Source organism: Platichthys flesus, chromosome 22, assembly GCF_949316205.1.
Source record: "Platichthys flesus chromosome 22, fPlaFle2.1, whole genome shotgun sequence".
Lineage (NCBI taxonomy): Eukaryota > Metazoa > Chordata > Actinopteri > Pleuronectiformes > Pleuronectidae > Platichthys > Platichthys flesus.
This window is the reverse complement of record NC_084966.1, coordinates 5,304,593-5,514,592: the sequence shown is the minus strand read 5'-3', so window position 1 is coordinate 5,514,592 and position 210,000 is coordinate 5,304,593. Positions and strand designations below refer to the sequence as shown.

Below are 210,000 nucleotides of genomic sequence, written 5' to 3'. Positions count from 1 at the left end.
TAAACATAAATATAAAAATAAGTCAAAAACAGAACAAAGTACTAATCATGTATTAATCTATTTTACCTTCAGTCATCCCCTGCATTAAAAAATATTCTATATTTGTTTCTTATCTTTGTAAATTCTTCATTTTGTACATTTATGTAGCTGATGGTGTTGTTGCTGAGTGCCGCCAGCAGGTGCCAGTGTTGCTCTGTGACAAAGCTGAACTTCCCATTAAGCTGCTCTCCCTTTATGAGCTGCTTTTTTTTCTTCTTTTGTTCTTCTGACGAGTGGAAAAACCTGTTTGATGCAGACTTTATGGAGACACACATTATTAAAGGCTCACAGAGATTGTTCCTGACAGACTGTGCGTCGACTGCGAATCACAGCAGCGGAATAACTCCAGATACAAATGAGGGAAATTAGGAATTTAGTACTTGCATTAGTCGTTTTGCAAAACAGATTCTTGTTTATTGATGAGACCCAGTGAGTGTGAGGCTCTGCAGTTCAGGGAAAACACCCTCAGCTCTGAGGTTTTTGAGATGAGGCTGCAGATAAAACCAGCCCAGAGCAGCTACAGGTGTCAAAACACACAAATCCCACATGGCTGTGATATAGGAAGGCACCGGTAATGGCACATATATCTGGCAAACGGGTTCAGAGCCTGACGAGGTGGAAAATCCCGTTCTCTCTCTTCCCCTGCATGGACATTTCTGCAACAGTGCGGATTTATCAGCCGCTGAAAGGTGTAGGCCCCGGCGCCCGGAGATAAGCAGGAAGGAGGGATCATGTATGGATGATGTGGCGGGATACACGTGCGCACGTGGACGAGGGAAACGACTCCCGGGGGGATTGCAAAAACCGCGGAGGATGGATTCAGAGAAAAACAGGATTCGGTCCTCGTTTGGATGAGGCGAAGCCAAAATAGAGGTGCTGACAGCTTCCTCCATCCAGACCCGGTGGGAGCGCTTATCCAGTTTTGCTTTGTGAGATAAGAGCGGGGGGGATTTATTTATTCAGGGTTGATAGCTCCGGCGCACTTTGAATGATAAAGGCGTGTGTCTGTATGCGGCGTTCATCCACTTTGGGCACGCCAGTCAGGATTAAAGGTGGTGGGTCTGTGGGACGAGTTGTGTGTACGTTGGGAGGTGTGTGTGTTTTTTCTACGGGCCCCTTTGTCTGCCTCCTTGTTCCACGTCCGCACCTGAGAGCCGCCATCAAACGTCGCTCAGCACGTTCCCATTAAAGCTCGTGAGAAACGCCACGGAGTCCACATCAAACGCGAAGGCCAGAATATTTTCCATCCATTGTCTGCGGAGGAAGAAGCAAAACCCACATCTGAGCCCTTTTGTTGTGGTTTATCCTCCTGGCGGTTGAAAGGAAGGTGCTGGGTCGGAGTGTGCTGTTGTTTCAGTCGGGAGCAGACATCTGTCGTGTGGAGAGTCACATCCGCGCTGGCTTCCCTGGTGCAGATGCTTCCCGGCGTGGCGGTTTATTTGTCTCGTGTGGTGGGCGTTCAGGGCCGGAGGAGCGGTGCCGCGTGGCGCTGTGGGCTCAGCTGACGAGGAGGCCCCCGATCAACACTTGATTTGTTCGGTTTGACTCGTGTGCGACACAATTTTGGAGAAACTTCAGTAGTTTAATCCGTCTTTAGCGATGCTTGTTGTGTAGCATTGGCCTCACACCTCGATGACCTGATCCTATCGGGTTATTTGGACTTGGACTACAAATTCAGAAAAGACTTTGTCACAAGCTGCTCATGAATGCAACTGCTGAAGAAACACAATGGAAACTCATCCACAGAGGGTGTGTGTGTCTGTCTGTGTGTTTGTGTGTGTCAGACACAGTCAAATAAAACAGACAGGCGTCCGTCACACAGGCAGGAAAGAGCATCGGTCTGGGCTTTGACCTTCAGTCTCTTCCTGTTGTAACAGACACTGGGGTGCGTCCCCAGAGGCGGGGAGAGGAAAAGCAGGGGCCTGACCCCCCCCCCCCCCCCCCCCCCCACACCCACCCGCCCAAACATCCCTGATGGGGGGCCCGTCACGCTCCCTCTGATCTCCACCGTTTTCCAGTTGGTTCTATTGTGAGATATGTTTTTTCATCCAGGTTCTGAGGCTCTCGTGGGGGCCACCTATGGAGCTGACTCACACTCACACACACACACACACACACGCACACAAACACACACTAGACTCACTAAAAAAAAAACTGTGGCAAAAGTCACCACTGCAGGTAGGGGGTGAATAATAATTCATTCTGACTGTTTATTGACTTTATCCACATGTCCTTATTTGTCCTTATGATTTGGAGATATTATTATTATTGTTTTGCAAAACTCACTATTAGAACTATTAAAATCGTATGTAATGGCAAAAACAATGGAACACAACCTCTTGCATTTAAAAACTAGTCTCCACCCAAAAGTTCTTAATTCTTTGTTTTCTAACATAAATATCTCTGAATATTTTTTAATATTGTTAAAGAACATTGGAAATATTTGTGGCTCTGCCCTCTGATCTGGATCCGCACCAAGATTTAATGGATTCTTTCTTCCAGCAGATCCACAGGCAGCGATATTGGATCCCAGTAACACCCCAGCACTCCCAGTCACTCCTCAGTCTATTATCTCGCCCCTCAGCAGCACAACTCCACTTCCTCCCTGTGAAGGACGCACACGGCCTCCTCGATAAGGTAAACAAACGTGGCCTCTTTTAACTTCACCAGCCGCACAATTCAAACGTCTATTTCAGCTGATAAGGTCATGAGGGGGGGGGGGGGGGGCACACACCGCCCCCACCCTGAAACCTCGGAGACACACACTCATCCCTTTGTGCCCCGTTGAAGGAGACCAGTGGATGCATGTAATCAGCATATTATTGATAGTCTTAATGAGAAAGACTCTGAGTCACTGAAGCCATTAGCCAGGATAAAAGAGGCTTAATTGTTTTGTGCGCACGCGTGTGTGTGTGTGCGTGCACGTGTGTGTTGCGCCGTGCGCGGGGCTAAGACCAGGCTAATTAAATCCATCGCCTCCGTGCGCAGCTTCTTACCTCTCTGTTAATTAAGAGGGTTAATTACGGAGCCTGGACGCCCGGATGTGCTGCTGCATCTGTGTCATGGCAACACAATGAGCCTGAGATGTGTGTTTGGATTCAAAGGAGTTGATGGTTGAAGGCCGATGGTATCTGGAGTAAATGAGAGAGAATAACACAGACTCCGACGATGGTGTGTCAGAAAGAAGAAAACCAAACTGAGGATTTCTGCTCCACGTGTTGTGGCATCGACCACCGGCTCCGGCGTTAACACCGACCTCCGCCGTCACCCCGTGGACGAACGCAGCGCAGCAAGGACGGGGAACAATGTTCCCCAACACGCTCCATCCACGGGGGGTAATGCTGTTAGAGCTGCCAGACATGAGAGGACTCTCCCTGCCCGCCCCCCCCCCCCCCCCGCCACTGGACACACACCATTACTTTTGATGGTCTGTGTGTGTCTGTCTGGAAGTGTGTGTGTGTGTGTGTGTGTTTGTGTGCCCTCGGGGGTCACACATTCCGTGGAGGACAGAAATGGCTGATTCAGGACGCGCTGCTCAACATGGGCTCCGTTAGGCGTCTGTGGGGGGGCGAGCGTATCCACTGGGATGATGATGATGATGATCGTCTGTGGCCAGAACGATTGTTTTACACTCTGTACTCTCCTTGTGAAGCTGCAGGCGAGTGTTGCACTGTATGTAAGAGAGAACACACTGGAGGAAATGTGGCTCGGCCCTTTTTAAAAACATATTTCAGGTCATTGTGTTGGTTTCCCCGCCGGTGATTCAGTGTTCGGATCCAGTCTCCCAGCTCTTATCAGCCCTGGTTTCAGCTGCAGGAGGAAAACTGTCGCACTGGGGTCGTTTGCCGCGGAAAAGCAAAGGTCAAAGGTCACTGTTCAACCTATGATGTAATCAATTCATTCTTGGGACCAGGTGACAACTGGTCAAAAGTTCCCTGGAGGCAGATTTTGTGTTGAAGAGGTCAAAACACATGATTTGTGAGACCACTGTGACCTTGACCTCTGACCCTCCCCAAATCCTTAGTCTAGGTGAACTTGTAAAAACAAATTTAAAAGGACTATTGTTCATGAGGCAATTAAAGGCCTTATGACTTCTGTTTCCTCTGCTCCGTCTCCTCGCTCTAAAAAGCACAATCTTCTTCTTTCCACACATTTAACGATTTCTTTCCAGGGAGAGATTCTGCGTGTGAGCGTCCGTCACCGTGCACGGCATGTCGCTGTGCTGTGCTGGTGCATCATTAGGTTATGGCTTTTTATGATCCTCTGGAGTCGTGGAAATGGGAAGGGGGGGGGGGGGGGGGGGGGGGGGGGGGGGGGTGGGGGGGGAGGGCGTACAGCATCCCTCCGGTAGTAAACTAGCACCGCCGTCAGCCCCCGCCCCCCCCCGCACACGGGGAACAAACACCCCATTAAAGCGAGGCCCCTTCACATATTACTGTAATAAAAGGCCCCACTCTCGCCTTTTTAATTATGTCTATTCGTCTTCCCGGGCTCGTGAGCAACAGTTCACGACGAGCCCCATTTCCCCGGCGCTCTGCCGCAGAAGCCGGAGGGAGGGGGGGGGGGGGCGAAATTTCAAGGAGGGGCCCCGAGAACGGCCTGAAGCTAAAATATGACGACCGTTAGCGGGATGGTGCTTTGTGTTTGACCTCGCAGCGTGGAGCCAGCGGCAGCGCCTCTCTTCACCTCCTGAGGGTTTGCTTTGTTTCACATGTGGATTTATATAAAGACTGTGGTGGTGATGGCGAGAGCCGGAAAAATTAACAGTACAAATCATCCGTGCATGAGTTAGGCTCGGAGGACAACACTTTGGGTCGGCTCTTAACTTCCACTCGCCTTCCTTGTCGGGTGTGTGCACAATTCTTTCATAATTAATGTGAATATAAAAGCCGCCCCCTCATTTTCAATGTTTATCATATTTAATGTTTTTGCCTCATGCATCAGCTGAATACCTTAAGAACACTGCTAAATAGATAAATATACATTATATGGCCTGCAAGGTTGAACACCCTCTTTTTTGTCATAACATGTTATTGCCATTTAAATCAGGTGGAAACATCCAAACAGCGAAACCAAAGAGCATAACAATCATTAAAGAAGAAACAGGTCCTGAAGGGGAAGGCCGACCCCCGGGAGCCGCAGTCTACAGCTGGATCCTTCCCAGCACAACCTATCCCAGGATGCATTGTGCTTCAGTGAGTGTCACGCTTCAAATCAACAGTATAGATTAAAATAAATAAGCTCTGCAAGAAACAGCAATAAAAGACAAACACGGGCTGGTTTCAAGGTTTTATTCTGTTGAATCAGGTGGCGACATTGTGTCTATTGAGTTTGTAAAGGTTGGTCACAATGATGGCACCCATGAAAGACATCAGCACCATGGACAGCGCTGCACCCAGTCCGCACACCAGGGCTATCGACTGGGAGGAGGCTGAGGGAGGAGACGGAGCTTACTGGTTCCAGGAGTTAAAGCGTTTATTAAAAAAGGACAAAAGTGTGAGATTGTGCATATTTTCTCACCTGCCGGAGTAACTTCCTGCGTGTGGAGCAGAAGGAGCCGCTCTGGAGGAAGCTCGGACCCCTCCGTCAGCTCCTCCTCCGGGACGGGGCCCAGAGCGACCTCCGCCTCCCACTGCAGCTCTGGAGGAAGACCTTCAGAAGAAGAGAGAAAGACACATCCATTGTGTGTGCATTGAGCCAGCTGAGTCAACCATTCACGACACGACTGATTGGGCAGGCAATTAAAAAGATTAGTGCAAAAATCAAATCCTCCAAAGACGTGTAAACGGGGTGCGTGCCAAATGAGAGCAGGGAAGCTCCTCTAAACATGGGCGGAGCCTCTGCTGCTCTATTTGTCTGCGGGTGATTATAGTTTACTTGCAAGAAGCTACTTGGGTTCTTTTCCAATTGGCGAGGTCGGGACCATTCAGATACGTAAAAGCTTCGGTATCAACCTCTGGGTTTTGTCTCAACTCTCCAGGAGTCATGCAAGTGTCATGTTGTGTTGCTTCTGTGAAACCATACCAGCGTCCGCCACCAGGGCTCGTCTCAGTCTCCCCTGGCCGCAGCTGCTTTCACAGCAGCCACACACCTTGTTGTCGCCACCTGATGCCACCCATCTGTCGGGAGACAAACACAGAGATCTTTAGTTTGTGGCTAGAATTAGGCAGGAGGGCATGGATATAGCATTGGGACACTTTTTATTGTTGTATCCTTTAGCCAAATGATCCCAGATCCATTTGTAGGGACGAACCTGTTGGCCTCGGTGAGGAATGAACACGCTTTGTGCTGCGAGTCGACGGGAGCAGTGACAGTCGTCGCTTTCAGACGACACGTGATGTAGATCTACGAAGATGCACACATTAAAACATGGATGCAACTGTTGAACACACTTCACAGGCTGTATCTTCTTACATTTTATTCAGAACTACCTGAAAACATTGGAAAATCTGTTCCCTTCCTGAAATATCTACATGTAACAGAACCAAAAGTAGGTTAAAGAAACACATCGACTGCTGTAAAAACACACATTTCCTCAGTTACCAGATGTAAAAGTAAATCTGCCTGAACAGTCACACGTCAGACGACATGATCCACGGTCGGTCGTGTGAAAACACTCCTCGGACGAGCTGTGCTCACCGAGCCGCTGTGATCTCGCTGGAACCTGAAGGCTTTGAGCAGAAAGTGAAGTTTATCCTCCCGGCTCCTTTGCATGAAGTAAGACTTGGCTCCTGTCAGCTTAGCATCAGTCAGACACCTTATAAGGCAAAAATATTCACAAACACCAGCCACTCGTTCCAAAACTCTCTCTTACAGGTACAGAAAGATATGCAGCTGCTTTTCCCAAACATAAATCTCAATTATCACGACAAGCCGGCTATTCTAGGAAACTGTGGGAACTGGTTTGTGGCCGGCGTCTCACCCGTGGTTGCTGATGAAGGGGTAACTGGGTTTGGAGAAGGGATCGGGCCCCGGCGTGGCCACGCAGCTGTCCACGAAGCCCCTCAGGGGGGCGTGGTGACCCTGCAGGACGCCCGCCTCCATGTGCATGACGTCGCTCAGGAAGAAAACTCTGGACGGCCTCTGCGACTGCCAGTCCTCTAATCGAATACAGAAGAGGGGGGGGGGGATATATAAATGGAAAAGTAATGCTGGGTCCTTCAATCGGATTAGATGAAACTCAAATGATGCCCGTGGGGGAGCGGGTCAGAGCAGCAGCAGGAGGACGAGGTGGAGAGGAGGACAGGTAGTGGAACAATAAGAGGAAAGTACTTTGATACCATGATGATTAACCTCGATAAGAAACACAGAGGAGGCTCTGCGCCTGCAAAACCTCCTTTAAAACCCTTCTTAACTTCATACAGGCCATGCAAATATCACCATAAGTAAATTCTAAAGGGTTCTGTTCGACTGACATCTTCATATTAGGGAAACATAATCAGCTCTTTCTGGATTGCACTGTCATCCCTGCAGCCTACAAGGCACGAAATGTAATTCTACATCCACAGGAGAGTTTGACAGAAGCTGAAACTGGTCTCGTTTGAGTTTGAAAACTCTGGGGCTGCCCCCCCCCCCCCCCCCTCTTCTGGGAGAAAACAACTGGCAGGAGCTGATATTCGGGCTCTTACTCATGGGCGTGGGAGTGTGGTCACAGATTGTTTCAGTTTGAAAACACTCAAGTTTCCCTCCTGTTTATCAAGTCACTGCTCAGCGTCACGCCGTCGTCTCCAAAGACCCCGAGCGATTGCAATTAACACCCTCCGCTGGAGAAATTAGTCAAACCGGCTGCCGCTTATTAAAGTCAGTGTGTCGGAGTTTGTTTGTCCCTCCCCCCCCATCCCCACCTGTCATGAGACGCAGGGAGAAGTGGAGCCGCTGCTCGGCGAGCACGTCCGAGGCGAACTGCGTCCAGGCGGGCCTCATGGCGCCGCTGCTCACGTAGTGTCTCCTGTGAGGAAGAAGATGCATCTCACTCTCAGAAGCAAAGGCTGGAGGAGGAGGAGGAGGAGGACGGAGGTAAAACAGGTTTCTGCAGGGTTTCAGGCCTTTTGATGAGAAAAGGGCACATTACCTTCGATAGTGGCATACAACTCCCACCTCAGCAGGGCTGGTCTTCAGGATGAAGGTGTCGCCTATGGGGGTCGGAGAGTAGATGAGGGAGAAGGAGTAGACGAGGGCTCCTTTAGTCATCTGAGAGAGAGCAGAAAACAGTTAGACACTTTGTACACAGGAGGGGAACGGGGGGGGGGGAGAGCCGTGCACCTTCAACGTGCTGCCGCAGCCCGTTAACGGCGTCTGGAACGACAGGACGTGGTCGTCGGTGTCGACTCCGGCGCAGCCTCCTAATGTCAGATCACCCGCTCGGATCAGCTGACTGGTTCCTATGAGAACAGAGAGGGGAGAAAAGCAAGGGCTTAAATCGAGACCATTACCTGAGGCCCCCAGTCAATAACACTCAGCGGGTGGGGGTTCAGCTACAGGACAAATAAAAAAAAAAAAAAAAGGTTGCTTAATGTATTGCCGTGAAGTCAGCGTTCGAGTACCAAGAATTCTCGGATTGGAGGAATAAGAGGAAACACGGTATCGACCGCTCCAGTCAATAGTCTGTGCCATTTGCAGTAATAAGCACAAGGTCCCATCTTCACCATTTTCCAACCCAGGCCTCTAACCTGGCCATCTCTCTTTTTCAAACATCAGAGCAGGAGGCAGAGAATTAAAAAACATGCCATCACTTCAAACTGTCCGCCATTACCCACCCAGGAAGTTCTTCTTGACCTCCACGCTGACCTCTCTTTCCCCGCAGCGCACCGCCACGCTCTCAGCAGCCACGGGCACCCGCCGCTCCGCCTTCTGCGGCACCTACCAAACCGTTCACACTCGTTTACACTGAGCCCATATGTCGCCGTGGATCGAGTTAATGTGTAGAAATGTGTACTTTTGATTCCTGCCTGGCTCGTGGGTTCAGATCTGGGCCTTTAAAGGGCAGTTGGAGCAGCTCCGGGGCCCTTTCCTGCCCTGGGGCCTGCGTCTGCTCCACGAGAGGCCCGGTGGGTTTCTGCTTCCTGAGCTGGTAGCTCCTGAGCCGGTACGTGGTGGGAGAACGCGCCGGCTCGCTCTCCGTCCGGTTGGGCCGATGATCCATCGTCTGCAGGGACCTCGTGGTCGCCGGTGGGATTTGGCTCGATGAGTGCGTCTCGTTGGCGCTGAGCCGGCTGGGCGAGGCCACGCCGAGGTTCCCACATGAGAAGAGAAGCACAAAGCCCAGAAACACAGCTTCTCCGGGCCCCATCACAACTCGGGAGAAGTGAGAGAAGAGCTGCTCCTTTTGACTGAAGCAGGGAACTGGCACCTGGCTGAGGCCCCGCCCACAGCTAATGACTCAATTGGACTCCAGCCTGAGGGAATCCATCTTTGAGGAACTGAAGATGAGACATGGAATGTTTGATTATAAAAGTATTTAACTCTTGTAAAGTCCAGGAAGAAATTACATTCAAGTAATTTGATCTAAACATAAAAAAAGTAGGAAGAAAGTAGAAAAACTATTGCAGATTATAAGAAAAAAGTAGTTTTTTAAATAAAGAAAACTGAATTAAAACAGGAGGTTGAAACAAAACCAAACAGCCATCAGATGAAAGGTCAAGTTATGAGAAGGCTCTGGCACAAAGATGTGTTAGAAAATATACTGACCCTTTAATGAAAAACAAAATACAATCTATCTAAGACAAAGTTGGATTTTTTATTTTTATTCCTCTTGTTGAAAATAAGAAAAAAATTAAGTATAAGCTTTAAATTCTTGTGGAGATCCAAGAGTTTAACGAATATAATCTCTGTGGGAGCGAATTTTAAAAAGAACATAAAAATGATGCACAACATATCTGGAAAAATCTACATTTGAGGTCAAAGAGCATGCAGCCATAAATCCGGGCTGTGTTACCACATAGCACCGTTCCCTGTCCCTTCAGGGCCAGAACAGGTCCATTTGGACGGTGTCTCACAGTCTCACAGTGTTGTTTCTCCATGTGGTCGAGTTTCATGTGGCAGAAGGAGGAGATTAAGAGGTTAAACAGGCCTCACGCACTCCCGAGCGCTGTCATGACCGAAGGCCTCAGCACAGACAGATTCATGAAACTGGAACACAGTGCGTCTTGATTGACACGCGTGCTGGCAGAGGTTCAAGACACCTCACCCCCCCACCCCCCCAACCCCCCACCCGCTTCCTGTGCGTGGTGCTGACTTTTGTGAAGCGTCGCAGGAGATGTCCATAAATCGCAGCTTTACGAGCAGCTCTGCCGAACCCTGCAGACCTGTCCACCTTGACATCGAAGACCGAGCGGCTTTTGCAAACCCCCCCCCCCCCCCCCCAAGGGTGTTGATGGATTCGCCTCATGAGGGCAGTGAACGCCATTCACTCTGTGACCCCGGCCGGTCTCTGTTTATAAAAGTCTTTTCTCATTAACATCACGGCAAGTGGAGGTTTAGCAGAGGTTTGGCTTTTGGATTGGTCAAGAACCTTGTTTCCCTCTTTCCATTGTTTACTGTAAAAAAGTTGCTACACAGAAATGTCGTTATTTAAAAGTTTTTTAATTGTTCACTTGAGAAAAAGTTGTTTCACAGAAATCTACTGTGTTGTTTTATGTTTTTTATATAGTTTACAGTAAAATTGTTTCACAGAAAATGTACATTATTATTTAACTTTTTTTATTGATAACTGGAAAATTAGCAAAGTCAATTACTTTTATTTATAATATTAACCATAAAATAAAACTGCAATCCATACATTTAACAATGTTATTCAATTGCTTGCATGCTCTTGAATCTAAATGATGATCTATTATTCAATGTACAGACTATTAAATAAACCCTCAAACATAAAGAAGACAAACATCTTGCTCGAGGAAGTTATTCCGGTAAGAACATCTGTTTAAGACCAATAATAAGATTTCCCTGAGAAAACCCTCTGAACACTAAATGAGTTTAAATCACTTCCCCCTGATGCAGACGCTCTAATACGGGCTGTGAGCTCCAGGAATACATTACTGCTCTTCCTCTGTGTCTGGATCTCCCTGCAGACTGCCCCAGCAGAGGGGCTGCCATTGTCAGGAAGAGGCTTTTATCTTCTGCTGATCAGCTGCAAAACAAAGAGAGGAGGTGTGTGTGTGTGTGTGTGTGTGTGTGTGTGTTTTGTTCGGAGGGCTGTAGTGAAATCAGTCAATCCCTGCCAGTCGGGCTCCGATCTCTAACTTAGTTAAAGGCCTCTAATTTGGCCCCCCGGGGGTCCTAATGTGGGCCCTGTGGGTGTTTCATAGCGGGGCCCTGTGCAGCTTCTGCCTCTGCTCACACACACACACACACACACACACACACACACAAGGCTGCCACTCCCATCAGCTTCTGTTCCCAATAATCCCAGGCTGATGCAGGTAAACAGACAGATCCTAAATAGACAGACAGACACACAACCACACACGTCCCACTTTCACCAGATGGAAAATTGTCAACCAGGATGGCACAGATGCTCAACGACAGTAACACACACACACACACACAAACAGAACACACACTAACTTCCTTCATCAGGTTTTGCTGACAGCACAAAGTCATGGAAACGGCTCGATTTGGCTTTTCCCTGCACTGCACCATACGGATTATGGTTATGGAGGCTCATTAAAAGCATGTACTGGGAGATGGATTAGTGGTAGCCTGCTGTTGTGGTGGGCGAGCGGCGTTCTAGATCAGCGGTTTTTCTATGTGGTTTGTCGGCGCTGAATAGATCTGCGTGGGACCGGGAGAACTTTCGCCTTCCAACCTGCACCATGTGTTTTTTTTCCACGCCGGCATCTGTCGTGGTGCAGAAACCACCTCGGGTTGTTGGCAACGTTTTTAAAAAGAAAGCAAACTTGAAGGGAGGGTGAAGATGAAATATGGGGTGGAACGAGAGTGAGTGAGAGTGAAGTCACACTATGTGTGGGGGGGGAAACAACAGAAGGGAGCAAGAAGAAAAATATGGTTGGGGTCAGTGAACCTGAGGGTGAGGGGGTAACAGACAGCAGCCGGGCTGGTGATCGGGTCCGTCCCGGTGGGAGCGGCGTGAAATAACCTGCACACTGAGCTCTGATTCATGGTCCATCACACACACGAGGACACACACTCTGTTCTGCTGCACTCAGGGTCAGACACACACACACACACACACACACACTCAAAGGAACATGCACTACCTCACACGAGTACAGGCCTTGGCCCAAGTACAAAGGAAGCTCAGAGAAACGCGCACATTCTGTTCTCCTGCATGCACATGGTCACACACACACACACACATGCACACTCTCTCTCCCTCTACCTCTCTCTAACACACACACACACACACACACACATAGCTAATGGACTGTTATTAAAGACATGCATCACACCATGTCACCTACTGACCACACACAAAGCCACACACATGTCTGCACCTTCCTTACACACACAGACACACACACACACACACACACACACACTATGAGCAAACGGCTGTATCACATTTCAAAGAGCCAACAGTGGCGAGGCGACTGTGACACACTCCTACTCCGGAGTTCTGACACGAAACACCCCCCCCCCCCCCCCCCTCCACCAAAAGAAGAACTCTCTCTCAGGCCGCTCACACTCCACTGACCTCATTTTTTTTATCACAACATCCATGACATTTCTCATGAAGGCTTCGCCGGCTCGCTCAATAGCCGGCGAACGGCCTTTGTGGCCACGGAAAGGTCTCAGGCGCCGGCTGACTGACAGGTGTCATGGCCCCCACGTAGGGGAACAATTCAGCAGCGGGAGAATCTGCAGCCGACCTTTGGTCCCCTGCTCCGCCCTACATCCCGGACTCCAAAGTTTCCCTCGAGGGAGCTGCATTTATTACACCCCTGTTATCAGATCTGACCGAGGAGCTCATCTGATGATATTTGGCTGCTTGTGAGCTGTGAAACTTTTTTTATTTTCCTGCCAAACCCTCAGATGCCCTTTATCCTCACAATAAAGAGCTGGAATCTCTCAGTCATCAGTGGCAGTGCATGTTTAGAAGTTTACTGCTCTGGAGTAAAATAAATAATAATATAAGTGAAGTCACAGCGTAAAGAGTAAATACATATATCATATATCAATGGAGACTAAGAGTCTATAACCAGTATTGATCACCGGCGGATGCATGAATGGATGTTTCTGATGTTTTTGTACTTATGGAAACCACCTTTCAAGCCTGGTTAGATCTTCGGGACTTCTTTGATATCCAGCATGATCTATTTCCAGATGACATTAAACATGTAAGATGTGCCCCCCCCCCCTCCTTGAAGTAGATAACATGATAGTGTGCAGTATCTCCGCACACGCCTGTAAAAACAATAACATACAAGAATTATGCTTCCATACGACCTTTAGGTTCCTTATGTTTTAATGCGGGAGCCGACAGCGGGAGACAAATGATCGGAGCATTAACATACCATATGCTGGGTGCTTTTAACCAGAGTGCTTTTTACTGTGGTGCCACATGAATGAACGTGGGTGGCCCCCGGTGGGAATCAAGCAGTGTTAACAGTGTTAGTTCCACGCACCGCTCATGACCTCTCGGCACAGTCAGAGTTTATATCCTGACGGTATTTTGTGCAAATGATAGCAGGTTTTCCCCCTTGTTGGAAATAAGGACATAAATGGTGTGTTTGTGCAAAGCTGTCGTCCATACAAGGGCATATGATATGTATGTGCAGCCACATTAGGGTTTTATCTCCCTCCGTCTCCCAGATCTGTCTGCGTTATGCTGCAATTCAAGCCTTTTGTTTAATAAACAATTTGTCAGTGATGCATCGAACGCCAGCTCTGATTTGATTGTCTGTGAAATGCGTTTGGAGATGGAGGCCTGCTCTCCCTCTCCTCCGTCTCTCTGTCGGCAGCACCGACGCCGATGTTCTCCCCTCTCTCTCTCCCCTGCAGGTGTGTGTATGTGTGTGTGTGTGTGCAGGGATGAGGACGGACGAGCGATCCTTGAGGGTTTGCAATTACATCTAAACGGTATAATTGGATGTAATTGATGGCTGTTGCCTTTCCACGACGTCTCGGCCTCAGCTCTGCCGGTGCAACGAGGTTACAGGAGAGAGGGAAACGATGAACGATTTAATACTTCGGTTCAGCTTCGCTCCAAAGTGAGTCCCCCCCCCCAGTGACCTCAATAACACTGGGCTGAATAATGGTTTAAATGAAACTGAATATCTACTTTTTGAATATTATCGTGTGGTTCAATCTTCTTCTTTCCCTCACGAAAAAAAAACAGAGAAAGAATTGGTGCCGCATCTTAAATGATCCTTTGCATGTGACAATACTGTAAATCCCTGCTCTCACTTTGGTCAGTAGGTGGCACTGTGGGACCAGAGGTTCACAGCTCAGCCACCTGCTTCAGGCTGCAGCAGCTCGAGAGGAGAACAAACCACCAGCAGCAGCCTGGTGAGCACAGCCAGGGAGGCATGAGGTACAATGGGAAGCTCGGCTGCTTCTTATCCGTGCTCAGTCCTCTCCAGCACAGGAGACACAATGACACGGTGTGTTCCAGTCGCAGCAGCCCTGCATGCAAAACAAAGGCCTAGAAGATGCAAAGAAGGATCCATTGAGGGTCTAAGGTAAGTTCTTAAATGGACCGAATGATTCGGAGATGTCACTGTCTTGCAATTATCATTTATTGTATTCGGATGCAAGATAAGAGTGGTGACTGCAGCGTGCATGGAGGAGGATCGGTGTGAGAGTGTGTACAGTAGATGCACACACACACACACACACACACACACACACACACACACACACACACAACACACACCGACACACAGGACGTGTCTGTGCTGTCAACAAGCTGAGGGGTAAATAAAAAGGAGAGGTAGCTTTGTCAGCCATAAGTCATAATTACCCAGTGTCTGAGTGTGTGTGTGTGTGTGTGTGTGTCTGTGTGTGTGTGGGCACGGAACAAGGGAAAAGCTGCAGCTGGTAAACGTGAAGTGAAGATGGGAGGTTGTCAGACGTCTTCCTCACAGAGGCGTCGATGAATGAGGTCAGTCTGGAGCTGTCGCCGCTCCTATTGTCCCCAACCAAGAAGACAGGAGCGAGATGTATTCTGGCAAAGCAGCAAGCCGCTCGCCTCCCCACTTCCTGTCAAATGAATCTTTGATTGTGCTTGTTCATCTCGCGCCGTGACATCACCAAGCTGGCTTTCCCACGAGAGCCTCATTACCCACAATCCCAGAGGTTGACGAAGATGTTGTCATCACCTGAAACGGCGCCATTTCTCTTTTCTCTCCCTCCCTCTCTCCTTCTCCTCCTCCCCTGTCTTTCCGCTTCGCTGATCAAGGCAGGCGAAGCTGTCGCTCGGGAGCATCACACAGATGTTCAGCAAGGGAAAAAAAAACACCCAAACAACTCAAAAATAGACATGATCCCTGGTAGAAATACACATTTCATGTTCTGGCTGAGGCGGCGGTTGTTGTCACTGCTGATGTGTGAAACGGAGAAGAGGAGTAAGGAGGAGGAGGAGGAGGAGGAGGTGTGTCCCACCAGAGTCCTACTCTCATTCCCCTCTGATCAACAGGCCCCCTCATGCAGCGGAGCCCCACACCTCACGTGCACGACTGGAGATGAGCCTCGGAGTCGGCTACGCCTGCTTCCTACACCTGCAGCTCGGCCACTGTTCATCTCTGATCGGATCAATACCTCTGCAGACATGACGGTCCTCAGAGAGAGGCGTCCTCAGGCAACACACGTGAAGGTGCACTAACCTGCTGATATTCCCCACATTGTTTACAATCGATCTGGTTGGATTTTCACTTTAGTGCGACGATCGATTGGTTGGCAGAGGGGAGAGGGTCTGACATCTGCATCTAATGTACACAGTAATATCGTAATGGTATCGCTACCAGCATCGACTGGGTTCAGGGCCACAAACTAAATCTAAAGATGGTCTCCACTTCCTCCCACTATCCAGAAATGAAGCCTAAATAATCCAAACGCTGCCATCTTGTGCATTTGGGGCCACGGTCAAACCATCTTACCAGAAAAATGTCAGAATAACCTGAAATGACAGAAACCATCTTTAAAAAAGTGTCAAAACAAAAGAAACCAAATCCTGGTCCAGTTTGATCCGGGGCAGAGACCACCTCTTTAGTTCAGGATTAGTTTTGGTCCTTTAGTATGACACTTAATATTTTGGTTCCACACAAACTGAGAAGTCTGAGAGCGCCCTCGATTTAGAGCTTCCTGCAGCATTACACACACGGCAGCTCCCCCCCCCCCCCCCCCCCTCGCTGCAGCCTTGGCAGCCCAGCCATTAAAATGCAAACACCCACGCCAATATGATCATTGAAAACACGGCAGAAACAAATGGCTTTGTGAAATAGCCGCTGGCAGAGAAATCATTCTTGCCCTAATGTTGGCAGCTCGCAGCGGTGACAGTGAAAAACAGAGCCGAAAAAGAAAAAGTAGTTTCACCCCCCCCCCTCCTCCCCGACTCCCCCGTGTGACATTCTGAAAGATATTTACCTTGTAAAGATCCTGACATTTCGCTGCTCGCTCTAATAACATCCTGAAATATGAATAAGAGTGCGGCGAGCGGAGAGGAGCCCCACCGAGCTTTTGTTAACAGGTATTGATTGAGACTGAGGGGGACGGAGAGGAAGGAGCAGGGGCCACATGAGGGCCACGGGGAGCCACTCTTTGCTGATCATCTGTTAACCTTGTCGAAAAAAAAAGATGCCGCCCGCCGCCTCATGCCAGAGGCGATCTCGGTGGTCACCTGCAGACGCCTGTGATTTCCTTATCAAAGCAAAAAGCTGTCCGTGACTCACGTCCAGGCCGATCATGGTAGAAAGGATATCTGGACCCAACGTGGATCTCTGCCGCGAGACCAACTGAAACATTAACGAACTAACAGGTCAACCAATTAGAAAGCAGCTGGACGCTTTAAACAGCGAGGGACTCATTACCGCAGCGAAAAAAAGACTGATTTCCAACTCTTACATAAGAACTTTATATTGACACGATGAGACTTGTAATGCAATTATCCTCAACGTGTGGTCTCCTCTGCAGTCGTTTTAGGTTGATTTGAAACTTCTACACTTTGATTAAAGGTTGTCATTGTAAATCTGTCCTCAAAGCAAAACCCAATGGCCTTTTTCTTGTAATTGAGCAGCGTTCGGGAGTGAATGAGCTAAAATTGATTGACTTGAGTTTATCTAAGACCCAGACGCCCACTTTTCTGATGGCTTCGAGTTAAGGGTGCTGCCAAGTGCTGTAAATAAGCTACTTATTAGCTACTAAACAGCCTTGAGCTAAAATGCTACAAGCTACTATGAAGCTGGAGGAAGATACCAAGATGGCGTGGTGACTATCTGACTGTGATCAAGAAGAACCTCAGGGAATTCAGAATGAGCGCATACATTACAACATTTTCATCCAGCTCTCCAGCACCTCAAGACGACTGCATGCATTATTATATTTTATTCTAATGTCCCGTAATCTATTGCATGCTGGTGGCTCTGGTTAATTCCTCCTTCCGTTATATAATAAAAAAAAAGGCAGTTTAAGGTGATTACCAGAGATTGTTTGTAACGGAAGATAGATGTCTTACTGCGGGGTGCAGCTAAATCAATACTTTACTGGAGTTTGAAACGGTGCTGCATCATTTGCAGAAATTACCATTGATTGGTGGCTATCAGTCATTTTAATTTGATTTTAAATGACTGAGGGAAGAATAGGAGAGTGGCTGGGATATTACTTTGTTATCCAGTCGGCTATATTGCTTTTCTTCTGAGGGATAACAGGGATGGTGCCACACGGGAAAAAAAATCCCTCACTGAAGCAAAGGGGCATTAAAACGTGTTCATAGATAATGCTTCATAATGTTAGAGGTTTTGTTGAAGACTTTAACATCTAAATGTGTGTGTGTATTATTTCTGTTCATGTACTCTTGATTATTTTATTTTGATTTGATGTACATCCCCCAGATCCCTTTTGACCTGGGACCCCCAAAATCCCTTGAAACGCCCCTGCTGAAGCATCCCTGAATAAACCACAACCTCAAATTCAGTTTGATTCCCTGTAATACCAGGAGTACACTTCTTGTTTTTCTGTATTTCTCCTGTGCTGCAGTCAAATGTGTCAACAACTGCCTTCATTAACAGATGTAGGTTAAAATCTGTGAGTGTGGGCCGGTGAGGTCAAACGCTCGAGTCAAGCACTGTGCTAATGAGCTTGAATCAAGCCATTGACCACCCACACGCTGTTGACTCTCCAGCACTTATTGATTTCTCTGGCTCGGACAAGCTGTCCCTCCTCTGCCCACTCACTGACCCTCCGCGCTCATCTTCCTCTTGATCCCGCTCGTATCTTCTTTTTATGTTTTCACTGAGCCTTCAATTCGTCTCTTTCAACCCTAAACGTTCTCAAACGCGACAGGTCTTCGATTTCCGAAGTTTTGCTCGGACTTAGAGAGGATGTCAGACGAGAATAAAAGAGGACTCTACTGAATCATGAACCACTGGTCCTTTATAGCATCAAACTGGAAGGCAACTGGTCTCACTGCTGAACTGATCAAATAAGACTGTTGCACTGGAGCCTCAGGGACAGTCTGACCTCTGACCTCTGATGAAATAGTATACAAATTTTGATTCTCAAATTTAAAGCTGCACGTATCAATATGAAGACTGTAAATAGAGCTAAGGGTTATGCAAACTTGACTTGTGTTTTCACAATGTGGTCAGAAAGATGAAATACTAATGTTGAAAGCTGTATGTTTGAATAATATTAGGTTTATTTTTAATTAATCATAAATAACGTTACACAACATAGCCTGGCAAATCTTAATATAGCCTGACATAACATAAAATAACAAAACAACATAGCATAGCGTGACATAATTGCAAATATCAGAAATATTGCTAAAGTTACTAGTATATGTGTCAACTCGTGTGTGTGTGTGTGTGTGTGTGTGTGTGTGTGTGTGTGTGTGTGTGTGTATGTGTTTATACGTGATTCACAGACCATTGGTGTGTTTAATGGAGCCGATGAAGCAATGATTGCACATCCAATCCTCTCTCGCCTTCTACCTCTTCTGCCTGGGCCCTAATACAGCCAACAGCACACACACACACACACGCACACACACACAACCACACAATATCTATGTGATGCAAGAAGGTGGTCACACATACACACGCACAAATCCTCCTTTATGGGGGATAATCCAATGACAGCCAATTTGCTGGAGGGATATAGTTTTTTTTTTTCTACTTCGTTCTTTATTTATCCATCCCTTCTGCTTTCACAGGGCAATTTGTTAGGTGGCCAGCAGGAGGAGGAGCATGTTAACCTACACTTTCATCGCCATGCCTCAACCCCCCCCCCCTCTCCTCCTCCCTCTCTCTCCCATCCCCTTGCATCCCCTTGTCCTCGCTCATCCTTTCAAGATTAAGACCCCCCCTCCCCAAAAAAAGATGGTCCAGCGTAATCATGAAAGTGTCACATTTCAGATGAGTGAGGAGGAAACGCCGGCTTCGGGGGTCACTCTCAAATTCTCCTCACTCTCACTTCCATTCTCTTTTTCTTTCCTTCTCTCTCTCCACCTCTATCACCCACCCACGCTCCCTCCATCGCCTCCTCCTTCGCTCTGTCTTTATTTATTCCAGCCTGCGTCGCCTCTCTTTGCTCTCGCTACACCCCTGCGTCCCTCTCTTGATTTTGTCCTCCGTCTCCTCCGCTCCTCTCCGGTCTCGTTATGCCTCCACCTCATCTCCCTCTCTCCCTCTGACAGTGGTTCAATAAGCAGTGCCTCCAGAGTGGTCCTGCTCAGTCAGTGGCCAATTACCCAGTCACACTGCCTGTCCTCTGGGACGGACAGGATTAGCCGGATCTGTCGTCTGACCGGACACACACATACACACACTCTCTCTCTCTCTCTCTCTCTCTCTCTCTCACACACACACACACACAAACACACACTTGGACACCTGTCACTTAGACACGGGCAGGCAACCTGTGGGTTATTTTTCTGTCTGGGGTGGAAGAAAAAACTCCGGCTCCTCCATTTTTTCTCCAACGAGCAATTTGACAGGCCAGTGAAGAGAGACACAGAGAAGCTGCGGAGGGGGGGGGAATGTATGCTGTATCAAATGCATAAAGGCTCAGCACATGCTCCACTGGTGCAGCTGGACAGCGCGTGATGGTGTGGTAACCATGAGAGCAACACCCGAGGGATCAGGCCTCACCTGGAGCCGGGTTTTTTTTTTTTTTTGCTCAGGGGGTGCGTTGCTATCTCAGGGCGACTTGGATTTGCAGCCCAACGTCTCTCACTTCTCCTCTACCTCCCTCAGGCCCAGCTTCTTCCCTGTTGTGAGCATTTCACTTCAGCACGGCCCTTCTGAACGTTCGGAGGTGAGATATACGTTCCCGTGAACCTCGAACTACAAGATCGTCAATAATCCATCGTAAAAATGTGCTGCAATCATTTTGTTTTATGCCATTTCTGTTTCCCTAGCAAAGAATCAATAGGAAAGGAGTAGAAATGAGCAATTCTGGCTCTTTCACGCTTCAAGGTGGCTCTTATTTTAGTAGTGGCTTTTATAATACACCCACAAGTTGCAATAATATGACCTATGATTGGTATGTGTACATGTACATCATTTAAATTAATCCGTGAATATATATATAATATTATACAAAATCTAAAAATGTCCTGAATACAACAAACTGATATCATGTTTGGTATTTAAGGTTTTATAAATAATAAATACATGGACCTATTCACAGTCACAATGGAACAAGGTGTGCCATAGGCCTGTAACAAACCAAACAGCAGCATCACATCAGGTTAGCTGCCTGCAGCGTCTGTTGGCAGCAGATACAGAAACTGCATTCCCAGAAAGCGTCGGTGCATATGCATATGTTTAATGGAATGTTTCACTGACATTACAAAAGCAATGTGGCTTTGCAAGGAATAATAATCGTCTGAAGCCGTTTATATTTTATTTTATTATTGCTATCTGTAATATTTGCTTTGTTACAGGCTCAAAACAACTTTGTAAGTTTCAGGGGAAATCCTGGTTTGGGGTCAAACCAGTACTTGGATTAGGTTAGGAGTCTGTGGTGGTATTGTGATAAATACTCTGCTAGGAATACTATGATGAACGTCCAGGAAGTGATGTGTTTACTTTGGTTATGGGAAATAAAACAGTAACCTCCAGTTTTAAAGTCCAAAGTTTGGATGACTTATTCATCCACTCTCACCTCTCAAAGATGGTTTCGGTCCAATTCTGGACAAATAGCACTTCAACCACTGAGACAATAGAGGTGAATAAGAAAAGGTGCTACTGTTTCTTTGAATGACGACTATGAGGAATTCTTGTTTTCCGTAGAAAAGTGTGTTATCTCTTGTTTGTGTGAATAATACATTCCATGACTTTGTGGTTGATACGATACTTAAGCCCATTCTTCATCACAGATACAATCACTGTCTCCAGCCTGAACCTTGGCTCGGGCATTATTCATGTGCCGAAGCCTTCCCTCCAAAAACAACACTTCTTGAGATTATTGTGTAACTTTGTGTGCGTCTGCCGGCTTGGCCGCGGCTTGGTGCTCACTCCAGCCCACACAGAGTCACCGGCGGGTCCGTCCATCGAGCATCTGGTGAGCAGCCAAAGATTTGTTCAAAACCGCTGAACTTCATTTTGAATTCTAGTCCAGATCCACAAGCTTCTGATGATACCGAGCGAGTCAGAGTGGATGACAGAGAAAAGTTCACACAATGATCCGCGACACAAGGGGAAGTTCCATTTTAGCAGCCATGTGTGAGTCGGCCGATTGAGTTTTAGTATTTCACCGCCATTTTTTGTGATAGGAAGAGCATACAGAACTTGTTTTTCTGAGTTTGATGGGAAACTGAGGACTACTTCCAGAGCAGAGTCAAAAGCATGTTGAGCTTGGCGAGACAGTTCGGCGCTGGAGACACGGCTGGTGACTTCTTGGCTCCCTGAGGTTAAGGTCAGGGTCAGTCAAGTTAAAGGAAGAATACAAAATGATATATATGCAGACAGAAAGGTTTCAAGTCATGTGTCACATATTCCTTGACAGATTTCTATTTTAAGCTCCTTTCCCAAAATGTTTCTGAATCAAAGGAAACACAGATGTTAACTCTGGATAGATTTGTTCTTCCCTTTTGTGTCTCAGAATGAAGCGACCCACATGTCTGACTCACTCAGTCGCCTACTAAACCTTCCAGGATTTTTTTCTCCCCCCCCCCCACCCCCCCTCCCCTTGTTCCCCTTCTCTGACTGTTCACTGACACAGTGGGAAATGAGGCTGGCAATGATCTAAGGAAGAACTGGATTCCTTCCTCTGTTTCCAAATCCCTCTGCGGGCCCTTTTTTTTACTCGCTGGCGTCCAAGGCCGGCTTATCCCGCCACTTCAAAGACGCCCCGAGACCGCGCGGTGCAACAGGGCCGCGGTGACCACTTTACGTGCTCGCCTACATGAGTGGAAACAGAGAGGAATGTCCTGTAATCTCGGCCCTGCAGAGAGAAGCTTTCAAGTAAGGCCTGGCGCGCTCCTTTTCGACGGCTGGGGAAAGAAATACTTGCAGGATTTCAAGCAGGTAAGTGGCGCCCTGGCTTTCATGGCCTCAAGGATGTTACGGAGCGGTTCTACAAATTCCCCGGAGGTTGGCTGAACTCTTGGTGAAGATGTTTGTGGGTTTGTTGTGTTTAGTTTCGTCTGCGTGTGTGTGGATTTAATTTTTTTAACTTTTTCTCATTTTTCTTCACATTTCTAAAACATTTCTTGCAAAAAGCACCTTGAAAAGTGCCCCTTCCGTTTCATATCCAATTTACTCTTTGAATCAAAACTACTTTAAATAAATGGCACCCATCACAACACTTGGAGGATTTTAGGCAGACAGAAAGACAGGATCAATATTAGCTGTTTCTTTGGGGGGTTTTAAGTGGACTTTCACTGAAGTCCTCTCTCTTAAATCACTCCATCACCAAGTGAAAAAGGCACAACAGACACATCTGACAACCTCTCATCTAGAATCAGTTTACTGCTCACCAGCAGAAGGAGAGGAAAAAAAACATAACGGGAGCCTTCGAAATTACTATCATTCACTACCTCTCCTCCTAAAAAGCTCTTTTTGATATTGACTGAATCAAAGAGGCGTCTCAGAGTAATTAAGTAAATTATGGCTGGTAGAATTGTAGCCTTGCTTGAGAAACTACGCCATATGGATTCCTCTCTAATTACAAAGGAGAGCTCGGGCAGGAATAGATCTTTCTTTCATCCTCAACCTTGGTTCAGTCCCGACGAAGCGGCTGTAAGCCCGGTCTTAGCCCCGGTGATCGACCTGGGAGCCAGGAGACGGGGCCACGAGTTGATTTCCATGCCCTCCGACTGGCTCACTCCCCCATTCATATTTATACTGTCTCCTTGGGAAAATGCAGTTTGGATTTAGTGAGATGAGGAAAAGGAAAAGACACAAGGCGGTGCAGTATCGGATTAACGGGGAAACATGTGCCTGTTACCTTGACTTAAAGATATAAAACGTCTAAAAACGACTAAATCTATGTTATATATTTTGTTGACTTGTGTGCTAAGATTATCCAAAACGTTTCCAGCCATGTTCACACCCAGAAAAAACAATTCCCAGGATCCCACTCTCTTTTACGACATCGTCAGACTTGCTCACTTGTTATTGTTTTGATAGAGAGGCCCCTAATGGCCGAAGTTACATTTTGTATAGCAAGACAAATTGGAAGGGTTGTACAGTACCCCTGATGTACTCACGCCCATCTCACAGATATCTAAATGTTGTCAAAGGTCCCTTCACGTTGCAGAGAGGGAAATTCTAGCAGAGAAATATTGAATCCTCAATTTTTATCGACCGAACTAAGGTCAAGATCTAAATATATTGATTTGATAAGTCAAACTTTCTGTTTTTCCTTACAGCGTCTGCTCACAGTAACTAAAGCCGGGGTCATGCTTGTGAACTCGCAGCACTTTCCTGAAGTTAAGATTGAAGAGAGATCAAAAATGTGTTAAATATCAAAAGGTCAAGACCATTGGGTTTATTTTTGGTTTAAACAGAAGAAACAGAATTTTCTTCAAGAATATATTGCTTAAAAAATATGTTTTTTAAGCAGCTTGAGGTCCCTGATGAGATTATTTGTCAAAAAATATAAAAGAGACAAAAACGAAGACAAATCAACTTTTAAATTGATTCAATGTATCTCATATTCACTTCTGCATCACGGTGTACGAGCCCCTTTGGTATTAAAATAATACTTTCCCTCCGAATCAGGAAAATACTTTATGTAAATCCCCCCCACCCCCCCCACCCCCACCCCCCCAGCAGCAGGGTGCCATCAAATGGCCCAGGTCTCCATAGCAACGCTTATCCCAAATCAAATGGCGGAGCGTCTAGCCGTGGAGCTGCTGCTGGGTGGTGTCTGTCAAAAACCACACAGTCATTACCTGTACCCCGGTCCCTTTGTAACACCAGCAATCACAGTCTATTCACTGTCTGCAGAAAGCAGGGCGCTTTTTCTCTCTCCCCTCGGAAATTGATTGAGCCTGGATTCTAAAAGAGAAAAACCCAGTGTGGTGCTTTTCCTGGTGACAAGTCCCGGCTGTTTTCTCCCTCCTTCCACCTTTCTCCTCGCCATCGAGCGCGGAGGCTGCCTTCGACCAAAACCCCCCCGTGAATCACCGGCTCGGTCTCGCAATCATGCCGGAGAGCCGGCTTTGTCACGATGCCCTCATCAGGCAGACATCTTATGCGTCAACGTTTATGTTAAAACGAGTTTGGTGCCTCCACACTGTTCCAGCTGGAGAGATACAAAGGTAAAAAACTCTCCGGTCCCTAATCTTCCCCCCTGAAAGTGCGAGGTGGTGCCAAAGATCCAATAACGTGTGTAGCAGCTGGGATCGAGCTCGATTCTTTGACCGGGACATTTTCCTCATTGTGTCCACTCCCACTTACACTTACCACCGTGTCTCGGCTGCAGCTTCAATCGGCACGACGGGGACGACTACAAAGCCGGGCTTATTCTCCGACGCGGCTCCGCATGCAAATCAAAGTTGGATCAATCTGGGACCGTCTGATGAACTAATTATGCAGTAATTGTTCTGGTCTAGACCGGTGATCCATTGTGCGAAAGTGGCTCTTTGTGTCTTTCCAGAGCTGATTGAGAATGATAATTGGGTTTTTTGATTGGCAGAGAGGGGCAATTTTGATCTCTCTTTTTCTTCTTTGCCCCCCCTGTACAGGCGGAAACACACACACACACACACACACACACGCACACGCACACACACACGCACACACACACACACACACACGCACACACCCACACACACACTCTCTCTCTTCCCATCTATTGCGCTGAATGCCGGAGACAAAATCCATCCAGCGAGCCAAACTGTAAGCTGCTATAGAAACCTTTAAACAGGTTACCGAGGGTTAAGTGATGAGGCAGAGCCGCTGCGCATTTGCAATTAGTGCATTTGCATAACTTAATCAAGTGTGTTTGGTCGATGGATTGTCATCACAGCCGGGGACGAGTTGCCCACCTATACGCCCGTTCTCTCTCTTCTTTTCCTCTACAGACGTAATCGCCATTACCCAGAATCCACGTTGTCACATAACAGAAACAGCCAAAGCCAGGTCAGCCGAAGAAACAAATGTCTGACCCTGCCTGGGCCGTAACCAACCCCCCAATAATGAGGTTGTGTTATTACAGTAAAGCCTTTCTCAACTTTTGGACCCTCTGACCTTTGACCCCTGAGGCTTCAACCAATCCCACGGGCCCCTCCTGCTGGTAATAAAGTCCAGCTTGAGATTAGAGAAGGGCCAGGTATTAAGTGTCAGTTCGCCCAAAACACATATTTTCTCATGACCTGAATCTGACACCCGCCTGAAAGAAGAAAATAAATAGTTCCCTGTGCTCTGATTCATATCTAAAGTATTCATGGTAATGCAAATACATGATTTTATGAAATACAAAATGACACTGGGATGTGTGAGCAGGATCAAGGCCCATTTGCCTGTCCCAGTAACAAATTAATCACGATATAAGTAAGTAATGGGATATTCTGGACAGAAATATAACCCAGTATCTCAAACATACAGGAAACTCAGCAGTGTAAATAAAGAAACTTAAATCGGTTCCGTTGGTGATTTGGAGGAAGTGACCGTTCAGAAGCAGAACTACACAAACCACAGTTTATAATTCCGGTTCCACGTGAATTGGTTGTGGAAATAGCCAATCAAAATGCAGCCGCAAATAGAAAAAGTTAAATTGCCGGGTGGAGGCGGCGCAGAATATGAATCGTAGATAAGCGTGGGTCGGTCGGTGAAGCCGAGACGTCACCGGGACGTTTAGGAGCCGCAGCCAGAGGCAAAAGGTGCCACTTTAGCACCATTAAACTATTTAGGTATGTAGCCTCACCACATTGTCTCCCCTCCTCTGTCCTCTCTTTCATTTTCCCTGTTAGCACTCAAGTCTCACTCACCCCCCCAACCCCTCCACCCCTCCACCCCTCCACACTTTCCCCACCTTCCCCAGCTGCTGCCTTGTTTGCTTTTGTTGCAAATGTAGCCCCATAATTGCTCAAATCAATGTTCGGCAGTCTCCCTCGCTGTGATTAGGCGGGAAATTAGGTTAGGAGGCAGTTGCCATGGTTTTCAAGGCAGCGGATGTCGAAAAAAAAAAAGATCCCAGAGACCGGCGCAGTATAATGAACTTAAATTAAAGCAACTTTTGTCTCAATGTAGATTTTAATTACCCCGCGACGGGCTCTGACAGGAGCGAAGGAGGGAGAAGAAGGAGAGGAAAACGAAGCGAGAGCACAGTCGAAGGGTGAGAGAACAGGGTTTATGTGCCAGGGCTCTAATTTGATCCATTAGCGGATGTGTGTGTGTGTGTGTGTGAGTGTGAGTGTGAGAGAGAGAGAGTGTGATGTGCTACTGCCTGGTGAATATAAAGTCTCATTCTCACCCATCAAGGGGCCATGGTGCAGAGGGTGAGACCCATGTCTTGTTAAACTCCAGATTTCAGCTGAGAAAAATCGAATTAGTCTCATTAGACGTGTGCGACAGTCAAAGACGGAGCGACTTCGCTTTGGTTACTTCCTCCCAGCGACAAGTGCGAAAATATGTTTTTTTTTAAACAAAAATTGTGTGAAAATATGTGCTGACGCGACAAATCCACATCCTGCACCTCTGACTGTTATCACCTGTGGCTCCATTTCTTCCCTCTTAAACCTGCTTTGTGATTCTCTACGCCACAGACACCTGGTTTCTCGCCGAAAGTAAACGATGAAAATGAAGAAGGGAAAAACTCACTCATCTGTTTGCACAATAGGAAACGCTCGGTCCGCCACTGGCACTGTTAGCTGGCAGCTGGGCTGAAAAGAAAAGGAGGCATTTCTTTACATATGTATATACATACATCTGATTATATCCGAGGCTTTTATTTTGAAGGGTTTTCCATGTCTACAACAGCAGAATAGGACAGTATCACAAAAATTCCTGCATTTTTTTTATTTTCATTTCCATCATATCGAACTACAATGCACATTTTGTCTGGTTCCTGTCTTTCTCTGGACTTTCATTGTGATTGTTTCCAGCTGTTCTCCACATAACAATAAAAAACCAGCTGATAAGCTTTTCCTGGTTATCAGAGGTTATCTCCCACTGGAAGTACTTGTGGAAAATGTGGAAATTGTATGAGAGAAAGTTTCATAAGAAAAAAACAGTTGGAGGTTTTCAGGTGCTACATTAATCGTGCAGGTTGAGGTTGAGATGTTACACTGTCAAGGCCACACCTCTGGTTACTTTGTGTCGGAGTTATTAAACTGCATTGGCTACCTGCTGAAAACCATGTTCTCTTCTTTATTCATTCATTCCTACATTTATTTAGGCATTTATTTACAAGTTTCTACATGTTTCCTTATTTATACAAATTCAATTTTTTTGCCCAAATCTTACGTCCATAGACAAAGATGATCATCCATTAAAATCAATGGTTGCACCCTCTGTTAAAATGTACTCTTGGTGCAGAAATCTGGAGACTAGTAAAAAAAAAACTGAAAGTTGCAGCGTATTTAAATCCTGCTGCAGTATCACAACAAATTACCAAACTTTCCCTTTCACACTCCCCGCATTAAGGCTTAAGGTGGATATCTGAGCTGCAAACAAACCGCAGTGCACGTTCACAACGTTGGTTTATAGGATTGAAGAACATCAAAGACTCCCAACTTCCTCTTCCTCTTTATATTCTGCCCACTTCTCCTTCCAGTGTACCTGCAGCCTCCTAAAGGGAAGTGGACCGCCAGCAGTGCGGCACAAAGATCTGCCTGAGTTGTAGACGTGTCCATAGATCATGGCGCCCGATGATAACTGTTTCGTTTTGAATAACTGTGATAATTCTGGACATCAATTTGGGCAACTTCGGTAGCACTTGCGACTCACAGGCGAGCGCCTTCGGCTATTCGATCGGCGCCTTTCAGCAGCCGCGCACAAAAGAAATGCAATTTTGCAGCATGAATATTATACCTGAGGTCTGAAATGAAATCCTCATGCTGAATGGATGTCATATTTTTTGTGATTGCAAGCACTATCTCCCCTGGCCTACTTGTGCAGCTAGACACAAACACACACACACACACACGCAAAGACACACAACACACAAACACAGAGCGAGAGCCGGGGTTTTTATGAGTAATCCTTGCTACTGATTCAGGGCCTGTAATTGTGAGCAGCGCAGCAGGAAGTGAAGCAAGTCTCGGCTATTGACTGGCTTCGGTCTCACACTGAGCTAAAACACAGGGGTGGTGGCACTGCCGCTGAGAACATGTCAATTTTGCTCTTTAGAAAAGGGGAACTGCTTGAAGACTGAAAGCAAATCAACACGACTATCGACCCAAACAACCCAACCCTGTAAATTGCACTCAGAGAAACGAACAAAACAACAAAAACCATCACTGGGCTTTTATTGACGGCCGACGCTTTGAGGAGAGCGCGCCTGTACTTCCAGATGAGGATTGAAAAGACTCCACGAGAAAAGGGCTGATAGAGGGTTCAGACTCGTACAGTAAATCCTGATGAACAGCAGCGTCAAACTCTTCAAAGTCTAAGTCTTACACTAGTAAACGTGAGGGTGTGATGAATAGCACGATGCTCTACTCAAAGAGGAAGGGAGATCATGGGGCCCGATTCAGACCTGATCACAAACGTACAGCTTGAATGAACCCAAGATGCATTGGGGCCTCTCCGATGCCTCAGACCTGTACACTGTCTTTTTAAAAGTGCATTTCTACCGTCCACAATCGGTCCTTAGGAAGGGAACAAATTATATAATGTTTCTTTGCATACAAAGCCTGCAAGTGAGATCCGACCACAACTGGTCCCACAAAGCACTTGGACCAGGTGTGATCCGTCCCACTGTCCCATGTTAATCCCTGGTACGAGCCGGGCCGGTGACTGACAGCAGCCCCGTTGTGCAAACACTGCAGAGTGGCGCTGTTGTCAAACTCGTCCACTCCCTGGTCAGACAGCGGCTCCTTTCTTCACGCAGGACTGATAAAATCAAGGTTTACTGTGTGTCTGCGTGTGTGTGTGCGCGCTGTGTTGCAACACACAACAACTCTGACAGTGGGATCTCATTGTGAACTGTTCTGTTCACATGGTACACGATCTGTTCACATGCTGAGAAGACATGTCGAGGACTCCGTCACGTCCTGTCCAAAGGTTTTTTATTGTTCCTCCTCTGACACAGACAGGAACTGTGCAGAGGGGGAGACACCTTGAACAAACAGAGACACTTCTCCATGGAGCAAAACACACATGATGTAATTCGAGAATTTAGCAGCAAGTGTGCAAGGGGTGAATATACAATACGTGTGTATGTGCCTTGGTTAATAGATATCGAGTGCTGGGGCAACATCAGAGGAAAAACCTGTCAGGGAGAAATTACCATTCACGCTCAGGGCCAAAGTCCACATTTAAACATATAGACAAAAGGTCAACACGTGACCTGAGCAGGCTCCGTTCACTACAGAAGGCCATGTGATGTGCTCAAATACTCAGGGGGGGAAGTTGAGTTGGGAATACCTGGTGGCTGGCTGCAGTAATGGTCATAAACCCCGCCTCCTCCATGTTGGTGAATGGGACATGGACCAAACTACAAACGTCAAAGTAAACATCAAATACATTTTTTCTAAAAGATGGTTTCTGATATTTTAAGTGTTGTTATCCTACTGATCTACGTTCGGTTTAAATTAGTTATTTGATGCTGTTAAATTGGGGGGAAACTTTGTTGCATTTAGTGTATTGGGTAAAGGACTGCACAAACACACAATTAGCATCTGCCAAAATACATTTTCAGCCCCTACACAAGAAAGGAGAAGATTAATTGTGCCACTACAGGATTTCTGGTCCAGTTTGGAAATTTGTAGCCGCTAAAATGCAATCTCACAGCAGCTGATGAGAGTGAAACGTAAATCCAAAGATGAAAAAGCCAGAACGTCTTTATTTCCCCCTGCTCCCAGGGTTTGAATAGTGTTGTATAGCAACACACACTTTCCACTGCTGACGGAGTGCGACTGCAGCCAAGTGTTGGCAGCAACAGCGGCTGATGAGTCAGCAGCTGGGGGGAACATAACCCGCATCATATACTTGTCAACTGCTCTGCAAACACAGAAATAAACCTGCCATGAAAAGTGTGTTCCCTCTTAAAAACCCTCAGAGCTCATATTTGGGATCGTTTCCTTCTCCTTGTTGGGTTTAGGGCCAGAAGAGGCCGTGAGACCTTTATTGTCCCGCTCTGCACCTTTTGGGATGAAGCACAATGGCGCTGGGAATAATTGCTTGTCCCAATTATGAATCCATCTGCCACGGTGGCTTTCTGATTTGATGGATTCCCAGAGAGCAAAACTGCACAAAGCTCGGGAATAAAGCAGCGAAAAAAGGTGTCGGGCGGCCATTAATATCCATAAAGGCAATTTCACAACACGCATAATGACACAAAATGACAGACAATGACGATTAGGTAATTAGTATGTGAGGTGTGTGGGTCTGTGTGTGTGAGTGTGTGTGTGTGTGCAGGGGGGATTAGAGTGGAGAGGGAGTCAGGCATATCAAATATTTACTTGTAAAGGAGCTAGTGACACCAGCTGTGAAATAAATGTCATGCTGGGTAAATTTTACAATATTTCCCTCTGAGGTACTATTTCATGGTACTTTGCTGAGCTTAATTTGTTTTCCGCCGCACTTTATTTCCGCAGGTCACAGTCACTGATACTTCATTAAAGCTATTCTCATAGGATTTAAGACTGGTGTATTATGGTGTTATTTATTATTTCCAGTGTATTAGATTACTGTTTTTGGATTTTCCAATTCAGCAAATAAAAGAGGATTCAACTTTCCCCTGAGTCCACAGAGTTTGTAACTTCTATTTTTCATTTTCGTGTGAGAAATCCTGTTAGAGCAAGTTTATAGTTACCATACTGGTAATATGAAATATATAATATAAATATGAAATGGGTCTTCATTATCCTATTTTCTTTGTGTACAATTAGTTATATATCACATATTTAGCAACAGCAGATGTAGACAAAAATCAAGTCAAATACAAAAGTATTGATATGAAAACATTTTAATAAATCATATCACTTCTAATTTAATTATAATAAACTGTTTTTGGAACTTGGAAATAGTTTAATACAGTAACATTTAGGAATATAATGGTCATACAGTGTTATTGGAGTTTGGGAAAAGTGTAAAACAGTATATTATTATAATAAAGTGGTATTGGAGTTTGGGAACAGTTTAAATCAGTTTATTAATATTAATATAGTATCACTGGAGTGGTTGGACAGCCAGTGGTTGTCGTTTCCTGGAGCGCCTGAGTCGCAGTGATTTCTTCCGGGTTCCTCTCGGAGGTTTGTTGTGTTTGGGTGGATCGGGCAGACTCAACATGTCGCTGCCGTGGTAAACTCCCATTTCTCCTCTTAACTCACCCGGAAACCAGACGTCGGGGGGTTTTCTCCGGCGGGTTATCTCGCTGAGGTCGGACCGGACCAGCGACTCCTGCACCGTGATTTCATCCCGACCAGAGACACCTGTTGCTCGGGTGGTTTCGACAGACAGGTGTCCTCTCTCGGAGGAGCGGCTCCAGGCAGGTTTACTACCGGAACTTGGATTAATAAACTCTATATTTCATAATAATCACTCGACTGTACAGCGGCCATGAAAGTGACGGTGACTTTCGGGGACACTGCGGTGGTGGTGCCGTGTAAAGCGGGATGGACCGTGCGGGATTTAGTGGATCAAGCCACGCGGAGGTACCGCAGGGTCCTGGAGCAGGTAAACACACCTTTTAAAATACTAATGTCTCCTAACTTAGGTCTACACTCTGTCTCTACTCTGTCCTCGTGTATTTGTACTCACAGATGGAGTTTTTGATTTATCTCATTCCTCACAACTGAGTAGATATACTTCCCATAACTTGGCTGAGATGTGGGTCACGTGACGAGCCTAGTATTTCAAATAAGCTAATAGCTAGCTTAAAGTAGAGCTTCATTGTTTACAATAGAAATAAAGGTTTATTTTACTGCTCAATCTGAACAGAGTTTGCTTTATTAGTTACTTTTTAAAAGCTGCTATCTGTGAGTGTTTTCTTTATTTATGATTTATTTATTTTTAAATAACATGATAAATTACTTTCAATCCAAAAAAAGTTTGACCTCCATTTAATATTTCTTCAGAGGGTCAAACATTTTCATAATCTTTTGTGGTGGCCACAATTTCACTGGAACCTCCAAATAGTAAACCTTTTATTAAAAGATAAAATGTCTGATCAGCTGATATATAAATTTGACAATGATGTTAAAGATGTTGTTAATGAATGCTAATAACAAAGAAATGTAAATGTTTTACAGTTAAACCATATATTTTGTTATAAATGACACAAATACAATCAGATGCATCCAAATACAAGCCCAGTCCCAGCAGACCACAATGCATTGCAGTCCGACACATTATGCATGTGGTGTGACTGTCACGTGACTCGGCTACAGAAGCTGTTCCTCTCCTCCTCCACACATCTGGAGGCATTTGCATCGCACCTGTGGTGATGAGTCGAAACAAGTGGACGAAGCTCTCCAGACCAGACTGATCATATCTCATGGTGTAATACGAGTCCAGGGACCGCTGGTGGTGTTTGTCGTCTCCCTGTGACTTCTGCTGTTATGACTGTCCCACATACTCCATGCACAAAGATATTACTCCCCCCCCCCCCCCCCCCCCAGCTTCCTGCTTGCTGATGCTGCAATCCATCGAGCATTAATCATTCTGTCCATGTGACCTTTTAATAATCAGCAGCATTGTATGTGCATGCTGTCCCAGCGTGATAGTGTGCTAATGTGGGTTTTGTTTCTGCGAGGACGTGGCTGCAGCCTCGGCTGTCCACCTCCACAAAGCGCCCTGTTTAAGCCCTGGTATCTCGGCGGGCAGGTGGAAGTTTACTGTTTGATGTCATCAGTGTGGCTGCAGTGGAGGACGTGCAGCGGTGGAAGGCAGGCTTTGTCCTGAGAGTGATTGGGGATTAGGACCGGTGACAGGCCGCAGGTCTTATCGGTTGGCTGGTGCCCGCTCAGCCCACCCACGCACCTTCCCCCCCGAGAGTCAGGCTGGCTAGTGGGGATGCGAGAAGCAGGGATGGATGGACTGACACACAAACATGTCAGACGCCCAGATGACCACACGCACCCAGTAGCTAATCTTGCTCAGTGTCCCCTGAGCCGTCCTGGTCTCTGCTTCTTCCCCCTGGTGATTCTCCCCGAGATGCACAAGCTGTACTCTGCGAAACGTGAGCGTGTGATCAGACTGCACCGAGGGCCTTGATTGTTTCTCACAGGGCTTGTTAATTAGGAGCCGCTTGCAAGCGAGACACTGACTCAGCAGTCTGTTGCCCTCTCTTAATCGAGGCGGATCGTCACGAGGACAGTCCGGCTCGGTAAGTGCCCGAGAGGTCCAAATGGATCTGACCCGGAGCAGTGGCTGCTCCTGCCAGCGGTGTCCACTTATTGCCCACATTAACCACACATTTCTTTTCTCACCGGCTCCACCACTGACAGCAGGGACAGTGACAGAAACTTGGGTTTAATCGGCGATGAGTTGTTGTGTTTGTGTGTGTTGGTTAATGGCCGTGTGCGTGGCGAACGGGACTCGGCGCTGCCTCTGTGAGTCCCTGTCACGCCATGGAGACCTTCCTAATTAGCAGTTTATTCAGTGTGATCTCAGCTGGGACGCTCTCTACACATTCAGCCGCTTTCTTCCCTTCTGTTGAGGAAAGAGTTTTGCTAACAGAGTCTCTCCCCGCACAGTGAAAACCTCCTCTCCTTACACCGGGTAATTTTGTACAATATAAATGTGTATATGTGAGATCCTGGCAGAAAACGAATTTCCCATACTGTCTCCACACTCTGTGGGAGCTAGCCTAATATGTGATGAAGTTGTGTAAAGTTTTGCACCTAAGGCGTCAAGAGTTATTATAAGTATAAGAAAATGAAGTAAATGAAAACCTCAACTTGCCTCCATCTGTCATCTAAACTGCATAATTATATATAAGTAAGCAGAGAGTTTTGAGTTATATGGAATTATGGCCTATTCCTATTACAGTAAAATCTCCAAGGACTAGAGATAACTGCTTGTTTTCTATTAGATACAAAAATAGAGAACATGTTGCATCACAATTTCTCCTAAAAAATCTGCTTAGAAAAACACATTACTGGTATTATGATGTTTACAGTAGTTTCTCCTCGACTATTCCATTCCTGTTAACATGTTACAGAGCATAGTCCAGGTATGTTATTCTATTTGCTCAAACATGTGTCGTCAATGTGAGATGGAGACGTGCACATGTCTACATAATACCAGTAAGGATCAGAATACTCCACACGTCTATGACCTTATACGGGATAATCAGAAATATTGGAATGTCAGTGTTTAACGTGTCTATTGAGGAAAGAAAAAGTCCACAGCTGCATTAGAGCGACGTCTCAGTAGGAGCTGATCCTCCTCTTGTCTTTCTCCATTACTATGTTAGTGGCGGCCCGTAGCCTGAGGGCCCTGAGTGTGGCGTTCTCAGGGGAAACAGCCAAACGCTGCCGCTGCCTGTCTCCGTCTCACGGTGCGTCTGTACAGGTTCAGTTCGTATTACAGCCCCCATGCTGAACACAGCCCCCCCCCCCCCCCCCCCCCCATCTGACACCTGACAGCGTGCTGAAGCGTTTCTTTTCCCCTCCCTCCCGCTCCTGTCATCCAGGGTGGCGGTTGGGTTTGGTGCGTCAGAGCTCGGCAATGCGAAAGGTATTTTTAAAGTTTGATCCGACTGTTACGACCTGCTGTTTCTCTTCTGTGGGTTTGGAATTGAGATCACATGTCGCTGTCAGACGTGTTCAGGGAAGTGGTCACAGGCAGCGTCCTGAGGCGACAGAGGGAGTTCTCAGTGTTTAGCTGAAGGGCACTTGAGCGGGACAGATGTCTGCCCCGGACATCTTGACATTTAAAAGTGGATGTGATTGTGTGTCAGTTTTCAGAATGTCTTACCGTCTTGGTCCAGTTTGAGCTGCGTGTCCAGTAAAGAGAGCAGATAGACAAGAGATAATATAGTAGTTAAATAGTTTTAAATTGTTTGAATAATCCTTTTTTTAAGTACTGGAGCAAAAATCCTGACAACAATCACTGTAATTCTGACTCATTTTGTTGTTTCATTGATTTTGTATTGATTTTTAAATCATTTTTAACAATATAACTAAATTGTGGTCACAATTCCTTACTCACCCAAATTCAGGGGGCCCTAATTGAAAATAATATTTCATGAAATATATTTATGTGAAATGTAAGATTGGATTATCCAATATATTCATATTTTTGGACCCTCAGAATTGATTGGGTTCTTGAATTCTTCATTAAAGATCTAATATGTAAAAATTCTTTATTGAAATTTCTAAAAACGGCTGAAAGTCATTGGTCTCATCTGTGTGGAGGATAATGTGAAGCCAGGAATTCCTGAGACACTAAAAACAGAATGATTGTAAATGAATCGTGGAAACCGAGAATTGTTCCACGGTTAATGCTCGATGTAGCAGGTCATTTATGTTGAGGAGTATTTTGTTGCTCCTGATTCCAGCCGAACGCAGGCGACCTCAAAGGTCAAGTCTCTCACCGTCATCCTCCTCCTGAGTGAAATCTCTCTACTCCTCATCGACTCATCCTTTTAAAGATTCTTTTTTTTTTTGTCACAGCTAAATCCACACCACTGTGTAATTACACATTCTTCTGCGGATCAAAGTGTGAAATAGCACCCACCACCCTCACCGCCACCACAGCGAATTTAGCTTCACTAATCGCCCCGCCGCTTCACCGTTCTTGAGTGGTGTCGTGTTTGCTCACCAGAGAGGGGGCGGGGGGGGATTCAGAGAAGGAGCGATATGGCTTTAAACGGCGGGGGGACTTAATAGTGTAATTTGCTGGAAATGTACTCTTCTGACTGTCACAGTAATTCCCCGGCGCTTTAGACTGACTCCCGAACTCCTTTTGTCTTTTCACTTCACGGGAAGAGTTCGGGACACAAAGGGGAATTACCGAGGGGATTGACAGCGAGGGACTTCAGAAGGGTTCCCCCCCGTTTCCCCCTGTATAGATTGCTTTCCCTCTGAAGTGTCGTTCATTCGCCCCCTTTTCATCACAGGCTGGAAAGGGAGGAAAGTGTGTTTCCTGTGTCTTAAGCTCGGCCTGCAGAGGTGAAGCTAATTAACACACGGGCATTGCCGTGCTCTAATCCACTGCTGGGAATTAATCCCTCGCCCCGAAAACCCACACTCGCCCTTCTTATTTCATTAAGGTGTGTGTCTTAGCGCTGGTGACATGATGCCCTTCCCTTTTTTGCTGTTGCTCTCACACATACCCACACTCTCTCTCTCCCCCCCTCCCTCTCTCTCTCACACACACACACATTGTGTAAGTGAGAGGCAGAAGAATGCCGGCAGTTGTTCAGGTTGAACCGGTTTCTCTGGCGAGGTGTAAATGCTCTGCGCTGACATCATGGTTGTTGCTTTGTCTCGCCAGTTTCAACGTCTCCATCCCTCACGTGAAGAAAAACACAACAAATGGTCAGGGAACACACAATTTCGGATTTTAAATATTGTTTTATTTCTGTTTTCAGCACTAAATGCCTCGGACAGCAGACATCTCTGTATGTGATTGCGTGTCACTTTATCAGAATGTCATAAAATCTTGTTCCAGTTTAGCAGTGATGTATAGGTGGAACTTAAAGCCCCGAGTTAAAGTCAACTTACTTCCCAGCGTCATATTTGGTTTTGTGTCATTTTATGCGTCACTTCTCTGATTAAAATCACAACAACTCAAAGTATGAATTGGGCCTTTGCTCACATTCAATGTGGAAGCAGCTCCATATTTTTCTAGTGTCAGGATGCACTGAGCTCTGCCTCACTGGATTACCTGCCTTTTACCCATCCTCACAATGTAGCTGCGGATTACTCGCCGCTCTGTCTCTCAGAGCTCTGGGTGTTCATATTGTGGGCACTTCCGAAGAAAGGGAAGCTCTGGCTTTATTCCTGCGATTGAAATCCCAGTCTCTCCCAACCATTTGTTTTTTAGAGAATGGACTTGGCCCATTGTAAAAGGCAGACGCCCTCTTTTTTCTTTCTCGTCCCCCCCCCAACCCTGTTATTCACATTTGGATGCAGCAGAGCAGGAAGAAGCCCATTCACAACGGGACTCAGTGATACAGCAGAAGCTGCTCGCTGGGTCTAAGCCAAACTCATTCCAGCCTCGGAGGCTTTTAGCCTGTAGTCGTTCATTTATCTGGTAATGTAGTCTGTGTTGCCGTTGACAAATTGCTTATTGGTATGGGCAGCTCCTAATTTTCCATTTTCTCCTGCACACATTGTTGGAAATGATAAGGCCTGTCAACAACACACAAGAAATGCCTTTTAATTTGAAAATATGGCGAATATTAAACCCATTCTGTCTCACTTTGTTTTCATAATTTACACAATCATTATCAGCCTCATCTCAAATCACACACAGATTAACTTTCCCATATTCTGGACAATAGATTGTGTCACCACGGCTACACAAAGCTAGAAGGTGCCATTGTTTGCATGCTTCTCGTTTTATTCAGTATTTTGATTGTCATAGATTTCTGTTAAAAAGTTCTCGTTCTCTTTGTCCACGGTGGCGGCACCAGGCCGTGTGTTTCCTGCTCTGTGGGGTGTGTTCACTTTGACCTCAGTCTTCATGGTGACAGTGAAACTGGCCTGGAATGTGCCCACCGCTCTCCCCCCCGCCGCTTTCCCCCCCAACGCCGAGCTGCAAAACTGGAAAAGCTCCTCTCCGGCTCCACCTCGCTCTCACACATACTTCTGTGCAAACTCTAATTTTCCCTGTGTGTGTTCTATGGTTCAGGGTCATGTAGGTCATATGATCCTAATGGAACTGTTTAACAACCAGGGATTCCTAATATTGTACACGCATGAGGTATAATGTTGACTGAAGGTATTTTGTCACACAGTTTTCTTTAACTTTGTACCTTGTGCTTAATGATTTACTAAAATCTTCAGTTTAAGTTCACAAAAACCTCTTGTAGGAATGTTTCATGTCTGTTATTGCTGCTCTGTCTCAGTCTATCCCAGTGCGACCAGTTAGAGATCACTGATTGGTTGGGTAAACTCTTGTTTAATCATTGGTTGTTGCAGCTGATTTACAGTTTAACTGTACTGGTTTCTGTTAATTTAGTTTGTAAATATGTCTTTGTGTGCAGCACGGAGACAACGATGTGAGAACCCACCACTTGGAGTACCCTGAGGGGGGGATCCTGGACATGGACGACATGCTGGGTGAACTGGTGGACGACAGAGACAAGGTGAGGACGGACACATTGGTGTTTGCTGTTTGATTCAAATTAAAATTATCTACCTGTAAGCTCTCAAGGTTTTCTCCTGTCGTTGCTTTCATCCAACACACAGACAGTTATCATGCTGCATGTTTGACTCCAGCACCAGCAGTAGTCTCTAACTGGTTTGATGGACAATAAACAATAGCAGAGAGTCTGTCATTCGTATCCAGAGTGTGGTAGCAGATTTATTTTGACTGTTTGCTAAAGTCTTCAACATGGCGGAATGTCAGAATATCCAATAAACAAATAGTATTTGTTATTGAGATCCAAATCTTGCTTTGCTTGTCAACAGTTGTTTGGAGTTTGCTTGAGTTTTTCTTCTATCCTCTCGTCTCGCCCCCTGACATCTCCTCATCTTCTCCTCTCCTCCTCTCCTCTCCATGTGATTTAGCCGTTATGTTCATTTGCACTGAGACAGATTAAGAGACACCATTTCAGGGCAAATGTGCTGAGGGAAGTTCTCGGAAACAGCGGTGATGTAGCTTCATAGGAGACACACACACAAATACACACACAGACAGACAATGGCCCCATTTCTATCAAGAACAGATTTCATTCCTCTTGATAATTTTCCCATAATGCATTCCTAAGATATGCTAATAAGATGCCCGAAATCCATATTCATAAAACCCTGGCTAGGACGAATGATGAATTACCAGCTCTGAGTCAGCAAGAAGGCCAAATGGAATGGAAATGGAATATTCAGCTGACCCTGTTCAACGCCGTAACTGTTGGTGTTTTAAACTGCATGAACAATAGTGTGTGTGTGTGTGTGTCTGTGCGTGCGTGCGTGTGTGTGCATGCACAGCATCATGATGACTGCAACTTTGGAAAACTACTCTTTGCGAAAAGGGGGGCAGAACTGAATAATGGATTCGTAAACTCAGTGGGAACGAGAACGACGGGGGAAAAAAAAAAGAAAAGTTGTTTTTGCAAATCACAGAGAACAGAGGCCTCATTCTCCCCGGATGATGGATTCATAATCACAAGATCTGCATCTTATTTGTGCACAAGACGGCGAGTCACAGATTTTAATGACTCATTCTCCGACCTAAACCGTCTTTCTCTCCTTCTTCCTCAAAGTGATGATGAAGCGTCACCGATCAAACTCCTCTCTCAGGCGATCAGATCCTCCTCACGAACAAGTTCACCTGACGTCTGCTCTCGTTTCCAAACCCTGGTGCTTTTTTCCTCTGCTGAGCAAACACCTCGGTGGAACCTGCACCGGGGCTGGAGCTGTCCTGTTTACCTTTGTGTCTTTACCCTCCCCGCGCTCGCCCAGCTCTCCAAACACCCTCCCTGCTTTCATCTCGCTCCTCATTGTACCCTTTTGTTTTTTGCGCCTGATGAAAAGATAGCAAGCCGAGCGGGATGAGTGCACATGATCCTCATAACGTGCCAATCATCTGATTTATCTGCGGGCGCCCAAACACTGTCGCCTCTCACAGATTAATGAGCTGCGCCTGGCGTTCTTGATTAGTCTGACTTCCTTTTGTTTGTCTACGTTTTTATTTCCACGCCACGGCCGACCGATTCTATCTTTAGCGCCTATTCTCTTTTTTTGTTCTGTTATTGTGGGCGAACGCTGTTTTGCCATCAATCATACAGGAGTGGTCCCATTGTGAGGGCCCTCCACCGCACAGCAGGGGGCCTGTGTTAGCCACGGATGCTAATGAGAGATAATGGTTAGCTATTTGTATGCCCAGTGGTTAGTGTAGCCGCGAGTCCAGACCTCTTTATCTGGGCCAGCCCCTGACTATTATTCAACACACACACACACACACAGATGCACACACGTCTCCCACCGCTGTGCGAGGCATGTTAGCATTAGCGTGCAGCGAAGTAACGCCACTGGTGGTTGATGAGGGTTGAGATGAAGAGGCGGCTGTGATTTGATTACAGTTCTGCCCCCTGCATTTACGACTCTTGCACACACACACACACACACACACACACGCACTCACCGACGTGCACCCTCTCAATCATTAGCCGCCCCCTCCCTCTCGAGACGCCGGCCATCAGCCTCCTCATAAATATTAATATCAATCTGATGAATGTGCACAAGGCCATGGGGAGTGGTCTTAGGTGTGACCACATATACACAGTGCACACAAAGGAGCACAGTATAAAGAGAGCACTGCAGGTCGTGGATCAGTCAGTCGTACTCCATGAAGCCTCCCTCTCCTTTGACCCTGTTGCTGTGAGTGTGTTGTGTGTGGGTGTGTGTGTGTGCACGTGTCCTGCAGCTCTCACATGGCGGCTGGAGTCACTGGCCTGTCAGATACCTCACTACTTTTAATGATGGAGAGACGCTAGAGCTTTTCCCTCCTGCCCTTCTTTTGTCACATTGTGTGAAAATCACTGCACTTAGTCGACCGGCTCTTTCCTCTTCATCCGTCATCTTGTCTGTCCTTACACGCTGGGTTTGTAATTTAAGGCATTTTTTATTTTCTGGGGGTCGACCGTCCATCATTTTGTGCGTCTGTTATTCAGTCCGTCAAAAGTTCAAGGACACACTGACCTTGCAAAATCAGTTTTCGCCTCGTGAACTTGTAAACTTAAGTACATCTCACAGGTCAAAGGTCACAGTGGCTACACAAATATGGCTGGAAAAACAATATATGGAGACAGTGGCGGAGGAGGATATCTCTAGTGACAGTAATCCTGTTGTTCACTCACGTAATGTGATGAACTGCCACATTAATAGAGATGCTGTCAATCATCCATCTTTATTCCATTTCTCGAGTTGTCAAATTTGAAATTTATAGCCATCATTCTGAATTTTCCTCTCATTTCTTCTTCTTTCCATATCTTTCTTATTCCATCCTTTTCCTATCCTCTCCTCTCGCCCTCCATCCCCCCTCTCATCCCTCTCCCTCTTTTCAGTAGCAGTTACAGATGTAGTGCTTTACCTCCACACATTCGCCCATTAACCGCCACCAGAACTGTCATTCGGGAAACCGCATTAGCCGCAGCCATTACTCCCATACGTCTCCGCGGTGCACAGGAGCTGTCGGGCTATACGTGATATAACAGAGTATTTTGTCCCCAAAAAAAAGCTGCTGTCTGCCACAGAGATGGAACTCCATGTACTGTAGATGCTGCTTGATTATAGATCTCATCAATCCTGTCCCTGCACCCTCACACAGCTGAAATTTGAATGTTTAACATGTGTGAGTGTCCCCTCTTGTCACGCCAATCCCCACCAGAATGGGAATTAGACTCGGGGAGCAGAACGTCTTCTCCTAAGTGGACTGTCACTCTTCATTCCATGTGCCTGAACACTCAGACACATTACCCTACACGGACCTTGTTTTCGCCAGGGAGGGGAAAAAAGGCATAAAAAAACCCCCATCCAGTGCAGCCAATGAGAAATCTAATTTCATGGGAAATTTAATGGAAAAAGAAAACGGGAATGATTTCCTCCATCTCTCTTTAATTAGCCCTTTTTTAATCACAACGCCTACAAGGCGGAGATGAACCTCCTGTGCGGTCTCTGGCTGCCGCAATGCAAATGGTCTCAGCTGATCTCGCTCCGAAATGTCAGCCTGCTTGATTTCGAGGCCATCTCCCACCATGCATCTCTTCTGCCCGCGTGTCACAGTGGAGGACGCGCGGCTGGAGAAATGGATCGGTCACACGGAAACGCGTCGTGACATTTTAAAGTTTGGTCTTGTGGTTATTAGCTTTTGTAACTTTTTATGAGTAATGACACTGCTTTGAATAATGATTCTAATTACGGAGCACATGAGGAATCATTTACACACTGAAGATTGTAGATTATACACAGAGACACATACATAAAAAGGCCTTTACGTGTATATACTGTATATATACACCACTTTTATATCATATTCTCTGATACCTATTGACTTTTATACAGATTTGACTTTTTTCACTTAACAAACACTTAAAAACTTCCTTAGATTAATTCATTTAAGACTATTGTGACCGGCTTGGCTTTTTTCTATAATAGAAGTACATCTTAACAATGTGAGCGCCCTTAGAAGTAATCAGTAAAATCATCGTTCTATTCTAAAACAGGCCGAGAGCGAGTTTCCAGATGCAAAAACAGTGATGATATGATCACGTGTCTTAGTTCTGCCAGCTGAGTCTGTACTCGGTCAATAGATTTATTAATATGAACGCAGACAAAGATTAAACACATATCAACAGGCAAATGCTTAATTTTGCAAGCAGCCTTTGTAGGTCTGCACCATCTCAACACAAAGTGAAGTCAGTCACGCACATTTAACAGCCACACACAACAGCGTCCCTATCTGCAGCTTCACAGCTCTCGATCAAATAGTGCCGCTGTGGATTCCTCCCCAGCCGTCCAAGGAGAACTCTCTTGTAAGTCTTGCGATTTGCCTGAAGTCATTTACTAGATGTCAGATGTCAGCCCGCCTCTGACAGGCGACAATAAAGTGTTCCCTCGAAAAACGTGCTAACCCCGCCAGAGAATCTGTTTAGTGAATGGGTCGTGATTGCGAGGCGCCCGACGTGCTGATTAGCCTTTGGTGCTCCGTGACACCTCTCCCCCTCACCTCCGCCCCCCCCCCCCCCCCCCCCCCCCCTGCTCAGCACCGGCCGCGTTTGATTGGCGTCTGAATAGTGGCGGAACTGCTCACACGGGGGCTGAATGGCCGGTGATGAGCAGGAGCACGAGGTTTAAGTGCCATGATTAGAAAATGTCACATGCATGCCGTCCTAATCATAATCTATACCCTCTTCACATTCTAATCAGGATCCATACATCCCTACCTGCGGGCGCGTTCGGCATCATGTCCGTCTCACACATTTGAATAATAATTGCACGGATTCTGCACATAACTGGGGTTTAGTAGAAAGCAGCTGTAGTTCACCTGTAGCCATTATTTCCCTCCTTTTGTCTGCTTAATTGATTTCATTCGTAAAAAGAACATTTAATCTTTTTAAGGCTTGCCATCGCCGCCGAAGCCCGGAGGCTCCAGACATGTTGAGCATTTTTTTCGACTTGATTGTCGTAAACTAAATTGCATAATGGAAAATGAGTCTTCAGTTTAAAGGATCTGTTTTCACGCCAGAATTCTCATTATAGGAAATCGTAATCAAAAGCGTGTTTGTCCGGTTTTGCAGGAATGTTGTCTAGTGCCTCCAATGTGTGAAAGTGACAGAACAAACTGTACGTTTGCACGTCCCCCTGCAGCGTCTGTAGTTAGACGTACGTGACGAGATACTGGATGGTCTCGTTAAACAGATTTCAAGAATGATCACGTCAGAGTTTGAGGTTTTTCTGACATGCGTTTATGCCATGAAAAAGAGCTCGTTGCAATTTCCCCAAGGAGCACAGTGGAAAAGATATGTATTTTTTACCAATGCATACATATTAACAAGTGATTTAATATATATTTATACTATTTATGTTTCTGTATGTGTATTCGGTTGAATCTAAATTAGTTGGATTCCACTGAACACAGTCTCTCCTCTAACACCTTGCTCAAATTCTTTTTTTCTAAATTCAAATATTAGTTGAATGGATCAGTTTTCTCTACTTCTATACTTCTCATACATTTATATTATTTCTTCAACATTTCAGTCCTGTTTGTTCGGTTTTTTATCTTCAGTATATTTATTTTGTTCTTACTTCCTGTGAGTAAACTGAAAACCTATTTTCCCCCGGTGGTGTCGTTCTGCTTTTTGTTAGTCTCTGCACTCTACAGTCTGGATTCATCTCCTGTTATACATGTTGGTGATGCTCAGTAGTCTATATGTTCTATAAAGAATGTAAACTTCTTAAAGATAGGATTTGTTACAGATTGGATGTGTTCTTGTGAACTTCACACAAACACAATAATATATTCAGATCTCCAGTAAACAAAAAGTGTATTGAATGAAGTGAGCTCCTCTCGGTGTGAGGCTGTTTCCAGGAGATGGGATCAGATCAGAACGGAGCGGGTGAACGTTTCGAGCGGCGGGATTCGGTCACTTGAGCTGATTTGATCGTATCTCATCAGTCTCGACCTTGATTCGACTCCCTCTTACACCACAACAGCTCTTCATCTGATTATATTCAATTAACAATACCCCCCTTCGCACACAGGCCCTCACACACACACACACACACACACACACACACCATACCCTGTTTGATTGTAATTACGATGAGAGAGCTTAAAGGTTTAAGGAGAAACGTTTCTTGCCGTGCCCGTCTTTTCATCCACTTGCACGCATGTGGGGTTTTCTCATAAAGTTGCACTTTGTGATTTTAATTCCTTTACATGATCCATTGCTCTACGCTCTGACTTTGAATGATGGCACATCTCCAAAGTGATTTGTCAGTTCACTGAAGCAAAAGTCTGGGATTCGGTTTCGGATAAGGCCTGTTTCAGTACTCTGTGTGTAGGTGTGTGTGTGTGTGTGTGTGTGTGTGTGATTTACGGAGGCGAGGTCAGGTCATCCCGCCCTCAGATCTTGTCCTGTGGTGCCTCTCCTTCTGTTAATCACACGTAGTCCGTGTTGCCCTCTGTGTCGCCATCCCAACGCCCATTAGCTCCTAATGGAGCGAGACGGTCTGGCTGTAACCGAACCTGCCTGCGCCGGCTGTGGTCGGGCAGCAGGAGCCCGGGAGGGCGGCCGTGCTCAGGTCTCCTTCGGACTTGCTCCACCTAATGACACGTGTGCGTAATTGGTGTGGAAGAAGATGGGACACGGGGATGTGGAGGAGGCGGCTGTCTTTGTCATGGTCCGTGTTTCAAATGATGTGTGGAATCCAGTGCAGCTGCTGCACGACGGGAAACATGAATTTATGTATGACTAGAAATAGAGATGAGCCGATACCAGAATCGGTAATGTCCCCGATCCCAGAACGGTCGGGCATTGTAAAGTTTGTGAATCTTGCTTCTTATCCGATACCACATCTTTAAACTTTGGATTTGATATTAAAAGAATCTCTGTCTACACAACCCTAAATATCCTCCTTCAGACGAAATTGCAAAAACGACTTTAAACGCTTTGTATTCTTTGATTTATTTATTTGTGTATCTCTTTTCATTCGTGAGTGTCGAACTAGATAATAAAAGTAGTTCCATGGTGGCATCGTTCTCTGTATGTATCTGCTTTTGCTGTTATTAAAAGAAAAAGCCCTGGTGTCTGATCAGTAGGCATGATTGGCCGATTTGCCAAAGTCCAGGTATCGGGAATGTGAAAAATGGTATCGGAGCATCTCTCTTTGTAAAAAGTTTCATCCAGTGACATTGACAGTGCGCTGAAGCTGCAGCTTGTGCTGTGTTTGCCGTCGGTATCAGCCTTATCATTTAACAGGGATTTTGGCACAGCAGCCGGCAGAGGAGCTAATCACATCCAGCTAATGATCTATTATAGATCAACTTGTTTACAGCAAACGCACTCTCTGACCCAGGCAGCCTCACGCCATCTGTTTTCCTCCATGACTTTGCCCCAGACTCACTCATATGTGTGTGTGTGTGTGTGTGTGTGAGTTTGTGTGAAGCGTGGGGTGTTCTCCCTCTGCTCCCCGGTCTCGGCTCACTCCAACTGCTAATAACTCAAATCAGCAGAAAGTCACAGTGGCGTCCGTGTGCGCGCTCCCTTGTGCACGCGCTGAAGTATGTGTGTGTGTGTGTTTGTGTGTGTGTGTTTTTTGCAGCAACAAGAGGATAAATGCTTGTAATACTGAATCCCAAGTCATTAAGGTTAAATATTTAATGGTTTCTGGTGCGACTGCACAGCTGAAACCACATCTGTGTCCATTGTGTTGCATACACAAACACACACACACTGTTATTACTACTCGGTTTTTTTCGGCCTCTTGCCCTCATCACCTCACTGATTGGCCTAATGAATGGTGCTCTGTGGCCGGTAATGTGTGTGAATGGGCCACTCGAATTATTAGCCAACCTATATTTAACATGAAAGGGACATATGGAACAGAAGAGGGTTGTTTTTGGTGGGGTTGGAAGTTATTCTGCTTTCTACTCTTCGGAAAAAAACATGATTAACAAAGCCTACAAAGGCTAAAAGGCATATTTATTAAAGTATTGATTGATTCAGTTTATAAAATGATCAAACAGCTGGAAAAATACAAACTTATAAGGATTATCAAATGCATTCCCCTATATATTCATTCATACTAATACAGTCCATATCCAGAAATAACCCAGGATGAGTTAATTCGTGCGGCGCATCCTGGTCAAAGATTTTAAATACAATTCTGATCATGATATATCTTTCTTTCCAGTCTTCATTTACTATTCTTTGTTTTCCCCTCAGCTCATTTCCTGAGTTCTTTGTTTGCGTCAGATAAGAAGAAGAATAGAATAGATATAGAAACTGTATTTGTGTCGATTATAAAAAGTGTAACGCTCTGTCTCTGGAGGAGAAACTACAAAGTGCCTCATCAAACCAAAAGGTTTTTGAACTCTTTTCTTTCCAGATTCATCCCTGAACTTCTTTTTTCAGGCACTACTTAAATACCTGCTTTGCATTGATTGTTAATTAGAAGCTGATCCCCACTCAGTTAATGAGCTCGGCGTCCTTCATTAAATCGCTGCAGTGCAGTCAGAGTGGAGCTCCTCACACCCTCACATCTATTTCCAGTTTAATGATACTGTAAAAGGAACCATATAGTCTGAGCCCCGGCCCCCCTGACATTTATACACCTGGATGGATGCTTCTGTCCGGCCCTGGTTTGTCCTCGTGGACCTTTAACGCACACACTTCTCTCCAGGCTTTGATGACTCTCAGGGGAAAAAAAAACATATGTTGATTGGTGGAGGAAAAAGGTGAGTTTTAAAAACACCTCCAGGCTGTGAGTGATGCTGCCTCTCCATGGCAACAGCAAGTTGTGAATGTAACACGTGTATCAGCAAGCTCCGACTGTGGCGTAAACCCACATGTTCAGGCCTGAAGAAACAATATGAGCTGATGGATCTGAAAATCAAAGGGAAAAAACTATAAATAATCAATAATTTAATGATTGATAGTAATGAAAAAAACAGATTTCACTTTAAGATCCTCCAAAGCGTTAGTGTTCCGCCTGCGTAAAGAGGAAGGCAAAGGGCAGAGAGAGCGAGGTGAGGGGAAGTATGAGAGTGTAGTGTTTAACAGAGGGCGGATGGGAGGAGGGAGGGAGAGAGAGACTCAGGTGAAGGGGTCGGAGTTAATCACTCCTTCCATTTCCCCGTCGAACCCAGGGAGGAAGGAGGGAGCATGGAGGGAGGGAGGGAGGCTTGGGGGGGAGCTGGCCCCCCCGGTGGCAACAGGGAAAAGAAAGCTGATTATTAGACTTTTGCAAAAGCGTGTGTGATTTTTCCCCTCCTGCGTTTGTGTGTGGGAACGTGTGTTTGTGCACACTCATGAGAAGGAGGTTATGACTTCCTGTGCGCCAGGGGAGCCCCCGTCCCTCTGAGTGTGTTTGTGTGTGTGTGTGTGTGTGAGTCCACAGATGCAGAACAGGACCAGTGTAGCCGCCACTGATGTGTTTGCTCTGCGGTAATGATGAACGAGCCGGGCTTGATATTTGTCTCGCTCTGCCTGAGAAATACGAGTCCCGCAGCCCTGCCTGTCACCCACCTCCCTCCCTCCCTCTCCTCATCCCTCCTTCCCTCTTACTGGGGGCCTCTCGGGCACCGGTGATTTATGAAGAGTTTACCCTCACCCTTTATGAATGTGCATAAATAATAATGTGGCGTGTCACCGAGCGTAGCCCGGCACCGCGGCACCTCAGCTGGTGGCTCGCTTTGAGTATGCATGTGTGTGTTAATGGGTGTGTGTACTCTCACCGGGTGCATATGTGCTCCATCATGTGACAGATGTGTGTGTGTGTGTGTGTGGATGCAGAGAGAGAGAGAGAGAGTGATAACACAACCCTCCTGAGCACCATGAGAAAGATTTCTAACGTTTTTGGCTTTTGCCGGAAAGAGAACCTGTCAATAATGCAGATCTACACAGACAGGACTTCTTTCTCCATTTCCCTGAATTCACGATTCCTCAGGTTTTGGGTGTTGTTTTTTTTTTTTTTTTTTTATAAATCCTGAAAGATCTGGGTCATCGTCTGCTAAATTTGAATGAATGTAAACGCTCCGACCGGCTGCACCGACAGAGGAATTCACTTTGGTGTGCTCGTGTTTAGATCAGTCTGTCAGAAGCATCAAAGAGCCCGTTATGTTCGATGTGGAAGAACGAGCCGCCGTGTGGAACCTCTGGCTTCCCTTCAAACAAGCAGACGGGAGAGATTTAGAGGTTCAAGTCCTGATGTCTGCGTGGACCAGTCATTATTGTTAAGGTGTCCCTCACCGACCGGCAGACGACTTGGATTGTGCATCTGCGTGAGACGGTGTGTGTCCCTCCTTCGCGTCTTTGTTGTTGCTTCTCTAATCTTATGTGTGTGTGTGCATGCTAGGCCTAATGCCAGGTGTGTGTGTGTTCCTGGGAGGTAATCCCCCACATCTGGTTGTGTGCTGTATAGATTCGGGCTGAAATAGAAGTAGGATTAGCCCTGCTCTCACCGGTAATACAACCAATTTTCTACTTGTTTAAATAACACAGCGCCCAACATTCCTGCGACGGCCCCGGCGGTGCCCTGGAAAATGTGTGTGTCTGTGTCTGTGTGCTGCATGTGCTCTTGAACATGGACTAGTTTGTGTTACATGCTAGAGCTCATTTTAATATCGGGTTGAAGGGGGTGTGTTCATGTTTAGTTTTTTGGTATGTCCATAATAAGTAAGTGCTTCCCGTTTTTGTTTTTTTTAAATCAGTTTTTTACGAGTGTTAAACGATGAATAAAACATCTGGATTCCTGCACTGACATCTGCCTCATAGACCAGAATGCAATGCTGCGCACGGTGCGACATCAGAGACACATTATTTCCCTTTTGTGTTTTGACACCACTTAGATATTTGTGCTTTTTCCAGTTTGATTTTAGAAACATCATCATGTTCCATTTTCCTGTGCATTTTCCCTTCGATGCCGGCAGGAGAAGTGACTCAGACGTTTGTGTTCTCACGTCTGAAAGCAGCTTAACTTAAATAGAAATGTTTAGTGAATTGTGGAAAGCGTGCGCAGCATTTAAATTATCTGAACCCCATCATTGTTCATCTCCGTTTACGAATTAAACATTGATAATGTATGTTTCTCAACCTGCAGCTACATCCTCAGCGTCGCCGCTCTTCATGCCGCAGAGTGTCACTAATTACGATTACCTGCTCGTCTGTTTAAAACCGCAAATCACTGTCCACGCCTGGTTTCAAATTGATTGTCATTTCTCACACGATGCCACAAAAGCGCTTTTCCTCACGGAGAAAGCGTTTCGTTTTGTGCACAGTTCCATCATTTGACCGTAAAACTGCAGTTTGGCTCCTTTCAGCTGTGGTGCGATCACAAACGTGCACGCCAAGTGAGATTGTCATAGCGGGCTTTTCATTTTTTTTTTGTGTGCGCTGCGAGTAGGAGGCTTGTTCTCTGATTCACGGTTTGGCATTTGAAAAAAACAGGTGTCTAAAAATAGTTTTGTTTTTTTAAATGCACTTTAGTGAAGAAAGTGTGTGTGTGTGTGTGTACTGTAAATATAAGTGTGTGTGTGTGTGTGTGTGAGAGGATTGGGTTACCATACTACTGTCAGGATGCCGTGCGCTCCCTCTGAATTATGCATCTCTTGTTCAAAGAAGGAATGAAGAATAGCATGAGAGGAAGAAAACGGAGGAGAGCGGGCCAGTCATAAGATAAATGACAACAGCACAAAAGCAGAGCATCTCAATAGACTGGTACCACACACACACACACACAAACACACACACAAGCACAGACACACACAGCAGGGTTAGACAGCGATGAGAAGGGAGAAGAAAAATGGGTTGATTAGTACCAGCAGATGAAATAGGGAAGTGTGTGTGTTTGTTTGTGAGGTTGTGTGTGTTTGTGAGTATGTGTGTGAATGTGTGTGTGATACTTATGTATGCTTGAGTGGTTCCAGCAGCTGCAGTAGTGTTCCACTTAAGCAAGGGGGCACTGTTTGTCCTTTTAACCATGAAAAGTGTATGTGCATGAGATTGTGTTCACAGTTGTATATTCTGAGTTGTGTTTTTTAAGTAATGCCTTTTTATACAGTGTATGAACTTCCCATATTAGTGTGTGTGTGTGTGTGTCCTCTCCCTCGTGTGTTCCATACAGGACGTGCTGCATTCGTCTAATTAATTCCTAGCGAGTGCATCAATTATTAAAAACACTCAACTGCTCCATCTGTTAGTCGCAACATGTAAACACAATATACTGTTTACAGCAGCTGGGATCATTTCATATCCTCACCATTAAATATTCCAATAAACCGTAATGCATTTAAACGCTGCGTCTGATTGGCCGTCGGCTCGTGCAGGCCCCGTCAAAGCAATCATACTAATGAGTGAGTTTATTGATCGGAGAATATATAGAACTTTTAAGAGGGAGGTCAAAGGTCAGGCTTGGATACAGCAGAGTCAGTGTTATGCACAAGGTCACTAAAACAGAACATGTTATAAAAATGGCTACAATTTCTAAGATGTTATCAAACCCTTATGACAATACAATGTAATTGAAGCTTGTTATTTTACAGTTTAAACATTAAACTTTAGTGCAAATAACTGTAAATATAAAGAAATCACAACACAACCTAATAGGAATTAGTTGTGGGTTGGTTTATTCTTGTCTTTTTGTGAAACACTCACACATTCTATGAAACACATGGCACATTATTGCAACATTTTCTAACTCGATGCTGTAGGCGGTGTGTAGACAATTAGTGTAGACAAGATTGCACACAGTGTTTATCGCTGTCTTTGCTTCATGCCTGCTATAGTATAAGGTTTTCATGTATGTCATGATAATCACTTTGGCTCTGCAACACACCCACACACACACACACACACACACACACACACACACACGTTCATCCACAGTCCTTCCAGCTAGTCTGGTCAGGTTGGATACACACGCCGCATGATCATACGAAAGGTTTGGCTATTTGTATTTGGCACAGGTATCACTGTGTGTTTTCGAACGTGTGTGTGTGTGTGTGTGTTATGGAAATGAGACAAAGGGGTCACATTATTCAGCAGTAGTTGACATGCAGGCTCCTCGGGTTCATATCAATATCCCCGATCGGACCCAGCATGAAGAATAAGACAGATTTGTGTCCTGGAATACTAATGCCAGTCAGGAGGGACTGGGAGAAAACCTGCACACTGTGAACCAGTCAAGGTTTTGTTGTTCATCCAGGGCACAGGGTCCTGGAGACGAGCGTGTTGGTGCAGGATTCGAAGGACGGACTTTCAAACCATTTCTGAAAATTAGAAATTTCTTTTCTCCAATTTGATTCAAGGTAACGGGACGTTTCATTCTGGTCGTCATATCCGCTTTACCCCTGGTACGTGTCTGCTGTGACTTCCTGGACACACAACATATGATAAAGTAAAAATGGATCACAATTTGTATTCATCGCCATTTGCTGCATAACATGAATAAAACTTCAACCACGACTTCCTCCGTGCACGTGACTTGCATCAGGTAGAGTGAGAGACCTGGAGTTGCATCCTGTTATTTCACAGTTGTTGTGATTGTTGTCTCTTGTGCATGGAGCAGCTGATTGATAGCTGCAACATAAAACATCCAAAATCTATTTTACTAACCCTAAATGCATCTAGCCATATTTTGTGATACAATATTATCTGTTTTGCAGCTTGTCAAAAAGTGACTGATGCACAGAATAGAATCAGTGGCGGATTGCCCTCAGCACTTTAACATGCTGTCAGTCTGTTTCTCACCTCCGCTTGACCCTCACCAGCAGCTGTCTGTTGTCGTCTGTGCTGCGTCCCCGCTGGTCTGAACCCCGGGTCCATTTATCACGCAACGGTTCCATTTGTTCAGTTAATAGTGTTTTTCCCTTTTATTTGCCTGAGCTTTGACTTTGAATATTCTGGATGAAATGCAAAGGCCCCCTCGCTCAGATTAATGGTCATGGCGACCTCATCATCATCATCATCATCATCATCATCATCATCATCATCATCATCGTGGGAAAAACGGTGCCTCGAAAAAGTCAATTCCTTCTGCAGCTTGTTCCGAATCAAGTGATTTTGTTGATACTTTGCGTTTGATTGAGTGATGATGAGCAGCAGCAGGGCGGCCTTCATCAGCGTCACTCCCCCCCACTGCCCGTGTCAGCCGGGAAAAAAAATAAAGTCCCTGAAAAACAAATCATCATCATCACCGCCCCCCCGCACGGTGGAGGAAGACGCTCTCGGCTCGTCGGCACATCCACATGATGTTCCGAGACTTCTGCTCTGATTGATGCCGTCAGCGAGTTTGGAGAAAGAGAGACGAGGGGGGGAAGGAGGGAGGGATGGAGATAAGAAGGGAGAGAGGAAAGCAGATAAAGAAGAGAGAAAGAGCTCGAGATGCATCCATCAAGCGGCGCAATCAGATTGTTTTCCTGGTGTTCGCTCTTTTCTTTTCACTCTCTTCTCTGCATCGGCCAGCCCCCCGATTCCTCATCTTTTCTTTCACTCGTTTGCTTTACTCTCCACACACACACAAACAAACACAAACACAAACACACACACTCACACACACGCAGTAGAGGCTTCTCCTTAGCATAGCATTGGCCAGGTGTCACAGAGATATTGAATCACGGGAGGTTGAGGTGAGAGGCGGCGTCACAGCATGATGGATGATACATATCTTGCAACCTCCTCATTGCTTATTGTTTACAGACACATACACACACACACACACACACACACACAGACACACACTCAGCTTCCGAACTCCTTTGTTAATTTGTTGTCCTCCACTTGTCTGTTGTTTCCTTCTCCATCCCCCTGTTCCATTGCGGTTATTGCTTTTCATTAAGTGGTCATTTCCTTCGCCAGCACCGTCTAATGAGAGCGTCACGCTGCCACGCGCCCATTTATCAAAACCACGCACCCACGCTTGCACGGGCCCGCAGTCGCCACGCACACACACACATTCCCCCCCTTCGCTCTTTCTGCCATCATGTCCCTGTCTCAATTAGGATTGTGTGTCTTCTCCTGCCCTCCATCCCCTGTTGATTTGGCCGCCCCCGTCTCTCCGCGCCGCCTCATCGTGGCAGCCGTGTCATTGTGTTTGGCAGCTTCTCATTCTCATGTCAGATTTCATTTGACTGTTAATTTCATACGTACACACCTCGCCGCTCCTTGCCGGGTGTGTTAGCTCCTCTGAACCGACGCTCGGCCCGGTCGCTGGTCACGTCTTCCTCTTTTGCTCAGGTGGGAAGAAGTTGCCGAAGTTCCCTCTGCACCGTAAGAAGGAGATGAGCTGTGAATCCAGCTCTGTTTGCTTTCCTTACACGCTCACACACACACACATCTGCACACTTGGCAGGAGGAAGCAAGTTGCATCCCCACTGTTTGCTGGATAAATCACATAAAGGCTGCACTGTGATCATGGCACAGTGGAAACACTGCAGAACCTGGCAGTGTTTATCCAGCCAGAAATCCCATTGTTTCCACTCTCACACTCACCTTGAGGCAATCTTCATGTGCATGATCATTTAGGACTGCGTGTGTGTGTGTGTGTCTCTTCCAGCTGGTAGCCATGTTCGACAGAGTGCAGCCCGGGAGGACGGACAGTCCCAGAGAGAACTTGTCCAACTACTCCAGCGACGCCCCCAGCCCCGAGCCGGCCAGCTACTACCCCCACCTGATGAGCCAGGAGTCCGGCAGCGGAGAGATCGAGGTCAACGAGGCTGTCCTCAAAGCAAGTACGTCAGCTCGGCTCTAAATGTTTCCTCTTCATCTCAAGGAAACAGCATTTATAGCTCCCAGATTATATTTAAATGATTACCATCAAATCCCTCCGTGTCAATATATGTACACCAAGTTGCGTTTTTAATTGAAAGAGAAGAATCTCTGCAACACCCGAAGAGCAAAGCTCAATCAACACTTTCATATTTTTGTGCGTGTGATAAAATGTGGAGATGGTGAAACAGCATTAGGTGTGTGAGTGTGTGTGTGAGGACGTGGAACAGCTGTAACCTGAGCCTCCTGTGCAAAGAGCGATTGTTGCTTGTGACGTCACAAGATGAAAAACAGATGCACCGCTGACACAGCGTTCTCACTTCATGCTCCTCAATTAGTTGTTCCTGTTTTCACCCTGATTCTAACTGTTAAACCCAAACTGAAATCAGCCAATACGTTCAATCCAGTCACTAGTGTACATAGGTTTAGTGAGTGTATTTGTCTGACAACATTCTAAATGTGTTGTTATTAAGCTCCACACTGCTCCTTGGTTCCCCAGGGCACCGTTACGGTGATGGACGTATACATCATGTGGCGCTGTAGAGCCAATCACCCGTCTCTGTGACAGGGAGACATCAGTTCAACCAACAGGCCGATAGAAAGGAGGGAGAAAAGGCTGATGACGAATGGAAAGTTTTGATTTAATTCAGTACAGGTTCAGCTGCTGATGTCATCTTTTCACGGCGTGGCAGAAGTGAAGAGCGAGAGTGTGATGGTTGGGGAATGAAAACACTGATTTCTGTTGATCTCACAGAATGCATCAAAAAACAGAGCGGTTTCTAATTTGAGGAAAAGATGCCAGAAATGTAAGAGGAAGCCGATTTTCTTTTTTAACAGATTATTTTCATCCTGCTGTGCTGCATTGTTCATCCCTCTGCTCTGTTCTCCTCCTGTCAACAACCTTTTATTTGTTTTTATCATTCTCTCCATGTTTAAAAAAAAAATTGTATAACCACCTTGCTTCTGCATTTGTATTTTTGGTATTTTGCTCTTGCTCTTATCCAGAGCCGTGTTAAATGAGAGCAACAGCAGAAACGCTTAAAAATCCAATTTAACTGCATAATGTTCTCCCATACTTCAGGTTTTATCAAGAAGTATCACGGACTAGGTTCAGGCTTCTGGGTCGAGTGACCCAAATCTGAAATTATTGGTTTCTGGCCATATTACAATAAATAGTTTGAGTTAGTCCAATAAACTTCTGCTGGGAAATTCAGTTTGCTTGTAAAACCAGAGGTTCTGGTGGCAGTTCAGTGACTGGATCCAATTGGTCTCCCCTGTGCAGAGCAGAGACTAAAAGGTGAGGCAGAACGACGGTGTGTGGAGATAGTGATTTAAAAGTGCAGCTTTGAAACTGAGTCATTTTATTTTGTTTTGCATTCAGGAAATGGAGTGAACAAGTTAGTGGGTCACGGTGCGTCTCCAGAGGGAAGCATCATCACAGAACTAGACAGTCGGAAGTGGAAGGGAGCGTCTGGGGAAATCTCTGCTCTGTCTGGGCCACAGTTTGTTCCGGTTAGAGATACATTTGACTGTAAATGATCTGGAGCGTGACCATTTTTTTTTTTTTTTGTACACGTCTTTCTTTTCTATTGATTTGTTTTTTAATAAAAATGATAAAGGATGAAATAAAAGATGAGGCTAGATGCTAATGAACAAGTGCTGTCTAATCACCCTGCCATTTTGCTTCCTCCATCTGTTGGCTACAGAGACACAGTGTGACACCGTAGACAAACACACACACACACACACACACACACACAGACGCACACCTGCCCTTTGCCATCTTCCTCCATCTTGCCACTTCTGCCCCGCTCCCCATTATCCGTCCTCTCTCCACTCCAGTCGGCCATATCTCGCCCTACTCTACTATTCAGCCTCAACCACCTGCCATCCACAGGCTCACCACCCGGCCCCTGTGGGCCCTCACCCATCAACCCCCCCACTCCACTCCCAGCAGATACCTACTCAGTCCCCAGCCTCCCATCCTGCCCTGCTCTCCTAGTCTCTGCATGGCTTCCACCTCTAACTAGATTAGCACCGCAGCCTGTCAGCATGCCCAGGGTCCAGCCGAGCGTGAATGGACTAATTCCAACCCCCCCATCCCTCTCACACACCCCGTTCCACCCTGTTTTTTAACCCAGTGGGACCTCTTCCTGCACCCCCCCCTACCCTCACAAACCCCAGCTCTCTAGCCCCGTTGAACCCTGACTAACTCAGTTATGATGTGACCCTGTGACGCCCCTCAGACAGAGGTAGTCTAATGCAATAAGGCCGCTCTTTTGTAATTCAGACATGCGCACATGCACGCAAGACGACAAAGGGACCGCGGCACACAAGTTAAACAACCTAATGCACTTAAATCCAGCTATCCACTATTCTAGGGACTTGTGTGTGTTTGTATGTGTAATAACATCAGTCATTGGAAGCTCGGAGAAAATGAATCCTACGCTGTTTTCAGCCATCCCCTAAAATGTGTATTAACACCGACATATATACTGAGAATTGTACTTCAAGCTCTCATACAACAAACTCATTACCTGAGTAAATATAACCTGTTCAACTTTCTCACAATTAGAATAATGTGATGTTAAAAAGTCAGAGTTGCAATGAGGGATAATGAGAAGTGTCTACATCACATCTCTCAGACACAAACCCGTGTATGAACCAATCACGTAAACTGGGGTAACTGGTGAAATTGGGTTACTGCAAACCACGTGAATGCTTTAATCACACTATTACCTTAATCTGATTATTCACAATAATCTGGTTATAGTGGGCAAGTGGTCCCGTTGAGTGGTGGCAGTCAGGACCAGAAGTAATTCCGTAATCAGTCAGCCATCAAAGTGTTTGTGTGTCAGGTTGGGGCCGCTTGTTTGAACAGGGTGATTGGACTTCACATTGCCCCGGTGGGATGATTACACCCGCATTGATCTGCTGACACACACACACACACACAGACACACACACACTTCTAGGAAGAGAGTCCTTATCGCATCATCCCATGAGCAGCCTGAGCCTGAGCTGCTCTATCGATTGCCAGAGAAACAAGACCACCCTGGCCCATGGCACGAACAACACACACACACATGCACACACTCACAGATATAAATACACACAACAACACTGTCTCTGTTGGTAATAAATACATACAGGACACACACAGCGTAAACGCATGCTTGCACATGCAAACTCACAGGCAAACAAAGGCGCACACACACACAGATTAAAGTGTGTACCCAGATACACGTACAACACACACACACCGCCGCAGAGGGTCAGGCAGAAACATGATGCGCCCTTGTGTTTCCATCCTGCCCGGGCAGTGAACTAGCGGCGCAGCAACACTAAACTTCCACAGAAGAGAAAACAAGAGGAAACTCTTAAAATAAACCGCCTTGTTCCCTGGGTTGCATAAGCAGCCTGGTTAGAGAGAAGCCGCAGATGGAGAGTCGGAGGCAGATCGGTGTAAGTTCGTGAGGCCTCTTCAGATCTCTCCCCTCGCACAGACAGGAGAGAGGGAAGAACACAACTTGGGTGTGTTTCAATGTGTTTTTTGTCTGGGCATTGATGTGGTCACCCAGATGAGTGTGGTGGGTGGGGTCTATTTGAAAGTTCAGTGTATAGTTACGTCCACTTAACCTAAAACACATCCAGAGTTTGTGTGCCTCCACCTCTTCTCCACCCTATTGGCAGAGGACGGCTTGTTCTGATCCTAAAATAAACGAAAACACAATTAAATGGCCCCCTCTCCTGCAGCCCACTCCCCTTCGATTGGTATTTCCCCCGCGCCGATCATGTTTACGACCGTCCAAACGGTGGCTGACCTGTGAGACTTCCAACTGTCGCTCTCATCAATATCCCTAACCCTTGGTGACACGGCTCGACCCTGCGCGGGTCAGAGGTCAAAGCCAGGGACCCATCAGGTTCCTTCACATGGCCGGGCCCTGGGGCTCTGAGGTCTAAGTGACGGGAGGATTGATGGAGACGGATTTGACTCTGATGAATAAATGGAAAGTGGGATTAACTGGGCAGGCTGCTGGGTAACGGACCCTGACTGTGACCATGGAGCGGCCTTGGTCCCCTCGGAAAGATGCATCATTGACGTTGTGGTGAAGGATTAGTGTGTTTGTCAAACCTTGAGGAGATGTTGCCTTAAATGAGTCCTTGCTCAAAGTTCATTATTAACCATCTGTGGAGTCAAGTCTGTAGAATTTAGCCACTAAGTTGAGGTCAAGAGAGCTCAACTTAGTTTTTTTTAAAGATGGACGACATGCCAGCTCACAAAAGTAGTGACTGGCTGCACTATAGCTCGTAGATCCCGCCTCCTCCATGTTAACGTATCTGTGGAAAGTGTTTCACACGCACACGATGAACAGATGGAGAAAGCAGAGCACGATGAAAAGCTGAAACGCTGTCTGCTGTTATTTGCTGATGCCTGCTCTCAGATTGCGCCTTGAGATGTTTCTGTGTTGAGTCAAAGCTCATTTCATTATCGCCAATCATCCTGATCTTCTGTGTCGTGTCTGTCCCAGCGTTTCAACACCAGGTCGGCTCTTTCTAAATAGGCCGCGTTGTGTTGATTTCCTTGATACAACAACACGATGCAGACACATACTGAGCTCTAATTAAAAGAAACAAGCATTTTGAAACGTGACAACACAGATGTGATAGTGAGTCAGCATTGTGTCTTATTTCCTTCACTCTGAGAGGAAGAGATTGACGTTCATGGTCATTTATAGAAATAATAAGTAAAAAGTTGAACATGGTATCGGATCAATGAACTGGTGGTTTTGTGTGTTTGAGGGAGAAACATCTGTGTGTGTGTGTGCGTGTGTGAAATGTTAGGAATGGCCATTTGTCATCCGTCTATAATCACACACACACACACCGTGACCCCTTGCCAGCTCCCTCTCTCCCACTTGCTCTCCTCCTCTGCTCTCTCTATTCCGACCACGTTAGACCAGGACCCCGTCGCTGACCCTCCAAAGAGAGATTGATTACAGGAAAGAGAATTTTAGTTTGTCTTCCCTTTCTGTGTCTCAAGGCTTTCTCCCTCCCTCTCTCTTTCTCTGTCGCTATCTCTCCGTCTTCTCTTTTTGTTTGTCTCACACTCTCGCTCCCCCCCTTCTCCCCTGTCTTTATTTTCTACTCTGTCGAGTTGAATTTGAAAACAGCCCCGCCATGGGTTTTTGCTTCCACAAATACCAGGCTGCTCCCCGCGGGGTGGATATTAAAAGGAAGAAAGCGGCACAAAGGTCCAAATTAGATTCTTTTGAGTCGGTTTAATTTTGGATTTAGACCTGCCCATGTTACCTCTCGCTCTCCAAACAATTTGAGAGTATGTGTGTGTGTAAATCTGAGGGAACAGCTGGCCGTATGAAAAATGTACCCTGTGGGTGGGTGTGGGGTTTGGGCGTTTGGATGGGTGTGGGTGGTGGTCCTCCCTGTGGGTGAGTCATTCTAAAGTACAGTGGGTTTACAGTGTCCTGAAGCTTAATTCATCTCATCTCACTTACAGTATTTGGAGTTATCCGCACAATGTCGAATCAGAAGACAGTTATTTCATTTTTCCTTTTTGTTTTCTTTCTGAAAGTTTATTTTCAGGTGTCAGAAAAGATCTTTCCATTTCATTCCTTCCTTTTCCGTGCTCTGGTGTGAGTTGCTAGCGGAGCGTGCAGAGAGCCTCGGGGGTCCGTCTGGCCCTCTGAGCCTCCCTGATGCTCATTTCAAATAGATGACCAACTGTGAAAGTTGCCAAAAGATGTCGGTTCCCATCAGCGCTGTAACGATTCTGTAACCGAGGCCGAAACCGTGATATAACATTTCACAATCCATCCACCCTCCCATCATCTTATTATCTTCCATCTCTGACATTGGGCGAGAGGAGGGGTACTTCCTGGACAGGTCGCCAGCGTGTCGCAGGACCAACATACACTCACATTTAACTCCACCCCTTTCTGCATGGCATTGAACTGTGGTACAAGGCAGGACCCAGAGAATACTAACTGAGACGTGGTTTGTTTTCACTAACCTGCGTTTTCCGTCCCCTCTGTCTCTCCATCTCTCGACTCTCCCCTCTCTCCCCCCAGATACGCCTCTGATGGTGAGGAGCAACAGCGACTCGGCTCTAGCTCCGTCGTACGAGAGGATGGACACGCCGTCCCCTGTGGACCAGCGTAACGGCTCCCCTGAACAGGTGAGCACACTGGCATCAAACTATAGGAGGAGGGGCAGCATTTATAATTTTTTTATTAATAATAATCTGCGCTATCAATTGGAAGCGGATACAAAATTCCAGTAAGCCATTTGAACTGTATTCTATTGATATCCTCCCTATTTTATCTATTTTTAAGAGAAATAAAAACTACTCCAATTTTCAGAGGACCAAAGTCGAAACATGTAAACAACATGTAACATCCCAGTTTCCTGTCAGGTCCGTGTTGTGCGCACCAGTCCCTCACTGACAACAAAGAGAGACAAGCCACTGAATATTCTTCTTGCAGTCCAGCTCCGAGCCCCGGGCTGTACTTTGAAAGGGTCGGCTTTTCGAGTGCTCTCCCTCTTTTCCAAACAGGCCGCCACTCAGAGGAACCTTGTCGGCTGCCTTTTCTTGTGCGTGTGTTTGTGATTGTGTGTGAGTGTGTGTGTGCGAGGGAAACTCACATAAGAGGAAGGAGGAGAGAGAAGGAGTCCCCTTGTTTACCCCTGCCGTGTCCGACACAGTGGTGACTAAGCAGAGTCCAGGCATCAGCGGGTGGCGACTTTACATATTTCCTTCATTACAGATGATTTGAAATGCTTACAACAAAAAGCTCCATCCCTCAGCTGCCCGACACGTGAAGCCCTGCCCGGTCCTCCGCAGCCTCATTTTAATCTGTAGCTCAGGGATACTTCCTCCCATGAGAGCATGGTTACTCCTGATGCTCCTGCTCTTTCAAAATAAAACGTTACACTTCTTTATCTGTTGCAATCAGAGTTTAGCCTGTGAGGGATCATTGTTTATTTACAAGTACAGTAGTGCTTTGATTAAGAGTGTCGGGATGCAGAACCGAGAATCTTTGTAACCCGGTCATGTTTGAGTTTCTGAACGTGTGTGTGTGTGTGTGTGGGTGTGTGTGTGGGTGTGTGTGGGTGGGGCGAGGAGGCCGTCACAGCTATATCGAGTCCAAGCCCTGATGGACTTCCTGGGATCAATACGCTATCGCTTCATCCTCACTCATTCACTGTACCTCTCCTCGGCAGACCTCCACTCTCTCACTCACGCAAAACACACACTTAAACCCTTTAAACTAACGCGTGCACACACACTCCAGCCCCTCTTTGTCTTGGAGGAGGTATTGAAAGCTAGATAAAGTCTAATTAAGGCTGATAGAGTGATAAATATGCGGTCGGCCCCTCGAATTGATTTTACCGGCTGCGATGTTGAAGGCCAAGGTTGGCCCACTTCTCTCCGTCTTTGATTCTCGTGGAGTCCTCACACATCGCACTCTTGGTCGTCTTTATCAGAAGAGTTAGTGAATTTGGCAAAAGGCTGAGCGCTGCTAAAACACGCAGTCGGGCCTTTAATTGATTCGTACTTCCTGCCATGATCAAAGCTAATAAATGAGACGTTTAATGTTGCCTGTTAACAGCGGCGGCGGAGAGAGATTTCACCGCCATCGCTTTCCCCCTGTGACGCTTCTTCTCCGGCTCTTTCCGTGCTGATGCCCCCCCACGGGTTTTGGCTGGTTTTCAGCACCTCGAGGTGCAGTGACGCAACACATGTTAACGCAGCAGGAAGTTGCGACTTTCATATGTTTCATTCAACTTTATCCTGCTCTTCTGTGTCTGGCTGCATTGTGTGTGCTTTCCATGCTGGCAGTTGGATATACCTGCGTGTGTGTGTGTTTGTGTTTGTGTGTGTCCCTCGAGGATTGCATGTGTGTAAGATTGTGTTTTCTCAGTCAGGTGATGGATATGACTAAGGTCAGGTAGCACTGGCTCGCAGACTGAAGCTGTGATCTTGTAGTGTATATACATACACACACACACACACACACACACACACACTATTCCTCAAGCGCCTGACATGTAGCAGATGACTACAGCACTCAGGAAGTGCACAAAGAAACACACACCTCATTACTCATCCATCTGACAACAACCACACATACAGAAATGAGTTCACACACACATGCGCGCACACACACACACACACCTCATCTCTCATGTGTCTGCACACCACCCTGTCACTCACACATACCTCAGTACAAATGGCGCCTGAAGTGCACACAAAAAACAGTGTGCAACACAGTAAAGGAGCAGACAACCTGTTAGGGGTGCTCAGACAGGTTTCACAAATTATTCCAGTTTTCATCCCAGGAACAGAAACACATTTTAATCTCTCAGTGACGGACAAAGATCAAATCAATTCAAAACAAACCATGATGTCTGCGGACAATTCAGATGGAAACTGTCAAAAATCTTGATTCCTGTTTGATGTATATTATAACATGTAGGTCAAGTTGAAACACTGCAGTGAAAGTGTTGAAAGGAGCTGAAGTACATGCCCTGGTAAGTGTCAGTTGACGTGTGAGCACAGATGATAATTAGAGTGTCAGTTGAAGTGGTTGTGCCACAATAATATCTGGGATTTAGTACCTTGGTGTATATAACCACATGTTCCTATACAGAACTGTTATAGAGATTGCATTCTTTCATTTGAACTTAAACTCAATTAATAAATAGGCAGGGTTATAAATCTGACCAGACATCTACTTAAATACACACAAAATATATTACTACTATTACTTATACCGGTAATATATGTCTATAAATAAACAACATAAATAATAAAAACCTAAGGAAAACAAATGCATCCAATAAAAGAGTGGACACTTGACTCAAGCCCGTCGGGACGAGGTTTTAAACAACATATGGGTTGTGTTAGGACACAGACAACAGACAATAACAACACACTTATATATACAACCTACGATTGCGATCTACTGCCTCTGATCGTTCTAGGGTTTAAGACGTATAAGCAGCATTACGACTAACTGGAGAGGACGGGGGGGGGGGGAGCACAGATCTGTCTTCTTAGTGTGTTGAGATGCGAGCGGGGGAAGCTGATTGGCCGAGCACAGCGGGGCTTCCTAAGAGGGGAGCTGCTGTTTTTATGTCGACAACAGGACTACTCTCAATCAGGGATTAGATCCACACCGGGCATTATGACGTGATCCCTTTTAATGGCTGTTTATATACATCCGCACATTCCGTATTTTACATAATACATGTACTGTGCTAACTGTGAAGCAGACGTACAAGGGTTGTTATGTTATTGTACCATGTGTGTGTGTTAGTACATTTCGGCTCCATGCCACAATTCCAGTAAAAGTCGATGTACAGTGTGTTTTTGATGCGTGTACACGTGTTCCTGCCAAGCTTGTGTTCCCAAAGGCTGTACCTCATCCTGGGATGAAGTGTGTGTGTAGTGCATGAGGAGAAGAGTGTGTTGCATGCATGTGTCTGTCTGTGTGTGTGTGTGTGTGTGTGTGTGTGTGTGTGTGTGTGTGTGTTGGTTGGTTGGTTGGTTAATGGCGTTGCGGGAAGTTGCACAGCAACAATGGATCCTCCAGCTCATCCTTCTGCCCCCGCACACACATGCTCTCTATTGTGGGGTAATCTCCCACTGCCCAGATAAGTGGGTCACTGTTTGTGCAGGCTGCATATATATATATATATATATATATATGTGTGTGTGTGTGTTCATGAACACAAATCTTATTTCTGTTTGCAGCTCTTCAGAGTCAATTCGTGGAGGTAATATTTGCAGGAAATGTATGCGTGGGGGGGTGGGCGTCCGCGTCCTCCAAAGCATATATTTACCCTGTGTGCGACAGAGGGTCCACCGGGGACTTGGGTGTGGTGGTGGTGGGGGGGTTGCTAAGGAGCGGGCTGGTGGGCGGGGAGCGTTTTTGCCATTAGTACTGGTGACACAATGAAAGTGACAAGGCAGAAGGACCTAATTGCACCCTTCTTGTTTTTAGCGATTTGGGACAATTTCTCCCGGCCGCCCCTCGCGCTCGCCTGAGCGTCTAACAAACGGTTTGACGCTGTCGCTCCTTGTCGTCGTTCCTCTCTTCCCTCTTCCTTGTTTGTTTGCCCCCGGGTTGTTGTTGATTTTTTTCTTTTTTGTGCCGACTTAAAAATAGAGCCTTGCCTGACACGGGGCAGGGGATGGAGAGAGGGGGAGGGAGAGGTAGCTGGATTGAAAAAATACATAGACACAGAGAGGGAAGGGACAGTGGCGCGTGGTAGGAGGAGAAGCGTCCGGCGTTCGTTCTCTTCCTGCGAACGTGATTGATGGTGGCGTTAGTTTGTTTTGCTAATAGACAGCGGGCCTCCTCCTGTTAACTGACAGGCTACGGTGCGTTGAGTGTCTGTGTGTGAACGTGGGAAAGTATCAATTCATCACGAACGCTCGATGACTCGTGTTTCTGCTTTGTTTTTACAGGAAATCAACCATGTGCTGAAAGGAGCGTTGGACCGACTGCACACAGACGACCCACCTGCCAAGATGAGCAAGGCTAACTTCAGGTAAGAGTGGGTGTGCAGGTGTGTGTGTCTGTGTTTGTGTGCGTGCGTTTTTTGGTGTGAATGCAGCCGCAGACAGATCATAGTGTGGTGCAGTGATGGAGACTAGGATTAAATCTCCAGTCTTTATGTGACAGGCTGACACTGTCACTGGATTAAGCAGTGTGTGTGTGTGGTGTGTTAGATTGTGTCTCTTTGTACCAGAGATTTCATGATAACACAAAATGCTTCCCGTAAGACAAGGGGACTAAAGCACAGTAAGTTAAATTAATTATAAGATGATGAAATTAATTGAACATTAAAAAACACGGCAGGGGATTTTGAAAGATCTAAAAATAGTTCAGTTTACAACAGGAGCTAGTGAGCATCCATGTTTGTAGTCTAGAAGAATTTAGAAGAATCATGATTTTCTTGATTAACATCACAATTCTCTCCCATTATCTATTAATATATTGATTTTCATTTATTATTCAAACTGTCAGTCTAAATAAGACTCATCCTTATCAGTAAATAACACCTCTTTGTGTTTAATATCATGCTTTATCCAACATCAGTTAGACATGAGGAGGTTCAGTGACACTCAACTGCTGTGAGCGCACACAAGGGGACGGCGGAAGCTTATGACGCAATTGATGGACATCTAAGGTGTTGACCCTGGACTCTGATTGCATGAGACAGGTTGACTTTACCTGTCACACCCCACAGAGTAGCTGTGATTGGTTGTGCTGTTAAAAGCTCACATACCCTCACAGATTTCACTCATTAGCTGGATTAACGTCCTGGAACTAATGATCATATTCTGTGTTTTTTACAACTATATTTTGGATTTAGATTTTTCTAGATTAAATGCAATAATTGTTGTTAAAGGCCGAATGTGTAAAGCTGTGGTTATGCTTAACGGATTCACAACTGGCATTTCCATGTCCGGAATGAGGCGCTAGGATTTTGCTGGAGTCATCTCGTAAATGATAGGTGTCGGCGCGGGAGAAAGACACAGAAGAAGAAGAAGAAGAGGAAATGAGAACAGAATGGTTTTTTGACACAGGCATGTTTCCTCCAGGAGATCGGCCTTCTTTGCCTTGACAAACAATCCACCGAGGTTTCCCCACAGTTTCCTGCAGAAAGCCTTGTCTCTACCACCAGCCTCTGCAGCCTGCCTCTAGGAGCCATCTGAGAATGTAGGGATGGACCTATTCACAGACTCTTTGTTGTGCTAGACGTGCACGCCAAGTTGGGAGTTGTGTGACCAGCTGTAACCACACCCCAGCGCCGGCTGATATTATCTAGTTTCTGGCATGTTGCAGGACGGGAACAGGGAGAATAAACGATGCTTAACAATTAGCCAACTGTCAAATTCATACTCCAAAGAAAAAGGGTGCCGCGTCTTCTCAGAAAGTTTGGTCCTTCACCCCCATCATAAGAAACAAGGAGCAATGACAGGTCGAGGGACAAGAGAGAGACATGAGAGCAATTACTGAGCCTGAGGAGAGAGCGGAGGAATGTCACTTAGTGAGGACGGCTGCTACACAAGTTTATATACATTAAATATATATAGATGGTTGACATTAAAACTGTAACTGTTATTATATTAGAATCTCTAAGAGGCATATAAATGGGAACATTATTTTAGGGCTGGAGTCAGGGTTGATTTTTGTTTCGTAAATGTCAAAAAATGGTTAAATAAACATAAAGAAACTCATATTTGTTCATAATTAGTTTTCTACTAAGTCAACTGATAAATCACTGGAACTATGTTGAGAGAGTTTTGTTATTTATTGAACCAGTGAGCGCAAAATCTAACTTGACCGCTTGTATCAGGAGCTTCAGATAGAAATCAATTCTGTGAAAGCTACACTCACTTGGTGTGTGTTTGTGTATGTATGTGAGTGTGTGTGTGTGTGTGTGTGTGTGTGTGTGTGTGCGCATGCACGGGCGAATGAGGCGACTCTATGTGGGCGTGCACAGGTATCTCACCATGGCAACCTCCCCTCCACCACCTCTGTTTTTGGGGCGATCCACTCGCCCACCTGGGGGACGACGGGAGTTCTATCTTCACTTCTCCCTGCTGTCAGTCACGCAGTTGCCATGACAACAGTTCGCCCGTCCATCACAACCCTTCACCTGTCATCGTCCTGCGAGCCCGTGACAAGAGTACAGATAAATCCCCCCCCCCCCAAACGTTCTTTTACAGAAATATCTCAGGAGAGAGTCGGCGGCGCTCAGGAGAAGTCTTGGCCTCCAGTGACAGATGGTGATTTTTCAGAGTTCTTCCACCACAGCAGTGTCTTGACAACGCCGTGATACAATAGAGTGCACGGCTCTGACAGATAGTTTGCCATGGTAACAGATGGCCGGCGGTTGAGGAAGCCATGGCGGGGGGGGGGGGGGGGGGGGGCACGTTTTTTTCGCCGCTAGTCCCGGCCACGACTTTGTTAGGCACTCCGCCGCCGCTGTAGAGGAAGTTGACCAAAAGTGGGAGCCTCCATCTGTCTCGCTCCTCGTTTCCACTTCGCTCCCAGTGGAACGAGTGTTTGTTTGTGTTGGTATCAGTGGGACGCTGAACCGGGGGAGCAGAGCTATTCTGCATATTAGCGTGCTGCGCTAACAAGCCGCCGCTGCCTGTGATGAGCTTGTTTGTGTCGCCATTTTTTTTTTTTCTATAAATGTAAATGGGCTGAGTGTGTGTGTGTGTATGTGTGTGTGTGTGTGTGTGTGTATTCGTATGTGCCACACACACACTGCGGAATATACATCATTCAGGATGAGCTGTGTGTGTGTGTGTGTGTGTGTGTGTGTGTGTGTTTGTGTTTGTGTGCCTATGTTGTTCTGACTTGATTGTTTTTCATCAACGAAAGTAAATTCAAAGAGTGTGTGTGTGTTGTGCACGTGTGCAATTTAGATGTAACTGTGTTTCCTTAATAGATGTAAATTTGATGCATGCGTGTATCTGTGAATTCAATTTGGAGGAATTTGACCGATGGTGTTGTGAGCGTGCAATAGATGTAGCAATAACAATGCAAATTGGGCGTGTGTGTACATAAGTGTGTATGTCAGTTTGTGTGTGTGTACAGTATGTGTGTGTGACCCTGGCAGAGGTTAACAAGAGCAGGGAGACAGTGACAGAGGAGTGTGTTATAATGATCCCAGCCAGACCTTGGACTTGTGTACGTGAAGGAAACACACACACACACACATTGAACTTCACTGTTCTTGTTCTCACACTTGTTCACTTTGTTTTCCAAACACAAACGTCTCATCACTTTATAAAAGACTTGAATAAAACTGGAAAGAAGAAATAAACCGCGGCTGAATGGAAATAGCGGATGGTGGTAAAGAGGATTTTTTCAGACTGGATTTTAAAACTGAAACTGGCCCGATTACCCTCCAGCGTGCAGCAGGTGTTAGTTTGATCCATGTCCGGGTTTATTCTGCAGCCGCCGACCACGTGAGGATCGAGACGCTCTGTCTTCACTTTAAGTGAGCTGTCATAGCCTCCATCTGCAGTCTATCGCCCATATAAGGATTGTGATCTTCCTCTATGCTCCCAATATGCAGGTCCCCTGTATTTGGCCGTCCCACATCGAAAGTGTGTTGTTCTTGTTTATCTGCCGTTGAAAGCCACAGTTCAGGCCTCGGCAGAGATTATTAGAGGAGCTCATTCTACTTCATCTCTATCTGCTGCTCTATCTGCTGCTCTATCTGTCTGCTCCTTCATCTCCTGCTCTCTCTTCTTTTGTCCACCGGCTAGATTGGGTGGTCGAGACGCAGGTAGATAAAGGGCGAAGTAGCCACCTGTGACACACACACACACACACACACACACACACACGCACACACTGTTCTGATGTTAGATATAACTATCTGAAAGCTCATTTGAATGCCTCTCTATGCAGCCTGGAGTAAAATGCAAATGTTTTGAAAAGCTTGCACATAGAAAGCTTGTGAGTGTGTGTGTGTCTGTGTGCAGCTGTGTGTTTTTGCATCACTGTTTTTTATGATTGTCTGCACAACTTGAATGTACCTCCTCATTTTCCGTGTCTTTAAATTTTGTCCTCGGGTGTTTATTTCTCAGTGGGTGAGTTTTTCCTGTTTCTGTCGACAGCACCCTGACGAGGACGGTGGAGATTGCCGGTGACCAGGGGCCCCTGGGTATCCACGTGATCCCCTACTGCTCCTCGCTCAGTGGACGGTAAACACCCACACTCACAAACACACATGTGCACATATAGCTAAACACTCACCTCCCACCACTTGTAATCAGTCAGACATTCATAAGGAAAAGCTGATGGCAATGTTGATTCGTAGAAATGCACAACACTCAAGTGTTGGCGTGTAATCACACACGTGTTAACCTGCATTCATATTCTCTCTCCGCTGTGTGTGTGTGTGTGTGTGTCGCAAGGACCCTGGGCCTTCACATTAAAGGCATCGAGGAAAAAAGCCTCTCCAAGCGGGAGAACATCTTCCGAGACGACGAGTGCATCGTCCAAATCAACGACACGCCACTCGAGGACAAGACCTTCGCACAGTAAGGACGCTGGGGGGGGATGAGCTGGATGCTTGTGTGTTCTAAGTTTGTGTCTCTGTCTGCGTCAAACACTAAGCTGAAGCCTTTGGAAGCAATTATTGAATTGAGTTTTTAAAGATTTGTCGTTTTAGAGGCCATCAGGGGATTTTCTTGTTTTGAATATGCAAACAAAGAAGAGTTTTGGGGGGTGTAATAATCTACTGGATCTGAATCTACAGTATATCTCAGAAAGGCTTGTGTTGGCAGATAAACAGATGAAGTGGTCAGGCTCAAATTCAAACAGATTCAAGAGGACGACTTCTGCAATCGATTTCATCACTTTCCCGTTTTCACTCACTCTGTCGACTGGATTGATTTACGGTCCATCTGTCCACTGTGCAGAGGGAACACGAGTAATAAGTTGATATCGACACACAGCCCTTGAAATAAGTCTTTATGCGACAGTGATGCGATTGTAAGCGAAAGCCTCAAAAGCAGAAACACAACATCTTCGCTCTTTGTTTACGTGTTTGTGTGTCGGCTCCCGCTCATCCTCCACCGCCACAGCCAGATCCCTCACCTGTCACTCAAACTTGTTTCCCTCGTCAGACAAAGATAAATCTTTCCTCATTCACCGCCTGTCGTATCTCTCCACCACATCTACCCTCCTCTCTGTCTTTTCATTTTTCCATCTTTCAAGCAAACACCTCCTCCTCCTCCTCCTGCTGCTTTACTTCCTCTGTCCTCACTGAACAGGTCCATTTAACTGCATCCCGCTGTGTTAACTGTGTTGTGTTGTTGTTGCGCTGCTGGTAGACTTCTGCTGTAAAGTCCTCCTCCATCTGACGTGGGACCGCCGTGTCCCACGCCAGCTGGAAGAGTCCAAATCCAAATTGAAACCGAGCTCCATTAACTGCGCACAAGCCTCATTCACTCTGCTCGTTCTCCGCTTTCCAATCGTCTGCTCTCCTTCTGTGTTCTGCTTCACTTTGCCCAGCTCTTTCTCTTTTTTTACAGTTTTGTATTGTTCCCAAAATGAATATGTCCCACTCTGAGTTTGTCTGTGACTAGAAAACACATACCCAATGCCAACAATGTAAATATTTCTATTCTCTCCTTCCAGGTCACAGGAGGTGTTCCGCCAGGCCATGGGCACGTCCACCGTGCGCCTGGAGGTCGTCCCCGTCCCCAACAAGCTGCGCTACGAGAAGAGCCTCATCGGTCAGCTCTTCACCGGCGACGCCAAAGACCTCTCGGCAAAGATGAAGAGTCCCATGCTGGTCCGCGCCAAAACAGACATGCACCCGCACCCGGAGCCCAAAGCACATTCCAAACCGAGCAGTAATGTAGAAGTGAGGCGGCCAGACACGCGTGCCAAGACCCCGGAGCCACCTGCGGCATATGCACCGGCAGACGAGTTCCTTTCCAGTAACGGCTCCTCTCCGACGCCTTCAGTCAGGACAGCAAGCTCCTCCCCGGCGTCCAGGAGCCCCGTCCCCCCCGGCCTGCCGAACCTGAGCAGCAAGAAGGGCGGCAAGCGGATAAAGATCGACCTGAAGAAAGGTAAACATGCAGCTGAATCCCACCTCCTCCGTGCTCAGCGCTTTTATTTGCAGGAACCTCGACTTCACAGCTTCACTACACAGACTGTGTCGCCCGAAAGGCAAGATGGCAGCGCCCACATCCAGGATGTTCACTGAGAGGAAGTGATGACGCATCCTCCATCTCCATGTACAGTTTATGGTGTAGACCCAAAAAATCGACATGCAGTCTGATTCCATTTAATTTGTCGTTTTCCACAATTGTTTGAGTGAGAAAAGCTGCACATTCTCTTATTCCTCTCATGTCCTCAGTTGTCATGAATCCAAATTGATCCCCCTGCTCTCTTTTTAGCTGCTTAGTTCTAGTTTTATCCTCCACATTTGTTTTCCTGGTGTAATAGCAGCTGACGTCCCCGGTGTCAAACGCCGCCGCCGCCACCAGAAGTGATTGATTTGTGTAATTCCTTCTTTTCCTTCCATGGAAACGCTCCGGATCAGTGAACACAAATGTTGTCTGCAGTGAAAATAACTTTCCGCTCTCGAACATTTTCTTCCTCCTTTATAATCTTACGGTATAACCACACGCGACATCTGCTTGTTTGGCTTTTAGCTCTTAACCCCGTCTGAATCAGTCCGTCTTCCCCACCGCCGCCTTATCTCTGATCCCCCTAAAACACATCAGTGCTGGGACGATAACATGGGAATAGGTTCTTGTGACTGCGAATGGGTTCTGTTCCAGCAACCTGTGGGATTAAGGGGCAGTGAAAGGATGACAGTAATTGGGCGACACACACGTACAACCACACACACAAACACACACTAGGTCCAGGTGAGAAAGGAAGTAGATCCCCTGATGAAAGCGTAGCAGAAATTGGGCTCCACACTCTCCAGCTCAAAGCTCCATTCACAGCTTTTTTTTCTCCGGCACCTTTTCTTCTCCTTCTCCTCCATCCTTCTTTTGTTTGATTTATTCCCCCCCACTCCCTCCTCCCTCTATCCTTTCACCTGATGCAAGATCAGAGCAGAGGATATTATGGGGTTTCTAGCACCCTCTCCCTTGGCAACAGGCTCTTTTCTCTCCGTGATTGACAGGCGGTGAGGTTTAGGTGCGCTAATGTAGGGCAGGCAGAGGCTTAGCTCGGAGACCAGATAGCATCGCTCGCCGCCTTTAGTATGCCACGCCGGCTTTGCTCTCTCTACACACACACACACACACACACACACACACACACACACACACACACACACACACACACTGTGTGTGTGTGTGTGTGCGTGGCACATTTCACTCATGGCTTGGGGCTTGTGAGGCCGTGAAAAAGGGAGAGGATGGAGCCTCTGGGGGTTGATGGCACTGTGTGTGTGTGTGTGTGTGTGTGTGTGTGTGTGTGTGGGGGGGGGGGGGCTGCAAAAATGTGCACACACACACACACTTGTAAATGTATACACAGATAAACGTTGGATCACACGCACAAGAAAAATCTTTGTGGAAATCACGTTGCCTCCCCGGGGAGGACGGCTCGAGAAGGGAATAATATCTCAGGTTCTTCTTTCTCTCATTCTCTCTCTCTTTCTCTCTGCCACCCCTCCACCCTCCTGCCATCTTCTCCCTCCACCTCCCTTCATCAGCCACCGTTCGACCTGCTCACACGTGAAATTAAAGGCAGAGTCTGTCTAATCCGGCCCTCTCTCCGGGCTGCTCCGAGGCTGAGCCAGGCAACTAACCCCCCAGAGGAAAACAGGCACTTAAACAGTAGCTAATGTGGAGGACGATGCTGAAACCGCAGACTGGTTTCAGATGGACGTGAGAGGAGGAGAAAGGGAAAAGTCTGCGGCGAGCAGAGAGACAGAGAGGATAAAAGTGACAGAATAAGGAGACCAGGGGGGAAATTAAATTAAAGAGAAATGAAAAAGTCATAAATTACATAATTAAGTCTGGTCTTGCAGGGGAGATTGATGTCTCTAATGCACACTGTGACGCAGGCTGCTTTTCCTCCTGCAGGCACGGAGGGTCTGGGCTTCACCGTGGTGACCCGGGACTCCTCGGTCCACGGGCCGGGGCCGATCCTGGTGAAGAACATCCTGTCGAGAGGTGCGGCAGTTAAAGATGGCCGCCTGCAGCCCGGAGACCGCATCCTGGAGGTAAGAGACGAACCTCAACCTGGTGATACCCCACGAAGTAGAAACACAACAGGAAGTGGGTATGATCCTCATTTGAAGTTGAGTGGCACCCCTGCTGGTTGAACTGAGTAGCTGCACTTTACCAAGCAAATATTCAAATTAAATTACGTTTCTACACATGCAAGTATAGTATGTAAATATTAGATATGGAAATATTAGGTTGGGATCGGACTGTGTTTGTAAACCAGTTTTAAAATAAAAAAAAAGTTCCTTATCTCAAGTGGTCACTAATAATGACAATAGCTTCGGTTTTATTTTACTAGAATTACAAAAATAGGGAACACTGCAGTTATATATCCATAGTTTTAAACCCCTTGACTATAAGAACAACTTTCACCTGGATAAGCCACATGACAGACAGCAACCGCTTTCAGTTTTTGCCCAAGAAACAGTCCCTATCGAAATCTTTAAGACGAAAAACATGAAAACTTTCATTTGATGTACGTTAGGGAATTTAATATGTTGATGTCGTCTGATCCTCTACTAGTGTGACTGTTAGTGGAGCACTGCCAGTGGATTATACTGTTCACTTTAATCTACTCGTGTGTGTGTCTGTGTGTGTGTGTAGGTGAATGGAGTCGACATGACAGGCCGTAGCCAGGAGGAACTCGTAGGCATGCTGCGCAGCACCAAGCAGGGAGAGAGCGTGTGTGTGGTGGTGGTGCGGCAGGAGGACATCTTCCTGCCACGGGAACTGGTAGGAGAGCATGAAGGCACAAAAACACAGCAACCATGTCCTCACCCTCCTCCTCCTCCTCCTCTTCCTCTTCTTCTTCTTCTGTCAGTCACTTTGCCACTTTTGTTGCTCATTTCTCTTCCGTGGAGGTCTCTGGTTTGTCGCTTTCTCCTCCTCTTCGTGTCTTCCTCTCCCTCCCCTCTTTTTTTTTCCTGCACATGTTGTCACCTTTGATGCCCCTTTCCCTTATAACACGACACACACACACTGACCAACGTACAAACACACTCAGTGCACGCTCCGGCCTTCCTGTCCCGCTCTGGTTTGTTGACACAGCGATGCCACAGGAAGTCGCCCCCGCACACCGCAGCCGTCCCCTGGGAAGCGTGCGAGCACGTGCACGCCTGCTGACAGGGGTGTTAAGTCATCGTTTACCTGCAGCGCCTGACGGGGTCACAGGTCAATGTCAGGGCTGTGAATGTGACACGGGTCGACTGCGCCTCACAGAGGACGTTTCATCAACAAACACACACACACGCACACATTAGTGGCCTCTTAAAGTCTCCCGCTCTCTGTAACTGATGTTTTTCACCCGTGCGCCTCTATTCTCTCCCCTCTGTGGTTATTCTGATTATTCCCTCTCCTTTACTTCAAAGAGCGGCGAGGAAGGCTCTCAGGGCTTTGTAGTGACTGATGCATATTCACACCTAGAGTTCACGCAAACACACACACACACACATATAAACACACAAACTCCTAAACACGAGTCCTTGATTTAAAGAAAAAAACAAAGTTGAACACACTATGCCGTGCACACACATCACACGATCTTTAAACAGCCGAGTTACTGCTTCCGAAAATAGTTTGCCCTCATTAATGGCCCGGCAGTCTTGGCATAACAAGTGCACTTTGAAGAGCCTCTACAGTCTTCATCTAACACTTGCTTGTGTTTGTGCATTAGACGGAGACTTAAGAAAAAGAGAGAGGGGGGTAGTGGAAGAAGGGAACGAAAGAAGGAGAGGGAGAGAGAGAGAGCTTTCACTCCTGTCTCCATCGAGGCTGTTGAAGTTGTTGGTGCCCCATGAGAGATCTGGCCCTTATCAGCACAGTCCTCCACCTCAAAGACGGTTTGATGTCCCCCCTAAGCGCACACACACACAAATACACACACACTTATACACACTCACACACACTATTTACAGGTACACACACAAAACTCAGGCAGCTGCGTGAGCTTCTGCGTCATTGAATTTGCATGTGCAGCCTCTCCAAGAGGGAAGCATTACCTAAATACACAGAGGGAAAAAAGTAGTTTATCATTAAAAGTGGCCAAATGAGCAAATGCAAACACACACACTCTGCAACTCCAGCAGAAAAGAAGAGATGCAGCCCCTCAGTAAACAACACCCTCACCTTCCACCAAAAAATCAACACACTCCTCAAAACCGAGAAAGGACATCTTCCTCTTTTTTTGTCGTCCCTGTTCCTCTTCCCTTTCCCCCCCAAGTAGGAAATTGCCGTGAGGTGCGGCTCGGTCATACACAAAGATGTAAATGGACGGAGATGCAATAATTCGACGCGGCCATCTGCCTCCTCTGTCACCAGGAAATGTGTTTGTCTGTGTGCCTGTCGAATTCAGTTCAGGGCGCTCATGAATATGTATTGTTCCACTGACTGGAGAAGTCTGCCTCCGTGGATCCACAGAACTCTGGTCATATTAGTTTAAATCACCATCAGATGCAAATCAGTGCTTCATTATCACAGTTTCACATCCGGTGGCTGCTGAGATTAATTGGCTGAATACAGTTTTTGGAGTTTCCCCCCGATTAACCTCGCTGGAGCTGCCGCAAATAATGAATCGACGATATCGGCTTATTGCTCCTATCAAGGTTTTAATTGGGTTTACTGTTGGAACACTGTCAATTTAAGACATATTCATGATAATGGATCAAAATCGATATCAGATGCGATATTTGGGAGCATTTATGTCACATTTGAATGATATTCAGGTTTGTTACCTGTTGAAAATCACTTGATCCCAGAAGATCCCTACAGGAGGTGCTGTGGTGTAGACCCCTGCCTCTGTTCTCGAGCTTAGAGTTTAGATGGTATAAGAAGATTAAGAGTAGACATCCATGTTAGCAGCTTTGTGAGTTAGTTTTTCAGACCTTAACTCCCAAAGTAAAGAGCGGATGGAAATTTGAGTAAATCTAAAAAGCTGATTCCCAGAAAAAATGTGAACCTGTTTTCTTAGATAAAAAGTAAGACATTCATCATGAGTGTTTGTTCGATATTAATCAGAATAATATGACCTGTGGTTATCATCCCTACGAGTGCTGCTGGTATCTGTAGTAACAAATTGCATAAAGGACATTAATGCTGTGATTTAGGGACGACGTGGTGTCAGAGGTCGGCGGAGCTGCAGATCAGCAGCCCCTTGTGATGATAAGAGTTCCGTGTTTTGCCAAAGAACACTTCAGCAGAGTCAACATCTGCTGACTCATTATTTTGAACCCGGGTCGTGTTCACTTTATTTATGGCAGCTGCCAAACTCCGGCGCTCACATGGTTCTTCCTGGAGGAACTCCTGAATGATTCGTTTCAATAGAGAAGGTAATGGTGGTTCTAGAGTGGTTTTGGTGAAAGCCTTGGAATTAGCCTCGTTATGAGGAAACAAAGGGAGGCCGATTCTCTCGCCCGTCTCCTGTACTCGCCTGCTCTCTCTCAGTAATTAAAAAGTGATAACTTTCTAATCACACTTTCCTCTGTCAGCATTTTTGCGTCTCCATCGCTCTGCGCTCTGATTATTCCAACGGGCCCTCGTTTTGTTTGAGATTAGAGAGTTTTTTGTGTGTGTGTGTGGGGGGGGGGGTTCAGCGGGAGCGTGATATGTGTGTGTCTGTACGAGTGAAAGTGTGTGTCCGCGGTGGAATTCTAAGTTGGCCAAGGACAGGATGGAGGGGTCAGTCTGCACATGGTTGACCCGAGCTGCCAGTGAGCCTAGGCCGCTTCACAGGAAGAGGGGTCGTCAGACAGAAAGCCACTTTGCTACGTCGCCGTTACCCTCTCCTCTCTCTACTCATCCCCCCATGCTCCACAGCTCTCCCTCTCTTCCTTTACTCCTCTCTTCAAGGTGGAGTTTGCTTTTGTTTTTCTCAAATTCACTCTCCGCCCTGCGCCCCCCCCCACCTTCAGCTCGCACCGGATTTATCCCTCAATCAGTCATTTAACTTTCCGTTTTCCTCATTGTGAGGTAAAGGTGTAGAGCGGGGGAGGAGGCAGACATTAAGGCGATTAATTGGCAGCTCCGTCGTCGCCGGCGAGCGCGGCGAGATCTCATCTTAATTGAATGTCGCTCTCACCACTAATCTCACCGCTTTGAAACCCCCCATTTAAAAATCCTCAGCGACAAAAGGCTCTGTGTGTAATCGCTGTGTATCAACCCCCCACCCTCTCCTCGCCACCCACCCCCGGGTAAGAAAAAGCTCCCTTTTGTCTCCTCACTCTGCCGTTGAAGAGGGTGGTCTCTCTCCCGGCTAAAAGCTTGTTAAAGAGCCATGGCTGAGGGCTGAGGGCTGAGGGCTGAGGGCTGAGGGCTGAGGGCTGAGGGCTGAGGGCTGAGGGAGGGGGGGGGGGGGTCACCGAGCGGAGCCAAGGGGTCTCAGCCACCCGGGGGACCCAGTCCGCCCCCAAGGAAAGGGCATTAGAGGGGGTATTAGTGTGTGAGAGTGTGTGCGCCTTGCTTTAGGACCACCACTGAGATCCAGCTACTTGTGTAAATAGATTCAAATCAGCAGCGAGACACAATAAATAAACACGACAAACAAACGCGCTCCCTCAACTTTAATAGCATTCCAATATGGTGGTTTTTCGTTTCCCAGATCCTTCAGAGCCCGCCGCGCTCCGATCACCGCCACCCTCACCTTGTGTTGTTGTTGCCGCAGCAGCGAGATCACAGAGGTATTTAAAAAACCTCCCAGGTTGCCATGTGAGCCCTCTCAAGTGTCTCTCCAGCAGGAAGTGGCGGATTGTCTTTTTAATTCCTCCGGTTTTGAGTAACGCCGCTCCTTGAATCGGCTTGTTGATAAAAATAAGCCCCGACTGAAGCCGTTGTGTTGCAGCGGAGTAGAAAATAGTTTGTGCGTTTGCTGTTTCACGTGGAACAGAGTGTGATCACCGCCTGAGAGGGAAAACCAATTCCAGTTAATCGCAGATGTGTACTTGAGGTATCAGAAGTAAAAGTACACAAAAACAATTGTAGTAATACATGTTTTATTCATTTTTATTATTTTAAGTTTTTCACAAAAGGCTGTTTTCACATTCCTCTGACGGCTGGCCTCACATGCTAAACAAAAAAAACTTTAAAAGTTTGAATTGTTTTAAACTCAGTCTGGACACGTTTTTAGGCATTTCAGGGACAAAGGTCACCACGAAAATGTCTCCACCACTATGAGTCTGTCTCTGGTTAAGTTCATGCTAGTTTAGATAATGAACACGAGGAAATGATAAGTGGCTTGAGCATAACGAGCACTCGAGGGAGAACTTGGGACAATGGGGCTCAAGGTGGTGGAATCCTAAGGACACATGACTTGGAATAAGTATTGCAAGTTTGGTTTAATTTCATTTTAAGTCGGATCCAAACGATCTTGGTAAAGTGTAAGAAACTGAACATCGTGACATCACTGCTGGTCTTGACGTCTGATGTGAGAGCCTGAATCCCTCGGAGCACAAACAGCTTCCTGAGTTTAAATCCAAAGTGAAAGCAGTGACTAAACACAGCCTATCAGCTCGGTGCAGATGACCTCCCAGGTTTGAGCTCCGTTACCTCTCCACCGCGTCGAGAGCCCTGACTCACACTTTTGGACCGGAGCGTCTCCTCTTGGCCTCGAGGCTTCGGTGGGCTGTTGTTTTAATTAAGCACCTAGACGAGTAGTGCTGACGGTAGGGAGACAGACATGGGAGAGAAAAAAAATGGTTCCGGAGGACATGTTTCCCTCCCACGTCCTTCTTCCTCGTGCAGGGGAAATGTGAACATGGATTCCTGATTTTAGTGGAGCGTGATGTAAGGCTGCTGCAATCCTCGAACGGGCGCTCACATCTTTAAAGCTGGCACGACGTACAACTGGAATAACGTATATACTCATTCCGGCAAAATTCACTTATTTCTCATATATATCTGAGCCGCTGCTGTGTGTCTGAATAGAGTAGACCCTCGATGTGTGAACATATGCACACGCACACACCCTCTTAACCTTCCTCCGCGAGGAAGAAAAACGTTCAGGAGTGAAGTGGCGTCGAGGCGCCTCCTCTCCGCGGGCCCTCTTTTCTCGGGTGGCTGAACCTGGCTCTCCATTTTGCCGTCCTCTAATGACAGACATTTTCCTTTTTCTCTTTTGTTGCCCTATTTCTCCCCGCTCCCCCCTCCGTCTCATTTTCCTCAGATTAAATAGCGCTGGGTGAGATGCACCTGTAGGAAGCAGAGGTGGAACGGGAGATCTGTGGAGGAGGAAGGAGGAGGAACTTGGAAAGAGGGAGAGATTGAGAGATTAGGTTGAAATGTAAAGAGGGAACCAGGGAGGGGAGCAGGAATGAGAGTAGCTGGTGTACCTCAGGGATGGGTTATTACTTTTAAATGATCCTCTGCGCCTCCATTCTCTCTCCCCCTCCTCCTCCTCCTCCTCCTCTTCCTCTTCCTCTTCTTCCTCCCTCACCCCCTCCTCCCCCACTGTGCTCCAGGAAGAAGTATGAAAGGTTATTATGTTTCCTTTAGAAATGGCTCGCTCTCGCCTTTTCATCTCCAAATGGAATAACCTCTCCACCGTGGCTTTCTTCTCCTCCTCACTACACCTTCATCTGTCTTTTCGGTACACAACACCTGCTCCTCTCTTTCTCCCTTATTTTCTCATTCCATCTTTCTTCTGTTTTCCCTTCCAGCAGCCGTCTTCCATCTCTTTAATCCGTTTCCCGTTCACTCCTTTTTTTTCTGTGTGTAATCACTGTGATTTAGGAGCACGCATTATCACTCAGTGCATTAGATATGGTGCTGCCGCCTCAATCACATACAGCAATTACTATGTAAAACAGGCATTAAAGGGGAAAAATAAGTATTTGTTAAATCCTGTATCCTTCCATCCCTCCTTCCTTCATCTCCTCTTCCAGAAAGGCGAGGAAGCCAGCAGTGTGGTGTTGGAGGACGGCAGGGAGCAGCTGATGTACGAGATCCCCCTCAACGAGTCGGGCTCGGCCGGCTTGGGCGTCAGCCTGAAGGGAAACAAGTCCAGAGAGACGGGAGAGGACCTGGGCATCTTCATCAAGTCCATCATCCACGGAGGAGCTGCGCACAAGGTAGAGGACCCACAGATTCTGGCTGTGCCTGGTAGCACGGGGGCTTTTTTATTTGGGAGAGAAAATGAGGGTGAACAATAAATTATTGAACAGTTGCAGACATAGATGTGTGATCATAGGTTTCCTCTGGACTGAGGAGTTACTTCACTAGAAGTGTTTAGTGGATAGCTGAGGAAATACAAATACCACGGCAGTCAACTTGTGACAGAGATAGAGAGAAAACATGAAGCAGGATATAACTGGAATCTGGCATCTTGATGTTTTGGAGAAGACACGTTTCTTCATTATAATATAAAAGTTTCCATAGAGTCTCTAAATGCCTCATTAGGCTTCTGCCGTCACAGGAGCTGTTTAAAGATCCTTAAGAAAACATCAAGCGTGAGAAATCTGAAGCATGTTGGAGACGCAGCTAGATGTGTGCCTTTCTTTTGACTTCATCTCACAAGGGGTTTTACAAAATACAGTTTTATCCAGATTTTTTTTCCCATGAAGATTTCTCTTTTAAATGTTTTCTTCCTCTTTTTCCACCTCATTGTATTTGCGACACTCTTTCTGATGTCTCTCTCTCTGACGCCTCCCTCTTATCTCCTCCTCCCTTGCACCTCTCGCCTCTTCCATCTCATTTCCTGTCTTTCTTCGAGGCCACGCGCGCTCGACTTCCCCCGACTTTTGACTGCCACCGACCCGCGAACGGCCTTACATCAGCACTGCAGCCGTCTTATCTGTGTCACTCAGTGCTCCCTTCAAGTTGTAAGTGCATCGGGGAAAGAAAAAAAAACATCCCGTTTCAGCACTTCGGAGATTCCTCCACTTGGCCTGAATACACGGCCCTCCTCGCATGTCGCAGCTCCTCCTGCCCCTCGCCGCTGCTCCCAGATCTGCGCGGCGCGATGAGGAGGCGCGGGGACGAGTGTGGCGTTGCAGATAAAACGGCAGGTCTGGGATCAGGCCAGACAGCCGCTCCCCGCAGTGCTTTCAGAAGTCACTCTCAGACAGCTGCCGGTGTGGATAGCGCTCCGACAGAATGGCCCAGTAAGATCTGCAGCTGGGAAAAACAGTTTTTTTTTCTGGGACAAGGAGCCACAAAAGAGAAAAAGGGAAGAAGTGAAGGAGGAAGAGAGACAGACAGACAGACAGACAGACAGACAGACAGACAGTAGCGAGGGAGGGAGGAAGCTCGTTGAAAGACGGCAGCAGGTGAACGAGGGAGAGAAGGGATGTGTTCTAAGAAGGAAGAAATGAAGCGGTACTGAACAATAGAGGGATGGAAGGAGGCGGAATGAGAGGAGAATGAGAAAATTGAAATGTGGAGACACACAGCAGGAACACAATACATGAGGGAATGCCTGTCTGCGTGTGTGTCTGTGTGTGTGAGTGTGTGAGTCCTTCTCAGTGTTGATACATGCTAATGAAAAGCAGCTTAAAGGGCCTGATGAGACTTTGCAGCATCAGGCCGGGACAGAGGAAGGAAACCGGGTGTCCCCTGAGTCTGACTGACACACACACACACGGACGCACACACACACACACACACACACACACACACTCACACAGCAGGCGGAAAAAGGGGAGGAGATGAGAAAGAGTCACAGAGAGATTTAACCTATTTCCATTAAAGAGTTTTGGCTGCTGTCAGGGCCCCGGGCCTCGGTTCTATATATATATATTATTATTTTATTTATTTATAAAAAGGTTCTTCGACTTCATCCCTGTCGTCTGATCGATTCTAAGAGTCTGCTTGAGGAAATAAATCAAAATGACATGTATCGTGCTGCGGCTGCTTACTTGGAGGACGGAGACATTAATGTGGAATATCACAGACCACAGACACCCACTGATTTTAGCATAAACATCAATTTTTGATGACATCTTTGGATTTGATGCCGACACAAAATATCTATGGGTGTGAGTGTGAGTGTGAGTGTGAGTGTGAGTGTGAGTGTGAGTGTGAGTGTGAGTGTGAGTGTGAGTGAGTGTGGTGCCATCCGAGTCTGCATTTGAGGGGTCAAGCCAGACGGTGCCTTGTTAATGAGGTGGGGTCAAAGGGCAGCGCTGACCATAATGGACCAATCTCAACCACATACTCACACACACACACTCTCACACACCATGAGAGTCTTTATCGTGCGTGTGTGTGTCTCAAAGTGCCTTCATCTTTATTGTTCTTTTTTCATTTTGCCCTTTGCATCTCTCTTCCCGTTTGATCTCTCTCTCTCTCTCTCTGTCTCTCTCTCTCTCTCTCTCTCTCTCTCTCTCTTCCCCTCTCCCCCTCTCCCTGCAGGGCACCATTCTCTGTAGCCTCTGTACAAGAGGCTGCTCTTTAAAACACTTAGAAGTGATTTAGTGCCCACAGAGGCTATTCCATTAGCCGCTCTATGTATTTATCATGGCTCTCCCACTCTCCGTAGATTGCTAACTCTACAAAAAAATGTTTTACGCCATCCCCCTTTTTCCATTTCCTTCTCTACTTTCTCTCTCTCTCTCTCTTTGTCATCCCTCGCACACATTTTATGCCTCATACGATTTCTCTTCTTAATTCTCCTACTTTTTTTTGTTGTCAGATTTGCTTTCTCTATTTCAGAGTTTTGTAGATATTACTTTTAAAGCTTTTGAGAATGAGACAACAAACAAAAAACGCCCTTTTCTTCCTCCTGTATTTCCCTTGTTCTTGAAATCTCTATCAATCTTTAGGTAGGTTATTCCTTCATCTAAACACTCTCCATTGCCGTCTTTCCCCCAACAGGACGGCCGCTTGACCGTCAACGACCAGCTGGTGGCGGTGAACGGCGAGTCGCTGATCGGCCGCTCCAACCACGCCTCCATGGAGACGCTGAGACGCTCCATGTCGTCGGAGGGCAACGCCAGAGGCACCATCCAGCTCGTGGTGCTGCGAGCGCCCAGACAGGTACCAGTGGGGGGAGGGGGGTGTAGAGCATCTACAGGTGTATTCCAGTCAGAGGAAGACTTGCCGGGTGACGTGCCTGTTTCACATTTTGTCAGATTATTTCAACCTAACTGGATTTTAGAAATCAAGCTCCTGCTGTTGGGAAAAACAACATAAAATGAACGGAGTGACATTTTTAGGTCATGGAAGAGCTTGGTTTTGAAAAGTCTTGGATGATGTTAATAGCATAAAGCTTCACTATATCTTTAGTTTTTTTAATATTATTAAATCATATTTTATTCTATTTTACCAAACTTATACTCTTGTAGAAATCAGGACATTTACAACATCAAGAAAGCACGACTTGATTTTAAAAAGTGTATCAGTCGCACTCAAATCCTTTTATATTATCATGTCTTTTTATTTTTCATTCAAAAATAAGAAGCCCTCGTGTCAATAGATTCAAAAAACCTATAACTATCGTTCCACTTCTTTTTTTTAACCACCGTCTGGCTCCATGTTATTTCCCGCACGTCTTTTTGCTTTTGAAGCTTTCCGAGGCGGATGTGGGGCAACATGTTAACATTTTTACGTTCCCCGAGTTTGGCGAGATGAATCTGATCACATGAAACATTTAGGGCCACTTGTTATGCATTATGAAAGCCTGATCTGTTCCAACATTATTCATATGTCGCCCGCCACAGTTATGACAGCCGAATCAATGACATGTATCGTTCGCATTAGGATCATTCCTCTGTGCTGTTGTGATCGTTGGAGACTCACAAGGAAAAAGGAAAGTCGACAAAATACACTGAGCTGAATGTGTTTCTGCAAAATGGAACCAGGTTATTCAGGATTTCTTTACAAACCCAGTTAAGCTGATGCTGTTTTTCTTTTCTCTACTACCCGTATACAAAGAGCCTTCAGTAGTGAAAGCTGCTCCTTCTTCTATCTCCTGCTTCTCACAATATAAACACACATTTGGATAAAACAAACGAGAGCCTTAGAATAAAGGCTCCTTTTGTGACAGTGACTGTCGAGCTGTGAGATTTGTTTGGGTGTTAATTTGGTGATTTTAACAGTTTTGAGACAAAGACGACACCTAATGAAGAAGAAGCAGGTAGCAGCTCGTTGAACAGTGTGAGGCTGTTAACTGACGAATCAGCGACTGTTACAGGAGACGATGACAGCTGCAGACGAGCAATGAAACTCCGGATAGTTCCCTGAGATGATCTGGAAGGCTCGTACATGTCTGAGTCGGCTGCTGCAGACTTTTCCTACCGTGCCCTGAGTGACAGTGCGAGCGAACACGGGAGCCAGTTGATCATTTTCTTCTTCTGTTTTCCTACAGATGGACGGTGCCCCCTCTTCTTCCAACTCAGCTCCAAATGTCTCCACCGCCCATCAGTCCAGCTCCCAAGCCGCCTCCAGCAATCAGGTACGAGCGGGTGACGTCCGCCGCCAGCTGCAGCCGCCGCTGCCCCGCCGCGGCTCCTCCCTCCTCCCCGCGCTGAGGAGGCGGGCGTCCGAGCCGCTGCCCCACAGCCACCGGCAGCGCTGCGCCCAGCGGCCCGGGGAGACGCACAACAGATACACGTTTGGGTTTAACCAGAGGGAAAGGCGCAGTGGGTACACGTTTGGTTTGGGGCAGAGGGAGGTGGAGCACAGGGAGGAGGAGGGGAGGTGTGACAGGCCGGGGACCAGGTACGAGTTCAGGTTTGATTCTCATAGTCAGACGCTGAGCAGAGCCACAGAGGGAGGTTTAAACAGGGAACGGCACCAGTATGGAAACCCACGCCGCCGGATGCTTGCAGACATGCAGGGCCGCGCCTCCCTCGATAACACACACGGTCACATGTTTGTGGACACGCAGGGCGGATGCGGGTCCAGGCACGGGCGCAGTCGCACACTGGACGCCATCCACATTCAGGACGGCTACACGGAAAACATCAGGGCCATGGCGGGGCAGATGTACGGGGACCCGCCCGTACACAGCCGGATCCCCACACGCGACAGAAACACACACAGACCCACAGACGTTAATGTAGCCACACAATCACACAGCTACGCACACAACCGTGCTCTCAATAGGCAACAGCACCTACGGCTTTCAGGTGGACTCTGACACCGTTAGTCTGTGCGTGTCTGTGTGCGTATGTGTGAAGATATTTTTAATTACAAAACTAAGAAATTGGAATAAATTTAAATAAAGGCGTAAAGATCATTTTTATCTTTCTGAAGCTCTTAAACAGCAGAAACGTTATATTTTGAATTAAATCATGAGGAAAATATCACTTGAGTTTTTCTCCAGCTTCAGTAACTGACGGAGTGGAAGCACATTAATCTGACTGAAAGCTTTCCCTCTGCCAACACCACTAATTCTTACAGCTCTCCTTTTAAAACATTACCCATAAACCCCGTGCAGTACTAAATTCTTCACTGTGGACAATCTCCTCTGTCACGTCGGGTTTAACTCACTAGAATTAGATGCTTATTTTTTTCTCTGTTTCTCTTCAAACTAGCTGAGTTCAACCTGTTCAACCCGAATGTCCTTTTTCTCCTGTTTGGTCCACCTCGGTAAAGTCTTGTATTCATTTTCTCTTTTATGATTTTGTTTTTGCTTTGGAGGGAGTGTCCTCCCGCTCTCCTGTCTCACCTGCTTGTTTCTCCTCTGTTGAATAAAGCTACTCTGAACTCTCCTGCATGCCTGTCTGTCTGTTTCTCTGTTGGGGTTTTTCAGCTGCTGCCTTCTCCTCTGCTTCCCTGTCTCTCTATCAAATCACACCTGGGCCCCTGTTCCCTCTGTTTCAATGTGAAGGAAAAGATATCGGAGATTTCAAGAATAAAGTCGTATTTGAGAGGAAGTCTTGATATTACAAAGTAAAAGTCTTGATTTTACTTTATAATTAAGTCATAACCTCAATAGAAAACATCATATTACTAGAATAAAGTGGTTATATTATAGGAAACAATTTTTTACTATCTTTGTAAAAACATGTCAACTTTTCTCCTATAATACAACTTTACTCTTGTAATATGACTTTTATTTCTCATAATCTCAGATTTTCTTCCTGTTAAGTGATGACCTAATACTCCGTTGTAGTTTCAGCCTCAGCCTCTCTTTTCTTTTCTACCTATTCTTTTTCCTCGCTACTCACGCCTAGCAGAAAACAAGATATATATTTCATATGAGCCTCCAATCAATATTCATTACCTGAACATGAAGATACAGAAGTTCTTAATAAGTAGTTACACCAGGTGTCACACATTCAGTGATATAGAAAAAATAATGAACATATTTCAGAATAAAGCTAATGAAGAGTGGCACAAACGTACGATCGGTATTCATGAACGCTCCACGTGACACTCTCCCTTTCAGGTGTGATGAATGTGTTAAAGATCTGACTGCGCCGAGCGGGTTCACCTTTGCTTATTTTTATCTCCTCCTCCTTTGTGTTGGAGGAAGAAACTGCTCTCGTGAACGTCTTACTCCGTCCCCCCTGCTACGGCTGTTCCTTTAATCCCCGGTGGAGCGACGGTCGTGAAGTTACACGAGAACCTTGTGTTCACCTCGCATCAAGCAGACGCACACATTCCTAGATGGAGAGAGCGATGGAGGTATCAAACCGGGCAGATGGTGAGAAATAGCCGCTTCTGAGCCGAGCGTCTCCATTCAGCCCCACGTCCAACCGTGACTGATTGTTTCAGACGCCACATAAAGATGTTTCACAGCAGTTAAAGCTCGACGATGATGTGCGATCGCATAAAAGAGGGAATAAAAATAGGAGGGTTAGTGGGTTGACTCCCGCTGACCCCCGCCCCATTGTGACATTTCCATCTCCTCGGCGCGCCGCTCCCATCAGTGCGTCTCTGTTTTCGGCATCAGAGCCTGCAGATGAATTCTTTCAAACCCGGTTCAGAGTTCAGCAGATATCTGCATAGGCCTCCCTCTCATCAACAAACCGCCAGGCTGCTGACGCCGTGGGGCAGTGTGATAAAACAAGCGCTCCCTGAAGTAATACTCCCAGAGCCCCTCAGCCTCTCTTGTCTCTGTAGCCGGCTTTTCATTAGGGCCAAACGCTTTAACCTGAAAGCCTAAACCGAAAAACACCCCATTCATCTTGAAGTCTTTTATGCATATATATATATATATATATATTCATTTTAAATATATGAAGATATCACAGTTTATTTTCCTGGTTATTCTCACTGTCAATATAAGAGAAACTGTCCACTACTCATTCCCCTTAGGAGATGAAAAAATATTTTAAATCTGTTTATGAACTTTTCCTGATCTGCAGAGAAAAAATATTTATTTCTCTGATGATATAAAGTCACATTTTCCTGTTTTATGTCCAAATCTTGAACGCTTCCAAAGGTTTTGCCGTAAAAGGAAATAATACCCGCTTGTCTTCTCCTCGTCCCTCCTGTCCTCGTCTGTTCGCTGCCACCATCACGTCCCTAATGAGACATAATCACGGCATCAAACAGGGACGGCTTGAATATCAGTCATTACCTCTTTATCCAGCAGTCAGTCAAACTCCAGTCCAGTGACGTACTTATCAGGTAAATGACCGTTAATGAGATTAATAAGAGAAAAACTATAGGAAAGAGAGAGAGACAGTTTTTCATCTGTGCCCCTTCGATGAGGGATCTGTGGACGGGTGGGGTGGGCGACACATCTGGGTGAGGCAGAGCTAAGCCTCTCAGGATCCTATTGTATGCAGCTGTAGGTGGGTGCTGGCTGGAGAGATAGACCCCCCCCCTACACACATACACACACACACACACACACACTCCCAGTTTATGTATTGTTGTGGGATTAAGATATCTGACTGCCTGTCTGCCGGGCTGCTTTAAAAGCCCGAGGCGAGTCTGAGGGATGGATGGATGAAGGGATGAAGGGACGGATAGATGGATGGATGCGGGCTATTATACGATGTATGTCAGCGGCATATGGAGCGGGGCTGTCAGGCATTTGCGTACAAATAAATATAAATAAGTGACTGACAGCTGTGATGTGGTGTCATATCAGATCTACGGTTGGTGCTAATGACACCCGAGGGACTCCATGACACTGTGAAGACACCCAACCAGGGCTTTGAAGTGAGAAAGCTCTGGATCCACACCTTTCATTACTACACACAGTGTCTTAGGGTTTTTCTAAATAAGTGTGTGTCTGTGTGTGTGTGACAGCTGTAGCCCCTATCTCTTTGACCAGAAAAGGCTTCTTTCATCCTGCACCAGCGCCGATTCCCACCATGCACTGCCAGTCCCTATCTCCATCTGTGTGTGTGTGTGTGTGGGGGGGGGTCCTTTGTAGTGCTGGATGGCTGTTCGATAACATGCCTGTCAGTGCTCTCAGGATTATCTTAATTACTCGTGTTCATGAAGAGAACCAAACAGTTTTTCACAAGGGATGCCAAAGGCGACAAAGAGAAAATATCTCACTATGTGTTTGTATAGATTTTCTTGTTCATAACTATTCCACATTATATATATATATATATATATATCCATTTCCTCCTCCCTGAGTAAAACTGTCAGTCGGATCTTTACAAAGTCAGAACATTTCTGTCCCAGTTATGATCATCGTCCATATTTTGTGATTTATTTTGGAATGTTCATCGCTCACGCTGCCGGTTGAAAACCCTCAGAGGTCTGTTTCAGATGTGCTCGTGTTTCCTCGGCCCCCCCCCCCCCCCTGCTCTCTGAGGTGGATGTTACTTCACAGCATGCAGGATGTAACAGTGGTCTTTTACAGAATCAATGTCAATCCCTGCTTCTTCCTTAACACAGGAGATGCACAGTGTGTGGGACCAAACCGCAATTTGCTCCCGTCCAAATAAATAAATGAAGATTCTTTCTAATGCTAATGCTGAATAAATCTCCCAGGATGCAGCAGTGAAGCGCTAAGAGCCTTACATCCAATCAAGCTGCCCCTCAAGATCCGTTTATTACTACCTGGGAAATTGGTGAAAATTTCACGATGTTAAAGAAAGTGCAAAGAATAATCCTGGATCCGTCCACGCCAAAACTTAACGGCTTCTTTCTTGTCCCACGTCCCATCCTCCCAACAAGTTACGTGGAAATAAATCCAGTATTTTTTGCACAATCCTGCTGCTGAGTAAACAAAGGTACAGGGGCGGAAATATAACTTCTTTAGTGCAGGCAATACAAAATTGTGAATTGTACAGCATTCATAAAAAGCAATGTGTGATTTGAAGCTGCTGTGAGTTGGATCTCTTTCTCTGTGGGTCCGTGCTGCACTGATGCTGCTTCACGGCTCCATTCTGTCTTTGCTGCTCCGGTGAATCACGGTGATCATGAAGGGAACACGGAGGAAATTGCATGAAACTCCTCGGTTGGTTTCGGTGTCACTTTGCTCCGGGGCCTGAGCAAATTAAATCAAAAAGACATTAGTCCAATCCTACTGGGTAATAACAGAAATAACTCTAATTTTCTGATACATGAGGCGACATCATCAATTTTTCATAACTCACAAGTATGACTGGGTTTGGAGTTTTTTATTTTTTTCACTTTAGAATTTTTTAATAAAATCCTCATTACCCCCCCCCCCTCTGGATTGTGTGTCGACAGGAGCTGAGGCCCAACGACGCCTACCAGAAGCCCACCATGAACACGGGCGCTCACATGACGACCAACAACTACGCGCACGGCAGCTCCGGGGGCGGTGAGGACGCAGCCGCACAACACACACACACACAGACACACACACACACACACTCCACACTCAACAACAAGAGCGATGTTTGTCCGTTTGAACTGTCAGATCGTCAATAACCGGCTCTGAGTGTTTGTGTACTTGTGTTATCTGCGACAGTGTGTACACAGTGTGTTTGCTTATATATGCGAGTGTGTGTGTGTGTGTGTAACCGCTGCATTGCATGACACCCAGCTATAGCTCCTGTGAACACGATAGCTGTGTCTCAATTCGGGGGCCACATCCTGAAGGATAAGACCTCACAAGCCGTACTTTACATCCTCGCTCCACGTTCGGCTTCTTCCTCACACGTCCCTCGGAGCCTGCATGTTTTCTCATGAAGCTCCAGTGGTCAAAAGTCACGTGGACCTCATTCGAGTTTGGAAAAGCAATGTACAGCATGTAGACTGAAACTTGGCTCCTCCATAAGGGAGGGAGTTGGAGTTTCTTTGTGGTCGTGGCAGCAGCCACTCCGAGCCTCTTATAGCGCAGTGTAACTAACTTGTCACATCTCCTCCCAGCTCTGTCTCTATATCTCCTGCCACTGCATATTTATAGCCGGAGAGAGGCAAGTCATTAACTATGTTTTTCCGGATGCCACGCTCGCTTTTCATGTGCGAAGGATCTGACCTTGGAATCATTAGGCTGATGAAACGGCTTCTTAGCGCGCCCCGATTTGCATACGGGGGATATAATGCAGCGCGCGTGCTGTTGAGTTAAAGAGAGAGAGAGAAAGAGAGAGAATAAAGAACACTAACAAACTGTTTTAAATTCATTCTTTATCTCTCTCCTGCGTCTCCCCCCTCCCGTCACCCCCTGGGATGCAGGGAGATGCTTTTCTCGCCGAGGCTCTCCATCAGACTGGAGTGGCAGTACACTAACAGTTATTTTTATGGGGGGGGGGGCGTTTGGCACAAAGGCGTTAGCGTGGGGAAACGATGCACTCGTGAGATTTGCAGTTTATGGAAATGTAAGAGGAAGACTTGAAGTTGGAATAAGGCTTTAGTATGGAAATTCTATTTTTCGTTTGTTTGTGTCTTCAATGTATATAATTGTGCATTGTCAATAGGCTGTTTATTTACGTGTGTGTATTTGATTTTGGCCTTCGGGGGGGTCCGTCTTTACCCTGACGGATGTGAATGGATTATGATGTTTGACTGTATTGATCCACAATCGAAGGCCGAGCTCACTTCCTGTGTGTCTGATGCATGTGTGTAAATGTGTGTGTGGTGTCCTGTCACAACTGATCAATATAAATAAGAAATATGATTAAGACATAAAAAAGACTGGATATCAAGCTCTTTATTTAGCTTTCATTCCCTCCAGGCTCCTCAACGTTTGATATTGTAATGAGTGAAAAAACAAGGCAAAAAAAAAAAAAAAAGTGTTAAAATTAACAAACACAACCACAACTTTGATTTCATCTTTTTGTTTATTTCCCTGCGTCTGAATAATTGTGTTTATTCTCCTCAGCACCGTATCCCGCTGCGTCCACCAACGGCAGCTACGGTCACTACGGCAGCGAGGACGAGGAGCCGGAGAGAGACTTCCCCCCCCCTCCTTCCCCCGGCGCCGTGGAGGAGATGAACAGGGACCTGCCACGAACTCCTCCACACCACAGGTACCCCCCCACCACGCACACCTCCTGGAGTTATTATATTCTAATGGCGCTCTTAATTTCGGGGCGCTGTGTTATGAGATAAAGAAGAATCATTACACCGAATTACAATGCACATGCATTATTTAGACTATACGGTCTAATTGCAGCAGCCTATTTGCATTATGCATAATAAGTAATGATGATGATGGTGTACTTGTATAAATTGGTATGAAAGCTGTGATACTTCCGTTAGTTTCCTGCAGCCTCCGTCTGAACCACACATCTTTTTACACGAGCCTCATTCGGTGTTGAGATGCTGATGAGGCTGTTATCAAACGTGGTCCTTGATGATGCTTTTGGGTTTTTAACTTTTAACTCCATTAAAATAATGAAATAGTTGATTTAATGGCGTTTTAAATGTTGCACACTCTTTCGCGGTGGTCAAGTGGCAGACACTTGGACTATGGGCAGAAAAGGTCTCTGGTTCGTCTCTGGTTCGACTCCACGGAGAGACAACAAAAGACGAACCTGGATTGATCTGCCCAAAAATCCAAGAGGATTGTCCCTACCCTGTCTAGTGCCCCTGAGCAAGGCACCATACTCTCCCAACATCTGCTCCCCGGGCGCCGTACATGGCTGCTCACTGCTCTGTGTGTCCTGCACCAGATGGGTCAAAAGCATAAATGCAATGGTAGGTAAAGGATAAACATACCTACCATTGCATGAGTGTGTTGTGCATGTCTGTGCATGTGTTTGGTATAAATAAACGAATCTTAATCTCGAATCTTAATCTGAATCTTCTCCAGGCCTCAGCTTTACTTTATCAGCAGCAATTTGGTGTCCGAACCCAAATCTGAAGTTTTCCCCAATTTCAGGCATCTGCCGGTTCAAAACTGACCGAATCGAATCTGAAACCCGAAGTCTCTCAGATCCTGAGCGTTCAGGGTCCTGTGAGGAAAGATACTGAACGAGCTGGTTTAAAGTCGATAAGCACCGAGTTCTGTCAACACTCTCCTGAAATAAATACCTCCGAAAATCTGAGTTGTGTTTGTACAAAATATCTTCATGTGGTCCGAGTCAAAGTCTGGCAGCTCGAACTGGTTTTACTGGAGACAGAACGAGCTATTGTTCCACAGAATCACGGCATCTGGGAAACAGGAAATCCAATGATTCTGTGTTTGTGAATTTAAATCTGATTTACTCCGACTTGTTTAGGACGTCGCCGCACACGGCTGCGGATTTCTACGCCGACCTGGCCAACGACAGGGACAACGTGCCTCGCAACAGAGCGTCCAAGAGCATGGACATGGGTGAGCTCCTACACACACAACCACACACAACCACACACACACACTTCATGAGCAAGGAAGTTAGTTCTCCTGCAAAACCTATTGTTGTCTCACTCGACACAACCCGGCCAAACACACAAGTCTAATCACGCGCCCAGACACACACCAGTGATCACATGGGTCTTATCAGTACTTTTCTTTGTTGTGATATGTGGCCGTCTCCCATTATCCCCCCCGGCCTGAGGGGATTTGACCCCCTGAACTGCTAAACCCCGGGGGGGCTTTCCAGCGCACTGGATGAACACGTCTGCTTTGTGTGTACACGTCTGCGTGTGCGAATGAAGGGCGCCGGGTCTGCAATCTCATGGCGTGTGTGTGTCTGTGTGTAAGTGTGTGTGTGTGTGTGTGTGTAAGTGTGTCTGTGTGTAAGTGTGTGTGTGTGTGTGTGGAAGGTGAGAACGAAAGGACTTATTTCCTCGTATTAACCCGAGCCGACCCCCTCTCCTCTGTTTCTCTGTCTGCCTCTCCAATCTTCTCATCTTCCCCTTCTTCTTGATCCTTCCAGTATTCTTGTTATTCCTGTTTTCCGGACGACATCAGTGCAATGTTTTCTTTTCCTCTCGTCTTCGCTGTTTCCACTTTCCTCCGTCTTTTCTCCCGTGAGTTCGTTCCTCCCGCTCTCCTCCCTCTGTCCGTCTCTCGTTCTCCTCGGCATCTCTCTCTCTCTGATTTCCAATCCCGGTTCATTAGGTTCACTGGATTGGCTCTCTTTCCTGCAGCACACGCCTCTGCCACCACAAGCTGATTGGCTTTCATACTGGCAAAGGGTGGTCTGAAGACACACACACACACACACACACAGACACAAACACACACACACACACACACACACACACACACACACACACTCTGCCCTATCCCACTGAGGACCCACTCCAATACACCTCACCTCTGTCTCCATCTCTGCCCATCCTCTATTTCAATCTGTTTTTTTTTTTTCTATGCATTCTCTCCGGGTCTGTGTCCGCCCCCCCCCCCCCCCCCTCCCTCCCTCCAGAGGGCTCAGAACTGAACAAGAAGGAAGTCAGCAGAGTTCTGTGTGTGTGTCCAGCTGCTCTCTGACATGCTCTGAAGTCTAGAAGTTCTCCTGAAACTTTCGGTATCTGAGAACGTAAATGTGTGAGACATTAGTTTCCCCCAACTTTCCATACTAGATATGTCCCAGAGAGAAGAGACTCGAGAGCTTTTTCCTTCTGTTGTGACCTGCGTCTGACCCGGACAACCTCCCGCTGCGTTCTTCACAAGCGAAAGGCAAACTCCGACTAAGTTTCATGACTGAAAGCGGCTTGTTTGAGTGGGCGTGAACAGGTGCTAAGACCCTGAACACACACGCGCTGACCGTGTCAACACAATTTGTATGTAAAGAGCCAAGTGGCTTCCTTTTCTCTCTCCACCCAGGAGAGCTCCCCACGCGTCAGTCTTTACGATCGCGTGTAGCCGAGCTTTCGCGGTAAAGCCGAGCAGGGTCGCTCTTATTAAACACCGCTCGGCAGAAAGGGGTGAGCTGCTGTTATTGACCTTGGACGCCTCGGCAAATACCGTGTGTTGACTCTGAGCTTTGGTTCGCAGAGAGAAGCCCTCACACACACACAGACACACACTCTCTAGCTGCCTGTGGAAGGATGAATAGCAGAGTCACCGACACTACAGCTGCACAAAAACACGAATTTTCTCATACGGAGCAAAGTGGTGTGGATTTCTTCTAAAGAATCCAGGAATAATAAATCTGTCTCTTTTTCTTTTAAAGCCCCTGAAAGCGTCAGACAGAAGGTTATTTTACAAAAAGGTAAAACACAGAATAAGACACTATAACACAGAACTTTTTCAAACGATCCTGACAGTGATTCAGCAAGTAGCAAGTCTTTCTCTCCCCCCTGAATGAGCAATGGATGGAAACTAATGCTTTTATCAGTGGAAAAAGCTGCTTTGGAAAAACGCTCTGTATGGATTTGCTTTAAGTTGCTCAAAGTGCACTGAATCATGGAACCTCTTAGGAGACGTGGAGCCCATACGTTCCATTCTGCTGTCTAAGTTATTTGCTGTGCGACGACTGAGGCGGAATTTAAATACAAAATGCGAGTCATTAGATACGTGTGGCGCCTTCCACTGGAGCTTACTTACACATATGTTTTATTTTGTAAGCACATCACCCACTTCTGGTAATTTGATTTAATGAAACGATTGAGGATCGGGGGGGGGGGGGGGGGGGGGGGGGGGCTGTCGTTCATGTGTCGCCTCACAGAGAGAATTTTTTCTTTTCCCTGGAATCACTTCTTCTTAGGGCCACGTAATCTTATGAGGAAGAAGTTGCAAATTTATGAGAATAAAGTCGTAATATTAGTAGAAGGGTTAGGGTTAGGGTTAGACGTCATAATTATCAGGACTTTGAAAGGATTGTGCAAGAGACTGAGTCTTTTCTGAGGAAAGAACCACACCGATTTTGTGTCTTTTTGTGGAAGAGGGAATGTTTGGTCGTGGTGAACTGAGGTTGTCGTTGTTTTACATCCGTCTCACAACAATCTCAAACTATTCTCCAAGTCTGCTTTAAAACAAGAACAATAAATGGAACGACATGCCTTAAACACAGCGCAAGGGCCTTGATCTGAAGCTGCTACTATGAAGTGAAGTTATCCCGTGATGGAATGAATAATACAACACTCTTTAAGGAAGCTGACTGGAGGTTAAAAGCAGGATTTTACATTTTTAGCTCCTCCACTGTGGCAGGAGACTTGGCTGCCGAACATCCAGACTTTTATCTTCCCTCCGCAGAAAAAAGGAAGCTTCTAATATTTGGCAGGGTCATGTGGCCGGGAATAGCTCTTTCTCCAAACTTTGAACACACTTGTATTTTTATTTCACCTGGAGCTTTCGCTGATTTTAGTTTTTTTCGAGACACACACCTCCTCGCCTTCGCCCCACATCTGTCTCTTCTTACACCCGCTCACCTCTGTTCATCACTTCTTCTCCCTCCCTTCCTCTCATTTCCCACCCCCCCCCCCCTTCACCCGTCTGTCCGCCGGGAAAATTGACCTCATAAAAAATGAAAAGGATTATTTAAGAGAAATAGCAGCGTAATGAAAACCTATTACTGTATCCCATGGTGCACTGCCTGTGGCGGCTGCCGCTGGCCGATTGCAATCCTGTGTAGTTAGATTAGGTGGGCGGCGGGCGGGGTGTTTGGGACGGGGGGGACGGGGGGTTCTTCTTGTTTTCTTCTCCCCCTCTTTATTATTTCTCTCTCTTCCTCACCTCTATCTACTCTCCCACAGTCCTAATATCCTTCTTTCTCCTGGTTTCTCTTATATTTCTGCTTCTTTTTTCATTTCCTCTCTCAGTGCCAGACATTTGGTGCCTTGCCTCTTGTCTCTCTGTGTGATACTCCTGCAGGGAGTCATTTGAAATGTACGTGCCGGCAGCGACCGACACCAGCGTGGCCGTTTATGAAAAAACACCCAAAGCCCCGGAACGATACATATTCTGCTCTGCATGTATGGAATGTAATAACACGCTGCTTCCTGTGTGTCTTGTGTGTTCCAGTGGCTGATGAGAGCAACGTGGGCTCCCACGGGCAGAGGAACAGTGAGTGTTTGATAGAATAAAAACACACGTGCACACACGCAGAGAAAACACTCCTCCTTTGTTTCTGACCCACCGATCTCCTGCTCCTCTCTCCTCTCCTCGACTCTCCTTAACCCAGAACGTGAAGGTTCTCGTTTCCTCCATTTTCTTCCCGTCTGTGCACAAACGTTTCCTTATCTCCCGCTTCTATCTCGGCTCTCCCGCCTGACACAGTTGAGTTGTGAAGCACTTAGCGTCCGAGTTCTCGCTGCCTTATAGCCACCCGGGTCAGCAGGCCTACAGTGCTCCATCCTCACCCAGCTGACAGCGGCCGCACTGCATTACAATGGAGTCCGCAGTCCGCCCCCCCCCCCCCTCTCGGTTATTCCTCTCCGTGCCCGACTGTGCCTCGTTTTATTTGAGAAACATCTGGTTAAAGGTAAAATATAAAGTCTGTTGTCTTTTTCACCGAGGGCATTACAGTCCTGTGGTTCATTGAAAGCCATCATATTAAGAGAGAACCCTGCAGCACCAGGTGAAACAGGCCCGGGAGGAAAGATCTAATCCACGCGATTGTGTAATTGCGTTATCCCTGTGCCATCATCAGTAACACACAAAGAAAATACAAGTTTTAATAAAGTTTAATAAACCACAAAACCACCAGCAATTATCTCATCGTAACTTGACAAGGACATTCTTCTCATGTTCAGTGTATGAATAAGATGTTCATTAATAAAAAATATATATATTTCATTTTAATTAGAGCAGCAATGCTCCGCTATATTTTTCATTTGCACCAATTTCAGCGATGAATGGATAAATGTGCAGCAAATTGCTTCACATACATCAGAGCAAGCTGGGACTGAAGTCGCAACTGAAAGCAACGGCTTGTAATGACTGAAGTAATGAGATTGATGAGAAAATCCATTAAGGGATCCACTGTACGGGGGGGGGGGGGGGGGGGGGGGGTTCGAGCATCCCTCATGCTCACTGTAGGTAATAATTAAAGCTTCAACGGTAGAATAAGCCCTGAACTCCATAAGTGATGTGAGTTACGGCTTTTTCCATACATGTGATCTCATGTCTGTTTAGACATAAATATATACATATATGTATTATTTCATTTCTGTCTCATTCCATACTCATACATCTTCTTTCTGTTTAACGTTTACAAAACATAAGGAGAAAGAAATAGAAAGACAGATCGTTTTCTTATCTTTAAACTGACACATTAAATGGATTTTTTTTAATATAAGTTTCATATCTCAAATCAGACGTTAGAAATCAGTGATAGACGAAAAATAGTTATTGTGTCTCGTCCGCCCCAGTATGAGGCACCAGTCTGCGCTGTGGTCGGGCAGCACCAGCACCAGTGACTTTCCACTGAGTCAGATTTAGCTGCCCCTCTGGCTCAGGCTGCTCTGTGGTTTGCTCTGGGCATCACCACGTGCATTTGAATATACAGTAAATCACAGTGTTGCAGCAGAAGTCTGGGTTTGAACTGCCCAGTTCTGTGTTTCGTCCCGTTTGGAAAAGCCACTGGTTCAGTGGTGACGAGGCCGAGCTCTTGAATCCACCTGCAGCGGCTCAACTCTCCGCCTGTTGCCGGCGGAATACAAATTTCCCCGAGCACCGCCGCTGACCTCGAATCCCCCGTACTCAGCATTCCAACAATAGCTCCACCTACGCCTCCCTCCTCCTTCCTCAGAGCGCCCCCCCCCCCCCCCCCCCCCATGATAAATAAAGCAATCCACTCCTCCGCTGCATCGTTCTTTTCTTCTCCCTCCTCCTCTTCCTCCTCCTCTTCTTCTTCTTCCTCCTCTCCTCTCTGAAGTCTTAGCTAATGCGTATTGACAGGGGCTTTTGCGTGTTTTTTCATTTTTTGCTGACGCCGCGTGTTTGCCGAGCTTCCTGCACGCCCCCCCCCCCCTCCTCCTCCACCTCCTCCTCGCCATCCTCCTTTCCTAAATGGCCTCGGTGTTTCTTTATGGGCTTTGACATATTTCATTAGGCGGATGGTCTTAAGAGGCCTGCCTGGCTTCTTTAATCTGGATAAAACCCTTTTTTCTCTCTGGCTAGAGCCGCGTCGAGGAGCGCTTCACTCCTCTAACTCCCTCTCTCTTTCCCTCCGTCACTTACTCAAACTGTCCCTCTCTCTCTCGCTCTCTCTCTCTTCTCCACTCTTAAGATATCCCATCTTCAATAGAGCTTTTAGTTTTTTCTCCCCCCCTCCTCCCCTCTCTTGCTTTCATACCCCGCACCACTTTTCCCACTTCTCCCCTGATTATTCCGTCTCCCGCTCTCTGCAGCCGCTCTCGTCCCCATTTTCAGTATCCTCCCATTCCCAACGTCTTCATCCCCCTTTTCTGTCTCCCCCCGCTTCCCTCCTCCTCCTCTGCCACATCCGGTTCTCTCTTTGTGATCACTTTCATTCTCCTCTCTCTCAACAGGCTGATCCTTTTTCACTCTCTCGCTCGCTGCCTCTATTATTGTCATCTCTCTCCCTCTGTCTCTCTCCCTCTCTTCCTCTCTCTCTTTCTCACGCACTCTCTCTCAGGCTTATGCAGCCTATTACGGTGAACATGCTCCAATCTCTTAGTTTCCTTCACCAGGAGGCAGACTCAGGCCAGCATTTCATCCAGCTTGTGTGTGTGTGTGTGTGTGTGTGTGTGTGTGTGTGTGTGTGTGTGTGTGTACACCCTGCAGACAGCCAAGAGAGTAATGGACACGGACACATATCCCTTCATTCATCCCTCCATTTCTCTCCCTTAGAGTCTTGCATCTCAGGCTGCCCTCTCACAACACACCTGGGAGTTGGTCCAGCAGCTCTCACACCTAAACACACACACATAGTTGCATGCACACTATACGCAAACACACACATGCATTGAATCTGTGCAATACTGGTGCTGTTGGCTCCTGCTGCCGTTTCTGCTTGTATGTTTTTTTTTAGCCTCCCTGTTTGTTTGTTTCCAGTTTGCCAGGATCTTTAGTGTCGGCTAGTAAACGGCTCACCCGGCAGCACAGCCACCGGGGCCGTCCCTCCGCGTTCCCATTAGTCCCCGTTGTTCCTTCTCCGCACGGTGAGACTTTAAAAAATCCACCACCAGCGGCGTCCTGCCAGCCGCTGAAGCCTCGGCTTTGTTTTTCACTTCTTATGTCTGGGTGCAGTCTAACCCTGCCTCTCATTGGCTGCTTCTCTCGTGCCATCTCACTTTCTTTTCCTGCAGTTCTTTGCTTCTGTTTGATAGTTTTTGATTTTCGTTGAAAGTCACCTTGTTGCGTTGATACAGAAAAAGCGCTGAATGAAAACCTTTATATAGGTTAAATGGAAAACAGTTAATTCTATCTCTAGATTTAATGGGACCCGATTTTCGTGCTGGTCCCTTTATGCTGTCATGTTTCTCTCTGGTCAAAATGAAGGAGGGATGAAAACTGGCATCTTTTATTATCTCTGCCAAGGAGGTTATGTTTTTGGCTGCGGCGTTTGTCTGTTAGTTGGCAGCACAACACAAAAGCTGCCAGATGGATTACCATGAGGCTTGGTGGATGGATGCTGTGTGGGTCGTGGTTGTGGTTGTGGATCCAGGTTTTTATCTTTTGATTTTCACCAATTTCTCAAGGAATAATTCATGGATCTAGATGAGGAGAAATTTCAGGCCTATTTAAGGGACTAATATTAATGAGTGTTTGCAATTTGGTGCATATGCAAATATAAATCCTGAGGGGGGGGGGGACTGTTTGGCTTTGGCCGAGGTTCGCACTCCGCTGATTGCTCTTCTAGTTTAAGCATGTTGTTGAGACGTTCATCCAAACTCGTACAGAGGATGTCGCAATTACTTGACAACCTCTCGGTGTGGGGCCACCAGGATGCCCCCCCGGAAGATGTTTCTTTTTTTGGAGGTAAGACATCGCTGCTCTCTTTGGCCTCTCGCTGCTGGATCCGGTCTAATTATCCTCCTTATTCCAGGGGTCACTGTCGGGTCAGGTCCAAACTTTTCTTCCCCGTTAAAACCTCTAATTTAGGACGACTCACTGGACCTCGGTGTGTAGATGAACGTGCAGATTTTCTTTTTTTCCCTTGACATCTGCAATAAGCTCCAATTTCATGTCAGCCGTTGTTGTGAAACTCTGCAATTTATGGTGTCATGTCATGGCAGGACCATAATAACCATATTGAGAGATATAAAATGCTCTAAATCAAACAGATGGTATAGCTGTCAGTATCATACAGGTGTTGGTATATCTGGGTCTAAATTTAAACAAGCACTCTCATCTGCCACGTGTTTACAAAATGGCACATGTCCCGCTCCAACCCTCGCCCGCTCTCCCCCCCTGCCGGCCCACTGCAGTTCAGCAGAGGTAAGCAGTAATTATGAAATGGCCTTTTAAGTCCCGTCCAGGTTTTAAAGCCATTCATCTAGATGGAGTCTAAATACATACGGCCCATACGTCCCTGTCCCCTCATACATCTAAACAGCTTAACACAATTAGTGCCAGGGCAGCGCCTCCGTCCTCGGCCCTCTGATGGAGCGGAGTGCGCTCCCACAGCGATGGAGGGACGCCCAGTGATTGGACAGGTCTCTAATTGGAGTGGAGGTTTGATTGGCCGTAACATGAATTCGATTTGCTCGAGCTGGACGTACAGTTGTCTGAGGTGATTCGGTTTGAAGTCGGCTTTGTCATGTGATGGGAAGTTGCAGCGGTGCCGAGACATCATTAAAAGGAGTAAGCCTGCAGATTTTGTACATTTTAAAATCATTGTACTTTTAAATGTAAAGCAGAAAGCCTGATACAGTTTATTGCTCCGTGTCAAAAGGACTATTAAACACACATCAGTGAGTACGGATCATTTTCCTTCATTACCATGACCTTGGGCGCTGGAGATTATTTCCAGTCCACATGTGCTGTCCCAGTGCTGTAAATACTCACTGGCGAACTTAAATACCCATTAATCCACAAGAGAAAATAGTTCCCAGCATATGACACAATGATTACTCCTCCCTTAGTTATGTTTGCTAAAACTAAACTACAAATACATTATTAAGAACAGCGCTAGGTACACTTGGAATACAGAAGCACAGCCAACATCAACTCATTACTAATGACAGAGACGTAGATTAAAAGAGCAGACAGGTTGATTCAAGATGAGAAAATAGAGAAGGCCCCAAGCAATGTGAAGAGGTAATGACTCTCAAAAACTAAAAGAGCACTATTTCACTCAGGGAGAGCTTTGTATCTGAATGATCTACATATTCATTTGTTTGTTTATTTCCCAAGATATTTGAGGATCGAGGTGTCGAGAAGTAGAAAAGTGACCGTGCTGTTGATTCAGGTCTATTCAGAATAATGCGATCCTCCTTCTCTCCGGCTGGCACCACCTTCATGCTTTTCTCCCTCCGCCTCTTCCACGTCACCACAGGTTTCAAGCTTTCAAAGCGTCCGTTCAGTCCGTTTCATCTGAGGCGACACCTCGAACACGAGCGTCACGGCCGACCGCTGTGTTCTCCGTCCGCCCCTCTGAGCCGTTAAAAGAGCTTATACCCAGTTGTAAACATTTACTCAGAGCGGGTCGTTAATATCTGGTGTAATTCAATATTATTTACGGCTCTTTTTTGAATGAAACAACCTTTATTGGATCAGCGTTAACGCAGGAAGACGCCGCCCTATGCCCTGCGGCGGTTTGTTTATTGCTTCCGGTGGATTCAATTCAATAACCTTTACTGGGCTGCATTAACACTGACTTCAGGCTTTCTGTTACAGCTGTGTGTGTGCAATATATATGTGTGGGTGTGGCATGTTTTTTTCTTATAGTAGAGTGCAGGTCAGGGCCTGTTTTACTGGTTTCCAGAACAACAGGCTACAGGTTTTATTGGCCAGGCTTGAGATTGGATCCGTGATGAAAGTGTGTGTGTGTGTGTGTGTGTGTGTGTGTGTGTGTGTGTGTGTGTGTGTGTGTGTGTGTGTGTGTGTGTGTGTGTGTGTGTGTGTGTGTGTGTGTGTGTGTGTGTGTGTGTGTGTGTGTGTGTGTGTGTGTGTGTGTGTGTGTGTGTGTGTGTGTGTGTGTGTGTGTGTTGTTCGACATCTCACGTGTGTGGCCAAAGGGTCTCCTTGGCAACCCACCATCACCCCTCTCTTACACACAAACCCCCCCCCCTCCTCCTTACCACCACTGCCATCACCGCCACCACACCCCCGGCGGTTCTGATGGTGGGGGCACTTTCTTGTAACCGTGGCAACCTTTCAGCCAGACTGGTGCGAAGCTGCTGGTAGTGGGAGCACATTGTTGTCCAGTTGATAGGTAAGTGTTAAGACCCTGCAGAGACACGGTGGGGGAGTTCAGGGGTGCACCAAGGTGTGTGTGTGTAACTGTGTGTACTTTGTATGTCATTACTGAGACAATGTCGGCTCTATTAGAAATATCAGGTTTAATAGTCTGGTGTCAACAATACCATAGATTTTGTAATAGGTAAGACAGGCTGATGGGGATTAGCAGTTGTGTGTGTGTGTGTGTGTGTCATATGAAATTTGTACTACTACTCTGAGTTCATCTGTCCTCGTGTTCATTGGATGAAATAATTAGAGAGTTATTTCTGTTCAGACTTGAATAGCTGTCGGAACACACAAATCTCGAGAGTCATCGATAATCTATTGATCCCGGGGACTTGAGCGTGCACGTGAAACAAGCGCACGGGCGTCTGAAGCGCGCCACGTCGACAGGCTGCAGGCGGGGCGCGCTCACTCTCCGACGTGACTCTTCTTGAAGTTGCAAAGCGGCTTCAAGTCTCCACTGTTCTCACAGGTGTACAGCTCCTGGTTGTGTTTGTGGATACTTGAGCGTTGGAGCGCTTCAAGTGGCACTTAACAACATCCCTGGACCGCATTTCCCACAAGACACCTGATGATTAAGTCAAATGGGTGTTCCTTTCTATTTCTCCCTCTATTTAACAGTTTTCTCTCAACGATAGCCTTGATCTTTGTCCTCTGAGATACACTGGAGTCTCCTGGTTAATCACACAATGAATCAGAGAAGAGCTGGAAAGCCGGTATTGTCGATCTGTTGTACAAGACACTACAGAAATACACGTGGTACTTCTGGTTGGTGCTTCATATTTAGATAATACATGAATACAGTAAAGAAAACAAAAAAAAATCAATATCGATAAAAATCATCAACTTTGTTTCTGAGAAGTCTTATAAATCTTGAAATATTGCTTAAAGTTTTCTTCATATGATACAGAAACAGAAATATACTTAATACTCTATAGTGTATGTAGAATATTCGGTACATGTGGCTGGTTGTTCCAAAAAGTAAACTCTCTCGGCTTCTCGCTGACATCGAGTGTCAAGTATCAGATTGTGATATTGGTGCCGGACGAGCGGTGGTGGAGCGTCGCAGCTGTGAAGGGCATCGCCCGGCGTCCGGGGCTGTTTGGCTGTTAGGCTGTTTGTCAAATATGTGCACCGGTTTGAATCAGCGGCAATCAGGCAGACACGATGCGAACGGATCGGGGCGAGCATCTGCTGGCACAGCGGGCAGCGATATGTGATAAACGCTGATTTCACCCTCCATTGGATCGAGCTGGCGATGATGGCCACCTCTCTCCCCCCAGCTCATCCATCCTATTAAACCCTCATTATTCATTTACCTCCAGCCTCAACCGACTGACATGCATGGAATGAGTGCACTCTCACACCCACACACACAAACACACACACACACACACACACACTCCTGCAAAAAAAGTGAATTGTGCTCCTATTTCGTAACCTATCTCCTCTCAGGCGGTGAAGGACACACACACCGCTTCCTCAACAGGCTGCATCCTGACTTTTTTTTTAACTTTGAACCCAATTCTCCCATTTCGCGGGCAAACACACAGACACACACACACACAGTTTCCCTGTGCATAGTGCAGCAGTGCGCTGGCAAGGAGCTTAATTCTATCAGGCTGCGAGCTGGACAGCCGTAATTACATTTGTGACACAAATCCTGCCTCTCAAATTGAGCGTTTTATTCCTGAGCGCTCCCCCCTCTCTATTTATAAAACCCTTATTCCCCATAAATCCCACTCGCTCTCAGAAAGTCAATTTAGGACTTAAAAGGCAGCGACGCTCTGCTTACTTTTCCCCTCCTTCAACTCTATCCACGCTTCAGTTTCAGTTTTTTCTCTGGAGCTTTGAAGCGTCTGAAAAGACAAAAAAAAATGAAATAAGTCGCCCCTACAGGGAAAGTTTCAGAGAGGAGTAAAACGCAGCTTCCAACCTGTGTGTCACTTCCACGAGAGCTCGTCACCGTTTCATTGTGGAGCTCAACTGGGAGTCGACTGGTGTGGGAGACTTTCAATTTCCACTCCATCCTGTATGGTGGGTTCCAGTAGGCAGCTGGGCCTGCGTGACACCTTCTCTTTCCTCTTGTCTCCTTCTTCCCGTTTCTCTTCCAGCGCCGCGTTTCCTCAAATCTTCCCAGCATCCTTTGCTCTTTCCTCCCCCGTCGCCGCCTCCTCTGATCCCCGATCCCCCGCTGGATCAGCCGTGGCCTTCACCGCTCCCCTGCTCCTCAGTCTCCCCCCTCTTCCTCTCTGGAGTCGGAGGCTGTACCTGAGTACAGTATGATGGCAGTTCATTTATCCCCCCCCTGCCCTCTCCTGCTTATGCATGAGCCTGTCAGTTCCCATTGTGCCGCTCCTCACTCGCCCCTGTACCACTCCACCTCATTCATCGCTTCTTTTCCTCCTCCTTTATGTTTCTCCTATACGTCTCTGACTTTCTCCCCCATTTCTGTCAAGCCTGTTATTCACCCTCTCTCTCCCCTGCCTCCCTACCTCCGTCTCTCTCTCTCTCTCTTCATCGCTTCATATTTCTGGGTTGAAACCATTTGCAGTTTAGTCCAAGAAAAGTTAGATCCTCTGGGGAGATGGTGGCTGAGTTGGTTTTTGATTGTTTGGGTTCAATCATGGGATCGTTCACAGGTTGAAATGCTGATTCAAAAACGTATCAGGCCTAAAGATATGAAGATGAAATATGATAAATGAAATATAATTAGAAATGTATGTATGCTTTTATCAGTTAAACAAATACATCAATGCCATGGACCTCAGACTCCTATGAAGGGAATATTATTGTAGCAATCTCAAATCAGTCTCTCGTTTTATCAGCACATAAAATCATTTTGGAGCATTTCCCCTTCTCCTCCATCAGCCAGTCGTTTTCCCAACCCTCCCCTTCTCCCTCTCGTCCTCTGCCTCACATCCGTCCACCTCCTCCCACCCAGCTCTCGTCTCCTTTGTGTCTCTCAGAGCCGGCAGCCAGTGGAGCGCTGGGCCCGACCCTGGGCCTCTGGAAGTCCAGCTCCCTGGAGAGCCTCCAGACGGCCGTGTCGGAGGCCGAGCAGAGTCACAACCAAGCCCAGGTGCCCTTCCACCGGCCGCGGCCCCACATGGTGCGAGGGCGGGGCATCAACCAGAGCTTCCGCCACGCCATCGACAAGTCCTACGATGGACCCTCCGAGGATGGTAAGACTTTTCATCAGCATTTAAAAAAACAAAAAGCAGAAATAGTGCAGGTGCTCACACTGTTGCTATGATATCGAAATCTCCCCCGGACCTTTTGTCCACTTTAAATGAGACGCCGCTCTGCCAATGCTCATCCCTTACGCTTTACAACACACTGGCACTCAAGAAGAGCCAGAGGCCTGCCAAGTGACAGTGCTTAGCCTAAGTACCTTAATGAAATTCTACATGATTTTATCCACTCAGCAATTTGGGAAGAGCAACTTTATATCTTACAGCAGCATATTTTTGTAATGCTCTACCTTTGTGGACCCATGTGGGGTGTGTGATTACAGAGGAAAATCTAAATCCCCCATCGTAGCTGAAATGTGATGAATTAATGTTGAATGGTGTTTGGAAAATTACTCAAAATTACTTACGCAACCAACTGATAGTTTAACCCTCTGAAAAGCAGCAGAAAGCTTGTGATGATATCATTACGTTTTGTTATCCTTGATGACTTGTGGTTGGTCGGTTGCACCAAGTTTGTCTAAAGCTTCATGATGTCAAGTGGACGCGACTGCTGCTCGAGCACATCAGGGTGTAGAGACTTGCCTCCTCTCAGCCTCCTGCCCTGAGCTCACTGACTGTATAGATCTCTCCTCTTCACAATGAATCATACATGCCCTCTTACTAAGATGCTCTCCACCTGTAACCTCTGTGATGCATTGTTAACGTCTACCCTCCTCTAAGACGACGACCTGTCGGAGCAGAGCTCCGGTCACGAAACGCCCGCCAGCAGCTCCTCTCGCCAGGACCTGGACGCCGAGGACGACACGAAGAAGAAAACCAAAGGGAAGAAGAAGGAGAAGAAGAGCAAGGGGAAGAAGAAAGCCGATAATGCTGCGGAGGATCCGGATAAGAAGACCAAAAAGAAAGGATTTGGCCTTTTAAGGTAGGACGCCTCAATGTCATGCAGACTTGAGTCAGTAATATTAGAGGTTTTTATTTCTCTCTTGAACTTCCAGGCACTGAGGTGACTCTTTACAGTTGGCTAGTCTATGATGAATTAAGTAAAGTAGTTCCAGAGACTGCCATGCCAGTACCTTGATTCTGCCGGTAATGAGGCTTGTATTTCATCAGCACCCTAAAACCCCAAGGTCTTATTCTCAAGCGTCAACAAGATGGTAATTACTTCTGCTTCTGCGGCCAAACTGCACAGATTTATCACATGAGAAAGTGGAACTCGAGTGTCGGAGATTCCTTTCAGGCTCTTTTCTCTCACACCTACCACCACGTAAGCTTTTTTGTAGCCGTGACAGAAAACACACTATCACACGCAATCCTTGTGTAAACAGTAGAATTTCAGGTTTGAGTAGCAATCGATGGAAAACAACAACCCCCTGTCCTACTTTCGCTTTGGTGTAGTTTCAACAAATTACCCACTGAGCTCAGTAGGATTAAGGGATATTGGATTATTGGCTATGAACACAACCTTCTCGGTAATGGAGGGTATTCATTATCTCTCAATCCAAACAGAGTCCCGGCGACACAGTACCGACCCGGACGGCTTGTCGACACCTCTATCAGCGCGTCCCCATCTCGATTGTGACGCTCCAATCCTCCAGCAGCACCTTATCTACTGGCAGTGACACGGTGTGGTCAGTGTATCGCCGCACTTCCAACACTTGAGATTCAATTAGGCTGGGGCGAGAGATAGCGCGGGCGGAGGCGTCGGCCCTACAGATGGCAGATAAGAATCCAATCGGCCGCGGTGTCAAGGGCAGTAATGGAAGAGATGTTCACACGGCGAGGGGCCCGGTGGTGGGAGAGCCAGGGAAAGACAAGATGAAGGACACAAACAGATAGAAGAAGGCGTTCGTCCAGTTCAGTGTAAACTAACCTAAAACTCCCTGCAAGTCTTAAATTGTTGCATTTGTGTGCACACGTGAATCCTCTCTCTGTTTCCCCCGCTGCAATATCCAGCAAATATGTAGAAGCTGACGCTGCTAGCAGGGAGACAGATTGTGTTTGTATGAGTTTCTGGAAGGTAATCTCTGCATCTGCACTCCACAAGCAAACAGGAGCGGTTTAGTCTCTCTGGTTATACGTTTGGATTTTGGTTTCCCTCTTCTTTCTCTAATAGCTTTTTTCTTAAACTTAAAGACTTAAAGGGACCGTTATATATAAGATGAGTATCATGCTGTATTGAAGAACACTTGAAACTGGAGATTGAGACAAACTCTTCAGGGAAATGTAGATCTATAGAAACGGACTCTGGAAGCCGCCGGACTGGGCTGAAAACGTGAATTATGAATTAATAGGATGAGGTGTATTGATGAAAAGACATCTGTTAAAAAGTTTAAATAGAAAACACAGGTTTTAAACTAGACAGAAGACACATCTGAGTTGACGTTGGTCCCTGTCTCCGTGCCTCTCTGAGCTCCCTGACACCAGTTCACGTTGCTCCGCACGGCCCCCATTATGCCCATTTGCAATCTCAGCCTTTTTGAAATGGCCACAACAATCAGAGACACTCTGTTCATCCGAGCGCAGACACCGACGCCGAACAATGGAAGCCAGCGTTTTGTTGAGCACATTGTTGCAGCACTCTCTCTCTCTCTCTCTCCCCCCCCCCCTCTCTCCCTCCCTGGCCTTTATCTGGACAACTTGATTGTTATTGAACTTGAAATATGACTTAATTAGCTGGAGTATTGTGCGGTTCAATCTAATTGCAGCGCTCAAATGTTATTTTACTCCAGTGGCAGCATTAGGAAAAGGGCAAATTATAAACACATGACCTCAATTTACCTCCGCAATGAAAGTGTGCACAGCAGCAGCAGATGTTGGAAGTCGGCCCTGTGCTTTCAGCGGCCGTAACTATTTGGTTTATCTGGGGGAGTCTATGAGGAGAGGGTTGACTTTTGGTGGCAGCTCATCGCAAACATCTGCGTGTGAGGTGACCTCTGGAAATCGCTCATTTGTTGCGGGAGCATTTGTTTTATTTGACCAATTCATTTCTCGTTATTTTTATGTGACGAGCATCCTCACAGCTTCTATATTAGTCAGGGCCCTCAAAATAGAAGAGATTCAGTTTAGGAGATTATATAAAACTTGATATTTATTAGCATTTGTGGCCATAGTGTCTAGATCGCCCCCAGGTGGCATAATACAGCTTTATCTGCCTCCATATTACATCATCAGCGCAAGATGGCGTCACCCGTTGTTTCTGGACGGTGGGAGGAAGTGGGAACGTGTCGTCCATCTTTACAAACCTGCTGTATGAATTCCAAATTGCTCTAATTGGCTTAATCAGGATTTGTGGTCACAGTTCAGTTTCTGTCGTATGACAACTGGTTAAATCTGCCAGTGACGATCATGTGGTATGATTTAAATCTCCGGAACTAAAATGGATCATGTGGTTTGTTTTCTAAGCTTTTGTCCTAACATCAAAACGTATTGTCCAACCTTCCAGTCAGGAATCCCGAGGTTTTGATAAATTGAAGCTTGTGGATACAGAACCACATATTTTTTGTACTCATTGGCAGAAACCGGGTTTTGTTTAAGATGCAAATTCTCCTTCTGTCTACTTCTCTCACTCTGCTCATGTTCCTGGCCTCGGCTGCGGCTTCTCGTCTTTTGTCATCACCAGGCGAAGCCCCCCCCGCTCGCATCCCGTCTCCCTGATTGCTAAATAAGCCAAGACAAATGGCAGCAGCCCCTCAGACCTTCCTCAGCAGAGGTTGACTGCTTGTCTTGTCTGTATTCAGCAGACGGCAGTGAAGTCTCTGCCTGGAACGTAGCCCCGGGGGCTGCGCCACTGACAGAGCGTAGAAAGAGACAAACACACTGGAGCTCGGGCTGCTCAACACCCGCTGAACAAAGAGGACAACCTGGTCAGGGGGTTTCACACGTCCCTGTCAAACAATGATATTTACATCACACTCTCTGATTTGAATAAAGCGCACGCCCACAATATTATTTAATCCCGGCTCGAGTTTCCTCTGCCACTTAGTTTTTTCAAGTTTCCCAGCCTCGGGGAGGGTTAGTGCGCGCGGCTTATGTTTGAGCTCACAGCCCGTCTTTGCCTTGTGTGAGGATTAGACACATTATAGTCTGATCCGGCGTGACTCGATCAGGAGGTCAGGATTTGAAGGATATGGCTTGTGACTAACGTTCTCTGATTGTGTCATCAAGTGAGCCCCGCCGCCTCGCTGACACTTGACATGCGGCTCGATGGCGAAGCCGTGTGTGTTTTTACTCTGTTTGCTCTCCTCGCAGACGCGTGTGACTCCCGCTCGCTCCAGTGTGTGTCAACAGTCACCGGGCGTATCATCGCTCAACTGTCCCCCCCGGCCCTGCTGGGCACTGACACATCCCGCATGTGTGTGTTTGTCCCCCCCCCCCACGTCGCGTCACTCAGGATCGATGTCGAGCTCTCGCTATCGGCGCGCGTCCCACCGAGACGACGCCCCCCCCCCCCCCCCCCCCCGTCAGTTTAAGGGGACACGAGAGCTGGCGTTTTTTTCTTTTTCATTTTTGATCCGCTGTTTACAAATCCACACATATATCCTCTCTCCTCCGTTTCTCTGTTTTGCGGCGCTGGAGGAATCCGACAGGGAAGCAAGCCAATTAGCGGCGTCCGTTCCGCTCTTATCCGGTTGCAGAGCAGCAGGATGTGCCGGGTTGAAAGGTAGTGACTGGTGGGCTGTACTCTACAGAAGCAGAGCCGTGTTGTCAGAGCGGAGGGGCCCACCGCAAGATGATTTCTGACGGATTACCGCTGTTATTGTGCCCTCCGCCTCCTCAGTCGCCTCCGTGAGCCCATTCTCCCTTCATTTCTTACTTTCACATAATCCCCCCCTCTCCTCTTTCTGTTCTAAGATGTTTGTTCTCGTCTCTTTCTTCTCTCTATCGTGCACTTCTCTCTTTCGGTGAATATTTCCCTTCTCCGAGAGCCTCCCTGTCTGTCCTCGAATGAACTGTTAATTTAAACCAGACTTCATTAGACAGAATGAGCTCTCACGTCCCGCTTGAATTCACACAAGTTCATGATTTTCGACAATTAAGTGTGCTAATAGGAGCTCCGCGCGGTCCCAGAGACCCCCCCCCGCCAATTAAACAAGCACAAGACAGGTTGCTCCTCGGATTTCTTGTCTTTGTGGAGTTTCGGTCGTCTGTGCCCTTTTCTCTGCCAGTAACTCTCCAAGTCTTGTTGTGTTTACCCCGAACAAACTTCGTGAAGTCAAGCTGCTCCGTGCGTCACTGAATTTCCCAGGAAAAATGCTTGATAATGAATGTTTAGGCTACGGCAATAATCCCTTTTTTTGTGCCCTAAACATGCGGCGCAAGACCAGCAATTACACAAGGAAGGGAAAGGAAAGGAAAGGAAAGGAAAGGAAAGGAAAGCAGGGAGGATAGACTATTGGAACAGGCCCTTGTCAGCCGTGTTGCTAGGAATACCAAAATCCCTCTGACATGTGTGTGTGGGCGTCTCAGCCGTGACTCTAAGCTGTGATGGGGCTAAATTGTAGGTGCATTACCTAATCCCAGCGCTGGTTAATGCACTGCAGGTGGATTTCTTTGATCCGCCATCTCATCGTGGTATTTAAGGGCCGTTAGCAGCACCGACACGGAGCCACGTCTTCAAGAGACGATCGATCAGCGTTAGTATTCTCTTTTGTAAAAATATGCATAGGGACGTGCGTCGGTTTGCACACACAAGACAAACCTTTCTCCGGTGGATAAGCACTATCTCTCTCTCCCTTCATCTCTATTCATCGCTTTATCTCCGCGTAAATAATGCATTCAAAACCGCTCATCACTTTCAACACTTGACACCTATAGAGAAGGCCGCCGTGGCGTACTAATCAGGCCTGGCTTGAATGCATGTTCGCAGGGAACGTGAAGGCAATCATGCGAAAGCCTCTCTTATGCATTGGTGCTGGTTTAACCTGCAGTTCAAAGAAGCTTGACATGCATGTGTGTGAACGTAATTAAATGCTCCGTGTTCATAGGTTGTTTGTCTTTTAGTTTCTTGTGTGTTTGCAGCAGCCAGTGTCCGGAGCAGCAGCTGTGCATGAAATCTCATGTCTGGGTTTGGGGAAGCTCTTCCAAGTTTGACTAGTTTCCCCCCGGACTCAAAGACCAACTGATACGATTTCAGGGGTCAAAGGTCACAGTGACCTCATACGAATCTTGGAATTAGGTGTATGGAGACTGAAACTGGTTTGCAGAGACACACAGGCTGGTAATTGTAGTTTAAGTCAGTCCCTAGTCTGGTTCTCAATCTGTCATTCCAGTCCTTAATGCATTTGTCCCCTCAACCCCCAGAATACGCCGTGACATTGAAACACTGTCAACAGCCGAGTAGTCTCCAAATTACAGCTCTTTCTTCTCTCAATTCATATTTGTGCACAATTTGCTCCCCGCTGCCCGAAATATGAAAAGCTGCCAAGTATTTCCACCCGTCGTTGGAGAAAGAGCCTTTTGCAAAGCAGGAGCAGCCGCCTCTCCTCGCTATTCAGGCGCAATTCTAATTTACAACTTTGCCATGGAGGCAAACAGACGCGGAGCGCTATCACCGTCGGCAGCTGCCGGAAAAAAACAAATTAACTTTTCTCCCTCCGTCTCTTTCCTCCATTCAGAGCGATGGGCAGCTTCCCCCTGAATATGATGTGCGGCTGTATTGGCGTTGATGCGAGCTGTCAGTCAAATATCAGAGGGATGGGGAATTGACAGTGGAGATGATGAGGAAATCCTCATGCATATATATCAGCTGATAAAGGGGCAGTCGCAACATCCTCCGCCCTTCCCTTCCTCAATCCTCCCTCCCTCCATCCCTCCCTCCCTCCACATGGCTCACGCCTTCCCCCTTGAAATCCACTCTTCTCTTCTCTCACGCTTTTATGTTTCTTGTCTTTCATGCTTTGGCTACACCTGCCTCCCTTCATCCTCTCCAGCCGCTTTCTCTTATTTACACCTCCATTTTTCTCTTCCAGCGGGGAGGGGAGGGGTGAGGCAGGCGAGCCGACTCACTCCTCCGCAGCTTCGCCGTGAAGACGCTCCACCAGAGCAGTTGAAGAATTAATTACTTTATTCATGGGCCTCTAAACAGCTTGTTTACCTCCTGCGTTCACAGTTTGCCAGAGAGTTTTTGGAGGCGACAAAGTTCCTGTTTATTTATAAGCTGTCTAGCTTTACCCGGCCATATTATTCGAAGTATATTTTTTTTAGTTGTTGATGAATGTTCCCTTCTGATTTACATCCTCCGTTTTATAAGAACTTGTCACATTTTGTAAGCGGCAGAGATTTAAAGTCATTTATTAGTCAAACTTCCACTGGTAACGTCTGGGACTCATCCTGCTGAGGAACAGGATACCCGAGCATTTGCGTAGTGAATTATTAACCCAGAAGGTAATTATCAAATGAGACTTCCATTGTCCTCGATCAGCTCCTCGAGCCATCAGCTCCGATCGAGTTATGACATTTGAATTGACCCGGAGGGACGGACGCTTTGGAAGCGCAGACACATTCGTATCAGCCAGACGGCTCAGCGGCATTTCGGCCGCCGACTGCTCATCACTCACCGGCCAATTAAAGGAATTCATGTCGCCACAGGAAACAGTCACGACCAATGAGCATTTGATCTTACGTCCTCGCGCGGGCACACACACACACACACACACACACACACATGCACTCAGAGGGCAGGGCGCCAGGAAGCGATTACACCTCCAATAGTGGTTATGTCCCATCCAGTCATCTTCATGCCACGAGTGATGGATGGACTTCCTCTGTCATTTAAGGTCTTGCTAATGACACACACATGCGGGAGCTGCTTGTGTCCCCCTCACATATCTCCCAGTAACACACACACACACACGGCATGACCTCTGCTTTCCAGACGGAGAAGGTTAAGTGTTTCTTGTCCGAGGATGTGTGGAGGGGCCGAGGGAACCACGAGTGTAACCTTTCCCGCTCTGCCAGTGGCTCTCATCTGGAGCCGCGCTGACCTGGCCCTTCTCCCCAGCAGCCTCCAGCGGGGGAAACGCTGACAGGATCCTGAACTGTGCAGCTCGGATTAACATTCATGTATGCACATTCAGTCCTCTCACATTCGTGTGCACAACACCGGGGGAGAATATTATGCCTGTGTGTTTTGCAGCTGAGATATATCAGGGAACCGTATCCTGTAGGAAAGATGGAGGGAAACTTGGACAGGTTACCCCCCCCCTCCCCTGGTTTCCTTTGTCTGCTCCTTCACTTTCCTCCCAATGTCAATTGCTGCTGCTCCTCTGTTCAGTCTCTGTCTGAAAAACACTGAGTTGTAGCTCCTGTCTTTTCGAGGCCCCCCCCCCCTCCTGATGATCTGATCTGATTGGTCAACTGCTTCCAATGCATGTCGGAATTGTCGGCCTATCACTTCACCTCGCTTTGCTAGGGGGCGTGCCCGACTATTTGCCAGGCGTGCATTATGCAAATTAGGGTGACTAGGTCTGACGAGGCGTTTGAGGAACTTCAGGAATCCGCGCCTAGATTACAGAGATTACGGCATAGGAAACCAAAACTCTTTCTGTGTTGCTAAATACCACAGTGATTAAGTGATGAAGTTAGATTTCATGCAATTTGTGTGATCTGTCGATACACAAAGAGACACACACACACATACACACACCTCCTATAATGGCAGGTTTTAGGTGTGTAGACCGGCAGGCTCATTAATTATGAATGGGCTCCCTGACAGAAGTGGGAAGTCGGGGAGGAAAGACGGGACAAATTGCCAGAGGTGACAGATTTTTTTGTGTGGAATTGCTAAAATATTCCACATATCAAAGATGCAATCAATTAAAGGGAAGCCCACCGGACTCCCTCCTTTGCCCCCCCGCTTCATCTTCGTCTTTGTTTTTGTGTCTTCTCTCACCTCAACTGCTCGATTCGCATCATCCTCACCTTCCTCTCTTCACTCTCTCTTCCTTTCCCTATTCCCTCCTGTCTCACCACCTCCTTTCCTCCGTCTCCCTTTCCTCCCTTCCCTCAATTCCCCCGCTCACTCCATCTGAAGTATCCGCACTCGAGGGACTGGTCGGGCGTTGATTAAGACTTCCATATCTTCCTTTCACTCCCCCCCCCCGAGGACTACCTGCTGTGCATTCATACCAATCTGTCTCCCTCCGTCTTCTCTCCTCCAGGTGTTACATTGAAGTCCTGTAGAAGAGGACGTGAAAGTGTTTTTGACCATGAGACAGTCGCAGCCTCTGAAATCCAACAAACACACGTCAAAATAAGAAGCAGCGGATGAATCATCAACTCGCATCCTCCTCACTTGAATTATTAATAAGCTCTAAGTGAGGCCGTTTTAACTATGATTAGCATCGGGTAGATCTGATCCTCAGTTTTCCCCTCGCACATTAATGGAAGCTGATCCCGGCCGGGATTGGTTAACGCCGTTGCCATTCACCAGCGGGTCCCCGTGGCCCGGCGTGACCTTGTCGCCGGGTGTCAGTCCACTTGTAGCATGATCCCTAATTTCCACCAGGAAACCACACCAATGTTAAAGAGCTCTTGTTTGTCTATTTTCTCCCGTGGATGTTATTCTGTCTATTCCGGGCCTGACATATTTTCCGACTAGTCTCACCGCGGAGCAGCGCCGCGTTGCCAGAACAGGAGAAGGAGGCTCGGTGTTACATCACCACCCTCTTCAGTGTTAATTCCCCCTCCCCCCCCCTCTCTCTCTCTCTCTCTCCCCGCGTCTCCCCTTCCCTTCTTTCCTTCCTCTCCCATTTTTACTGACTCCGCCGCGATGAGCGCGCTCCGCCACAGATACATACAGAGCAATCTAATTACTGCGATAACATTTCTGCTTGGCTGATTAACTGTTCTCCCCGTGCCTCTGAATGCAGCAGCAATGCTTCTATATATTCCTAAGCTCCTTATTGCTCCCCAGCCGAGCTGCACTTCCACAGGAGCTTTGGCTCCCCCATCCATCGCTCTTCCTTTCTCTCACTTTCCCTTTCTTCTTGTGTTACTTCTCAGGGCTGTTTCTTATTCTCAGTGTCTCCTGTTTATTCTCCAAGGCATAGAGGCTATTTAGCCCGCTCTCACTTTTCCCTCTCTCGCTCATTTAATTCCTTTTTCCTCCCCACTTACTCATTCTTATTCCGCCTTTCTCTCGCTCTCTTTTTACCTTTTTCTCTTACTCTGCTGTTTGTTCTGCAAATGGGAGACTTGGACAGATTTCTTTGACTTGTGCTGAGCTGTTTGCTGCATTCGTCTCTAAAGTTTTCAGGATTGGACAATGAGGAATTTTTTCGTTTGCTTTTTCAATAAAAAATTAGACACATTTTCAAAATTTAGAGACATGTTTATGAAAACTCACACCAGGCTTCTGCCTTTATTAATATAGGAAGGGAAATATATGAATTCGGAGATCAGGGACGATACCACCCTGTCTGAACCCTGCATATTATATATATATATATATTTTGAGAAGCACCATATTTACCTAATAGTGACAAACCTGTCGCCGTTGCGTCTGCTGCAGCGTAACTGCTATGATTTGAAAGATCCTACTGAATACTTTGAAGTCTCCTCACAGCCTGCACGTCTTTCTTTCCACACTTTTATACCACATGAGCCGTTGTGTAGCTTTAGATCCTTGGCCGGAGGGGGCAGGGTCTTTGCAGTCGGGGCCCTCGAGGCTCTGGCATGAAGAAAGGCTCGCTGACTCATCATAAATCTCGTCTATAGAGACGGTTTGACTGCCGTCTCGCTTTCTTTCACTCATCCTTACTTAAGTTGACTCTTTTATTATATTGTACTTCACAAAATTGAATTCATATACTTGTATTTCCATTATAGGCGAGCTACAATTATAGATTTGTGTTATTTACAGAGGCTTTCCTCTCCTGTCTAAGTCAGTCTCGATCGTACTTGCTGCAATTCTTCTTTCCTCTGTCTTCAAGGTAGACAGGATGCTAAACTAGCCTCTTTGCAGAAAGGAGTCCCTCATGTGTGTTTCAGTTTGTGTAGAGCTTCAGTTTGTGTGTCTGTGTTTGTGTGTGTGTGTGTGTGTGTCTGCTCCTCACCTCAAGCACTGCACGGCAAGGTGTTCACAAGCTTCATCAAGACCGCACACGTGTGAGCTCACACACATGCAACTCGCACACGTCAATAACATTCTTGTCCTTATCTTCAAATGTAACTTCCCCCTCACACACACACACACACACACACACATCCAGAAGCCAGACAGAGTTCTCACATCCCTTGTTACGCCCGGTGATAACTAGCCACCCACCGACTCCCCGCCGCAGCAGATAGGAGAGCTTATTAAGACTATACACACTCCACTCACGGTGCAAACTGTCAGGGTTGTTTTCTCAACTGCAGGAAACAAAGCAGCAGAAGCATGAGAGCTGATTCCTTGTAAGACGGCACGAAGCTGGAGATGACGCTGGTTAGTCTGCAGAGAGGAGACGCGTCTGTCGAGCTTTGTTGAGACAGTTGGGTGTTACAGTTGAGTTTGTCGGACAGGGCAAGCTATTTTGCCCCCCCCCCCCTCAGAGGCCTAATTGCGCAGGTCGGCTTGGGGACATCCCCCCCCGTCGGCGAGCTGTGATCACCACCTTACACACAGAGCCTCATTAGAGCACGGCTAACTCTGTGCACGCACCTCACACCCTCTCCTCCTCTGCTACTGTAATGAGAGTGACAGGAGCCGGAGTAATTACTGTGCGTTATCTTTCCCGTCTGCTTACCTTGCAGAGGTGTGGGTGGATTTGTCCGAGTCAAGGTGTTGATTTTGTGAAACGCGACAGCCTTTGTCTCATGCGGCCGACTCCAACCTTTCGCAGGAGGTTCGAGCAAATGGCAAAAGGATGGAGAAGAGTCGGAGAAGATCCCGACCCCGCCGAGGTGACGCCCAAGGTGACGCAGTGCCGGCCCCGGGCTAATGATGACACCAACGCACTAATAATGGTTCCAAGTAGCTCCTGTGACAGCGAGGAGTGTATTTAGTGGGACACCAGAGCCGGCTCACTCACCCAGACCCCCGACTTCCCCCCCTAATGAGAGATTGATGGGGTGGTTGTGTAGGTAGATAATGCTAAGTTAATGAGATGTCCTATTCCATGCGGCTGTTTGCAGTTCCCTGCAGAGTCACCTGAGTGTGTGTTGATGTATATTGCTGTCTGCTCTGGTGTGTGTGTGTCTGTGTGTGGCTGCCTACCTGTGTGTGTGTGAGCAATATATTGGATTCTGGATCACTGTGTGTGTGTGTCGTGTTTATAGAGCTGTTTTTGCACATTTATTTACCTCTGCTCGTGCTTGTCGAGTGCAGATCTGTCATTTATTTCATATCCAGCAGCAGTCTCGCACTCGACAGGAAATGAACTGTCAAAATTTCTAAAAAGAGTGAGGGAACAGAAAGGGTCCTAAGAGGAGGAGGAATTAATAAAGGAAACAAAGAGCGGGGGAAAGATAATAAAAAATAGGCAGAAAGACAAAGAAAAAAAAAAGCAATGAGACTGTTAAAGAGTTGTGGGAACAGAAGGGATTTTTTTTGCGATGAAGAAGGGATAAGATAATGGCAGAGAAGGGAGATAATCACCTCCCTCATGGCAGGTACATGTCTCTAATTGGGAGTCCCACTCCCAGGCCGCTCTCCCCCTCTTTACTTTTCCTTCAATCTCCTTTCAGACAATGCGGTGTGAAAAAACGACTTTCCTAATTAATGCAGATATAATGATGGGTCCAACTGTGGACCTCTGCCCCCTCAGAATGTTGATTAAAGATCTCTGTGTGTGTGCGTGTGTGTGTGTGTGTGTGTGTGTGAGTGTGTGTGGAGGCGGGGGGTGAATCTACCCGGCAGCTCAGCCAGATAAACATGGGATTTTTGGATAATTATATATTTATGTGTAATATAATTATATGTATATTGATGCTGATATTCCCTTTTCCAACAATACTGAATTCTATATGGTTTCCGCCGAGATAATTGCCAGTCTGCGTTTGGCTCACGCATAATGTGGGAGTGCTTAGAAAATCTAAATATTTCAGAGTTTGAAAAATAAAAATGAAAGCATCTGCAGGAAAGAGAAAAGATGCTGAGGCAGCGGCCACACGGTTTCTGTGGCAAGTGATCACCAGGAAGTGAGGTGGGAAAAACATTACCGCTCTGCACCAGTGGTTTCACCTGGGAGAAGAATATAAATACAATTATTTTCTTCATCAGTCGTACTAAGTATGTGAAAACAGGCATGAAGGTCAAGGTCAACCAGGTCAAATCTAATAACGTTACCTCTTTAATACCGAACATTTTCTTTTAAATACGGGTTTGCCTGCTATAAAAGGGCACTGGTTTCCTTTCCCAGTGCCATTAGAGGAGTTTACCTTGCTTCATGTTCAACTTCAAGAATGCACCGACACACATACCAGAGTAGACACTCTACTTCCTGTTTACACTGGCACACACATGTTCTAAGACCACTACCTGTTCGTATGGCCTGAGTGATTAGATATCTCCTCTGGTTGGGGTTTGCCAGAGCTCAGCGTGTTAGTAGTTAATGCAGAAATGGAGTGCACCGGAGATTTGAGTGTTAAGCGCCGCATAAGAAAAGCATTTGATCGCCTGCTCCACACAAACAATGCGAGCGTTTGACCTGCCGCTGGCGACAATAACCCTCGGGGGAGTAAATGAATGGAGCAGGTTCACTAAAAACAACACTAATTGGTTCGCAGGATGGCGGCGGGGCCCGTGTGCCGTCCCTTTCCCGGCATTTCACTTCAGCTCCGTAGCCCCGCGCCGCTCCCGGCCAGGCCAGCGGGTTACCATTCAGGCCACGTGTCTGCCTGTAGCAGTAATGAGAAGTGTCTCGCTGTTAATGAGATAAACACAGACGTTAGATTGGCTCAGCAGGAGCTCGGAGGGAAAGAGAAGTAGGGTGGTGGTGAGAGATGAAGGGAGAGAGAGAGTGTGGCGGGCCCGGCGGGAAAGATTATGTGAGGAATATGACATATTTCGAGGAAAAGCTTTGGTTAATTTCCTGAAAGTGCGACGCAGATCTTCATTAGGACTCGAGCGGAGGTGACGAGTTTATTGGTCCCCGCGAAATGAGAGAATCCGAGCTCCAGGGCGATAATGATGATGATGGTCGTAATGGCAAAGTTGATAAGCCGAGCCCAACGCGCCGCGGTGCAACGCTTCCATTGGACACGATGCTAAAATATCCCGGCTCCGTGTGCAGCGCGACAACTACACCCTCACACTGTCGCCCCCTGCTGTGACATAATACCCATATCTATCATTAAGCAGTCGTTTTCCAGGCACAGACGCTAACGATCGCACAGGAGTTGGAGTGAGTCTGCCTGACAGTGGGCGAGCCGGCGTATGTTTGTATGCATGTGTGTGTCAACACTTGAGAAGCTGACGCAACGTGGAGTGTGTTGTGTGTTTGTTGGAGTCAGAGCCTCTTTCATCAAACCCAGTGAGCTCTGTTGCTTGAGAGAGGTTCACTTTTTCATCATAAAAGCCTCCAAAAGGTTCCCATTGAAGCCCGTAATCCTTCCCTCCAAAATAAAAGTGCATTCGGTAGACCTGGGTAGTACATACCTGAGGTTTCAAGATCAGTAAAGGGAACTGGAAGTTGCGGGGATAAGCTCTGCACAAACCAAACCACACCTCCAGTTTCCCTGATTGCAGAGTGTCTCTTTTCTTGTGTCGTCCAGGTTTGGCAAGAAGAAAGAAGACAAGAGCAAAGATGCAGCGAAAGCGTCCAAGAGTAAACTGGAGGCTCTGAGTGAGGAGGAGCTGGGCAGGACTCCTGACACCAGAGATGGGTATGAATCACTCAAAGATGAACCGTCAATAACCAAAAGAGGAAAGTGCTGAAGAAACGGCCGTAAAAAGCAGGATAGAGGAGTTGTAAATCCTCCACAATGTATTTGTACCTAACTCTGTGCTATGTGCCTCCTCCTCTCTTCTCTCAGCTACGACCCGCGTTACGCTGAGGTTCACTCCGGCCACCTCACCCCCGACTCGGCCTTCTTCCCCGACGTGGAAGACGATGACACTGACCCCAACTACGCCCGCATCAGCAACTTCCGCCCGGCGCCCTCGCCTCAGCCGTTCATCAGTCGCACGCCCTCCCCTTCGGCAACAATAGGCGGACCCAACCCGTTGCTGGCCTCCGCCGAGGAGCTGGACGGGCTCTACGCCAAGGTCAACAAGCCCCGACCGTCACCGGCTCCGCAGAACCAGCATCGCACACCAGCTAACAGGTGAGTCAGCGAATGGAAGAGCCAGGTGGAAGAGTCTTTGATCAACTTCCGAGGACCAAACCGCTGATTCTCTCTTAATTGTGTCTCTCAAGGAGTCATACATCTGTGTGTGTGTGTGTCTGTAAATGTGTGTATAGCATTGGCATCTTTGCTTGTGTGTGAATACACAATGTTGTGCATGAAGATGTGTACACACAAGGTCAAACGCCACGCAATGATCAGCGTTCATGGTCTTCCGAGTGGGACAATGCATAAAACATGAGTGCATGCCCTCACTGTAGTAACGTTCTCACCTGTACACACACACACAAACACGCACACACACACGCACACGAGTATGGACTCACATCCATATAAGAAGGTTCCAGGCGCAGCACAACACATCCCTCTGCCCTCTCTTCGTGTCTGAATTTTAAGTCAGATATAGATTTGAATGAATTACTGAAATCACTCGGGACCATTTGAGGAGTTCATTGACGATTAATATGTATGAACATCCACACCGCTCTTGAGGAGGACCAGGAGAGTTACACACTTGTGTTGTGTTGATGCTGCACGTTTCAAACTAGACTAGAGAGGCACTCAGAAAAACGCACACTATCGCCCTGTGTGTCCTTCGCTGAACCGACAGATCAGCCACCATCACGCTGCTGACGTACAGTTGTATTTAAGTGGTATGAATACCTGGTAGGGGGCTTTTATGGTAGTGCCATGAAAGTGCTTCTCATCTAGAGTATATTCTGTAAATTTGTTCTGGGACCTCAGAGTTAAACTTGCAGCTTCTTTTGAGAGAGAGAGAGAAGAAAATCTAGAACTGACTCTAATGCAAATTGATCTGTTCCCACATGAAAACTTTCCTCATCTCCAACTCTTGAGAGAAATTACTATTGACTTGCAAATCAAAATAAAAAAAAGAACTAAGCCCCAGACACCCAATCTAATCCAGAGGAAGAGAGGATGCAGGGGGAGGAGGGAGAGAGGTTTGGACACGGACACGGAGACAGATGGGAACGGAGAGAAGTGACAGAAGGGAGGAGGAGAGAGAGAGAGAGAGAAAAGAGTGAAGGGAACAACGGAGCCAAAGTGGAGGGGAAAGAAAGAGAGATAGGGACGGAGAAGCGTATTAGATTCGAGAGAGAGAAGAAGTGACAGAGGCGAGGATGCAGACAAAAGAGGAGGAGGGATAATTAGCCACAGTCTAGCAGGCTGACAGATCTGTTAGACCACTTTAGCTCTCATCCACTAGTGGTGGGTACTTCATTACCAGCCTGTTTTCTCCCTCTCCTCACTTTCTCCCTCCGTCGCCGCGTCTCCTCCACTGTCACTTGTCCACCCCCCCCCCAGTCGCTCCTAATGTATATTAGATCGTCTTAAGCATTAACATGATGAATGAGGAGGCTTCTCTGGCTTGTTAACTCTGACAAAAGTAAAAGTCCAACTAGAAAGTAGAGGGCGTCTCTCCGCCAAGGCCCAGCAGTCTCCTTGGATTCTGCACCAGATCTGTCACATGTGTTCAGACGTGGGTCTCGAACTGTTTTCCCACCGTACTGTCACATGGGCTCACTTTACTGGACATCTTACTGGGAGAAGAAAATAGAAAAGTAACATATTAGCTGATAAGATGATGAAAAACGACTAAACAATTCATCCTGGTGTAATATCAAGTACTTGTTGTGTAGCCGTAGACCGTCATTGTGTCGTCAGCCATTTATTTGACAGGCGAGGGAAGTGAGTAGGTGGACAACCAGCGACAAGTGTCCCGCCCCCCCCCCCCCCCCCCCGCTGTCGTCAAACCAGGGTCAACGCTGTTACATGCTCCAACACTGGAAATAGTCTCCAATAAATGCACAACACTATTTAAGTCCTCCCTGCTCGGAGGTGCGGCTCTTCCCTCTGGAGAATCTGCTTTTAAATACCGGAGCAGCCGCTCACACGACCTCAGGTGCGTGTCCGGGGTTCAAATCCCACAACCCGGACATGCTCCCCTCATTGCCGGCTCTTTCCGTTCCAACTCCACCACCTGCGGCTTGGGGCGAGGACGCACACGTCTTCAGAGAAAGACACAGGCAGCAGCCGGTCATGGCAGCCCCCCCCCCCCCCCCCCCGCCTGCACACGCCGGCCCACCCACATGTAATATTTCTGCAAGGAAGCCTGGTGTAACCTAGCAACAATGCTGTGTGTGTGGTCCGGCGAGTTTCATACCACCGCATGACAATTATTGGTCTGAGCTCACTTGTGTGTTTATGTACAGTGTGTGTGTGTCTCTGTGTGTGAGTGTGTATTTATATCAGCAGTCCTTGTAGAGCGGCAGCAGCCAAGCTTTAATATCTGTTTCTGTCATGACGCAGTCTAAATGATGCCGATGAGGAAATGTGTTTAATATAAGAGATGCTTCTGAAATCCCTCGTGTTAATTCGGCTTTATCCGAATCAATGCACACTTCTCACGTGTTGTCATAGTTATGCCAACCGAGACCTCCTCCCCCCCCCGTCAGCGCCCCACCGGTGGACTCCTCGCCTCCGTCTCCCTAATTTACCGTTGGACATTTTCATTAGGCACCTCAATGGCAGGTGTGTGCCGTGATGGGAGTCACATTTGATTAGCGGCGTGCCAGAGGCTGACCTGTGGAGAGAAAAGGTTAGCTATGCTTGTCAAATTTTATTAGCCAGGAGGCGCTCTTTTGTAGCCGGAGCAGGAAACGGGCAGGGAGGAGATGAAGGAGGAAGGAGAGAGGGCAGGAGTGGTAAAGACTTGTGAGAGGTGTGCTTTTTAGAGAAAGGCGCCATTGTGTTCGGGGAACAGGAGCGAGGAGGGAAGATGAAGCTTGTAAGCCTAAAACGACAAATTGGCAAACACGCTCCGAGGATTCTGCCAACAGTCCGTCAGACCGGTGCGACTAATACATTAAATATACAGAAGAGAAGAAACAAGGTCTGGTGTTGCTTTTCTCCTCCGTCCATTTCACCCCCTCCATTCCGATGCAACAGTTTCAAGTGCAAAGCAGAAACCGCATTAAGACAATTCACACGTTTTTCAGAAATTACATCTTCCACATGTCTGCTCCTGTGGATTCAGTCGTCCGGCAGCGTCAGAGAACAGGATGTGCTGCAGCCGGGGCTCCCGAGTGCCACCGATTTCATTTTCATCTGACAAGTGCAAATAAACATTTTCGTCGGGCGCATCGATGGCGCTTGACATTCAGCAGGTCTGGATTAGCTTGTGTGTTTGTGCGAGTGTGTGTGGGTGTGTGTGTCAAACGGTTATTTTCCCGCCTGGTTTCCCTGGTGACAGACACACACAGCAGATAGCCCAGTGTACGTGACCATAACTTAAATATGATTTTTTAAATATTTGGCTGGAGCCAGTGTAAAAAGTCCTTTTTGAGCCCTGTCTTGTTCTCTTGAAAACAACAGGCATTTATTATTTTATCATTTGCGTCTCTTTCTGAGCAATTAAAATGTTTCTGTTTTATATTCCTGCAGCTTCCGAGTGTTCTTTTATTCATGCCCAGCTACACGGATGAAAACCGGCTGTTACAGGAAGCCGGTGTTAGATTGTGAGTTAATCAGGTTTGATTTTTATGGCTGTGCACTTGTTGCCTAACAGAAAACAGATACATGATGAGTAATGGGCCTCTTCTATAAATTGGGGTTTTCTTAAAAACCTTTGACCGGCAGCGGATCCAATGTTTTGATCAGTTTAACAAAGCAGAGATTTATTCCTCCTGACAAAATCCCTTAATCCCAAATATCCGAATCACAGCGTTTTTAAATTTCCACAGACATGAGCTGCAAATGGAAACATTATTCAGTTATTATCTTAAAGGGACTTAACATAAATTGTACATACTAATGTCAGTTTGTTGGAGAAGTGGAAACAGTTGTTGCTCTCGAAGGCCCTATAATATTCTAAGAAAGTAATTTTTATTTTGAAAGATGTAAGCATTATATCGTTAAGCATCATGGGAAATTAGTTTTTTTCATTTAAGGGATTAAAAATCAGGATATTACACCTTTTGATTCTGATGATTTCTTCCATAAACCCGCCATTTTGCTAAATTGCCCCTTTGAAAAATGAGAAAATTGACATTCTCATAATTGACTCTCATATACATGTTTCATTGTGTCGTCAAGTTAGAACGTCTGTAAAACCAGTACAACCCTATAAAAGACCAGTTGTAGTTTGGTGTGGCTGGAGTCCGCGCCAGCGTCCTCCCCAGAAGGTTTCAGAAACAGATGGAGGATAAAGTGCTGCCTCTCTTTCAACAGGAAAAACCCTCTTTGTCTCCGTTTGGAGCTCCACTGAGTTCCTGTCCGACTCTATTCCCAGTATAACACCAGGAAACCAAACATTGACCATTCACTTTGATGTGTGCTTACCTCCAGCGTGCAGGCGGCAAAGAGAAAACCTGCCTTCCTGAGCTTTTTATCCCCCCCCCAGTGTATTTTGTTTAAATCAGCTAGCCACAGCGAGGAAAAGTCGCCAAACCAGCCGGCGGCGGCGGTGCACACTTCCTAATTAGTCTGCCCTCACACGGGCGATCACCACAGGGTAGTTGCTTTTCTCACACTCTCTCTCTCTCTCTCTCTCTCTCTCTCTCTCTCTCTCTCTCTCTCTCTCTCTCTCTCTCTCTCTCTCTCTCTCTCTCTCTCTCTCTCTCTCCGGTTCGCTTTCATTCGACGGGTTGGTTTTGTTCTCACTCCAGTTCTCTCCCGCTCTTTCGTTCGCTCTTTTTCCAAGTTCCCGTCCCCGTCTTGATGCCGCCGCCTCGTCTTTGCTCTGGTTCTGTCTTTTGACGCGTCTTTCATTCCTCATTCTCATCTTCTCCCTCCGCTCTTCCAGTCCCCCCACACCCCCTTTGCTCAGCGCGCCGTCAGATCATCCTGCGGAGTCAGATACTCTGAAATATGGATGAAATGTGATAGTTGAGTGGAATCAACCTCTGTGGTCGAGCTGATACAGCAAAACAGGGCTTCATTGAGTTATTGATTGGTCGTAGTTTACAGCATTCACATGTCAGGCACTCAGGGCGACACTCCTGTGAGACCTCGGTACATCCCATATTCAAACTTCTCTCTAAAGGAAATCAATATAGAGAGAGATTCTCTTATATATTTTAAATGTAGTCAATATATCGTTGTATAACACAGTCTCTTATTGGTCTCTTTTGGCTTGAGCTGTTTTCAGACATTTCACGGAGTTTAAAATGTCGATCAACAGCGGATATTAGCTGCCGATGACAACGCCGGTGCCTCCCAGTCTCTGTCCAAACACGACACAACCGCACACACTGCACACGCTACGCACACGTGTGTTGATACAGCCTCACGTGTCCGTCGCACCTTCGTCTTTCACTGTTTGCTAAGTAACGCAAGCTGCTGAATTTTCCAACTCGTAGCAAACTGCTTCTGAACAGACCACGTGCCCCCCCCTCCCACCACCTCGATGTTCCCCCCAGAATCAACCTCTGTCTTCATCCCTTAATATGATGATATTTGTCGTTGTCAGTGATGGAGGCGGCGGCGTAATGAGATAATTACAGCGTTGTTTCATTTGGAGAGCGACGTGCACGCTCCATCAAAATGGCAGCCTTAATTACGGGCCCAGGGATTGGCTAATGGGTTTCGGTTAGGAGAGGGGTGGCGTGAAAAAAAGAAACAACAACAACAACCTCGTCTTGGCTCTGTGCATTCATTCTCCAAGGGTCTGTTTGTTTGTGTGTGTGTGGAGAAGGGGCTTGTGGGTAATAAAAAGTATAAATAAATGATACAAGGGATTAAGTGTGAACAGGAAGGTCACCCGCAGGACGCAGAGATCGCTATTGATTGGCTGCATGTGTAGAAGCAACAATTAGCACGGCCTGGTGATATCCATCTTTGTATAACACAAGTGTGTGTGTCTGCGTTTCGGAAGCGCCGCTGAAACTTTTTTCCGGGGGAAAGTTCCTTCCAAGTGGCAGCGAATCAGGATCGAGCGCTGCCCCCCCGAGCGCCGACAGGGACTCGGCAGCGGAACGAGAGCAGCACTCTGCATATCAACGCACCCGGCAGCCACAAGTGTGTCTGTGTGTGTCTGTGTGTGTGACTCAGCCCGCTGAGCTGGATCGAAGGCAGGCGGCATTAGGTCGGGGAACAAAAAGTCAGAGTTCCCCACGTACCAATACACAACCCGACGCAGAAATACACAACTCTAACCGCCCCCAGGTCGTCTTCACCGACACGTACACACACTCTGCGTCCAGGTTCCTAATTAAAGGCCGGGTCACAGGAGAGACTGAAACAGGTGAGCCACGCACTTCACTAATGAACTTCCCTATCTGCCCTGTGTCTCCCGCCCGCTCTCTCTCTCTCCTGTGCTCCGCCTCGGTCAATATCCGCCTGGAGGTCGGAGCATTTGACTGCACGGTGCAGCGTCGCCTGATGGAGACTGTGTGGGTGTTTCACGTGTCAGACAAAGGCCCTCCTTGTGTGTCTGTGTGTGTGTGTGTGTGTGCTTGTTTTAGTTGTGTTTTGAGTTTTTACAGATGCAGACAAAGGGTGGAAAGTTGACTTTTCCTCAGGACATGTATCTCAAACAGCCAACATGCTGCATATCAGTGTCAATATTAGATACTTGTTTCCAGTGCGGAAGTTGTTGGCCGGGAGGTTATGTTTTCTTTCTATTCTATGTTATTAAATGTTTTGGTTCATTATGAAACTGTGGCAGAATAATTTTGAATATGGCGTGCCACCACAGTCTAGATAATGAATGGGAAACTGCTTTAGCCTTGGTGCCGGTGAGTGCCCTTCTCGTTTGGTATTTAGCAGGACTAGTGGAGGGATTATCACGAAAGATGCAGTATTGGTCAGGAAAGAGAATCCATTAAATATTGGCGCAGATCCAGATCAGAGGGAAGATCAACAACATTGTGAAATAGGGCATCTTTCAACATTTCTCAGAGAATAATTCATGGATCTTGAAGGAAAAAAACCAGACGTATTTAGTGTTGGACCTGGATCTAGTGAATTTAAATGTGTTTTCATAAGTTGGGCCTTGGCAGGGGGGTGCACACTACAGAGTACCCTTCCATTTTGCTCATATATTCTACATTTTCATCCTTTTGGTGACTTTGCAAAGGTCGGATTCAGCAGGATCATCTGCCTGCAGCTGCTCCATGTGGCTTTTAGAGTGAAAAGCCACATCCATGGAAAGTTTTGATACCATTTCTGTTCAATATCTTTCTCTCTAAGCTGCAGAAAGTTCAGTTGAGGCCCCGATGTCTCTGCAGAGGCAGTAATACTTTGTTGATATTATCCGTCTGGTCTTCCTCCACCGTCAGGGGCTGAATCTGCGACGCCAAAGAACTCCTGTGGATTCAACACAAGATGAAGATGTGCTGAAAATTAGACTCAAAATGAACAGACAACATCTGGACCTCAAAGTCATGGAGTCATCCTAGAAATCAGTTCCCACCAGAATGTTTCTGTTTGGTTTCGTTGACACCTTCCTCTCTGTCTCTCCACAGTGATCCGCATTTCCAAGGGGGGGGTCGGGAGTACCGGCCGACCCGCGCCGCTCCCGTCTACGAGGAGCTGGACTCCGCGCGACGCCGAACTCTGGACAACGACCCGAACCGGGTGAGTGGCCTCGGGAGCGTAGTCCCGGAAATGTCCTCCAGTGCTCGGTGTCTGGTTCAAACCTCAGTGAAAAGCTGGACTACATGTGTGTGTCTGTGTCTCCGGCGCACCGCAGCGCTCCTTTGAGGCCGGCCTGTTTTCTCCGGTGTCTATTTCCAGCTCTCTTGTTAACATTTGGAGTCGCCGCGTGTCACTGAGGCGGCGCCCGCCCTCCTGCTCATTTGGTTCATGGAGAGATCTATTAGGCTGGTGACATTTCCATACACACAGCTCTGTACCTCAGCCTTTCTTTTCTCTCTCATCCTGCCTCCGTGAGGAAACATGATAGTGTTGTCTGCTCCCAACCTGCTCTACCTGCTTTCTGCCTCTCATTTTGGAAAAGAGCAGCAGCGGTCTGAAGCCACTCACTGTACTGCCGCTGCCTCTCCGAGCCAAGCTGCAGCGCTAAATGTCCCTGAACCTGTATTGATCCAGCCCGAGGAATCATTTCATTTACCTCCGCACTCTCCTGAACTCAGCATACTCGCCATGGAAATCGATAGCCATTTATCAGCCATTTTAAAATGGGATTTCTTTAATAGTGAGCCCAAGGATGCAGAAAATCACATTTTGATCCGAGTCAGAATCGGCGAAAGTGGCCGCGGCGATTTGCAAAGTCATTTCCTCAGAACAAGATTTATTTTTCATTAAATGACACAACTGAGCAAAGAGAGAATCCGAGGCTTCTGGGAAATATGGGATGGATTTACTGATGGCATCTCCGATACTCAATCACCTGACACAACCTGCGTCCTGCTGTGCTCGCTTCCTCGCTTATTAGACTCTCTGTTTATTGAGCAATGAAGCCCAGAGAACCAGGCTTCATTAGGCGCTCGCAGACACACACCGCGGCTGCTTGCTCTGCCCGAAGGGCTTCGTCACTCATTACACATCCCAGTGCAGCCTGCGTTTGTGCCTGGGTTCACTGGGAATCAGTCAGCGCCGAAAACTCTGATGCAATTAAAGTAGAGAGAGTGCGAAGGACAACCTCTGATCTGATTGTTATTTTTCTCTCATGAAAAGCAGGCGGCGGTGTCCACGGCAGAGGAACCCAGCGGTGGGCTCCTCCCCCGAGGAACCCGATAATGAAACACCCCACCAGCAATCATACACACATGCACACAGGCAGAGCGAGAATAGAAAGTGAAACAGTAAAACATCTGGGAAGTTACATGGGGTGAAAAAAAAGAGAGAAAGATGATAATGGAATGATGAAGGACAACTGAAAGTGTTAAAAATGTTATATATTTAGAATTGAGTGTACATATTTATTTTTTTCTGTTGGAGGCGAAGACAACAAGCCACCCCCGCTAGTTTTTCTTCTTCTTCTTCTGTTTTATTCTGTCTCAACTTCCTGCAATCGGTCTGAACGATCCCTAACATTTTAACAAAATAAATCCTTCTCACTATTTAACATCACATTTCGTTTGACTTGTGTCATGTTCACTTGATGCTTAACTCCTGCCTCTTTTTGATGATGATACAACTAATCATTATCAACTGTGAGTTAAAACAACCTGCTTTCGAAACTTCATAAAAGGGCATCAGCATTTATACGACCTCAGAGCTGCTCCCACCTTTTATTTTGGCAGCTGTAAAAATCCGATGACACCGCGTTATGAGAGACTGTCGTAGGTGAATTACACTCGGGCTGTAATGTAATGTAAATACTTTTTGAAATAACACAAAAAGGGCCACTGTACAAAGCTCACGCAGACACAGACACACACACAAACGCCCTGGAGAGAGTCGACCACCGAAGAGTAAGCAGAGACGTGAATAGATGTCCTGACCACAGTCTGAGCGTTTCATCCTCACTTTGTGTTTATGTCGGCGAGGGTTTACGTTACCCAGAATCCTCTAGCTGTGGAGATCAGGAGGAAACACACACACACAAGACTTACTTTACGTTTTAGGATGACAAAATAAAAGCACCTTCCACTTGAAACTGAATGTTTCTATTCTTACTGAAAATATTTGCATGGAATACGACTTTTTGTGTGGCTGACAAGATGGAGTTATCATCGTCCACTCCTTTTAATTCATCAGCACACATCTACCTTTTCTCTCTCCCTGTACGATACGTGAGGAGTCGAAACGCAGACCACTTGAGCTCGGCACTCACTCGCCTCGGCCTTGTGTGATCAGCCATTTAACAGCTGCTGCTACCGCCGCCACCATCACCAGGCTGCTGCCGCCGCCGATGCTCTTTTATGGCCGGCCATTTCTGTAGCCTTGAACGGTTGAAAAGGTTTTCAAAGCTCTCCACACAAGGCCAGGAGCCACCATTCTCGCTCCCCGAGTGGTGTGTGTTTGTGTGTGTGTGTGGTTGAAAGAGGAGCTGAGTGTGTGTGTGGGTCTATATTTGTTCAGCTAAAGGATGCTGGGTAACACGCTAACCCGAGCTGACATAAGCAAAAAGCAGGGATAAAAGGCAGCGATTACGATATCTCCTTATGGCTCTGTTTATTCTTTCAGCAGCCATTTATCTGCATGATCTGGATGTGGAGGGTGTGTGAGGCAAGAAGCTTTTATGTGGGTGTCACTGGCTTTTTTGTGTGAGTGAGTGTGAGTGTGTGTGTGTGTGTGTGTGTGTGTGTGTGCACTTAAATCTAGTTTCATAAGAACCTCATGTCCCCGTCCTCATTTCTTTCCTCCACCTCTCATCTCCCTCCGTCTCCGTCCGTCTCTCCCTCTCTAATTTGACCCTTCCCCTCGTGTTCCCTGTCTGTGAATAGGTCACACTTGTAATTATGACAATCACACTGTCCCTCTCTCTCTGTCTGTTTTCTCTATATGCTAATCATAGGCTCTCTGTAACATCCTGATGGCTAATTAAGTCTTTTTATAGACTCCTTTGTTCCGTAAGGTTAAGTCTGGAATAACTTTTCACACCCGACGCCCTATTGTTGTTATATTCATCACCGTCTTAAAGTCTTTTATTATTTCACTTTCTTGTAACGTTAAAGCTCCCGAAAAGCTTGGGCCTACATTTCCCATGATGCAACCAAATCCTATCTTTTTAAATTGCCTTTAAAATCGAAATCCAAGAATGTTTGTGGATTGATGTGGCTCATGACCTTATATGTCACTATTTCTCCTAGCATCGTACATACGTCCTTCCAGCTCTACTCTGGATTGAGGCTGGGTTTTGGAAAATGGAGTCCGTTCCCACCGTGCCCATTTTCCGTCAGGAGCCTTTTTAAATCGAGTGTTAAAAGACAGGTCATCTCCTCTTTAGTGGGTTTTCTTACCCTGAAGGAAACTACTTCATTCTTTCATTCATTCCCCTCGTTGCCCCTTTGCCCCCTTGTGGTTGTCCCTGTGCATCGTCTGCAGTCGCCCTGACAAGAGTCACTTATCCCCCCCGCTCTGTGATGCAGCTGAACGTCCAGGGAGCCTCACATGGGTCTGTCTCCCCTCTGGTCATGAAATGTTTATCATAATGCAAGTTTGCTGTATGTGCATTACGGCTGCATAACAGGGCCAGTGGAGTGGAGGCTTGTTTGCTGTCCTGGTGTCGGAGGAACACACACACACACACACACACACACACACACACACACACACACACAAACTCATGCATCTTATCTTCAACTCATTACCCTGTGAATCGTAAACAACGCTGGCAGCACATGTGACACCCAAATGAACACAGGAGTCACAGAGAACCACACGCGCGACTACACACTCCGCAGTCATTACGAAAGACACACACACACACACACACACACACACACACAAACAGAGAGAGAGAGAAACTCGTAAGTCCAGATACCACTTGTCATCCGCCGCACAGCTGTTTTTTTGTATTTCTCTCTAATGCCATGCGTGCGGACATCCATCACCTTGATGATGTTTTAATGTCACATCCTCGGGCTGTCTCAATCTCTTGCCCCCCCCCCCCCCCCCCCCCTCGCTCCCTCACTTTTTCTCTCCCCTCCCACACGTCGGCCATCACTTCATAAATAAACCCCCACATCATTAAGTAAACACGCACCGGCCTGTCACGGTGATAGATGGCCTACACACACACACTAAGGCACCGGGGATCTTTGTAGGGTTCTTCATGCCCACAGGCAAAAGCCCCGGTGTTGTGTAGTTGTTTTCGCCCACAGTCCTAATGAATGTGACCGTATTCGCCTGTGAACTAGTTATCACCAGCAGCACTTTTTCCAAAGACACGTCTGCAGGCACTTTGTGTTTACATATGGATATTTTGCTTTTGTTTACTGGTGCGATTACCGAGCTCCCACTGCGTCCCAGTGACTTGCCGCCACCGCTCTCGCCGACACCTTCTGCCGCGCACAATTCCGACTCCTGTCTCTCCCAGTGTAGACACCGACTCACACAGAGCGCAGGTGTAATGCATGTGCTGGCAGGCTGCTCCCGCTGTGCGCCCACTGTTTAGGGGAAGCTGCAAGAAAAAGAAGCGTATCCCGGCAGAAGCTGAGAGGAGGGGGCCCGAGGGCAAGGAAATGGAATGAGGGATTTAAGTAAATGAGGAGGAATGGGAGTGGCAGCGAGGAGGCCCGGCGAAATGGACCAGGAAGTGCATTGGTGAAAGAGAACACTGGATGTGATTGGGAGAAAGAGCACAAAGGAAAAGTGAGAACAGGACAAAAGCAACAGGGCAGCATGGAAGCAAATAAGATGTAAAGAGACGCCTTGGGGCGAAGATGGGGGGGATGAGAAATGGCACATCTAACGTGGGGGGTGCTTGGCACAAGGAGGAGACAGATGGCACGGAGGCACTGACATATACGACTGAAGGAATGGAGAAGGGGAGGGGAAGGGAGAGAATGACGTGGTGATAAAATCAGGTGGAAAGATGAAGCTGAGGTGGAAGAAGAGGGAAGCGAGCGCCTCCTCCTCCCCCTCCCCCCCCCCCCCCCCCTCTCCTGCTGAAGTGTCCTTAAGCATGACATTAAATCTTTGCTCAGTGGGACAAAGGAAAAGGAAATTTCCCATTAGGGATTAAAGATGTTTTAATTCGAGAAGTGTGAATGAAATTACATAGCAGGTAGCAGAAAGGAATAAATGTAGAGCTTCTGTCTGTTTCTCTGAGTTCTTCAAGAGAGAGAGACATTCTTCACCTTTAGCCAATCAAATCTTTCCATCCTGCATGAAGCTGCTGATGCTGCACACACAACACACACTCTGCAGTAACACAATGGCATACACATACAATTACTTCTTTATTCCTCTCTACCACAACTGTCAGATCCTTTCCTGTCATTAAGAGTTACCGTGACATTATAAAGAAAAAGCTTGTATCGTTGTTTCCGATCTTGTCCGACTTGTTAATTAGTTAAGACGAAGTTTCAGTTCATAAAGAAGATGAATTAGATATAGAGGGAGAGAGAGAGTGAGATAGAGAGCAGCTGGTCCGGGGGCGTCTCCCTGAAGCAGGCTGCACTAATGTTAGTCTAATGTTAGTGTTAATCAGGTTAGCATATGCCATGTGTGTGTGTGTGTGCGTGTGCGTTTCGGTGTGTGTGTGTAGATTTGACGTTTAACTGATGCTCCTGTACCGATTTAATGAGGAACGAGAGGAGGAAAACTGGCCACACACCATCACTCAACATCTCTCCCACTATGACTCTCTTCCCCTCTCTCTCTGAGACACACACACACACACACACACACACACACACACACACACACACACACACATTCCCCATGGATAAAGCCACATTTGAAGTGCTTGGATCACCAGGCAAGTTCCATTAAGTCCTGCTTTCTAATTTCACAAACATTCTCACAAATATAGAAAATGTAATTAAGTCTTCCCTAACCAACACACACACACACACACACACACACACACACACACACAACAAATGCATGTATACTCATGAACACATCAAAAGCATGGGTACACAATACTTATGAGCACAAACTACACACAAACCAACATGCTCGCACACACACGTTTTATAAGAGAACTTTAAGAGGTTGCATACCACAAACACATAAAAAGACACAATGCACTTCAGAAAGCTCTCTCACAAACACACATACATAAACACGCAAGCACAAACACACACACAGACACAGACATAAACCTTTATGAGTAATTCAGTAATTACAAGAAATAGTGCGCTGATCCTGGAGTCCTCGTCACCCCCCTCTGAGATCACCCTCTCTGCACGTACATCACACACACACACACACACACACACACACACATACACACACACACAAACACACACACACACACACACACATGCACATGCACACATATAGCCCAGTGCAGCTGTGGAGGCCTGTGCTGATTAAAGGCTGCCCGTTGGTCCCTGACTCTGGACCAGGCTGAGCTCTATTCTGGCCCCGTCTAATTGCACAGGCCCCACCACAAGTTAGTGTTTGGATCATGCACCCCAGAATAATCCCGAAACGAGCTACTGGGACCAGCTCCTGAAACACGCAGTGGCTGAAGAGACGGGGAAATGACAGAGGAGAGGTAAAGCGGGAGGTAGAGCTTACAGTGAAGCGCTCTGCAGTCTGTTAATGTCGGGGTTTAAGGTGATAATTATAAAATGAAAGTGGTGCTTCAGAGATTGTTCCTCCTTACAAGCCATTTAGTCCCAATTCAGCCTTGCGAGCCCGTTTTAGTTCCGGCGTTTGCCAGCGAGGTGAGATAATTCCATGTTTTGCAATTCAAATTTAATTGAATTTTTGCGCTAATACCTTTTTGTGTTCCAGAATGCTGCATTATCAGGAACTGATGCTTCATGAATATTCTGAAAATAAATGGACTTGCTTATTTGTTTCTTCTGTTTTCACATCAGCTCAAACCGCGTGTGTATTTGTTTGCAGATTAGAAGCTTTCATTTCCAGCCTGTGCTAGAAACGGTTCCAGCGCTCGAGATCATCTCGCGACGGCCTCGCACCCGTCACAATCAAAACACCCGTATCAACTTCTCTGAACCACCTGCAGCCTGATCTTCTCCTCTGCGCCGCCATATGCTCACAAACAATCCTGAATAAACAATACCTCTCGCAGCACTTTCAAACTTCAGGAAGGTCTGGAGACGGCACATTATGCGACAGGTTGTTCGCTCAAGTATTTTCTGTCGCTGAGCTGTTAAAGTGATTTTGTTTTTGTCTTCCGTTCTTCTATATCTCTGGTTTACATGACTTGCATGTTTTCTCTTTGAACTTGTACATTGCAGTATCTTCCTATAATGTGAGGAATCTCTGAATGCATACATGCGAGTGCAAGCTGAAGACAACAATCTGTTATTCATAACTAATTTTGGACTGAACAGAACTTTTTATATCTTGCGTTTAGTCTTACGGACCACTCAAAGGTCACATTCAGCCATTCATACAAAGCTTCTCTTTCTATCACACACCGTTCATGCACTGCCCCAACAGTCGTGGGGAGGGGAGGGGGGGGGGTCTTGCCCAAGGACACGTTTACATGCCGACTGATTCACGTTGGCACATGACGGCTGATTCTCCAGTTCAGAGTTCTGCCTACTGAGTTGAGATGCGAACGGCTCTTTGTACAGCAGGAGGGGTTGGGGGGGCTGGGGGGGGTGCAGTAGTACAAACGTGGCTGTTTAGAATGGGCACTGCTCGAGGAACATAAAAGGGAAACATCATAAACACTAATTATAATGGTTCCTTTCAAAGGCGCCAGTGATGAGTCCGCTTGCAACTTTGATTCTGCTAAAGAGCAGAGAGAGGGAGAGAATGAGGATTCACTCATTTTTATAATCCCTCCGTAATTTGCTATCACCACACCGCCGGCTCCTGGCCATTAGCTCTCATCTCCTCGTTTGATTGGTGCTCACACAGGAGCACTTTGCCCCTTTACCGGCTCTGAAACACACCGGCCCCGGCTCACACTCCCGGGAAACAAAGACAACAGAGAACATCTCTTTTCCGGCTTTATGTTTTCTAACCAGCGCTATCAAGAGTTCTGTGTGGAGCACCTTTCCTCTTCTCAAAGTCACAATGAGCGATTCTGTCCACGGACTCCCTCCTCTCTGTCCTCGTCTCTGCAGCTCATCCCTGAGGCGCAACACGTCCCCCCCCCCTCCTCCCTGCCTCCTCCCTGCCTCTCTTTTGTTTTAAGTAAGTTCATTTTAATGCTGCACAGCGAGCGGGTGAGGAGTTTTTAATTTTTTTGCCCCCCTCCCCCCGCTGCCTCCTCTCCCGCCTCCCCGTCTGGTTTCAGCCATGGCCTGCAGGGACTGATTTGGTGTCTGTCTTTATCCTCACAGCTTGTCTCAGGCCGACGGGCAAACTGCAGAGTGTGATCTGTCTGCAAGTTGATAGAAATCTCCCGTTCTCCTCCTCCTCGCTCTCGCTCGCTCGCTCGCTCTTACTTCAATAGTGCATCACCAACTCTGTGTTTGGATTCGAGAGGAGAGGGTTCGGTACCCGACAGTGTCTCAGAGGAACATTGAGTTATCTTTCGAGGAGGACTTGATGACAGTGGATCCTTATATTTCCCTGAAAGTGTGAGAACGCTAATGTCTGGGTCTGTGACAGCAGAGCTTCTGTCACTTGACGTGTGTGAAACTGGCTGAAAACAAAGAGACGAATGTCTGCACCCTGTGTGAGACCAATCTGGACTTTCCTGAAGCCGAGCCGGCCGCTCACTGAGGAGCTGGTGTCGAAGGGAGTAACATCAGAGCATCTAGGAAGCCGATGGACGGTCACAGAATGGTGACCTTTAGGAAGGTGACAACCAGGAACTGTTTAACCTGTGCTGTGGACACATGACTGCAGCATGTGTGTGACTGGAACGTTCAAACACATACGCACACACACACGCACACACACACATACACACACACACACAAACACACACACATATTCTTTGTGTGACGGTTGCATCACAGCTTGGTAAATAATACACTGAACATAATTCTTCCCCGAGTAAGAGAGAGACATTCCTTCTCTGGCCATCACGACCTGGAGAGTCATGGATGAAAACAACTACACACACACACACACACTCACACTCACACTCACACACACACACACTCACAGGGGTATTTGGATGTTATTTCAGTGAGCAGTGGGGAGGCAAACAAACCCGCAGAGGGGGAGAGGAACAGGGACACAGTCCCAGTGAGTTAATAAACAACACCCCATGGCCACGTTCATGGCCACACACACACACACACACACACACACACACACACACACACACACACACACACACACACACACACACACACACACACACACACACACACACACACACACTCAATCACATGGAACAGGTTTAGGAAGCATGTTGACGTCAGACTGATGCGGTAACATAATAGATGTATATAAAATATATGTATGTATAAAATATAATTTCACAAATTTGGTTTTATCAACAGGAGCCGATGATACAGTTCACATTCAGAACAATCTAGTGAGAACACGTGTGAACTGTGTCACCCCCTCAGAAAGAGAGGACACAAAATGTTCATGGCTAATTGCCACTTTCTCTCAAATAGTCTCGTCCTGCATATCCTGTCTTATTGTGTTTTTCCTCTTGGAGCCAGCGGCTTTAGCACATTGTAAATAAATCAGTTTAGAACACAAGCTTCCTCCGATGCATGTAAACAACATTCAATCTATTTAGAGTTTGTGTAAACGGTTTAATCCAGAGCAAGTTTTATTTGGACAGATAAAGTAGCCCGCGTGGAGCCGGTGCCAGTGAGAAAAGTTGTCTCCGCTAAGGAGTTGAATATTATCTTAACACTACTTGCTAGTCCTCACCAGGAAAGATTAACTAAGCCGAACACACACACATCCAAGTGATAGTCTGATCCCGACTGTAGGTAAATGTGAAGAGCGACTCCGAGGTCAAGAGTTGAGGCCTAAATAAACAGTAACAATGAAGACAATTACCAGGAGATTGGCCTATTACCAAAATAGACTGCATTCCAGTCTGAGTGTGTGTAACCTTTGGTCCTATGTGCGTGGGTGTGTGTGTATACATGTTCGATGCATGTGTGTGTGTGTGTGTGTGTGTGTGTGTGTGAGCCATCTGCTGCTAACGAGCTCCGAGTGAGCGGGGTCCAGGTGTGGGGGTGTTTAGTGTTCACTGGGGGGCAAAGTGAGCCTCCTGTGCGAGATGTATCCACACACACACACACACACACACACACACACACTGCCTCCTAATCCAGCATAATGTTGTTGTGTTGCCAACAGGCTCGACCTGACGAGCATGAAAGAGCCTCTTTGACCTTTGTGAGATTTTTATGTTGGTTATTCGTCAGTGATCAAGAATGGCAACACCTATATGGAGGGACTAACTTGCTTTCTATTCTCAGATAGTCCTCTACTCTCCCTTTCTCTATCGACACTAAAAGTCGTGGCCCATATTCCAACATTTAGCCACGATCTGTTTTCCACCAGCTTCCTTTTTCTTGAGATCAGCTTTATGCAGACTCTGAGAAAACGGGGAGAACCAGGCCGGCACTCAGGAGAGCGACTACCTCCGCCCAGAGCCAACAGTCCCTTTAAGCCAAGTTCACAATATTTCTTCAGTCCGAGCCTGAGAGACAACTGACTGGTATTCTGTCTGTTCTATCTGTTCTATCCGAACCCGACCGGAGCCTGATGCAATTAATATCAGCAAAACAAAATGGATAGAGGTAATCAGATGCTTTTTCAAGGTTGTGGACAGAATCTAAATAGATAGATGCTGTTAGACACACATCAATGTTTCAGGCTTTTCCTGTTTGAACAGCTGTTTTCACAATTTTTCCGAAGGCCAGATGTTTTATTATATTATATTTCTTCTTGTATCAGCAGAGATCTCTTTAGAGACAACGTGTGCACTTGTACAAACGCAGGCATGTGCACGCATGTGCAAATGTCTGATTCCAAGTTCATACTCCCAGCTGTTAACAGCTAGAGGCAGCAGTAGTTAGTCTCTCTGCGGCTCATAAGTTCTCGCTGTTGTTTGTCTTGCGTCCACCTACGCACACGCCACATCTCTAGCAGCGTCTCCTCCGGCTCAATGCACTCCTGCTTCTCGTCTGTTCCCTCAACTCCGCTGGAGAAAGTCAGCAAAGTTCGTTTTTTTAAGGGATGAGGGAGAAGATGGATATCGGGTGGATTCTGTATTGTGCCTGAGTGTGGGGGTGAGGTTGCCAACAGAGGGCGGGTACCGGGTGCCAGGCGGAGGCGCCGCGCCGAGACACATGCTTAATTAGCATCCAAGATGGATGGAAGAGGGGGGGGGGGGAAAGGATGGATGGATGCGAGGAGGAATAGATGGCAACACAGGAGTCTAATTATGCCATTTGAAAAGAGACGGCAGAGGGAAGCGGCTTGGAAAAGACAAATCGGAGTATCTCAGTCGCGGGATGAAAGCTCTGCTCCGGCATCGTGTCAAAGCACTTGGACTCTCGTTTGAGCCTCATTGTATAGATGAGCATCGAACATTTACAGCAAAGCCAAAAGGGCTCCAAGAAATCCATTTCCTGAGCTGCGGCAATACTTACTGATGAATGCGACAGCTGTGCTGCCAGAGTAGATTGGTGTGTTTGTGTGTCTCTGTGTGTGTGTTGTGTTGCAATGCTTATCATCTGGCACTGTCAACGCGTGGCTTTCTAATTTGGAAAAATGGAAAAGTGACTTTCTGCTCATTCACACTCTTGAAGTCGCCAAAGCGTTCTGTCAGAGTGTTTGTCAGCTGCTGCATCGCCGCAAAGGCAGTGACTCCACAAAATCCAACACTTCACAGGAGAGATTGTTCCAATGCATTAAGGCTCATTTCCCCCCCCCCCCCCCCCCCCCTTGTTGAGAAAGTGTCTCGAAAGGTGCACTCTGCCGCAGCAAGTGTAACAAAGTCTTTTTGTGTGTTGTGTTCTGATTGTTATCGTCAGCCTCTGTCAGCGCGTTGGTTGTCTAATTTGGAAAAAATGGAAAAGTGACTTTCTGCTCATTCGCACTTGCACACGCGCCAAAGTGTTAACACGTCTGAGATCTCTGGGTATGAATAACACACAAATGCAGCAAATGCACAAAGTCTTTTCAGAGTTTTTCCGCCCGACACTAATGAGGAATAGGAAATTCCCCGTCATGTGCGTGTGTGCGTGTGTGCATGTATTGTGGTCAGTCCGCTGCCATCTGTACAAAACATCAACTTCTCCACTGATAACCACACACACACACACACACACACACACACACACACACGCTCTCACTGTAGATGTACACAGCAGCGTGTCAGGATGAGGACATGAACCTGCAGCCGCGTGTCAGGAATGGCCAAGTGTGTGTCATCGCCTGTGAAGCCGCGGAGACCGGGCGGTTCGATTCCACGGGCCGGGCCGCGGCGCCTTCACGGAAACCTGGATGAATTTCATATCGCTGTTTTACCAGTTTCCATGGTGAGGCCGTGTCGTCCTCTGCGTGTTTGTTTACTTGTGTGTGTGTGTGTGTGTGTGTGTGTGTATTTCAAGGAGTATCATCTGGCACTAAAGCCGGTTGTCTAAATTGAAGGAAATGGGCTTCCGTCTGAATCGCACCCACATGACGGACATCCTTAATCTGTGTGTGAGCTAATAAAGGGATCATCCAGACCTCGGGCTGCGGGCCATTATGTTAATACAATCAGAGGACACAATATTTCACTCGTATTATACAAACACACATTTCCTCCTGTCCTCATCATTCTCTTCCTCAATCCCCCTTTCTTTCCTCCTCCCTCGCTTCACACTCAGAAGATGTATTGTGCCCCGCTCAGCACACAGAAGGTCCTCCACCTGAGTCCCGGCGTCCTGCTAAGACTAATGTCCCCTTTACCTCACATTATGCTTTTTTTATGCATAATGTCCCCTGCGCAGCACAGACACACACACAGCACACACACACACACAAGATGGAGCGTTCACTTCCCGGCATCATATTAAAACCTGCACAAAAAGACACACACACCCTCCCAGACTGCCATAATATTAACATACACACACACACACACACACACACACACACACACTGGCTCTTGCCCCTGCCAAGGCCCTGATGTGCTTTCACTTCCTGGCTCCCATTCAGGGACATTAGAGCCGCCGACATTACAGAGACATACTAATGATATCAGGTAATGCTGCCACATTGACATGCAGAGTGAGTTCAGGCTCCTCCGTACATGCAAAACAGAGCAATAGCCCGGTGTGTGTGTGTGTGTCTGTGTGTGTGTCTGTGTGGTTGCATCACTTTGTCCACCCGGATCAAACGCCTGACTGTTTACCTCTTTAGATTTCCACACGCGTCTCCGTCAAACCTGCGATTGCTTGTTCATGCGTACATGTGCATGTGGGGTTATTGTACATGTGGCTGCTGGCGTGTGTTTGACCAGCTCTCCTGTGTATTTGTGTGTGTGTCTGTGTGTGTGTGTGTGTGTTCTGCTTACAGTGGTGCATTGTGTGTTTGACTGATGAAATGTCCGTTTGAGTAAATAGCCCGTGTTTGTATGTGGAGAGCCCGGCATCTCGATTGCAGATAATTGAAACTGTATGTTCTCTCCCTGTCTGTCCGCCCCCGCCTCCCTCCTCTTCTGCCTTCAGGCATGGTTTGTTTAAACCCTCTGCGTATTGTGTGAACTGAAGACCGTGTCCACATGTTACGCAACCAGATTAAAAACACAGCTTTGTTTTTATATTTGACCATTTATCATGCGTTTTTCTCTCCGGAAAAAATGACCTGAAAAATTCGTCTTTTCCACCAAAAAGCACACGAGCAAAGAAGCAGACAGTAAAGGCGTCCTGGCTTCGTCTTTATGTTTATCTTTAACGATAATATCGTGAGCATGAAAAGTGATTCCACTTGTGGCAGGAAGAGTTTAGGGGTCTCATTAATGAGCGGCAATAAACAACCGATTTTGTATCTGTGCTGTCGTTTGGTGACGGAAAGTGAAAGTCTCAGTGAGGGACCGGGATCACCACGAGCCTCCAGGGCAGAGCCACACAGATCCCATAAATCTGAGGACTGAGGGGATTCTTCCAAGAGATCTTCCCTCATCTGGTGTTTTGATGATGGTGGAGGAGAGCGTTATTATGTTCCTTCGTAGATTTGGCTGCAGTAAAGTTCATAAACCCTGCCACTGTGGTTCCGTGTCCCGATCACCACTGGCCCCGAACACGCGGGATGGCAGCGTTTGTATCTGGGCCATTTCTGGTGACCCACCATGTTTTCTTTCCTCCTCATTTATTCATTCCCTTTCCTTCCATTCGTCGGCCATGTGCAAGTCCTTGTGAGGAGATGGAGGTGACAGAACAGAGGCTTATCCTGCTGAGAACAAGCCGTGCCACCGGGCTGCGACTGTCCAGCGCCATTAGATCACAACGCCTTTAGTCCACCGTCGTGTTTACCAGCAGAGAGAGACGGCAGAGACGGAGTGAACTGCCTTCTCCAGATTCATCCGGCCCAGCGTGGACATGGCTTTAATCAGCCCCTTCCTTGTGTGTGTCTGTGTGTGTCTGTGTGTGTGTGTGGATGAAAGACCTTTACCCAAACACCACTTTAAATGTCGTTTTTTTCTTCAAATATGACTTGTGTGTTTGTAGGAAATGTACACACACGTGTTGCGGAGGGGGAACAGTGCTGACATGTGGTCACGTATGTTTATGCTGCTGCATGTGGGGCCTTGCAGGACTTCTCCCGGTCGTGTTGTCCACTCAAACCACAGGCCTGCACACACTCTTCAAATACTTTGTGTGTAGTATTTTAAAGGCAGCGTTATTACTGAGCTCATTGCCTTGCTCAAAGTAATTTGGACTGCGATTGAACCGCTGACCTTTTCCAGTGTACATATTTATATTCAAGGTGCCGTGTCTCCTCACAGATGGCGGTGAGAGGAGTTGAATCTCGACCGGCGCACCGCTACGATGAGCCAGAGCGGCAGTACCCCACCCAGCCCAGGTGAGAGCCCATGCACACACGCATGTACTTTATTCTTAAGTGCAGGAAATGAATGGATAACTTCTTGCCCCTCCCCTGCCATTGTGTCTGCCCTTTCTCTCTCTCTCTCTCTCTCTCTCTCTCTCTCTCTCTCTCTCTCTCTCTCTCTCTCTCTCTCTCTCTCTCTCTCTCTCTCTCTCGCTCTCTCTCTCTCTCTCACACACACACACACGGCACAGACTAATCCTCTTTGGAGCTTATAATTAAATCTGGAGTGTTTGCCTTGGGAGTGTCTACTCATCCCAGGAACAGGAGTGATCAGCTCTCCGAAGAGCAGGGCACAGGCAGGAGCATCACACACACACACACACACACACACACAAACACACACCCAGGACGGCTCGCTCTCATGGTGGATGCACAACCTCCTGTGTGGTTTTCATGGAACTGCACATGTTTCAATGTTCTCTCATATATGGGCTGTTCTCCATATAAGCCTGAATCCAGCACGGATACGTCCACTCCAGAATATTCACCATCCTGTGCATCCGTTGTGTGTGTGTTTTTGCGTGTGTGTGTGTGCGCTCACATGCTGATCAAACGTAATTTTTGTGATGCTTGCGCCCCGGCAGCTAAGTGGAGCGTGGAGTGGCATGGGGCGAGGGGAAAGCGAGAGGAGGAGAACGAGGTAAAAGAGGGGACACCGGGATGGAGAGGAGGAGAGTGAGAAAAAGAGAACAGTCATTTCATGGGTTATTGCCCCTCCTGATATGACAGGCACCAGGGAGCCCAGACATCAGCGCTGGCTTAGGAGGGGGGGTAGGGGGGTGACGATGACGAGACGGAGAATCTGCGAGAGAGACGAAGAGGAGAAGGAGGAACACGAGCGAGCGGCAGAGGGACAGAGAGATCGGCCAGCTGTAACAGTGGAGACAAACCAAATGGAGACGGAGGGGCTGAGGGAGACGCGGGTGATCGTTGACAGCTCCGTCCCTCCACACTCCGGCTCTGTACCGCAGCAGCAGAAGAAGAAAACACTTATCCAAACTTTCTCTGTAATGAAACTGAGGCCAATGCGGAAAATTGAAAACCTCCCGAGCCATTCAGACGAGCAGAAATGAACTTCTGTCTATTCATCGCCGAAACTGCTTAATAACAACTTCAATAACTAAATCGCCATTTCAAATGACAAGGATGTGAGGACTTACTTCTTAATATCATCTAAGTTCATTCATCAAGCGAAAATACCACTTTTTCTGTTGTTGTCCACCTCCAAAATATAAAGTTGTTCTACGTTTTATTGTTTTTTTTCATTTTAAATTGCATATGTCTCATAAATCTGCAGTTTGAAGACGTCACCTTGATTTCTGGGAAGTAATAGTTGCCTCTTTTTCTGTTTTCTGACATTTTGTAGAGAAAAGAATTCATAGAAGAAATAAAAATGCCTCCATCGATAAGGAAACTCATCATTAGTGCAGCCCTAATGCATTCCCACTACTTTGAGCTCAAGCTTAATCTGTGTGTTCCGGCGTATTAAAAAAAGAGGCTTTAAGAGGCTTTTTAATTAAGCATCTGTTGGATGACGGATAAAAAAACATTTAAAATAAGAAAACGTGTCAACAAACACAGGATGTTTGGAGTCAACACTGGTTATAACAAATATAATGATGCCTCAAATGTATCGGATTCATTTAATACGTCCAAGTAGCAGCCACCGTGGTTTCTATATTTTCTGGTGTGAAGATGACGGGTTCAGATAATGTTCGTTTCCTCCAGAAACATTCCCCGTGTTATTTAACTGTTGATCTTTTGCTCTTTGAAGTTTTTCCCCGGCCCAAGATCCACAGGACGATATCTGTCTGAAATGCACGTGGTACAGTGAACATGCTCCTGGAGACACGTGCAAAAACAACAAAAGGCAGAGAAGAAAGAGCCAGATTGGAGTGTGAACACTTTTTAAAACCTGTAAAGATAGATCACGACTCCTCTGTCCCCAAAACACCATCGACTCGCACTCGCAGAACTGGAGAAGCCAAAAAGAGGAGGGAGGGGATGCAAATATATTCCGGGAAGAGGAAAAAAAGAAAGGAGGAGAGAGAAAAGAGAGAGAGAGAGAAAGAGAGCGTGCACACAGCAGTGAATTGAATGCATTTTTCAAAGTGGAGCTGAACTTTGTGCAAAATCCCCCGGGGGCAGCCATCATTGAAAGCCATTTCCTCTCAAAATGAGTGCGGCTCCACCATTGGCCTGGCTCTCATTAGCATACATTTGGCCTGCCTTTTGTGTGGAGCCGGCTGGGGCTGCAGCTGGAGGGGGGGGCGAGTGATCGAGGGAGGGAGGTGAGTGTGAGCGAGCGTGCACGTGTGTGTGCGTGTGCAGAGATAGTGCAGGAGATGCAGCACCTCATAGATGAAGAGAGAATAGAGTGGAGGTAAGAATTAGAAGAATGGTGGTAAATCTGAGATGGACGATTGTTCGATGTGCGTTATGGCTTCCATGATGAAATCCCACCAGCATCGTCTATTAACCCATTAAGACCTGATGCCACCCTATGCAGGTATATACCTTCAAGACAGGGTGTGACCTGTGTGTACTAGAGAACTTTTTGTAGCTTTAAGGAACACAGTACACATCTATGGAAGAAAGTTTCTTCCCTGTTACCCATTGCGCTTTCTTCACTGTATCGGAAAACATTTCCAATCACAGGGCTGCAGCCCACACTGGGCTTCATTATATGGAGGTCTGTCTGGCTGTCCCCCCCCCCCCCCCACACACTCAAATCAAGAGTTTCTTTGGACCTGAAGGAGTGGATGCCAAAGTAGCAGGACTGATGAAAAGAGGAAGAAAAAGGTGGACCTCAGCCTGGGACTTAGTGCTGAGGGCTACTGCACAGCAGCCAGCGAGAGAGGCTGGAGTCTGGGAAAGAGGATTTGGAAAGAGGTCTGGAAGTGGCAGCGTAGCGAGAGGTTTGCTCCAGGGAGGGTGATAGTGCTACTTTGGCTCCTGCCTCCCTCTCCATTGGCCATTAATGCTGCGGCACAGCTCAGCCTCCAGACAGGCGCTGCGCTCGGGGACCCACACAAATGTGAGCACACACACACACACACACACACACACACACACACACACACACACACACACACACACACACACACACACACACACACACACACACACACAGGCAGGGCCATATGGAGAATATTAACATCATTACCAATTCAAAGCAGCAGGTCATGGGCGCGGCGACCCAGCCTCGGGTTATCCAATCAGAGCACCCCCTGACCCTTCTCCCCAAGGTGATTGGATTAGGGGGCCAGGTTGGAGCGGCAGTTGTTCCTGGCCGTGGCCGATAATTGGCTGATTAATGTGAAGCCAACGGTCGGTGAAGGCAAGAGAGCACAGGTCTCCATCCGGAGGAGCCTACAGGCCTCACTGAGCCGCTGTCACTTCTGGACAGTGGAAAGGACCCACTGAGAGGGACGTGTGTGTGTGTGAGTGAGTGGATAATGTCTTCACGCGTCCAATTGACACCTTGGGTCCAAATGATATTTAGACTGAGTCGGGTTCTACTGGTTTGCAGTGCATGTCCGAGTCAGCTGCTCCAGACACTTTCTGGAACTTCTCCTGGCAGCCCCCTGGTGAAATGTCCAGAGAATGACAGCGTGAGCTTATGTGACAATACAGCAGGGAAATATTAATGACGTTTATAACATAACAAGAATATAAATATCTTCATGCTGCTCTACCCTGACCCCCGCCTGAAAGTTCCCAACCCGAACAATCTCCTGCTGCGTTCTTCATAAAGAAAAGACAAACTCAGGAAAAGGTCCAGACTCAAGTTTCTGGATATTCTCAGCAGCTTCTCGTGCTCGTGGTCTGAAGAGGGACTCGCTCTCCGCCCCTCGTTTTAAAAACCAGAGGGCAGCTCCTCGATTGTCCTCAGCATGTTGAGTGTCCTCCGGGTCTGTGGGAGGCGTCCCTTAAGGGCTCTCTTTGACCTTCCTGGAGATGCCCACACTAACACACACACACACACACTTGGTTTTCTCAACCACGTCTCAGCGCAGGGACCTTTTCACCTGGAGGAAGTGTTCGCTCTTAATGAGCCACGTCCGGAGAGGAGACACCCAGCGCCACAGAATAGAGAATAGTGGAGGATTCTGCCGTTGATTAGAATAGAATGAAGTCGCTCATGTTTCACTGGTTCATTTTATCAACTGAAAATAAGCTCCTATAATTTCACTCCCACCTCTCACGGTTGGTCGGACATATTTATTGCAAAGGTGCGTTATCATTGCAGCGCTGTAATGTGGTTAAGTCCTATAGTGTGATATCTCTCTGAATCCGGTTTGGCTCGTTCAAGGTCAGCGGAGAAATCATATTTTTTCGTTTTTTATTAAACCCCCAAACAAACTTCGACTGTCCCCCCCCCCCTCCCCCCACACCCACTCTCTCGCGGTCCAGCTGTCGAATGACTCACTTCAAACTCGCCCCCAGATTCACTTAAGAGTTATTGTCTCCGTAAGTCATTTCATTCCTCGGGTTCTGGAGAGCTATCGTTCGCCCCGCGACAGCTGCCGATGTCGTTCCAGAACCCGACATGATTGGTTTAAAAGGTGACGTGACCCACCCCCCCCCACCCAAACTCCCTCTTCTGATGGTTAAATAAGCAGCTCAAGAGCATCTGAAGCAACGTGCCGATTGTTTTGTTTGATTTCCCGAGAGGCGGTGTGACCCTTTTCTCTTATTTGCGGGTTTTTTATGAAACCCGAACCCCCCCCCCCCCCCCCGTTGGTGCTCAGGGGCGGTGCTGTTTGTCCAGCTAACGGTGTTTGCACTCAGACACAGGAGAGTGTAATGGAATCAGCGGTACGAAATGAAAGGGCTTTGGCCGCCCCCGCCACATGCAGCACCGAGACACCGGTGGCTCTACCTGTTTACAATAACTTCTCCCTTTTTCTGTTCTCGGGCCTGTTTTCCTTGATTCCATCAGATCCCTCCGCCTGCATCTTTCTGTCACTTCTGTTTATATCTCTCTTACGTCTCTTTGTATCTCGTCTCGCTCTCCTGTCATCCCTCGCCCTCCCTTTCCCTCTCTCCCGCGGTCTCTCGGGCCCGTGTGCAAGGGAAAATGAAATCATCGCTTTATAAATAAACCAAAAGATATATACTTTGAGGCCGCAGTGCTCCCTGCGAGCTCGGCGAGGAATCCAGAGGCTGTGGTGTACACACGTCGGAGCGGCGTTGTGCAAATGCTTGATTCCGGTTTGCGAATGCAGAGGGACACTTTGTGGACGAGACTCAGGGGGCACTGTGAATTCATCTGGTCTATTGTTAGAATTACAGACTGTCGCACGACATGTGTGTCCCTCACAAGTGATGCCAAAGCTATTTTAGCTTAAGGAAGGGGGAGACCCATCGCCATCTTTATATAGACTGTGTGGTTAGAATAGAACAGGTACACAGTGAACGTAGTCTGAACTGCAAATAATCTGGGAAATTGAAAGCGAGGACATCCTGAAAGTTTCTGCATTTAGAGTAAAAAACGAAAACCCATCTGTTTCTGTCATCAACTGTTACCTCACTGCTTCTCCCCCTGCGTGTCTCCATTTCACGGTCTCTCTCCCTCTCGGCCCAAGAAGTAAATCTCCCTTTTTTTTGGGTAATTTTTGGTTCACAGGCATAAACTGTAGGTCACTGGGAAAAAGAGCAGCAGCAGCTCAATCACCTCAAGTCACCAGAATACATGGAAAAGGACGTGGATGCAGAATAAATGGTTGATTGTCGTCGGATGCATGACATCACTGAAATGATGAATGAGTCATTAAATGTTCACATGAGCTTCATGAGAGACTGTGGGTTTGAATCCAGGCCGTTTGGCCCCGGTGCCTCCCGTCTCTCCTCGCCTGCTCATTTCCGACCCCGAGCCTCGGCGCTGCAGCCGACACTGTCCACGTCTCCCGGTCATTAGCTTGGTAGAAAGCAGCAGAGGGTGTAAACACAGGCCCGTTTAGATGAGGCACGTGAGTCTCAGGTGAGAGCCAATTTCCACCGCCGCTGTTGACATAGGCGGGTTTGATTAGCGGAGCTGCCTCGGTGGCCGGGGCCAGAGCGGCTAATGGTTTCCTTTGCTGTGGAGCCAGGGCCTGCTCTGTGTCTGTAGCACTCAGCTAGCTCAGTGCCATTAGTGCTGTGGCTTTGTGTGTGTGTGTGTTTGTGTGTGTTTGTGTGTGTTTGTGTGTGTGCAGAGTTTGGACGTGGACGGATTTGGAGTATCTGGAGAATGCATCATGCACTAATGAACATGTCAACTTGCTAAATGTACTGTATTACATTTTTTAAATACACATACTTTATAATAATTGATGACAAGAGGAACGTTGTGGTTCTGGCTCCCACTCATCTGGAACCTTTCACAGATATGACTGCCGATATGAAGATATCTCAGGAATAATTGCCAATGTTTCTATATTTTTAAGGATTTATATATATATAGATATTTATAGGATTTCTATATATCGGCAGACATGTCATATTGTTCAGGCTCTCCAGTATTTCTCTATATTGATTTTCACCTCCTTGCACCATTGGTGAATAAAAACATTTCTATGGCAGCACTGGTTTCTCGGGGCAACCTGTCACAACCAACATTTCACCAAGAAAAATATCTGCACACATGCATATGAGTAGGAGTGGGAGTAGGAGTGGGAGTAGGGGTGGAAGTGTGGGAGTGGGAGTGGGAGTGGGGGAGTGGGAGTGGTTGGAAGTGAGGTGCAGCAGCTGCTTTTCTTTTCCACCGAGCAATTATTGCATTTTGCATGCAACGCGTGTCGGCCCGCCACAACAGGTGAGCACATGACGGCCAGATGTGTCTGCATATGCATCTGTATGTTCTCCTCATCTCCGCAATCAGAACATTAATAAGTGAAATGTGCTAATGTCATTTAGGTGCAGTGCAGTTAAGTGTCTGAGCATCTGCTCTGATTCTCAACGCAACCGAAGAAGACAAACACACTGGATGTGAACTTTGAACGGAAGCCAGAGCAGGAATCAACTAGAAAGGCACTTTGTAAACTTGTATTTTGAAAAGTTCTATATAAATGAAGTTGATTATCTATATATAGAATGCCTCCTGAAGCTACATTCAATATCAACCTTATTTTAGAGTCGTATTAAAGTAACACGGAAAACATATGTCACAGCTCACACTAGTCTGCTGTTTTCCGGGGTTTAATCCCATTTTGTTGTCTGTGTGTGTTTTTGTGTGTGTGTCTGATGAAGACTCATTGGCCCTTTTCCAGCTGTTTAGTGTAAAGCACTCACGAGGGCCGGGTGCAGTTGAGGGACCGGGGTAGTTCCCTAATTTCCTTCTTCCGTTTCCGAGGGGGCAGGTGCAGCCACCGCCCCCCCCGCCCCTCGGCTCCCATCTGCCACGCTATCACCACACACCCGAATTCCTCACTGTCACAAGGTGGAAGCGGCGCCTAAATGGCAGCATACACTCCCGCCATCCCAGATGGACACACAAACGCACACATTTATCTTCCGCTGCCTCTCATGTAATCACACACACTCTCGACAGACATTCACATGTATATAAATATGTATGTAATGCTCAGTCTGTAAATTGCACTCGCCCCCCCACACACACACACATTGGAGAGGGAGGTTGTGAGTGTGGTATATGGTGTTGATGTTCCCGAGGTGTGAGTCAGATGTATTACACGGCGTGTCATTACAGCTTTCCTCTCTGGTTGGTCCCTGTGGTTCACATCACACCCTGCTCCGCTGCTCCATATAGACCTCAGTGGTGTCTGCATCTGTCTGTCTCCTGCTAAACATGGCTCCTCTTTTTTTCTTTTCCCCTCTCTGTGCCGCTCTATTTCTAAATGTCGTCTTTTCTGTTCAGATGTTTTGCATTCCACAAACGCAATGGCACAATTTTTGGGATTAGCACTTTTGCTGCTTTTAGACACGCATTGAACTCCGGATGTTTTCCTGACATTTTCCAGAGGGGCTGTATGTGAGAACACAAATGTCCAAGTGAGTTGCTCCACAAAATTGTCAGGAACTTTCCCTGCCAGCTTCTCAGTTAAATGTCTGAAAGATTCTCAGCGAGCAAGTGGACGTGTCGATGATGTTTCTAACATCTGACGGACGTGAAACTGGAAGAATACTCCACACATGTGATTAGAATACTTGTTCCTTAAACATCAACATGTAATTTCCACATCCTCCTGCATATTTTACCCAGAATTCCATGCCTCGCTTCAAAGTTCCTGCTTCGAGCTCATGTCTGAAAACCGCTTCATTGAAATGTTTCCTGTCTATTATCCCTCCCCTAGTCAATCCCTTACATCTTTAAATCCTACCTATAATAATAACACCTCTATTCTAATCGCACTTAAACATTAAATCATAACAAAGAAAGAAACAACCTCTTATATGTTCCTGAAAGTCCTCCTGATTTCTTTCTTCGTCGCTCACAGGAACATCTAATTTGCATCTGCTTGTTTTTCTGCCCCTTTCACTACATTGACATTTTCAAAAGTGTGCGTGAAACCCGGTGTGACAGCTGAATGGAAACACACCTACTGTCTCCACGTCTGCTGTTGTCATAAGCTCTTTTCAGACTAGATTAGCGGCGACTGGCGCGGCTCCGTTTAATTGTGATTACCGAAGGCGACCAACATTTTAATCCGGCGGTAATCTGCAGTGTTTGGTGTGAGTCAAAAGTTCCTGGAGGAAACATCGGCCCTGGCCTTGGGGATGCTGTGCTTTAGGCAGCACACGGGTAAACCAGTGCCCTGCAGGTTATTTGACCTCTGGGGTAATAAATGGAGGAACTCAATGACGGTTTATTCGTTCTCGTTCATTTGTTATGTCTCTTTTCAGACTTTGTGTTACTCTGGTGTGTGTGCGTTTCTTTCTCCTTCCCTCTCACGGTGCCTTTCACATGAAGTCACGTCAGCGAACACGTAAACACAGATCTCATTCGGACACTTGAAATATACAAACCGAGCCGTGCGCTCCTCTCTCGACTCTCACATGCTGCCAATCTGCGCCAAGTTCAATCCTAATTTATGGAAAATTCTAATATTGTGCACATTGGACATGGTTGGAGTGAGACTCAGGTTAACAAAAGGTCCCCAGACTAAACACATCCATCTTCCTCCCAAGTCGAAGCCAGCTGCGTGACCCAGGGATGAGGAACTCCCTGTGGGTCGCTGAGGCCCGCGCCCCCCCTAATCCCCCAGCTGCTGGGCCGGATACACACACAAATGTGCTCTCATGTGGCTGCAGGTAGTCAGGCTAATACCCACAATTATCTCACAGTTTCCTGTGTGTTTGCTTTAACACAACATCCTTCCTGTATCTGATATTACACATTTTGATTTCCTTGAACTCTCTCAGACACTCGTCACCTTAAAGAAACGTAAATACTCCCATAAGAGACCGAGGCCACTTTGCTGTGTCGTGGCCGGGTCAAAGGTCACCCACACTGTGGTATCATTGCACTAGAGGAATTTATCCTCACCATTAGTCATCCAGGAAATTGAAGAAAGAAAGTATTAAGGGTCCCTTTCACGCCTTGATGTCTTTTAGGTGTGGGACACGTCTTTTTCCTCCGGACAGATTTGTGTGTGTCCCTTGTGTATCGGATGTGTCATCAACACGCCCACTCGGATGTTTACCTGCTGTATTCTCTCATCTCACTCGGACATTTCACTTGAAGGAAACACAGACAGTCCCTCCACACAGTTTCAGTAAAGTGTCTGGAGCGTAACGGGGACTGTAGATGAAATCCGCTGTAATGGACCTTGTCTAAATTCTTCCAGATGTGGGTTTATGTGGCTCATATCCCTGCTGTACGCTGATTGTTATCTTTGGGAAGCGAACATTGCGCTGTAGATGAAAACACAGTAAGAGACGTGTTTAAATTATATTAACAATATATGGGACTCAGGGACATTTTGTGTTTTTCATTTTGTGTTTGTATTCGTGATCTCCTTTTAGTTTCTCTATCTTATCGAGTGATCCCAGGGAAAGGCCATTTCCTCCTGCCTGCACTACTGTTGCATGTGAAATGACAACAAAGTCTGATTTGCTTGGATTTGATTTAAAATAGGCGCGGTGTGTAGAGAGGTGTAATAAATAGATATTACAAGGAGAGGGTCCCGAAGGTGAATGAGAAGTAGGGGAAGTGGAAAAGATGTGGAAATGGAACATGCAGCATCTACTGGGAGTTGAGTGATGAGAGAAGAAAGGAAACTGGCAAAGGCTCCAGTCTGGTTGGGTGGGCCGGAGTCGACCTCAGGACCCAGGTGTTCCCTCTCCTTTATCTCTGTATCACCCGTTCCCTCTCTCTCTCTCTCCCTCCCTTCACCTCCCCTGGTGGCCTTCACCATTTAATCTGGATTAATGAGGAGGTTGACCTTCATCCCTCTTTCTTTTTGCTCTCTCTTGCTCTTTCCACTTTTCGCTGAGCCGTGCATGAAGGTTGTTCTGAGACTCCCTCCACATCTGCTCCTCGCGTCTTCATTTGATATGAAAGCTCTCTCGACCTCTCACATTTCTCTCTCTCTCTTTCCTTCCTTCTTCTGGTATTTTCCGCTCCCTCCTCCCGTTTTTTTTTTCTTCCTTATCTCTCTGTGGGTGTGCATGTGCGACTCGGTCTTTAACTGCCCTGCTGACTGACAAGGCAGCGCTGTTCATTCATGGGACCACCTGTGTACGCTGCCCCACCGCTCTGTTTGGGTGGTCAGGCCTCCCGCTCAGCAGAAAACACACCAACACACACACACACGTATATAGAAATCCACATCACCACAGTCCACAAATATCCTCCAGGGAAGTCTGTTTCTACGCAGTAACACACACACACACACACACACACACACACACACACACACACAACCGGGCTGTGCTCGACCTAATCTGCGCTGAGTGAGTCATTCTAATTGGCCAGTCAACAGGTGCTGATCTCAACTCAGGGGACCGGACGGAGGAGGCTCACGGATATGATTGCAGAACAAGGGAGAGGCTATAAGCTCCAGGCTTCTGTGTAATAACTACAGTGGGAGCCATTGTCGAGGGCTGGGAAGCAAACGTCTAAATCTGTTTGTGGCCCTCGACCGCTGAGTGATAAAACGTTGTGGAGGTTTGAGCGAGAGCCGGTTACACACCTACTGTTCGGCCATGTTTTAACCAACTGATGCACATTTACATTTACTAGAATAACCATGCTGATGTTAAAAAGTATGAGATTAAACAGTACATATACAAATATATATATATAGAAATAAGGCAGTACTCAGTGGATATTACTGACAGTCTACATTGTGCTATGTGACGTGCACTGTACATTTTTGTGGTGGTTTGGAAAAGCCCTAAAAAAGAAGTTTGCCTGCCGACTTCGTGTGAGGGAAAACGTTGAATGTCAAAAGTGATCATTTATGATGTTGACCCGGCTCGTGCACACCACACGCGGTTTAAAAATAGAGCGAGTTTCCCTCCCAGCCAGGCGGAGGGAAGACCTGACTTTAGATCCGCTTACTCGCCCGGACTCGTGTGTCACCCTCAGCACTGGAAACAGCACATAAGACGGAAAACATTTGAATGGGCCCGTGAAAGGTGAGCGGCCCTCCCCCCCGCTCACTATCTCCCTCTCCTCCCCCCTCCGTCACCCTGAGGCCCGCGTGTCGCCTTACCCAGGGGTTTAGCCCCTAATCACCCAAAGCTAGTGGGAGGCAACTGGAGACTTCCAGCTGGCTGCCTCGTTACTGCGGACCCCTGGGACACACACACACTCACACACATTCCTACACACACACTCTACCTCATATATGCTTACCGAGGCATTTGCTGTTATCTCTTGGCATCTCTCCATCCATGTCCCCCCACAACTCGATCCTGCCAAGGCCACAGCCTCGCCGTGTAAACTGAATAACAGGAGGAGGTGAGGGAGGTCTCTGGCACGTCCACTCCAAACCAGTTTCAACCGGTGTCAGATATTGTCTTTCTCTATAGTCTTAAGCGTTCGTATATATACATGTGCGATTGTGCGTGTGTGTCTGTGTCTTATAAAAAAGTTATGCAGCTGCAATTGTTCTCACAATACACAACTTTTCTCTTTCAGGAGGGATCCATATGATTACCCCACCCACTCCAGACCCACGCCAAGAGAGGCAGCCCCCTACCCCAGCCAGGCCGGCCGCGTCCCACTCCCTCAACAGGACAACCAGTACCTGCAGGCGTCCGGAAACCAGCGTCACTACCCCTCGTCCCCCCACGCAGGACAGCAGCACCACACGGAGAGGCAGGACGTCCCCCCGTCTCCCGGCGCCGGTCCCAGAGGCCGCCACTACTACGAAGCCGCCGGAGGGCGAGTGGACGGCTACCGGAGCGCCAGCCCGGGCCGCTACACCAGCCCGGAGAGGAGCCCCGCCCCCAGGGAGCGCTACGGCAGCCCAGAGCGCTATACCTACAGGGAGGACACGCAGCCCGACCCGAGACGGAAGAACCCAGTGATAGGTGCAGTGTAAAAGGTAGCCCCCCCCCCCACCACCACCAACCCACCTCTTGTACAAACGAGGCCTCCAGAGTTTATAAATAGATGAGAATATATATCATCTGTCATCCCGGCTGCCAAAGTGTGATTTTGCCATTTTAATTTATTCAATCATGAAGCCTGAGGGCGTAAGGTGACAAGCTGAGGGGCTGAAACCATCAGGTCAGAACTGTCCTCACAGGCCGAGGCCGATTTAACAAGCATTAGGGACTTCTACAGTGTGTGGATGTACATATTTATATATATACACACGTTTGCCACTTATTTACTAATGTGTCAATTTGCTAAATGGATCCTATTTTGATATAATTTCACGAGGTAGAAATGAAATGAAGGGAAATGAAGTTAATGCCACCCAGTAGAGAGGAGGAGTAAACCTGGAGCCGCATGTCGGATAGAATCCAGCGAGCTGAGCGTGACCGACGCGCTGCTGACTCAGCGTTTTTTTTTCCCACACGCTGGCGTTTTGAAGGAAGTGAAGTGCGATCACCTTGACCGGGACCCGACTGTGATAACACAAAAGACACACAGGAAGTTGAGTGGACAAACAGGAAAAGGAAATAACTGCCCTTCAAAGTGTGTCCTCGTCCTTGATGTTTTGTCGCTCGGGCTTCCCTCACGTCCTGCCGTCACACCGGAGTCTGCTGCCTTTATTTGTGCACGTGGCCGATGTATTGATGTGTATTTCATACCGTGTCATTACAAATGAGTCTAAATGTGATAGTTTTGTGTTGTTTCTAATAATACGACATCCGCTGTGTGACTCCTCATCCACTGTGCAGCTCATAGAGACTCTGATTCAATTCTAATTTTTATCCGACCTTAAGCATGTCAGAGCTTAGTGCAATGAAATCTTAAATGTGTCAATGGTGGTTTGGATTAAATATGCTGTCAAATAACTACATGGTTTTTGTTTTTTTGATTTGTTTTTTACACTTTACATTAAATGTTTTGAAATTTGTGCTGAACTAAATCGTCTCATTTAACCAATCAGCCCAAATATATTTCAAATAGTCACGTTCCCCCACGAGTCATCACTTAAAAAAAAATCCATCACTCTATTGAGCTTCACGTCTCTGAGCTGGATCTCTGGACGAGTCCGCCCTGTGAGATGAGCGATAAGAGGAGCCGGCGTTCTGATAATGACTGAATCATCTCCGACAATTAGACACAGGGAAATCTCCACTAGAAAGTGATTATGGCCCAATTTGCTCTCCGAAACAAAGATGGCAGTGATTGGTGAAATTAGAGTTGAAACGGGGAATAATTAGAGTGTGGAGGAGGCTGTTACTATCAGTTAGTGTTTAATTATCTCCAAGGCCAACAGGGAGCAGGCCTCTGCTGATCTGTCTCGTCTCCGAGCCCCCCCCCCCCCCGTGTCGGTGCCGGGATCGACCTTTTCAAACCAGATAAATGCTCGATCAATTGTTTTGATTTAAGCCCATTTTTAAGCAAATGACCTCTTTCCCAGATACAGCCGGGGCGACATCAATGCTCCTCACCTACTTCAGATCATCCGTTTATCTGAGAGTATCGAGCAAAGGCTTTTTATCACACGCTTCTAACCGCGTAGTGACCGAATTCCCAGGATTTTCACCATCCTGTGATTAGAAACCGGCCCCAGATATCCTGCTCACATGGAACTAAAGCACATTTGAAGACACAAAGCCACTCTTCTAATTTTAGCCTTCAGAGACGAGTATTTTAGTCACGTTTCACACTTTAAAGGACACATAAAGGAGGTTTGCATGTTTTAGTCCATCAAGCGTCACATGGTCCGTGGCTTTACCATTATCAGCGGCATTACCATGCCTCGATAGCGCCATGATAACGCCACGGTAATGGTATTAATGCCGCGGGAGTACACTCACGAGCGTGGAGCATTGCTGAAGCCCTCTTCTGCGAGGCGTTCGAAGCCACTCGGCTTTCTGAAATGTGTGCTGATGAAACTGTTGCATTCATGGGTTATTTTGTTCAAGAGTAAAAATCGAGATGACAAAACAATGAGAGGGCTCTCGAGCATCAGACATCAGTGGACTTTTATCCAAAAAATGAGCAAACGTTCCAACAAGAAAGATATTTAGTAGAGACCATCCCGCCATCAAGTCCCCTTAACTTGATATTAAAACCAAACTGCACAGGCTCAAGTTGCTTTCTGCTCTACAGCTCAAAACTCAGTCGAAGGAAACCGACAAATCCTTGATTCTGACGGTCACTGGTTCCTGTGGTTCAGCCGAGGCCACGTCCTCACAGCACTTAAGATGCCTCCACTGGTCGTTCACCGGATCAGGAGGGGAAACACCGGCCTCCTCTGAATGCATGTGGTCAGTTCGCTGCCAGAGACAATAAACAAGTGAACAACCAAGAATTCATGTGCGTTTAACGTCCATTAAACAAAAGCTTGGGAATCCCTACATCAGTTACAGTGTGAGAGTGTGTGTGTGAGTGTTTCCTCTTTGTCCACAGCCGTCTACATGACACACACTCAGACTGGACACGCTCACAGCCGTCGACGTGCTGACAGACACACTTTCATGCCTCCAGTCGCACACACACACTTATGTTATGGAATTCTCCCTCTCCTACCCAACGACCTTTGAATCAAAGGAAAGCCGTACCCTTCCTTCACATCTCCACCTCGTCTGCTCCCTCCACCCATCCTCCTTTTGTTCAAGTTCATTGAGGATTCCTCTCACTTTCTTTTTTGCTTTTTGAAAATACACAATTTCTTCTTGTGTTATTCAAGAGTTTTTTTGCATGAATTTGTCGCCTCATAAACCCCCTCCTTTTTTTTTAAGGGCGAAGAAAGAAAATGCAGAAGCACACTCTGTTCCCCAGTCAGTGAACTGCAGGTTTTGGTTCGGGGGGGGGGGGGGTTGAATTCCCTGGTTATGTTCTCCCAGCATTACCTATTCAGCCGGCGCCCCTTGTCGAACACCTTAACTTGTTAGCATGTGTCAGTCAGAAGCCTCGCTCTGGGGAGGTAAAGCTGAAACACTTCTGTCTCGCCCACGCAGCCCAAAAAAGACAGAGCAGCGAGAGAGAGACACAGAAAGACGGAGGGGAAGCAGAATGATGGAGAGAGTGTGTGTGCGTGGGGGGAGGGGGGGACTGAACACTATCATGCAGCAGAATGGAGGTATGGGTTAGCGCGGCGACCTCGACCCCCCCCCCCCCCCCCCCACGTCCTCCTCGGCGTCCTCTTCATTAAACGCACATTGCCTCGTCCCTCTGTCCTTCACCTGCCGTCATTCATTTCAATTCGTCCCTCGTTAGGGCAGCTCGGTCTCGGGGACGGCAGAGTGGTTCGAGAGCGGGCCGAGCTTTTCATTTAATTATACAGTTCATTAGAAAGCAAGCCCCCCCACCCTACCCCACCCCACCCCACCCTGCAGGTCTGAGACGGGCCACGGGAACATCGCTGGTGGCTAATGTGCGGTTTAAACGGCCTGAATATGGAGATGAGTGGAGTTATGGATTAGCGGCCCCCCCGTTAGCCCGCCCTTCACCCGCCTCGTTCTCTTTAATGTGGGCCGTGCAGCCTCTTCATACAGGATCACTCACGTTGGAGTGGGCCGCTGGTTCCCACCCCGGCCGTGTTTGTTTGATATTGTTCACGAGCTGTGAAATTGAATTTTCCACAGCCGGGGCTGATATTGGAAATAATTTCATATCCTGTGCAATATTCGTGCTTGGTTTCACCTTGTGCTGTGTTTAAGACAAATCCATTCTTACTTAATGTCTCCACCTTTCTGTTTTCCTTTTTTCCCTCTCTGCCGAGTCGATGCAGCAACGCGGTTAATTCAGACCATATTTACCCTGAAAGCGATGCTGGCTCTCTGGCTTGTTTCGCCCACTCACCACAGCCGAGCCACCAGCCACCATCTTTTTTTACACCAACTGTCTCCATGACAACCCCCCCCCTTCCTTTTTCAATTTTTTTCTGGAGCTGATGACATCGTCGTTGCGACAATGAAAGGTTCATATATTCCATTATAGAGAGAAGCAGGATGTTTTTCTCCCGTTTCACCGAACATCTGCTCGTATAAGCTCGTGTTCTATCAACTCCTCTATGAGAAAAGTGGCTTTATTCTCTGGTGTCATGTGACACGTGGGGAGCAGGCAGCTGGGAAACCATCTGCGGCGCATTCAGGCGTAGAAGTCACTTGTGGTGAGCTCTTGTGCTTTGCATGAATTTATTCAGTAGGCTGCTTTTCTAACATTGTTTTCATTCAGTATCGCAAACATGAGCACAGTCGGTGAGACCACTCCAACCAGTGGATGGAGCATCACCTCTGAATGGGCCTGTTCCCCGTGGCGTTCCTCCCAGGATCCCACGGTGCGCTGCCTCCGTCCCCTCGTCCAAACCCCACCTGGACGTCCCGCTTTCCTTTCACTCTGGAAAAAACACCCGAAAACAAAGGCGCTCTGCACTCCGGTGCGAACCCCAAGGCTGCTGCCGGCTTGTGATGTCGCCAACAACAGCTGAAGTCCGTGACCCCGGGGCCCGGGGCCCCATCCATCAGGCTTTCAGCACCGGCCGTGGCCTCTGACACACACAGGACGACAGCCAGAGAATGGAACTGTGCAACAGGGAAGTGCATCAGTGTCAGAGAGACACCGTATGAAATCATGTGTGTGCACTTTGTCCAGCACTTGACTTCATTGAGTGGACGTGTGGCAGCTCAGATGTAAAGTTCTAAATGTTTCCCTCAACTTAAATCCTCATTCTGTTACTCATCGGCTTCTCCTGCTGTTTCTCACACACAGCACATCCATAGTGCTCTGCCCTCACACACCAATGTGTTTGTGTGTTTGTGTGTGTGTGTGTGTGTGTGTGGCAGAGACTCAGCTGACCGCCTGGCAAGCACTGTGAAATTGGCGCCCTTCTCATCCAGATGCCAGGTGTTTTGCTTGGCAGTCAGAGGGGGCGCTGGGGGGGTGAGCTTGTGTCAGGGGTGCTGGGTTGCTGTGTGAACGGCAGGGGAAAAGGATGGAGCAGTGGGTCCCGGTCAGCCCGGCCGCTCGGCTGAGGCACAACACCACCGGGACTCACTTAGTGTCCACAGGGGCTTGAGTCAGAGGTACAGGACATCGCTATTTACCAGAGCGACATATTATATATTGAATTATCAAATATTTCTGGATAGTGGGAGGAAGTGAAGATGCGTCGTCTATCTTTATTTACACTCTGTAATACGATGCCGTAAAATACATTTTTAAAAAGTTCTCACTTTCCTTCTTGATTGGACCGAGTGGAGTTTAAGCCGGCGGTTTGATTCCCAGCCTTGTATTCGGTTTGAGGTAGATGACCGTACCGGTGTGGATTAGATGAGGGTGAAGACAAAGTGGGGCCTCATTGGAAAGTCGCGGTGGCAGCCAGCAGAGTAATGCAGCCACACATTCCTTCCAGAGAATTCCAAACAGCTCGCTGAAAATGAGCTGCGGCCCCCGACTCCTCTAGATCGCCACTCCAGTCTCCGCTTTCTCTCTTTTAAAAACACACACACGCAATCACACTTCGCCACTGTAGCTCGGAGTGACACACACTGACACACACACACACACACACACTCTGCGCCTGCCACCAGCTTCATTAGTGCTAAGAAATGTCCTACTCGTTAAGGCGAGGCAATTAGTGGCTAATTGAGAAGCTCTCTGCAGTGAAGACAAACTTGCCGGCTCCTGCAACTGGTTTGTGCGTCCGGATTCCAGCTCTCACTCATTTCCCGGAGACGTTTTCTATTTATAGCCGCAGAGAGTTTCAGGTGGCACAAACATCCGAAACATGATTTTAAAATATATTTATAATTTGTTTATCTATGATTTGTTTTCCGCTCAGACAGCTTAGAGAGTAAGAAAAAGGCCTAATGGGGAGTTTCTCTGAGTCATTTGAATGTGACTGCCCCTTCATTATACCTCTTTTCTAGACATAACAGTGGAACTGCCACAACTGCACACCCACACACACACACACACACACACACACACACACACACACACAGCAACCTGCCTGCCCTTCTCACTCCGCAGCTTGACTTTCCATCGCTCCGTCTCTCTGTTTCTCTCCTCCATCTCCTCTTTCCATTCTGTCACTCCTCTCCCCCAATTCTTTGCAGTCCACAGATAAGCTCTGTGATAGGGAGGAAATGAGAGGGACACACACACACACACACACACACACACACACACACAGAGAGAGCATGCCAATCTATTTCCCTTGCTGCAGATGAGGCCGATAAAGCTGCAAACATGCAAAATAAAATGAACGATTTTTTTCTGGTTTTGATTGAAGAAAAATCTTATTTCCTCACGAATCTAGATAGAAACCCTCAGTTATGTAAACACACACACACACACACACAGACACACACAGGCTTGTTCTGTCTCTTTGTATCCACTAACACACACATACACACACACACACACTGTGGATTTCCCCTGTAAACATCAGAGATGTGTGACCCGCTCTGTCTGACCACCCTCTGAGAGACTGTGTTTTTATAACACGCCTTATCTGAGCCCCCCCCCCCACACACACACACTTCAGAGGGAGACGGGCTGTGGGGCTGAGCCGGGGATTCCCTTGGTTGGGCTTAAATCCCAGCACAAACACACACATGCACACACACAACCCTGCGTTGTAGTCACTCGGACTCCACACACTGTTGAAGGTGAAGGTCTCTCCACACGAGAGCCTGCAGTGGACTTGACTTGAGAAGTGACTCATGTGCAGCAGGAGACACCCTGGAGGAGTGAGGGCCCGTGGGGCGGCCACGCTCACATCCGATTTGTCCTCTTGAGTGAAGGGTGAAGTGTTCTCTGACATGCATGTGTGTTGAATGTGCAGAATGACAGGAGATGAGTGTGAGTCAGCTGAAAGAAAACTCGAGGGGAAGAAATAAAGGAGTCGTTGAGAGGAAACAATGTAGAAATACAGACATATGTAGCATTAGTACTTAAAGGTGTGTGAATGTTGAGAATTCTGGGCATGCACGTGCTCAGTGTCCAGCAGCAGCCGGGCTCTCCTCCTCCTCCTCCTCCTCCTCTTCCTCCTCCTCCTCCGTCCCTCTCCACTGAGGCATATTGATGCAGCGTTAGGAGGTTAAGCCGTTGGTTCAGTGTCCGGGTGGCCGTGACATTCTGCCTCGCCGGCCTGTAATTGACTCGTCGGTGTGTGTATCAGTTAAACCTCGGCTCACCTGCTCCGTGCTGGTCGGGGAGGGGGGGGGTCTCTAATGCTGCGGCTCTGCAATTTTGAGCACACTGGGGGTTCTGCCATTGTTGTTTCTGGCAGGTTCTTTTTCCTAAATATTTGATTTGTGGTATTTTTTTTTTCTCTTGCTCTTGGTATTTCTCACACTTGTTTGGTTTTTCATCTGTCTGTTGCTGTCTGTCTCTGTCTGTCTCTGTCTGCTGGGCCGTCCGTCTGTCAGCACTGGTTCTGCTCTCCACCTCCTCGGGCTCTACTCGGGCCTCTGAGCTCACAGATTTCAGTTTGAACCCTCGAACCCCTCGTCTGAACTTCCTCCCGCAGCACACGCACCTGAGCGTCCCACGCTTCAACGCCGCTCATCGCAAAACATGCGACCGAGCACGTAGGCGGAGTTGTGAGGAAGATGATTTGCGTGCCTAAACAGCTTGTGAGTGCAACACAATACGAGCCTGTGTTGTCCTGCATGACATCATCAGCAGGCGCAGGGTCCCGCGACTTCAGGCTTCAGGTCCCGATCCGACTGAAACGCTCGATCCAGACTGGATTACGTGATGTAAACCGATTTTTTTAAAGATTGGATCCGATCTGGAACGGGATCAGGTTCCCTCTGGACAACTGGGCCCGGGTGTTAAAGTTACATGGCGGTGCAGCGACCAGCTGGGGCTCTCAGTTACTCTGGAAAGTTCGCTGCTCATGCTACAGGCATGCCGCTCTGCCTTTGGCTCGGTTTCAGCTGTCTGCCCCGGTTCATGTACACATGCACTTGCACCCATTCACTCTCTTACCCACTCAATCTCTCTCTCTCTCTCTCTCTCTCTCTCTCTCTCTCTCTCTCTCTCTCTCTCTCTCTCTCTCTCTCTCTCTCTCTCTCTCTCTCTCTCTCTCTCTCTCTCTATCACACACACTCCCATGGACCATATGTTTCCCGATGACTAGACGCCAGTACAGGAGCATTATCTATTTAAGGACACTAACTCTGCGGATTAGATCAAGATTCTGCCCCATAATGGCCAGTCTGGCACAGCACCCTGCTTCAATTGAGGCCTACTGCGACCCACACACACACACACACACACACACACACACACACTCAGATGTGATCGGAAATTAAGGGAAAATGCTCACACACCCTTTTTTGGGGGGTTTAATTGTGTATTTTTACAGGTTTCATTTCTTCCACCCTCACATTTCTTTCCAGCATTTACATCATTTGGAAAAATCGACTCGGGCTCATATGAGACGTCTGCTGGCAGGAGAGTAAAGCAGATTAAAGCTCATTATAAACATTTGGAGATATATTAACACCCCTCCGCTTTATAGAAGTAAAGGTTCGGAGGATGTAGGAATCTGTGATGTTTGAGCTTGACGATCTAAACACGTCTTTCCTTCTCTGAAATCGGACTTTTCCTTTGGAAACAGTCCAAGGAGTGGTGGAGGAAACAAGAGGTAACTATAGAGATGATGGTTTATAAAAACATGTGTATGTGTGTACCTCTAATGGAAATTGGAGCCCTGGAGAACACGAACCGATGCAGTTGATGTAAAAGCTGCACTGAGTTTGAGTTATACCCTGATTGGTGCATGTGCAGTGTAAGAAAAACCAGGGGGCACCTCACCACCTCATGTACCTGGGACACGAGCCTCTCTAATTGTGTCTTGGCGTTTGGAGAAAATCCTCTGTGACTTGCAAGTGGGCTGAAAAATCTTGTAGAGTAAACGAAGCTGGAAGGAAAACGACCTCTGTGGATACATGTTGGTGTAAAATAAAAAAGAGTTTTCTGATTTGCTATCACTCGGTGACTTCAGAGGACTTTACATAACACTAACTGTAACCTTACTCTAACCTTTACCTTTACTTAACCTTCTATCTAACCTTAAAGCATGTCTCCATATGATTTAATGGATCACATTATGGAGACTTGCTTTTAGTTATTTAAAATTATGCTCGAACGTGCACTTTGCAGCGCCCTCTCTCCACATATGATCAAACTGGTGGAGAATAACTTAAACCCCTCCTCCCCCTCACACAAACACACACAAACACACACAAACACACACAAACAAACACAAACCATCCTCCCGTAATGATGAAGTTGGTTCCATTTGCTATTCCGGGCTCCCACTTTTATTTGTTTGTGCCGTGGAAGCCGCTCTGTGAAGTGCTCGGAGTTGGGAATGTTGGAATAATGAGGCGAGCCTGTAAATAATGAAACAAAGGATGTAGTGCATCAATTAAGAGCCATTTACTGCCTCGCGTCCATCTCATCTCCATGTGTGTGTGTGTTTGTTTGTTCGTGCTTGTGCGTGATCTGTGATTTAGATTTTTTGTGCGTGGGTTTTTGCATATGCGTCCCCCGTGCGCTACACACGTCCTGAAAACACATTAATCAAATCGTGAACCATCGCAGTCTCCTCTGATGTGAAATGAGCCTTCCGGAACCACATTGAGGACATTGTCACCGTAATTGCTCTCTGACAGACGCGCACGCACGTGCACGCTCGCATATAATCTTTAATTGCCTCCAAAATGTTTATGTCAAGACGGCGTTGGTGAGATAATAGCCGGGGACTGGGCCGGCCCACACTAATGGCGGCTCCACATTTTGCGCCTGACATCAGCAGAAGAATCTGATATTTAGCTGCTGTTGTTGAGGTGATGCTGTTGCTGCTGGACGCCGGCCAATTCATTAAGAAACTTATGGCACCAGCAGGAAATCTAGAGCGTGGAGGCGCAGCGGGAAGATTTTAATAAACACAGCTTATGTGACATTCTCAATAACCTGAGTTTTATCCCTCATGTCGCTGCAGGACCACGTCGGGCTGCAGTGATCCCATCCGGCTGCAGCTGTGACTCATATTCCACTGTTTATAAAATCCAAACTTCTTATTGTGATCTCTGTTAAGATCAATAAATAGATAGAGAGCGATTAAAGGAAAGTGTTCAGAGTGCAGAACTGTAAATATTTTAGTCTTTGCACATTTCCACCAGCAACCTGAAAAACAACATTAGTGTAAACTCTTCAGGAAATGAATCACCTCGTAAAACATGTTTGATCCCTCGGCTAATGACTGTCATGCTATAATAACAGGAAGGAGCTGACATCTGTTCCAGCCTCCATATGCATCTGCATCCAGAAGCCTTAAAGCTGCACTGATCAATACTTTGATGTCAACTATGGATCGAATGACTAATGTAAGAATGATCGCCCACACAGAATCATCTCTGAACTGCCCTGTTCCCTTTGAGCCTGCTGAGATTGTTTATCTAGGCTCAACCTGGTTAACTATAAGCCAGTGAACAGAGATAGTAGTAAGATATTAAGTAGATAGCTAACACTAAACATTTACATAAGGATTATGAATCAGCTACTTTCAAGTCTTCATCATTTTTTAAATCATGAACAATAAGGCATGGTATGTATGGGGGCGTGGAAACTGTGTGATTGACAGCTAGTACCACCTATTGGGTACAGGTTGCAGGTGTAGGTGAGAGGCAGTTACTCCTGGTTTCACAAATCCAAGATGGCTCTGGACAAATTGCTGAGGCTTCCAAACTGGCCGATCACAAACCAGTGGCTGACGTCCTGGTGGGTTCCGACTCGCTGTGGGCGGACATGTGATCTGGAGGAACGCTCCCACATCTCTGCAGCAAGGTGAGTTCCAGCTGTTGTCGAGTAGGGACTAAATTCTCCCAGCATGCACTTTGACGTGTCATATGCAGGAGAAGCACATGAAACAAACATCTGCTTCAACACCAGGACTCGTCAAAATGTCTCCTGTGGAAAGAAGGGTCCTGTGGTCCACCCACACCAGTGCAGTGTGAGGCTTCTCTGAATTTAGCATTTTAAGGTTTTTCATCATTGGTGGGGGTCTTCACCGCTGAGGAGGAAAACACCGGAATGAGAGCGATGCCAGGGTCGGTAAGAGTTCTCCTCGCAGGTGCAGTGTGTTCCTCTGTTCATCTGCTTCACCACCCCCCCCCCCCCCCCCCCCCCTCGCCAGGATTTGTTTTATTATTTTTGTTTTGCACATCAAACACACAGTGTCACATTAGACGTAATTAAAGGGAACAAAAACCGACTCCGGAAATGTTCTCTTCATCTTTTCCCTGTTTATTGGCTATTGTCGGCGACAGGGCTTAAGCTTTGAACGGACAGCGAACAGACAGGCAACATGAATGATGAGCGGGTTTGGCTCTGATCCCAGATGTTCTCATCATAACAGTCTCCAGACGACATGAAATACGATCTGGCAACATGAAAAACAGGAGGGGGGGGGGGCGATTCAACAGCTCTCCCACTTTTAAAACTGGTCCCTCCTTTGTGTCTTCATATTAGAGAGCGAGATGCAACAGTGCACCACCACCAAGCTGTGACACCTACTACACACTTTGCGTTGGATATTCTACACACTAATAACGTTCTGCTGCTTCGTTTGCATTTTATTACAGGGAAGTTAGAGAAAGTCGGGAAGTGCTCTGAGAGAGATGTTTCATAGATGGATGGAAATGAAGCTGCACACACACACACACACACACACACACACACACACACACACACACACACACACACACACACACACACACACACACACACACACACACACACACACACACTCCAGCTGTAGTCGTGATGACCTTGCTATCGTTCACAGCAACTGCCGGTCCATTGTGCGCTGTGGATCAGCTCAGTTACCCTACACACCACCACATGCACTCACACACACACACACACACACACGTACTTTGAAATCAAGTCGCAGCACAAACCTCTGAGAGATCGACGTTCGCTAAGTCAGGAACTGTTGGACTGGAGGCAATGGGATGGGAGGCTGTGGGACGGGAGGCTGTGGGACTGGAGGCTGTGGGACTGGTGGCTGTGGGACTGGATGCTGTGGGACGGGAGGCTGTGGGACTGGAGGCTGTGGGACTGGAGGCTGTGGGACTGGAGGCTGTGGGACTGGAGGCTGTGGGACGGGAGGCTGTGGGACTGGTGGCTGTGGGACTGGATGCTGTGGGACGGGAGGCTGTGGGACTGGAGGCTGTGGGACGGGAGGCTGTGGGACTGGAGGCTGTTGGACCGGAGGCTGTTGGGCGGGAAGCTGTGGGACGGGAGGCTGTGGGACTGGAGGCTGTGGGACTGGAGGCTGTGGGACTGGATGCTGTGGGACGGGAGGCTGTGGGACTGGAGGCTGTGGGACTGGAGGCTGTGGGAAGGTAGGCCGTGGGACTGGAGGCTGTGGGACGGGAGGCTGTGGGACAGGAGGCTGTGGGACTGGATGCTGTGGGACGGGAGGCTGTGGGGCGGGAGGCTGTGGGATGGGAGGCTGTGGGACTGGAGGCTGTGGGACTGGAGGCTGTGGGGCGGGAGGCTGTGGGACGGGAGGCTGTGGGAAGGTAGGCTGTGGGACTGGAGGCTGTGGGACTGGAGGCTGTGGGACGGGAGGCTGTGGGACTGGAGGCTGTGGGAAGGTAGGCCGTGGGACTGGAGGCCGTGGGACGGGAGGCCGTGGGACAGGAGGCCGTGGGACAGGAGGCTGTGGGACTGGATGCTGTGGGACGGGAGGCTGTGGGGCGGGAGGCTGTGGGACGGGAGGCTGTGGGACTGGAGGCTGTGGGACTGGAGGCTGTGGGGCGGGAGGCTGTGGGACGGGAGGCTGTGGGAAGGTAGGCTGTGGGACTGGAGGCTGTGGGACGGGAGGCTGTGGGACTGGAGGCTCTGGGAAGGTAGGCCGTGGGACTGGAGGCTGTGGGACGGGAGGCTGTGGGACAGGAGGCTGTGGGACTGGAGGCTGTGGGACTGGATGCTGTGGGACGGGAGGCTGTGGGGCGGGAGGCTGTGGGACGGGAGGCTGTGGGACTGGAGGCTGTGGGGCGGGAGGCTGTGGGGCGGGAGGCTGTGGGACGGGAGGCTGTGGGAAGGTAGGCTGTGGGACTGGAGGCTGTGGGACTGGAGGCTGTGGGAAGGTAGGCTGTGGGACTGGAGGCTGTGGGAAAGGAGGCTGTGAGTTGGGGGGGCTGTGGGATGGGAGGCTGTGGGACGGGAGGCAGCAGGCTGTGGGACTTAAGGTTGTGCGACGGGAGGCTGTGAGTTGGGGGGGCTGTGGGACGGGAGGCTGTGGGACTGCGGCTCTTCTGTATCTGGGTTGCAGAATAACAAGTGAATGATTTATGGACGCGAGCACTTTCCCACAGCCGTTGAGGATTTGATGTAGAAGCGATCCGGCGGGTTGTTGTTATTTACTCGGCAGGAATTCGGATTGAAACAGAAACCGGCCTTTTCCCTGTAATGAGCAGTTTGTAGCTGTCATTTATTTCTTCATTGTTTGGATATAAAAAAAAAAAACCTTGTAATCACAATCAGTTTTTCTAGGTCTAATAACTGTTCAGGGATTTGTCCTGAGATAACAGCTGACAGCAAACGACTTCACAAATGTGTCTGTGATTACAAAACACAGCCTGAGTCAAACCGTCACTTTGGAGGTGAAATGATTAGAGGGTCGTTGCAACTGAACATCTGTTTAATACTGATTTAGATCAAACTTTCCTACGAGGCCTTTCTAAAACTTTCTGCTGCCCTTGAAACTGTTGAGGACATCGTCACAGAGACTGGAAAACAAGACTGAAACCAGTGTTTTACTAGAATAGGGAATATAGGGATTAGTTAGGGGTTCAGTATCTTGCTCAAGGACACTTTGACATACTGTGGGAGAGCTGGGGATCAAACCCGGAACCTTCTGATGACCATACCCAACAAAGAACAGAGAAGCTCAGACGACAACTGAGCTTTACATAGAAAATAGTTGTTTGCTGTTTTATTCGCGTTAAAAACAGATTTCTGATTGGTTCACAGGAAGTCGTGTAAACTGGTTCACAAAGTTTGTCCACAGAGAAACTTGAGGAAGCAGTGTTGCCCACTCTGGTGACTGACAGGTGATGTGTGGGTTTCATCAGCACGCCGTCCAGCCGGCCTCCACGCCGCCGCCGCCAGTTCTGAAGACCCGTACGGGAAGCGTCCTGACCCGAGCGGGGCGAGCGGGCGTTCGATGCCGCGGCACAGTGGCTATTATTACTAATGAGCGCAACATACAAGGTGCTGGCTTAGACAAACAGGCTGGTGACCCCCCCGCCAACAATTAGAGGCTGTTGTCCTGACCTTTCCTCGGTGACCACCCTGGAACCTGGGATTGAAAATAATGAGTGCGGGCTGCAGTCATTACCTGGAGGGGAGGGGCCTGGCCTGTGTGTGTGTGTGTCGCTGTCAGAGAGCGATGGCTCTGCTAATACACTCAATATGGCTCACCTTGTGTGTGGTGTGAGGTTTGTGTGCCGCTGTCGAGGCAACTGTTGTGGTTTACTCTGTATTTGTGTGTGTTTGGAGTCGTGCTTTTACTCTTTCATGTCAGAGAGTGCACATTTGAGTTAAGTACTGTGTGTACTTTCATAATTTACCGACTTGGCTGAGCAGGGCAATGTGCCGCCGTCTGTAGATTTTGGACGAGTGTTTTCCGATGGCACGTGGTCGTCCAAGCCGTCTCTCTCCGTCCTGGCTCCATTCCCCCCCCCCCTCGCTCTCGCTTCCAGCTCTTCAGATTGGATCGGCCCAATGTGGAAGTCGAGGACAGTGTTGCCAGTGCTTCAGTGCAAGATCCACATCGCTCGCTCTCCGTCTGCCCCTATCCCTCTCTCCCTCTCTCTCTCACTCTCACACACACACACACACACACAGAGAGACACACACGATCTCTCCTGGTTGTGTGTTTACAGTGTGTTTTCCATCCACAGTGCAGGCTCGCTTTGCTGTGCCTCTCTGGTCTCCTTCCTCATTTGCCTTCGACAACACAGATAATCCCACTGAACAAGATCCCTCATTCAAACCCATCTCACCCACACACACACACAAACACACACATACATACACTTTTATATAAACACCGAATTAACAAACATTTCCAGATGCTCAGAAGCACATTCACATGCACAAAACCCGGAGCACACAACTACACACACACACACACACACACACACAAACACACACACACACACACACACACACACACACACACATACGAGGTGCCAACCATTGCCATGGCAACTCCAATCAGCAAAGGCTCCATTTCCCCCATTACATTGGGGATATGACAGTTTCTCTCTCCTTCTTTCTGCCTTCCTCACATTTTGATTCTTTCTTCTCCTCCCTCTCTCTCTTCATTCCTCTCTCTTTCGCTCGGTCCTTTTCTCAATTTCTCATCCCCCACCTCCCGTCTCTGCTGTTCCAGTTCCCCCCCCCCACCCCTCACACTCGCATCCACTGATACAAATCAGCACCATGACTCGTGTGTATATATATATATACATGGGATTATGCACATATTCCTGCCTGGTTCAGTTCAAGCCCAAGTTAAAGATGTGTTTTTCTGTCTCTACTGATCCCAGTTTGATTCCCATTTTATTTCTAACCTCAATGTAGAGCTTTTAACCCACATGATCAGCTTATGCATCCATACATTATATTAACTGTAGGAGGTGCACCCTGGAGAGTTTTCCATTATATAACACGGGGCTGGTATCACTTAGCCTCACAGCAACATTGGAGGATTCTGCACTTCACGATTGATGGCCGTGTTGAAAGCTCAGTGCCAAAATGTGCCGGTCGGTGGAAACATGGAAAATCAGATTGTGGCGGTGGATGGTTCTTCTTCTTCTCCTCGGTTCTGTGGACTGAGTCCTGCTGCAGCTCATTTCCAGGGGGTTCCGAAAGAAAAACCTTGTCTCCAACATGGTGTTTCTCCTGGTGGTGGATGGTGGGTGTCCCGGCCTCTTAGTGTGACGGCTCATGAGACAGAACCGAGGAGAAGCAAAGGAAAATCATCAGCACCTGTGCCTGGGCCCCGTGCAGCCGGTTGATTGACAGCTTACTCTGTTTTTATTGAGGGCTCTCTGCTCGTTGGTGATTTTCATATAGTTTGACAAAATACAGGAGAAGGATGTGCACCGGGGAAACGACACGTGTAACTGGTACCAGTGTGAAGTCGGGCTGTTTACCATGTTCCAGTCACACTGATTGTCACAGGATCCTTCTGCAGCCGTTATCTTATTGTAGAATGTCAGTGGAGTGACGATGTAGATCAAATTCAACCCCTGGTTTGGTTTGTGTGTACGTCCTTGACCTACGCGATTGCTGCTTGTTTAATTTACAGAGCTGCCCAGCCCCTGTCCTCACCCCCCGACCCTGCCCTGGTCCCCTCCCCCCTCTCTCCTCTCTCCCTCTCAAAAGACCATTTGGGGTCCATTCACTTCAAAGACCCCCCTAAGACACTTAATGGCACCATTGTTGTTTCCCCTTCAGAAGAAACAAAGGTGAGAGGCGGAGAAGGAGGGAGAGGAAGATAATGTTCTCTTAAAATGACAGCCCCCTCGTGCTATCGCTCTCCCTTTCACACAGGAGATAAAGAATAAAGGAGATAGAGGAGACACAGGTCATTTAAGCCAGTGCCGACTCTTGAAATCAATGATTGTATTCAGCTAATTGGGCGTCAGTTGTTGAAATTAACTTTTTTTGTAAAGAGCTTTCTTCACTCAAGTGACATTATCTTCTTTCAAAATGGCCACTGGCTTTGCAGCTATCGAACCATATCAGCCTCTCAAGACTCTCGACCGTGCTTGTCACTGTAAAACCACACGCTACACACTTACAGATGGTGCACACTCACATACACACACACACACACACACACACAAACACACAGTCGTGCACAAGTGTGTGTGAAAACCCTGCCAAACCAGCAGAGACGCGTCCAATTCACAACTCGGCTCCACAGAGTTAAATCTCAAGAGCATCCAAATTGAACACTGACACATATCATACGCCTCTCACTGGATTTGAAAGTGTATATTTAGCAGCTTTTCGCTAATGGCGATGTTTCACAGGTGACTCTGTGTCCGTGAAGCTAGAGATAATCATTCATATCAAACACACGTTTCTAGTCAAATGTCTTATTTGAGCTGCACAAGTTTTATATCTATTTATTTTCAGTGCAGAAAATGAGAAACGTGCATTTTAGGAGAGTGGTGGTGGTAGGAAACAGAAAATCAACATCCTGAAATCTCATCTTCTCTCATTACGTTCTCTCCGGATCAGCAAAGTGAATATGAGGTCAGCCAATCAGAGAGCGCGCTGCCTGAGGAGACTCAATGATTTATTAATTAATTGGTAATTCGTTAAGGAATAAATACTATTATTTCACCCACAGGGGAGATTGCCATTATGTCTGTTTTGCACCACAGGAGGTTTGTTTTAATGTCGGATTCCGCTCAGCTCAAAGTCCATTAAGCTCTATTGGTATAAGAATGATGTTTGGGTTACAAGCAAACGCATGGACACTGCAGTCTGGACATCTTCCTGAAAAACTTCCAGACCAGTTGTCCTAAAACTCGTCTTGTGTAGTTTACTCATCAATTGTGTGACTTTTAGGGGAAGGAAAGATTTTAAATCAATGACACCAAACCTCTCTCAACACCTTGAATTTCTTATTTCATTTTGATAAACAGATCAGAGTGACGCATCCCTGCACAATCAAAATCCTCTCATGTTATTTCATTAACCTGATTTTCGACAAGGGCTTCTATGTAATTTAAAAGAGAGAATTACAAGTGAAGAAACAAATGAGCTCCTTTGATAATGTCTTATAATTAAAGGCTGTGGAGACGAGGATTCTGTTAATCTGGTTGCGTAAGAACTTCACATATAAAGCTTTTTCTTATCACTTAACAAAGTCCCACTTTAGAAATGTACAAGTTCCCTTTGAGATTTTCTACCAGTGAAAGCAGACGATGGCAGAATAAAACTATTTAAAGCAGGAATTAAAAAAGAGCTTTGACTTGAGTATTTCTTGTGTTTCTCCATGAAAAACCCAAACCAGTCTCCCAGCACACGGGGCTGTGTGCCAGTATCTTCACACAGAACTTTAAACCACGCGACACCAAACATCAGCTTATCTGGGTCAACACCAACACGCCTGCGTTTGGCAGTGACAGCGGTCACATGTTTCATTCATCACCATCCCTTCCACAGTTTTCAGCCCCACTGTAATTAATATGGCATCAACCCTGTGAACCGGGCAGCCGCTGTCGCTTCGTTCAGCCCGAGGCGGCACCAGGTCCGGTCCGGCCGGGACGCTCCTCGCTTTTACTTCTCCTAAAAAGATCTTTCTCCATGTGTTGAAAAGATGTAACCACAGAACTGGTGTAATGGAAATAATCCTGACGAATATCAATTCAAAAGTTGGATAAAATGCTCAGACCAGAACAAGAAATCCTTTTTATTATATGAATGAATTAAAGTTTGTTTATAAACTTATCAACTTTCAGTTTGGCCAGTGTCCCTTCCACTAACATGGAGGATGTATTCCCTTAAAACTCATCTCTGTTTTGAGGATTTACTGTATGAACGAGTGAGTCGACCTGTTCTTCCTCCTCCCATATAAACTTGTTTGTTGTGTATTGCCCGGTCAGCCGCAGATCATCATCCATCCCCGCTCTGCCGGGGTTCACCGGAGGTCAGGGCGCGCTTGGGCGCGCTTGATAACGCCATCGCTATCTCCCCTCTTATCGATATCTAAATTACCAGCAGCCCGGGACACCTCTGGAAGCTGTGAGGGCGCATACCAAGCATACCCCCGCGTCGGCCTCCTCTCCGGGAGATGAGCCTTGATAAACACCGACGGTTGAGGCGAGGTATTTCCACGACTGACGGTTATTGACTCGGCGTTACAGTGATTTGTTTCTGCGCTCCGGCACAATTGATTAACCATAAGGAAACTCTGGAGACGTTATTGGATTACTATTCAGAGAGATTGAGTGTCAGTCTCCGTCCGATTCCGTATCTCATCCATCTCTCTGCCTCTCTCTCTTCAGAATATATTAGTCCTTCTCCATAATGGCCGGCTGATGCGGAGGCGTCTCCTGTCCTGCATTTGATATTCTACATCCACCGCTAAATAATGATGGATCCATAGGGTTGTCTCGTTCACCTGACGGCCTCTTCCCTCTCTCTCCATCTCCGTCTGTCCGTCCCTCGCTTCCCTTTCATGTCTCTCCGCTGGTTTCAGTTCTATGAGCCCCCCCCCCCCCCGCTGTGGACATCCCTGTTTTATTCCGTCTCTTACAAATCCCTCGCAATAAATGGCTGGATTAAGCGTTCAAAGAATAGAACGTGGGTCAGGGTTGGTTTGTACATTTAAACATGAAGAACAAATAGATGAAATAAAAACTTTAAACAATATCCTATACAGTGCACTGCCTCGGAAATTGGACTTTACTGAATCCTATTTTACTGGATAAATCAGATATAGTCCCAAAACTCCCAATGATTGTATTTAAGATTATAAAAAACTGTTGATTCTCTACTGACTCCTTATTATCTAAACTAAACTGTGAGACACTGGAACCCAACACACTCCCTCCCAGCTTTCCCATGTGCTTGTGTAAATACCAGTGTGTCCCTCTGTGGCCCCCGTTTCCCACCATCTCATCTCAAGGGGACAAAGATATGGTCCATATCGCCTCCATTGATGCATATCAAGGTCAATCAGTGACAAAGGGAGGCACGATGAAGCAAATGTCATTTAAAAGTGTGTGTGTGTGTGTGTGTGTGTGTGTGTGTGTGTGTGTGTGTGTGTGTGTGTGTGTGTGTGTGTGTGTGTGTGTGTGTGTGTGTGTGTGTGTGTGTGTGTGTGTGTGTGTGTGTGTGTGTGTGTGTGTGTGTGTGTGTGTGTGTGTGTGTGTGTGTGTGTGTGTGTGTGTGTGTGTGTGTGTGTGTGTGTGTGTGTGTGTGTGTGTGTGTGTGTGTGTGTGTGTGTGACACGGGGCCACTCACTTACATGGCTGACACAGATGTTACCTTTGTGGTCAGAAGGCTGTAAGTCAATTAGGTTTGCTAATGGGGCTGAGTGCTCTAGCTGTCTTTACACGCACACAAACACACACACGCACACAAACACACACAGGCACACACGCTATTGATAAGATTACCATGGTAATGTGAATGCACCGGGTTAAACCACATTAAAGGAGCCGCCTTTCTCAAAGATCTGTGCTTTTTATAAATAAAGAAAACTGTCCGCCATCTTATCCTAAGTGCCCTCCTGCGCCGCCGCCGCCTTCAGTGTCTCTGCCTGTTTCTGATAATGAGACTTTTTCTTCTTCTCCTCTCTCGTGGCAGATGCGCGGCAAATCTCCGACTTCCTCCGACCACCTGCCTCACGTCTCCGGCTCCGTCAGTCGAGCAGCTAATTACGAGCATCTTCTCTGAATTCTGAGAAAAAAAATTCACAGATGCTTCCACAATCCATCTTTATCTAAACACATTTTCATTTCAATACAGGGAAACATCGTGTGTCATGTATGTTCATATATGAAAAGAAGTGATTTATACAGGTTGGCATTTTCACAGCTGAAAGTCTGGACCAGGTTTTTCACTTCTTTAGCAGGTTGGTCCGAACTGTCCCCAAAATATGGTTCACGCTACACCTTGAATTCATCTTCAGCTAAATTCTGGTCTGGGATGTGGATTCGAGGAACATTTCACTGGTTATTTTGGTTGGAGGTGTCAAAGCGTCCTTACAAGCACAGTAGAAGTAACATGCACTATATTTAAATTTGAAAATCCAAGTCTTCAGAGCCCGACTTCCTATAATAAAGACCTTATTCTTCATTTTCTGCCACATTTTGTTGCAGAAAGGTGCAAAACTCCCTCACAAAAGAGAAATCCCTCTCTCTCTCGCTCTCTCTCTCTCTCTCTCATTAGCATGGATTTATCCTCCAGTGTTTTCTCTCCCCGGTTTGTCAGGCGCTGATCTTTCCTTCGGAGGCCCAGTGATAAAGGCCCCGCAGAGTAAACAAGGCGTGGAGAATGGCCTCTTGTTTTTTTATTATTGCCTCCTAATTCAGCTCCTCATTCCTGCCGTGGCAGAGCGAGCGGGGGGGCCTGCGGACCCTGCAAGCGGGTGGTGGTGGTGGTGACTCAGAGACTTCCAGGGTTTGGGGGGGGATGCACAAAAGGCAAATATATAAAATGTACATACGGAAAGTAGAGCAGATTTTGTTTCTGATTTGTTTTTCTCAGCAGAGGAAAAGCTAAAAAGATGAGCTGAAGGTGAAGTTTTGATGTTGACTCTATTTCCGCTGTTATTTGAAAACCGCTCAGGTGCTGAAAGCTGTCTGGAACATATGTGTTGTAACCCCCCCCCCCACACCCTCTCTTTCTCTCTCTGTCTCTCTCTCTCTGGGCTTCAGACTGAAAAGAGGGGTGGGCGAGGGGCTTTGCAGGGAGCAGGGTGGCGAAGGTCACTTTGATGTGACTGTAAAGACGCACAGCAGGCCAGTGGAACGACATGAAAGGGACGGAGCAGAAGCAAAACAGATCCTGGTGGAGGAGCGGAGGAAGAGGCGCTCTCCCCTTTTCCCTGCTTCAACGTAGAGATGATAATGATGCTGCATCATAAACAAGGGGCGGCCTGGGAATAGAGCAGGCGTCTTGCAATTAAAGTGGGCAAACAACATTTCTAAAGCAAGCCGACAACAGCTATGGGGGCAGAGGCACAGGAAGCAGCAGCGTGGCAATCGTGCACGTGTCAAAAACACAAAAACGGCACGTTATAAAACAGGTTAATGAATCGCCCTTCATCAGAACGGTGCAGCTGATCATCCACTGTGACTTATTTACTGAATCAGTCCAGGATTCACGCTCCGAGCTGCTTTGGATATGCTACGATTGAGCAGATTAGTCTGGGTAGCTGTCACATGTGCTACCCTGAGTGTGTGGATCTAATATATCAATTATCTTAATGTATGCATGATCCAACAGGGAGTTGGTCAGTGTTCCTTAAAAACACTGCCCCCGAGCCTGGGTTTCTCCCCACCTCAGCTTGATGCAGTTGCCTGCCCCCATTAGGCCGAGCTGCGTACTGCACAGGAATCATGAGTAACTGCAGCCAGTGGGTGACAAACTGATCGAAGCAACCGCAAAACATCAGATTGGGTATGTTGGGGCAATCGGATGAGAACCTGCGCAGAGAGACAGAGAGAAATCTGCTGTTTCCGAGGGTGTTTCCTCAAATCAGAGGAAAACGCCTCATGCGTTTCTGCACTGCTCCACTTTGAGGTTTCCTCTCCGTCTGCTTCTGGAAGTGTTTTGATGATTGAGACGTTTTTTAGTACCCAAGGTAGCACATGCAGAAGCTGCACATATACACAGAGGGAGGAGAGGGAGAGGAGGAGGAGGAGGAGGGGGAGGAAGAGGGTTAAGACAGCAGACAGACACCAGATGTTTCCATACAATCCAGACAGAGCGGCAGAGCCAAGATTAGTGCATGCAGTACAGTAGGTTGTGTACAGTGTGTGTGTGTGTCTGTGTGTGTGTGTAGTTATTACCTCAGCCAGGGCATGCCCGTATCCTGGGTGGCCCATCAGGAATCCGACGGTGGCAAGTCGGGCTAGAAATAGCAGGATGGAAGATGGAGGAGGTTTGTGATTTTGTGCCTCCTGGTTAAAGAAGGGGGGGGGGGGGGGGGGATCTTTCTCCATAGAGGGAATATCAGAGTGTGTGTGTGTGTGCACAGATATGCTTATAAGATAAAGATCCGATGAAACTTTAATGATCCCGAGGGGGAATTGGGTCACAGCAGCAGCATAAAGAAAAGTGTGTGCCGATTAAAAAAAAGAAAGTACAACAAACGGCACATTTATAAGATCAGAGGTGCGGCAGCTTCCTCCTGCTTTTAACACCGAGGTCTGTCGGCCTCTCAACCTGTGTGTGTGTGTGTGTGTGTGTGTGTTTGTATAACAGTAACACTTCATTATGTGGTTGCCGTCCCTGAAAGGGCTCGCACAGCTCCGGGAGCACGAGCTGCAGCGCCCGCCTCGATGAACCGACCACTTCTGATGTTCTCCCAGTACCCTCACCGTCACCCCACCTCCACACACACACACACACACACACACTTGAGATGCTGATAGGGTCAAGTCGAGGCTATCTCTAGCTTATCTCCCCCAGCCCCCCCCCTGTCCTCAGATCTAAAGCCGTGCCGTCCGCGAGACGAAAGCTGAAGGTGTCGACTTGGGGATCACTCGGCGAATACCAGGGCGTTCGAGCTGGACCCGTGGCCGGCTGACTGGCAAAACACACTGATGTGTGTGTGTGGGACCTGGGGTAGGGGGTCGCCGAAAGGGGGTAGAAGAGGTGTGTGTTTGTGTGTGACAGACAAGGGAGAGAAAGAAAGAGAGGGAGCTTTATCAGTCATGCTGTCAGTCTCTGGAGCCGGTAGTGATAAGAGAGGCAGCATGGTTCTATCTCTCTCTGTCTCTGCCTCCCACACACACACACACACACACACATAATGGGGGGGAGAGAGACCCTTTTGTGTTCCCCTCCACCACCCATGAGTGAACACAGTGCAGGTGTGCTGAGGTGAGGAGCTGGACCGCATGGCAGCCATTTGTCGACTGTATTCCAGGGCCGAGAGGTGACAGAGGGACTACGGACGCCGAGACCTGGGGAAGAACACATTGCAGGGGAAAGGGGGGGTGCGGGGGGGAGGGGTGCTGGGCTTCACGTTTTGCAGCTGCAGGTTCAATTTCACTGCTGTGACACCTAAACGGCCTCTGACACTGAGACATGCATCGGTCCTGTGGCTTTTTTAGACGGGGGGCTCATAACACCACACATTCTGGCAGGGTTCCGTTTTAGTTGTTTGCCCCATATCTCATTCTTTATTTCATGATCTTGTCCCTCTTGATGCCGTCTGCATTGTAACTTTGTTATAATGACGAAACATACACAGCCGATCATTGAGGGCTGCACTACACATATTCCCAGACACATTCCCTCTGCATCTATCTATCTCTCTGCTTCTCCTGTGGAACTGCTGCCCTCCATTAGCCATGTGCTGACCCAATATTTTGGGGGTTGAAAGCTCACATGTGGGGAGGGGGGGGGGATAGAGATGTTGACAAATGGGAGAGAGGAGTATCAAATGACCCCTGGGGACTGGGAGGGGGCAATGGAAAAGAAAGTGACCCAGTGTTCCTTGAAGGTTTTATCCAGCCTGTGCTCTCCCTTCATCTCCCTTTATCTCCCTTCATCTCCCTTTATCTGGCTGTAAAGGTCAATAAGGGGTTAAGTAAAGTTCACCCGGCGCCCGTTAGTCAATGCTTTCTCATCAATATACACTAACACACGAGCAGCGCAGGAAATAAACACCTCTAATACGCACAAACAGCTCCGTGAACTCACAAACTGGTTTATGCCAGTGTGGAGGCCCCACCCAGAGGCTCGGATTAGCCAATCGCGGTGACGTGTGACAGCCGCCGCACCCCCCGGGCGAGAGGTGGGCTTGAAGATGACTGACGGGCCGCGAGGATGCTGCAAGTCGATGGCATCCAGTCAACCTGGGGGATGCAAGGCGGCGGAGGGCGACAGTTGACTGGGATGACAGACACACAGTCACAGACCTGTCACTCGACCTCCTGTCAAGGGCGCGGGGGCCTTTTGTTGACTTTGTTTACGACTCGTGACTGTGAGGAGGAGACGGCGACATGAGAATAACGTTTTCCTCCACATCCTCTTCGTCTTCTAGTGCTTTTTTTCTCAGATCTATGGGGGGAAAGTGGGCAGCTTCACCCACAAAGGGTTCAAGTCCCTGGCAGAAGGTGCCCAGTATGTTGCTTTGCTTCGAAAAAAGTGTCCCAAGAGTCCTGACCTTTAGGAATGCACCTAGCTGTTCCAAATAAAGATGCCAGCGAGGCTACATACTCATGATACAGCCGGGCCTCAGCCAGTCCGCCACATTGCACGGTAACACAAGCCATAGGCAGGGCACATGGGCTGGACGCTGCAGAGGCCTTTCTCAGCAGATTATTTTGGGCTCACTACTGTGTCATTACTCGACCTCCCGCTCTGTATTTAGGCCGGTTGATTGTAGGGCTGAGCCTGGGCAGGGCCGAGGTGGGCTCTCCCCTCCGCTGAGTCGAGGGCTCTGACAGTGGCCCCCGGTCGTTTTGATGTGTCTTTTGTGGTGAAAGCCGGCCGCGTGCCATGCCAACACCACCACCAACACAACCCCCCCCCCCTCCTCGGTCACACACTCCTCTCCCTCCCTCCCTCCCTCTCTCTCACTCTTTCTGGGATTCACCGTCTCTCCGCTGTGTTCCTCTGAAAACAGCCCGAGGAGATGATGTGCCGACTGGTTTACAATTACAATATATCTTATCTCCGCCTTATCTGTGGAAGAGTTCATATCTGTGGCACCTGTGTGTGTGTGTTTGTTTGTGTGTGTGTGTTTGTACAGGGGCTTGTCATCCTTATGGGGACGAAAAGCAGGTCCCCATAACGTAAAATTAGTACATTTTAAGGTGAAGACATGTTTTGAGGTTAAGTTAAGGTTAGGTTTAGGGCATGGTTAGATCCAGGTTAAGGTTAAGGTTAAGGTTAAGGGTTAGGCAAGTAGTAATTGGTTAAGTCCCCAGGAAATCATGTAATGTTCTCTGAAGACTTGCAGACACGACTCTCTCTCTTTCTGTCTCTCTCTCTCTGTGTTTGTGTGTGTGTGTCACAGAGAGAGTGAAACCAATGCGCGTGCCCGTGCTGCCTCTCTCTCTCTCTCTCTCTCTCTCCCTCCCTATAATCAGCCACCGACTGGAGGGGGGCGGAGCCGAGGCGCCGCCACTGTAACGCGATAGCTGCTCGGCTCAAAAAGCGGAGATCACTCACACACACGCTCCACACACACCTCACGGTCTCGGGCGAGGAGCACACGCCGGCATTAGGAGAGGAGCTTAGGCTGCACGGAGCCTCCACCACCACCACAGAGGAACAAAACGCAGGAGCGAGCAGGACATGATTTCTGGGTGTTTTGTGGAACGCAAGAGCGCAGCGCAAGACTTTGGCACCGCGTTAAAACGCAGCTGTGGACACGCGGAATCCGGCTTCCCAGGCTGCGAGATCTGTTACTTTACGAGTCCCGCCTGCTGCTAATAGTAAAACCCTCCAAGTGAGGAAGAGAGCTCCGTGTGCGCAAAACACGCGGGGACGCAGAGGCGGTGGATCCGCGGAGTGGGAGCCGCTCGTTTGGACCTTGACGCGCAGTGGAGCCGCTGTCCTCCCCGGAGCGCAGAGATCCACCCGGAGCCTCCCGGCTTGGGAACACGCAGTTCTGATGCAGGAGTTTGTTTGGACGCTGTTTGCTGGATGAGGTTCTGGTTCCATCTCTCCTCCGAATGGACAGATTCACCCAGAAAACCCCCCTGCGCAACTGAACATCTGAATTCCGCCAGTGACATGTAGTTGTCACTTAGTTTTCTCCTCCTATGGTTTAATAATCTCCGTGGGATTATTACTCAAGATCTTTCATTTCCACTGTAACCAGTGTCTTCCCTGTTTGGTCCTGAAGGGGTGTGGATCTCTCTTCCCCCTGTTCCCTTTTTTTTAATTTCTCGTTTTTGGAGAATATCTATCTACACGAGGTGGAAACATTCGAAACTTCAAGCTCCCCGCGAGTTTTCTGAATCATCCAAGATGGATTTTGTGCCATCGCTGATTGGATTTTTAATGGCAATGTGTCATCTGGCGTTTAGAGTCAGAGGAGAAGAGGGTGAGTTTGAGTCACTTCTTTGATTTCTGTTGCTTTTACGCATGCATCCATCTCACACAATAAAATGATATATGCCTTTATATTTGGTTTATTCTTCTGGGATTATGCCTCACCAGTTTGAACAATTCTAAAAAATATTTCCCAATAGTTCCATGTCATATGTTTAAGATTATTTCAACACATGACAAAGCCATTGTGTGATAACCAGATCCATGCGCCTCTTGCTCTCTCGGATGTTTTTCTCTTAAAGCTGGTAAATACGAGACGGAACCCGAAGGTTACGCACACGCAAGGTCTGTTTAAACATGAGCCTAATGTGGAAAAACCGTGGGAACCATGATGGCGTTTTAATATTCAAATCCATAATTAATTCATCCTTTTGCCAAGTTGTTTTTTTACGCATATAAAACTACAGAACTTGGATGCTGTCATCAAATATGCAGCAGATCGGAAACAGTTATCTGTCCCAGATAGACCGGGTCCAGGCTGGAGCTTTGTAGCCGCAGCTCACTGGGCTGTGAATGATTATATGCATGAAGCTTTTTGAAAATCCAAACACATTGTTTACCCCGAGTTGTTTTCCCCCCGCTTTGATTTAATAATTCACCAAGGGAAATAAACAAACCCGCGCTGATTAAAATGCAGCTTCACACCCGAGTGTTGCTTAGACGTATAAGCACCGGCTTCAACCCGCTATTTTACAAACGCTGGTGTCCAAAGACGCCGTGCGTAAAATCCACGCTGTCGCCGTAGGACCTTTCTTTTAGGACTGTAATCACCACCATTATAATAATTATCTCCAGCAGCCACCGCAACGACTCTCCCTCCGTCATTATCCCCTCGTGTCCCTGTGCTGGGTGAAGGCTGGGCTGCTGGTGGCCGTGCGCCGGCGGCCCCCAGGCGGCGGCGGCGCGCCGTCACCTCGGCGAGCTCTCAGCAATCAAATAACAATAAGCAGGGAGGTTGCGGAGCAGCAACGGCAGGGACCCAGTGCCGTGCTTTAAGGCACTCAAGCAGGGCTAGTTCTCGCTGTACTGTTGTGAAAACCCGTCAACAGATGAGGGCAAAGCTCAAGTAGAGAAACGGCCCCAGTTTTATTGAGAAGCGTAATTAAATGTGGATTTGACACCAGGGAGCACACACTGCTCACAAATAATTAAAATATTAATACCATGTTGCTTAATTATTCCACGAGAAACGTGAATGGTGGAGATATGGTTTCGATGTGACGATGGGAATGGACGGTGGGCTCACCGTGCAGAGAAGTGACGCCACCAGTAGGATGACACATGGCCTCTCACTCGCAGGCACCTGGTCCGGTATTCATGATGCCTTTACTGCGCTTTGACTGCGGGTGTCACAGGTCAACGTGGTGCGCTCTCCTGGCGCCAGGTGGGACTTGTGCGTAAAAGGAAATGTGCTTAGTAGGATTTACTTTTCTGTTATTTTGTGTTGCGTGTGAGTGTGTGTTTTTGTGTGTGTGGTTGTTTACACGAATTAGTATTTCCCACTTTTAATGGACTGGAGTCTTCCAAACATGCTGCTTGTGTAATGTGGCTGAGTTCTGTTGTTCCGAAAGGAAACCGAGTTTTGTTCAGTTCAAATCTTTCTAGCTCTTGTTTGGATACTTGTTTTGGACAGGGCAGTCATCCCCCCCTCCCTCTGTGTGTGTGTGTGTGTGTGTTTTACTGGCTTCATGTGCCTGTGTACCCGTTGATCAGAGACAGATGTGGGCCTCTTGGCAGCCATCAGGCAAGCAAGAAGCTAGATCTCCCCTTCTCTCTCTCTCTCTCTCTCCCTCTCTCTTCCCCGCTCCCTCTCTCCCTCTCCTGCCAAGACACTGCACCATGTCCCTGCTTCCATGCTCCCATCAAGAGCCACATTACTCACAGATGCCAGAGAAAAGAGCGACTGAGAGAGAGAGAGAACAGATCGGAGACAGCACAGCGAGGTTCACAAGAGTCAGGGTGGAGGAGGCAGCCGCTGAGAGGGAGAGAGATGTGAGGGGACATGGAGATAATGAATGCAGAGGCGAATGGAAGGCAGATGCAATCGTAGGAGAGTGAGGGGCGAAGCGAGCGTGGCGTCCACCAGGCCGTGACGCCGAGAAACAAGAAGTGAACAAGGGAGATGAAGCCTCGGAGAAGCTGGTTGGGGGGGTTGTGTGTGTGGACCGTGCATCAAACAGAAGTGTGAGAGGAAAGGGCAACATCAAAGCGTGCAGGGGTCGCAGAGTTAAATGCCACCGGGCGGTGGGGGAACAGGGTTTATGAAGTGACACTGTCGTCTGGGGTGACACAGCTAAAGTGGGGGTAGAGTCACTGCCTGGGCTCGACAGGGAGCATGGGAATAAAAGAGGTGCATGTTCCATCAGAGAGGAACCTCGTCACAAAGGGAAGTGAAAGTTAAGCACATTGGAGTCACAGTAAAGCCGTTCCTCCTTCCAAAGAGTTTCTGCTTTTGATGACCGACTCCATCTGGGCTTTTTTAGCAACTTGATACATTTCCAGTAGCTGAAGGTTTTTCCCTCTGCCAAGCGAACTGTTTTGCAGCGAACGGATGCACGCCCGAGGCATCTCAGCCAGAGTCCTCCGCATGCACGGAGATCTGCCACGGTCTCGAGGTAAATGATCCGTGAAAGATGTTCGGCTGCTCGGACATTTCCAGTCGTGGCCCGCTGTTCTTGGCGGGTGGCACCTTTCGCTCGGAACCCAAACGGTCCCCTGTCTCTGCTGCGTCTGAAGCAGATAGACGTGCACTCTGTAATCACAGTAGTTTGACTCAGTGACATGTACATTAATTACTTGCTACCACAAGCATTAATATTCAGGCCATTAAGCGGCTCATTTGCATGTTTATTGAGTGGGTGGCTCTGCATCCTTTCCCTCTCTGGTATCTTCTTCTTGCAGAGTTGGATTTCTGTTCATTTAATCATTTAGTTTCCAGATGTTGGCGTCTGAGTGAACAGACTTCCTTGTTTCTTCTCTATTTGTTTTTCCTCTCCTCTCATGCCGTCGCCCTTTCTTCCCTCGTCTCCTCCGCCGCCCGCCTTTTTCGATTCTTTGCATTTCTCTGCGTTTCTAATCTGCCCCAGCCTCTGAGGTATCAGCTGCGAAAACAAGGTCACCTATTAGCATTCATAGCCAAAGACAGGCCGAGCAGCCAGTTCAATACCAGGCAGGTATGAGAGGCACGGGGCTCACTTTAAAAAGCCCCGGAACAGGCCAACGCTCGGGGGGGGGGGAATTAAAAACAAGACCCCCATAAATAAAATAGAGCTGGGTCTTTGAGTCCGTCGCATTAGCCACACACAGGGGGTCTTAATGGGCGCTCGGGGACGGGCTTAGCAGGGAGCCGGGGAGAGGGCCGCCATTGTCAAGAGGCATAGCATTTGAAATTTACTGTCGCTAACAGAAAGGGGTTAAAGAGGAGAGGGAACAAGAAGACACAGTTAAAGGGTGTTAAGTCGAGAGGAAAGACAGATCCGCAGTCGGTAGAGTCTGTAATATTGGGGCGGGGGGGTGGAGAGAGAGAGAGAGAGAGAGAGGGGCAACAAATCAGCCCAGACTCCTGCAGAAAGGCTCACTTCTTCACAGCTCTTCCCTTCCGCTGTAAACCTTTGGGGAGAAGTTGCTCGAGCTCGCATGGAGACAAAAGCACACCGTAGTCAGGTACTGTTTCGGATTAGTCCCGCGCTATTTACACCCCCCCCCCCCCCCCCCCCACTACCCCCTGCAGGCCCCAGCGACCATCTGTTTACCCGATTGATCCATTGAGGCATTGATCACGGTGGCCGGCATTGTCCACTTAGCTGATTAGCATGGGGCACTTATCCTGTTAGGGAGGGAGGAGAAGAAAAGGAGAGGAAAAGAGGATTTCTTTTAGGATATCATCGGGGCTTTTGTGAGTTCTCCAAATGAGAGAAAGTCACATTTAAGTGGCGCTTGACTGAGTGTGTTGCATTTTGTCGGCTGATTGTTGACGTGTGTGATAAATGGTTGCAGAATATATAGAATCTACAAAAGGACGTTGTGTTGCTCATAATGTAAAATGTATATATGTGCATTTATTTCCCTCATCCTCGGTGCCACGTGCAAAATTAGATGTTTCTCTGTGCAAACACTGAAACTTTCATAAGGTGTAGTCTCCATTTGTTCCCCCCCACACAGCCTGACTTTTACAGTTTCATTTACTCATTGAACTATATCTGAATTTGTATGTTTTCTCCACCGTCCAGCTGCCGGGCTGTAGATAAGGGAAGAAGAGAGGTGATAAAAAATGTTGCTTTCATATCCCAGTGTGTCGTGGACTCTCTTTGCCTGTTTTCTTCACCTCTCAGGCGGCAAAAGAATCGTTCTTCAAACACGTCTTTAAACTTTTCTCAAAGCACTAAATCTTTTTTTTTTTTTTTGAAGTAGATGCATTATTCAGATATAAGGCACCGGAGCACCTTATCAGATCCACATGCAGTTTTATAAAGAAATGGTGTAGTAATACTAGGTATGGATCAAAACAAAAGCTTTAAAGTCTGTGTATTAATTATAAGCAAGGTCATTTCGGCATCAGCACCGGGCCGGGGAGGTGTGGGTGTGTGTGTGGGGGGGGGGGCAACGAAGGTGAGTCTCTCCCTCCTCACCTCGTTCCCCTCTCCCCGGGTCCAGTCTGCTGTGGAATGGGTCGAGATTAAAAGCAGGCGCGGAGACACCCCCCCCCCCCCCCCCCCGCCTCCTGCCTGAATGGATGAGTGCTGCCCACTCTCCCCTCTCGCTCCCTCACTCTGGGCGATAGCACTTTTTAATTAAGGTGGGGCGGGCGGCGGGGTGAAGGGGAGGGGAGGGGCCGGAGAGACACTAGGAATGATGGAGGGATTTATCAGCGCGTCTCCTCTCACTCGCAGCTTATCCCAGAGCATGACGCCATACTTCAACCCCCCACCCCCACCACCACCACCACCACCACCCCTCGATAAGGCGACTAATAGAAATGAGAGCAGGGGCACGCACACACACACACACACACACGCACACACACACACTACAGAACGTGCAGACACATGCACATTCTCCCTCAGATAATAGAGATAAAGCCAATCACAGCCGGCACAAAGACGTCTCCGGGCCCGGGCTTGATCTGGAGCGACTACGGGGGAAACGTGCACACGCCGAGCACGGAGCGATTCACTGTCTTTACTTTAACATTGGTTACGGTGGCACTTGTAAAAAAACAAAATGGCATGGCCACGTGTAGGGGCGTGCACGCGTTTATGGTGTTTCCTCCCCATGATCCTAAATGAAAAACACACTTCTGGAAATGCACTCACAGTGAACACAAACACACTCACACACACACAGTAGTGACATTGTTTTCATGTGATAGGGGTTTGGTGCCTGCATGGTAGGAACATATGTGTGTGTGTGTGTGTCTGTGTGTGTAGACAGATGGGCTCCTCCAGTAGAAGAGACAGTGTAATTCATGGAGCTCCCTGGCAGCTCCTGAGTGCTTCCCCTGTGTTACTCATCCAACACCAGGCTCTCTGTCCTCGCCCAAAATGCTGCTTGACACTGAAACACACACAAACACAGACACACACAAGCTCCCGCACACATTGCTGTATGCATTGTACTAATTGCTGTGGATATCCAGGCAATTAGTAAAAAATACACACATCCGTCACCGTAATCAGAAAATCTTCTCTCAACGCTTCATTTATTGCAGATATATTGCTGCTGCATCACTATCATTCTCTTCTTGTTCTCTATGGCAGCACAACACACACACAGACACACACATACACACACACACACACACACACACACACACACACATACACGCTGCCAGTGCAGTGACTGACAGAGGTTTCCCAGTGGGGTCATTGTCTACAGGGAGCCGCTGGATAGCAGGCATGTCTTAATGAGGCTCGTCAGGCTCTCTGCACATCACACACACACACACAGACACACACACACACACACACACACATCATCATCTGGTCCCTCCTCTTCGTCCACCTCTCCTCTCGCTCACTGCATCTTTCTCTCACCCTCTGTGTTTCTCCCTCCTCATCACCTTTTTCTCGCCACCTCCCTCCATCTCCCCCCCCCCCCCACCTGTCACTCGTTCCTCCCCTCTTCCTCGCTCCCGCCCTCCGTGCATCGAAACCTCCACCCACCGCCCTCGCCCCGGCTCCCCATCCGATCAATCTCCACCCCCCCTTCCATCCCAATCCGTCTTCCACCCATCGCCTCGCCCGCTCAATCCGCTCTTCATCATCCCCTCTTCCCTCTCATCCTCTCCCTCTCTCCTTCGCCTCTCCCATCTCCCTCCTCCTCCTCATCCTCCTTTGAGGCCACTGAATGGGCAGCTCGGGGGAAAAAGTGTCGAGGCTGCAGGATTCTCCCCAAACGGCTTAATCTGCCGAGGCTCTGCGCGCTGATAGCCTCCTGTACACCATCCCCTCCATGGGCTCCTGAACAATGACTGTCTGCACAGGCACAGCAGATAAAGACATGTCTCTGTGTGTGTGTGTGTCTGTCTCCTTCATTCTCCCCGTCCCTGCTATCTTTTTTTGAAATGTTGCAGGTAGCTATTTCTTTTTCCACCTCCTGTGATTGACAGGCCCTCTGTGTGTGAGCGTGGGCGGGCCGCTTGTGCACGCTCGCACCTGAACCCTCGTGCACGTTTGTGTAACAGCACCAACGAGTAATCGCTCATTCACGTTGGTGGCCCCGGAGTCGCGCGGCGGCTGCGTGCGCGAGCGGGGGCGTCGCTCCGCTCCAGTAACAAAGTAAGGAAGCCATCGAGGCTCCATCAAATGTCAGAGAATCTTAAGTGTGCCTTTTAAGCACAATAGGCGGTGGAAATGTCAACACTTGAAGGGTCTATTACACTTTGAGCCTTTGGTGCTGTGTTTTCTTTCCCGCTTCCTTTATTGATGCTTTCACAGAAGTGTGAAAGAACCAGGCGAGGGGTATCAACCCATTTATGTCAAGAGTAGATGCAGCTCAGCGGCTGAGTGGTGGAGACGCCATTCGGTGGTGCCTGCTACACCGTGAGCTCCACTTTGTGGCCGGGTGCCGCTTTGTTGTGCTTCCTCCTCCTTGTTTGGCCGCCGTGCGTCATGCTGCAATATTAAGAAGACATTTTCTCCTCCATGAGTTCAATATCACAGTTCATTACATTTAGAGATCCCGGTGGTGCGCCGGCGAGCGAGCGCACACGTGCACGCCCGTACGGTGAGCGCGAGGTGCCGAGCGAAACGCACCCCCCCTCGCTGTTGTCATGGAGAGCACGTTTCGCCTCCGCCTTCCTGTAAAGAATAATAATAATGCCTGAAACTCTGTTGCAGTGCAAGAGTAATAAAAGAACCATTGTGCACAATGCCGTGTGTGTGATATCCCACTGGGTGTGCGCAGACTACCCATATACATGCTTCTTATTGTGCGTGCGTGGGAGTTTGTGTGTTTAGCGTGTTTATGGGAGATAACGCCGAGCGTGGCTGTGGCCTTCAGGGGGGGGGGGGGGGGAGCAGAGAATGAGGCCTTCTGTTGCCGCGGTAGCTTCTCATTACAGATTTGGGGCGCACCCCCCAGAACCCCGCTAAACAAGAACGTCTTGTGTGTCACTTCCTGTCTCAAGCGTTTGAGCGACGCCATTGGCGGAGCATTGTTCCTGGGAGAGCGCGATAGGATCAGGGAATGTGTCCTAATGTTTGCAGATTGGTTTGCCAGAGCAACAATTACTCTTGGAGAACGCTCCCAGTGGGGAACTGGAGAGATAAGAGCCTGGGTGTGGAAGAGGGTGAAGAAGGCTCTGTGTGTTTCTCTCTCTCTCTCTCTCTCTGTGTGTGTGTGTGTCTTTCTCTCTCTGTGTGTGTGTGTGCAGTGATGATCCTTTATTGTTTTAATAGCTTATCCATGTGGTCCCACTTACACTGAGAATCCACAATGGAGAGAAGTTTTTCCCATTTCCCGCTAACTGACGGCCTAAATTGCTTTCTTTGTTTCACCGTTCATTTGTTGCTCATCACATCTTCCTACGGAGAGAAACAAGGTAGATGAAGGGGCGTCCCATATTGTTGGGAGCGTACCATTAACTGGGGATTTATGTGGTTTGATTCCCGGCCTGCCATGCAGCTGTATTGTTTAAATAAGAACACGCTCAATACACTGATTAGTTCTTGTCTTTTGTCTGTTTTACAAACAATAACTGTCCCCCCCCCCCCCCTCTCCGTCTGTATCGCAGCATCGGAGTGCGGCGGGATGTTCGATGCCAGCAAAGCGGGCTACATCACCTCCCCCGGTTATCCTCTGGAGTACCCGCCTCACCAGAACTGCCACTGGATCATCACGGCGCCGGAGTCATCGCAGCGCATCGTCCTGAACTTCAACCCGCACTTTGAGATCGAGCGGCTGGACTGCAAGTAAGTCCTTCTCTCTCGTGGTGTGTTATTATTAACATTAATATTCCGGCTGAATGGTGATTTGTCTTGACATTTTCATTAGAACAGCATTTATATCTCAAATAAGCAATTTCCTGTTGGAACACACTGATTATACACACTGGTACAATTCACCGCCGGCGGTTTGGCCTGATCCCACCGTGTTGGAACACTCCCCCCCTCTTCACCGCAACAGGTCAATAACAAAGGAACTTTTAATCCCAGATAGAATCTTTCCGCAAAAACGCAAACCATTAAGTGGACTGTGGGTTTATTTTCCTTTTGTGAATTGTATTAAGAGAATGGCGAGCTCCTTTCACATTCCCAGTACAACCACAGACGCTTAGTGTTGCCGTGTTAAAGGGCTCTTCAGGGCGATGCAGTTTCTTGCTCAAGGGCACGTCAGCGGCACAGAACCTCAGCGGTTCAGAAAGCAGTTTTTTGGGGGACATTTTTCTGAATTCATGTCTGAACACAGCTTGAATAGAAAAGAAGGATTCGGATCAATAATTAGTTTGTGTTTCGTGATGTTGCACAAACAAGCAATTTGTTTTCCAGCCGCTGATTGACGTTGAAGGTTGATCTATTGATTCCTGCCGCACAATCCCAAAGTTTTGCACGAGTTATTTTTGTGCATGTATCTGACATTATCTGGCTATAATCCCCCCCCCCCTACATCTGATAATCAAATGCCAAGCTGCGTTTGAAAACCTGCACGTCTGAGTGTGTGGGGCAGACAGGAAAGACATACGGCAAAAGAAGAGAGAGAGAGAGAGAGAGAGAGAGAGAGAGAACGAGCATGGGAAGGGAAGGAGGAGAAGGAGAGGAGAACGAGGCGCAGCTGTTACGACTGCGTTGGTCAGTTTCCTTTCTCTGAGACACGAATAATCTGAATCATATGTCTTCGTGTCTTTGACCTCGGAGGGAGAAGTCACGCTCTCCCAGTTTAATCCACTTTTAAAACATCCACCTCGAGGGGAATTTTACAGAATCGTCAGACTTTTTTCAAAGTGGACACAGAGGAGATGTATTAGAGCAATTACAGCCATTTATTCCCTCTTTCTTCCTCCCCTCTCTCTGTAAATTGAAGAATTAATAATGCTCAATGTTTTTGGCATTGTTCGCCGACAGAACGCCACTCTCACCAGGGCCTTTAATGACCGCTTTGGCTGAAAGGGTTTTTTCCTCAATGATTGTCGCTTCTATTCACGCGGTTGTGTCACGTTGCGAGGAGCTGGAAATGTGATTTTGATGTCTCTGCTTTGTGTGTCCGGGCTTCCGACACTTTCCGGGGGCAAAGTGTCGCATAATTATCTCCTTTTTTGCAACGCGGGGCCCGGTGTAATAACACCCGGCACTCTGGACTTCCTCACCACAGCGGTGGAGAGAGCAATGGCTCAGCTGTTGATAAGCAGTGTGTCAAGCAGCTTCTCACAGCCCAAGGCGCGCGGGGGCAGGAGGAGGAGGAGGAAGAGGAAACTGAAATGCCTCGTCTTTCTCTCCTCTCCACAGAGGGTTTTATTGGGATAGGGGTTAGTCTATTTCTTTTTTCCTGCACTTGCCTGGAGGTGCTGAGGCCTTGGCCTGCACCTACGCCCACTCAATCCTCAAAAGTGTGTGTGTGTGTGTGTGTGAGAGAGAGAGAGTCAGCGAGTGTGGGTGGGAAAGGGCGTCTACGTTACGTATGAGTAACACAGAAAGCATGTATCCGAGTGTTTGTGCGACGAGCAGCTCCTGCTCCCCTCCCTGCAGCCTCCAAGTGATACCCCCCCCCCCCCCCCCCCCCCCCCATTTAAAAGGCCCATTAGAGAAATAGGGGATCGCGCCAACATTTATGCATAGCCTCTAAAACTAATGTGTTTGCCCTTCTGTGATTCACGCAGGGAGTGTCGTCCCTTCGGGGCTGCAGAAATAGCAGCAGGAATAAGTTGAAAAAGCCAAAGTGCGGCTCGATACCCCTGCTCCTCTCTCCGGCCTGTGTTATGCTTTTTACCCCGATTGATCCGAGCCCTGTAGTGCTGTTACGGGTTGCTTCCTCTCGTGTTTTTTCACCCTGCCTGTATGATTCGGCACGGCGGTGTCAGGCAGCGAGCGCGGGGAGTCGATTTTTGCATTTCTCCACGGTGCTCCGGCGAGGTTAGGTTAGAGGGAGCCGGGGGCGGGCGGAGGTGGAGGGCCCACCATCTCGGCCGGGGTCGGAGAATCTGCGTGACAGCTGGGATTACGGCAGCGGGGAGAGAAACCAGAGGGTCTGTGTGTTACCTGTTAGACGCGGGGGGATGTGGTGAGGACTGCTGATCATGGCGACGCACCCAGAAAGGAACAATCTAGATGATAACACGGCCATAAAGATTGCAAATGGACATGTGTTCTAAGCTCGCACACACTTAAGCATGCAACCTGTCGGCGTAAGAGTGCTCGTCAGCCATCACAGCTCCCCTCGGGCACTTTAGGCCAGTATGAAACTGGGAAAAGTGCTTGGTCAGCCCGGGCGAGGAGCTGAGCTCGGCTAATATCCCGGGCCAGCTGCTGATTTTCCCTCAGCGGGGTTCAAACAGTCGCACGATGCAGCGTGGCCAAGCCGCGGCTCCACTGCAGCAATCAAATCCGCAGCCTCATGCAGCGGCCTTCATGTCTGAGGTGGCACTTTAATTCAGGATTTCATTTCAGGGGGGAGTCCGGCCGCGTGCCAAATAGCTCTTACCTCCAGGCAGCCGGCCGATTGATGTGAACTAAATGTAATAAAGGCTAGATGAAATATCAGGCCCATATCTCTAATGCAATCTGCCATCACCGGGCCCCAGGATGCTACCTAGTGATATACTGGGAGGAGAGGAGGAGCTGAGGAGAGGTGGAGACCGCTCTCTCTCCCGTTTTGTTTTCCTCTTTTTCCCTTCATCTTCCTCCCTCTCGCTCTTGATCTATCTGTTTTCCCTCCTTTGTTCTTTCATTCTCTCTCTCCTGTAGCCGCGGGAGGAAGTGTTTTATTTTTACTCGCTTGAATTAAACATTGAAAGAGGCAGAAACACACACACACACACACACTTTCACACACACACACACCGTAAAACTAGTCATTCAGAAAGATCGATTTCTTCCACTTTTCTGGTTTAACGTCTCAATTTTATGTGGTTATTTTGTTATTGAATGCAGTCTGAGGAAGATTTGACGATATGACTTTATAACTTTATCTCACACACACACAAACACACACACACATCGCCCTGCCACAGTGAGAGGTGTCACCATCCGCACCCTCCTCCTCCCCCCTCTTACCAATACCCAAAGGGGGGGGCCGAGAGGTGTGGGGATCAATGTCTGTATTCCGCTTGTAATGGGAAATCGATAAATGATCAGGCTTGGCCGCGGGGAGAGAGAGAACAGGGGGAGGAGGAGGAGGAGGGTGATAGTTTAAGGATGAAAGGCGAGACGGATGAGTCGCCCACAGGTCAGGACTAAAGGGAGTTGTTCAGGTTGGGATATGTCAATATCTGCGACTTGCAGGCGTTTAGGACAAGATCACGGTCATCAGCATCATCCGCCGGCGCTGTAATGATGATGTAATGAGCAGCGGGTGTGTGGGGGGGGCAACGCTATCGGTGATCAGTGGCTCTCACACAGATGGAGACGTCCGGGGGGTGAGCAATGACTCAAAGCGTTTGGATTAATCGAGGTTTTCCAGTCAAGAAAGGGTGGAAGGACAAATCTCCATCGCAGATACATCTCGGTAAAGAGAGAGAGCAGGGCCGGCGGGGTCGCGGCTGCAGCTCAGACGGCCGTTATGGTCTGATGTTTCAGATCGATGCCTCGGGAAGGGAAGGGGCAGCGGGGGGGCGGGGGGGGGGAGTCCAGCCCAGACTGGACTGTGGTCAGCGGTTTGGCCCCGGTCGCCTGAGAGCACGGATCTCTGATGGACGGGAGCGGAGAGAGGGAGGGGGATGCATGCACGCGGAGATGAGGAAGAGGAGTGCCATTTGTTTTTTTTTGGTAGGGGGTTAGATTGAAGATGGCAGGCTGTGTGGATCTGAAGGGATTTGGCTCGCAGCATCTAGTTAATATTTCAGAGGCACTTATGGTTTATTAGAGTCCCCTCCGAGGGTGGGAGGAGAGGGCGTGTTTGAGTGTGTGTAGATATTTGAAGCACACCCTCCGCCTCTTGCCTAATTCCTGCTGCTGTATCACCAAGAGACCCAGTTGCTCCTTGTTTACCGGATCAGGATCTTGTGGGTTGTCTGTGCTCGGTGAGAGAGGGAAAGAGAGGGAACGACACAATGGAGTGGGAGAGGGAATGTTCCACCGAGGGCCTCGAGTGTCTGAGCGCAGCCAAGTTTGGTTTCCTGATACTCAAGAACAGCTGCTGCTCTTTTATCGGCACAAACAAAATAAAGCAGGCGGCCATGACGCACACCCGCAGCAAATTAGGTGTTATTCTTTTTGGTGTAATCTCAAACACTCCCGATGAATTCTTCATGTCGGCTTTTGTGTCGCACCGAAGGAAACGGTATCCAGAGCTGCTTCGCTCACGGATGAGTAGAGACATGAGGACGCCATTGAGGAACAAGGTTCTGACAGGGTTTTAGAAATAAGGCTGTTCCCCAAAGCAGAGTTCTCATTTTTAAACCATCAGTCATGATAGGGGAAGCAACCAATACTAAAAAGGGTCCAAATTCAATTTCAGCACAATAGCTTCAGCAGACTCCCTTTTCTTTAGTTCCCTCATCATTCCTGAGTTCATGTCTGAAGACGGCTCAAGTTTCCCCCTGGTCATCTCACCCCCCCCCCCCCCCCCTCAGGGAAGCCTGCCCTAGAGTAAGATGAGAATACCGGTGATTATCGCAGTGAGAGTGACCACTCGTGGAGGCCGCAGGAGAGCCCGGAGACCTATAAATAAACATATGTACGTATACGCACCGGAGTGGAGTGTGAGGCGCCGGCGGCTGCAGGAAGTGTCCCCGCTCCTCCACCAACAGCAAAGGTGTGAAAGGCAATTAGCTGTTTGTGTCGGAGCCACGGAGGGGATGAACGAGCTGGAGAGGAAGAGCGGACATGTCTGGACTGGTGCAGAGTTACTGGCCCTGAAGGGTTTTTAGTTTCCTTAACCCCTCTCCCGCTGCTCCGGCTATTCTCTACGGGGGAAATGAGTGAGGGGGGGAGGGGGTCCCCCATAATGGCTCCCTACACACAAGGCCGGTCATGCAGACCCAGACAGGCGGCCAGACGGACAGAGAACTGGGAACGGATGGTGTCAGACGTAGGGCGGGGTTTGGGGGGCATGTAGGCTCGAGTGGTATCCGATGCTAATGTGCCGCAGGTTTGCGCATGTGTAAGAGATGTGCATGTGTGTGTCTAGGTGTGTGTGTGTGTGCAATGTCCTGGAATGCGCCGCAGTGTGTGTTGTCGAGAGTCAGACAGAGGGCTCTCACACGTCAGGCCCTCATGCATGTATTCATCAGAGTCTGGGGAGAGGCAGAGCGAACAGGTCAATAATCACATCTGAGGAACACTCACTCACGGACGCTAATCCATGACAGGAGAGAGCGCGACGGAGAGAGGGAGAGAGAGCGGGAGAAAGAAGGATAGAGACCCACTCCAAAATCAATTAAAACCTAATTAGGCTCTCAGCTCTTTCGCGGGCCTTTTATCCTCGGTGTTGGCGATACAGCGCCGAGTGGACGCGCGCACGTCCGTGTTTGTCTACATCCGTGTGTGCATGTCTGTCCTCCTGCGTGTGTGTGTTTGTTGGCACATGCTGGTGTGTGTTTCCCCCCCGAGCGTGTGTCACTTACAGCCCTGAGCAGGCGTACTTGGGGATCGCCGGCGCTCTTACAGGGCTCACCGTGGGAGCTCGCCTCCAAAGCCTCGGATTGCCTCCGTAATGCCGGATTACAACCAAGACGTGTATAAGAGAATCGGACAATGGCTTCTTTACTCAGTAGCTCAAGTTCCCCCGAAGCCTACTTTTACACACATTTGGCTTCAGCACCGTCCATTGCATTTGGAGCACACACCCGCTCTACAGGAGAAAAGCATTTCTCCTCCAAATCCCACTCGTGGACATCACTCCCCTCAACATGCCTCAGGATTTTGGTCCAGAATCCAGGATTTTTTCTCTGAGAAATCAAGCAAAACGTTTTTAAGACAATCTCACAATCTTAAAGAAAGAGATAAATATTCCAGCATTAACCCCCCGATGTGGATCCGCCCCTAAATTGTATTTTATGGTAATCTGTCCAATAGCTTCAGACGAAATCATAGATATCCCTGATCTTGATGTGTAAAATTGATGGAGCACTTTAGGGTTCGGTTAACCCTCATCCTAACACGCCGCGGCGCCATTACCAGCTCGTTGCGGCGCTTTCACACTTTGATCGTCACCTTTGCGACCCAGATTTCTGTGGCTGGGATTATCCCCCCCATCAGCAGCCTCAGCTCGACGGCTCTGTCGGGGGAATCAATACACTGCAGGGACGAGGCCGACAAAAAAAAGAGGCTTAGAGAGACTCCTCTTAATCCAGCTTTTTATTCCGAGCTGCGGTTTTTAAATCAGAACCTCTGCTATCGTGCTGATTGGTACCTGTCACACGTCGCTTCTTGGGGGGGAGGGGGGGGGGGTGTTGAACAGTTAAGGACACTATTAAGAAGATGCTTTGTTTAAAAAAGGGCCTCAGACCGGGAGACGTCTGTGGCGCCGTCTCAGCACCGAGGAGCCCATCACAGTCATTAGCGGGACAAGAGCGGCCCTGTTGTGTCTTTTTGACGGATTCGTCATATGAACTGTTCCAGACAAGTGTGTTTGTGTGTGTGAATGTCGGGGGGGGGGAAGTCCTCGAAGTAGCTGCGAGGCTCCTGCGGCGATGCGCTTAGTTACGCAGGGAATCACAATAAATGGGGGGGAGGGGGGGGGGGGGGGAACGCTGTTAACCGTATTTTGAGAAAGAGGAACAGGGCGAGATTACAAGGAAATTTGTCACAGTTGCACAACGTTAAATATAACAACATGCATATTTAGCGGAAAATAGAAAACACACACACACACGCACAAAAAGTTATTTTCATATGACTGTCGGCTCAGGCAGAAGCATTTGGAGGATCTAAAACGACAAACAAAATGTATCGCAATTCCCTCAACCTCAACCCTGAAATGATTACCTGTGTAACCCGGTGGTTCACTGGTCCCGTCTGTAATCACATCAACAACGCCGTGATGTAATTGATTGTGATTTACACCTAATGACAGTTTTCATTGCATCTCAGGCCCAAAAATATCACAAAGTATAAGGAGGCAAGTGGAGGTTTGTCAGTAAACAGCAGCCAGGCGGCCGGATGCCTTTAAGTGGAGCTGAAGTCGTTTTCTGACTCACAACAACACTAAAACAGCAACAACATGTCCACTGACATTTATTTCTGGTCCTTGACGACATTTCCACAATGACACAATCCAACGTCCACAAACATTCAAGTGCGTTGCCTCTGTGTGTGTCTGTGCAGCTGCATGTGTCTAATAATGTTGAAGGAATGACACACAAGGCTCTGAGCTAATTCTGGATCAGCCAGGTGGGCTCTCTCTCTCTTTGTCTCGCTCACACACACACACACACACACACTGGCCTGACAGTTAACTATGTGCCTTTATAGTTCAGGGTCAGTTGTCTGGTCGGGGGTCACGATGAGCTTAGGGCTCAAGCATGTGGAAGCTAAGACGCAAGGTGTCTTCCCCTTTTATTGATCCTAATTCCTCACCCCTTGCACCCTCACCTTCACCCCCCCCCCCCCCCCAGTCCTCACCTCTTTTTTCTTTCATGAGCTCCTCTGTCTATTTTTATGCCTCCTGCTAATGAAACCCGCCCGGTTGCCTTCACCTCCGGTTTGCATCCATTTGTTTGAGACGGCCCGTTTGGAGATTTCCTTCCTGGGATCAAATATTCAGTGTGTTTCAGTCTTTTTATCGATATTGGATGCAGTAAAGTACTTTGACTGAAAGCCAAGTCTGTGAAGGATAAAAGTATTTGTCTCTGAGAGTTGTGCCGTGTTCTCGACTCTTCCCTGGGACACTGCGCTCCGTGTCCTGAGGCTGAACTCTGGCGGTAAATAGGTCCACACCTGTCTGTTTTTTATTAGCGTAGCCTGTTGCATAATGCCATAACCATCCATCTATGTTTATCTCCCTGGCCGCCACTCTGCTTTTATCTCTTTGATCCCCTCCTGCTGCATTAAGCTGACAATAAACTCAACGTTGAGATTGTTTCCTGAAGGATGCTCGTGAGAAGATATTCTATAATATGTTGATATATCACAGGAATAATCTAAGTTTTTTGGTAATTTCTCCTTCTCCCTCAGGTACGACTTCATCGAGATCCGTGACGGGACCTTGGACACCGCAGACGTCCTGGGTCGGCACTGCAGCAACATAGCCCCGGCACCAATCATCTCCTCCGGCCCCTCCCTGCAGATCAAGTTCGTCTCGGACTACGCCCACCAGGGGGCGGGCTTCTCCCTGCGCTACGAGATCTTCAAAACAGGTGAGCAAACATTATCGGGGAGTAAGTTGAGCATGATTGTGCGTTTGTGCGGTAGAAGGAATAAACAGTTCCCGACTGGGTTTGAGTTGCAAAGTGCACGTCCATCACTTTTTAACAAATACAGTCTTTTATTATAGTTTTATTTGCATTTCAACATGAATTTGTTTGTTAAATGTTCAGCCAGAGAACAAAGTGTAAACAGTGTGTGAAAGTACTCTGAGACCTCAATGGAAAAACCTGAACCCAACATTTCTGCATCCCATTCACACTGGAGTTAATGGTTTTGTCTTTGCGCCGCGTCTTTGTTCCACGTTAATGGTGCGAGACCAGTGATCGCTCACCCCAACACTCTCCCAGCAATTTACATCAGCAGAGGCAGCCGGGCATGTAAACAAAACTTGAACAGAGACGGGAGAGAGAAAAAAAAAACTACTTTCGAGCCGCCTGCAAGCATGAGAGGAATGTTTGCTTAATTGTGGCGGAGATCCGCTTCCCTCTGGGGAGGTGAGAGGGGGGGCTGGCAGTGGGAGGCGGCAGTGGGAGGCGGCACTGGGATGTGGCGGCGCTGGGATGATGGAGAGAGCTGCGAGGCAACTTGGAGTAGGACTTAAGGTTAAAGGTTTATGGTAGAGGCGGAGGCGAGGAGATTGACGGGGATAAGTGTAGTTGCCGGGGATGGAATTTTCTCAAGGTCTCGGGGTGAGATGTGTTTTTTCGCGGGTCAGGTGGTAATGCAGAGTCTATTTGTTTTGGCGTGTGCGTTTGTGTGCGTGTGCGCGTGCAGCAGAGGAGGCGGAATGGTCCTGCCTGGCCTCGAGGCAGCTGAAAGATTTATGCTCGAGTGAGAAGTGAAACATTTTCCCTTCAGCGAGACGTTCAGCAAACATTCCAATCTAAAAGAGAGTTTAAATTTAAAAGAACCATTAAACAATCACAAAACATAAATATTCATCTCACAGGAAGGAATTCACCGAGTTGTCACCTTCTACCTTCAAGTCAAGTGAACGTGGCCCAGGTTTGAAGTTCAGCTCCGTCACCAACAAGGCCACCTACTCCAGCCTCCATGGTGTAATACTGTAGATTGCATCGCACAACACACACACACACACACACACACACACACACACTCATGGAGGGATGGAGGATGCGGTTGCCATGGCTCTAACAGGATCCCGGTATAAATTCCGGGGCTATAAGAGATTGTGTCACCGTGTGAAGCTCGTGTAGGTGTCTTCTCGCCGAGTGTGTGTGGGTGGTTCCACTCAGGTTGTTGTGTACGAGATCCTGTATGTCTGTATGGATGCGCGGGCGGGATGAGAGATGTGTGTGTGTCTGTCTCTGTGTGTGTGTGTGTTGGAGCGAGAGAGAGAGAGCTACAGAGGCAGACAAACGGAGACAGCCGCGGTGGGGAAATGATTGGGGTGACGGGAGACGGGCCGACGCAGGAGGAGTGAGTCAGGGAGTGAGATGTATCCAGGATGCCTGATTGAGGCCATGTGTTAATTATGGCTCGTTTTCCAGCGCCTGCTCACTCTCTCATCAAAGCTGTTTGTCTGGAAGTGGCCGAGCCGGGGCGGCGAGTTTCCACTAAACACCGCTTCCAACTTCTGACGGGAAAACGCAGATCCCGACTGAGATGTGTTTACTTATCAGAGGGAAAGTAAAGTGGACTGAAGTGATGTTTATCCCCATTAATGGATTCTGGCTGCGTTCGAAAAAATTATAACTTTCACCGAGGTGTGTTTAGGTTTGAACTGAATTTTAAGATTGTGAGGAATCCTCGATTGCAGTGGAGTGTTGTTGGAACAGCGTGTGTGGGTTTGTGTGTGTTTACGAGCACGTATGTGTTTTTAAAGGGTGCGTCCAGGCTGAGATATAGATCGCGTGTGCGTGTGTGTGTGTTTGTGTGTGTGTGGGTGTGGGTGGGGGTGGGGGTGTGTTCAGCTTCCTTCCCATCTTGAACAGACAGCACAGCTTACGGCACAGAGTGACCCCACCACGCTGCGTCTAGAAGTCAGACAGTGTGTGTCCGTGTGTGTCCGTGTGTATGTGTGTGTGTGTGTGTGAATGTGTGAATGTGTGTGATTGTGTGTAGAGAGGCACTTCTTGGCCTGCTTTCTACAGACTAATGATACCGTGGCTTGTTTTTGTTTTGTTCATTCAACCCTATTACATAAGCGGTGACTGTAACAACTCTAGGGGGTTTTGAATTGGAGAAGCAATCTGTTTGTGTCACTGTGTGTGTTTGTGTGTTTGTGTGTGTGTGTGTGTGTGTATGTGTGTAATAGACTACAGTGCAGTGAAAGCTAATTATTTCCAGCCAGCAGGAGCAGGAGTCGACCTCTGACTCTACATCCATCCTGATACCCCCCCACTTCCTGCAGGGGAGACGGTGTGAGGGTTTGTCCCAAATCAACATCCTTCCACCCAACCCCACCACACACACACACACACACACACACACACACAAACACACACACTCACACATGCACAGTACTTGTACGTAATCCTACTGTACAGTGAAAGTGCACATCTCCCCTCCTCCCCCTTATTGTTGTGGCCTACTTTGCTCATACTCATGCATGCTTAACCCTTTATTCAGCCATGACCCCCCCCCCCCCTTCCACCCATCATACACTTTCACTTACACACAGTCACGTGCTGCTGACGCTGTTACCACGGCTACAGGGGGAAGAATTGCCCCCTTTTTTTCCCAGTTTGCCCCAAAGCCCACCACTAACGTACTGGGAGCAGATAACGCCTCAGCCAATCCCGGCGTTGAGACGAGCACCCCCCCCCCCGGGGCATTGGGTCTCCATCCTGACCGCTGGTGACCACTGGCGCGGCATCTGCAGGGTCGCGGCGGGAGCTAGACCCCCGCCCCCCCCGCCCCCCGTCCGAGCGCCAGTCACAACATTGGCCCTCTGTGGATTCCTGATGCCTTCGTGCTGATTGGACGGTGACCTTTGCATCAGCGGCGGCTGTTACTATATGGCTGATGGCCAATGAGACTGTGTATCCCTCAGACTCCAGAGTCGTCCCACCGCTGGAGTTACACGCAAATACTGAGCCGGTGAAAGGTGAATTAGATTCCTGAATAAAGGAGCCGAGTGTTTAAGGCGGATCAGCGGTGAGGAGGACGCGTCCAAAGAAAACTGAAAATGATGAGACACGAGCAGCTGCGTGAACACGAGTCAAGAAATCGACTCCACGCTTTGATCACACACAGAAGGGGGGGGGGGGGGGGGGGCTTTTCGTGCGTCTGTTTTTCATGTGCTTAATATTAAAACCTGATGTCAATTTACTCCACAACACATAACAGAGGCATCAGCTGACTTCCAAGGAGCGTTCCTGTCTATAAAAAGCTGCTTCGGAATTATTGAAAAATGTCTCTCTGGGTCTGTGAAAGTGTCACGACAAGGATGTTGTTTTTCTTTCCTTGTTGTTTACACGCTTGTTGTTGTTGTTGTTGTCGTCGTGAGGTTTCCACCCCTCCCTCCCTCCCTCCCTCCTGCAGCACATCCATGCACGCATACACACACGCGACCCCCCCCCCCCCCCCTCCTCCCCAGACGCCCCGGGAGAGATTTCCTTCAATGAAAATCCTGAACTCGGCACAACCAGCGTTACACGAGAGATCTGCGCACGAGGAGCAGAGTGCATGATGGGCGGCTGGAGAGCGGGGGTGGGGAGGGGGGGGGGTGAGGCGGGTTTGATGTGCGGCAGACGACGGTGAGCCCTCAGCGAGGGTCGTGGCGTGCCGAGGCCGGGAGGAGCGAGACGACTTCCAGACGAGTTGAAAGAGTGAATGAGCACAGATTCAGCATGTCGAGGAAGAGAGGGGGCGAGGGAAGGAATGAGAGGAAGGAGGAGTGAGGAGGAGGAGGAGGGGGGAGGAGGGGGGAGGAGGAGGAGGAGGAGGAGGAGGGAGGAGGGTTGCCCCCGGAACAACATGTGAAGCTGCCACTACATCAAGCACTCATGTGCAAGAGTCGAGTGGTTTCTACCCAGCAACCCACCCTCCTCTTGCCCCCCCCCCCCTCCCACATGTCACTATCACACACCCACACCCTAACCTCCCCCCCCTCTTTGCCAGCAGACAGCTCTTGCCAAATGGCAGCTCATGGTGAGAGGCAGGCACCAACCAGAGGCCAAGACATGGGCTGTTTTGGGGGGGGGGGTGGATGGAGGGAGGGGGGCCTTGTTTTTGGCATGTTCATACACTGTGAACTGATGAGCGCTAACGAAAAGGGAAGGTACTCAGGCATAGGGCGGAACAAGCACACGGCGTCGGCACGTGGTGGCGTGGAAGAACCGCAGCCTCAGCACGGAGCGGGGGGGGGTCCAAGGCGATGGAGTCAAGCTGTGCTCATATTGAAGTTTTTTGAAGCGGTACGACTCCAGACTGCTCCACTGTGACCCAGTAAGAAACAAGGCCAGTGTGTTACTGGGTCTCGCACATACTGGGGAAGCTTTCACACACACACGGGGAGGTTAGTAGAAGTCGCACACAAACAACATGCTAAAGACATGTACGGCACAGTTTTGCTTTTACCACGTTACAATCACACGCGTGTTATTGCTTTAATGGGTTCACGTGTTTATCGTACAGAGGAGCTGCACACACTCACAAAACACACACTCAACACAAAGAGAGAGAGGGGAGGTGAGTATTGGAGGAGATGGGGAGATACCGCCAGTAGCTCTCTGTAAATTGCTGCCATCTTTCAACATGGCTGGTTGTCTCCAGGTGTGTGTAAGCGTGTGTGTGTGTGTATGTGTGTATGTGTGTATGTGTGTGTGTGTGTGTGTGTGTGTGTGTGCGAGTGTGTGTGTGTCTGTGTAGGCTGCCAGGCTTCTAGTAGAAGGCAGATGATCTTCTGGTGTTTTTTGATGTTGCGGTTGCGTGTGGGAGTCGACACGTACGGGGGAAGATTCCTACATTCGTGTCGACATCTTCCCGTCCAACACGCGTGCAACACATGTATGCAAAATACATGCAACGACAGGTACACACTGTACGCGCTTGTAAACGCATTAATACAAACACACACACACGCCACACGTAGAGAGATGACAGTGAGTTAATTAAAGAGGAGAAGAGTAAAAGAGCCAGAAATCCCTGCTGAGCGTTTCTCCTCTTCTCTCCTCCTGCTGATTGGGGTCGGCTCTCCGTCGTTAACTAAGAGGAGCGAGGAGCGGGCCTCGGAGGAACCGGACGACCCCTCCGCTTTTATAGGGCTGCCTGATAATAAGGCCTGGTGCCTCGGAGGAATGCTGCAGAAGGAATGCGCTGTTAAACATGTCTGCGCTCCTAAACCCGGCTTTTCTCAATGTACATATCAGCTGGAGGCGTCCCCCACGTTCCCAGGTTTGAAGAATCCACCAGAAGCCCCCCCCACCCCCCCTTCCCCTCCCCCTGAGTCTCTTCAACCCGACCTCCCTATCCGCTTTCAAACAGGCCCGCTGATGGGAACATATCACAGGAACAGATTCCTCCATGGCGAGAGTCTTGAACGTGCATGAAATGTATTTTCTATCTGCCGGCCGTCTGCGAGTGATTCCGACTGAAGAGCTGGAAATAACAAAGTCCCGTGTCGAACACCCGAGCCACCGGACGGCTTCCAAAGCTCACGACCACAGGAACACAGATCAAATTAAAATTCTACCGACTCTTGGCAGAATTATCAGACGCGGATATCTGCCCTCCTTCGTAATATATACAAAAATAGACGTGTTGGAGGAGACGGCGAATGGACAGTGTGGGAAAAAATAGCCGGTGGATTGTGAATGAGACTACAAGTGTGTGACATTTGAACAGAGTCCCCAGTCTGTTTAATGTGTGCGTGTGTGCGTGTGTGTGTGTGTGTGTGTGTGTGTGTGTGTGTGTGTGTGTGTGTGTGTGTGTGTGTGTGTGTGTGTGTGTGTGTGTGTGTGTGTGTGTGTGTGTGTGTGTGTGTGTGTGTGTGTGTGTGTGTGTGTGTGTGTGTGTGTGTGTGTGTGTGTGTGTGTGTGTGTGTGTGTGTGTGTGTGTGTGTGTGTGTGTGTGTGTACGTGCCGGACCCTCATTGATGTGCCGGTCCATAAACACTCGGCCGTGACTCGGGCTCCCTAGTGGGGGTGCGGGGAGCGGTGGCTGATGGGCGGACGATCTGAGCCGCGCAGCTGCCGGCGCTCAAGGTGAGCCGCCCCGGGCGCATAAATCTGCATGGCCAATGAGGAGCCGGCGCTCAGGGCCCACTTAGAACCATTACGCAACGCTTGTGGCGCGTGGGAGTGAGAGGGACGCGGCGTGCGAAGAGAGAATATTTGTTTTTGAATGTGTGCAGCAGAGCAGGGGGTCACACTGCTCCCCTCCTCAGCTTTGCATAAGTGTGTATCATTGATCACACAATGTGCTGTTGTGTGCACGAGGCCGGGTTTTTTTTAAGGGCACAGCAAAAACACACAATGTGCTACAACTATAATGGACTTGTGTTGCCTTCTTGATCAGGAATTTATCGTTTTTGAACGCACAAGTGGTTCGAGAGCTGCAACGCTCAAGTGGGCGTGTTGTGTATTCCATATGTGTGTGTTTGTGCGTCTCCCCGCCGCAGCTACTGTATACTCCATCTCGCTGTCTGTGATAAACGACTCTCTGAAACACCCTCTGCAAGTCAGATGAGATATCCCTGCGTGATCGATTGCCCGCGCCTGTATCTTCCCCTTTATATGACCGATTGCTTATTCCCTTTCTAAATATCCTCTTTCTCCCCCCCCCCCCCCCCCCCCACCCCATCCCCCCTTCTCTCTATCTCGCCCAGGGTCGGAATTCTGCTTCCGCAACTTCACCAGCCCGTCCGGCATGATCGACTCGCCGGGCTTCCCCGACAAATACCCGCACAACCTGGAGTGCTCCTACATGATCATCGCCCCGCCGCGCATGGACATCACCCTCACCTTCCTCACCTTCGACCTGGAGAACGACCCCCTGCTGGTGGGAGAGGGCGACTGCAAGTACGACTGGCTGGACGTGTGGGACGGGCTGCCGCAAGGTGAGGACGCACGTCTGTCGCATTGACACATGTAGCAAACTGACTCACACTGTGCACGGACACACACAAGCTTGGATAATCGATAGTCTCCTGGTTGTGCGGATAACACACATTCCTACACAGACATTTGCATACCAGCCTTCAATTTCCTGAGCCGCCATCGCTCTCTTTGAAGTGTTGCATTGCGTTCCTTTACATTGCGTAGAGGGAACATTATTACACGCGGTGCTGCAAGGGCTTCAACACCCCTGAGGAGCAGCCCTTTCCCATGGCCCCTCCCCCCCCCCCCCACCGTCCTCCCTTCCTTATCACCGAGCACTTCCTTCCTCCCCCGGGTGAGTGAGAGTGACGGCCACGCTTGCTGATTGAAATCAAGTCTGCGTCCAATGGGAGGTGCCGACAGCGGCCTATCGGTTGCGATCAGGAAGTGGCGAGGGGAAAGAAAAAGATTTGTGGATAATATCCAGAGCTTTGATAGTGACCGCCATCGGGGGAGCGTTCGCCACTGTGGCGCTGTTGAAAACCACATTAGTGAGGTTGAGTGCTTCATTTCCCACCTCACTCGTGTTGACTTCCTTTTCTCCCCCCCCCCCGCCCCTTTTCTTAAAATATTAAGCCGAGAACTGAGGATTTGCTCTAATTATTCTATTTTCGGCTGCTAAAAAGGGATTCGGGTGGATTTTAAATTCCAATTATAGCTTTGAATTCGGGAGCTTTGATAGCTGAAAACAATTTATACCATTCAAAGTTGTGAATTAGGGGGAAATTAAAGTGTAACCCAGTTCCAGGGAGCCAAGTCCTGGGGCGTGCACGAGGGATGGGAGACGAGATTGGAAGGGTGAAGAATTTGCTGTCTGGCGAGGGAGCTACTTTTGAGACCATTGTAATCCTCACTGGTAGCATGTGTGTGTGTCTGTGTGTGTGTGTAGCTGATCCCAGTGCAGCTTGCATTAAGGCGGGGATTTCTATCCCCTGCTGGGCGCTGGCTGAGACACACATGGCAGATGGGGGGATGGACGGGAAAGAGAGGGGAGAAAGAGGAATGATGGGAGGAAGAGAGACGGGGGGGGGGGGCATGCTGCGACTCATTAGACACCATTTACTGGATTTGTTTTTCTTTTTTTTTGAGCGAACGAGGGAAACAGGTTCCTGAAGAAGCATCATATTAGAAAAAGAGTAAACACAACCATAAAAAAAACCTTTCTGGTTTGAGTCATTTGGTTTTTATTATAATATCCTGTTTAGATGACATAAAAATGAAACTATTTGAATTAAATGTTGTGTATTTATGTGTGTGTGTCTGCAGTGTCGCCTCTGATTGGCCGGTACTGCGGGACAAAGATCCCCCCGGAGATCCAGTCGTCCTCCGGCCTGCTCTCCCTTTCCTTCCACACCGACATGGCCGTGGCCAAAGACGGCTTCTCGGCCCGCTACAACATGACGCACAAAGAAGTCACCGACTGTGAGTGCCAGATAAGTGTGTGTGTGTGTGTGTGTGTGTGTGTGTGTGTGTGTTTTCTGCCTGTGAATGCTCTCTCTGTGCAGGTTTGTTTACCTGATTTCATTCCCGTCTCTGTTTTTTCTCTCTTTCAGCAGTTTCTCCTCCGTCATCCCTGCTGACACTCATCTTTCTTTCTTCATCTCTCACTCCTCTTAGCCTCTCGATCTTTTCAGCTCTCTGGCTTCTTTAATGCTATTTCAATCTCAAAGTTCACCTCACCCCTTCTCAGCTTATTTCACTCCCTCCTCAGGGAGCGCGGTTTTCTCCGACCCAAACTCTCACCATTTTTCTTTTAGAATATAAATTAACTTCACCTCAATTTACCTCGGCTCACCTGTTGGGCAGCTCTCCGTCTCCTTTCCCCCCCCCGCTTCTCTCTGGGGATTCATCTTTTTTTCTTCTCTGTCTTCAAGCTCCACACTTAGATCCTCTGAGCCGCTTTAAAAACGACTTAATTCAACTTTTCTCCTTCCTTCTTTCTCAAGGCTCATTCTGCACCCGGACTGTAAATCCACGACCACAGTTAACCCGTCTGCCTTCTCCCTCTCCCTCCTCTTCCACAGCGTTCCACTGCAGCATGGCACTCGGCCTGGAGTCGGGCAAGATCAGCGACGATCAGATCAGCGCGTCCACGACCTTCTACGACAGCCGCTGGTTGCCCCGGCAGGCCCGCCTCAACAACGACGACAACGCTCTGGACGCCGTCGGAGGACAGCAACAAGGAGTTCATCCAGGTGTGTGTCTGTGTGCAGGATCGCACTGCAGGTTTATGTCTTGTGTTTCACGTAATGTAAAGAAATGAAACTCATTACAAAGAGAAATCTAAATCAATATTATTTCCATTTGCGGAGGACAACCCATGTAGGGGAATTTGTCTCGTACAAACACATAAAGGAAATGGAGGAACTGTGAACGGATGATAAGGAAGTGCTCATGTGCTCTCAATCTTTCCTG

General features: G+C 47.7%; 3 protein-coding genes across 4 annotated transcripts in view; 2 read left to right on the top strand and 1 right to left on the bottom strand.

Annotated features, from left to right (window-relative positions):
• Positions 1–5,316: 5,316 nt before the first annotated feature.
• Positions 5,317–9,395, bottom strand: LOC133933398 (zona pellucida sperm-binding protein 3-like). The gene is made up of 11 exons (XM_062380490.1): positions 8,975–9,395; positions 8,796–8,898; positions 8,302–8,420; positions 8,111–8,229; positions 7,884–7,987; positions 6,962–7,139; positions 6,679–6,796; positions 6,293–6,384; positions 6,064–6,158; positions 5,560–5,691; positions 5,317–5,470 (listed from the first exon to the last, which is right to left on the bottom strand). Exons 1-11 carry the CDS (start codon positions 9,326–9,328, stop codon positions 5,343–5,345), a joined length of 1,542 nt encoding a protein of 513 aa, XP_062236474.1. The 5' UTR covers positions 9,329–9,395; the 3' UTR covers positions 5,317–5,342.
• A 22,614-nt stretch (positions 9,396–32,009) lies between these two features.
• On the top strand, positions 32,010–157,659 carry pard3ba (par-3 family cell polarity regulator beta a). Of its 2 annotated transcripts, XM_062380475.1 has the most exons (24): positions 32,011–32,453; positions 38,938–39,039; positions 54,668–54,842; positions 60,969–61,075; positions 65,375–65,457; positions 69,557–69,643; positions 69,857–69,982; positions 71,085–71,524; positions 73,505–73,644; positions 74,252–74,380; positions 80,518–80,703; positions 83,447–83,608; positions 84,939–85,025; positions 90,188–90,281; positions 91,785–91,932; positions 93,127–93,221; positions 96,798–96,839; positions 106,118–106,333; positions 107,063–107,264; positions 121,037–121,147; positions 121,298–121,588; positions 129,094–129,205; positions 144,066–144,142; positions 156,261–157,659. In XM_062380475.1, exons 1-24 carry the CDS (start codon positions 32,337–32,339, stop codon positions 156,664–156,666), a joined length of 3,735 nt encoding a protein of 1,244 aa, XP_062236459.1. In that variant the 5' UTR covers positions 32,011–32,336; the 3' UTR covers positions 156,667–157,659. The 2 variants fall into 2 exon arrangements, with proteins under 2 accessions (XP_062236461.1, XP_062236459.1); XM_062380477.1 differs by lacking the exon at positions 96,798–96,839 and having other exon boundaries at positions 32,010–32,453.
• Positions 157,660–182,702: 25,043 nt separating this feature from the next.
• The window catches only part of nrp2a (neuropilin 2a), a 41,757-nt gene continuing 14,459 nt past the window's right edge, over positions 182,703–210,000 (top strand). The window contains 7 exon segments of the mRNA XM_062381122.1: positions 182,703–183,555; positions 191,797–191,974; positions 200,330–200,511; positions 207,315–207,545; positions 208,852–209,007; positions 209,610–209,740; positions 209,742–209,811. Of these exon segments, the coding sequence (XP_062237106.1) occupies positions 183,480–183,555; positions 191,797–191,974; positions 200,330–200,511; positions 207,315–207,545; positions 208,852–209,007; positions 209,610–209,740; positions 209,742–209,811 (1,024 nt within the window). The 5' untranslated portion in view covers positions 182,703–183,479.

Coding starts and splice junctions, on each gene's coding strand:
- LOC133933398 (XM_062380490.1), bottom strand. CDS start 9,328: ATGGGGCCCGGAGAAGCTGTGTTTCTGGGCTTTGTGCTTCTCTTCTCA. Junction 6,797..6,961: donor CCCTTCATCAGCAACCACGG/GTGAGACGCCGG, acceptor TTGCCTTATAAG/GTGTCTGACTGATGCTAAGC. Junction 5,471..5,559: donor GCAGGAAGTTACTCCGGCAG/GTGAGAAAATAT, acceptor CTCCTCCCTCAG/CCTCCTCCCAGTCGATAGCC.
- pard3ba (XM_062380475.1), top strand. CDS start 32,337: ATGAAAGTGACGGTGACTTTCGGGGACACTGCGGTGGTGGTGCCGTGT. Junction 74,381..80,517: donor TCTTCCTGCCACGGGAACTG/GTAGGAGAGCAT, acceptor CTCCTCTTCCAG/AAAGGCGAGGAAGCCAGCAG. Junction 96,840..106,117: donor CTCCCACGGGCAGAGGAACA/GTGAGTGTTTGA, acceptor TGTGTCTCTCAG/AGCCGGCAGCCAGTGGAGCG.